Source organism: Amphiura filiformis, chromosome 15 (assembly GCF_039555335.1).
Source record: "Amphiura filiformis chromosome 15, Afil_fr2py, whole genome shotgun sequence".
Lineage (NCBI taxonomy): Eukaryota > Metazoa > Echinodermata > Ophiuroidea > Amphilepidida > Amphiuridae > Amphiura > Amphiura filiformis.
Window position 1 is genome coordinate 38,253,876 of NC_092642.1, and position 202,045 is coordinate 38,455,920.

At 37.2% G+C, this 202,045-nt stretch overlaps 7 protein-coding genes across 7 annotated transcripts; 5 read left to right on the forward strand and 2 right to left on the reverse strand.

Moving 5' to 3' along the window:
- The first annotated feature begins 965 nt into the window (after positions 1-965).
- LOC140171595 (uncharacterized) lies at positions 966-8,520 on the forward strand. Its single transcript, XM_072194875.1, has 2 exons — positions 966-2,096; positions 6,103-8,520. Exons 1-2 carry the CDS (start codon positions 1,059-1,061, stop codon positions 6,313-6,315), a joined length of 1,251 nt encoding a protein of 416 aa, XP_072050976.1. The 5' UTR covers positions 966-1,058; the 3' UTR covers positions 6,316-8,520.
- An 8,392-nt stretch (positions 8,521-16,912) lies between these two features.
- Positions 16,913-35,353, forward strand: LOC140171597 (ER degradation-enhancing alpha-mannosidase-like protein 1). Its single transcript, XM_072194876.1, has 14 exons — positions 16,913-17,120; positions 21,216-21,719; positions 22,474-22,546; positions 23,355-23,458; positions 24,243-24,414; positions 25,424-25,607; positions 27,120-27,211; positions 28,432-28,514; positions 29,354-29,474; positions 30,595-30,765; positions 31,546-31,619; positions 32,151-32,247; positions 33,591-33,764; positions 34,620-35,353. Exons 2-14 carry the CDS (start codon positions 21,424-21,426, stop codon positions 34,704-34,706), a joined length of 1,728 nt encoding a protein of 575 aa, XP_072050977.1. The 5' UTR covers positions 16,913-17,120; positions 21,216-21,423; the 3' UTR covers positions 34,707-35,353.
- A 19,397-nt stretch (positions 35,354-54,750) lies between these two features.
- On the reverse strand, positions 54,751-83,188 carry LOC140171599 (N-fatty-acyl-amino acid synthase/hydrolase PM20D1-like). The gene is made up of 12 exons (XM_072194878.1): positions 82,871-83,188; positions 77,792-78,061; positions 76,159-76,391; positions 73,254-73,340; positions 72,267-72,400; positions 70,387-70,509; positions 63,667-63,742; positions 63,185-63,246; positions 60,957-61,035; positions 60,632-60,703; positions 58,833-58,998; positions 54,751-55,868 (listed from the first exon to the last, which is right to left on the reverse strand). The coding sequence occupies exons 2-12, from the start codon at positions 78,039-78,041 to the stop codon at positions 55,672-55,674; spliced, it is 1,479 nt and encodes a 492-aa protein (XP_072050979.1). The 5' UTR covers positions 78,042-78,061; positions 82,871-83,188; the 3' UTR covers positions 54,751-55,671.
- A 19,754-nt stretch (positions 83,189-102,942) lies between these two features.
- Positions 102,943-135,681, forward strand: LOC140171598 (mitochondrial 10-formyltetrahydrofolate dehydrogenase-like). Its single transcript, XM_072194877.1, is given in 25 exon segments — positions 102,943-102,978; positions 102,980-103,082; positions 104,475-104,709; positions 105,701-105,866; positions 106,455-106,559; positions 107,182-107,274; positions 112,702-112,744; positions 112,747-112,835; positions 113,386-113,514; positions 113,969-114,057; positions 115,581-115,725; positions 116,447-116,525; positions 116,689-116,792; positions 118,043-118,107; positions 118,621-118,745; positions 118,748-118,770; positions 119,464-119,534; positions 120,148-120,341; positions 121,074-121,167; positions 121,931-122,030; positions 127,283-127,381; positions 128,313-128,478; positions 129,223-129,328; positions 129,747-129,946; positions 130,650-135,681. Coding segments are annotated over 25 exon segments (2,703 nt in total). The 5' UTR covers positions 102,943-102,954; the 3' UTR covers positions 130,706-135,681.
- Positions 135,682-137,849: 2,168 nt separating this feature from the next.
- Positions 137,850-149,946, reverse strand: LOC140171606 (uncharacterized). The gene is made up of 6 exons (XM_072194890.1): positions 149,783-149,946; positions 143,630-144,045; positions 143,055-143,288; positions 142,059-142,199; positions 141,260-141,433; positions 137,850-138,755 (listed from the first exon to the last, which is right to left on the reverse strand). The coding sequence occupies exons 4-6, from the start codon at positions 142,096-142,098 to the stop codon at positions 138,229-138,231; spliced, it is 741 nt and encodes a 246-aa protein (XP_072050991.1). The 5' UTR covers positions 142,099-142,199; positions 143,055-143,288; positions 143,630-144,045; positions 149,783-149,946; the 3' UTR covers positions 137,850-138,228.
- Positions 149,947-154,215: 4,269 nt separating this feature from the next.
- On the forward strand, positions 154,216-169,966 carry LOC140171600 (uncharacterized). Its single transcript, XM_072194880.1, has 6 exons — positions 154,216-154,330; positions 159,474-159,874; positions 161,509-161,739; positions 162,564-162,704; positions 166,602-166,775; positions 168,837-169,966. The coding sequence occupies exons 2-6, from the start codon at positions 159,541-159,543 to the stop codon at positions 169,346-169,348; spliced, it is 1,392 nt and encodes a 463-aa protein (XP_072050981.1). The 5' UTR covers positions 154,216-154,330; positions 159,474-159,540; the 3' UTR covers positions 169,349-169,966.
- Positions 169,967-170,877: 911 nt separating this feature from the next.
- LOC140171603 (uncharacterized) lies at positions 170,878-187,210 on the forward strand. Its single transcript, XM_072194887.1, has 6 exons — positions 170,878-171,018; positions 180,701-181,098; positions 182,360-182,593; positions 183,536-183,676; positions 183,877-184,050; positions 185,878-187,210. The coding sequence occupies exons 2-6, from the start codon at positions 180,765-180,767 to the stop codon at positions 186,411-186,413; spliced, it is 1,419 nt and encodes a 472-aa protein (XP_072050988.1). The 5' UTR covers positions 170,878-171,018; positions 180,701-180,764; the 3' UTR covers positions 186,414-187,210.
- The last annotated feature ends 14,835 nt before the right edge of the window (positions 187,211-202,045 follow it).

Genomic DNA, 202,045 nt, shown 5'->3' on the forward strand with positions numbered 1-202,045 from the left:
TCAAATAACGAAGGTTGTGTTCATATGTTGTACAGGAGCGATCCTACATATGCAAAGAAGTGGAATATCTGTCATGTAATGACGCCAATCATTTTATGTGTAAAATGTGACACGTAACAAAAAGCTACAAAACAATAATGTATTGTTTCACAAGTCTTGTCAAATGAGATGACGGATACGTTAATTATTTATGGAATGACGAATCTGAGAAGAAGAATTTGTTTGTCCTGGGTGGCGGTTACGTTGCACGAATAAAAAGCAAATAATATTTATAACAAATAATATTTATAATAAATACATAATTTAAAATTTTACATAATGTGTTTGCTGGATAGTAGATTATCAAAAAATGTTTTTTAATGTTATGAAAACGTTTTATACCCTTAATATACCCTTTATATAACCCGACATTTAAACGTTTTCTGACAACCTTATATCACTTTTTGCGAATGATGTCGAAAACGTTTTGTGTTTGCTGGGTGGCTACCCTATACGCCACTGCCTTCCTCACCTGAAAATAGAGTATATGCCTACTTAGATTTGCTTACTTTAGTTCTTCAATTGTCAATTGTCTGAAGAAATGTCCTTCCTTTTTAAGTTCTTTAAATTGTCCATCCAAATGGGTTTTTTTTTCCTATTCTCAATCTGCCCATCTAAAATTGCCCTTCCTCATCCCAATCCTCAAATTGTCCTTGTGGTGAAGATTCTCCAAAAAGATTTCGCAAAAGGACTAATGGTTCAGTGGCCCGGGATTAGTGGTTAGTAAAACACGGTGTACTTCATGATATCCAGGGGCTCTACTCACATGTTCTGTATCGTATTGTAACACATTTCGTTTTGAACCCGGAATTAAACCACGTCCTTTATATTTCACCATTCAACATATTCATTGACCTCTATGCTGTGGTATAGACGGTATTTTATTTCACCTAAGTTGTATTTTTGTCTTATAACCCACATAAGCAGTACGTATATGCTATTGGTAAACACGGTGTGACAACAAGATTCAAATAATTTGTTGTCGACTTTCGGATAAACCTCATTTGAAAGACATTATCATGTCTGCTTCAACAATCAACATGATCAAGATCATCTTCATGGTCTCAGTTACCATGTCAGCGTTCAATAGCAGCGATTGTCAAATTACAACCATAGCCAATGGCATTCCGCAGATTATATCACTACTTGAAAATGTCACCAATACGTCGGCTGCTATGTCTTCGATTCTACCACAAATGACAAAGTTGTTAAAAAACCAAGACGACGCACAACTCTTGACTAATCTCCTCTTTGAGAATCACACAGCAACGGCTTATGAAGTGGTGTCTGTACTGACTGAAATGCAGCGGCTCATGCAAAGAAACCAAAACGATACCATGTCCCTGTTTCAAAGTACCCTTGACCAGATAGTAAACATCCAGCAACAGGAAGACACCCATCTTGATGAAGAGGAATACGTTATGGAACTGAATTCAAATGAAGTACATCAAGATCAACCCAATACAGAAAACCAAGTAATTAGTCTTCTTGAAGCTCAAATTAAATTACAGACGATAAATCACAATGTTACCAATGACTTGACTCGGACTCAGCTGGCAAAACAAGATCAAATTGTCAATATACTACAAGCTCAACTGGAGACCAAACAAGAAGGCAATGAGACACTTAACATACATGATACCCTTGTACAAATGGCAACGACTCAATTGGAAATGGCTCAGACTCAAAACCAGACATCTAATATCTTGACTCAGATTAGTGATACTCAGTCTAGGATGGCAAACGCTTTCAACCAAGTGGTTACCCTTCTTCAGATGCAAGACCAACATCTTCAGAACATGACAACTACGTTGACCCAGATGGTGTCTACATTAGAGGGCAAACAGGAAACTATTGGGACCACGTCTCCTTCAGCTACCACTGTGGCACCGTGTCCAGAAACCTGGTTACTGTACAGAGGGCACTGTTATCGTTACTTTTCCATCAGTACGACGTGGACTGTAGCTCGAGATCATTGCCGTGGTTTGGGTGGTGATCTCGCCAGCATCCATTCAGCTGAAGAGAACTCCATCATATACGGTCTCATTTCATCTGATGTAAGTAATTGTTCGATTTATTTGCTCATGTTGTCACGTTTGCGTACTCTGCGCAAAAAAAAATTTGGTCAATGTTGGGATAATGCATTTTTGTAGTCTGCATATTATGTTCTTCGCGTGTTCTTACTCGTTAGATTAATACACATTAGATGTTACACCAGCTATAAATGACACATTCTCTTCAAATGTTACCAGAATGTGATTGTTTCTTGTGAATGACTCAAATACAGTACAGCAAAAAGACCAACATCACTATATATATTTGCCATTCTACTCTTTCACCTGTTTTAACCAGTCAATAGCACAATAGCACCAAGCCCTGTTGTGTTATATTGACTGGTTACAACAGGTGAAACTTAGGATTACGAATACTATAGTACCGTAGAAACCCGTCTACAAGGAATAGCAGCGACTGTGATGATAGCATATTTCACGCTAGCGCCCTCCACAATATTATATCATTATGGAATTTGAGCAAATCATTTACCGACACAAGCAGGTATACAATGTATTATTTTATCTTTATTTCGCATCTAACGAGCATAGCTCACTTGGCAAGGCATAAGACTTTGGTTCTTAAGATCTGAAGATGGTGAGTTCGAGCCTCATCACGGTCACACAAACTTTTATAAACAAAATATTGTTCAAACTTTTCATTTATATTTTCTTGCATTTTCTCATTTTTTCATATTTAGTTTCATTTATTCTATTGTTTTTCTTTTATTGTTTCTTTTCTTTGTCTTTTTTTTCTTGTTTAATTTTATTTTTCTTTATTTTTCTTTGATTCATATAATATTGGCAGGATAAGGAGAGGAGGGAACTAAAGACCCATTCAGTGATTTGCTCATCCGGACGATCGTAAAAATCATCAAAATTCACCTTTGTCATTGTCATAGATGTAGCCTGCTAGTGGTTCAGCAGAAAACCGTGTGACACATAATATACATTTGGCTACATTTTATTATACGATAAATACGAATTTATTAAACATGGTAACAAATATTCTCTAGCAGATCGGTTATACGATGGAACTGGTAGGCATAGGCCTATTATAAATTCGGGATATTAAATATCTTCCTGACGAGACAGATCTGCGCATGTGGTCTTACTAGCCACAGACCGTCCGCTGGAATTAGTTGAACATGAACCATTCGCAATGGCTGTTGGTCGGACCTCTCATCTCTCCACATCGATTGTGACCTATAATCCCCGACATTGCCCTTATGAACTCACATCCTCCTGTTTTATTCCAATACGCTGGCGAAGTTACGTAATAATCGGATTAACTACCATAGCAATAGGTGAAAACAATTTTTGAATATACCGCGTTATACACTGCCTCATTTCAAATATATAGTTTTAGTTTTGGTTTTGGTTTTGGTCACGTGGTTTCCTATTGTCCTGCCTAACCACTTGAATCACAAGATATCGAACTCTTTGTTTCTACCTTTTGTTTAAAACTAAACATTTGTGACAGGTAGTTTCGGTTTTGGTTTCAGTTTCTTATAAGTGGTGTGACGAATAAAATTACAGGATTTTCGAGTTACCTGATCTAAGTATACAAAAGAAATGTTTAAATTTCGCAGTGCAATATTCACGAGCAGAGAAGTCGATCAAAACAGTCTACATTTGAAAGCATTGATTTAGTTTGAAAGCATTGGCTTGAGACTACGAAATAGCCTAAGCTGATTTCACTGTGAAAATATAAAGACCATCGAAATATTTGCATTCGACATTACAAAAGGGTCCACTACTGTAATTGTATAGGTGCTATAAACAAAATCGATTCATGTCCTTAATCCCATGTACCAGAATCGATGGAAGGCGATTATATGACCTCTAATAACCTAATGACTTTTACTGAAGCAATTTTTACTGCAAAAAGTAGAAGATAGAGGGGGGAAGAGATTGTGTGTGTGTGTGTGGGGGGGGAGGGTGGAGGGCAAGGGGATATGGGCCGGGAGAGAGAGAAACATATGAGAGAGAGCATTGGAAGTGAAAGAGAAGGGGGAGGAGTGCTGGAGATGAAGATATCGAATGTAGGGGAGGAGGAGGGGGAAAGGGATAATTTAGGAAAGAAGTGGTTATATAGGGAGGGGAGCCCCCTCTTAAAGAGGTATGGGTTGTGCTTCCTGGGGATAATAAACTAATTCATAATCAAATCATCTCCATGCATCGTTTATGTTTCATACAAACAAATTCCCCCACCCCACCCCATCCTTCAGTATACTCGCATGTATATGATTTCTAGGCCTAGAACTCGTGAGTGTAATATGCCACCTACCTTCGACAGAGAGCATCAACTGTCGTCCGCGGGATAGATTTCCGATATCAATCATGATAATAATTATGTTAGCACAATAGGCTATTGTATACTTCTGGTTATATACCCTATACTGTGTCCTCCCAGCATAATAGTGTTATGATTGCAGATCAGATCAGCTCTACTTTTTAATCCCTTGATTTTTGGTTTCTGAACAAAAGAGAAACCAAAACTATATATTTGAAATGAGGGACTGATACGTTCAGGCGGTACCTCTTCATTGAACCATATCATGCTGCACCTGTAAGATTAGTATCTTTGAAAAGACCAGTATTGTATTCAATCTATGATTGCAGACATACACAGTACAGGTGATGAGTGTAACCTGCTTGTAGCGCAGCGCGATATGTTCAAAATTGTTTTCACCTATTGCTATGGTAATTAATCCGATTAGTTACGCAACTTCACCAGCGTATAATGATAATGGCCGAATAAATTTTGACCATCACTTGGCTTGTTGGATTCGTCTATACTACAATTCGCTGTCGAAGTGACGTAATAATCGCAATAACTACCATCAAGCAGATTGCACTAATCACCCGCGTATGTCACCAAACATAGATTGAATACCACTCTTTTCATAAATACTAATCTTACATGGCGAGTGATTAGCATTTCTTTGACAACTATGGTTTAATGCATAGGTGCCACGTGAACGATGAAGTGCAGGGCTATATATTCGAAATTGTATTCATCAATTGCTATGGTAGTTAATCCGATTAATTACGTCACATCGACAGCGAATAGCCTATGAGTATGGGTTCAAGTGGAACAAAAAATAGTGTATGTCCATTGCTAGCTATGGTAATTAATCATGTTAGTGTTTACATCACTACTTCGGTGAAGACAAGAGAAGTGTGCCTTCTCTACCAACGCCTGTGATATAACAGGTGCAAGCGAAACAAAATTGAATGACCAGAATAGTTTCCTTTGTCAGATGAATTGATTGAAGTTTTTGAAGACACTCTATTCTTGATGGGACAATAGATTCAAATATGGAATAATTATTATTCCTCATCTATTTTTTGAAAAAACTGCAATTGTGGCAACAGAACAATATTTATTTTCATTTCATTTCAAGTAGAAACAAAATCGTGCTTAAGCCAAAAACGCACCCTACCTACCATTCCTCAAGAATTGGGATGGCACAAAGGTGCAACATAGGTTTTTATTGCAAAGACGAGGACAGACAAGTAGTTACAACACATCTGTCTAACTAAAAACTATAAAAAAAACTTTTAAAAAAAAATTTAAAAAAAACACCTAAAATTAAAAGTAGAAAGGTAGATTTGAAGAAAGATAAAAAGAACATGTCAAAAAGTTAAAAGTAAACGAGAATGAAAAAACGGAACCGGTGCCCGGACCATGCTCTCTTCAGCATGTCTTCAGTTCCAAAGTCTGACGCTCTATCAATTGCGCTATACGATCCTGATATACGAAACAGTCGTTATTATGTCAATACAATTGATTGGTGTTACAACATACTTAGATGGAATGCATAGCCACCCAGTGCCAGTATATATTTGTTCAAACTCCAAATACAAAAAGCAACCAATTTTATTGAGGGCGTTTCTTAGGTATATCCTTGTAGACGGGGTTTTACGGTATATGACCAGTGTTTTTTACAGGTTTTTCTGCTTCCATTTTTAAGGCACTGACCACATAATTTAATTTTTCTTATAGGTATGGATAGGTGGAAACGACATGAGCAGAGAAGGAGATTTTCAATGGAGTGACGGTAGCAGGTTCGGCTTTACGAACTGGTACTACCCACAGCCTGATAATTCAAATAACGAAGATTGTGTTCATCTGTTGTACAGAAGCGATCCTACATATGCAAAGAAGTGGAATGATCTGACATGTAATGACGCCAATCATTTTATGTGTAAAATGTGAAACGTAACAAAAAGCTACAAAACAATAATGTATTGATTCACAAGTCGTGTGTCAATCAAATGAAATGACGAATACGTTAATTATTTAGGAAATGACGAATCTGAGACGAATTATTTGTTTGTCCTGGGTGGAATAAAAGCACAAAATATATATAACAAATAAATATTTTGCTGTGAATGCTCTCAATCATCTGGGAATTGTACACGGGAGATATTAAGATTCAATCTAGTCAACCAGATTTTCCAACAGCAACCAACGTTGCGTTCAGTACCATTGACCTTCAGCTGGGTCGTGATGCTAAACACCTTCATTCCCGATAACGTCACCTTGACGTCATTTGACGAGGTAGAGTTCTGATGGTTCTCTCCCAGGCTTGTGAGAGACTGTTTCTGGGTCCAACACTCTAGTTCGGGTCCTGCGGAATCTCACGCAACTACAAGCCAGCAAACACGAAGTGGACCTCGAGGACGTCAGCAAGTCCTTGGCCGCGAGTTACGGCGGTACGAACGAGGAGTCAAAAAAGCCATTTGGGTAGAACAACCCGTCCCTCGACCGTGGTGGAGGACTCAGTCAAGGTGAAGGTCAGTGGTACTGGAGTTAACTGGACGCAACCTTGGTTGCTCCAAGTATGTTGGAAAATCTGGTTAACTAGATTGAATTGAATCTAATCTCTCGATAACAAATATTTATAATAAATATAAGAACATAATGTAAAATTATACATAAGGCATAAGAACAAACAAAGACAATAGGGGCCAGAGTCCAAGCATTCGTGCCTTATACTCATTTGAATGCAAGTGTCACGTATACGCCCTATGATAATTGAATCTAAAAACATGTGAGATACCGAAACATTTTGAGAAAATAAGTTCATGACCTAAAGATGAACAATGACTTACCAATTACCATGATCAAATAGTATGTGAAAATTGTAACAGATATGTATACAAAATGTATATACAAAAATAAAACAGAAGCAAGTTAAATGCTGAATGCAACTAACTAGATACGGTAGAGAGCTATAGAGCACTTGCAGCATGATAGTGATACTGTAGTACATAATACAGCAAATAATCATGTATTGCCACACAGTTATTCAAAACATCCTATTTTTATGACATTTTTCAATAGATATCCACGAAAAAAGCTTGTCCCCAAAATTTTAGTTGATTCCGATTTTGCGTTTGCGAGTTATGCATAGTTAGGCCTATGTGTATTACTGCTCCAGCTCCACTAGGCCAGTGTTATAATTTCATTCTGGTACCAGAACGAAATTTAAATGTGATTAAACTGCAAGAAATTTTTGGTACATAAACATTATGTAGCCAGAGGTTTCCAGTGGTATAAAAATCTCAACTTTTTTAGAAAAAAATGGGAGGATGAGGCTGTGGATCACGAAATGCCATACATGTTTATCAGTGTATATACATTTGTCCGCTACATGACCTTTACCATGTTTACCAAATGCAGGTATTGTGGCATTAGTACAATGTCATAATAATTTGGTACCGCTTTTTCGGCGGCACGTGTCATATAAACCGTAACAACTCGAAAGTTATCAAATGCCGGCATCTCGGCATTTCTGCAATCATGTTTCGGCAATTGCCAACAGTTGCTGACAATTTGGTAATACCGTGGTCATGATTTGGTAATACCGTGGTCATAATTTATATCGCATAATAATACCGTGGTCATAATTTATATCGCATTGTCACAACATTTCGGCAATTGCCCGATATCGGCAGTTTGTTAGCAGTCCAGTATAATATAACATTCGGCAAATACCAATATGCCGCATTTTGACAGAACTGTGCCACAACAATTAGGCATGTGTCAAATGCCGATATTTCGGTAGTACTGTGTTATATTAATTCGGTAGTTGCCAGATGCCGGTATTTCGCATTCTGTATCATAATATAATATTTCGGCACGCATTTACCAGTGTTGTGTTATGATATTTCAGCAATTGCCAGAACCCGATTTTTGGCAGTACTGTAGCCTATAAGATTTCACACCACCAAATAGTATTATACAGTTATGCGCCCTGAATGCATATCTCAGAAAAACCCATGGATGGCCTAAAGTAAGCATTAAAATGAGCAGAAATTTGCATAACTTTGGCTAAATTTGGATTGGTCATGATTAGTAATATGAAATCCTGCAAGTGTACCACAGATGGGAGAGATCGAGTATTTTTAATGACTTTATATAAGCAGTCTTTTCTATACAGAAACACTGGCATGATTTTGCAGGTAAATTAGGTACCGTAAAATGGGGTAACTTTGGGCACTTCATTACTGGTCGAACACGATAGGATTTCGGTTAATAATAAATAGACGGTTTTCTGATAGCGCTCTCATAGGTCTTTGACCCTGTCTGCAGCCCTCTAGCTTTTGATTCAACAAGTTACTTTTTTTTGGGGGGGGGGGGCGGTGTACAACCTTCAAGTAATTATTTTGTGTAAGCTAACCATAAGCCTATTCATAACCCTAATCCTAACCCTAACCCTAACTCTAACCCTCAATCTAACCCTAAACTAAGCCTAACCAATCAATGACAGTGGCTGCTTCAAGTCTGTAAGTCTCCTTGCATGATCGCCTGTCGAATTCAACTACCTGCCTCGACCGGAGACTAAGTTCAAACCCCGGGCCTATTGGGTAGCCGTGTTAAGGCGCCTAAGACTGAAATCCTATCGTATTCGACCAGTAATGCGGCGGCGACAGGAATGGAAGAAGATGGCTATGCCGGTCAGCATGATCTTGTTTGCATTTTGGCAACCAGTGTTTATCTGTTATCGATGATGGATCGATTGATAATCGATAATCAATATTCAGTCAATATAATCAATATCAATCAAGATTATGTCTACTATTCAAATAGCATTAAAAATGATGTGGAGGAGGTGGGGGTGACTTTCAAATCAGGCTTTTTCCTTACGTACTGTCTATTTGTATGGAGGTGTCAATCAACAATCGATAATCGATAATCAATAATCGATTATCAATAATCAATTATCAATATCAATCATGATTGGGCCCGCTATTCAAATAGCATTAAAAATGATTGGGGTGATTTTCAAATCATGCCTTTTCCTTACGTAGGCCTACTGGCTATTTGTATGTCAATCAATAATTGATTATCGAAAATCAATAATCGATTATCAATAATCGATTATCAGTAATCGATTATCAATCAAGATAATCTCAATTTTCAGAATGCTAAAGAAATAATTTTAAAAAATATTGAAAAAATTTGAACTTTTTAAAAATTTCTAAAATTCCCATTTTCACCTTCATGCGTATAAAATGAACATTTTGTGCAAAATTTTGTTCAAATATTTGTTCTGAACTCGAAAATTGCAGGGCTTGTATGGAGCACATTCCAGTGTTGAAAAAGGGTCAATGCCAGTTTCAATTATATCAATCTCCATGACAACACCCACGTGATCGCAGATTTTCAAGGGTGAAATACATTCGGTTTAGGAGAAACATCAAATTGAAGTTTGCATATAATACAGCATTGAATAGGGATTTCTTTCATAAAATTGCGATTATCTCCAAAACTGTGTCAACAACAAGCAGTGTTGTAGTCAAGACCTCTATGTCCGAGACCGAGACCGAGACCGAGACCTGCCCATCCGAGACCGAGACCGAGACCGAGACCAAACCTTCCGAGACCAAGACCATCCCTTCCGAGACCGAGACCTCTAAGTTCCGAGACCGAGACCGAGACCGAGACCTTTGTTTAATCATGAATTGATATCGGAAGATCGCATCTGATCCTGATATGATTTCTGTATCTTTATTCTTAACAATTATGTTTACTCTTTATGAAACTCAACTTCCACGTAAGAATTCTGCTGTATCATGTCAGCCCTAGACATCAGTGTACTAATATTTACACAACAGGATCATTTCCTATTTTTTAAAATTAATTAGTGAAAGTTAATCGGCCTATACTGCATTATCTTGCCATTTTACATATAGGCCTATACTGCATTATTTAGCTATTTTACATATAATATAATTAAATGTAAAATGGGGCCTATACTGCATTATTTTGCCATTTTACATATAATATAATTATGTAAAATGGCAAAATAATGCAGTATAGTCCTATTAACTCTCACTAATTAATTTAAAAAACAGGAAATGATAATATTATTATTTTAGGGCAAACATGTTTTTTCCAATTTTACGCATGATTACTCTCTCATAATTTAAAGTAACTATTTGTATTTAATATGCAGTCAAAAATTTAAAAAATTGGCAGTAGGCCATATTCAAGTTGAGTGTGTTTCAATACAATGATTATTTTCAACATTCAATAAAATGTTGGTACTACAAAATAAGTTATAAAGAACAACAGAAAATTATATTTTTTCTTCAGGTCTCGACAGGTCTCGAACTTAAAATCATCCGAGACCGAGACTTTTGATGTCCGAGACCGAGACCGAGACCAGACCGAGACCGAGACCTTGACATCCGAGACCCGAGACCTGCAAAATCAGGTCTCGAGATGGTCTCGAGACCGAGACCTGGTCTCGAGACCTACAACACTGACAACAAGCAATGAATTTATTTCTTGAAAGCGTAATATGTGGTTCTTAACTTAAAAAAAAAAAAAAAAAAAAGAAGGAAAGAAAATAGAGCTTTGACAAGCGGATAATTTGTTACATTAGAATCCTATGAACACATGATTGGTAATTAAAACGATCAAAATGAAACAAAAGAGGAGAGAAAGGGCCCGCTATGTGGGCCTAGCATGATCTTCTCTGTATATCATTACTGGTCGAACACGATAGGATTTCGGTTAATAATAAATAGACGGTTTTCTGATAGCGCTCTCATAGGTCTTTGAACCTGTCTGCAGCCCTCTAGCTTTTGATTCAACAAGTTACTTTTTTTTGGGGGGGGCGGTGTACAACCTTCAAGTAATTATTTTGTGTAAGCTAACCATAAGCCTATTCATAACCCTAATCCTAACCCTAACCCTAACTCTAACCCTCAATCTAACCCTAAACTAAGCCTAACCAATCAATGACAGTGGCTGTTTCAAGTCTGTAAGTCTCCTTGCATGATCGCCTGTCGAATTCAACTACCTGCCTCGACCGGAGACTAAGTTCAAACCCCGGGCCTATTGGGTAGCCGTGTTAAGGCGCCTAAGACTGAAAATTTATCGTATTCGACCAGTAATGCGGCGGCGACAGGAATGGAAGAAGATGGCTATGCCGGTCAGCATGATCTTGTTTGCATTTTGGCAACCAGTGTTTATCTGTTATCGATGATGGATCGATTGATAATCGATAATCAATATTCAGTCAATATAATCAATATCAATCAAGATTATGTCTACTATTCAAATAGCATTAAAAATGATGTGGAGGAGGGGGGGTGATTTTCAAATCAGGCTTTTTCCTTACGTACTGTCTATTTGTATGGAGGTGTCAATCAACAATCGATAATCGATAATCAATAATCGATTATCAATAATCAATTATCAATATCAATCATGATTGGGCCCGCTATTCAAATAGCATTAAAAATGATTGGGGTGATTTTCAAATCATGCCTTTTCCTTACGTAGGCCTACTGGCTATTTGTATGGAGGTGTCAATCAATAATTGATTATCGAAAATCAATAATCGATGATCGATTACCAATAATCGATTATCAGTAATCGATTATCAATCAAGATAATCTCATAGGTCTTTGAACCTGTCTGCAGCCCTCTAGCTTTTGATTCAACAAGTTACTTTTTTGGGGGGCGGTGTACAACCTTCAAGTAATTATTTTGTGTAAGCTAACCATAAGCCTATTCATAACCCTAATCCTAACCCTAACCCTAACTCTAACCCTCAATCTAACCCTAAACTAAGCCTAACCAATCAATGACAGTGGCTGTTTCAAGCCTGTAAGTCTCCTTGCATGATCGCCTGTCGAATTCAACTACCTGCCTCGACCGGAGACTAAGTTCAAACCCCGGGCCTATTGGGTAGCCGTGTTAAGGCGCCTAAGACTGAAATCCTATCGTATTCGACCAGTAATGTTTCAGAGTTTTTAAACCACTTTATGACATTTTGACAGAACTGTGATTCACAACAATTTTGCAAGTGCCAAATGCCGATATTTCGGTAGTACTGTGTTCCCGGACTGCACGGTGTTATATTAATTCGGTAGTTGCCAGATGCCGGTATTTCGCAGTCTGTATCATAATATTCTGTATACAGAACCCGATTTTTGGCAGTACAGTACTGTAGGCTATTATAATTCGGCAGTTTCGAGACTGCCATTTAACAGTTATTGTAAGCTACTGTATTGTGTCATAATAAAATATTTCGGCAGCTATACACGCTTTTCGGTACTGATGTTTTATAATAATTCGGCATTTGCAAAATGCTGATATTTTTGTCACCACTCTGTTAAAATAAATCGGGAACTGCCCAATACCGGTATTTCGGCGATACCAACTGTTATATATGCCTATAATACCGTGAATTCGGTCGGTTGTTGTCAAAATAATGCCGGCATTTTGACAGTTCTGTTTACATTCGGCAATTGCCGCATCTGACATTTTCCAGGACTCCCATAATTTCCAAATACGGGCAGTTCGGCAGCACGGTTTTACACTAATTCAGAAATTTATCAAGGCCTGGGGCCTGCTCCCCTCCCCCCGATAATTTTGGTGAAGGGCCCGTGTACCCTAGGGCCCCTAATAACCTGAGGTAAAAAATTCTAATTTTAGGGTAAAATGTCTGACGTTTCCGTCATCTTTGCTCAATATTATTATACTCTTGCCGTCGTTTTATCATTTCTGTTTCTGTTTCGGTTTCAGTTTTCGGTTTCGGATCTCATTGTTATTTTGAAGTGTTGTGGGTAGAATAGTACTAAAAAGGTTTAATATATGCCCGTGCATGCAAGAGGACATTCTATTTATGCCTGCATTTATGATTCTTGAAAAGTTTTATAAAATTTTGCCCGTTTTGGCCACAGCATGAAGTCAAGGGCCCTATCTGCCCAAATTTAATATTTGGGAATACAATTTCTATAGAATCAGGACTACGAATTGGTGCATAACACATTCTCAAAATACAAGTAGGTCATCTAGTATGGGTCCAGGGCCCCCAATATAAGCGTATCATCAAAGCTGGCTCTAAAACTACAAAGGACCCCGTATGTGGACCGTGATGCACTTAAGCCTGAAGGTCTTTCCCCTTAGATATGAATTTTGCCAATTTTGGCCCTTATACCAAAGATCAAGAGTTCCCGGGGGTCCAAATGTCAATACAAAGGGCCTGTCGTTTCTCAATAACTATTCATGAGTTCCAAAGGTCAAATATTATAGGTCCCGAGGCCTAAAATGTGTTTTTTTAAAGTAGTTTAAAGCAATAACAGTTCATGGTTCTGCACTTGGGCAGTGCGGTACCTTTACATATGGGTATATGAACCTCATAATGTCAAATATTATTGGGTACAGAGCCCAAATGGGCCCAGACACAGGGCCCCCAAAATGTGCCTCCCTCCCAATTGCCCTGTGCACCTTCCTTTTTAGACCTAAAACCCCATGTTTTGGGCCAAAAATAGGGTAAAATTGCATAATTGCACTGGCCCTATATATTATAGCAAAATTCACCTTCATTTTTTTTTCGTGCACCATATTTTACTCAGCCTTAGTTTCAAAATGACAACATTTTTCGCCAAAAACTCCTGGATTTAAGATTTTTTCCAACCCAATCCCCCCTAATGTCAAAATTCACGCGTACCAACGTATTGGCTTCGTATTCCTTGAGATCAGATTATGACCATTAATCTGGGATTTTGCTTGCTTCTTGACTATCAAGTAAAAACAGAAAAGGAAATATTCCTTGTTCTTTAGTACCGTTTAAACACTCACAAATCTGATAAACCCTCGAATTGGGTATTGAATAGTGTGAAATTGCACATTTTCGCGCGCTTCGCTCGATTTACCGACATAATATAGGCCTACATCAACTTTTACTTCAAATAGTATGAAATGGAATGAATGTTTGCGCACTACGCGCACGTATCTCATAACATTGGGCCGGACTAATGATCACTATCAAATTTTGTTCTTACTCTCCTCCCGACAAAAATTCAGGTACGTTCCTGATTTCAACTCTTTACCATTGGGCCCCCAGGATATTTTGCTGACAGGGCCCTTTTCCTTAAATCCGCCTCTGGTGTCGATGAGAGGGTTGGTGCTTAGTCTAGAAGTGTCTAAAATTTACGGTCGTAAATTCGCGATAAATTTTACGGCTTCAATTGACTTGCGTTGGGTGTATAGGTACTTCCGCCTAGGCGGGAGTGGCTCGTGAAAATAGCCCAGCGTAGAAATATACATTAATCACTAGTAATCAGTGTTGCCAAGAATTACGTATACTTGTTCGTGCAATCGCGCAAACATCGGTCATATGATTATGTAGAGATGAAACGGGGAATTATTTTCGTCCCAAATACACCTTAAAAGTTGGTAATATGCAACACCAAAGAGTGCGTTGAAGTGAAACTAATTGGATTTCTTTCATTGGAATTCGTAATCTGATAATTGCTTCAGGCAAAATTGCCAGACTCAAATGTATTTTAAATATATATTATTTGTCATTCATTGACCAGCGAAAGGGGCGCTAGACCACTAAAAACACGTGTCTTCCACACCGTGCACTGTGGGTGTTCCATAATCTTGTCTTATCCAGCCTTTATTAACAACAGGCATCCACCTGAAATCAGAAATCGTAAGCTGATTGGTACTTCAAGCTTAACAATGAATTCAAGGAACAGATCAACGACAGTTAGTAGTGTGATATGATGACTGACTGTATGATGCATCACAGGATATTTCTGGCATGATATATAGTCCGTTCAGACCGAAGTGCTCTTTGGGTTCAGACCATTTCCAATTCCGGGGAACATACCCATCCCACCAAAAATCAACGATGTACGGTGCCCCCATAGCTCCCCATCCCCCAAAGACTCCCCAATAAGCTCCAATACACGGTGGCTCCGGAACCGGGGCCTGGGGGCTGGCCCACGCAATAATTTTGGTGAGGGGCCCAAGTACCCTATTAGACCCCAATTATCTGAGGTAAAATTTTAGAGTAAAATTCCTAATTTTAGGAAATTCATATCTTTTTAGGTAAAATTCATAATTTCAGGGTATAATTTAAAATGTAAGGTACAATTCATGTATATATCCGCACCCCTCCAGCACCTATATCCCCTTCAGCGTTTCGCGGCTCGGAACAGGCCAAAATTTTGCCCCCCCCCCAATCTTCCGGAGCCTCTGAATATATTAAATAGAGCTTAAGGGGGCATTTCGTGATCCACAGCCTCATCCCCCCACTTTTCCAAAAAAAAAGTTAAGATTTTTACACCACTGGATACCTCTGGCTACATAATGTTTATGTACCAAATATTTCTTGCAGATTAATTCGTTTAGCAAAAATATCGTTAAATTTGAATTTCGTTATGGTGCACCAGAACGAAATTACAACACATTGTCTATGGAACAGTGTAATACACATATAATCATGCATAACTCGCAAACGCAAAATCGGAATCAACTGAAATTTTGGAAATAAGCTTTTTTCGTGGATATCTACTGAAAAATATCATAAAAAGAGGATGCTAGGATCACGAAATCCTCCTTTAATAGCAAATAAAATATTATATTTTATACTTTTCAGTTACACAATTTAGTGAGTGCCTACTTGTATAATTTGTATAGGGCATAGACCATTCATCATTTTGATGTAAATTGTAAAACATATTGGGAAACAGAAATCTCAATGCTCTGCCTTCACCCCGCGCCTTCACAAATTAGGCTTAAATATACTATTGTTTAGTCTGAATCATAACTTACCCCACTCCTTCACCAAGTTACACCCCCGGGAGTTACGCTTACGTGTATTTCGCTGTTGGTTCCCAGGAACTTTTGAGTCTCTGCAAGCAACAGAATGAGTTCCCACAGAAGCTCCAAGCTGCAGGGAACGTGAGCAATATAATAAGGGCGCGCAACACCAAATTCTTTAATTTTCGGTCCGATGTGGAAGGCAGTTTCTGTAAAGGTGTAAAGCAGCTCCGACTCTGAATCTGATTTACTGTAAGGGGCTGATGATAATTATGAGCCCGGGGAGGGTAAAATTGGGGGGGGCGGGGGGCGGTGGGCAAGAAATTTTGGCGAGCCGAAAGTGGGGGGGGGGCAAGCAATTTTGGCCAGCCGAGAGGGGGGGGGGCAAACATTCATGGCCAGCCGAGGGGGGGGGGCAGCAATTTTGGCCAGCCGAGAGGGGGGGGCATACATTCATGAGCGCCTTTTCAATAAAACGCTCTAAAAAGGCTTAGGAAAACAGTACGGAAATAACATGCTTCTTCCTATCTGAAGTTGCGGGTGGAAAGAGGGGGCGAGGTCTAGGTAGGCAAAAAGTTTTTTTCTCCAAATCAGCATAAATATTTTATTAAAATGTCAAAATCTATCATTCGTACCGTGGAAAAATGCCTCGCAGCGCCCGTTTGTTCGGTTTAAAATAAATATTTCAAGTGATGTTTTAGTGAGATGCGCCCTTGGACTAGTGGTCAGTCGCCATTCTGAAAAATCACAACAAGCAAGAATAAAAATTTCGTAACGAATTTGGCAAAATCAATGTGCTAACTCGATGGCACAAAACACAAGGGAGAAGTTATGAGAACGATTCGTTTTTATATTCAATCACGACAGTTTGACTTGTGTTCGTGTAATGGCGTATACTTTTTAATAGGCACTAAAATTTCATGTAGTAGGCCTATCAGGTAAGCTTAAAGTTAAAAGTATTATAAAAATGCAGCAAACCTTTTACGAGCGCGACTACCGTGATGTTGCAAATTCGGCGCTAACAACGCGTACGGCGCACAGTTCATTCATAAATTTCCACTCAGCAAAAATATATCGCCTTAGCAGCCAATCAGAGACAAGTGCGTTCAACGCAGTATATACGCGATGTATCCTTACAATACGCGCTCGTCTAAGGTTTTCTGCATTTTAGTATAATTATTAAGAACGTGTCATGAATGACATGACATTGATAATGCATTGCGTGATGGTGTGGAATATAATACGTACACGGCCATGTGTCATTATGCTATAAATTTCAATTGAATGAACAGGTTTGACAGTGAAACGTGGATTATCCATTATATCCCTCATTAATATATTCTCGTTCATTAATTGGTTAAACGAGTATCATGTGACCAAAAATAGTTTTGCTATTATTTTGCAAACTTGTTAAAAAGCCGATTGAGGAGGGAACGGGGTACTATTCAAAGTACTATCTCCTGGGGAAATAGTTTTACTATCTCCTCTGAGCGCCCCGAGCGCCAGTATGACCTCATATTCATAACCGCTGTCAGCAGTTCCTAGTGGTCAGTGCAACTCGCCACATACACGGAATACCAGTACCGGTTCCGGGGTATTAATGTGTAGCAATTCGTTTTGTTTTGCGAAGCACACAAGCAGCACAGAAGTGCAGCTAAAATACGGCGGATTAATGGCATAAATCGGAGTTACATCAGGATCAATATCTTATATTGATGGTGAAATAACAAAGAACATGCATGGTTACTCGTTTCACGGCGGTATTGTACAGGTTACAACAGCTTACAACGTTTTCACGGTAAGCTTTAGTCACTCAACTGTGTGCGTGCTTTGTGCATTCAATCAAAACAAAGCAAGGCCAGCGTAGCCTTGACTAGGCCTAGGCCTAGCCTACATTTATGCCAAGGCCTATGCCTTGTGTTTAAAGAATATATTAATGAAGGATATAAATAAATATTTACTGTTCTAAATTAGATTCAGGAATCTATTGTCTCCGAGGTGAACTGGAGACCGTGAGCCTACTTTTTCCCGAGACCTGGCGGTCTCGGGAAAATAGTAGGCTCACGGTCGCCAGTTCACCTCGGGGACCAATAGATTCCACCAGTTCCCTAATGAGCAGTAAATATTTGTATAATAATAGCTTGCTCGAGAACTCTAGCCAAGAATTTGCTCACCGATAGCTTCACATTCTAGGCTAGAGACCTTTGCATTCAAAATCTAGTCGGATTCGCTGACGCATGACACAGTGTAAAGCAATGGAAGGTCAGAAGTAAACACAGCCGATCACGACAGGCAATTGCATCAAAAATGTTGCTAAAATTACACTTCAGCAAAATTTTAGACTGTCCAAAATACGCAAATCTTACTCAAAGGATACAGTTGACTCATCTAAATAACTTTCATTCAAATTTCAACATTAACAGAATAAATAACATCCGGTGTAAAAAATTGCACCGCTGTCCGACCGAAAAACCATAGTAAAGTACTCTAGCATCGAATGCGTAACTATCGTGTGCAAATTCGAAGCTAGAGTTCTCGAGCAACCAATAGCACGCTTACCGGTACAGGATGCTGTACAGAAGTTGCCGCGAATCACAAAATTTGACACACGACACGTATGGGGGCTGCACAGAGGGGCCGGGGTACTAACACTAACAGCGCGTCCATTTTGTCCCCCGCTACCATGGCTACGCGTGCCGTACAGTACATGTTGTCAATCATCGGGGGTAAATCACCTCAAGCTTGACAACGATATCTGATGAATAGACTTGCCAATATGTGTAGCTGTTGGCGTGTAACTTAAAGGGGCATTTCGTGATCCACAGCCTCATCCCCCACTTTTCTCAAAAAAAGTTGAGATTTTTACACCACTGGATACCTCTGGCTACATAATGTTTATGTACCAAATATTTCTTGCAGATTAATTCGCTTAGCAAAAATATCGCTAAATTTGAATTTCGCTTCTGGTGCACCAGAACGAAATTACAACACATTGTCTATGGAGCAGTGACAGTGTAATACACATAATCATGCATAACTCGCAAACGCAAAATCGGAATCAACTGAAATTTTGGAAATAAGCATTTTTCGTGGATATCTACTGACAAATGTCATAAAAAGAGGATGCTAGGATCACAAAATCCTCCTTTAATGAAAAATGTTTGAAACAATATTTTCTTGTATCTTGACCCGGATAGCAGGATTATTGGTCGATTTGATGTATTTATTAAAAATTAGTTCATGGATGCGCTAAAAATGTCATTAAAATATTAAAAATAGCTGTTCGAATTCAACACTTGAAAAAAAATACACAGTAGCAGGCTTGAAAAAGTCTAAACCTTGGATGCAGCAAGTCATGATTTTTACGGGTACCGGTAATTTTATTACTTGAACGCGGAGCATGGACGCGATGCAGCCGGTAGAAATCGCCGTAGTGTCCCAGGCCTATGCGATAGCAGGGTAATGGCGGCTTCCATAGTTTTATTACTTTTATAGAGTGACACTTCCCAATCTTTTGTATTTCCTGGAACAGCCTGACATAGCATGACGTGGCTATTTTTCGCGTACCCTGCGCAATGTACATCTACTTTTCGCGTATACTGCGCAATGTACGCTAGACGTTCACTGTTCATGTCTCACTCTGCATTGGTACTCATGACTGTACCCGGTAGTGAAAATTGTTGTGAAGATAGGATGGCTATTTATTAAACGGTACATGTACACAGCCTTTCAAATGTGCCTCACATGTTGTATGTAAATTAAAATTTCCCTAGCCAAGCGGGAGCTGAAATATGAAAGGTAAGATGAAAGAGACCTCATGTACTTTTTAGAAAATCTTAGTTGTGTGTGTTCCTGGGGTATTTAATATTTTGAGTAATAACATGTAAATTCAAAATTGCTCGGTTATCATACAAGCACAATAAATTTTGCTGATCAAATCCTAGTATTAAGGCCTTTCTCAATTGATTTTGAGTTTACTGTTTCCCTCACGCATCCAAAATTGAGAATTGCAAAATATTTGATTATTTGATTTTTATTTGACATTTTCTTTATTAAAGCCATATTATAACATTTGCTGAGGAGGATGCCCTCACTGAATTTTTTTAATTCATTTTTTTACACGATTAAATTGTACTTTATTAAACCAATATAGGCTGCAAAAATCAAGACTCTAGGTGCTGTAGTTTTGTCAAAATCCGAGATTTTGAATAAAACGCCAGATTCAGCGCTTTATTATTACGATGGAATTATTAGTTGAACGCATACACGATGTTCATAACACACAGTACGTGATTTGGCGTATGGGACGGTGATATACACAACAAAAGGTCGTACTATAACATGACCGAAGGAGTGGTACGTATTGGCGACATGTGCGCTGGTAGTAAATTCCAATTTTCTTTGCTTTGCCGTAGTTGTTCGGATCAAAAATAAGAGGGGATATATCTGACAGTAAAAGCTAACATTTTATGGCAAAGAAATGCTAATCTATTTTGTTTGAAAATGTTATAATATGGCTTTAAATGACATTTTGATTACATTAATTTGCTACTTTCATCATCCTAACTATGATGCTGAACAAACAAAGAACACCCTTGCATTTATATTATCAATGCATAAAATCAACCATAACTGCAATATACAAATCCACAGTGCCAAAATGTACTGTTGATGATATTGGCCTGTGATCACTTATTTCAAAATTTAGAAAATAATAAGTAATTAATAATTTTAAAAAGTTACCTTGTGCCTTTTTAAAAATCTTAAACAGTAAACTAAGAATTTAATGTGGAGGGCCTAATACATTGTAGGTGCAATTTGGGACAGGTGTAAACATTACAAATATGCCATCTGGTTTGAAAGAAAATTAACCAAATTCATTTTAGAAAAAGTAAAAAGATCATACATTATGGCTTTTTAAAAAACACCTTGTGTTGTAAGTTGTTTTACATATCTGTGTGTCCAAACAAATTCTTATCACGCTTTTACGAATGGGTCATAGAAAATAATAAATATATCTATTTTCATAACAGTTCATGTCAGAAGTATCGATACAGGTGATTTTACTAGCTCTGTGTGAAGCCTCACGTCTATAGAAACCCTTCTGCTGCACTACACTACAGTACTGTGTACTTGTACAATGTACACAGGCTGTCCATTCTGTTGTAAGGCTTCCTGTATGGCACTATCTACCTATATCACTAGCTCAACTCAGATGCACCAAACTTTGTTCATGCCGTCATGACAGACCTGGCGGACACAATGATAATAACAGGAGGAATATTCTCCCTACTTTGGTGCCTTATCTACATGTCTGCCTTTCTCTTCACGCAAGGAAAGCATCACTGGATACAGTACAAAGCCGGGGTGTTTGAGGAGAAATATGGGTATTTCTCCGAGTATGATAGACTGAGAAAAGTGGAAGAGGTGAAGCAGATGTTTTATTTTGGGTATGATGGCTACATGGAGCATGCATTCCCACATGATGAGTTAGATCCTATACATTGTGTAGGGAGAGGGCCGGACAAGGCTAATCCGTAAGTAAAATTACCATAGAATTCCGTCTACATCAAGCATAGGCCTCTAAATGAGTGGTGTTTTTGTTTTTTACCAATTGACAAAAGGCTGATACCCTCCACAAAAACATGGCAATAAATTGGTCATACAATAATGCATGTTTGTACAGCCACCTGTATCAGAAATATACACGTAGTTGCTCTTTCATCAAAACGATGCCTATTTAGAGCACATAATGCTTGTAGAATGTAGATGGAATTCGACAGTACTTTGTAAGGTGAGGAATGTATGTCTTGTAAGTAACTGCATCAACACTAGTACACATACCAACTTTACCAAGCACAATTTGTAGGACAATGTTGTCAAATATATTAAGTACAATGTGCAGATTTACCCTACAAATTGTTCGATACCAGCATCTTTTTAAAGCATATTATCTTGGCTATTTTATGTCACCTAGATTCTAATTGTAGTGATAAAAAGGGTTGATAATCAAAGAGATGAACTTCTTTTAAAGCAAGGGTTCTCAACTATATTTGCTTATGGGCCATGATTCCATGAAGGGCCAAAATAATTGTAAAGAATTTTGTTTGAGGGCCAAATACGCCTTGTTTTGCTATGTTTACTGTACCGATACATTTCAGAGCTGTTCAAGGGCCAACTACACTGGTTGGCGGGCCAGATCTGGCCCACGGGCCACCTGTTTTAGAGTATTACTTGCATTATTTTCATTTTATAGACTAACATTATTTTTCCCTCATTTTATGTCTACAGGTCAAATATCAATATTAATGATGTACTTGGGGATTATTCATTAACCTTAGTTGATACGTTGGACACACTTGCAGTAAGTATGAACAATCAACTTTTAATTATTTTTGTTTTTGTACTGTACAAGTGTATAATGAAAGACAAAGATAAAAAGACTAGTTTGCGTCTGACGTCACTGTCAATCAAATTCTCTATGATCCTTGATTGGCTAATAGCGCGTACAAGGAAGGTCGATTTATCTGGTGCCGATCGGAGAAAAGAAATAGCAGAACATGGCGAAAAATTACATACTTTTACAAGGCAAAAAGCAACTTTTCTAGGCATTGTGGACATGGTGCCTTCGCGAAAGAAAGTTTGCTACTATAAAGACCTAACTTTTGAGACGGTTTGTATGTTTGAAGGTGCAAAGTTAACAATAAGGCGCCCGGTTTTACCGCCACGTTCAGCACCTCATATCATCACGACATTTGTAAACAAACCTCGCTCGAGTTTGATTGACAGATGATGTCAGACGCAAACTAGTCTTTTTATCTCTCTCTTCCAGTATTGAGCTTCCTCACATGCAATGCTTATAAACTTGCATGTATGTATGGGCAATTTATATTTGTAATTTTCACTGTCAGTGGAGTTTACTGAACTTTTTGTCCCATGACCCAAATCTGCCTTGGGTGCCCCAAAGGCAAAGTCCACTTTCGGTTTTGTGATTGGTATTAAACACCCCATCCAAAAATAATGTATGCCGCAGTCACAACTTGAATTCAATGTCACATTTGAAGTCGGCTTCTCTCTGTGTAAATATGGTCTAAGACTGTTCCTAGCAACATTTCTGGCGTTCCATTATAAGGTATTTCAATTTAGAAATCATTTCTTTATCTCTTTTGCAGATTTTTGGAAATAATAGTGAATTTAAGAGAGCCGTAGATCTAGTTATAAAAAGTGTATCATTTGATAAAGACAATACAGTACAAGTATTCGAGTCTACCATTAGGTAAGTACACATCAGATTTGGCTAAGATTGTATTACCCATCATCACTCTTTATGCAACTCTTTACTTGTAAATACTTATAGAATTTTGAGACTTGCGACTCTTTTAAAATATTTTGTCAGTACTCAATTTAAGCAGAAAATAGATTTGTATGTCATGTAACGAGCAAAAAGTATAAAAATGTAGATCAAAACATATTGGTGATTGATTAATCAATTGAGAAGAGAATGTGCGTTTGTTTGCACCTACAAACGTGGACTTCGAGTCCACACAGATGTAGTGAAAAACCACATATAGCGAACCGTGGACGTCCACTGTCGTAAGACAGCGGCAGAGAATGCTATGGAGTAGGGTCCTCTATCGTAGGTGTAATACCAGGTCCACGGTTAGCGGTGAAATATCACAGAAGTCCACATTTGGATTATATGATATGTCATTGTCTGTGTGTGTGGGTCCATGGTTTCACGGTTAACAACCACACACACAATACAGGCCCACGGTTGTCTGTGAAAACATGTAGGGGTGTGTGTGGTCCATGGTGGGTTGATTGATATGGGGTGTGGGGGGGTGTGTGTGTGTCCTCGGTTAGATAAGATTTAAAAATCATATGCAGAATGAGGTCCTCGCTTGCAGGTATTTACAAACATGGGTGTATGTGTGGGGGGGGGCTTTAAGTTTGTGTGCATCCTGGGTGGGGGTGTGTTGGGTGGAGGATGTATTTGTGTTTGAATTATAGGCTTTGTTCTAGTAGACTTCACATGTTTCCTTCAATATTTATTTTCACAGAATGTTAGGGGGTTTATTATCAGCGCATCTACTCATCATAGACAAAGGTCAACCTTTTGGTGACCTATGGCCTGATGAGTATGATAATGAGCTCTTACAACTTGCACACGACTTAGCCACCAGATTACTGCCAGCTTTTGATAATACAACAACAGGCCTGCCACATCCAAGGGTAGGCCACTTTAGACTATTCTAGTTGAAATCCATACACCCACAATGGAAGACAGGACCTTAATCTTAATACACAGGGAGTCTGAATTTCATATGAGGTTACCTGAATGGGTGACTCCATTTGAAATAATACATGTACATGCCTTGTGTGGGAGATTAAGGTCATGTCTTCCATACGGGGTGTATGGATTTCAACTTCAATAGCCCTTTGTTCAGTACAACTGAATATTTATCCAAATTCCTTGTAACAGATATGTGTCTTAACCCTAACACCCACAAATACCACAAAATACCATGATGATAACCACGGCGGATGCATGAATCCCACATGATGCGATGACGCAATCACCCTAAGTGTTATATGGTCAGGGAATCACTGGCCGGGTCAGCGCAACCCATGTGGCTATAATACATCTACCGGCCGGTGATCGTGTGCTTCGCATGCGAGGGGTCCAAGGTTTGAATCCCGGGGGTACCAGGTGACGTCTTTGTTCATCTTCTCTCCTTTTTTGTTTCTTTAACTTCTGATAGCAAAAAGCAGCGTCCGGTGTTAGGGTTTAAAGCTTATCATTGAGCTGACTGGTTGTGCAATCTGCCAACAGTTTCCAACAATAATATGCTGCATCCAGCTGGCAAATTTTGACAGTGTTTGCATCTCCAAATTTGGCTAATTCCATGTTAGTTTGGACAATGGACATGTGTAAACAATATAAACATGCCAAAAAATTGAGTTTGAAGAAAAAACCCAATATCATATTATAAGATCCTACAATATAACGTTTTAATACAAAATACCAAGAACTCTCCCATCAGGACTGAATATTCTGCATCGACTGTCTTAATCGTTCAAACTTGCGCTGATGATATTGATGCGTGCAATGCACTCGGCTCGCGGCTTGTACATTAGACGCTTCAACATCAGCGCGCATGCATTATTTTTGTCTAATTTCTCTTCCAACAAGTAATACGTGTTCATTAACCTATAAATAATGCTTCCATTTGCTTTGCAGGTTAATTTAATGAAAGGGCTTCCAGATGATGGTATTCAGGAAACATGCACAGCAGGGGCTGGATCATTATTGTTAGAGTTTGGAATCTTAAGCAAACTCGTAGGAGACCCAGTGTTTGAAGGAGTAGCTAGAAGAGCGGTAGATGCCTTGCTTAATTATAAATCCAATATCACTGGGCTTTTGGGTAAGTTTTAAAGGTCCGTAACCCGATCGACAGCATCATCCCCGATTTTTTCATTGTTGATGAGGTTTTGGTATCACATAATAGATACTATTTTTCTCATTACTATCCTGAAATTTGACGCCCAAGTCGATGTATTTCCGAGAAATCATGAAACACAGCGGCTTTTACAGGTATACCAGTTTGTAAACAATGGTAAATACTTTGGATCATGGGCCGGGAATTATGAACGAAATAGCTTTCAGTAATATCAGTCGCCTCAACAGCTACTTTGGTTTCACGTCATACACATTCTGTGAAAAAAGCGAACCACACTAACAGCTGAGGAGACGCGTCTAGACGGTGTGCCGTATTTAATTATAAAATTTCCACGAAGGAGGCAGCGGGCCGATTAGCTCAGTCGGTTAGCGCGCACTTCATGTTTCTACCCGAGAGGTACGCGTAATCGGTTCAAAATCCGTGTCGGAATGTTTTTTTTCCTCTCCATTTTTAACCCAAACTTTTTTATATTCATTTGAAATGTACATATTGCAAGGGGAAATATATTTTGTTTCCTTTTTTTTTTTTTTGGTACGAAAAAAAACAAATATTTTTTGTTCAATACGGGCCGGGCATTGATTGTACAGCATGTCAGCATTAAATTCGTCATACGAACGGAAATGGTTGTTGTTGCTTGCCTACCCAGAATGCAATTCACGATACCAAGGTATTGGATTGCAAATTTGGCTATTTATTCACATTTACGCCTTAAAATGCTCTCGCTTTTTCACAAAGCAGCATAAAGGGGCGATATTTGATATTATTATGTAATTTTAAAGACAATCCATATCCAAAACCAATAGGGTTACCCCCTTTAATATAACATTTTGTTACCCTTATTATGTTGACTATTTCCAATAATTTTGAACTAGGCCAAACCCATCTTTCCAGAGGATATGTTACTGTTTACTATGTACTTTTTACTCATGATAGCTATGGAAGAATCTAAGGGTGTGCGATATCGCCCTAGGCAACAATTTTATGTGAATACATTAGTTATTGCGATGCAGTAATTCTCACTGCTTCATCGATGACCCCACAATAAACTATAGACTCAACAACTTCCAAATGAGAGCTGAATACAGTTGCCAATTGGGCAATAATATTCCAAGTTTGTAGTCAGATTTTACCTTTCTAAATATACATGTAATGAAGCACTTGCGATGTTCTTTCCATGAATCCATTTAGTATTATTTTAAGCTTATACTACAATTTGTTTGAGCCTTAAAATTTATAGCTATGAAATTTTGCCGCAATATTGTGACATGGAAAACCCTGGGGATGCCCACCATTAGAAGAATCATAAAAGTAGCAAAGCATTAAGACATCAGATTTCAGAGGCACAACTGTTAGAACCATACTGTCTGCTGTGTAGTACAGCCTTTACAGAAGTACATAATTATGATTGGTGATTCTCGCAAAGTGTCATACTAATCGCTGATTTTTTGTTTCTTTGTTTATTCTTTTTCTTTGTAGGTAATGTTATTAATATTCAGACTGGTCAGTGGGTAGGATTACAAAGCGGACTCGGAGCAGGCTCAGATTCATTTTATGAATATCTGCTTAAGGTATATTTCATTTTATGTAAATTACGACTATACTATATGTAGTGTCCAGTACAATACTAGTATTATGGGCAAGTCCACAGCAGATAAATTTGTTGTTGAAGTGGTAAAATTGCAAAATAACATGCCTGACTTACTGGCTGCAATTTAGATTACTCATTCAAACTTCAATATGTTGGTCAGGTCATATCAATCTGGTAACTTTTGTTTGTTACATGCCGGACTGGTTAGTGCCAAAAATGTTCCAGTACACCCCTGGTTTTATACAAGTACCATATTCATTCGAATCACCGCCCAGGGCGCTTAACAAAGTCATTTTGCGTGGGCGCTTATATTTTACATTGTTTACATAATTGCATACTTTAAAAATGGCCCAAAATATTCATCCATCATCATCAGTGTGCATGCCATATGTTTCAGACCATGATCCAGATTGACATAGGCAGTTAATATTGTCACAGTATGCTATCAACTGGGTGGGCATTTATTAGGGGTTGGGTGGTTAATGGAATGAATACAGTACTTGGCAAACTTTTAGGCCAAATACTCAACAACAAGTCTGTACAAATTGAGTAATAGAAAATTAACTGCGTCGACATTTAATGAAGAAAACAAACACATAGAAGAATAATGGGTAGTAATAATAATATGTAATCCTACCTCGCGTTTCAACCTATAGGCCTCGCTTGTAACGCTCGCTTGCGCCACGTTTTAATAATTTTTTTTATTCTCCGTTCTGCGTGCATTTTTAAAATTAAACATGTTTAACGCTTTTATTTGTATATACGCTCCGCTGCTTTACCCTTAGGCCTCACGCTTAAACCGTGACGCTTGCGCGACGCCTATTATATTTTTGTACCCGCACACGCGTTTGCGCATTTTATTAATATTTTTTTTTTCCGTCTTGCGCGTTATGTTTTCCCACTTAAACATGTTTAACGCGCTGGATTTGTATACGCTCTGCCCGCTTGCTCGCTTGTCGCTCACGTGTGTCGCTCCCACCATTCACCTGCGCTTGCGTTTTAATCATGTTTTAAATGTTTCTCTTGTGTAGGCCCCACAACACCATTATTGTCACCTGACGAAGGGCGAGGCCCGAAAATTCGTGTAATAAATATTCTTTTACGACATTATAATTCTTCTTCTACGTGTTTTTTTTTCCAAATTGAGTAATATGTTGATTGACTAAAAGCAAACCCATTGAATCTTGTTTTGTTTTTCAGACATACATCATGTTTGGTGAGCGCAAAGACTTGCACGCTTTCAACGATCTATACCACAATGTTCAGAAGTGGATGAGGAGAGGGTAAGTTGGATTTTGTCGAAGCTCTCTCTAAAAACAAGGAATATAATTCAGTTCACATGTTACAGTAGTTATCAATTATTGGCAATTATCCTATACCATTTTTCACCCTGATGTGGCAGTGATAACGTCAACACGTTGAGGCAGCTGTTTCATGTGCGCATCTATGTGGCGCCTTTAAGTGTGTGTGGGGTGTGTGTGTATGCCAGTGCTTTGACCGAACACTAACTATTTGAAGCTGCACCTAATGAAATGTTCACTAACGTCACTGACACATCTGGGTGAAATGTGGTATAGGTTGATTTGTCATGATCACACTGGAGTGATATCATAAATGGTTATCATGCTTAATATAATAGTAGAATTTTCTTATTTCTAGTCCAATAAACAGTACTCACTGTGGACGTTTCGATATCTACCAGACATCTTTTTCTACACTATTGTTGTTGTGACGATCTTCTGAAACATCCACAGTGAGTACTGTTTATTGGACTAGAAATAAGAAAATTCTACTATTATGTTTCATAACAGTCCTGATGAACATGTTCAATAATGGTTATCATGCTATTACCAAAGAAGATTTTGGACCCATTGCATGAAAGCTCAATTTTAACTTTCAAAGTGAATAGCATATATTGTCACATGTACCTGTTAAAGAGTTTTGTTGTTGATAAGTTACTTGCATTAAACTTGTAACATATTACATGGCTCCATGCAATCCAATACCCAATGATATCTGTCAAAGGTTGTATTACTCATGGGGCTGGTTGTTACAGACTGACAACATTGCATTGCTTTCTTTATTACGTTAATTCCTGCTAAATCTCACGTTTCCACAACAGGAGAAGTGCCTGCAACAGTGGTAACGGTGATGTGCCGATGTATGTCAATGTGCGCATGGAAGATGGAAGGACCATCAATTCATGGATTGATGCCTTGCAAGCAGCTTTCGCAGGGGTTCAGGTAAAGCATTATATATATATATATATAAAATAATGTTTCATTCGTGTTCATTGGCAAAAAGGATTTTTCTTTTGCCATAAGCCAGTGGGCAAATGATCAATAAAAGTAAACCTGTGGTTGTTCAAAGGTTGGTGGAGTAAAGATCACTGGTATGGTGGCGCAGCGATACGGGCTTTGCCTCGCAATCTGAGGATTGTGTGTTTGAGCCCTGGTGGTGCTATCGTGTTGTGCACTTGTTCACTTGCCTCTCTCTACCCAGGGGTGAAATAGGGAGCTGTTATGAATATTGTCCATTGAGCACCACCAAAGGTATGGTAGCTGACATATTCTTTCGGAATAAATGTAAAGCGCTTTCATGCATGTGAAATGACAACATGTATTTTATTTAGTTTAATTAACCAATACCTAAGTACAGTATTGGCAATATTAGAAATTAGCCAAAATGTCCCAGGGCCATTTGGGCATGTAGATCTAAAATTCTACAAGCCCTCATCAATCTGTACAGGCCCCCAGTTGAAATGCTAACAGTTTACACAATTGCAAAATTGCAAATTTCATTGGCGGGGCCCTGCAGTGATTTTCACAGGCAATTAGCGCGAGGGCCTGTCTACGTCATGTACGTACACATCTTCTTCCTATATTAATATAATTATATGTGCTGTATTTTGAGTATTTATTGCACATGTTTACAGTTAACCTGAGAGGAGAGCGTGGCCTAGCGGTTAAGGCATAGGACTGTGAACCCAAGGGTCAAGGGTTCGAATCCCAGGTCCGGCTCTTTGTGTCCTTGAGCAAGACACTTCACTCTACTTGCTTAGTGCTTCGGAGGGCACTTTAAGCTGTCGGTCCTGTACATGCATATTTTCTCACATTAATGTAGTGTGCACGTTAAAGAACGCCACAGACTATTCGAAAAGAGCAGGGGATCATCCCGGTCATGTTGACTGTACTTCAAAATACACTCATCTACTCTAGGTTCCAGAGTAAAAAATAAGTACAGCTTGTCTGTACGCAGTGCGACAATACTCATACATATGAGGGAGGCACTTATAAGGAAGAAGAACCTAACCACTCTGCCATCTCACCCTCATCTTTGTGCCTATTTTACTTCTCTCTTTAGGTTTTAAAAGGAGATTTAGAGGAAGCCATTTGCACCCATGCTATTTACTATGCAATTTGGAGAAAATTTGAGGCCTTACCAGAGAGATTTAATTGGTACACCAAGCAAGCTGATGTATTATTCTATCCACTTAGACCAGAATTAGTAGAGTCAACTTATTTACTTTACCAGGTAAAAAGTGCTTAAAATTTTCTTATCTGGTGTTGAAAAAGGCTGAAGGGTACAGTAAATGCAAGGCTGGAAAAAATGGTGTCTCAAAACCCTTGGCAGTTTCAAAAATGAATGCGGAATTTCATGTCGTTTGCGAGCATTCAAAAGTATGCAGCATTAAATTGTGGTTCATTTACACAATGGAAGTACAAAATAATAGGCTACATTTAGTATTCCTTTCAGTGGTACATGATAGCTAGAACAAATACCAGACTCGTCTCAAGTGGAGCTCACTTCCACTCATCCCTAAGTCACATGGTTATTAGGAATGTTCTCTGTATTCCTAAACCATGTGACTTGGGATGATTTGAAGTGACCTCCACATGAGTCTGGTATTTGTTCCTAGCTATCATGTGAAATGAGACACATGTAGCAGCTGACAAGTGCATCCTTTTGATATGGATATGCTACATTTAGTATTCCTTTCAGTGGTACACGAAAAATGGCGAGTATCAAATCAAGTAAATTTTCATCAAAATATTTCTCAGAATTTCATGATTTACGGCAAAAAACTTTAAAAAAAAGGAAATTATTAAAAATGAATTTGTTCTTTCACCTGAAAACTTTACTTTAGGCTAATTTATTATAAATTAAACAACACCTGAGGTTATCTTAGTTATGAAAATTAAATATGACAAGTATATATCTGCATATCAATTTGACCCAAACAATATTGTGGTGAGGAAGGAAATTGTGACAATTACTTTAACCACATTTTCCTGCATTTTACTTGCATTTCAGGCAACACAAAATCCATTTTATCTTCATGTTGGTAGTGAAATATTGGAAGGACTTAATAAACATACAAAAGCAAAGTAAGTAGTATTAGAATGCAAAGAATAGAATCATGTACATAGTGGGCATAACCAAGGGGTTAATCAAGTTTAGTTTGGGTAGGGGTGTGCCACTGAGAATTTGAAAGTGGACCAATAAATATACCAATTTTCAAGAAATTTGGACCCATCGATTTATCGAAAGTCAAAACTTTCGGCTAAATTTTAAAAACTTTTCCCTAAATATTTAGAAATTTTGGCTTCAGGACTTAGGCAAAATTTGGCTATTTCCCAAAAAATAATTAGAAATTTTGAATGTCCCATCCATATACATGGACCAAAATTAGTTTAGAAAAGGAGGTCATGGATATACCATATATGGCCGAAAATGAGACCTATGTTTGCAGCACATCCCTGTATGGTCATTTGTACTGAGTAACCCCCTGGGAGTACAATCAAACAACATGGAGGCATTCATTAAGTAGGAATGTTACGTTTTAAAAGCTGATCTTTTATTCTTTTCAAACACAAAAAGAAAATCATTTAAAATTGAAGTTTTTCTTTGTGTTTTAGATGTGGCTATGCAACATTACACAATGTAATAGATAAATCAAAAGAAGATCGTATGGAGAGTTTCTTCCTTAGTGAGACATGCAAATATTTATACCTTGTAAGTATGACCAGGTTCTGCAATACGGGGTGAATACGCACAAAAGTTTGAAAGGTTTTTCAGCTCAATTAATATCTTTTGAACCATCTTCAAAACACTGATAATTTGCTTTTTCAACTTATTGTGCTGTATTTATTGAGTTTTAAAAGTTGAGCTTTAGAAACTTTTGTGCCTATTCACCCACTGTCCTTATTCACCCTGGTTTACGATTCTTCAAATCTGAGTCAAATATCATTTAGTTACCTACCTACTATTACAATTACATGAATTAAGTTGATCATTAAAAACTAAATTACAATTTAAAAAAACAACCAGAATGAACTTCAAATTTAACAAAAGCACTGCATATGAATTTATTTATGCATGAAATTGGGAATAAACAACCATCCATATTCAAAATATTGGCGTAATTGCAGTAACACCACAGCATTAATTGGCCAACATCCTTCGCCGCGCCCCTATTGCATTGCTGATTTGGGCAACATCGTCATAATTTCTACATTACAGTCTCCCAACATTGAAAGATGGTGGGTGGGGAAGGGGACAGTGTAAGCTAAATGTGCACTTTCAACTATTATACAAGTGGAATAATCATATCAGCAAAATTACCGCCAAGTCCAGTAGGGTACTCGGTTTCATTAAACGGAACCTAAGATCTTGTCCAAGCAATTTAAGAGCCAAAGCTTTCCAGACATTAGTACGTCCTCATTTAGAATACTGTGTAACGGTGTGGAATCCTCATACAAAGGACTTAATGGACAAAATTGAAACCATCCAGAGAAGCGGAGCAAGATTTGTGCTTAGAGATAATAGACGTACCAGTAACATTACCACCATGCTGGAGAAACTTGAATGGAAGCCACTCCACCTGCGGAGGAAAGTAGCCTGTGTCTCAATGTTCCATAAGGTAGCCATCCCGGCACACAAATTCGTGCAGCCGGTCCAAACGCGCAAATCCTCACGCCTTTATCATAATCAATCATACAGCAGGCTAACCGGTAGAATCACCCAACTCAGTTCAAGACAGTAGTGGCTGAGCACATCTACAGCAAAGAAGCAAGCACCCAAAGAGAATAAGCAACTGAAAGCACCCCTGATTATCCTCTCGTCTGACCCCGAAGGGAGTGTTGAGAGTAACATTCAGATTCAGATTCAGATACAAAGTTAATGCAGAACTTTAACATATTTAGCTCTGGCAAATGCATGGTTTTAACATCAATGCTGGCTGGTGTGGCCATGACTTTCTGCCAGGATTATAGTCCCCCTCCCAAAAAAAATTATGTTAGGTTGGCAAATACACCACAATATCACTAACCTTTCACTGTATGACTGTTTTATTTCAGCTATTTGATCGAGATAATCATGTAAACCAAGCTGCTTCCAAGTATCTATTTAGCACCGAGGGCCATCTCTTCCCTATATCAAGTAAATACAGAACAAGGCCATGGTGGCATGAAGATAATGATGTACCTACTGATAACATGTGTGATGTACCACTACAACACAACAGCACTGGGGTAAGTATGTGTGCGTAGTGGGGTATATAAAAGTATGTGAACTGATCCGTGGGGGCCCAAGGTGGCAAATTTGAAATTGAGATAAAGGCAAAAATATGGAGTAAAAAACAATAAAATACATAAGAAAAATACACATCACAAAACTTCAGAATTTAGAACTAAGTATGCTAGACCTTTGATGTTTTCAATATATGATAGCCTAATGTTTGTATAAGGTAATAAATATAGTAACTCAAATACCTCCTTTGACCCCCATGGAGCAGATTGCCTCACATGTGTGTGTTGAGGGGGGAGTATGAAACAAGGACATTACTGAAGTGATATACAGAGTGTACAGGTAGCATTACTGTAAACCAAGTATTTGGATATTAACCCTAACCATGCCAACCTAACAAAGCAAAACCATGATGGGGTGACGCAATCACACTAAGTCATATATACGCACAGTTTCATTGGTCAGGCCAGCAAAACACCCATGGCTTCTGGTCGGTGATTCACTGCTTAGCATGCGAGTGGTCTACTCTAAACCAAAGTTTACCAACTTCTTTGTTTATCTTCTCTCCTTTTTTGTTCCTTCTTTCCTTTCTTATAGCCAAAAACTACTTGGAGGGTTAGGGTTAATCCTTGTAGTAGGCTGGAAATGTTAAGATGTAGCCTTGCACAGGAACAGACATCATACTTGAAAATCATTAGAAATCCCCATAGCACTAGGATTGCGTGTATGTGGGGGTGAGAGGAGTGTGTGTGTATCAGTGTGTCCACAGGCTTGTCCCCCTTTACCCAGACATATATTTTTTTATTTAAGTGTTGCATTCCACTAACGACATGTTTGTTTTCTTGTTTTTTTTATTGCAGTGTTCAAAAGTTCCACAAGAGAGGAAGTTTTTAGTTCCATTGAAACATAGATACTTTGAACAAATCAATGAGTTGATTGGTCTATGACACACTGAATAGATCATGTGATTGGTCACATAGCTATCATGTGATTGGTCACATGATGTGTTATTGCTAGCAGAAGAGGCTGATTAAGTCAGTTGCTAACAGAAGAGGATGATTAGAATGAAGTGCATTGGCAAAATGTATCTGCATGGGTGCATGTTTTAATACAGCATTAATCTGTGTGTTTCTGCTGGGTAACGGATGCAGATCAAGTGTTGTGGCTAGTATATGTGACCAGCTCCAACAAAAGCCAGAACAAGTCGCCAGGCATGTTTTTGAGTTATAGGCTTTTAAAGATAACATTCCCATAAAAAAAAAATCAAATTTTGGAATTCTTAATTTAATGGTATTTGACTGTGGGATAAGTGGACTTTCAAATCCTTGAAAGTACTTATTAAAACGAGGTTAATTTAATCAATAGTTAACAATTGAACTATGATCATCCCTATTCAATTTGGTGTAAGGCAGGAAACTAATTAGCCCATTACTCAGATTAGCAATTGGCAAAAATATCAAGGTATCATTTACAAAATTATCTATATCTTGGAAAGTATCGATGCTATGTATATAATTTTGGTATCATTTTAAAGCTTATTGTCTAGTGCTTACATTTTTATTCAAACCATGAACTGTCAAAAATGCAACTTGTTCCTGGTAACTGTCAAAAATGCAACTTGTTCCTGGTTTTGTCAGAACGGGTCACATATAGTTTGACGTTTGCATGCAACATCAAATCATACTGGGCATAATGTGGCTAGTTTTACTGATGTTGGTGGGTAAAATACTAAGAAGCCAGATTGGGCTATTCCAGTTGTAATCCATCTACCCCATTGAAGACAATACCTTAATAATCTTCCACACAGGGAGTGTGAATTTCAAATGGGGTTACCTGGATGGGTGACTTGATATGAAATCTACACCACCTCTATGGGATATTAAGGTCTGTGTCTTTCATAAGGGGTGTATGGATTTTAACTGGAATAGCCTATCAGACAGAAAGGTAACTGGTTGAAGTATGCTTCCCTGAAGGTCTTCCAAATAGTTTGTGACTATTTGGAGCATACCTGTATCATATACAGCATAAGAGGCAGTCCTCTCTACAATGTTATTCAGGAGTGTGATCGATCATTTCTGCAAAGGTTCCAGCTCTGCTGTATGTGTGATTTGCTACATGTTGAGCTGCACGGATCTGCGATGGACATTAATTGGTTGAAAGACCAGTAGCAAATATAATCGACCTCTTAGGCCCTGATTCATACAAAGATTTATCAAAGTCTTATCGCACAATGTAATTTATTCATACTTGATGTTATAAATCATTTATTGCAGGGACTATGTTGCTCTTTTTACACCAAACAAAATCATGCATTCTTGAAGGAATCATGTACCTTGAGGTTGGCTCTCAAGCAGCCATTCCGAATCATTTATCACAAGCAAATTATCACTTCAGTGAGGTGAACCAAATTCCAACTCATGCTCATGGTCTATAAGGCCAAGTAACAAAAAATAACATGTATATCGTCCCCGCCCTCGCCGTTTTGTTGCGATGAAAAGACATGTTCAGAAGTTCTTGGTTATCATTTATAAACACATTGCAAACACTTTCTTCAAGCTAGGGGTATAGGGCTTTAGGGAAATAACAAAAATATCTGGGGGCCTCCCCGATTTGATGATGTGTTGACAAACACTTTGCAATTGCAATTTTACACAGAAGTGAATGGTAATAAAAATAACACAATAACAAATAATAAGGACCTCCCTCACCGATTTTTGAAAAAGTCCGGACGATATACATGTTATTTTTGTTACTTGGCCTAATATATAGCGGTGTGAAATTTACATCCAATATGTAGAATGAATCTGATCTATTTTAGGCTGAATCTCAATTTCACCATTGGCTGCGACCTTTGGCTCAGATCACATTGAGCTATTCCATTTAAAATCCACACTACCCCTGTGGAAGATTTAGCTAAAGTCCTCCACAGAAGGAGTATGAGTTTTGAATACAATAGACAATTGGGTATCTTCTAAAGTCTGCACAAAAAGTAACTCAGCTGTTATAAATACGCCTATAGATTCAGAACTAATAATTGTTTTCACAATATTTCAACATAAAAAGAAGGATGTTTTATTTACGCTCATTTTGATACCCCATTTGTCCAATTTTGTTCAATATTGACAATACAGTAGTGTTTTGAAAGAAAAATACCCCAATTTAAAAGTTGCTGTTATTTGTATTGATTTGAAGTAAGCGCGAAGATAATGGCGGGCTTTACGTGTTTACAGTGCTGGCATTATAACCATTGATCGCTGTAAACTGCAACTTTTAAATTCTGGTATTTTTCTGTAAAAGCACTACTGTGTTGTTAATATTGAACGACATTTGATGAATGGGGTATCAAAATGCGTGTAAATAAATCATCCTTCTTGAAAAACATACTCCCCCTGTGGAAGATATTTCCAAAATCTTCCACAGGGGTAGTGTGGATTTTAAATGGAATGGCCCATTGCATGTGATAAGTGATTTTTGTTTTCAAATTCCATTACTTCCATAGTTTTACTTGTTCAGGTGATATATTTTATGAAGAATAACAACATTTGTCTTCTCATCAAATTTCTGTTTTCCTTCACTTTATATGCGAACTGTAAAAGTAAAAGAGAAACTTAGTTTGTAAGATAGAGGGAGGAGAATATTTCAAATGAATGTTTTAACAATTAATTATTGTTTGTTTATCAATGTAGACCAAACATGTTTATTTTAAGATTTAATTAAAAAAATTGGTAAAAATGCAAAGTGTATTGGGTATAAATCTTGGGCTATTCAAGATAAATTCCATTCCTTCCTACTCCATGCAAGGCACACAAAAAAATTGCAGTAAAAAAATTGCTTGATCATCAAAACATAAGCAATCAATTTCTGGCAATTTGAATGCATATTTGGCTATGCATTTAAAACCGCATTCAATACATGCATCAAGTAAGAGCATTACAGTACATGATTGGCATGAACAATCGTACCACGTCGCACACACATTGATGGTGCTGTTGCCAGTTTGTGATTGGTTGTATTTTTTTGTTTACTGCAGACAATCTCTTTCTGAACTAATTTTCGAAGATCTTTGATCGCCTGCTGAAAAGGTCTATTAATTTTTCAAGTGGAATTGGGCTGTTCCAGTTGAAATCCATACACCCCCTATGGAAGACATGACCTTAATCTTCCACACAGGGAGTGAAGGTTTCAAATAGAGTCGCCCATTCAGGTAACCACCATTTGAAATTCACACTCCCAGTGTGGAAGATTAAGGTCAAGTCTTCCACAGAGGGTGTATGGATTTCAAGTGGAATAACCCATTGTTATTCTTGAGGGCCTTCCATATGGGGGGTTATGGAATTCATCTGGAATAGTCCACTTTTGGCTAATTGGACGGAAGCATGACCTAGCAGTATTGGCACTCCAATATTGAGACGAATAAAGCTGACACACAAGAGTTAAGCTGGGTTGGAGAGAAGCATGACCTAGCAGTGATTGCACTCCAATATTGAGACGAATAAAGCTGACACACAAGAGGAATGGTATGGGTTCTATAAAGGAGATCCCAAGGCTTGATTGATATAAGGAGTGTGTATCATTTACATTCTATAATTGTGACATGATCAAGGGGAATGAGTCGCATGTGGACCGTGGTCAAAAATGAGTTTTACATATGTCTCTAAAGAGGACATATACAGCTTTCAGAAACTGAAAAACCCATGTTGATACAACGTTTATTTGCAAAGTTACATCAATTAATCAATCACTGAAAACAATATAAAAACAAAAGAATTTTAACACTTTCTTTGACAATATCTCAAAATCAATATTAGCGACATCCGATTCATTTCACTTGATTGTGTCACAATTGTGTATGATTTTCTTTTGGGAGGGGGGGAGATGGTGGAAACGTTTTTTTATATGTATTATTGGCCTTAACTCAAAAACTGCAAGACCTATGGAAATGTGATTATTGGCTTCCTTATATAAGATAAATGTAATAGTAAGAAGGCCACTGTAGTTTTTTAGATAAATGGCTAAAACTGAAAGAAATGTGGCTCCTGTCAGCCCCTTAACTTGTGCTTTGTTATGAATATGGTGATATCACACATAGTGGTAGTTAGTATATGGTAATATCACGCATAGTGGTAGTTAGTATACTTAGTATTATTATTTAGTGTTATTTCTTTCATTTTGTCATGATTTTTAATATAGACAATTTCATATGGTGCTGCCAATTAATTAATCAATTATGTTAGTAATTTTTGTTTATGTGTATTAACCAATAGTGATTGCTTAGTTGTTTTATTTTGTTAAGATGTTGGTAAATAGTAAGTTCTGTCATACTTCTTTCACACAGCCATAACACCTAGTAACAAGTATGAAAATATTGCGAAGAACCTGTAGTTGGGACAAGTTAAGTTTTTGGGGTCCATGACCCAGTAGCCACAACTTTTTCTACCTATAACAGCTAACAGCAAATATGTGAATTCTATGCACGAATCTGTGCAACAATCATGTTACCATTTCTTAATATTTTATAAAACACATGATCATCTTTAGTATACAGCTTTTTCTCTAGTGCGGAATGATGCTGGTGCACATTTCACTGGGATCACAGCTTCAAAATGTTATAGGGTTCCACAAAGCACTGGCATAGACACACAAATGCACTGATTTAAAGACATTGTTTACTAGGTGTGTGGGCGAAAAACCTACCCCAACATGTTGACATTACTGATTGGGCTATTCTATTTGAAATCCACACTCCCCCTGTGGAAGATTTAAGAAATGTCTTCCACAGAGGGAGTATGTTTACCAAACAGAATTGGCTAGAGTAAATTATTTTGAAAACCATACTCCTGCTGTATATTCTGTATCTTCCACAACTGGAGTGAGTATTTCAAAAGGAAGTTTATACTCCAATTATGTATTCTATTTGAAATTCATACTCCCTCTGTAAGACTTTCATTAAATCTTCCACAAGGGCAGTATGGATTTCAATAGCCCTAGAGGGAAATGACAGTTTGATGTAGTACATATGAAATGTTGAACTAATCACATGGACTCAGATCACCTGCCTTTTATATTTAAATTGCATTTTCAAACAAAACTTTCATTTCATTTTTAGGCATCACTCCACCACATTCCATTCATGTTTAGCATCACTTGTTTTAAATATCTTTTTGTGTTTAATTTAATTTTGTTCTTAAATATATGTTTAAAAACATTTCAAAAATGCCCTTTTTTGCTTGTGTTATTAAATCATATTGTGTTTAATAATCTTAGTTACATAAAATGTTTTTTTAATGCTGCAATGTTCTTGCAGCCATAATATATGATTTCAATCAAATTTTAATTTTGTTATTCTTTGCCAAATATTATGAATTATTATATAAGTAACAAGTGTGAGGAAAGTTTTCTGGTAATTTTAAGCCAAAATATGGGGTAAAATGAAAGAAGACACACTTGCTGCCCAGTGTAATCAAATATTGATCAGTCGCTTATAAAATTGAAATGAACATACATGTAACGTAACTTTGGATCACCCTTGATTAGGCCAAAAAAAAAAAAAAGGTTTGTCTCAAATTATTTTTTAAATCCTTTTTTTTTGTATAATATATATTCAGAATTTTTTTTTTTTTTTTTAAATTTTTTTTATGCCCGACTTTTTTTTCATGGTATTTTGAGAAAAAGTCTGATTTTCACCGATTTTTTCTGGAAAAACTATAAAAAATCTTTTTTAAAATAAAAAAATTTCCGCATTTGTTTTTTGTCAAATCGTGGGATTTTACAAACGCGCGCGCAAGCTTTGAGACGAACCTTTTTTTTTTTTTTTGCCTTATTATATATTTATATTCCTTCACAGATATATTCACAACCCTAGTTTGGAACACCCTTGATATTTTATATTTTATTCCATTAAAATATCCCCATTGTCTTCAACTACAACTTTCATGCATTGTGCTATTCCAGTTGAAATCCATACACCCCCTGTGGAAGACATGACCTTAATCTCCCACTCAGGGATGGTGAATTTCAAATAGGATTACCTGAATAGGGTGCTTAATTTGAAATTTACACACACTTTGTGGGAGATTAAAGTCATGTCTTCCATAGGGGGGTGTATGGATTTCACTGCAGTATTGTTTTTTGGATGTTAGGCTAAAAAAATAATGTTGTGTCTTGAAGCCCATAGCAGTTTCAAAAACGAATGCGGAATGAGGTTTTTTTTAAGATTTTTTTTTTTGAGATTAAAAAAAAAATTATGAACTAAGATGTCATTTTCGAGTGTTCAGAAGTACAGTATGAAATTGTGGTTGATTTACACAATTGAAGTACAAACATCAATTGCTTTATACCTAAACAATGCGAGTATTGAATGAAGTAGTTTTTCTTCCAAATTTATCTCAGAATTTCATGATTTGATGGCAAAAAACTATAAAAAAATTTTTTTGAAAAAATAACAAATGAATTTGCCGTTTCAGCTGACATGGACACGCTTAGAAAAACGAACGAGCGTGTGGGCTTTGAGACATAACTTTTTTTTAGCCTTACACAAAAACATCGCTGCTGGTTGTTATGGTCATAACTTGAACTTAACATTTAGTTATATTTGAATGTCTCACAATTGACAAAAGAAATATGGGGAAATAAGGGACTGATATGTTTCTTTTTAATAATATTCCAATGATAACACTGTAAATATTAAATCAAATAATGTATTTTTGTATCAAGGGTATGTAGTATTTATAATATAATAAGGATGAACAAATAATAAAACAACTGATTACATAAATGATCGTTTATATGCTTTTGTATTGCCATGCCTTATTTTTATTAAGGTTTTATTGAAACTGTAGACAATTCCTGTACAGATTTGATTGTGAATGCATATATGGTGATGTATATAACGTGTCTCGCAGTGGCGTAGCGTCATTGGGGTATGGGGATGTCACATAGGAAAATTGCCAAAAAACGGCTTGTGCCCCACATCAGACCCGGCGCCCCTCAATCTGGTGTCTCGTCTCAAGTTGAGAGTAAGGCCATGTTGGATTTTGCAGTGGCAGATTCAAATTGCATGCCTTAGGGGGCTGGCATTTTCTTCGGAAGGGGGGTCCCAAATATGTCGGTGACCGCAGTCAATTTTTTATGACCCCCCCTATCGTGGGCAAAAATGTATACGCCCCTTATCTTGGGTTGAAAATTTTTATGACCCCCCCCTTCCATCTACACAAGACTCAAGACAAATTATTCATTGCCGGAACTCAGGCACAGAGTGCACCCAAACGTAAGAGTGAAGACAGTGCGCAGAGCGTGTTAAAATTTTTATCGTAAGTGTAAAGAAGTGTAAAATTTTGCATAGATTGTACTGCGACATTTCGATTGTGAAGTTAAAGCGCGCGAAAATTTTGAGTCACCAGCCCTTAATAATTCTATAACCCCCCTATTTTGGGTATTAAAAAATATTTTTGGTCTGAAAATTCTATAACCCCCCTGTATGTTTTGGGCCCCCCCCCCTTCCGAAGAAAATGCCAGCCCCCTTATCCTTAGGGCCGTATACACAATACACATGTGTAAAAGGGCCATTTGTCCGTATGCTGATAATGCAATTACGTAAACACACTGATATGAATCTGCCACTGCAACATTGAGATGAGACACACTATATAGTCCAGTATGTCATACAAAATCTCATCAGCAGTAGATAGCATACCAAGTATGTCATGCACATCACCTCCTCAACACGATGGTGTTAATGGCATACTTGGTATGCTCAGTGAGCAATGAGCATACCAAGCATACCAAGTATGTCATCCACACCCCATCAGTAGTAGTTAGCATACCAAGTATGTCATCCACACTCCATCAGTAGTAGTTAGCATACCAAGTATGTCATCCACACCCTCATCAGCAGTTCATAACATACCAAGTAAGTTGCCCATGCCCTCATCAGCAGTAGATAACATACCAAGTAGGGCCTATGTCATGCCAACCTTCATCAGCATTTGATAGCATACCAGGTATATCATCCACACCCTTATCAGCAGTAGATAGCATACCAGGTATGTCATCCACACCCTCAACAGTAGTAGATAGAATACCAGGTATGTCATCCACACCCTCATCAGCAGTTGATAGCATACCAAGTATGTCATCCATGCCCTCAGCTCATCAGCAGTAGATAGCATACCAAGTATGTCATACACACCCTCATCAGCAGTATGCAGCATTTCCAAGTATGTCATCCATGCCCTCATCAGCAGTAGATAACATACCACAGATATGTCAACCATGCCCTCATCAGCAGTTCATAGCATACCAAGTAAGTTGCCCATGCCCTCATCAGCAGTAGATAACATACCAAGTAGGGCCTATGTCATGCCAACCTTCATCAGCATTTGATAGCATACCAGGTATATCATCCACACCCTCATCAGCAGTAGATACCATAATAAGCATGTCTTCCACAGCCTCAACCAAACAAACAAACAACAAGGCTTTTGTAGCCCACCATTTCATGACAGCGGGTGTGATGATACATAATTAAAATAATACCTACAGAGCAAAGAATGAACAAAGACAAGTCAATATGGGAACAGGTATGTTTTAAAATTCTTAAATATATGAGGAGATGTTGCAGAACGAAGGGCTGCTGGAAGTTGGTTCCATAACTTTGGAGCAGCAAAGTAAAAAGATCTGTCAGCAGCGGATTGAAGTTTCCTGGAGTGAATGGTATGTTCGACTGACCAGGTAGTATCTGCAGACGAGCGCAGTCCAGTGCGGGAAGGTGTGTAATTAACCAAGTTGGAAGCCAGATATGGAGGAGCAGTTGATAGCATACCAAGTATGTCATCCACACCCTCATCAGTAGTAGATAGCATACCAGGTATGTCATCCACACCCTCATCAGCAGTAGATAACATACCAAGTATGTCATCCACACCCTCATCAGCAGTTGATAGCATACCAAGTATGTCATCCACACCCTCATCAGTAGTAGATAGAATACCAGGTATGTCATCCACACCCTCATCAGCAGTAGATAGCATTCCAAGTATGTCATCCACACCCTCATCAGCAGTAGATAGCATACCAAGTATGTCATCCACACCCTCATCAGCAGTTGATAGCATACCAAGTATGTCATCCATGCCCTCATCAGCAGTAGATAACATACCACAGATATGTCAACCACGCCCTCATCAGCAGTTCATAGCATACCAAGTAAGTTGCCCATGCCCTCATCAGCAGTAGATAACATACCAAGTAGGGCCTATGTCATGCCAACCTTCATCAGCATTTGATAGCATAACAGGTATATCATCCACACCCTCATCAGCAGTAGATACCATACTAAGTATGTCTTCCACACCCTCATCAATAGTAGAAAGCATACCAAGTATGTCATCCACGCCCTCATCAGGAGTAGAAAGCATAACAAGTATGTCACACAGAACCTCATCAGCATACCAAGTAGGCCTATGTTGTCCCACCCTCATCAGCAGTAGATAGCATACCAAGTGTCATTCACACAATCATCAGCAGTAACTGGCAGACCAGGTATGTCATACACACCCTCATCAGCAGTAGATAACTAGACTGGCCCCCAGTCTCGGTTCGGTTCCATCTCTGGATAATGTAACAATAAATAATTACATAATGCCCTATGAAAAAAATATGAAAAGTCCTGTAACCCCCCCTTATTTTCTTCAATGCCAAAAACCCATTCCTCTTCATCCACAAATCGACGCCACTAATTACACCCACCACAGTCAACCATGCAGCAATATAGAAATATACTTGTATTATAAGTGAACGCGAAAGTCCATTGAGCGCTGATTCCGAGACTGGTCCAATCTGTTAGAGATCTCCCTTCCAAATATTCGTTCAACGAAGCACGTTGTTTCCGAGGTCACTCACGAAAGCCCCGCCCCAGTTTCAATTCAAATATGGTAGCACAAAGCTATGCAGCGGGATGTGGCGCTTAAGATCGGATGGGACACTTGTCAACAACTGAGAGGTATTGAGCTCAAGTGGCACGCGTCTGATAGACCCATGGTACGCAGCGCAATAATAAAAAAGGCAACCACTCGACTCGGACTTAGGCCTATTGTCCATATTATATATTATCGCGTGCGGTTTGCAAATGTTTGCACATTATTTAGCTAGGGAAGCCTTTTCAAATATCCCCGCTGCCAAGCTGCGTTGATTGGTCGGATACAATATCGTTGTTTTAGTCGCTACACAAACGTTAATGTAGTGAAAACATGGATGTGGTATATAGAAAGATTGCGTGACTCCAAATCCGTGAAGGTGAACTCCCAGCATTTTGTGGGAACTTGAAGGCAAATTGCTTACAGACTGGGAGGGTCCATGTATTGGGTTGATTTTTAATGCTATGTAATCTACATTACCAGTCGTTCTCCATGGACCCGAGGGAGGGTCTATAGATAACAGACCAAGTATGACATCCACACCCTCAGCAGGAACAGATGGCATATCAAGTATGTCATATACACCCGTATCAGCAGTAGATAGCATACCAAGTATGTCATGCATAACCTCATCAGCAGTTGATAGCATACCAGGTATGTCATCCATACCCTCATCAGCAGTACGTAGCATACCAAGTATGTCATCCACACCCTCATCAGTAGTAGATAAATAAAAAATATCAAAGCGCTTTACATTTATTCCACCGTCGTTAGAATATGTCAGCTGCCATATAATGCCCAAGGCATGCTCATACCTTTGGGCGGCGCTCAATGGACAATATCCCTAACAGCTCTCCATTTCACCCCTGGGTAGAGAGAGGCAAGTGAGGTAAAGTGCCTTGCCCAAGTGCACAACACGATGGCCCCGCCGGGACTCGAACTTGCAACCCTCCGATTGTGAGGTAGAGCCCGTACCGCTGCGCCACCGTGCCCCCATGATAGCATCATAACATACCCCATCAGCAGTAGATTGCATACAATTACAAAGTATGTCATCCATACCCTCATCAGCGTATAGCATACCAAGTATGTCATTTCCACCCTCATCAGTAGTAGGTAGCATACTATAGGGTCCACAACTTATACGTTCCCCCTAAATACTTTTTAACATAAATCGAAAAATATTTGACGAAATGCAAACGTATTGGTAGCCTTATTTGTTTTACACATATGGACCAAATTATAGCAGTCACAATGGTTCATGTAAAAAAAGAGACTGTTTTAATCAGTGTTAAAAGTTCCATCCGAGTCCATAGGAGTGGGCTCTCAAACAATACAGTAGGCCAGGTCTATGGAGGTGCAACTTTTAAAACGGTCTCTTTTCTTACACAATTAACCATTGTGACTGAATACAATGATGTGTGACGCTATAAATTGATCCACATGTGTAAAACAAATAGGGCTATATATACCGTTTTAAATTTTTACATTACGTAAAATATTTTTGGACTTATTTAAAAAAGTATTTGGGGGAACTTATAAGTTGCGGACTGTATATATACGTATGTCATCCACTTTCATATGCAGTAAATAGTAATTTTCATGTAGGCCTATGTCATCCATATCAGTAGTAGATTCAGGTATGCTATCCACATCATCATCAGTAGTAGATAGCATTCCGGTATGTTATATACCATCGTCAGTAGCAGATAGCATTCAAGGCATGTTATAAACATCTTTATCAGTAGTAGAAAACATACCAGGTGTTTCAGATTTCACACCACCAAATAGAATTATATCGTTGTGCGCCCTTAATTTCACTTCTTAGAAAAACCCATGTATTCTCAATTTAAGCATTAAAATGAGCAGAAATTTGCATAATTTTAGCCAAATTTGGATTGGTCATGATTAGTAATATTATTTCCTGCAAGTGTACCACAGATGGGCAAGATCAAATAACTTTTAATGATTTTAAGCAGCCTTTTCTTTACAGAAACACTGGCATGGTTTTGCCTGTAAAATAGGCAATTCCCAGACATCGTAGACTTCGAGGGCCAGTCGTAAAAAATAATGACGGTCAACCTATATTTTTTCCCAGCCAGAGGGATCAGGCAAGGGCTGATTTCAACCATCATAGCTGTCGCTTAAAACTGAGTCGCTCCTGTGAAGAAAAAATGACGTTTTCTTAAGGCAAATTTAGCACATACCTCTATGGGACTCTGATTTGGTGGTGTGAGATCTGAACAGATTTCACACCACCAAATAGAATTATATCGTTGTGCGCCCTTAATTTCACTTCTTAGAAAAACCCATGTATTCTCAATTTAAGCATTAAAATGAGCAGAAATTTGCATAATTTTAGCCAAATTTGGATTGGTCATGATTAGTAATATTATTTCCTGCAAGTGTACCACAGATGGGCGAGATCAAATAACTTTTAATGATTTTAAGCAGCCTTTTCTTTACAGAAACACTGGCATGGTTTTGCCTGTAAAATAGGCAATTCCCAGACATCGTGAGACTTCGAGGGCCAGTCGTAAAAAATAATGACGGTCAACCTATATTTTTTCCCAGCCAGAGGGATCAGGCAAGGGCTGATTTCAACCATCATAGCTGTCGCTTAAAACTGAGTCGCTCCTGTGAAGAAAAAATGATGTTTTCTTAAGGCAAATTTAGCACATATCTCTATGGGACTCTGATTTGGTGGTGTGAGATCTTCATCCACACACCTTCATCAGCAGCAGGTAGCATACCAAATTGTTATCCACACTAATTCCAGGTGTCATCCATACCTAATTCGTCAGTAGTAGACAGCATACCAAGTGTACCATTCACACCCTCCTCAGCAGTAGGGCTGATGAAGGGGATTAGCTCCAAGTGAGATCATGTAATTAACCAATCAGGGGCACTGTAAGAAAGGCAGTAGTGCCCATTATTGTCAAAATGAACCACTTATTGTGACAGATTGGGATACTGTCCGGGTCCGGCATAATTTTATTCTGCAACCATAATGGGACGCAAAATTTTATTAAATCCTAACCCTAACACTTACCCTAACCCTAACACTTACCCTAACCCTTTCCTATGTGTTCCTATGGGTTATAACATTTTTGCGTCCCGGGATCCCGTTATGGTTGCAGAAAAAAAATAATTTTAGGATAACTGATACCAGCCCAACAGATTAGGATATTGGGTGTTAGGATTAGGATTAGGATTAGGCCTCTATGAATATGAGATTGTGATATTGATATTTGCATCAAGGTTAGGATTAGGGTTGGGCATATATGAACAAGAGATTGTGATATGAGATTTGCATTCTCTCGTGTTGTCATCTGGCCTAGATACTTATATAAAACTTTCTATAGATTATACTCTATTTCAATGGTCTGGTATGTATGGTATTTTGTCATGAATTTAGTCTAATTTTGTGGGAGCAATTCCCCCGGCTCACCAGCGAGTTCAGATGTGATAAAATAAAACTTTCTTTTTTGATTACATCAAAAGATTAATATCTACATTAAAACAACTTCTCTGGGGGAGGGATCAAAAAGTGCTATAGCGTTTTGTAAACACATGGAGAGTTTCATTTTGGGCTTTAGGCAAGGAGGGGATCAGCCTTAAATAACAGAATTAGTTTCATTTATAGCATATCATCAATCTTTTGGGTTGTTCTCTTACAGGGTGTATCAAAATGATTGGTACCGAAGACTTCTCATTTTTTGCCGATTTTTTTCACTATTTTTTGTACCAGTTTGGGGTTAATTGTTTAAATATTTGTAATTATAGTAGTTTTATCTTCTCTAAGAATTTTAGATCATAAAGATAGCACATTCTATTCAGAAGTTACATTATTCTATAGCAAAGTAGGTGTTTTTACACTTTTAAATCAGTAACGCTGGATCAGTAGCGCACCATTTTCAAAGCTCTATTTTACTGCAAATACCTTGTGAGGATGATATGTTGAAAATCATGGAAATGTTTAATATTTTCTTTGCCTATTTCTTCATTCATAATATATATTAATGTAATAATCAATATTTATTGCTTGAGAGTAATATTATTGACTTGAATAATTTAGGTGGGGTGAAAGAAGTTTGTGTATCAACACCATCCAGGGCGGTAATTTAAATTGTATTTTGAGATTACTAAGTAGATGGTGCGGTGTGGCAGAATGGCTATAGACTGTAGACAGTGTAGGTTGGTTTAGACCTGGTAAAAGTTATTGGAATGGCTCCACAGTATTCCACACTTCAGTGTGCATTTATAGTTAAGAATCACTGGTCGACACGAAGCTATGGAGATGTACAGAGAAGATTTAGCAGACAGTTTCTAAGAGCAAGGCGTATCCCATGCAAACATGCTATTACTTGCAATGCTTCAAAATTTGATATGGGCAGTTACAGAATGGACCCATCCCAGTTGTAAAGTCCTTTCAAGATAGGGCTTCACCTCACAATGCCAGAATCTTAAGGCAGGGACTTCAGGAACTATCTTTCTAAAAGCACATGTAAAGCAATTTTATGTTATGTATACTGAGGTGAGATATTGAAGCAGTGATGTGTTGTGTAAGTCAAACCATGATTACGTCGATCTTCGTTTAAATGACAATAGCTCCCAGATGCATCAACCTATCAACTTCAGATTAATAGATCAATAAGTTAACATATGCCCCTTTCTATTTATAGTACAAAAACTATATTAATTAACAATTTTATATTTTTGATATATTTTTGAAAATGTCACATAGGCCGGTACCAATCATTTTGATACACCCTGTAGATACTGTTTGAAGGCTAGATGTTGTATAAATTATAATGGGCTATTCCAGATCATACACCCCTATGGAAGAAATGACCCTAATCTCCCACACAGGGAGTGTGAATTTCAAATGGAGTTACCTGAATGGGTGACTCCATTTGAAATCTACACCCCCTGTATAGGGGATTAACCTGGTAGGTGATTTCTTCCATGTGGATTTTAACCTGTAACAGCCCAATGGTTACACTTTAAGGGTAGACGAGGTATTGTTGGTCGAAGCAACATTAAAAATCGATTTTCATTATCTATATCAATATATTATTGAAAATTAACGCTTTGATGTTTTGCAAAAGTTCATTCTACAAATCATATACTTTTGCAAACTTGCTTAATTTATTGTTGTTAATGAGTTATGTACGTTTTACAAAAGTGTTGTTGTTTCAGCCCTCTTTACAACGTAACTCAAGAACCGCAGCACCTATAAAAAGTGTATCTGTGATATTTATATTCTTCTACACGCTCGATATGAATTGAGCAATGCAGTGTTTGCCAAAGCTCACTACCATTCGTAAGATGCTGTGAACTACCAAATCACAACAGTTTAAAATAATTAATAACCTTAAGATGCCCATCAATAGTAATACAAACTCTACACATTCTACAGAAACAATGCTGTACAGAACACATAATAAGTACAAAATCTTATTTTATTTATACCATCTTTTATACAAATTAAATTTCATTAAATGCAAATTCCTTGCAAAATTATACAAAACAATTACATTTCAGACCAAATTATTATACATTCACTTCACATTATATTACATTTGCTGATTTGATAAAAACTACCACCTACACCCAGTAAAATAGGATAATTTGTCTTAAATATTATACAAATATTGAATGTTTATAAATACAATTGTAAAAATATTTTCATGAGGCTTCCATAAATCAAAATAAATTTAAAATATTTATATTTGTGTTAGAAGAAACACTCACATATAGCGCAGGTCCACCGGCCATTGGACTGTAACCATTTTTTAAAAAACTTTTTGGCTGGGCATGACCAGCAATCTAGTTGCATGTAATGTTAAAATAAATTGAGAGTTAAATCTAGTTGCAGGGCTGCCTGATTGTTTAATTATTCAAACACATTACTTAAGAATGCATCATCAAGCCATCATTATGTACTGTGCTTCATATATGATTTAAAAATCTCTATCTTGCAACAAACATTTCAACTGCTGCATCGACCAGTCTAAGTTCTGTACTGTGAATTATATTTAGTACCAATGTATTCAGCATACAAGTGTACAAGTTTTCAATAGCCTCCTTCTTAAATGGATCATGTGTGATCACGATGTAATAAAAAGTACCTCTGTCTGCAGTTAAAAACAAAACGAGATTGCAGACTGGACTGGCCAGCTCTTAAAAGTTTGGGCTAGTAACTTTTCACCCAGGCCTGTAACTTCTCATTACAGGACCAGCTGGCCAGTAACTTTTTGAGGCATATTTCCAACACTACTGCTATTGCACTCATGCATAGTGCAAAATATCATAAAACCTCATCTACAAATATATAGAGTGCTTTTGATGAAAGCTAAATTAATTCAAGCATCATCCATAAGCAAAATTTTAACATTATGGAGTTTGAGCAAATAAATTACCGATACAAGCATATACAAACAAGTACTATTGTATTGGCATATTTACGGCTGTTTCGCATTAATTTTAGCTTTCATCAACAACACACCATATGCTTGTAGACCAGGTTTTACGGTAGTCTTTTTGCAACTGACGCTAAAAATAGTAAAAATAATAAGTAGTAATTGGCAAGAATATCAAATAACAAGAATCTTTGGATAAGTTTAAATATAAATCTTCTTAAAACATCTTTCCATCTTTCATGTAAGCATACACAAAACACAAAATTAGTCTATTATCAAGACTTCATTGAGGGATTAGACAGCTTTATTCTGAAGCTGTATGATTCGTCTTGATACTAGGCTAATTCTGAGCATGCTTATATGAAGGTAACACCAAGAAATCACCAAGGATGAAATTAATGAATACTATAGTCCGTATGCCTTCCTCGAAGCAGTAAAGTAAAATTAATTTTGTGGTTTTTTTTTCAAAAACTGCTAATTTTGGCAGGAATCTGTTATGCTCGTTTGGGTTCGTCTTTGCATCACTTCCTTTCTGAAAATAATACTTATTATCATTATGTTTAGGGATACAATAAAAAACAAGATCTAAATTACTGACTTGAGGAAAACATACAGACTAATAGAAGTGCTAAATATATTATGAGAATTTGTTTACTCATAGGGTACAATACACACAATTTACAATAAAGGTTTATATGTTTTGTTTTAAAAAAACTTTGGCACCCAGGGGGTAGTCAGTACAAATGGACATACAGGAATGTGCCGTAAAGCATGTTCGGCTATTTGGTATATCAATGGCCCCTTTCTCTATGGATGGGTCCTTTTTTCACAATTTTCTCAATTTTTTGGAAAATAGCCCAATTTCGCCTCACTGTAGACAACATTTTTGAAAGTGCCCCATAATTTGGAGGAAAAGTTGTAACAACTACAACAATTTGTGTTAAATTAAATGTAGATTTCTATTGAAAAGATCTGACGTTTTGGAAAATTTGCATTCCAAAGAAAAATTCCTGTCAGCCCATACTAACTTCTCTCAGTCATTTTCATTAATATATAATAGAACCTGACAATATCTAGATAGTGTTCCTTCTTGATTCTTTCATTGTGGCCATGTACACGAGCTACATCCGATGGTTGGAATACAGCTGGACAAAAGCGATACATGGCTTTTGTTATCTCAGGATAAGACCTGGTATCAGTGCATGCAATCAATAAACCTATAAACAGAAATCAAACAGACTGTTATAATTCTTATGCGGTAACAAGTAGTTATTTGCCCTTCTTTCCCATATTCTTAACCCTTTATGCTGGTTTCAGAGTGTCACACTGATTGCTGCTTTGCTGATCTGGTGCCGATTTTGACGTCATTATACACAATCAGGGCCCGTTTCACAAACACTATGATTGACCTTATAACCACTTTAATAGGGTTTACATTTGGTAAATGAATCGTAAAATCAATCATGAGGCTTAGGGAAACAGGCCCCAGATGTCTTTACCCAAAGCGACAAATCGCTTGGAGTTGACTTCATCATGAGAATGGGTTTTTTGAAAACTGCCTGAAAACATGTGAATTCGGCCTTGGAGGCCCAAAACCGGCTGAAAAAAATAAAATAAAAATGCGTAAATTTGGACAACAAAACTGCCTGAATTCAGCGATGATGAGGAGCATTGCTGTTCTAATGTATGGCATAGAATATGCATGTATGGCATAGAATATGATTTTTGGCCAATGAGCAAAAAGCAGCAACATTAGCTTTCAGAGTCATGTAACTGCCGCTGAGCCGCTTGTTGACTACCGCTTGCAGAAAAATGCAAGCGTCAAGATGAAGCATCACGTCACACAGCGGCATGACACCAAGGGCCAGTTTCTTAAAGCATGTCTAGTGGTCTGGCTTCCTAAGCCATCAGGCTTAAAGCCCAGGTAGTCTAATAAACAAATACTTACGATTTCACATTGTAAATCATCTACAAAGAAAAATAAATAAAATGGATCCACTTGCTATTGCTACCTTGATGGCTTAGGAAGCCTGACCACTAGCTAAGCTTTCAAAAATTGGACCTAAGAAACCAGCAGCATATATTATTATATACACTTCACATAAAAACACACCAGTGTTTGTGGATAATAGACCTTTTCAGGAATCTTCTTGAATTAGTTCAGAAAAATATTGCATTGATGCTGGCAAAATTTGTCCAATATGTTGTTGTAAAAAAGTTAATATTTGGGATGTGATCAAGCAAAATTGTTTCTCGATCAAAATAATAATTCCAATTTCATAATATGTGCCATTTTCAGAGCTTATTTTGATAAAATAATCGTCTATACCTCAAAATCAACATTAGCGATAAACGACTCTTTAGTTTGATCACATCACATTTTTCTTATGAACCTGAGATACCCATAAATATATAGTATAAAAATTATAAAATATTCGATAAACAGTTAAAGGCCCATTCAGTGATTTGTTCATCCGGACCATCGTAAAAATCATCACAATTCAGATTTTGGTACCTTTGTCAATGTCATAGATGTGCTAACATAGCCTGCTACTCAAAAATTATAGCGCATTGGGGACAAGTAAGATATGTATATATTATAGGGGCAAGGACTACAACTACTGCACTGGAAATTTTATTTCAGCACAGACAACTGTTGTGGAGCTACAGTCAAAAATGAGGGAAAACCAATATTTGATCAATAAATCAATAACTACTTGCCTTGAGTTGCTGAATTTTCATGAATCTGTAATTTATCTACTCACAGTATATAAATTAGCTACATGTATTTGAATGGGGCTTCAACTTCATCAATACTGCTATTTTCTTTCTTTGTTTTTTTTGTCATAGTTTTCATTTCAAAAATACCAAATGACAATTTGAATGACTTATCCTTCACTTTTAAGCAATTTATAAACAATTTTCATTTCGCTGAGATCACTGAATGGGACTTTAACTTCCAATAATGTTGCATTGATCATTTAAGGGCTGGGGTATGAACGTTTGGGCAGTATTTATTGTGGGACATTAGAGCACATCAGACATATCGAATTGCATTCTGAATACGAAGAATGTCCTTCTGATATCAAATAATTTTGATTTTTGAAATTCGCAATTTAATACACATTTTATGGCAAATCATTAAAATTGATATTTTGATATTTAACAGTACTCGAAGTAAACTTTATAAATCTGATGATTTATACTTAAAGTACATGTAGGTGGGATGAAAAGCCGACGATCAATTGAAAATTTTGACCTTTCCTATTGAATATATGGATTTTTTTTCCAAAAACACCAAAAAAATTAGGTCTTTTTGGGACAAAAATCCATATCTTCAATATGAAAGGTCACAATTTTCAATTGACCGTCGGCTTTTCCTCCCAGCTACATACACTTTAAGAATATATCATTAGATTTATATAATTTACTTCGAGGACTGTTATATATCAAAATTTGAAAAATATCAAATTTTTATAATTTGTCATATAATTTGTATTATATTGTGATTTTCAAAAATTAAAATTATTTGATATCAGAAAGACATGCTTCAGATTCAGAATGCAATTCGATAGGTCTGAGGTGCTCTCATGTCCCACAAAAAATACTGTCGAAACGCAATAAACGCCATTCTAGATCCCTTAAGATGAATTCATTTATGAAAAACTTTACCATATAATGAGCTGAATTGCCAATATATATGCGTAGCCATCTATGATCTGTCTGCTATGTATTGAGACAATGCAGTGGACTTCACAACAACAACAAAAAAATTAAAAATAAAACACTTCAATGACTTCATGCAAGATGAGTCAACCCGGATATGGTAAGGACATGTAATGCTTAAATTTATGAAATTTAACTTAAAAATGCTTTATAATTTAATCTTGAAACACATGAATAATAACATATCATAAAAATCATAGGGAAACCTTAAAAATCTGTTTTGTTTCGTTTTGTTTTGCAAAATACAGTAAGCCAGATACAACAAATGTTCTTGTTGTCATGATAGTACTTCGTTTCATCTTGAGTTTGGTCAGAGAAGATATAAAAACCCTTCCCAGAATCCTTTGCATCATGATGCATCACCTCATTACATAAAATGACACTCCTATAACTTTATACAAGTTCCCTTTATTTCATGTTGAGAATAGACTGGCTAAACATGGATCGATAGTCAAGAAATAAACATAATTTGCAAGCATTTTGTCATTACCGACCCATATTGCATTAGATCAGTACAGAAAATTGAAATGGAAGAAATGCATTGTGGGAAGTGTAAGATATGTTTTCTGGAATACTGTAGTGATGTCGGTGCTTTTATGTTGTTGTGCCTCTATCGTGCCGACAAACCCATCTTTGTACACATGTGTATATACGTTCTGTTGGCTTCGGTTAGACTTGATATCACAGTCATTGAAATACGTACCTATATGTCCTACTACTAAACTCGAGAGGAGAAACAAAGTAAAGAACCAATTTTGCTACAAAGTATGAATGAGCCTTTATATAATTATGTTGCAACATTGAATTGACAGCAGCTATGAGTGGTTATTAGCATGCTTCATCAGCAGCTATGAGTGGTTATCAGCATGCTTCATCAGCAGGTAGTAAAACTGCACCATCTCTAGGTAATGTCCTATAGAGATTCTTTCATTGTGTCCATGGATGCGATTAATATCCGATGCATCGGTAACCACAGGAAAAAAGCGATAGCGATTTGCCGTGATGTCTGGGTACCATTTTGTGTCTGTGTTTGCTATAAGTACACCTGTATGATGTGAATGAAAAGAGGCAAAAGAGGAAGATGAACATAGTAATAACACAGCAGTACCTTATCGTTCACACCATTTGCAAATGTGGAAGCAGAAGCAATTGAAATCCAATTTAAGCAAATTTTTTAATACTTCTGTGGTCCGAGTATGTATGCCATGGTGATGATCGATCGTATACAAGAGGTGAGCTGATGACCAAGCGTTCACCATCTTGTTGTCAAAACTGTTGATCAGCCAATCAGCATGATTGTTTATCACTTCCGAGTCATTCCAGCCCAATTCAATCATACCTCTTAAATTTTGCTTATATTTGGTATGAAGGTGTCTTGAGAGGTTACTAAAGTTAAGCTGAAAGGAAAAATTCTAATTCCCTTGCGTTTTCTACTTCTGACTCATCAAAGATCATCCTTTAACGCCGAAAATGGGATTTTTCTACACCTTCATTACAAATATGAGCAAACTCTCGACACACAGCACAGACCACGCTCAAGTATTAAAAAATTTACTTTAGTGAAGAGCAAGTACTTGATATATTGTGATAAAATGACTTTTAATTACCTGTTTGTGGTATTCTTTGATCCCAACCTGTTTTCCATTTATCACATTTTTATAGAACATTAATACAATGCTTTATACAGCTTGCAAAACACAGGTATTGCTGTGTTTTAATCAAATATAAATTTTTTTTCATAATTTTGACCAATGACTTGATAACAAAAAAGACCTGATGAAATTGTAGCACAGTTTAAATGTCAATATTTATATAGCACCTTTTCAAAGCACTTTACGGCATTTATTATGCTGCCACTAGAATATGCCACACTATGAGACTCCCAACAACAACGTTGCTAGTATGACTACCTTATCAGCTCCCCATTGTACACTTGGGTGGAACATGCCAAGTACAAAGTCACAAAAGTTAGAAATGGAAAATTTTGATTCATGAATGGTTGTCAAGGGGTTGTCACCATGGGAATTCCAGACCCATCAAATGAAGAGCTTTGTTGCAAAATCCCTTACATCCACTTGAGCAATTTTGAGAAAACATTAAAAAATCATCAAAAAATCAAGCAACAAAAGCAGTTTTTGGCATAGGATGCTTGGGTTGGATGAGCATTCCGCCGAAAACTGCTTTTGTTGACAACCCCCTTATATCAGTGATTTTTTTGATGATTTTTTGATGTGTTCTCAAAATTGCTCAAGTGGATGTACATGTAAGGGTTTTTGCAACAAAGCTCTTCAAATGTCAATTACCTGAATACCAATATTGACAGCTGTAAATTTAACCAGAGCCCTTTATGTAGGGTAAATGTGAAACCCATTAGCCATTAGGGGCATGACACAGCTTCTGCATCGGGGCTTGAGATTGGAATTCCAGTTTCCTTTCTCACGAAGTAGGCCTAAGGGCTTATAGTAAAATTGTGCAATTGTACTTTGGGAGTGGCCTTCTCCTCTTTCTCCTTTTCCTTGCTATTTTTTTCCATTTCTTGCTTTGTTTTACAAAGCTATCTGGGCCAGCATGCATCTTTATTAGCCTACACTGGCTATCTAGGCTTATATCAGGGTTGTTTTAAAGAAATAAATCGGATTTTTTTAAATATTTAAATCAGATATTTTTGTAAATACCTGATAGGATTGTGCATATGACTAGCATTCCACTGGTACTCTTTCGACTTTATCATGAGTTCTTGGAATAAATTTTTTTTTTGAATTGATTTAAATTTTAAAAAATCTGATTTAAATTTTTTTAAATCTGATTTAAATATTTAAAAAAATCCGATTTATTTCTTTAAAACAACCCTGATATGCATAAGCATAAGCAATAGCATAAGTTATCATTCACTTACAAATGCGGAAGCAGCAATTGAAATCTTGTCACATATCACATACATAAAATTTGTTTGGGAACACACCACAAATTTTGTACAATCTGAGTCCAAACAGTTTTGATCACAATTTTGGCCCAACAGCTTTTTTGGTTTAGAACCAAAACTTCAGTGTTTCCTATAGATGAAGTGAAATTAAACTCTACCTGGTGGTGTGAGTTATGTCCAATGGGCGATTCCATTTAAAATCCACACTACCCCTGTGGAAGATTTGAGAAATATCTTCCACGGGGGGAGTATGAATTTTAAATGGAATGAACACATTAGGCAGCTGCATTTGAATTTCAAAAATTCAACCTGAATCTTCCACAGAGGGAGGATGAGTTTCAAATAGAGCTGCTTAACATGTTCATTCCAGTTGAAATTCACACTCCCCCTGTGGAAGTTATTTCCCAAATCTTCCACAGGGGTAGTGTAGATTTTAAAAGGAAAAGCCCAATAGTCACTAACTTTCTGACAGACAGACAAAATGATTGATGGACATAAAAACATGCAGCAGCAAGATATTTCTTCTTCTTACAGAGGTTAGCGTTTTTTCACTCTCTTTGGTTACTGTGTGTGGGGGTCGGAAAACCAATCAATCAAGAAAGGGCCTAAGTAAGCAAGCAAGCAAGAAAGCAAGCTAGCAAGCAAAGCAGAGTAAGGCAGAGCAAAGCAGGGCAGAGCAAAGCAATGCAAGCAAGCAAAATTAGGAAAGTTGATTATTTCAAAATGATACTATTGGTAAAACACCATACTTTGTATTTCTGAGTATCAATTTGGATATTTATCCTTGCAAGTTAAGCATATGAGCCCAAATTGGCTCCACTATATACCAATCTTACACAGATACCCTGTATTTGCTATATAAAAGAATGTACACTAGGATCCACAACATGTTCATCTATCAGGGGCACATCAGTTCTTTAACCCTAATACATCTATACATTTCTTGAATGACCTTTGAAAACGTGGGTACAAAAACTCATACTCTGCAACTTAATTTGTGGTCAAATTTTGCACTATGATTGTTTAATTGAGGTTATTGAACTATGCCATTGGGATGAAGCCATTGTGGTCCATGGTGGTACTTACTTGGAGATACAGAAGCACCTGGGAACACCTGTTTCACACACTGTGCTATGGATTTAAACCCAAGGCTAGATTCTGAATAAGGTGATATATGAGATGGCTCATGGGCAGCTATGGTTTTCAGTTTAATGCGATCATCATTAACGACCTTCTTGACATAGTCTATGACCTACAGACAAACACAAGAAACAAACATTATCCATTTAAGTTTTGTCAGGAATGGTTGGACACATTGGTGCAGTTGTATAGAGTGCAGTATCTTAGCTAGCCACCTGTCTTCCTGTCAGTTTAGAAGCATAGTTTGGTCCTGCACCAGGCAAAATTCATACCTTTGACAGATGCTACATTATAATTGTAGGTGCTGAGAAATGCTGTTGACCTTTTTAGTAGACCAGCTTTGCAAAACAAGGCCATAGCAACACATATCTGAATGCTTTGAATCACCAATGGGCTGTAGAAGTCTGGTAAATATTTTTATATGGGCAAATCTCAATTTCTAGCTAAGACCCTGACAGAGTGGTACTTGAAAGTTTTAAAACATATGTATTATTTGTTCACAAAGTCTCCTTGGACCACCAAGAGGGGACAATATTTTCAAATCATCCTGCTGACAGGTCCAAAATATTTTTTGCCGACTAGAATGGTTAATTGCTGACTTCCATTTTTTTTTTCAACAGGGCACTCCAGAATCTACAAAGTGGGCAGAGGGTAGGGACTGAAACGTTTTTCTCAAATTTACCTCTTTTTGTCAGCGAATTGTTTTAACTGAATACCAACAAAAATAAAATGGGCCAAAATCAGAACAATTGTGGCCATTATAACTTTTCAGCAATTTTGTCTTTGTGCCAGTATTTAGAGACTTTTTGTCCCGGTATTTTGTGCTGGGGGATACTTGCCCCCACCCCCCGCACTTTGATGTAAGTCCCGGGACAAAGTCACCAGAAGTGCTAAGTTTTAGGGGATGAAAAATCCCCAGGGAAGTATAAAACAAAAAGATAAATAGCTTTCTTTACAGGGACTATCTTTTGAAATTTGCAGGAGAGCATTAAATAGCTCTATAAGAGCCTTCAAGGAGAGCTGTTTAGAGCATTTACAACAGAATGCAAGAAGAGAATGGTCAACTAAGAAGGGCAAAAAATCACTCTCCTGTATCAAATTTAAGGAGAGCAGTAGAGAGTGAATGCTCTCGCTCTCCTCAAAAGGCAGTCCCTGCTTTATATCAATTTTTTTTAAATTTTACACATGAGTTGACTGGTTTAAATTGGGGAACAGATTATGACTGGGACATTTACCCCATTCCCTTCAGGGCCACTGAATGATTAGGGTAAGAAGGTAGAGTTTCATATTGTCTTAGATATATACCCTGTTTGCTTAATCTGTAGATGAATATAGGCAAAATAACTAATTCTCGATCATTCTGCATCAGCGTACTTTTCATATAATAACATGATCGCGTGACCTACATGACCGAACCTAGACCTTGCCTAGCAACAACCGTGTGCTTGGCCAATTCTCAAAAGCTGTGTTTGCGCCGTAAGCATCGGTCTTTGCGTAGTACGCTCGATGCAAATACCTGTGCGTACTCCAAGTTGGCTCTCATGATCGAGAATTAGATATTTTGCCTATAGATGTTGTATATATGTTGTATACAACCATATCAAGGTTCCAGAGGGCCCTATCTGCAATAGCTGCCCTATAGACATTTTACAATTTCTGCATTCTATATTGTATGCATATGACACCTGGCAGCTATTACAGCAGATAGAGCCATCTTGCATCTGAACCCTTGATATCCAACTTACATCTTGTACTGTTTGCGCTGGGTGGATTCTGAAGTTAATATTGGCTGTAGCACTCGGTGGTAACACATTACGCTGTGGAATGCAAACATACAAACAAGAGATTAATGTTGCTAATCAGTTGCTTTTAATCTCCTTTTTAGATAATCCTGAAATTTTAAAAATACTGTTATATTACCTTTAATTCATTCACCTTTATTTCCATAATAAAAGAACCCAGACAAAATATGTATCAACACATTGCTACAAAAAGATTGAAGAAAACAATTATGGCCGGAATGGTCAAAAGACCTACAAGACCAGCATTAACCACTTTTACAAGACTAACCTTAATCCCGCCTTTGAATACAGTTAATGCTGTTGTTGTCCTCAAAAATGCATTAGTAGATGGCTTTCTTGACATGATCCTGAAATCAAGCAAACAAGAAAATTAATCTAATACTAATTGGGCTATTCCATTTAAAATCCACACCACCCATATCTTCCTCAGAGGGAGTATGAATTTCAAATGGAATTAGCACATTAGCAGTTCCATTTGAAACTCACTCTCCCTCAGGGGAAGATTCAGGTTTACTCTTTCTCAGAGGGTGTAGGAAATTCAAATGGAGCTACCCAATGTGCTCTTCATTTGAAATTCATACTCCCATGTTGCAGACATTTCCAGAATATTCCAAGAGTTAACATGGAAGTTATATCTCCATACAGGTGCAGCATTTGAAATTGAGGCATAATTGCATAATCTAATTTGCCCATAAATTAGGCTTAGGCTTACTGTTAGAATTAGTCAAAACAACATTGGAATGTATTAGCAGCATGCAGACTGATATTATTGGGCTATTCCATTTAAAATCCACACTACCCCTGTGGAAAAATTATCATAAGTCTTCCACAGAGGGAGTATGAGTTTCAAATAGAATAGACAATTGGGTAACTTCCATATAAAATACCCACTCCAATTGTGGAAGATTTCGAGGTAAAACCATAATACAGGGGGAGTATGGGTTTCAAAATGATTAACCCTGACCAATTACATTTGAAAAACATACTCCTTCTGTGGAAGATATTTCCAAAATCATCCACAGGGGTAGTGTGGATTTCAACTGGAATAGCCTATTGACATTAGCTAAAAAGTTACCTTTCCAGAGTAGCAACATAGTTTGAGACACCATCACAGCATCTTCATTCGGCATATTTACACATCCAGTCATTCCTAGTCTATCCCAAGGATAGAAACCTGGACTCCAACAAATGTGATGTAATATACAAAATCAGCTACCCGAGTGCATGTTGGCAAGATAGCAAGAGCACTTGGCACCAGGTTCAAAGAACACACTAGATGTACAGACTCCCTAACAGCGGTCAGCAAACACATGTCTGATCACAAGCATGACATCAGTTTGAACAATGTTATTGGCAGGGAGGATCGTTTTTGGAACCGGAAGATCATGGAAGCCATAGAGATCAATCCACAAAACATACACTCAACAGGGATGCTGGATACGACCTCCCCGCCATATCTATGATAATCTGCTATCACTTGACCCCCCGGCACTTGACCACCCACCGGATGATCAGCGTAAACGCTGCTGAATCAAGATGCCATGATGGTGTCGCAAGCTACATTGATGCTCAAGACAGACTCTATAAGAAAAGATAACTTTCTAGCTAATTGGTCAGTGTAAACACTATGCTGAATTAAGACACCATTATGGTGTTCCAAGCTACATCCCTGCTCAAGACAGTCTCTAGAACGGTAACTTTCTAGCTAATTGATCAGTGTAAACACTATGCTCATTGCTCAATCAAGATGCCATGATGGTGTCACAAGCTATACATATTGCTCAGTGGCGTACCGTGGCCGCCCCAACCCCGGGGGGCTGAAGAAGAAACAATTTTGCAGCCCCTTCCTTAACAGCCCGAAAAGGTTGACCCAATTTTTTTCACGGTCGTTTGAAAAAGTGAAGAGCAAAAAAAAAAGAAAAAAAAAAAAAAAAAAAAAAGCAACCTTTTTTCAAAATTTTTATGCTTTTTCAATTTTTGGCGCCCTTTTTTATTTGCTAATTCGTTTTGCCGCCCCTTCGTTTTTGCCGCCCTGTTTTTTGCCGCCTTCTTCTTCCGCCGCCCTTCGTTTTTGCCGCCTCTACTTTGACCCGGGGACTGGCCCCAAAGCCCCCCAAAATACGCGCATGTTGCTGCTCAAGACAGACTCTAGAAAACATAACTTTCTAGCTAATTGATCAGTGTAAACACTATGCTGAATCAAGATGCCATGATGGTGTCGCAAGCTTAAGTTTGTTCGGTTTATTTAAGGCGGAAAAAATAAGACTCATAACACTGTGTATTGATATAGAATGGCGTGCACGTTGTTGGGCGCAGTGCTTACGCTAGTTGTGCGTTGTGTAATGCGTGACTGGCGCACACTCATATATGAATTTATGCGAGCGTGAGTTGAGACTTTATTGACGCGCGTAGTAACAAAAGCCGAATAATTTCTGCCTTATATAAATCGAACAAACTTTACATCGCGGCTCAACACAGACATTAGTGTATTCTTACCACTCAAAGATTGGGCTAAACAACCAAAAGTTAGCTATTACCATTTTCAATGGGAAGATTATCTGCAAATGACAAAGAAAACATGAGCAAAGTTAACTATGTGAATTTTAAAGTGAAACATAACAAATGTACATATGTGTACATCCATATCAAAACGATGCACTTGTCGGCTGCTACACGTGTCTCATTTAACACAATAACTAGGAACAAATACCAGACTCATATCAAGTGTAGGTCACTTCATATCATCCCCAAGTCAAATTGTATAAGGAATGTTCTCTGTATTCCTAAACCATGTGACTTGGGATGATTTGAAGTGACCTCCACTTCGGAGATGAGTCTGGCATCCACTCCTAGCCACTATGTGAAATGAGACATATGTAGCAGCCGACAAGTGCATCGTTTTGATATGGATGTACACATATGCTTACAACAAACACCCCGCATACAGACAGAAACAAAAGAGAGTGATAAACACTAACCTCTGCACCAAGAAATTCAAACATTGCCCTTTCTGGTCCTTTGCCAAACATGCTTGGGAAGGGATTTGTCTCTAATCTGAAAAAAAAATTACCATTATTTTCTTATTATTACAAAGAATGAATGAATGAATCAAGGAATCAAACAATTATTCAAGCAATCATCTTTTGAATGATGTAATTATTTAAAGATACTATTGATTTTACACAATTTATTGCAGGCTCTTAAGCTACAATGCATCCAATTGGTTTGACGTTACTATTTTCTGAGAGTACCGGTACTAAATATGAGAGGTGCTATTCTGATCGCAAAACAAGTCTAAGGGCACAAGAGGCCATGGCCTAGGTGACCTTGTATTTGGATGCCTGTGGCTGTATTTATTGCCTTCTGCACAACCAGGAAGTTCGCCATACTGGATTGTCGCACCCAGCGGATAAAAAATAGTGGACCATTGGTCATAACTGGCCTTTTCAAAACATTAACATTTAAAAGCTATATGCTCACTGGCCAAAGCACATAGTGACTGCCACAATATACACGACACACAGACAAGCCCCTGACAGAACTTGGCTGGTTATTGCCTGCAAGATACCAAGCCTGAATAAAAAGAAACCACCGGGAACCAGAAATTTGACACACATAAGGCTCCCCACTCAATACACGGGATCGATACATGTGTATGTGCAATGCACGATTTGATATTCAGACGATAAATCTTTGGATACCGGGGCAGAAAATGATGAATATCTCCCGTAATTTTTTGATTCTAAAGAAGCCAATTTCAAGGCTTGCCCTTGAATATATGTGTTGAAAGAATATGATAGTCGTTAGCTTGCGTATTGAGAAAGAACTGTGCGTTTTGAACTCAAAAACTGACAAAAATTCTGCTTTTATATGTACCGAACAAAAAAAAAAGACAGCTGCCCTCATTCGTAAACACTCGGGTCACGGAAGATACATGGTACTATAGCGCAGCGTAGGCCACTGGTGGAGGCAGTCTAAAAGCAGATGACGTCATGACGTATACCATGCTCACTGACATCTACCATGGAAGAAAGAGATGAGAAGGAACCACAACGACTTCGATCGGCCAAGTTTTAATCCGCTTATCTATTGACGCATGAAAAGAAAAGCTATCAATGGTACTTACTTTCATGTATGATCCATTTACCGCGATCGATGCTTGGCAAAATCATTACCGGAAAAAATTTATAACAAACCCATCCACGAACAAACAAACGCTACCCAGAAGTAAGATTATGGAATTTCACTGATGCTCTGAACATGTATAGTAGCTTTGTTTTGGGATCTACAGTCAAACTGTTTTCTTGATCGTGTTGTGTAGAAAATGTCCTATAAAACATCGAAAAGGTAATCAAAATCTGCCGTTTTTTTGCTGAGTTTCGTCTTTAGCAAATAAGGTAAGATTTTGGTGACTTTTTCGATGAAAAATAGATGTAAAATGTTCTTAAATAATGCACAATGTTCGGTTGAGTCCGGTACATAAAACCTGTTTAATTTAATAGTTTATATGTGTATAATCGTAACTAGCTAACTTCGTTTCAGTGCCAAAGACTGCCAACTCTGAGAAAACAATCATCAAAGTTCGGACAAATTGGGCAAAATGGAAGAAAAAGATGTAGGCCATCAATGACCGATGATCACGTCACCAAAGAAAATCCTATAGGGTGCTTGCACGGAAGGTCATTAGTTCAAATCATCCTTCACACACGCTCCAGAAGACATGCAAATACATGGAATACAATACCAATCACCTATTTAACGCGGGTATTGATCAAAGTAAATCCTCATGAATAACAATGTCAACTAAATGTCGGTAAAGGGAGTGGACAAAGTGAATGCGTTCGTTGTGGTTCCTTCTTATCTCTTTCTTCCATGCATCTACAGAGGTCAGTCACCAGGCTATTGTCAATAGCCTTAGTCGGATGTCCCCCGGCCCATTATTAGAGACTGACCGATCAGATCGGGAGCTTCCTAATCGGGCCGATTATTAGCTTATCGGTAGTCATCTGTATCGGCCGATTTTTCCTTCATCCGCCGATGTAATGCACCGATCACCCAATATCATGAAAGTAATTGTTGAAGCTTAACAAGTATTCATTTATTGGTATATTTCTTTCTTTAAATCAAGCGAAATTTAGCAAAAGAACAAGCTTTGTAGGCGATAAACATATATAAAATCATACCGTGATTCAGGCACGCAGCTGAGATAATCAGGTAATTTCCCGCATGCATACTTCCGGGTTACACACATGCGCCAGTGTCAGATTGGAGAGAGCTACGGGCCGCGTGCAAAACTCAACACTTCCAGGTTACACACGTGCGTGTCAGCTACGGGCCGCGTGCAAAACTCAACACTTCCGGGTTACACACGCGCGTGTCAGCTACGGGCCGTGTGCAAAACTCAATACTGACTTGAGCGTAAACACAATATTAAAATGGGGCGTCGAATGATTCGACGGACTTGGATATCAGGGGAAAAGGTAAATTGAACTTAGAATAATCATGGTCAAATTAAGTATTGTAAATGAGCACGGAGTGTAGTTTTGTGCTCAGAGCATACATAATTATGGTAATACTTTGCGTGCAAGTACCCTTTCAACATACAGGTGAAATTTACTCATGGCGATGGCAGCCATTGTTTACAATTGGGGAATTGGTAATCGGTGATCGAATCGGCAGATCAAAGAGGGAATTGATCGGCCAATCGGCCGATTCAGATAGGGACCTGATTGGTCAGACACTACCCATTATGCATCTCAAAACTATTAAACAGGTCAGAACAAAATGGCCATGCGTGGCTGTGGACCCAACCGAACATCATGGCGATTTCTGCCATGAAGATATCAGGGCGATGACACTGCTGTGTGACATGTGACTTACCTAGACACAGCTTGTGATAATATACCAATGTTAGTCTCCTTTGGGGGCAAAGACGCATGTCCTGTAGGTGCTGAATGAGTACATACTCCCCTAATCTAATCTCTTTGGCTATAGATGACATGTGACTTACCTTGACACAGCTTGTGATAATATACCAATGTTAGTCTCCTTTGGAGGCAAAGACGCATGTCCTGTAGGTGCTGAATGAGTACATACTCCCCTAATCTAATCTCTTTGGCTATAGATGACATGTGACTTACCTTGACACAGCTTGTGATAATATACCAATGTTAGTCTCCTTTGGAGGCAAAGGCGCATGTCCTGTAGGTGCTGAATGAGTACATACTCCCTAATCTAACCTCTTTGGCTATAGATGACATGTGACTTACCTTGACACAGCTTGTGATAATATACCAATGTTAGTCTCCTTTGGAGGCATAGACGCATGTCCTGTAGGTGCTGAATGAGTACATACTCCCCTAATCTAACCTCTTTGGCTATAGATGACATGTGACTTACCTTGACACAGCTTGTGATAATATACCAATGTTAGTCTCCTTTGGAGGCAAAGACGCATGTCCTGTAGGTGCTGAATGAGTACATACTCCCCTAATCTAACCTCTTTGGCTATAGATGACATGTGACTTACCTTGACACAGCTTGTGATAATATACCAATGTTAGTCTCCTTTGGAGGCAAAGACGCATGTCCTGTAGGTGCTGAATGAGTACATACTCCCCTAATCTAATCTCTTTGGCTATAGATGACATGTGACTTACCTTGACACAGCTTGTGATAATATACCAATGTTAGTCTCCTTTGGAGGCAAAGACGCATGTCCTGTAGGTGCTGAATGAGTACATACTCCCCTAATCTAATCTCTTTGGCTATAGATGACATGTGACTTACCTTGACACAGCTTGTGATAATATACCAATGTTAGTCTCCTTTGGAGGCAACGACGCATGTCCTGTAGGTGCTGAATGAGTACATACTCCCTAATCTAATCTCTTTGGCTATAGATGACATGTGACTTACCTTGACACAGCTTGTGATAATATACCAATGTTAGTCTCCTTTGGAGGCAAAGACGCATGTCCTGTAGGTGCTGAATGAGTACATACTCCCCTAATCTAATCTCTTTGGCTATAGATGACATGTGACTTACCTTGACACAGCTTGTGATAATATACCAATGTTAGTCTCCTTTGGAGGCAAAGACGCATGTCCTGTAGGTGCTGAATGAGTACATACTCCCCTAATCTAATCTCTTTGGCTATAGATGACATGTGACTTACCTTGACACAGCTTGTGATAATATACCAATGTTAGTCTCCTTTGGAGGCAAAGACGCATGTCCTGTAGGTGCTGAATGAGTACATACTCCCCTAATCTAATCTCTTTGGCTATAGATGACATGTGACTTACCTTGACACAGCTTGTGATAATATACCAATGTTAGTCTCCTTTGGAGGCAAAGACGCATGTCCTGTAGGTGCTGAATGAGTACATACTCCCCTAATCTAATCTCTTTGGCTATAGATGACATGTGACTTACCTTGACACAGCTTGTGATAATATACCAATGTTAGTCTCCTTTGGAGGCAAAGACGCATGTCCTGTAGGTGCTGAATGAGTACATACTCCCCTAATCTAATCTCTTTGGCTATAGATGACATGTGACTTACCTTGACACAGCTTGTGATAATATACCAATGTTAGTCTCCTTTGGGGGCATAGACGCATGTCCTGTAGGCGCTGAATCTACTGATATGAGCAACACACAAACATGATGGTGGAGTACATACTCCCCTAATCTAACCTCTTTGGCTATAGATGACATGTGACTTACCTTGACACAGCTTGTGATAATATACCAATGTTAGTCTCCTTTGGGGGCATTGACGCATGTCCTGTAGGCGCTGAATCTACTGATATGAGCAACACACAAACATGATGGTGGAGTACATACTCCCCTAATCTAACCTCTTTGGCTATAGATGACATGTGACTTACCTTGACACAGCTTGTGATAATATACCAATGTTAGTCTCCTTTGGGGGCATAGACGCATGTCCTGTAGGCACTGAATCTACTGATATGAGCAACACACAAACATGATGGTGGAGTACATACTCCCCTAATCTAACCTCTTTGGCTATAGATGACATGTGACTTACCTTGACACAGCTTGTGATAATATACCAATGTTAGTCTCCTTTGGGGGCATAGACGCATGTCCTGTAAGCACTGAATCTACTGATATGAGCAACACACAAACATGATGGTGGAGTACATACTCCCCTAATCTAACCTCTTTGGCTATAGATGACATGTGACTTACCTTGACACAGCTTGTGATAATATACCAATGTTAGTCTCCTTTGGAGGCATAGACGCATGTCCTGTAAGCACTGAATCTACTGATATGAGCAACACACAAACATGATGGTGGAGTACATACTCCCCTAATCTAACCTCTTTGGCTATAGATGACATGGGACTTACCTTGACACAGCTTGTGATAATATACCAATGTTAGTCTCCTTTGGGGGCATAGACGCATGTCCTGTAAGCACTGAATCTACTGATATGAGCAACACACAAACATGATGGTGGAGTACATACTCCCCTAATCTAACCTCTTTGGCTATAGATGACACGTGACTTACCTTGACACAGCTTGTGATAATATACCAATGTTAGTCTCCTTTGGGGGCATAGACGCATGTCCTGTAAGCACTGAATCTACTGATATGAGCAACACACAAACATGATGGTGGAGTACATACTCCCCTAATCTAACCTCTTTGGCTATAGATGACATGTGACTTACCTTGACACAGCTTGTGATAATATACCAATGTTAGTCTCCTTTGGGGGCATAGACGCATGTCCTGTAAGCACTGAATCTACTGATATGAGCAACACACAAACATGATGGTGGAGTACATACTCCCCTAATCTAACCTCTTTGGCTATAGATGACACGTGACTTACCTTGACACAGCTTGTGATAATATACCAATGTTAGTCTCCTTTGGGGGCATAGACGCATGTCCTGTAGGCACTGAATCTACTGATATGAGCAACACACAAACATGATGGTGGAGTACATACTCCCCTAATCTAACCTCTTTGGCTATAGATGACATGTGACTTACCTTGACACAGCTTGTGATAATATACCAATGTTAGTCTCCTTTGGGGGCATAGACGCATGTCCTGTAAGCACTGAATCTACTGATATGAGCAACACACAAACATGATGGTGGAGTACATACTCCCTAATCTAACCTCTTTGGCTATAGATGACATGTGACTTACCTTGACACAGCTTGTGATAATATACCAATGTTAGTCTCCTTTGGGGGCATAGACGCATGTCCTGTAGGCACTGAATCTACTGATATGAGCAACACACAAACATGATGGTGGAGTACATACTCCCTAATCTAACCTCTTTGGCTATAGATGACATGTGACTTACCTTGACACAGCTTGTGATAATATACCAATGTTAGTCTCCTTTGGAGGCATAGACGCATGTCCTGTAGGTGCTGAATCTACTGATATGAGCAACACACAAACATGATGGTGGAGTACATACTCCCCTAATCTAACCTCTTTGGCTATAGATGACATGTGACTTACCTTGACACAGCTTGTGATAATATACCAATGTTAGTCTCCTTTGGAGGCATAGACGCATGTCCTGTAGGTGCTGAATCTACTGATATGAGCAACACACAAACATGATGGTGGAGTACATACTCCCCTAATCTAACCTCTTTGGCTATAGATGACACGTGACTTACCTTGACACAGCTTGTGATAATATACCAATGTTAGTCTCCTTTGGAGGCATAGACGCATGTCCTGTAGGTGCTGAATCCACTGATAATTCTAAGTTTAGATAGCCTTTCTCAGCTACACCAACTCTAAGGAGTGAAATATAATTATAATATTTTATAGTTAGCCCATAAAATAAAGATTTTAAGAGAGAGTTTTTTGAGATTTTATACGCAAAGCTTTGTAACCTGGGAGGAGGGGGCTTTGGACAGGGATGTGCGGACAGCAGTTCGAAACTAGGAGTATTTTGGTGAGAGTCTAGACACCGAAAAAGGGCCTTTCAGTGAGAGGATCCCCCAAAGGAGGGTCTTTCCGTGAGACTGGGGGAAATCTTACCAAAAAGGGGGGTCATTCAGTGAGACTGGGAAAATTTTTGGATCAAGATATTAAATTTTACACAAATTTTCAAAAATCCATCAAAATTTGAAAAGTTGTGAAAAATTTGAGGAAAAATAATGAAAAAAAAAAACAGGGGTCATTCAGTTAGAGATAATCAGAAATTTTCCCAAATTTTTTGAAAAAATGAGGTCTTTTGGCCACAGGAAAACAAAAAGGGGGTCATTGAGTGAAAGGGAGTTCAGTAAAATAAAAAAGGAGTTCATTGGGTGAGAGGGAGTTGAAAAACGGGGGTCAATATGGCTGCACATCCCCGTCACCCATTTTTAGTGAGTGCCCCCGGGCTTTGTCGGTCAGTGGGTCATCTCTACTAATTATATCATTTTTATTCTCCTGGATGATACACATTAAGAAATATGCCTACCAACCGTGGTCATTATATTTTTAATGCATGAATAGCAGACATCTCTACAATGCATTTGGCATGGAATTGCGACTTACTGCAGAATTTGGCAAACCAGGGACTGTACTTGTTTGGAGGTAGCAGTGGCGTGCAGTGGCCGCCCCAACCCGGGGGCTGAAGAAGAAACAATTTTGCCGCCTTCCTTAACAGCCCGAAAAGGTTGACCCAATTTTTTTCACGGTCGTTTGAAAAAGTGAAGAAAAAAAAAAAAAAAAAAAAAAAAAAAAGGATTTTAGGCGTTACCGTCCCAAAAGCAATATTTTTTCAAAATTTTTTATGCTTTTTCAATTTTTACGCCCTTTTTCTTTGCTAATTCGTTTTGCCTTTACGTTTTTGCCGCCCTGTTTTTGCCGCCTTCTTCTTCTTCCGCCCTTCGTTTTGCCGCCCCTACTTTGACCCGGGGCTGGCGCTAAAGCCCCAAAATACGCGCATGGGTAGGTCCACAAATTAAATGTGAAAAGACTTGTGTGTGTACTCATTTGCAGGCAAACACAAATGAACCTGTATACATAATATATCAACTATAGAAACACCATTCAAAAGTTAATGTGGTCAAGATTTTAATTATCAAATTGCGGTCTCATTTAAAGTTCATACCCAGGTGTAACAAGGTATAGCCAAGATGTTAGCCAGCCACCAGACCACCCATCATAGCTCATCATTTTGGACAGGCAGTTTAATCATAGACCATTTAAAACATGTTTTAAATGGTCTATGGTTTAATTTGCTCGTGGGACAGGCAAAATCTGGCATATTCTAAATTCTAAAAATAACACTTGAATAGTTCTGTGAACTCAAAACAAGACCAGACTAATAAATCCAAGGTTATTTGAACTGAATGAACCCCAGAAGGTGCAGAGGTCTGGTTTATATTTTCAGGGTCAAATTTTGGATAGACAGTTTTGATGAAAATGACATCATAGCCAAAAGCCTGGATATAGCCACAGACATACTATACCAGATTCCTATTGCTGCCGACCCCAGAGGTGCATTGGGCAGCAGTGTACCTCTGGGGTGACAGCAATAGGAATCCGGTTGTGTACTTACAAAGCTACCAAGTTACTCATTCCTGGTACCAGTCCATCCGTAACAGTCAGACCTTCATCAATCAGAAACTCTGCCTGGATACCACGGTCCTTGAGAACAGCCGCTATCTCCTTAGCACCATCCCGGCCTTCAACCTAATACATACAATTTGTTTATTTTTTATTCATTTATTATTATTTTAGATTAAAATTACCCTAACATATCAACAAAAGCTTAATTTACTTTCCCAAAAATTTTCAGCCAGAAATCAGTAAATTATGGCTAAAAATCAGCTGAATATACTTAGTACATGATTTTTAAGCAAAATTAAAGAAAAAAATTCTCTCAAAACACAAAAGCCTGGGTCAGTCAGGCCCATAAAACGCAGGTTATCTTTTTTCATTGCCTTAAATTACAAAATCTAGAGGGTCTAAAATTTTAAGTCTAAAATCTAAAGTTTGTACCACTCTGCTTTTAGTTTAATTGTACAATATAAATACTCCAGTGATTGTACTGATATATGTGACCATCCACAACGAACCCAGTGTGAAGTTGCACATTTAAGAATCTTAGATTTTGAATAAGTCAAAATCTCCTTTAAAACAAGCTTTACATTGATATGCCATAATTGCTTGAAAAAAGCCTCTCAAAAATATAAATTTGGTCTGAAAATTCCTGTTTTTTATTGAATTCTGTTTGGTTTATTGATCCATATCTCAAAATCTGTACTGGCACCTAAACTTGGTTCACCGTGGATGGTCACATATGTAGTTGTCTCCAGGAGTGTTAAAACCATTTCCAGGGTCATGGACTTACGCTATTTTATTAATCCAGGTGTCCAGATTTTTTTGTAAGTTCAGAAATATGAAGTCACTATATCAACATTATGAAACTTATTATCGCAATATATAGTTGGGTCGGCGACATGCATACTATGCTCCTCGAAACATGCAATTACTCTTCTTTTTCAATTTTTGCTCAATTCCAAAAACATTTAGCCAGCATTACCTCTTCATCATGTCCAAATGCAAGGATAATGGGTCTCACTGGCTTCTCCCCTCTCTGCAGAAGAAATTCCAACGCTTCTAGTATACCCTAGAATAAAAGCAAAACAGTTTGATTTGTCACCTTGTTTCATAATGGGCTATTCCATTTAAAATCCACACCACCCCTATTTAGCTAAATTCTTCCACAGAGGGAGTATAAGTTTTGAATAGAATAGACAATTGGTAACTTCTCACTCCAGTTGTGGTAGATATAGGTAAAGCCATTATACAGGAGGAGTATGAGTTTCAAAATGAATAACTCTGACCAATTACATTTAAAAAACATACTCCCCCTGTGGAAGATATTTTCAGAATGGCAGAATCCTCCATGGGGGGAGTCCGGTAGTGTGTATTTCAACTGGAATAGCCCAATAATAAGACTTACTGAGGGAGGGAGAATTCTGGAAAAAACTGAAAAAGGATTGCCATTTGTTTAGATGTGCATCTAAAAACAAGCATGGGACTGCACTTTCCTAAAAAAACCAGAAAAAACTAAAATGCACGTGAAATTGGGCAAAAAGTGCCAAAAACAGGCTGAAATTAAATAAAGTTGCAGAAATTGTGACCAAAAAAATGAATTCAGTTTAAAAACTGAAAATTCTCATACCTGTAAAAAACAAACAGGGGGGGCAGCTGTACAACAAGTATGAGCCATGAGAGAGGGTAAAGGGGGGGGGCATATTTTTGCAATGTTTAGCAGGTTGAAATGTGGAGGGTCAAATAATTTTTGACACACACTTGTGGTGCACCTTTTGAAATAAAATGCTCTAAAAAGGTCTGATAAACAGTACTGAAACATGCAACATGTCCAGTGGCGGCGCCACAGGGGGCATGGGGGGGAGGATTTGTTCATTTTTCCCCACTGAAATTCACTTTGTCCCTTAATGCCCCCCCCGCAAAAAAAAATTCCTGGTGCCGCCACTGAACATGTCTTGCTCACTACATGTATGTTCACATCTGCACTATTTAAATTGATGTTTGCAAATTTGGTTCCCTAAATTTTGGCATTGCAAAGGTGAGGGGGCAAGGATTTTTTGGTAGGCCAAGAAGGAGAGAAGAATTTTTGGCAGGCCATTTGGTATAATCTCCCCGGCTCATAATTATTGCACAACTGGTTATAGTTTATTTTAATAAACTTGTCTTTATCAGGCGCCAAAGGTGTTTTGTTTCAAAAGGTATAAAAACAGGAAAATAAAGAATTTCATGTCATAAACTTGTTGGGTTGCACAAAGTTAGTCCCTTAAAATAATAAACCATTCCTATTTTAACCTTCTACATGCTGATACTTTCATCACACAAAATGACAAATAAACTGCACTACGGACGTGTGCCAAACCTCAAAAACTTTAACTCTTTTCACGCAGGTGTCGACTGCAGACGACAAGTTTCAATTTTTTTTTTAATTCAAAAATGTCAGTAATGTAAATTTTCATGACCATATTTGGAATAAGCATGAAAAATGCATTAAAATGAGTACAAACAAGCCTAGTATTGGTCCAGTAATTCTTAAGATGGCCCTTGATATTTTGAGAAAATATTTCAAAACTTCAACTTTTTCCGTTGAAGCGCATGGCTAGCACGCAGAGCATTAAACACAAACACTTTGCTATATTTAATCATAAGCACCTTGAAATCTTATCAAAATCTTGTATAATCAAAGTTCAGTTGTACAAAGTTTGCTCTCTGATATGCAGTGGTTATTTTACAGATATTATGTGAAGACATGTTATGTCAAAGCAAAGATATATGCAGTATCTGCAATCATGTGTTATTTGCCCCGTGTTGTCACGTATAGCGTAGGCCTACATAATTGATTGGGCACATCAAATCCCCAATAATGTCCCGGTTAGCTCTTATCTAATTATAGTTTGAAAGTGTGACTGTCCAAAACTTTGATAATTTTCTAATATAGCAATTCCACCTTGAAAGGAAAGAAGCAAGTTTTAAAAATAGAAAATTAATAAAGAAGTTGTTAGTCTGTTGTTTGCTTCCCTCATGATTCGAACCACAGACCCCTCCTGTGCCAAGCATGCCATCGGCGACGAGTAGGCAGGGGTGATCGCTGGCCTGGCCAACAAAACCATGTATATGCAGGGCTGGGGCTGACTGCATCATCACATCACGTAAGGTGCATGCATGCACAGTGCCTTTATTTTGTAAGATTTTGTCAGATTTTGCAGCGTTAGGATTAATCCTCCAAGCCAGGGCTTCCTAAACCTTTTTACCCATGACTCAAATTTCATAAGAAAAAAATTGGCGCGATCCACAGCATAATATGAATGCTGTTACTTTCCAAAACTTATCAGTGGCGTACCAGGCAAAATTTCCAAAGGGGGCACAATTTCTAAGTTGTCCCACTGCCGGGTGCTAGAATTACTTTACCGCCAGGACAAAAAAAAAGTAAAGGAGTCAAACCTGTATTTTACAGAACGGAGTGCCCATTTCTCATTCTTTGGCGATTAGGCAAGACTCCACCGTGAAATATTGCTGTGAGGGGATCGCCACGCTTCCTACACAGCGAGTCTGTTACCTTCCCAGCATTTAAGAATGCCAGTACCCCATTTATTCATCTGGGTGGAGAATAAATAGAGATAAATTGCCTTTCTCAAGGGCACAACATGATGGCTTCGCCGGGACTCGAACCCACAACCTTCCGATTTTGAGTCGGAGCTTGTTCCGTTTGGCCACCATGCTCCCTAAGGAGCCAGGCAAATGTACAATGGTACACTGCACTTAAATGCACAGAGATGTATTTTTTTTTTAATCTGGCAAGTCCTGTGACCCCTTTCTGAAGAGGCCACGACCCCCAGTATGGGAACTGCTGCTCTAAGCCTTCAGATAGTAGTCTATTAATTACTGACACTTACCAGTAGAGAGTGCTTATCATCTAAAGTGCCTCTCCCATATATAAACCCATCAACAAGTCTGCCTTCAAATGGAGGCACGTCCCATGAGTCTTCCTCTACTGGGACTACATCCATATGGGCACACAAGATGTATGGTTTAAGTGATGGCTCACTCCCCTCCACTGTGTAGAGTAAACTGTACTGGTTGATGACTTCACGCTTCACAAGTGGTGAGGAATGGATGGTAGGGAACGCTGTAGAAGAAAACATGATTTTTTTAGTGTTTTTTTAAGAAATTCAAACTGATTTTGTCAAAATGGCTGACAACACAACATTAATTACCCTTCTTTGGATGATAAGTCAGATTGAAAAACAAAAATGAGTGAGAAGGAAAAAGAAAAAAATTATGATTTTGTCACTTATGATGTGTGGGGGTTCCTCTGACCATTTCTAAGGCCCACAAATGAATTAATAATGGTCGCCACTTCCCAATGACCCTATAGAAGAAACTGACAAAAAAAAACAAAATAGAGAAGTATTCGAAATATGGCAGACCATCTCTAGCCAATAGGCTGTGGAAATCACTGAGGGCCTGCCTAGCAGGGCCCTTGAAATTTTGTCACCAAAGTCAGCAAGATGGAATCAATGCTGACTTCAAGTTCAACATTAATATGTGGCAATATCTGTTGTTGGTATGTGAGTCTGAAGTCAAGTCATCACAAAGTGTCGCAAATGTGGACCAGAGTGACATTGAAATTTTACAATTTGAGTTTGTGCCCATGAAAATTGATAAGGGCTTAATAGATTTCAAAATTCAACCCCAATTTAGGCTCAGATGGCTCTTGAAGATTTTTGGCTTATTTCGTACACTAAATTTGGAATTTGAAATATAGTTTACAATAAATCTACACAGACACACCCCTACACACTTGTAGCCAACATACCGTACTCCTCCAAGTTTGGAGTTTTCAACCGTGGAGTTTCACTCATCTACATTCTAACCGTGGAGTTTTTCACACACACATCTGTATGCTATCAAATTACTGTTGAGGTATTCTTATCACCAACAGGGGTACCCCCTCCATGGCTTAAAGACAATATTGTTCGAGCTATCTCCCAACTACGGAGCTCCATGGTTGCGATAAGGCTCCGCAGTTGGTATAATGCATACCTGCACGGTTTGAATGCAAATATGCGAACATGTATTGTACACACACCAGACAGGTATATCAACATCATCAACCTTCGGCTGCGGAGCAAAATGCATTTCACATGGATTTTTTGAGCAAATTATATCCAAGCCTTTGCATCGGGACTTGAGCTTGGAATTCCAGTTTCCTTTCTCACAAAGTAAGGGCTAAGAGTAAAATTGTACAATTGTGTTTGGGAGTGGCCTTCTCTCCTTTCTCCTTTTACTTGCTATTTTCTTCGATTTCTTGCTTTGTTTATCAAAGCTACATGTATCTAGGCCAGCATGCATTTTATTAGCCTACACTGGCTATCCAGGCTTGTGCTTTTTTTATAGTATGCGCTTGGAACGGTCCATGGATTTCCCATGGATTAGCATGTGTCCCTCACAGACCAACCTGGGTAAACAAACAAACAATAATTATACATTTGGTTTTATAGTTATAATCGAATGAACTATACCTACCTTGCTGTATAAACTGGTGAACCTTCAGAATCTCCTCATAATTCATATCACCTCTTTCTCTAGACGTCGTATTGAACCTAACAACCTGCTGTAGATTGCTTACCAGACGATCCTCATTCTCCTGGATGAAGCTTGTATCAAAGCTCTGACCTGCAGATGGCTTGATCTGTTTGTTGGGATACGTCAGAGTCCTGAAGATGACGAGTCCTACAAAGCCAATGGCTCCTGATGCCAAGATTAGAGCTATCATAGCGACTCAGATGATTTCAGCTCTATAATGATTAGCAAAAAGAAAATGTTTTATTGCATGGATGAAAGTCCACTTTTGACAAAAAGCCTGAATAAGCTTGAAAGACAGAATGAAAATGACCAGCATGGTCCTATAACAGACTGAAATACATAAACTACGGCCTTTGTCCTTGTTTTAGTGTACTGTACTTTTAGGTCATCAGCATTTAACTTGATTAGTTTCCTATTGACCTTGCACCTCAACTTTCCAATTGTGTCAACATTTTATTATTTTTCCTAAAGTTTAAAAGTTATAAACAAGTATGAAATTACACCTGAGTTGAAAATTGAAGCAGCCTAAATTGGAAATAAACTCTAAGTGCTGTTTACACATGAGAATAATTAAATGAAAAATAAAACAAAAAAAACAAGAAAATTCTGAAAAAAAAACCAGGAAAAAGCATATAAAATCTGGCAACATTTTTCAAATACAAAAGAGGCAAAAATAAATACAAAGCAGAAATTTCAGTAAAAATAATGGAATTCCTGTTCATTCATTTCATTTGGCTGTGAAGCAAGCGACTACAAAATTACTCCATGTACTACGATTTGAAGCCAAAGTGGTAATGGCATCTGGCAGTAAAAAGTTGTCAAAGTCCCCCGACTGTTTTTACACATAAGACAAGTAGGATGTTCTTTGTCTTCCAGGTCTTCTTTTACCATGTAATGGGATGTAGAGAACATTTTTACCATGTAATGGGATGTAGAGAGTATATCTTCTGCATGGTTCATCTTCCTGCATCCTCAGGATATGTCCCAGGAATCGTAGTTGTTGTCATAGAGTTGATAAGAGGCACAGTGTTGGTGATGGTATAGATCCTTCAAACATGGTCAATACACTTGATGTTCAGCATTATCCTGTAACATGATGTACCAGAAGTCAAAGTGTTGACTTTATTTTCCATGTCAGTAAATATCAGGACTCACAGCCATAGAGCAATACTGTAACACTAGTGGTGTGGAAAAAGCTTGGCTTGGCTTTTGTTGCAACAGTGATTGTTGGACTTCTCCACAGATCTATGCTCCAGAGTCCAGATTAAACAAGAAATTTCTCACTTTTTTCAGGCAAAGTTGTGATACAAATGTCTCGGCAGAAGCTGCTTAAATGATGGTTGCTCAGTATGCTCCAAGATGGCTTCTTTGATGGGAGCATATTGAGCAACCATCATTCTTAGTCAGTGGGACTGGTCTTGTTCATAGACACATAATCTGATTGGACAATCGCATGATTTCAGGTGTTGTCTATCAGGCTGTAGGCGACCAGGAGTGTTGATAATGCCTTGACACCCCTTTCATGCTTGTAGAGCTCTGCATTTTAAAAGTATTGTGTTGTATGCGTAGACATACTGCGGAATACTTGCAGGTGCTCAGCAGTACGACGTGAAGTTGTAAACAAGTTAGAATACAGGGAGTTTTTATGATGGCAACTTAATTTTTGCTAAGAAAAATAGTTTAGTAATATTTAACTGACTAAATATGAAAATAAACCATAAGAATTTTTTTCATCCACTACTCAAAATATTGGACTTGCCTGTTGTCAATCACATGGTAGAGGATAGTAATTTAAACAAAAATTCCTATCGTTTATTCTCTAAGGACAATACTTAGGCGTCTATAATATTATGACCAAGTCATCAAACCAGCGAGTCAGTTGCCTTGCCTGATAAAGTCTTGTGGTTCCGGATGCAACGTAGCAAAGTTGCAAAAAGTAAGTTCCAGTTATAGATTTATTTCCATATGTCCATTTACAATCCATTGGATGACTGAGAACATGTACATCAATTGATTGACCTCGTATATAATATTATTGATTTCAATATAGGCCTACTACTACTAGTCTTCAATGATTATGTAGCCATGCATGCAGCCCAAGGTAGCCTGTTGGCCACTTGTTGATACTATCCGGGCCTGTTGTCTGTCACACTCAGCATTGAGGTCAACTTGCCCTGCCCTTTGGGGCTTGGCAGCATATCGACCCGTGGCGCGCTTTGAGGAATCTGAGTATTCAGAAAGCGTGGATAAATGCTGTTTTATTATTATTATTATTATCATTCGAAGACCATAGTTTCAACCTGGAGCTTTAATCATTCATATTTCATTTTGCAGTTTAAGGACAACAGAGGGTAGAGATCTGAAGGTTATCTTTTGTGTATTTTCATTTACCACTCAAGCATATATAGGCCCTTCACAAGGACATGTGGATTGTGGCATTAATATTAATTGCTAAAGGTCATACTCAGAAGCTACAAATTTGGCAGGCCTTGTCTTTTGAGATGAATGAGAGTGATCACTCGCTATCACTCTCCTAAAATGAAGCTGAGGAGAGCTTTTTATCACTCGCCTACATTTGGTGTTTATACAAGTGATTAAAATCACTCGCTAAGCAGGGTCTATAATTGAAGACCGAATTAAAAAGACTAGTTTGCTTATGACGTCCTGTCAACCAGACCAAAAATGCCATACTGTGCAGGTCAGCAACCAATCACGGCGCGCCTTTGTCATGACGTCAGACGCAAACTAGTCTTTTTAATTCAATTGAAATTGCACCTGACCTTCTCAATTGTAATTCTATATGACAATATCCCCTCACCTCACTAATCACTTAAAAATAGAACATTAAAAAAAATTATATAAAATATCAGTACCGCAAAAAACAGTGACTGCAAATGACGGGTGACTGCTAGTTTTATCAATTTTAAATAATAAGAACGTTCTTGTCAAAACCAAATTATTTACTGACCTGACACTATTACAGTACTGGCCACACCGACATCGTCGCCCGGTTAATTTACATTATACAGCAGAGACACTGAAATGAATACCGGGATCGATACACGTGAATGTGCTATGCACGATTTGATATTCAGGCGATAAATCTTTGGATACCAGGTTAGAAAATGATGAATATCTCCCGTAATTTATTTAGTCTAAAGAAGCCAGATTTTGTTCCTTGCACTTGAATATAGCCTATGTGTTGAACGGATATGATAGTCGACTAGTCGTTAGCTTGCGTCTTGAGAAAGAACTGTGCATCTTGAACTCAAAAACTGACAAAAATTCTGATTTTATATGTGCCGAACTTTAGGCCAGCATAGGCTATATAGCTGCACTCTGCACTCGTGGATAGTCTAAAAGCAGATGACCATTGACCTCATCATTGCGTATACATGCTCACTCACACACAGAGAGGTCAATTACCAGGCTATTGTCAGTAGCCTTAGTCGGATGTCCCTCGGCTCAAAGAGCTTCAAAGGTCGGAACAAAATGGCCATGCCTGGCTGTGGATTCAACCTACCATGTATGGCGATTTCTGCCATGAAGATATTGGGGCGATGACACTGTGCTGGCCATCATCGGAGTGATGGTACTTGATCTTTCCTGCTTTTGACAAGAAGAAGAATTGTATCATACAAACCCGGCCTGCACAAATGAACTGTGAAGGAAAGTCAAGTGCTGCAGCATACATGGCATAATAGCCAGCATATCACACTTAAATGTTAGTTCCAGTAACTGTAACTCGTCATACCTAGAGTTACAGTGCACTCTATTGCTATCTTTTCCACAAATAAGAAACATCACAATATGTGGGCTCATTTTGGGCTCTAAGGATGTAGCTGAGGAACTCTCTCAAGGATAGTCAGGCTCACATCACACACTATAGGTGGCGCTATTCGTCCATAGGGAAGTGGAATGTGCCTGTACGGTCCAAAAATGGCTTTACTGTGGGGCTCAATGGAAAAAATTACTAAAAATTAATTTTGACAACCAAAACCTAAGTGATGTTAACTTATGTTGGTACTGGCATAATAATTGATTCATAAGCTATCACATAGTGCAATCTATGTTCCACCAAGTGGACGCTCGTTAAAGCGCAAAAGCAATTTGTGTGCAAATCAAGACCATCCAAAACAGCTTTCTTACAGTAAAGAATAGGAGGTCATCTGGGGTCACATACAGTAGTGTACATTGTACATGTGCCTGCTGTCACAATTTCACACACAAAATTTTGGACAATTTGGTGACACTATTTTTGTCTGTAACTTCAAAAGTATATGCACTAGAAACATGATTGACCCCTTATTGTTTAGGTAATTTGATTCTCTTTCAAATGAAAGAACTTTCAGCTAAAAATATTGAACTTCAAAATTTTATGAACGTACCTATCAAGGACAGTTTGGGCATGCACTGATGATTTTAATCCCATTGTACCAGGGTTTGGGCGTGCCTAGATGATTTTAATCCCACTGTACTAGTCCATGAGTCTATACTCACAAAGTTGAGGTAATTGATCTACATTGATCTCATCTTTTGGGTGGGTTCAAAATTCCCTGAGTTGGAAAAACCTGCAATCTTCATGGGAGTAATTTACTTAGTGCAAAAGTGGTCAAAATATTGCTCTGCAAAATGTCTTGATTTTCATGATTTGGATTTATAATATTGAGCAGCATTCTACTTGTGATGTTTCTACACTGTGTAGAGAGGGTCTACAGCATCTCTGAGGTAAAACTGACAAATACAAGGTATATTTCTTGATGCTTGAAGTTTGGATTTCTTAAACGTACAGTGCATCCCTATGTACCGCTGCAAGACTTCAGGTCCGTAGATGTCATGATTATTTATGTTTATGATAAAGACTGAAGTAGTGTGCTGGCAGGACTAACTTAAATGTATGCCAATTATATTTGACCTGTGTGATCCTTCAATTAAAACAACTACAATGTCCCGTACGACTACAAACATTGATTTTAAAGAAATGTGTCAAATTTCATACATAATTTATAGTAAGCTTACCAGTCATGTACTGTACCTGGCGGGTGCACACTTGACGGACGACCTTCGACCTGTGTTTATGTCGCGACGTGAAAAAAAACCCGTGATAACATTTCTGAGCTGGTCCCTAATTGCTTTTCCCATGCATCCCTATAATTAATGGAAGCGTCTAAAATTACCCAATCAGAAACTTCGTTATATAAATAGGTCAATCGGGGTCAATATTTTTGGCATAGCCTTGAAAAATCGGTCGTCCACAAAACCGTGGAAAAATAATCACGCATGCTGCAGTGTATGGATTTTGATGACGTTGCTATCGCTAAGGATGCTATTGTAGCTTGCTGTCACTGAGCAAACACACTGGTACACGGCGTCTGCTACATCGAGGAAATTGAAAGCAAATTTCACTTTCATACCGATAGCGTAACCTTCAAAACAAGGCATGCTTTGCGCATCGCAATTCGTTAGACGGTTTTCAACAACGCAGGTAAGTTTTATATGCTATAAATTTTGGAATTTTATGTGTTAAATTTTCATTTTGTGATCGTCATCAGCATGCCATTCAGTGTCAGTGACATATAAATGCTTTTGAATGTCATACCATGATACAGACGACATTAAGGGGGTACTACACCCCTGCCCAATTTTGTGCCTGTTTTTGCTTCTTTCTCAAAAATTATAGCGCATTGGTGACAAATAAGATATGTATACTATAGGGGCAAGGACTACAACTACTGCACTGGAAATTTAATTTCAGCACAGACAACAGTTGTGGAGTTACAGTCAAAAATGAGGGAGAACCAAGTTTTGATCAATAAATCAATAACTACTTGCCTTGAGTTGCTGACTTTTCAGTGCAGTACTTGTAGTCCTTGCCCCTATAATATACATATCTTACTTGTCCCCTATGCGCTATAATGTTTGAGAAAAATGCAGAAATAGGCTCAAAATTGGCCAGGGGTGTAGTACCCCCTTAATGTAACACCATCATGACCATACATCACGTACATGCATACAGAATCAAGAGCGTAGAATACTGCAATACCATACCTCGGGGCTATTAAAAATTTGCACATGTGCCAACATGGCCAAGAAACTGGGTTGTTTTTCAAGATGCCACGTACAATGTGCCTCACATGCATGCATGAATATAATATTTAAAAAACGTCTAAAATGATAAAGCAATTCACCTGGTCCTACATGTAGTTGGACTTCAGGAAGTTCAGTCATGAATCATGCAATGCATGATTGATGATAGGCTAAAAAAATGAGACTCATGAGCATTTTGTTCGAGCCTGGTCCATGCATCAGGACCTATAATCAAATTAAGTAATTCTCGGCCAAACTGGAACATGCGCGTTGCGTCCATGTAGTGTACTAAGCATGTACGCAGTGTAAGGCGCGTGTATAGTACTTTCTTCTGTAGGGCCTACCGCGCTATATTCGCGTGTGTGAGCCACTAGCGTTCACAGTGTTCCAGTTTGGCCAAGAATTACTTAATTTGATTATAAGTAGTGTGTCTTCACACTGAGTCGGAGGGACTGTTTACACAAACAAACGAAACATTGTGATTGTGTAGTTGATAAAATGGCATGCACGCAGTTGGGCGCAGCACTTACGCTAGTTGCGTACGTGACTGGTGCGCTTTATGCAAATTTGCACGAGGGTAAGTGGGTACGAGGGTAAGTGATCGAGCAACAAAAATCAATTTTTAAGCCGAACAAAGTAGTAGTATTAAAACAGGACACACATCTAAATTTAGTCTAGCTTGCTGGAATGAAAACCTTTCACGAGGGCGTACTTCCGCGATGTTGACGACAAGGCGCAGCGCAACTGAATTATCAACTTGTGCGACTTAAGCACACATACTCACTTCAAAGGCGCCTTGTTAAATAGCCTGAAACACATGGGTCATCTGCGAACTGCGATTTCCACTGAAATCTCCGATACGATGATAGGAAAGAGAAGACCATGAAGTTTCGGGCTATTTGCAGAAATACGCTCTCGTCAAAGGTTTACAGCAAAATAAAAATGTTAATACTTTACTGGGAATTCCAATTGAATGAACACAGCTTTCAACAGCTGTACACAATCCAACCGCGATCGTAAATTTCATATTTCAAGCAAACAAACTGCAACACAAACACATGACCTTCTTGTCAAAGGGGAACAAAATATAAGAACCTTGTTTTACAGGCGGACAAACCGATTTGCCAAGTACGGTTGATCAGGGTTTTTTCTAGATGAGCCTAAAGTCAATGAAAGCTTGAAAAGTCTGAAAATTGTTTGCAAACATTTGTAAATTTTATGATTTTCCAAAATATTTCAGTCAAAATCAATCCGCTACGGTAATTTTCGGTTGTTTTTAATTCCAAACAGTAAAAAAATGCAAAATCTGGGTGAGATGGTCTCGTAAAAAAGGCGTGCTTCTCAAGGCTATAAAAAGTAATGTCTCAATGCCCATTGCCCACGGCAGTTTCAAAAACAAATGCGGAATGTGTTTTTTTTACAATAATTTTTTAATTCTTAATTTTGAATTAAGATGGAATATTTTTGAGTGTTCAAAAGTACTTGGCATAAAATTGTGGTTGATTTTCACATTTGAAGTACTTGTATACCTATAAACAATTAAATCATTTTCTTCAAAATATGTCTCAGAATTAATATGGCATGGACGGATTGGACGCACTAAGGAAACAAACACGTGCGGGGGCTTTGAGACATAGTATGCTACGTACATTATTATAGATACATGAGTTAGAATAGTGTTCAGCAGTCAGCCTTTTGTATTTAAAACAGTAAATGTAGGCCAAAGTTGTACGAACTTCTCCATTGTGTTAATGGCAAAATGTTCAGGAAACAATCAGTGAAGTTAGAGTGTGACTAGCCCAGAAGAAGCTACCCCATAGAGCTTGTTGCCATGGAGGTTTTTATAAATAATGGACTTTGAACTGTGTGTGCAGTAAAATGTACAACTTGAGATGCTCAAGAAGTTTGATGCTAACCTGCTATGTGGAATAGAATTCAACATTTCAACACAAAAAGTAAAGAGTCTGTGGGCCTATAATCACCCCCCCCCCTCATTGACAGAGGCTCTACCAGTTTTCATCCTACATGTATTGTGCTGTGGCAGTGAGTAACATCAGCTGCTTCAAACACTATACAGTGTCTTAGAGCGTGTTTCTACAGAGCCAAATAGCGTTTTGGAAACGGTATGGAACCGTTAATCACTCCTGTGGAAACAGCCTCCAACGCCTTTTTTGCAACGCTTTTCAACGCCAACGAAACCTCGTTGGAGTAGGTTTTTGCCGTTGATGAAGCGGGTAGATTTTCTGTAGAAACAGACCGAAGCGGTAACTTGCCGATTATTGAGCAAAATCCGGCAAAATGGCTGTTAATCAACAGGTAAATTGGACGGACGACATGACAAAAACTTGATAACAGCCTGGGCAATATAACAAGTCCAAACTATTATAACGCCACGATTTCTCCGTGATACGGAAAAACGGCAAACTTCACAGAATTCGGGGTTTGCTCACGGAAATTTGTAAATGCCACAAAATAGTGAAAAACTGTGTAAAATGTCAAACTTTTCTGTTGATTTGCAAAATATAACAAAGAAAAGTGATTATTTAGCAGTAATCAACCATTAAACAATCCATTCTAGCATTAATTCTAGGCCTACGATGCAAGATTCTGGCCATACTACAGTAAAGGGTAGGCAAAATACACTTCTAAAACATGTTTGTTGGTACGATGCAAATAACTGAAACCAATATCACATGACGTCATTCAGCTTAAACGGTATGAACACGCCAAAGGCAAAAACCTGCCTGTGGAAACAGCAGGTTAATCGGTAAGATAACGGTAAGATAACGTTATCCATTTAGCGGTAACTTAGCGGAGCGCCTGTGGAAACACGCTCAGTAATGTGTGCATACAATGTATGTTCGCAGGATGTTTTGAGCGAACACTAGCGATTTCAAGCTATGCACTTCCAAAAAGTCCTGACTTATATATTATGCTTGTGTAATTCAAATAGGTACATGCCCAACTGCGTACATGCCATGTAATCAATCTTCACTAGTTGTAATCGGAACCAGCCAGAGCCCTGTTCAGGCAATTACAATTCAATAATAAGGCCTAAAAAAAAGATCTTGAAAAAAAGGGGAAACAATCTCGACCGACCTACAATGTACCCTAATTTGTTTTTTATGTTACGCCAATCAAACAATTTTTAGGCCTTATCATGATACTTATCATACTGTATGTCAACAAATATTTTACATCCGGAAGTTGGCATTGAATTAGAGGTGTGTAGGGGGTGTGTCTGTGTCAGGTGATCATACTACCAATGTATGCAGCCAATCAGGAAATTGATGAATGTGAAATCACAAAGTTCAAGTTCACCAAACAAACAAAACAAAAGGGAAAAGATAAGATATGCTTGAATTGACATTGACACACTGTGCATACAATAATAGAATTGTAAACATATCTGGCATTGAAAGATAAAGTTTTGTGTACTGTGCCAAAACAAAAAAGCATAAATTGAACACCATTATTACCAAAAAGTTTCTTTTTATTAATAAAAATCTTTATAAAGTATGTCATGTGTTTAAAAATTTGTTCAATTTCAATTAAACAGCTTTGAGTAATAGTTTAATTTTACTTCATCAGAACATTATATTGTTTAGACTAGTCAAGGGTTGAGAACCAAAAAGCCTTCTAAACTCACAAAGGTTTCCTTGGTGAGTTAAGGCTTTCTTTTATGAGTTACAGCTTTCTTTTGGTTTTCTTTTGTGAGTTAAAAGGCTTTCCCTTTGTGAGTTAAAGCTTTCTGGTTCTCCACCCTAATATTATATTATACATATGGAGGATAGCAAGAGACAAGGACTTGTACGGAATGCTACCTATGCCCATGTGACATGTGATAGTAGTAGCATAAACAGTAATACTATCTTTTTGGTTTGTCTGACTGAAGTTGAACTAAAGTACTTTCACTTGAACTTGATCCTTAAGGCTAATGAAAGTCCATTCATTGTTTCCGTTACCCTACTCCGCTAAAACCAATTGCTGGCCAAATATTTCATTATTTTGAATAAAACATTGATTTCTTTGAAACTTTAACATATATCATAAATATATCATAAATCTCTTTCTGTTGATTTTCAGGGATTTTCTTTGCAGTAGGAGCATGGCATATGATTAATAATGAATTAATAATGAATACCTACTCACTTCTCTGTCCCGCACTTTTTTATCTGCTTTGATCTCATCCCGTAAAAAATATTGTGACACCTTTGATAATAGTTTTACAATCACCTTCATGTGGTTGTAAACTACATCTGTAAACTACAAACTGTGATTTATCACATGTATACATGGGTAGTTATTGGTTTACACCTGTAACAGATGCAATAATGAAATGGTATGAAATAATGAATAATGAAAAATGAAATGGTCACCTACACAGTCATGAAAAATTGTGTAACGGGAAACAAGGAATTGACTTTCATTGGCCTAACCTGGGGTTTATGTATCACCATTTAATGTTTGCATGCAAAAAAATTGGACACAATTAAATGGTTTGCTAAATTTTGTTCAGGAATCATTCTAAGACTAATCCCTGCAAATGAAAATGAATCAAAAGTTTCCAATTACACTTCCAAATGATAAATCAAATGTTATGTGTGCCAAACTTTTCATCATTTTGAGTATTAAACATGTACTTTATCTGTCAAAAGATTTATTCATATTTTTAGGTGTCTAAATTATTGAAAAACTATATCCATTTCCATTAGCCGCCTACAACTGGTTCCAGTCCCTCTCACCCAGCAGGAGGAGCTAGGAGGGGTGCGTGCATGCAAAGTGTTCACGGTGCAAAGCGGCCTTAGTTCGAGCACACTTCTGGTGGCTTTTGTTTTGTCAGAGAGGGCTTGTCATGTTCCCATTCACACTGAACAAACATTTACCCGGTGGTACTTCAGGCTTTCAGAGGTATTCCGTACAACATAGTTACACAACTTTCTTTAAAATTTGCCAATCATTGCTATATATAGTGCAACATTGTAGCATTGATGTTGTAAAAAGCATATTAATGAAAACACAGTTTCAGCTAATAAATTGTTTACAAAAAAATAGTCAGAAAGTGTGGATGAGTACATGGTGGTCTACCACCAATCTATGTGAATGTTCCTTTAAGGGGTACTACACCCTGTGGTAAATTTGTGACTATTTTGCATTTTCTCAAAAATAATAACACACTGGTAACAAAAGTTATGTATATTATTGGGGCAAGGAATCCAATTACTACACTGAAATTTCAGTGACTCAAGACAAGAGGTTCAGTATATATAATAGGAAATAAGGTACATCCTAGCGGTACCTTATTTCTTATCATAAATAACGAACCGCTTGTCTTGGGTCACTGAAATTCCACTGTAGTAATTGGATTCCTTGCTCCTATAATAAACATAACTTTTGTTACCACTGTGTTATTAGTTTTTGAGAAAAATCCAAAAATAGACACAAATTTATGGAGGGGTGTAGTACCCCCTTAAGACATACATTGTAGAGAAAGGATATTCTATTGGCCTTACCATGAACCATACATTTCATGTTGTCTGTAATGTTTATCACATGAGCATATGTTGTGACCATCTGTACATAGTTTGGGAGACATTTTAAACTTGGATGATATATATTTAAAAGTTTATAAGTTCAATAATTATATACAATGATTCTAAAACATGAATTCAGTTGAATCACGATTCCAAAAGTCAAAATTTTCGGCCAAATTTAACGCAAATTGTCTTGGTTTTTACAACTTTTCCCCAAATTTTTAAGGGCCATTCAAGCTTGCCTTATTTTAAGCTTTGCTGGGTGTCAGAGTTAACACAGATCTATAACATTTTCTATGGATATTGCACTTTTTTGCATGGGTAGGGTATTTTGTTTGAGCCCGGTCCCATAAGGACCGAAGTGTGACTCTGCATAGAGTAACTCAACTGTTGAATCATGTATTTTAATCCAACATATGCATTGCATTGATTTCTTAAGGGGGTACTACACCCCTGCCAAATTTTGTGCTTATTTTTGCATTTTTCTCAAAAATTATAGCGCATTGGTGACAAGTAAGATATGTATATTATAGGGGCAAGGACTACAACTACTGCACTGAAATTTTATTTCAGCACAGACAACAGATGTGGAGTTACAGTCAAAAATGAGGGAAAACCAATATTTGATCAATAAATCAATAACTACTTGCCCTTAGTTGCTGAATTTTCAGTGCAGTAGTTGTAGTCTTTGCCCCTATAATATACATATCTTAGCTGTCACCAATGTGCTATAATTTTTGAGAAAAATGCGAAAACAGGCACAAAATTTGACAGGGGTGTAGTACCCCCTTAAAACCTGTGCTTGACTTGAACTGTATTTTGAATGTGTTTGCCTATAAAATATTATATGCAGGCTATTTTCTGACAAATGGCTACCGGTATAGACCACTTTACATTATTGTTTATCAACAAAGGCGAGGGATTGGTCTGTCGATATGCCCGAACGAGCCGCTTCACTGTTCAATGGCTTTCTTGTACTATATGAAATGTGGTGGGAGATTTAAAATGCATGTGCCCTGAGCAGACTACGATGCGCACTGTCACGCACACTGCAGGGCAAAGAACAATGGAAAATACCATAATGCGTGCGCATACTGCCGAGCAATGACGTCACATGTCAAGTGGTCTAAGTTTCATGAACGAACAGGCTTTATTGCTTTTTATGTTGGGCCTGCTGCAGCCCAGCATTGCAATGCAATCAGCCATGGTAATGAACCCAAAATGCATAAAAGTTAATGTTGTGGAAACTTTCCTTTCCAGAACTTTCTCTTGAACTGAAAAGTGTTGATCAGCATTGATTCAGATTTTATTGACATTCATCTTACAACAAGATATGGTCAAAACATATATAATAATACGATACGATATATATAATACAAATAAAGTACAAGAACAATAATACAGTTTACAACTATAAAGAATATAATATAAATTAACTAGGCATAGGCCTATTATTTAAATCCCGCTTTTCAAATGCAGTATAAATGAAATTAGCAACTGCATTGGTGGTGTCAAAATCATTGGCACCCATGATAAGAAGAAACTTATCATTTTCAGTTGAATTGATCAAGCAAAATTATTGTCTTTGATGGTTTTGTTACATAATACCTTTAATATCTCAGGTATACACATATATACAACAAAGTACTGTATAGCAGGAAATTTTCGCGGGGGTTTAATTTTCACATTTTTCACGGTCGAATAGGCAGCCATGAATTTTTATCCCTGTTGAAAACTGTCCAGAATTGATAAATTCGTGAAAAATTTACCCAGCAAAATGATCCCATAATACAGTAATTAAAATGAATTTTAAATTGTAGCGTATGCAAACATTTTGTTGGTGCTTTATTAACCCTAACCCTCCCAAGTCCTTTTTGGCTATACCAGAAAGGAAAGGAATGAAAAAAGAGAAGATGAACGAAGTATTTACTTGGTACCTCTGCAGGGTACCCTTTAACCCCAATACATGTGTGCATTCATTGAATGACCTTTGAAAATTTGGGTACAAAACCTCATACTCGGCAACTTCAGGTCAAATTTTGCACTATGATTATATAATTGAGGTTATTGGAATATGCCATTGGGATGAGGCTCTTGTGGTCCATAGTGTAGGGTGATTGCTTCATCTCATGCATGCCCAGTGGTTTTGCTTTGTTAGATTTGGCATAGTTTAGGGTTACACATGTATGTTAAGGTTAGCAACTATTTTAAACTGTTGTGATTTGATAGTTCACAGCATCTTGCGAATGGTAGTGAGCTTTGGCAAATTTTGCATTGATCATTTCATAGCGAGTGTGTAGAAGAATTCAAATGTACTTTTGTAGGACCTGTGGTTTATGAGTTACGTTGTAAAGAGGGCTGAAACAACAACACTTTTGTAAAATGTACATAACTTATTTTAAAAACAATAATAATTAATCAGTTTTCAGAGTATATGATTTTTTGAATGGACATTTGCAAAACATCAAAGTGTAATTTTTCTACAATATATTGATTTGATATTATCAAAATCAAATTTGTTTTGGCTGCTTCGACCAACAATACATTGTGTACCCTTAAACTGGAATAGCACTGGTTTGGTGCCGAGTAGCACGTACTGTCAGAGTTGACATGCCCTCTTTGGCACTGGTCCCTCCCAGCTGAAAGCAGTTCAGTGCAATCATGAATGTAGGACTGTGTTTAGTATTTAATTTTAATGTTGGTGTGTCTCATATGCATGATTGGTATGAGTTGAAGGTTTGGCAAATAATAAACAATGACCTGGATTCAAAGAAGTAAGGTTGTGGCACAGATTGTTTACATTTACACCATGTATATATTTTCAGATTCTGCATTTGCTGCACATTTGCCATGTAGAACAAAAGTTTTTTTTTTAAATGAAAAAGTATTTTGTGATCCTAGCATCCTCTTTTTATGACATTATTCATTAGATATCCACAAAAAAAGCTTATTCCTATATTGCGTTTGCGAGTATTTCGTGATCCTAGCATCCTATGACATTTTTTAAAAGTAGATATCCACGAAAAAAGCTTATTCCCAAAATTTCAGTTGATTCCGATTTTGTGTAAACTTGCGAGTTAAAGGCCCTTTCAGTGATTTCACAGGAACATTAAAAAAAATGGAAATTTGTCAGAGTTGCTTAGAAATACAGAATAAGTCTACAGAATTTCATTAAACCACTTTTCCCTGAATACATCGACAAATTAGTCAAAAACAGAAGTTTTAGAAAGGTTTTCTACTTCAACTCAGATCGACTCGAGAAAATCGAGATTTTCGTACAGTGCGCCAATGTCGACTGGAAAAACTTCCTAGTCCAGTGTTTCTAACACGGGGAAGTAGAGTCTAAATTGATTTAAAACAGACGCTTAATTTTTGTAGTAGAAAACAAAATAAGCAATTAAAGGTCACCGAGGCAAACTAACGGTCAATTCAAATATGAAAAACAGTTAAAATTGTGTATTTTGTTTAAAATAGTAGCTACTGATGTAATAAGTAGTAGAAACAATACGCAACGCGTGTTGGTACGTGGAGAGTGAGCTTCTTTCGATCTCGAGTCGGACTTTTTGTACTGTCAGTATCAAAAGTCCAGAATCATGCAAATGCTTTATTTTGTCTAAAATACACGGCTTTCGAATCGAACCACTAGCAGGCTATGTTAGCACATCTATGCCAATTACAAAGGTACCAAAATCTGAATTTTGATGATTTTTACGATCGTCCGGATGAGCAAATCACTGAATGGGCCTTTAATATGCATGATTATGTGTATTACTCTGCTCCATTGACAAATTACAATATATTGTAATTTTGTTCTGGTATACCAGAACGTAATTCATATTTCACGATATTTTTGATAAACAAATTTGATCTGCATATTTTTTGTACATAAACATTTTGTAGCCAGATGTTTCCAATAATGGTTTAAAAATCTCAACTTTTTGAGAAAAGTGGAGGGATGATGCTGCTGTGGATCATGAAATGCCCTTTCAAAACATGTTATAGTGCTCCTGCACAGTGCTGATGTGACAAGCCCTTTTTGGCACTGGTAGCTACTGGTGGCTTCGAGCTGAAACCAGTCCTAGCTGCAGAACAACTGTGTTTACTATTTTAATGTTTGTATGTCCATGTCACATGATTGGTAGGAGTTGAATAGCTGAAGGCTTGGCAAATAATAAACAATTACCTGGAACCAAAGAAGGAAGGTTGTGGTATGATTGTGGCACAGATATCTCTTGTAGTTAGTGTGTTTACATTTATATATCAGATTCTCAAGGCTGCATTTGCTGCATATTTGCCAAGTAGAACGAAAATTTTAAAAAATGGACATTTAATGGGTATTTGTCTGTAAAATACATATTTAATCCCCTAGCTACAATGCCTGTAGTCACATACAGTAAACATGGTAAAGTGCTGTTGAAAATTTACGAAAAATTACTGATTGTTTGAACTGATAAATCAGTTTCAGATCAAGTTATAAAGAAATAATTATATAAAGTGGTGAACAGAATGATATTTAGATGGCTAAGTTGAAAGCGTGAGAAAAGGTGGCAAAGCGTGAGACTCATGCCTAATGTGTGAGGGCAATCTTAAATTGCATTTCCTTCAAGATAAATAGTGTTCTTGTGATGCGACAGGAAGGGGATGTACGTAATATTCATTCCATGTGAAATCTTTCAATGGTAATACCCATGTAAGATTCATGATTGAAGCATTTTCCTTGGATTGGGTGGTGTGTGTTGGGGTGTGTGTGGGGGGGGTATAGTGGCATATCAGGCGAGGGAAGTGTCCTCAAATGGTACTCTATACCAGCATGACTAGGCAGGCTAGCTTTATATTCTGTCAGGCAGGAAATTTACCAGTGGTGTGTAGCTGGGAACGAAACCAAAATTTCAACTTGGCCATGAGTGAAATAATTGTACATTACACCTTTTTTTACACACTTATTTTTGGAGTGGGTCATACAATGTAGAAGACTTTTTCCCCCTTGGTTTATAATTTTCTTTTTTACTTTATTTTAGACCTACAAGTAAGCCTACACTATTTGAAATTGTACATGACTCATGGAAAATGATTTAGTTTGAAATTGTCAGAAATTGAATATTGCATAGAAATCACAGCAGTGCTCAGTAAAAATGAAGCCCACTTTGTCATACGCATGATTTCATCATTTTTCACATGTTTACTATCTGCATAAACACAACTTTGTTCATTTATCCATTCCAAGGTCATTCTACATCATGGTCTATGACTAGCCACTAAAATGGTGTTACCATGGTTACTCTATTCAGCATCAAAGTGGTTATGTTTCGATCGTGGTTCATTACACAAGTGTGTGATCCCGTTGACAAAGTAACATTATGTAACTTCGCTTGGGAATAGGATCCTGGCCTGATCATGAAGCTAGTAGAGATCTCTACTAGATTTTTCCCTTTATAAATTACCAAAAAAATTTTTTTGGGGGGGGTCAGTACAAATGACCATACAGGTACTTGCCGCAAATGTGGGTAGCATTTTCGGCCTTTTGGTATATGACTCCTTTTTCTAGGCCAATTTTGGTATGGATGGGTCTTTTTTTTTTATCAAAATGTTTTTGAAAAATAGCTCAATTTTGCCTCCCTGTATCCAAATTTTTGAAATTTTCTCCAAAATTTGGGGAAAAGTTGTAACTTAGACAATTTGCATTAAATTTGGCTGAAAATTGTGACTTTTGGTATCACGATAGGTCCAAATTTCTGGAAAAATTGGTGAATTGATGGGTCCACTTTCAAATTCTCAGTGGCACACCTCTACCCCAACCAAACTTGAGTACCCCCCTGGTTAAATCAATGTTAAAAATGTGATTCAATTTTCATCCATTTAAAAGTTCACCAGTTAGCATATGGCGGTTCCTGTGCTCAGTGAAATATTAAAATTGAGTCTCTGAATTTAATGATTTATTCACTGCAATAATTTTGTGCATGTAGAGGGAATTGTTTATGTTCATATTGCTAGATGATGCAATCCATGGATGTTGCTCAGTTCATTGAACGGGCAGTGATTTCTCAGACTGTGAAGATAAACTATCACTCAGATTTTGTTTTCATTTTGGCCTATAGTATAAACAGGGAAGTGGCACCCTGGTATAAAAGTATCCCATTTTACTATTTTAGATTTCATTTAAAGGTCCTCTAACCCCCACGCATGAATCTCAGCTTGTTGACAACATGTCTTGCTAATCCTTTGAATTTAATAGTCGTCCCGTACTCTATATTTAGAACAAGATTTGATTTACAAGACTAATTTTGTAACAAGCAGTATGATTGGTCAAAAAGAGGGGTGTAATTGGGGGTGTGTTCCAGTCATACCGGTATTCGGCCTTGTGATTGGTGGTTGTGTGCTGGTTGACCCATGTGTGCTTGTGGTGGGTCAGCCATGCTTGGATAACCACATTTACATGATTTAAAAGGCTCCACATTCACTGTGCATATAACGGTGCATAGTTGCGTCATTCATTCTTGAAGAGGTAATTGTGGTTTGACCTGCATGCTGTCCTGGATTCTTTGACAGAAATCTTTGGTGTTTAATCGTGCAGTTTTCTTCTGTTTTTGCAGGTATGTTTCAGTAGATGTGATGTGATTTTTGATCACCACTTTGCACATTTATTTGGGCTTTCATGGTGAATGTATAAGCTTCCTGGCCATGGTTGCATGCTGTATTCCTGGGATCTGTATGCAGCACTAGCCAAAGTGCATAGTCATGATTGATTGTGGAATGAGATTTGTATTGAGCTTTATGTCCCTTGTATGGTTATGTAATCATGTAAAGCATGTTATATATTGTGGAGCACAGAAGATAATTTATTTATTTGGGAGGGCGGGTTAGTGTAGTGGTCTTCTCACTCGCTTCTCACCACTGTGGCCCGGGTTCAATTCTCCATGGCGCCACATGTGAGTTTGGTTGCCGATCCATGCTCGTCCTCGCAGGTTTTTCTCCGGGCACTCCGGTTTTCCTCCTGCATCTAAAATCGGACCTCTTCCCATATCCCTGTCCCGTCATATCCGGATGGCGTCCCTTAAATTTAGTAGCCTCTGAGCACTATTGGGATTAGCCTGGCTTCGGCCGAATGTTATAAATAAAATAAATAAATAAATAAAATTTACACTTCCTACAAATGCAAAACTCTCATGCTTGGAGTATAGGGTTTGCATTTTAATTCAGTCTCTTTTTTTTTAATCATAAATGTTATTAAATTCATGAAAGGATATTATGGTAAAATTGTTGTTAGATTTTGACATGCAAGCCTACTATCATGACTATATTGATGTTTTAATATTTTTGACATGATTTCTTAATAATGATTTTGTTATTTTAATATTATCATATTGTTTAGGCCAAATTTCTCCGAATTTGGTGAAAGGAGCCCATCATGACCAAGCACTTTCGGCAGAGTCCTATCCCATATTTTGTTGATCTTTTGAACCAGTATCTCCTCTGAGTCTTGGGATTGTTCTTCAGTGCCATGAATACCTTTTTTATAGTCTGGTGCAGCTGTTTTAATATTTTTCTCAGGTTTGCCTGGTGATGTTTTTACAATGAGTGTGCATATTTAGTCAAAGTCAATATTTTAAGTTCCTAAAGTATTCAATCGTATGTATGTTTGAATTGTAATTTTACATGTAATTTGACCACGATATGTGATATAATAAAATACTGATAATAAATAAAACAAAATACTTATTTCTCATCCTCTCCCATTTCTTGATTTGGGGATTCTGAAATTTATGTCACTCCAGGATTTCCATTTAAACAACCTCTAGACAACCACTGAAGAAAAAGATTTGACAAGGGCCATGTAGGCCTTCATATAGACCTCATTATTAGATGATCATTATTGCTTTGGCCCCTATATAATAGTGTATAATTTATTTTTTATTATTATTATTATTTTTTGCCAACTGGCCAGCATCAGTCCCATGTTGCATTTGTACTTACTTTGTGCCAAAAATACTCTGATATCATTAACAATTTGTTTAAAAGGAAAGGGTATCAGAATGAGCTTTCCTGAGGGTCCTAAAAAGGCTAAAATCCAGGAGTTTCAGGGGGCCTTGCCCCTCGACCCTGCACCCCACCAGGGCGCAAAGGCGGGCCACCCATAACTTTTCGCTCGCTAAGCTCACTTCAAAGGTCTTTCACTTTTAAAGCAAAATCTCTCTATTTGGCAAATTATCCAAATGTTGGCATCTCTGCATTCGGTATCAAGATATGGCCTTTGTAAATGGTGCGAACCCAAAAAGTTGGCAGCAACTTTCTTTTTATTTTTGATAAGTCCAGTTGCCAGGTAATTTTCTAGTTATATATGCAATTATGCATGAATTATGCAATGCCAAGTTTTCAGGTTTAATTAAAGAGCTATGGTATTGAGACATGGTACATGGGAAGTACATTCAAGATGTTACAAAATCACAGTTGTGTTTGGCAAATTTCAATTTGCTTAGGCTAATGAAAGTTGACTCCCAGTTTCCCGTTACCCGACTCCGGTCAGAAAAAAATGCCGATCAAATATTTCATTATTTTCCATTATTTCATTATTTCACATTTTTCATGTTTTTAAGAAAAAAAGGATAGTTTTAATGTCATCTTTCACGTCCGACATGTATTTTAAGCACTTTTACGGCGACCCTGACCGGCCCGAATAGTCTTCGCAAACGCTGGGTTAAACTACATTGGTAAAATGGCGATATCGTAGGGCGATTTACTGGAGACTAGCAATTCCCTGCATCTAAGTTTCTCCTACCACTAAATGGATAGACCGAACACAAAGAGAGGCAGCCAAGTTCGCGGGAACCAGCGTATGAACAAATATGAAAGCATTTCTACCGTGCACTATGTAGCGCGCTATATATAGACAACACCAAAATAAATAAAATAAATACAATTTAAAGTCAAAATTTATTCTGCTTTTCTTACAAATATATGTATTTAATAAAAAAAACTTATAAATAAAATGATTTATTTGTCAATTTCTTGCATGATTGTTTTATTATTAACACGTGCACCCTGTGATGATTTTTACCAGCAACCTCCATGTGAACGTTCGAATTATCAGATTTAGTTTATTTCTGCTTTCAATTTTGTTTATTTGTTCATTTTGACTGTGACAATTTACTGTGTCAAGTATTAAAGTTTTGACAGAACAGCTACAATATTTTATTGTGCAACCTAAATGATCAAAAACAGTTTGTGCAAGTAGACAAACTAATTTCCGATAATATTGCTTCCAAAGATGTGCTAAAAGACACTTGTGGAGAGTAAGTTTGGTTTGTAAAAAGTAGTGTGGAATAGAACACACAGACACAGTGTATTTATATGTTTAAGTGGTTCTCCAAAGACTATCATGGACTTCTGGTGCTTTCATATGTTGCACAACCTATAGGTTAATTTGAGTGTAGTTGTATGTTAAGTGCATCTCAAAAGAGTATGATGGTTCTGGTGCTTTCATTTGTTGTGCAACCTAAATTGGAAAACAATACAATTTCCATGTATAAAAGTTTACTGTCAAAGATCTGTTTTAGGACCTGTGTCAAGTATTAAAGTTTTGACAGAACAGCTACAATATTTTATTGTGCTACCTAAATGATCAAAAACAGTTTGTGCAAGTAGACAAACTAATTTCCGTATAAATATTGCTTCCAAAGATGTGCTAGTGGAGAGTAAGTTTGGTTTGTAAAAAGTAGTGTGCAATAGAACACACAGACACAGTGTATTTATATGTTTAAGTGGTTCTCCAAAGACTATTATGGACTTCTGGTGCTTTCATATGTTGCACAACCTATAGGTTAATTGGAAGATTCCAAAGAAGATGTGCTTAATTAAAATTTGTTGAAGACCAAGTTGGTAAAATATTTGAGTGAAGCATGGTCATTACTATACTTTATTTTTTTATTTGGGCCTCAAAACATAGCATTCCGTAATTAACTTTGCACCGATAATGAAAGTTTGAAAATAATGAATAATGAATAATGAAACAGTCACCTACCCAGTCATGAAAAACTATGTAACGGGAAACTGGGGATCAACTTTCATTAGCCTTACTCAGTAAATTAATTAGTGCCACTTATTAGAAAAGTTGATTAGGGCACCTAATTAAATGGAAATGGAAATTTTCCAAAACGTAATCGCAAGTTTAATTGCATTTTATGTGCACTACCCATGTACCAAGTTTCAGTACCACACCTCTTCAAATTGTATCTGAAAACTTTGCATAATTCATGCATAATTAGACAATTCCCTAGCAACAGTGCATATACTAAAAATAAATAAAAGAAAAAGAAAGCTGTTGCCAATTTCTTGGTTTTGTGCCATTCTGACAGGCCATATCATGTAAAAAATTTTTTTCAGTCTTGTAATCAGGAGAGCATGATGGGCTTTCACATATATTTTAATTAGAAAAAAATATAAAATATATATATACCCCCCCCCCAAAAAAAACCAATTATAGTGCTACCGTAACCCTTTTTGGGTTTCTGTTTTCTGGTTCTCAGCCCGCCAAATGTTGAGTATGATATAATTCTGGTTATTTCTAGTTCGTGTCTGTTACTATGTGTTCTGATACACATTGATAACAGTCAGGGCTTGTTATCATTCAAACATTTATTTATTCTTACTGTATTTACTTATCTTGATTATCATAATTTGACCTATTTGGCTGCAAAGAAAGTCATGCTCCAATATCTGGTCATATAGAGTAAGTGTACCAACCATTGAAATTTTGATTCGTAGAAAAAAATTCTGGTCCCAATTTTATATCAAAAACGTACACTGAAAAGAAGTGTAAGTTGCAAAAGTCATCTATAGTGAGGCTAAAAAATAGTTGTTTGCTTGTCCTCGTCCGACCAACTGTCTCGGCAGTCCCGACCGTGAGACCTTTTTTTTAAATGGTTTTTTTTTACAATTTTTCCAAAAAAACTTGTGAACTTTTTGTCTGAAAATTGAAGATATATAAAAGAAATGTTTTAAAATATAATTTCCTGCATGTTTCCCCCGTCTAGCCAAGGGTAAAAAGTTCCAATACTATATTTCGTATTATCATCCTCGGCGTCTACACAGGTAAAACATTGTTGAACTTAAAATGCAGTATTCTAAGTCTGCCCATAGATAGTGATGGCTAGATGCATAAGGGGTGGTGCAATGATTATGTGTACCCCCGGGGCGGTGAATTATAGGGGGGGGCAATGATTTTTGGCAGGCCAAAAGGGGCAAGCATTTTTTGGCAGGGGGGGCAAGTGATTTTTGGCAGGTCGAAAGGGGGGGAAGCAATTTTTCTATATTACACCCTAAAATTAAAAAGGCGTAGGAAAACATTAAGAACACATTCAAATGCAAAATTTCCTGCCTGCTGCGCTCGCATTATATGATAAGACAATTTAATGTTTTAAATTTAGGTTCCCCAAAATCTTAGTGTGTATAAGGGGGGAGGGCAAAGATTTTTTGGCACATCAAAAGGGGGGGCAAAGGTTTTTTGGCACATCAAAAGGGGGGCAAAGATTTTTTGGCATGGCCGGGGAGGGCAAGCAATTTTGGCAGATCACTTTGAGAATTCACCACCCCGGGTACACATAATTATTGCCCAACCCCTAAACTGTACAATAGTTGGTGATATGGGTGGCGTTATGACGCTATGAAGCAGTACATACATGTACAGCCACTTGGCATTGACTTCAAAAAGTTTTGTCTTGTGTATAATTTTCTTATCATAAGTAGGTGATTATAAAGTAAATATTGGCTTCTAATTTCCACAAGCATAAATGTATTATGTAAACAAGTACATGTAGTACCATAGTAGAAGTCACCCCAAAATGCTCTGATCAATTTTGTTTTTCAAATGATTGAAATGAATTTTATTGATATAATTCACTTCACATTGAAAATCAATTATAAACTCTGACAACAAAAATAGAAGTAATGTAGTATTAGCCTTTCTTCTCTACACAAAATCAATCATTGTCTTCATATCTATACTGACATGAGTAAAGATGAGTACATATAGTCCCACATTTGAGTGTATAGTCCCACCTTCGAGTAAAGTCCCACCCCAAATTTTGCAAAAAATTCCAGGAATTGAAAGACTTTTAAGGGGGTACTACACCCCTGCCAAATTTTGTGCCTATTTTTGCATTTTTCTCAAAAATTATAGCGCATTGGTGACAAGTAAGATATGTATATTATAGGGGCAAGGACTACAACTACTGCACTGAAAATTTTATTTCAGCACAGACAACAGTTGTGGAGTTACAGTCAAAAATGAGGGAAAACCAATATTTGATCATTAAATCAATAACTACTTGCCTTGAGTTGCTGAATTTTCAGTGCAGTAGTTGTGGTCTTTGCCCCTATAATATCATATCTTACCTGTCACCAATGCGCTATAATTTTTGAGAAAAATGCAAAAATAGGCACAAAATTGGCCAGGGGTGTAGTACACATTCTAAGCATTTTGAAATCATAGAGTATGACATGAACAAACATAACTTTTAAATGCATATTTTTTTAAAGCAAAAACACAAAAACTGGATGAATTACTATGCAATGTCTCCACCTCCAACATGACATGTTGGTTTGCTGAATGCAAACCTTGTTTCTTTAAACATAAATATTACAGGTACTCATGTGTTTAAGGGCTGGGGTATGAACGTTTGGACAGTATTTATTGTGGGACATTAGAGCACATCAGACATATCGAATTGCATTCTGAATACGAAGAATGTCATTCTGATATCAAATAATTTTGATTTTTTGAAATTCGCAATTTAATACACATTTTATGGCAAATCATTAAAATTGATATTTTTGATATTTAACAGTACTTGAAATAAACTTTATAAATCTGATGATTTATACTTAAAGTGTATGTAGGTGGGATGAAAAGCCGACGATCAATTGAAAATTTGGACCTTTTCATTATTGAAGATATGGATTTTTTTCCCCAAAACACAAAAAACAATTGGGTCTTTTTGGGAAAAAATCCATATCTTCAATATGAAAGGTCAAAATTTTCAATTGACCGCCTGCTTTTCCTCCCTGCTACATACACTTTAAGAATATGTCATTAGATTTATATAATTTACTTCGAGGACTGTTATATATCAAAATTTGAAAAATATCAAATTTTTATAATTTGTCATAAAATTTGTATTATATTGTGATTTTCAAAAATGAAAATTATTTGATATCAGAAAGACATGCTTCAGATTCAGAATGCAATTGACAGGTCTGAGGTGCTCTCATGTCCCACAAAAATACTGTCGAAACGCAATAAACGCTCATTTTAGATCCCTTAACCAAGTGAGAGGAAATTTAATAATTCGATTCTACCTGTAATGTATATATTATTCTCTACAAGCCACTTGGAACAAAATAGTTGTGTGTGACCTAGCAAGTGGAAATTTAATAATTTGGTTCCACTTTTCTTGTATTTTTTTTACTCTGCAGGCCATTTGGAATAAAATGAAGGTTGCTATAATAGGGCAAAAGTCAGTTTGGTGAGGAGGTTTACAAGCTTCTTAAAACGATGGTCATGAGGTGGTTAGGCGTGTTCACAGTACCAGATCAGAAAGGAAAACCAGATCCCCTCGGTAAGATATTTTAATGCTATCATATGTGACTCCTCGCCACAACTGAGCCCGGATGTCGCCAATCATCATTTTTTGAGATATTCAACCAAAATATTCTGCTTGAAATTAGCTTTAAAATGATGTATATCATGTCTATAGTACTTGACATTTAAGTAGTGAAAAATCAATAAAACAGTCAATAAATCCTTTCTTTCCTATTGTTTATTGTTAAGTTCGATGGAGCATATCTCAATAGTGGCACTGGCGACATCCGGGCTCAGTTGTGGCGAGGAGTCACATATGGTCTGCTGTGTGTGATGACTTATGGGGGGTGTTCTAAAATGGTGCATAACCGGAATTTCAGACACAAACTTAAAGTGCCCATACTGTAAAAATCCCATCAGCAAATGAGAGCACCGTCCCTGAATTCTTGTTCTGATAACTTTACCTTCCAACCGTGGATGTTACTGCAACCGGGGCAGGGACCAGAGGATGATTTAAGCACTTCCCAGCAAGTCTTGCGGTTAGCACAGCTGTGTGAGTGAACATGACACCACTGCCCGCCCACTGCATACACGTGCATGGTTACATTTGAATTTGGACAGATATATTTACAATAAAAACACCTTCAAAAAGCTAGTCGATTTCACATTTTATGTTATCTACAGAAGGTGTGAATTATCCTTTATGCATACATCACTTTAGATCTGAAATCGACCAAGTAATAATGACACACACACAATTCTAAAACAAGATCTTTTGCACAGAATTCAATGGGATTTGAAAAGTAAAGTGGCAGTTGAAACTCTTGTGATAACACTAAATTACAGTGCATGATGGGGCTTCCTTAAATCATCCTCTGGGCAGGGACCATCCCCATTTAGCTAAGATAGTGCAATTGGCTGCAAGCAGCCTAATATTAATAATGCATATTGAGAGTGTGACCTCTGTTGTTGATATTCTAACAAATTTGTGTATAATTTGTGTTAAACGGATCAACGTTTAGGTGCAGGAAATCAGAAAAAATATGTCAATGTTCATAGGTCCAGTACAGGGTTCCCGGTTGCTGGCGAATACATGAGCTGGTGGGGAGGGGTGCTTATGTAAACACTGATAAACAAGATCACCCCCACATGAGAGGAACCGTTGATCATAGCTATCATAGCAGTTTTTGTTGTAGGAATGTAGGATTAATGTGCACTTGGATAGTGAAAACCTAACAACATCCTCGGAGCGTGTGTACATGTCCACAGTTGGGATTTAAGAACCAAATAGGGTGGGTTGATATCATTGGTTGATTTATGCCCACACTATGTGTGTGAATTTGCCTTCATTCTGGTAAGAAAGGGGTATTTTATGAATACCAGAAAAAATATCTGAATAACTTGTGTGTGTGTATTTTTCCCCCGACAGCTGCCACTGCAGAGGGTGATGGAATAAAGGTGTTTAAATTCCCTCGATGGCGTGTCAAAGGTCAACCCATACCAGAGGTGGTCAGCGCCTACAAAGAAGTGGGAGCTGAGGTCAATGTGATGCCATTCTGTTCACAGTTTATCCCAATGGACGTGATAGATCACCCAAAGAATGGCTCCATTATTTATCATCCGTCTTTGTTGCCTAGGCATCGTGGTGCATCTGCTATCAATTGGTAAAGCCACTTCTTTTACTCCTCTACCCCTGGCCAATGTTGTGCCTATTTTTGCATTTTTCTCAAAAATTATAACGCATTGGTGACAAAAAAATTTTTGCCCCTGACCAAAAACCTTGAAAATGTGTTAATTGCCCCCCCCCCCTCTCTGTTTTTTTACATTAAAAAAAAAAATTTTACTACACCTTAATGATATTTTGAGTTTCAAACCGGATGGAGATGAAGCATCAGATGAATGGCTCCTAGGCATAAAACCTGTGCATGGGGTTTCAGTAAATGAGACTTATTTGATAAGCGTCAACTCATTAACATATAAATTATGAGTATGTAATCAGAGTTCTGTATTTGCTCGTTTGTAGGTATGGGTGTTTCTGGGTGTGCGGCTATGCGCACTAAATTCTATTCTTCTTTTTTATGCCAAATTCTCACTTACCGTACTGACGCGAGTATAATCCCACCTTCGAGTAAAGTCCCACCTTCGAGTAAAGTCCCACCCCAAATTTTCGAAAAATTTCAGAAATTAAAAAAAAAATTTTGTAAGTTATTTATTTTTTCGGCTTTGGAGTGTCCCAGGACCTAAACCTAAATGCTAGGATCATTCATGGTTGACCTTAAAAAAAAAAAATTTAAAATTTGAAGATGTTTTGTATTTTTAATATGAAAATTGATACTTAGTATTCATGTCATAATCTATTAATGATTTCAAAATGCATTCAAATTTAATGCATTTTGAAATCATTAATAGACTATGACATGAATACAAATTATCAATTTTCATATTAAAAATACAAAATATCTTGATTTTTTTTTTTTTTGAATTGAGTATAGTCCCACCCCCAATTTTGAAAAATGTTCACCCAAAAACGGGGTGGGACTATACTCGCGTCAGTACGGTATTATCACATTCTAGTGAATCTTACTTGGGCCTAAAAATACATCTTGTTTTATGCCTAAAAATCTAAAAGTCTTGTGTTATATTCTGTTCATATAGGACTCTGATGTGTGGTGATAAGAAAGGAGGCTTCACAATCTTCTGGGCTGATGATGGTCTGGACACCGGGCCAATCTTATTACAAAAAGAGTGTGATGTCGAACCCAATGATACTGTAGATTCCATCTACAACAGATTTCTGTATCCAGAAGGCATCAAAGCTATGGTAGGTACATACATAGGATTACTTGATTCCAGAACATTATACAGCATTAATATTTTGGGATTGAAAGGATATTATCCTGTTTTTTGAAACAGTACTAAAACATTTTAGGGTGTTTTCTTTTAGACAGCATTCGCAGCTCCCTCATAACCCTTGGCATTTGTATTTCGAATTTCATTGGTTCAAGGGTCGATTTAGAAAATGAAAGTTACATGCACCACTACAGTTTTTCCTTGATGAGCTGAATATCACACAATTTTCCATGCACAGGCGAATTTTTACATGCACAGAATCAATGTTACATATGCATTGTGCGTGTAAAACCCCTCTAAATCGAGCCCTGCATTAGTTGTATTATGAGACCAGATGAAAATAAATAAAGAATTGATTGATTTGTTTGATGTTTATGGGTTTGGGCAACAGAGCATAAACAAGAGTCCATGAAAATGTATTTATTGCCAAAGAAGATGATTAAAAACAATAATTGTAGGGTGGGTAAAAAGTACAGGTACGTACTGCATGAGTGAAATACCGGAGGCTGAACGAATTTCAACCAGTATATATTATAAACTTGGTACATGTCCTTTTCAGGGTGAAGCTGTGCAGTTGATCGCTGATGGTAAGGCACCTAGAATTGTACAGTCTGAAGAGGGCGCTACATATGACAAGATATGGAAGAAAAAAGCAGTAGCTCAGGTAAGCATGGTTCCGTGGTCTTTTGTGGGTGTGCACCATTTGATTCTTAGGGGGGCATGGGAGTTTGCGTCAGGCAGAATTTTTTTCAGCCGCCACAAGCCAGACGGCAAACTTATTATTTCTTTTTTTCAAATTTTTCTTTTTTTTACACATCAGTGGAGCAAAATTGTTTTGTTTTTTCAGCTAACTAGTGGGAGAAGTAGTGTGTGTCCCCCCCCCACAGAAATTAAATGGTGCTCCCCTTAGGGGTTCATTTGTAAGTGTGATACCCTACATTCCAAGTGGGACCTCTTGGGTACCATCCTTGGTTTTAATTAAATACATGCAATGGGCTGCAAATAATGTAATTTTCTATCAAAATGGAGAGTGTGGGTCCTGTATCGTTGATCAAAAAAAAAGTCTCCGTTTGATTTTTTTTTATAAATGCCATAAAAATTGCGTATAATTTCTCGGTTAACGGTGAAAGTCAGGAAGTAATGCCCCATTACATTTTGTTGATTTTTTTTGTTGCTGGGCTTTTAATATCTTCACTATTAAAATTTTTGTAAAGTGCTTTGAATTCAGTTTCAACACACATCAATTTTTTTTTCAATTTTAATTGAACCTATTTTTGTGTACACAGATAAACTGGGATCAGTCAGCAGAGGCTTTACACAACTTCATCCGTGGTAATGACAAGATTCCAGGCGCATGGACAAAAATTGATGGCATGGAGGTAGGGCTTGCTTTAACTTGTTACTATACTAGAAATTCATTTGAATGAACACGTTTGCCAACAGCGTGACGATCGTCTGCGCACACTGTGTGATGAATGCCCGCGTGTGTGTGACGCAGAAGTGAGTTGAACCATGCCATCTCGGGATTAGTTTCATTTCCAACATTGTGTGTTTGTGTTGTATTTTGAAATACCTGTTGGTAGCTGTGTTCATTCAAGCAAAATTTCTTCTGGCAGTGTACAACTTGTATTTGTTACTCCATTTGTTTTATAAATTCCAAAGTCTCATTTTTAAAAGTGTTTGTCATGTGTCAATCTCCGCAACAACAGTGTTACCATGACAGCTGAGAGAAATTGGTATCAAAAACATGATGTAATAATGAAGACAATTAGCCAGAAAGACTTTGAATGATGCAAGACTTGTAAATTAAAAGTAACACTTGGTTTATCATAAAAGTTAATGAAGCTCGATGCAGCTTGTGAGTCTCTGATTAACAGTGCATGAAGTAATTAAGTAGGATTGATACAGCAGGTTGTAATTAGTAATAATTTAGTAGGATTGCTACAACAGGTTGTTACAGTACTGCAGTAAATATAGAACAATTGATGATACTGATCTGCTGTGTGCAGTGATTGATGTAACAAGAGATTGTGTTATCTCTATTATTTGAGTGGAGTAAACAAAAAAAGAAATGTACATTTTGATTCCTGGATTCCTGGACACCAGCAATTGGCTATAGTATTCTAGTCTACTCCCTATTCCAGAAAAATACAGAACTAATTTTTCGGGATTAAAAAAATATTATCAAGTTCTGCCAAATGAAACATAGCTCAATCCTAATCCTTCATTTAGTCCTAACTGGAGATAAAAGAAACAGTTCAATATTTTACTAATTGCTTGAAAAAAAGAGCCAAAAACATGCATTTTCGGCATGTTTTCTGACAATCGAGTCACAAAAATCACAGACTTGGAACAAGTCTAAGCATTCAAAATCTTGAATAGTATGCCAAAATTTTGCTCTAATTTTCACCTTTTTTGTGTTACTTTAATTAAATGGTTGGTTATAAGAATGAAACATGTCTTTTCCAAAAATTAGAATGCATAAACTAAAATTAGTCTTAGTACAAGTGTTTGGGCTTGAATGTCACAGCATCCGAAAAACACCCTAAAAACGCATGTTTTTGGCCATTATTTCCAAAAATTGACCAAATATTAAAATGTCACTTTTATTGCCAGTTAGGACTAACTAAAGGATTAGGATATAGCTATGTTTCCTTTAGCAAAACAGGATAATATTTGTTTAATCCCAAAAAATTAGTTCTGTATTTTTCTGAAATAGGGAGTAAATCCATGCACCCCCCCAATGGAAGATATGACCTTAATCTCCCACACAGGGAGTGTGATTTTCAAATGGGATTAACGGAATGGGCGACTCGATCCATTTGAAATCTGCTCCCCTGTGTGAGAGATTAAGGTCATGTCTTTCAGGGGAGCAGAATTCAACTGGAATAGCCGCCCAATTACCTGGTTACCCCATCCCTTGTCTTGGTGCCCCTTTAATTATGTAATTTTGGATCCATCCAGTTCAGTTCAGTTTTATTTCACCACAACACACATTGATACAAGAAAAGAAGAATGTAAGTGTAATACAGAGGAGACATTTTTAGAATTACTCAGTATGAATATATACAAAATGCAATACATGTATACTAATTAATATGAGATAATAATAGTGTCATTACAAAGTAATATAATAATAATGTTGTGTGTGAGATGTGGATGCTGCATTCTTTTGATTGTCCAGTGGTGGCCTGAGCATGATGACAGTGCGTGTTAGTAGTGCGCACAGAATATTGCACATTACATAAAATACTTCAGTATTTACAAATGGCATTGAAGATTACAAATCCACAATGCAAATAATGTTATGTAATACAGAACAAACAATTAATTTATATGTGTACACTTACATAACATTGCAAGGCATTGGAATCACTATTGTATTACTAGGGTGGTGTTGTCATAGTGTGACAGATCTGGTCCATGGAGGCTAAAAGAAGCATTTTGACAATTTACTTACTATTAATATAGGGGGGTCACATCATTCTTTTATCTACAATATAAATGTTTGGCATTAAGTTTTTCAGAAGCATCTTGGAAAATGATGAAGATAGCAATTTAAATGGTTCAAATTGGATAAAGCGTTTTCGAAGTTACGCCAATTTAAAAGTTCGAAAAATGGCTGTTTTTCAGCATGATTTTGATAAAACGCATGTTTTCGACAATATGGCATGTTTGAAGACTAAAAAATCAAAATTATATGCTTCCTATGTCCGATTTTCACTTAAAGTTGCTGTATAACTGAGTCTTTCAACATAGATATGTCAAGAGGTACATCATTTGCTACAGTTTTTGAAAAAGATTACTCCAAATATGGACTAAAACACCAAAATCAAGGATCGTCGCACTCTCATTTTAACCCCTTGCAGAATAAAATTGCAGATTTACGACAATCTCAGATTAAAAATATGAATTGTGAATGGCTGCATTTACACTAAGCCAACTCTAACCCTTGGGTTGAAACACAAAAACAACAACAAAAGCTTCATGTGCATCAAAATATTGTGAGAAATTGCCTCCAAAGTGGGAAAAATCTAGAAAATCAAGGAAATTGCCGCTCAATGTAAAAAAGTGCTACAGAATGAAACAGCAAGTTACGGACACCCTCGAATAAAAATATCAACTTTGTACATCCATATTCAAGGTAAAACAACTCTAGGACTTCAAGTTGGACCACTGCAGTAGATAAAAACAACAAGTTGGTCATAATATGTTGATAACTACACTCCAGAAATGGAAAAATATGAAAACTTCACAAGTAAGGTCAACAATTTCTATGGGAAAATACACAGGAAAATGGCCAAAAAACAAATGTTTCAATATATTGCCATTTTTAACCCAACATCCTAGAAATTTCTTGTTTACGTCAAAAGAAAGATATTTTTGTGGAGATTCAGGAAAAAGGAGTCTCAATTTGATTGCACATGTGGCACACAGTAGGGTAACTCATCATCTACAGTCATCATATCAAAATTTCACCCTTGGACAGCGTTTCCTATGGGAAAATACACACGCTTTCGGGCAAAAAACATCAAATTTTCAAATTTATCGTGAGAAAAAAAACAAGTTGTGCCAAAATAAAGATACATTTCTCATGGTTCAGAAAAAGTAACTTTAAAATTCACTACATCGTTGGCACCGGTCCTAAAAAACTCACTTTCTAAAGGCAATTTCTTAATTTCTTCTGCGGATCCAGACACTGGTCTTTGCTGATAAATAATCTGGTGCTTTCACAGAGCCGCCGTGTAAAATTCAAAAGGTCAATAGACCTAAAAATATATTTTTTGTAACTACACATATACTAAATAAATATTTGAAAATGTTTAGGTCTCTATGAAGAAAACAATTTGATATTTTTTTATGCTCAAAACATGCCATTGTTCATTTATGGGTCGTATGCAGACACCTAATGAGCTAATGTGTGACCCCCCTATTATTACCTTTTACAAACATTACTAGGCTATCAAGGCTATCATGAAATACCAATGGTCTAGCATACTTGGTTTGGGGTCTCCAAACTACCGTCAGTCCGAAAATCTAATCAACGTTAGGGCTAGGGTTAGTTAGGGCTAGGGTTATGGTTGATGTCTTTTTCAATCAGATTTTCGGATTGACTGTGTTTCGGACTGACTGGGTGTACCCATTGGAAAAGTTGAAGTTTTGTGATGTCTATTTTATTATATATTTTTTCCTCGATATTTTTGCCTTTATATCAATTTCAAATTTCTCGCCTTTGGCCTCCATGGACCAGATTGTGATACCTATATTACAACTTTTTTACCCACACATAAATTACAAACTTTCTTCTTTGCCTCACTTGAACCATGAAACTGGCAGCAATTTTTGGCATTTTGGAAAGAAGTCAAAAATGAGCTGTTTCTATCTGTCTATATCTATCTAGGCTAAGTCAATCCACTGTTGGGTGTAGCCCTCCTCATGATCACTCCAGACCTTTCTACATGTATCTACTACTACTCTCATCCATGTTGTGCCAATATATGATGTTATATCATCTCTCCACCTCCTCTTCTGTTTGCTTTTATGCAATTATGCAAGGGGTTATTATCAACTAAACTATTTTGGAAGTGATGGTCTCCAAGACGACCATTCAGGCTATTATATTATATCTCAACCATGGTGATAAAGGGGGTTATAGTGCACATGTTAGGCTACCATACTGTTAATTTGTCTTGCATTTTTAATTTGCTATTTTCCTCATATTGGGTTATTTCATCTGGAAATCAAATTGTTCAGTACCGGTACCCAAGAAAATTTGGTGATCAGTGGCACAGTTTAGGTGTCAAATTGGGATACTTCTCGACATGTCATATAATTATTTGGAAAATTGAGCATAATAGAAACCAGTAGTGAAATGTGAAGTAAATTAGGTGCCCTGTAAGCATCAGATGCTGAAGTATTTTTGGTCCCATCGAAGCTTACTAACTTAAAAAATGGATGCCCTCATCATAAAACACAATACTTTTGAAAGAAACATTTTGAGAGCACAGGTTTTATTTGAATGGAAGACATAAGTGAAATGACTGAATTTGTTGTATATGTATCAGTACTGACGCCAGAGTATAGTCCCACCCCGTTTTGGGTGAACATTTTTCAAAATTGGGGGTGGGACTATACTCAATTCAAAAAAAAAAAAAAATTTCAAGATGTTTTGTTATTTTAATATGAAAATTGATCATTTGTATTCATGTCATACTCTATTAATGATTTCAAAATGCATTGAATTTGAATGCATTTTGAAATCATTAATAGAGTATGACATGAATAAATTATCAATTTTCATATTAAAAATAACAAAACATCTTGAATTTTTTTTTTTTTTTTTTAGGTCAACCATGAATGATCCTAGCATTTAGGTCTAGGTCCTGGGACACTCCAAAGCCGAAAAAATAAATAACTTTTTTTTTTTTAATTTCTGAAATTTTCCGAAAGTTTGGGGGTGGGACTTTACTCGAAGGTGGGACTATACTCGCGTCAGTACGGTAATTACAATATGTGTATCTGCATCTAACGAAAGTGAAAAACATTAATATGTGAAACATTTGCATTGATTTCCAAAGGTGCAACAATGCAATCCAAACATTTCTATTTTGCATTTGATCACTTTTTTAAAGCTTATTTAAAAATGTAGACATGTGAGTGCTTTACAGTCATATAATAGTCATACTTTATATTGAGTCATACTGCCTTTTTGTAATATATACTCCATAAAAACACAAGTTACACAAACTTTTACTATCCTTTGAAGTATTGGTAACACTTGTATATTATTTATTTTGTGTTCACAGCAAGTAACAATGTTCGGCTCCAGTGTGTACACTGGTAGTGTACCACAGGAACACCGTTGGAGATAGAAGGCTGCAGCAAACCAGGAATCGTACACAAAGATGGCTTATTACTGTTTGGAAATGATGGCAAAATGGTATGTCAAATCCATGAATCTAAACTAATCTAAAAACATTTTAAAACGCAATGATTTATAGTGCGCTACAGCTACGCACAGGCGCAATGCCTAGACGTTGATCCACAAGCCTCGGTACACTTTACAGCGAAACTTATCCATAGCCTCAGCACACTTTACAGCAAAACGAATCTAAGTGACACTTATCCAGATCGTTTGTAAAAGAGGATATCATTCCTTTTACTTAACTTTGTCATTTTTATGACCTTTAAAAAATATTATGAACATTATAAACTTTTTGGATTTAAAAGACAAACTGCAACTTTACCAGAATCGAAACTTACACATGGATCTGATTTATATAGCAGGTCGGTAAGAATTCAAACATTGCCTCTACAGTTGAATTGGTCTTACTACTTTTGAGGAGATATAGGTCAACTGTTATGGATATCCTTGGACTTGGACACCTCCAGTGAGGTTTCCCCACCGGCACTTATCTTGAAATGAGAGCTGCATTAGTTTAGAACTTGCCAATGTCTTATAATAACATTTTATCTCAAATCATTTACAGCTGAATGTAAAGACGTTACAACTTGACGACGGACGTATGATCCAAGCTGCAAAATATGGACAAGACCCGACAGAGGAAGAAAGAGTAGAGCTCACAGCAGAAGAACAACAAATGGCTGAAAGCATCAAGGTGTGTTATTGTTTATGAGAGTCACACAATTTTTAAATAGAAAAGCAACAGGTGTAATCAAAAACTTAGAAATTTATTATAGGGGTCATGAATTTTAAAAAGACAACACAGGTATTACAATTTGTATTTAATGGATTTAGATCAAACTGACAATGAATGTGATTCAAAGGTTCAGATTATAAATGAAAACTGGATTTCTTGCATGTGGTAAGGAAAAAAATTGATTAACACAACCTTAAAGGCTACTATGATGTTTTTATAGGTACATTTGTGTATGTTGATTTTCATAAGACATGAGAGCTATGAAATGGGCAATCAAACAATTTGATGATTTTAAATGAAAAATTGACAAAATGCTTGAGTGAATTAGAGAAATAGCAAATCAATGGTAGTTCCCGTGGGAACTGTAGCAAGCAGAATATTAGTTAACCTTTTTGTTTTGTTTGGATGACAGGCAATATGGGCAGGTATCCTTAGCAATGAAAATATCCAACCAGAGACGGATTTCTTCAAGATGGGAGCAGGCTCAATGGATGTAGCCAGGTAATTAATCATTGGTGCTTAGTAGCATCTTACTATAAATAGGGGAATGTTGTATGTATCTATGTATCTATGTATGTATCACTATAAAGGCTCTGTCAGTTTCGATCCAAATATCGCCAAATTCATACGGGAGATCGATGACTATACGGGAACGTGTTTAAACTTTATTTGGTTGAAAACGGTCAAGAATTGGCTGCAAAAACAGTGAAAATATGGGTAAAAACGGGTTTTTGTTATGAAAATCGGTTGTCAGCCTCACGCGCGTCACTGCAGCTGGCCGGCAGCGCCGTCGGCGCCTCGTGCGTAATCGCGACTACGCCAATGGGCGCTTAAACGGCGCAGAGCCTCGTGACTACGAGCCAGAGACCAGTGGACATGATAATACGGAAAGAAGGAAAAATAAAGGACAAAAAGGTACATGGACGGGTCACGGGATTATGATAACGGGTAAACACGTCCGCAGACACGCTATGAGAGGACGTAATAAATACGGGAAAAAGATGTTTGTTGCACAAACAACATGAAGCGGTACCTACTATAAAGAAAAAGAAAATTAAAATGAGGACAAAAAAGTACGAGTAATAGGCCAACGGGTTAAAGTAACTAAATGAAACGGGAACGAAACAAAGAAGGAAAGAAACTAATCAGGAAATGTAAGAAAAAAGAAGCTAATATAATGAGAACAGAATTAAATAAAAAACATGGAAACGGGAAATCACAAGCAGCAAATAAACAAAGAAGCTAAAGGAAATGTAAGAAAGAACATATTTAGAAAATAATGGGAACGAGGTTAAATAAATAAATAACATGGAAACGGAAATTCACAAGGTAAAGCAAAATAAACTAAAAAAGAAAGTGTAAGAAGAGACAGGTTTAGAAAAATAAAATGTACCTTTTCAATGATTCTACCTGTTCAGTAATTATTCCTGTTATGCTCCCATCTAGCAGGGACTCAGCAAGCGCCGGTATCCCGCTAGTAGTTACAATAAGGCAAATTAATTTGTAGGGTTTTCAGCTTTCAGCTATAGACGTCAATTAAAGGAGGTATTTTGTGATTCCAGTATCCTCTTTTACAATGTGGTTCAATAGATATCCACAAATTAAGCTTATTTCTAAAATTTCAGTTTCAGATATTCAACTGTGACCTATGCATAATAGCATGTAGTATGCTCCCCATAGGTCACTGTGTTATAAAGCATGTGTTAAATAAAACTGAATGCATGCAAATATATATATGTATATACATATGGTACACTTATTTGGAAGTGCATGCCAGTGGCATAGTGTGGGTCATTAAATGGGGGGGGGGGGGATGGGGGGAACTGGGTCTGATGGGGGGCACAAGCCATTTTCGGCAATTTTCCTATGGGATTTTCTCAATTTTCCGATTGATTGGCGCCCCTATGACGCTACGCCACTGGTGCATGCTCTAACAAATCAAAGGTTCACCTTTAAAAATAAGCAGAAAACAGTCATCATGGTATTTGCCAAATTTTTAATTCATATTTGCCCTGTATACACAGACTTGTGGAAGAGGTAAAAATGAAGTGCAATGGTATTGAACTCCAGAATGAGGATGTTTACATGGCAACCACCTATGATGCATTCGTCCAGCTGGTAGTAAGGAAAGGAAGAGGTGAAGGAGAAGAGGAATTCACATATGATGCAGTAAGTAGTGGTGTCACTATTGTCAGAATGGTTTGGTACTTAGGCTAGTGATAGGGACATTCAGCATGTATGATTTCTTTAAATTGGAGATTTGATTGTGTGTTTCATGTGGTCGTAGCCCTGTTGCCCTTTCTGCTTCTTGGAGAAAGGGGAGGAATGATTAAAGATGAAAAGCTATTTGCTTCAGTCCGGTGTTGATCAATGAATACCTTGGTTGTGGAGGACAAGACGAAGGATAGCAAGTCACAAGTATTGTGCTGGCACAGCAAGTGTTTTTCATGTGTATATAAACTAGGATGATTGTGCAGTGGTACTTAAGTGGGATGCTTGTGTTTGCAGTCACTTTGTGTTTAAACTGCATGAACATTCATCAAACTGACAAGATTGAATATATTTGGCATGTTTATTCTTCTAAGAGATAGACTCTCATCATTTCTCATTGCAGACAAAATGTGAGCTATTAGAATTTTTGCTGATCACATTCATCAATTGTAAAATGTGGGGACTTCAGGGTGGTAATTTGTCCTTCCCAACAGATTTTCAAGATGCTGTTGTACCAGAAAAAAAAAAAAGAAGCAAAATGATCATACACAGTATACATTGCACAAATCCTTCCTCGTTAACTTGGGAGATCTTTCTAACAGGGTTTCAGTGTGTGTTTTATGTACATGTAGGGAGAGGGAAAGGATCAACCTAATAAAGTTGTGTTCTTCTTTTGTAGATTGAAATGAATGTGAACAATATGGACATCAAGTTCCCTCATCAGCTGTTCATCAATAACAAATTTGTAGATGCTACCGGTGGAAACGCATACAAGACCATCAACCCCACAGACGCAGTCTGTCATATGTGAACTAGCAAAAGCAACAGTAGAAGATGTAGATACAGCTGTATCTGCTGCCAAGGTATGATTTTATGTGTGTGGCGAGGGGAGGGGTGTTCATGTAGTTGTAAATGCTACAGGTGGTTCATCATACAAGACTATCAACCCCACAGATGAGTCTGTCATATGTGAACTAGCAAAAGCAACAGTAGAAGATGTAGATACAGCTGTATCTGCTGCCAAGGTATGATTCTATGTGGGGGTGTGCATATGTGTGTGTGTGTGTAGTTCGGGAAGGGGGTTGGTGTTCGTGTAGTTGTATATACTGCCGGTTGTTCATTGTGCAAGACCATCAACTCCACAGATGAGTCTGTCATATGTGAACTAGCAAAGGCAACAGTAGAAGATGTAGATACAGCTGTAGCTGCTGCCAGGGTATGAATCTGTTTGTGTGGTGGTGGGGGTGGGGAGGGGTGTTCATGTAGTTGTATATGTTGCCGGTGGTTCATCATACAAGACCATCAACCCCACAGATGAGTCTGTCATATGTGAACTAGCAAAAGCAACAGTAGAAGATGTAGACACAGCTGTAGCTGCGGCCAAGGTATGATTTTATGTGTGTAATAGGGGTTGGTGTTCGTGTAGTTGTATATGCTACAGGTGGTTCATTGTGCAAGACCATCAACCCCACAGATGAGTCTGTAACTGCTGCCACGGTATGATATTTTATGTATGCAAGTTGTGCCTGAATGTGATGTGTGTGTGTGTGAGATTTTGTTTCCACCACTACTCTATACTGAACAAGTTTTAATCTTTCCCCAGAGCAGCCAGTGCACATAAACGTTGAAAAAAACAGTACATCTGGTCGGATTTGAACCGGTGACCGTCAGATGCACTGGTCTGGCCAGATAGGGTATATTGCTGATCCATTAATTATCCTTTTCTGGTGCATTGTGGGATTGAAAAGGGGGCAAATCGATCGCTAATTTGCTCCCTTTTCTATCCCACAATGCACCAGAAACGGATAATTAATGGATCAGCAATATACCTAATGCACTGGTTTTTTTTGTTTTTTCCCAATGTTTATGTGCGCTGGCTGCTCTTGGGAAAGATTAAAATTATTCATCTATCAACCCATAGAACTAAGTATATAACTTTCACTACTCTATAATGACCACCTTCCATCGCACCATGAAGGTGGTCATTATAGAGTAGTGAAAGTTATTATACTTAGTTCTATGGGTTGATAGGATGAACAAAAAACAGTGCATCTGGCAGGACCAGTGCATTAGAAGGTCACCGGTTCAAATCCGGCCAGATGCACTTGTTTGTTTTTTCAATGTTTATGTGCACTGGCTACTCTGGGGAAAGATTAAAATTTGTTCAGTATAGAGTAGTGGTGGAAACAAAATCTGTCTTACTCATTTGTAATACAATAAAACATTCATTATTAGAATGCATTTAACTTTTAATCCATCATTTATCATTTTACAGGCTGCTTTCTATGACGGTGAATGGGGCAAGATGAATGCCAGAGATAGAGGCAAACTTATGTTTAAGTAAGTAACTGATCATATACATGCATCTTAGTTGTAAAGACTAGAAGTAAAGTAGTCAGTGCAAAATGTATTTGCAAACATAAAACACATGAATCATTCATTCATATTTCAGGAAACTTAGCTATGATAGATTAACCCCCGAGCACTGCCTGCCGATCTAACATTGCCTCTGATTGGTCAGTCACGTGATATCTTCACTTTAATCACCAATCAGAATGGAGCTTTACAAATAATTCACCTCAATTTTTTTGTGTGATGAAATTATTCTAACAATGTTGCTGATTGGTCCAATCGATAATGAAAACTTCTTTTTGGCCAATCGGCAGGTAGTTCTCATGGGGTCAAGTATCAACATTGCATAACTAGACCAATTATGATGTTGTGGCACAGTTGTCAATCAGAATTGTTTTAAGTAATGACAATCAATAAATCAATCAATCAATCCATCAACCAATCTTTTATTTTCATGTCAGCCTTTGTTTATGAAATATCTTCTGTCACATTTCTTTACAGATTAGCAGATTTAATGGATGAACATAAAGAAGAATTAGCCACAATAGAGAGCATAGACTCTGGCGCAGTCTACACATTAGCCATCAAGACCCATGTAGGCATGTCTATTGACACATTCCGTTATTTTGCGGATGGTGTGACAAGATTCAGGTGAGGATGGATACTAATTGAAGAACTTCTTTTAGAGCAATTGCGAATAGGGTGCAACTCTACTAGTCTTATTACAAGACTGCCCTACCCAAATCCTAAACCCTAACCCTAAACTCTGTGAACGAGGACTGGACTCAAGTCTAACCAGTTGCACCCTATTCGGTAATTGTACCCTTCTTTTTTAATGCAATTTGTATAATAAATTCCCAAACTGAATCTGATGAAGACTCAAGTAGTTTAATTGAAGTTGATTCTTGTAGACCCCTTATTTTAAAGTACACACCAGGGTCAGAATTTTTCGTAATGCAGTGCGGGAATCATTTTATTCTTGCAAAAGTAAACTACAAAAGTTTGTGAGAATCAACTAGGATTCATGCATACCTGTTTACGAGAATCTTTGGGAGAATCAGTTCTTGGGTTCTTGCCGAAATTTTGACCCTGCACACAAATGATTCTCGAAAATATCTTGTGATGCGATTCAGAATCAAGTTGATTTTTAGTCATGTGGGACAAAATGAACCAATGGAAGTGGGAGTATTGAGCTAAAAATGAACAAATCAACAGGAGAGAATAGAGCATATTTTGTTTGTTAAAGAAACAAGTTGATAAGTAGCATATAGGTAAAAGTAACACACTAGTAACATGATTAGAAGTAGTAGATTTAACCATAAGTTTCATTTTATTTCTATACAGGGTGTGACGATACCAATCAACCATGCTAGGCCAAATAGGAATCTAACCTATACCAAAAAGGAACCATTAGGGTGAGTGGAATCTCTATACTCTTTGTGTAAAATCCTCCGGATCAATAAATTACAAAATAACTGAACAAATGTTGGCTGGATCAGAGTATTAGCTCAAATAATGAACCTCTGGACTATCCACATTGCACAAGCAATCCACTGTCTATGCAGAGGTGGCAGAAAAATCGGCCTCTGTGCTGATGCTACATGCCTTTTCTAGACTCGGCATCGGCGCTATGTGCCTCTGCTTGCACTGACGTGCTCGCTCTTTGGACATCATGATCCGTATATGTTGCAATAGTAAAAAATACTATTTGTGTCAAATACCCCTTCCTGTTGGTAGCTATACACACAGCTATGCCACTGGATAAATAGTTCAAGCTTCAGCTTGTTTTAAGAATTCTAAAATATTTTCAAATACAGAGTAGGATGGAAATGCCAAGGTCAACATGGAAGTATACAATCCAGAGAGACATAATTGTTCGCCAGAGAGACCTCTTGTATATTATGTATTTCTGGCTTTGAGCCATCTAGTCACTTGTCAGACAACAGATATAAAGCTGCCTTGTGAGGTATCATGAATGATAAATGGAAAACTAAAACTTTAAAATGTTCTCTTTTTCCACCTGTATAGTGTGTGTGCTATTGTAATTCCATGGAATTACCCACTTATGATGTTAGCCTGGAAGATGGCAGCCTGTATAGCCGCCGGCAACACTGTCGTCCTCAAACCCGCCCAAGTGACGCCGCTTACAGCGTTGAAGTTTGCCGAGTTGGTAGTCAAGGCTGGATTCCCTCCAGGTGTCATCAACATCCTCCCAGGATCAGGTGAGTGAAGGGCTTCAAAATTAGCAGTATCTGTTGAAAAGTGTGTGTTTCAGTAAGGGTAGAGTTTGTCACAGCCAACGGAGCTGTACTCTCCTAAATATAAGGGGACATAGCATGAGTCAAGATATGTTATGCTGTGTTTGGGATAGGAGAGATAGTAAAATGCTGTCAATATGAATGTGTGTGTCTTGTCTTTGATGAGATCATACAAAGACTTGTGTTATAGTCTATATGCAAGCCTTACATAATGTCAGCTACATTGGGTGGAGTCAACAGCAACAGGGCTTGGAAACTTTTCTAAGTTCTTAAATAGAACTTCTTATTCACATGATTTCTAAAGTCTATGTGAAACGGTAAAAGATCAGGATCTGTAGCGCAACGTAATGAAATCAACCTTGACCACTTGCTTGATTAGCTACAGATACGAACAGTCATTTCAGATTGGGTTGTTTTTCACTTACCACATCTAAACTGAAGAACTGGAATAGATCGTTTACCTTAACAAATCTGTGTCGATCTTGAGTGAATATGTTCACATGTACTGAATTTGTAGTTCAAAATTGAAGATTGAACTTGGCACCGAGTTGTAATTTTAGTGATAAATAATGTCCATTTGCCTGATGAAGTCTGGTGTTTCCAGGCGCAACATAGCAAAGTTACAAAAGGTAGTTGCAGTATTAGATTTTTTCCAAATTTCTGTTTACAAACACTCATGTGTATTTGTGTTAACAGGTTCTGTAGTGGGTCAGAGAATGGCAGACCATCCAGACATTAGGAAACTAGGTTTTACAGGATCAACACCAATTGGTAAACAGATCATGAAGAGGTAGGTTTTAAGGGACAGATTTATTTTTTCAAGTTGTACTCTGTAACTTTCATTTAGTAGGAGATGTGCAGACTTGTTGATAACAGAGAAATGTCGTCTAGCCACATCAATATAAATAGGTGCATTTTCTGTATGTGGTTTGGGTAAAGATTATTAGTTATTAGGTGAAGCGGAGTTATGGTACGGGAAATTATCGTGCGTGAAGTATCTCACTTACACGGTGAAGCCGAAGGCTGAACCCAGTATGACACCGAGCGCACAATAATTTCCCGTACCATACTGATGCTGAACCTAATAATGAATTTTTATCATACCACTTAGTCATTCTAAATAATGAACTAATTATGTTTTTAAACATTTTTAATTGTTGCAAAATAGGAAACACATTTACAAAAATTAGATGACTGTTCCGCGTATTAAGTATCGCATGTATTTTATAAGGCGTCTTTACGCGAATTGCGTAATATGCGTACCTCTCCATATACGTGTATCATGCTTGTGCATTATGCTCTCATTTACTAGATATAAAGCTTAAAATACGCACTCACTGACTAGATATGAAGATATATCCAGTGAACGGTTCTCTTTGATGTTTCCCTTAGTGGTATGATATGAAAACTCATTCGTATCTGATAGAATAAATAAGTTACTAAGTTTGTTGTTGTGTTCTATGTACGCTGAATTTGGTGATTTCTTTTCAAAATGAACCTTTTACATTAGTTTGATTCAATGTAAGTGTTTCTCTCATTTGCCTCCATTTCAGCTGTGCAACAAGTAACTTGAAGAAGGTATCATTAGAATTGGGTGGCAAGTCTCCACTTGTCATCTTTGCTGATTGCAATATGGACATGGCAGTCAGACAGGTCAGTATACACTATGGACCACAATGGCCTCATCCCAATGGCATAGTTAAATAACCTCAATTAAACAATCATAGTGCAAAATTTGACCTCAAGTTTCAGAGAATGAGTTTTTGTACCCAAATTTTCAAAGGTCATTCAATGAATGTACAAATGTATTGGGATTGAAGAACTGTGACTTGATAGATGAGCATGTTTTAAATCCTAGTAATAGCTAATTTGATATTAAAACCATCATAAGTTTGAGGACTTTTGACTGATTTTCACCATGCATTTTGTGATAAAATTAAGGTTATTCTTGTAGAACGGTATAGAATTATACCCGGTCTACACCAGTGTTTTTCCCCTTCGATTACAATTGTGTCATCGTATTATGAAATTAGTATTGTGTAGTCCACTCGGTGTTGTGGCATACTACAGTTATGTCATCATTTGGGAATGATGAAAATTTCTATCATTGGGCTGGTTTGTAGCATGTCAGATCGTAATTGCTGATGAAAATTATCCGTTTGTGCACATTTTGTTACTGTATTAAGACTAGGGGTCTGTTACCGTCAAGCAAAATTTTAAATATGTGGACAAACTCAAAAAAATAGAAATCCTTGATTCTTTTAGCATGGAAAGGGTTTAGGGGGGACATTTTAAAAATGACATTTAAAAAGTTGCATTTGGCCTGTTGGCATGGTAACGGACAAAACAAATTTTAGGCGAAAATGACCAATATTTACAATTTTCATTTTTGAAAAAGGGCAAAGTTTGGTCGAATGCCACAAATATATAAGATGTGATATAATTTTTTAATTTTTTTCTTCAGATAGGGGCATGCTTTGGTAGTCCTTGCAAATGAAAAAAGAGCTTGTCACTCTTTTAAAAGATCCTTTAATTTTAAGTAGAAAAAACACATTTTTGGGCAAAAATTGTAAATGTCATTTTACCCGAACATTGAAGGGGTGTAACTGTAAAGAAGAAGTTGATATTTTGTAATTGTATGGTGGCATAGCTAGAGTGAACCCTTGCTGACAGATATATAGTTTCAAAAAATTGGGGTCTCCACTTCTAAAGAAGTTCTGCCTTTTTAAAAGTACCAAGTTTTTGAAAATATGTGTATTTTTTAAGGGGAATTTATGGCAAAAAAAGACATATTTCGCTTAAAAGGATTGTGTTTAAATAACCGTAATGAAATAATTATTTGATATATTTCTATTGATGAAAAGATTAAGTGACTTCTTACATTTGAGTCTCAGTTTTAAATGGTACAAACAAGCTATATTATACATACAGGCCTTTTAAGCATGTTAAGCAGATTAGACAGATCGCAGCGCTATTCAAATACAGATAGGGCAGCGCTTGGAAGACAGGTTGCTTTTAGCATCAGACAGCTAGCTACCCGGTACAAACAACAGAGTTCGCCAACTTTACGAGAACACCAATCAGGGGCTGTGCAAAATGATGAGCCCTGTAGGAAGGGTAAATATGGGGGGGGGGTATCCAAGAAGTTTTGGCACCCCCCAAAAAAGGGGGGGAGCAATTTTTGGCAGGTCAAAGGGGTGAGGGGTCGAGTACATGAACCTATACCATGGTTCCTAGCCGTCGCAGAGGGGCTCATAGGGTAGTGTCAATATACCGGTAAACGACATATCTGATTTGCCCAGGTTTTTGTAAGTTTGCCACTGCTTTTAGCATCAGACAGCTAGATACCCGGTACAAACAACAGAGTTCACCAACTCTACGAGAACACCAATCAGGGGCTGTGCAATAATGATAAGCCCTGCAGGAATGGTAAATATGGCGGGGGGTGGGGGTGCCCAAGAATTTTTGGCAACCCCCCAAAAAGGGGGAGCAATTTTGACAGGTCAAAGGGGTGAGGGGTCTCAAGGAGCTCATAGGGTACTGACAATATACCGGTAAACGACACATCTGATTTGCCCAGGTTTTTTGTTAGCTAGGTGGTGTCAATGGACATTGGAGCACATTTACGGGGCAGACTATACTACAGACACGCTCTGATAAGGGCTTAGAAAAACAGTGCAGAAATGTTTAAATATGCAAAATTCTTGTTCACTACGCTTGCATTACACATGTACATCTAGACCATTATTATAAGGTTTGCAAATTGGGAACTCAAACATATGTCATGTGCGGGGGAGGGGGCAAAGATTTGTTGGCAGGCCGGAAGGGGCAAGCAATTCTTTTTGGCACGCCGTTTGGAAGTTTTAAGCCTAGCCCTCAACATCAGGAAGCATGTAAAGTTTCATCTCCAGCAGATGGATCTTCAGGGAATTCAACATCAGAAAATGTTAACCAAGAAACATTTGAAAATCATCAACATCATGAACTATGTGCTGCTTTTCACATCAGGCAGCTACTAGTACTAACCCAGTACAATCAACAGTGTTCACCAATTTTACGAGAACACCAATCAGCAATAGGAAGTATGTGAAGCTTTTAGCTTTATCTTCAGTAGATGAATCTACTAGCTACGGTGGATTCAAGAGGTATTGCAAACGCTATTCAGTTACCCAAGGAAACATGTACATCGACATACATAAAGCATTGACGCTAGTAGCTCACATTCGGTCAGGAAAATATGACAAAATTACAAACATCAAAATTAAAAAGCCTTCTAGCCAAGATAAGAGGAAATACAAACGGACAACAATGCATTCTTTCGGAATCAGAGATATGATTAGGTCATGAATTAGCCCTAAAGGTTATATCCACTAATAGGCCTGGGCGATACATGGAAATATGACGAGTAACTATTTGTTTGCATGGCATCTGAAAAGACTGCTTTAAAATCGCTGAAATTGACCAAGTAATATAGCCAAAAAGTACTTTTTAGGGTTTGATGCTTCAAAATGGTATATTTTCTCTCATTATATGACATTTTTGTTGTAATAGTACCAAAATTCATACGCACGGCTACGGTTTTTAGTAAATATTCGCCCTACCATATTGTAACTTTCAGCTTCGAAAAGCGCACTGCCATTTTGAGGTGTTTACGGTTCAGTGCGTTAGAACAAGAAAAGTCTCAGGTCAACCTATGTTGAGTTTTTGATCATTTGGCATCTAAATCATATAGTTTTACCTGATATTAGTGGCAATAACTGTGAGAGTTCTGAATATGAGAAACGTCCACCCGAAATTAGCCATTTTGCCATTGAAACCCGTGTAATACATAATTAGTGGTATTTAACCTATAGTCAGCAAGAAACAAACAAACCCAATTTCCAAGAAGCAGAAAGAATTTATTATTGATGGGTATGAGCATGGAGAGGTCACTGGGAATAGAGAGACCCCGTTCTGCTGTTGCTAAGCAAATGCGTTTTTTGGCGGATGTAAAATAGCAACAAGAGGGCATTTAGCATATTTAGCAGGCCTACATCTGAGACGAGTATCTGACCCCACAACACAGTAGTTTTTCCGAGAGATCAATGATGAACTTGCAGATCCTGCAGATACAATGGTATATCAAGAGTGCCTAAAGCAAGCGGTGCAGAAACCAGAACTTTATCACAAATAGATTATTTAGAGTACTTAGCAGTCAGCATCAAAACTCTCACAGACATCTGTCAGACACTGTTCATTTCATGATCTCATTAGAAAATCCCACACATGAGCGACTCCGTTTATAATTCTAACAATCTACACAAAGTAAAGACTTGAGCATCACTTTATGATGGGTTGGCAATAGCTTCACCATGTCCACATTTAACTTTAAAAAAACCAAACTGTGACATTGCATTTTAAGAACAATAATTCAAGTGCATTGTCCAGTCCCCCATGTTTTTATAAACATTTTTCTATTGTTTTGTACAATGTTTGATATTTCTTACATTTGAGATTTGTTTTCAGTATCATACAGTTTTAGAACTAAATTTATAGATAACATTGTATAAAACAAAGAAAAATGTTACTTGGTATGTCAGTTGCTGTTGTTGCTATAAACCCCAGATAAGGTAGAAACAACTGGTAAAAAGGACTTTAATATTATAAATCCACGAAATTATCACATTCTCATTATGTTTAAACCATATTTAGATTATTGGTGAGGTATTTCAGATAAAGTCAATCAATGAGTCCAGTAGTGGATATAGGCCTAAATAAGAAGTAGAAATGATTATTATACATGGAAAACCCCTAGCCTACTCCAGAGAAGTGACCAACTGAAATATAATGTGTTTTATTTGGTTTCAATAGTTATAATCGATTTATCCATTGTTTAGGAAGAGTAGAGATTGTAAAAGACAGATAACCACCACCAAGAAATTAATGCCCATGGTAACCATTTTGCGCCCAATTTTGCACATTTTTCATGCATTAAACCATATGGCTGGGGGAGGGGTCACTGGCAGTTTACTAAGTGAAAATTACTTAAATAAATGATAACCAATGGTTATGATGGGTCAATGAACTATTCTGGGTATGTTATTTGCAAATCACAAGCCAATAAAGGATTTTTATACTGTGAAAGTGCTATGTAATTAGCTCATTTTTATCGAAAATAGCGAACTTTCTTCAAAGTAAAACTTTGTTATGGGGTAAAGACCCCAATTTTTTATTGATTGGTTGATCATCCCCATTCATAGTCATTCTCATCCAACCCCTGACTTTAATCAGCAAACTTCTTCTTGAGAGTTATTGAATTTCAAAGTTATACCACTTTTACTAATGAAAAAAAAATGCAAAAAAAGAGGATTTTGCATTGCATATTACACAATATTCTAGGTGGGTGAGAAAACTGGCAATACTATTTTTGTAACGTCTAATACATAGGTATTTATCAGCAGCAATTTAAATTGTTCCATACTTTTTGCAATTTCATTAGTGCTAGCTAGAAAAATGTGTCTTTTTTCGAACTGTAAAATTACAAAAATGTACTTTCCCTGTGGCAATCTTCAAAGAACCGTTACCATGGCAACAAGGATTTTTGAATTTTGATCAAGTTACAAAATCATTAGACCCAAATACCTTTCCTATCACAAGATTTAGGCAAATTCCATGAACCTTTATTTTTGGCTTTGTCCGCACATTGCTGAATTGATCCAGACCCCCAGTCTTAAGTAATTATGCTATGTTATGCAGTTTGACTTGCGAATGAGGTGCCGATGTGATGATGACGTGATTCAGTTAGCCAATCAGAACCCCACTTCTGTATACGCCATAAACTGCGCCAAATGGCAGACCGCTGAAAACTGTAGCAAAGTACATAATTATATTGATAAACTTTTATATATTGTATTTTCACTTTACAGGCATTGGGTGCTGTATTCTTCAATAAAGGTGAAAACTGTATCGCAGCTGGCAGGTTATTTGTAGAAGACTCAGTCCATGATCAATTCATCAGCAGAGTGGTAAGTGCCTTCATATCTGTTATATCGGAAGATATATTTGTGAAAATAGACAATTAAAGGACATAACGACAGCTCGGTGCCAGAAATGGGTTAGTGCAATAGCTGCCGCATAAACATTTGGCAATTTACACAGTATATTATACTCATCTACACATGGCTGCTACACATGGCAGCTATTGCACTTGCCCACTTCTGGCTCTAAGCAAGTCGATAAATCAGATCAGATCTTTTGTGTAGAATATGTTTGCCTTCAAATGGCATAAAATTAACAGCAAATTACCTTTCAGCATGCGGTTTCCGATAGATTTTTTTCCAGGAGTGTAATTTTCCTCTCGAGATTATTAAAATCTACATTTAATTCTGATGATAGTGCTCCCAGCGACAGTGTTTTATTGCAGTAAGAAGCAAACTTCAAGGAAACATGAAATGAATACAGACCACTCAAGAATAAAAGATTCCAAATTGTGAAAGCTAACCTTAAAGACCCATTCAGTGATCCCAGCGCAAGTGTAAAAAAAAAATCTTTATAAATTGCTTAAAAGTGAACGATAAGTCATTCAAATTGTCATATGGTATTTTTGAAATGAAAAATATGGAAAAAAACGGAAGAAAACAGCAGGATTGACGAAGTTGAAGCCCCATTCAAATACATGTAGCTAATTTATATACTGTCAGTATATAAATTACAGATTCATGTAAAATGTGTTATTTTGCCCTAAATACACAGCCTTCGGTTGAACCACACTAACAGGCTATGTTAACACATGAAAGGTACCAAAGATACCAAAATCTGAATGAATTTTGATGATTTTTACGATTGTCCCAATGCGCAAATCACTGAATGGGCCTCAACAACACCTCACTTTCACTAATCTTGCAATAAACACAAATAGTAAAAATGTATACATTTCTGCCTTTTTCCTCAACACAGATTGAAGAAGTCAAGAAGATGAAGATTGGTGACCCATTGGACAGGTCTACATCTCATGGCCCACAGAATCACAGAGCTCATCTTGAGAAGCTCTTAGAATATGTGGAAACAGGTGTCAAAGAAGGTGCTAAGTGTGTATATGGAGGTGGACAGGTGGAGAGACCAGGTATGAATACTAATGCTCTTTAGGCTTGAACCAGAGAAGATATCTTACCCTTCCCAGAATCCTTTGCAACATGACGCATCACCTCGTTACAACAAATGACACTCCTATTACTTTGTTTTCACGTTGAGAATAGACTGGCTAAGCATGGGTCGATAATCAACAAGTAAATGTATTTTGCAAGCTCTGGATATGCTCTGTTCGTCGAGGTTCTTTATGTCACTATTGACCCATGTTGCACTAGATAGCAAAACAGTACAGAAAATTGAAATGAAAGAAATGCATTGTGGGAAGTGTAAGATATCTTGTCTGGGGTTCAATAAATTTGGGGATTTATAGTGCATGATGCCAACCCTCGGCACACTTTTACAGATTATCGCTGACTACTGTGGCTCAAAACACACCTTACCAATTTGCAACATTGAGGGATGCAGCTCAATATAGGCACAGTGTCCTAGTCTACCAACATAATCGCAACCAGGATCAATTCACTGAGTAACGTATGGGTATAAACCAAGACAATTAGGCAGCTAGTTCCTTGTTAATAGGAATTTTTAGCTAGCACAATTATTTTCATGAGACCAGTGTCAAATGGTTGTGGTGATATGTACAAGAATTTTCTTGCAAAGAGTTAAGTTATTTGTCGATTCTGGTTTCAAGCATTCAATCATCTTCACAATTTTGGTTGTTTGACCAGTTTGCAAAGTTGACATTAATTTTTTTTTCATCAACTGTTGTTTTCTGTAGGTCTGTTCATGACCCCAACAGTACTGACGGATGTCCAGGATGGTATGTTTGTAGCTAAAGAAGAATCATTTGGACCTATCATGGTGGTATCAAAGTTCTCTAGCAGGTATGTATGCTTTAGGCCACATAAAAGAATTTGTTTGGTTCTCATTCCTGCTCGCATTGTTTCCTGAAAGTGGTCCATATTTTTTATTCTTTTCAATTTTCAAACTTTTCATTTTGACGGTCTAGAAATTCAATATGGTGATAAGAAGGTTATTTAAGCAACATGATTCACTTTTAAAATGTTTTTGTAGAATTCTACCCCTCGGAACCTTACAATATTAAGTGCCCCATGGTTTTCAAAGAATGTGTCAAAAAAGGATATAAAAATATATCAACTGCTAGTGAAAGCTTTGTCTAAAAATGTTGATGAAACCTCAAAATCTCCCTGTGGCTTATAGGTTTAATTTGCATATTAAAAATAGTATGCTGTAGTTGTTAGGAATGTCTTAATTTTTAAATGTCCATGTTATTTTGCACAGTGACATTGATGGCATGCTGAGGAGTGCTAATGACCATGACTATGGTCTTGCATCAGGTGTATTCACCAATGATATCAGCAAAGCGTTGTACGTCAGTGACAAACTAGACGCCGGTACAGTGTTCATCAACACATACAACAAGACGGACGTAGCTGCTCCATTCGGTGGCTTCAAACAGTCTGGATTCGGCAAGGATCTTGGTAAGTTGATAGTATTACTGTTATTATATTATTTCTTTTGTCAAAAAATGTGACCCATACAGTTTAGGTCAATTTTCTGAAATTAATGCTTTCGCAAGTTACGAAACTTTCAACAACTCTCCGTACACCTTTGTGCAGGAGCCAGTCATGTTAATTAGTTATGAAGCCACACATGAGCAAGTAGTTAAAGATTGCTGTTTATTATGTAGTTTTATTGCTGATATCAACAGAGAGAAATCATCTTGTAATGTTGAGTGGCAATCCTACCATTCCTCATGAAAGAATCATGTGAATAGCTTCTTTCGTTGTTGAAAGGGATTCAATCATGTTTTAGCGTTGTTCACCACCGTTGACCAACTTGCCTTGGGTGCGTCTGCATCATTGTTAAACGGTGATGAACAAAAGTAAATATGTTTGAATCCCTAAATGAATGCTGTATTTGCAACGTTTGTTCCTGGAAAGTCGAAAATACAATTCATTTAATCAAATACTTCTCAAGATAGGGCTAATGTCTGAAACTATAGTGTTACCTAATTACGTGAAATAATGTTGTTCCATTTAAGTATCATTACTTCAATGTTTCATCACTTAATCTTATATGAAACAGGGCATAGGGCGCATATTGTTTTTTAACAACCAACAAAAAAGACCTATTTTGAAAACAGCATTATTAATCCCTATTTCATGTTTCTCTACCCAACAGGTCAAGACGCTCTGCACGAATACATGAAGACGAAGACGGTGACCGTCGAGTATTAAGATGGCTGACGAACAGAAGATGTTCAAAAAAGTGGCTTCAGAGAAAGTAATATGAAAAGTGCCAAAATGTCTTCCTCCATCCCAAGGGCTCGCTTCAGTGATGTACTGAATAGTACAAAGAAAGTGTCCCTTTGACAGCTGGGTATGACCATGTGGGAGACGAGTTTTAAGATGCCTTGTTGTCGTTGAATATGTTTTTTATGGATTGTAAAGAGGTTTTGATTCATGGTTGTCAAATGAGGTCGAATCAAAGAGTACCGACTCCGTCATGTTTGTATGTCTCTCATGGAGGCAATGTGTACTTCCGGATTATCTTGCTATTTGTCTGGCAAACTTTGATTCAGATGCAAGGTTGTTTGCCTTCTGTGTGTATTGTCTGCTATCATTGTATGTGCAAACCGTTGTAGCACTAAATTTTAACTCCATGAGAACTACTTGCCGATTGGCCAAAAAGAAGTTTTCATTATCAATTTGCCCAATCAGCAACATTGTTAGAATAATTTCACCACACAAAATTTGGGGTGAATTATTTGCAAAGCTCCATTCTGATTGGTGATTAAAATGAAGATATCATGTAATTGACCAATCAGAGGCAATGTTAAATCGGCAGGTAGTGCTCTGGGGGTTAAAGACGCAAATGATTGTTTGATTTCAGCCTCTTGCTGATAAATGCTGGGGGTACATTATCTAGCCTCCATGAGCGACAATCCAAGATGGCGGTTTTACCATTGCGTTACGTATGGGCCAATTTTTAGTTGGTGATCATTGGGTATAATATCGTTGATGATAGTAGGTGTTTGGGGTTGAATATTTCAGTTACAATTCTGTATATTTTCAAGATGCGCATGATCAAACGTGTTAATATATATAATCATGTATATTATTTGAGCAATACCTGATACCTACTCAAAGCAATTATTGTGTATCAGATATCAATGGATTCAAAATTATTGCAAATTTGTTATGCTGTGAACAAAGTAAGCAATAACAACATTGTGTATTTCAGTTTCGTTTTACAGGGTGGTTGTGTTATTAATAAGTCTGTACATTTACTTTGACACAAGCCGATTGATGTGTGGACAACTGCATTACATTTTAAATCAGGAAAATAACAAATTATTGATCTAGCCAAGTTGTAAATAATACAACAGAGTAACAAACCAACTAAGGTGTTTCCTGTTGTGCTGATTGATCGCTGTATATTACATAGTTGGTTTGTTATTACTTTTCCATTGAGAGAGACATGGCTATCATGCTTACTGCCAAATGCCTATGTTGGTAGTTCCAATAAGACAGAATTATGTTTTGTCAGTTTTGTAAGAAAAAACGGTTATTTAAACTACAGCTTTATACCTGCAACCGATAAACCAATCAATGGTTAAAATTGACAGGATCAGATGAGACTTTTTAAGAGTAAACTAGAGTTTAATTAAGTTCCTGTATGCTAAACTGAAGAGGTATTAATGGCTACCACAGTACACCACAGCTTTGTGCCATGAAGTCAGTATGGTGAAGGACCACATTTAACTCATTTTTACAGTGCTATAAGTACCTACTTTGTAAGTGAAAATATACTGATTACTACTCGCAACCACTCAGACTGTAGATCCAGTTTCTCAGTGTACATGTATATATGAATGCAGAGTATTGGAATGTGTCATAGAGAATGGGACATTGACTCATACTGAGTTGCAAAGTTCATATTCTCAGGGCACATATGAATCAAGAGTATTGGAATGTGTCATAGAGAATGAGACATTGACTCATAGTGAGTTACAAAGTTCTCATCAGTGCACATAAGAATGCATAGTATTGGTATGTGTCAAAGAGAATGCGACATTGACTCATAGCGAGTTGCAAAGTCCCCTATATAATGTATCAACGAAGGATAGCATAATCAGGCCAAAGAAATCCATGTACATAGATGATATTATTTACAAAAGAGATCTACATAATTGGCAGAATGTATTTTGTTTTTGTCTAACCAAGGCTTATTACCTGTAACTGTAAATTTATTGGAATTAACCAAGGCTTATTACCTGTAACTGTAAATTTAATGGATTGGCTCCCGGTTTCAGATAATGAGCGGCATAGGCAGGCCTTTGTGTCTCCTTTGCAAACATTCATGAGCATCGAATGAAGCTATGACATGCAAGTAATTAGCCAATCAGATTACAGGTGGACTGTTATGATTGTGGGATGATTTGATTAACCAATCATTACCCTACTTCTGTGTTTATATATGCATTGTACGCCACCATCAAAATAATGTTCTGATTAATTCTCTGCCAGCTAGTGTAGTCTAATCTCTCTAACCCAGCTTCATTCTTTTATGAAGCTTTGGGCTATTCCAGTTGAAATCCATACACCTCCTGTGGAAGACATGACATGCCATGACATGACCACACAAGGAGTGTAAACTTCAATGGGGTTACCTAAATGGGTGACTCCATTTGAAATCTACACTGCCTATGTAGAAGATTAAGGTCATGTCTTACGTAGGGGTGTATAGATTTCAACTGGAACCATTGCTTATATTATGTAACTTTTACTTACATATAATTGCATGTCAACTTATTTTTTAACAAATTATTTTTTAACATTTTAAATGGTGTTAGAAGATTGCCTATGTTTACCCATGTGATCAATATTTTTTTTTATTCAATGATTTTTAAAGGCATGTTTTTTATGGGGAAAATAACGGGTATGAAGAGTTGTGCATGGGATGATGGTATATATTAAAAACCAACCAGTTGTGCTAAAAATAAAACCAAGATATTTTACAAAAACATAACTATGAACTTAATAGTTGAAAACAGCACATTAAATTATATTTATTTTTAAAGATTATTCTCAAGGGTTAGGCTAGAAAATAACGCATTTGTTTCATGTAGAAACCGCATCTGTTTATTTTAATTTTTAATAGTAAATCATACGCATCAGATCATAACATTTATTGATTACTTGAAAAGTAGAGTAACTGTGAAAAACAGAACATCCAGGATAGCTATAGATTTTCAATATATGTTTTATTATTGATTTCATCATGCTTTTAAAGTCTATGAGAGAAAATATTTTGTTAATATTTTTATAGGCATTTTATGTATGAAAATATCAATTTTTGTAGATATGTTTGTTTAGTTTTACAGTCTAGAATCTTTTATCTGGGCATTGTGGGCCGGATGTTTTCCAATAAACGTCACATGGTCCGAAAATAAAAAGATCCATATTTAAGAGGTTCAGATAAAGCAGTTTGGACTGTATTTACTTTAACTTTTTTTTTAATCATGAACTATGTCTATTTCAGACCAAAGGAATAATAGTATGGGGCAAACATTCACACACAATTATTTGTATGGTGCATGAAAGTTTAAATAATTTTAAGCTGTATTAAAAAAAGATTTTAAATTAAAAAATTGTATTCAAATTTTATATTGTATAGTGTTGTATCACTTCTTGGGGCCTTATTTGTCTATGCAGGGGAGTAGATATATGTTGAAGAAGTAAACTCGGTTCTTACCTTGAATATATGAACTATACTTTGTTTCACTTGGAGTTTGGAAGTGATGTAGGGGTGTCTTCCCGGGGGTTTATTTTGCTGGTCGCATTATCGAATCATGCGCACCAACCTTATCCTAAAGGCCGGGTTTGTCTGCATGTTTGCGGGCAGCCATGTAAAAACAACTTGTGTCACTGCAGAACCCAAGTTGAAACAAGTGTTAGTGAATGTATGTGCAAAAGGTGAACTGATCTTGTCATGGTAGGGATTTGGGAGCAGACGACATTATGTAAAATATCTTTCATTGTTACTACTTGGGAGCAGACAACATCCAGACCTGAAACTTTTCCTCTTTTAGCCGATTTCCTCTTTTTTATTATTATTCGTTATTTTCAGCCCAATTTGAGCTTTTTTTAGCATGATTTTGTCCTATTTTCCTCTTTTTAAAGCATTTTCCTCTTTTTCACAAATGGTCAGTTTCAGGTCTGGACTTCATCACATGAGAATTGTGTAAAATATCTTTCATTGTACTATTTGGGAGCAGACAACGTGATAATTTTGTAAAATGCTAACTAGATTGGGTGTACTTAGTGACAATTCTTTGCCCTATGATGCCATCTGATTGAACTGTTATTGCTGATACCAAAGATAGATAGAACCTATTTGCCCTCCCAAATTGCAAACAAATGTTTTATTCAAACGAATGCATGGATGAAGTTACAAGTGATCAAGTGAATTATATTCGCTGTCGAAGTGACATAATACATCGGATTAACTACCATAGCAATATATGAATACAATTTTGACTATATCGCCCTGCACTACAAGCAGGTTGTAGCTGTGTATGTCTGCAATCATAGATTGAATACAATACCGCTCTTTTCAAACATACTTATCTTAATTACAGGTGCGAGTGATCAGAATGATATGGTTCAATGCATAGGTACCGAGTGAACGTTGTAGTGCAGGCTGATATAGTCAAAAATTGTTCATCTATTGCTGTGGTAGTTAATCCAATTATTTTGTCACTTTGACAGCGAATTGCCACCTTTTGTGCTAAGGGCCCTGTTGTCACCTTCTGTGCTGACAACAATGATGGAGAAGTTTGTACAAAACCATTTCTTAAGAATAATGCAGTGTTCAATTTGCCACCAAAGTGTTAACTCTGCAATTTAATCCCACTGATGTTCATGTTTATTCTGTGTTGATGTGCTGAAGATCTGTCAGATAACTAGAGGGGTTATGAAACTGTTTTTATATCTGTTTAGCTTTAGATAAAATGTGACCACTGCCCATGTATGCACACAAGAGCAGCTTTTACCATATCATACTTATTCAATCTTACTATGAGCAAACATTACTTTGTAATATTTAAAAACGGTCATGGATAGTTGATTCAACCAACAGGAATTGCCATATGTTGATTGTCAGTTCTTATTGTATAATAATAAACAATAAAAGAGATTTCACTTGTAAATGATTCCTAGTTCTTCAATATGGGTTATCACTTGGGAGAGGGATATATCGACTGCTCAGTGTCAGGAGTGGGTAAGTGCAATAGCTGCCATGTATAGATGAATACAATATAATGTGTGTGTAAATTGCCAAATGTTCACAGGGTAGCTATTGCACTTACCCACTTCCAGCACTGAGCAGGCGATGTGTTGTAGTTCTGGGTGTGTAGGCTTGACCTAATTAAAGCTGTGGATACTTTAAGGTCTGTGACCCAATCAACAGCCTCATCCCCCATTTGTATTCACCAAAACAGATTCTGATATCAAAAGAAAACTCATATTTTTCTTGTTACCCCAGTTTAATTTAACACCTGAGATATGTTTCTAAGGGCACGCCCAACTAGAATGTGTGTTAGGCAATGTTGTTTTTTTGGAATATTAATATTTTTCATATTTTTGCTTTGCTTGCTATATTCTGAAGATGGCATTTAGGGGTGGTGCAATAATTATGTGTACCCCCGGGGGGGTGAATTCTCAAATGGTCTGCCAAAATTGCTTGCCCCCCCTCCCTTGGCCGTGCAAAAAAATCTTTGCCCCCCCCCTTGGTGTGCCAAAAAATCGCCCCCCCCCCCCCTTTTACACATGCAAGATTTTGGGGACCCGAATTTAAAACCTTAAATTGTCTTATCATATAGTCTGGCCTTGAGCAGGAAATTTTGCATATATTGAACGTGTTCCTAACGTTTTCCTCGCCCTTTTAGGGCGTAATATAGAAACGGTGCCCAAAATATCTGTGCCAAAAATTGCTTGCCCCCCCTTCGACCTGCCAAAATCGCTTGACCCCCTTTTGATCTGCCAAAAATGCTTGCCCCCCTTTTGGCCTGCCAAAAATCTTTGCCCCCCTATAATTCACCCCGGGGTACACATAATTATTGCACCACCCCTTAGAGTCTGCAAAGAAAATAATTTATAACTCCCAGTGTATTATAGTGCTCCAGAATGGTGGAACCATTGTTTAATTTACTGGAAAAGCACAGAAATTACAGATTCAGAAAAAATATAGTTTGACCTATCTGTGAGTACAGTTCTCGTGCTAAGGTCATATTTCGTATCTTGAGCCTATATAATTTAACCACAGCCCTCATGGTCATAGCAGTCAATATTCAATAATCCAGTTGAAATCCATACACCCATCATGAATACATCCATGGAGTCACCCATTTAACCCCATTTGACATTCACACTCCCTGTGTGGGAGATTAGGGTCGTGTCTTCCATAGGTGTATAAATTTCAACTGGAATAGCCCATTGGTATTTCAGTAAGCCCTTAAGGGAAGGGGTATGAACGTTTGGACAGTATTTATTTTGGGACATTAGAGCACATCAGACATCGAATTGCATTCTGAATACGAAGAATATCAAATAATTTTGATTTTTTTTTGAAATTCGCAATTTAATACACATTTTATGGCAAATCATTAAAAGTTGATATTTTTGATATTTAACAGTACTTGAAGTAAACTTTATAAATCTGATGATTTATACTTAAAGTGTATGTAGGTGGGATGAAAAGTCGACGATCAATTGAAAATTTTGACCTTTCAGTATTGAATATATGGATTTTGTTTCAAAAACACCAAAACAAATTAGGTCTTTTGGGAAAAAATCCATATCTTCAATATGAAAGGTCAAAATTTTCAATTGACCATCGCCTTTTCCTCCCAGCTACATACACTTTAAGAATATATCATTAGATTTATATAATTTACTTTCGAGGACTGTTATATATCAAATAATTTGTCATAAAATTTGTATTATATTGTGATTTTCAAAAATGAAAATTATTTGATATCAGAAAGACATGCTTCAGATTCAGAATGCAATTCGATAGGTCTGAGGTGCTCTCATGTCCCACAAAAAATACTGTCGAACGCAATAAACGCTCATTCTAGATCCCTTAAGGGATCTGGAATAAGCGCTTGGACAGTATTTTTGTGGGACATGAGAGCACATCAGACATATCGAATTGCATTCTGAATATGAAGTGTATGTAGCTGGGAGGAAAAGTCCCGACGATCAATTGAAAATTTTGACCTTTCATATTGAAGATATGGATTTTTTCCCAAAAGACCTAATTTTTTTTTGGTGTTTTGGGGAAAAAATCCATATCTTCAATAATGAAAGGTCAAAATTTTCAATTGATCGTCGGCTTTTCATCCCACCTACATACACTTTAGGTAGAAATCATCAGATTTATAAAGTTTACTTTGAGTACTGTTAAATATCAAAAATATCAATTTTTAATGATTTGCCATAAAATGTGTATTACATTGCGAATTTCAAAAAATCAAAATTATTTGATATATCAGAAGGCCATTCTTCGTATTCAGAATGCAATTCGATATGTCTGATGTGCTCTAATGTCCCACAATAAATACTGTCCAAACGTTCATACCCCTTCCCTTAACTATATAGGGAAATATAGAAAATCTTTAAAATATAGTAAATATATGGCGGTTGAAGCCCACTATACACCAGCACCATTATTTGATAATTCTTATTCTGAAAGTTCATAACTTGCTGGTTACAGAACACATTTCATTTGAGTCTTTCAGCTGCTGCTCAGATATATTTTTGTAAAACTCCAAACTCCAATCACAAGTTGGATTACAGTCATAACTATCTTCACAATCAAAGTAAAATGAACTCCCTTCAGGAATACGCTCAAAATACCAGTCACCAAAAGCTTGTTGTGGAGTCTTTCCATCAACTATGTATCTCTGATAGGGTTCATCATCATATGCTTGACTGTGATCGTAACAAGATGATATAAACATCCCGTTTTTCTTAGATTTCTTTTGTACCTCTTTAGCAAAGTTAATGAATTTTGTGTAAAAATCCATCATATTTGAGAGTTGTTCTGGGCACTTTGTGGGATGGCATTTCATTTCTAGTATATACCATAACTGCCATCTATCGTATGCAGTGTGCATGTAGAAGACTGGTGATTGCACATATTTGTAGGCATATACAGAAAAGAAACACTTCCATCTTGTGTCTTGGGGTTGGTCTTTCACACAGGCTTCATTGAGGCTTCCTGAAATGCAAGAGTTTATAAATTAGATATGTGTTTATAGTTAAGGCAAAGAGTCAATCAAATGATTCCTTTGCTTTTCTTTACTCTCCAGTATGCTCTTGTTGTATCTTTGGGTAATTGTTGTACACATTTGTTTAAATATTCAAAAATTTCAGCATTGTAAACTTTCATGACCATATTTCACTAGGAAATTCATTTGTTGCAGATTTATTCAAGGTTCAGACATTTTCTTTACTATTTCTTTATTTGTTTATTTAAATTGTAAAGAAATAGTTAAGAAAAGTCAAAAAATTATCAAGAAAATGTCAGAATCTGAACTAAATCTTGACAAATGAACTGCCTAGTGTTTTGAATTAGCATGAAAAATGAATTAAAATGAGTACAAACAAGCCTAGTATTAGTTCAGTGGTTCTTGAGATAGCTCTTGATATTTTGAGAAAATATCTCAAAACTAATTTTTAGCTCATTGCGTAACGCAATGAACTATAGGCATGATCCGGATTTCTGTATGTTTTTTTTTTTTTTTGCTACATCGTTTGAGCAATGGATCTGGTAATTTGAGGCGGCGATCTTTGCATGATCGTTCATGATTGTTACTTATTTAGCTAGGAAAATTCGGACGGAAAGTGTCATTTTTAGAGCATTTTGTTACGAAAATTTTTACCAAATTTCATGGAATAGTCTCCTATGCAGACTGTTTGTGGTGCTTTTCATATTACAAACACTGTACAAACTCCTTGATCTGGCGATTTTGTAAAAGAGATGTTGAATTTTGTTCCTTCAATGTTTGCTTTTCAGGGTTGCTTTGCCTTACATTGGCAAGTCCATAGATATTGCACCAAGGCCAACTAATAACTCAATGGTGCTACTATGTGCTAATAATGTGTAATATGTTTCCAATTGGGAGGTTTTGGGGGGACCAGTAAACAACTATAAAGGCTTAGCAGTTATAAAATACTGAGTAAATAAACTGAGAGCTAATTAAATACACTTAATTAGGTCAGGCAAACATGTTTTGAAAGTTGTAATGATATCGAGAAGGTCATTCTGCAATAGTTACCCTATAGACATTTGTCCATTTCTGCATTCTATATTGTACATAATCTTAAAAATAAAGCACTTGACAGCTATTGCATAAACCCTACCTATGTGTTTTTACAATTTTGTATATAAGATATAAAGTACACATTAAGGGTTTAGGGCAAGAAAACCCTTCCTGCAATAGCTGCCAGGTGTAAAATGTGTACAATATAGAATGCAGAAATTACACAAATGTCTATGGAGCAGCTATCACTGCAAACCCAGAACGTCTAAATTCAGCAAAACTTCTAGTATTGGAGATTAGATATGAATATTAGCCTTTGTTAAACTGATACTGGACAAAATTACTTATGGAAGCAATTATAGACACATTCATGGTCTGCTAGCTCCCTCCCAATTTACCAGCCCAAATGGTTTGTTTTACACTTTTTCTGAAGATCACTAACTGTTATTCAATGTTGATTGTTGTACAACTATATGTAAAATTACTGTTCAAATAATACTAACATCACCATTGAAATCCATGCTTATTGTTTGCTAGCAATTCACTGAACTGGAAATTGCTCCTTTGCAATGATTTATAAGAGCTGTTTTGGGCTTATAGTGTCTAATTTTGAGTATATTTATCAGACTACATTTGAGGTCTGATCTTCTGGATTGTATACTCCCCAAATAGTGGTCTAAATGTGTGCCTATATTTAGTAATTAATCCCTCATTGTCACTGCCAAACCAATTTTAGAGGATCTGCTGAAATATAGGCACTTTGGGTTTGCAGTGTATGGTCCTAAACCCTCAATATAATTGTTTCTTGTTTTCCTTCTCACCCAGTTGTTTGTCTCCAAGATAAGTACTTAGTGGTCCAATTAACATTATTGTTATCTTATTGACTATGCAGCTCGTAAAAATTTGGCCCTGCTTTATATTAAGGTGAGACAGGTGTAATCGGTTTTTGTGTGAAGATCATAGAAATTCAAAACTTGGTACAAAGTAACTGATATAAACAAAAAATACTCAAATGTTAGGCATATTAATTAGCTAATTTGCATATTTAATTAGGGAAAATGAGCTACAGCACCATTGGTGCTCTTGTTTATGTTGAAGCCTATAGCTATGCAGAGAATTAATCATAAATCTCTAGACCTACTCTGTAGGGGTCTCAACTTTAGGAAAATGTGAACTATAGGATGGATTGAAAGGGGTAACACCCTACTCTTTCTGAATCTGACTGCAAGAAACCACAGAACCAACAGCCTAACCCCTCTGAAGGACGGGATACTCGTATGGTTCATTTACCCAATTCTATGAGATTCCTTTTCACTGCTGCCATTTGCATAGTTTATTAGCACATTGGACTGTCCAGTTGAAGAAGAATCATGCATTGCACACTAGCACATTTTAACATGAAATTAAAATGGAAACAACATACAATTTTCTTTTATTGAATATTGTGCATAATACTCACCCCATACTTGTTGTATATTATAAGCACTTTGAGTACACTTTCTGAAGCGGTATACATTGGACATGCTCTTGGTGTCCAGAAAGAGACCAGCATCTACAAGACCATGAAGAGGAATGCCATCTGGCAGCAATGTCTTGATATGATCTATGTGAAGTACAACTGCTGAAGCACCAGCTGAGAGAAAATAAAGTATGACAATTTTTATTTTTAACACAAGGTGTTTTTAAGGCGAGTCAAAGTTCAGGCCATATTTTCCGGTTTGGGTCATTTTGCTTTTAATAATAGAGTTAATTTCTGCAGGGTATGACAAATAATAGGCCCAAACAAAAGTATTTGCTATTTTCCCCCTCCCAGGAAAAATGCACATGGGAGAAAAATAAAACCCATTATGAGATCTGAAATGTAATACCCTGTGAGCATGGGTTTTATTTTGATGATCACAAGCATCACTTACTCAGGACCGCCTCCGATATTTAAATTAACCTGTGTCAAACTTATTTCATGCATTGCATGTGAAGCACAGGAAAAACACATTTTTTCAAACCAAAACCTGTCAAAATTAAGGTTAAAAAAGACGAAAGAACCGACTTTTCCGGAGCATAAAAACATCCCTTTTACAAGGTAAAAACAACAAGTGTATGCAAGCACCACTTGTCATACACTGCAAAAGATTCGGCTGACCCATTTGATATCCATACCCCTGTGTGGAAGGTCAGCAGGGGGTGTATGAATTTCAAATGGAATTACCTATATACACACACCATATTCTTAGTACCATATGACCTTATTACATACATACCTGAACTTCCAGTCAAGATAATTCTATCAGCATCTCCCATGCCTTCAGATTGTATGAGGAAATTGATGACCAGGTCTAGAACTAGAGCACCACGGAAGTACAGAGTCTGGTCCTTATGTACTACTGGATCGGATACGTTGCCTAAGAAAGAAAAAAATATACGATGTCATATAGCTTGTTAAGTCCAACCTCATCAATGAAAATCAGACTCTTCAAGGTCTGTGTAGAAAGCATTCTGTTGCATGGGTCAGAAACTTGACCATATACTATTGAAAATAGAGGGCCAACTCAATGGATGCTACACAAAACTGTTGCGTCGGGTGTCATCTGGCAAGACCACATTCCAAACACTACATTGTATGGCAACATCCCTCTGGTTATTAATTAGACAATGTCCCTTCTGTTTTTCTGGTCATTGCATTCACACAATTGACCAGTCTGTCTCCCAACTGATTTTCTGGACTCTTCCTGATGGGAAACCAAATAGATACAGGCAGAAGGCCACTTCAATAGCCTGACACTGTCAAGAGGGATATTGGCCTAACCATCGAAACAGCTGATGAAAGACAGAAGAGTTTACTTGAATCTTCCTTTATTCCATCCACTATCTTCCTCCATTCCGACCGACTGATGCGGATGCCAAATTAGGATTTATGTCAGATGCAGGTATACAAATTTGTATCTTGAGACTTATCATTACCCAGATGTAGTATTGTAGTGATTTTCTCTCTCTGATGGAATTTTGCCAATGGTTAAATTAATCATGCCATGCAAGTCTATTTTTTTTAATTTGAGTCTGAATCAGGTTAATGGAGAGGGGGGTAACATGATCATAAGATACCAAAAACTCATCAACAATGAGGAAAATTGGGGGATGAAGGCTGTTGATCTTGTTACAGACCTTTAAATAGTTGTTGAAATCTATAAGGCCACTCACCTGGGAAGGGAAGGGGGTACTCCCATTATTGTGTGGCTCTTGACTGCTATATAACAAACCTGAAAATGCTGCACCATCACAGTAGTTCACATGGGCTACATTCCAATCATGGAAATCTGGATTCACGTGTGGACTGTCAGAATATATCCCCTGCAACTCTCTATGAGTTGGCAGGTACTGTGCAGCAGAGGATCCTAGTGCTGAGAAGCTTCTATTGTAACAGTCTGGAAGGTCCCAACACCAACTACCTCCCTGAAGGTGCAACACCCAAGACCTTTGACCTCTGTCTTTTCCTGAAATGTGTGAAATAAATGGAAGGTACATGTTGGTAGTTGATAGTAGTCTCCTCCGCTCCCTCTGTTTGTGTGGAGGGAGCGGAACTAAACTGGCTGCTATGGAGACTAAGAAGTTGAGAAACTTGTTAAAGAGGTACCATTTTCTGATATAACTTTGTTGAACAAGGACCAGCTTATAATTTCAGCTTATGTCCTAATATTTCGGTTTATATACCGGATGATTAAAGAGCAGATGATTTTCATTCTGTCATTGTCTGTGGCTCTTAATAAAATGCAATATTGCAGAACTAATTATAAGAGTGGCTTTTTTATACATGCAAATACTTTGATTAATTTACCTTTTCTGAAATAATAAGTAGGCGCTGTCCCGTCCAAACAAAATGCACCATTCTTATTGGCCAGTTCTGCAGGGATTCAACCAGAGTCACTGGGATATATGTTTTCGCTTCCCCATCAGCAGACATTTGTATGCCTTTATTCCTTGGGAGGCATAAGATGAGATACAATATGCCTGCAATGGTCAACAATCCAATAATGACCAAACAGCAACGTTGACATTTCCTGCCTTTGATCATGTTGATATCTACATCTGAGTCCAGAAAGCGATGTTTATGGAGTGCTTTTGGTTTCTTGTTAAGCATCTCATAATCATATTTTTGATCAGGGTCCGTCCGGGTGTCCGTCATTTTGTGTGCCATGCTAGTGTATCTTGACACAGATTAATGGCAGTGTGGTAGTGGATCTGTTATAGTCACTGCAAAGTTGTGAAAAAAGAATATATTGGGCCATTCCATTTAAAATCCACACTACCCCTGTGGAAGATTTTGGAAATATCTTCCACAGGGGCAGTATGTTTTTCAAATGTAATTGGTCAGGGTTAACCAGTTCGAAACCCATACTCCCTCTGTTTTATGGCTTTACCTATATCTTCCACAACTGGAGTGAGTATTTCAAATAGAAGTTACCAATTTCTCTATTCTATTCGAAACTCTCTCCGAAGAAGACTTTAGCTAAATCTTCCACAGGGGTAGTGTGGATTTTAAATGGAATAGCCCAGTGATAGAAGTGGCCCTTCCATTACTCTTTGGACCCATTTTATAGCCTAAGTTCAAAAGTTAACATTAGCAAAATGATTGTAATGTGGATCCATAAAATGAAATAATTGTGAAATTTGAATCATTCGATGTAGAAAATTTACTGTTAAATATCAAAAATTTAAACAAAATATCAAATTTTAATAATTTGTCATAAAATTTGTATTATATCACAAATTTCAAAAAATCAAAATTATTTGATATCAGAAGGACATTCCTCGTATTCAGAATTCAATTTGATATGTCTGATGTGCTCTCATGTCCCACAAAAAATACTGTCCAAACGTTCATACCAGGGCCCTTAATTTCACAAATTCAAAAATAGATTTGTTACCTGTATGATTTGCTTCACTTTAGCATTAAATCACATACCAGAAGACAACCATTATGTTGCCTCCAGTGTAACTATTATAAATGGTCGCCATATAATTGAAATGCGCTATGCCAGTTGAAAGCCATACACCCCTTATGGAAGACATGACCTGAATTTTCCACACAGGGGGTGTAGATTTCAAATGGAGTTATTTATTATTTTTATTTATAACATTCGGCCAAAGCCAGGCTAATCCCAATAGTGCTCAGAGGCTACTAAATTTAAGGGACGCCATCCGGATATGACGGGACAGGGATATGGGAAGAGGTCCGATTTTAGATGCAGGAGGAAAACCGAGCACCCGGAGAAAAACCTGCGAGGACGAGCATGGATCGGCAACCAAACTCACATGTGGCGCCAAGAATTGAACCCGGGCCACAGTGGTGAGAAGCGAGTGAGAAGACCACTACACTAACCCGCCCTCCCATTCTGGAAACCCCATCTAAAATACACACCCCCTGTGTGGAAGACTAAAGTTATGTATTTCATAGGGGTGTATGGATTTTAATTGGAATATCACACAAAACACCTGTTACCTTTTTTATAGATTTGGTAGTATAGGTCTGTCATAATTGAGCGTTTGAATATTGTGTGACCCAGATAGGTTTTTAATTTTTTTTCTTTTGTGTGCGAAATCAACAAGTACTGATATCTACTTATAGTTATCAAGCATATTTAAGATATCCTGGTATATCCATGGATAATTGCAACTTGAATAACTTTTTGATCTGTAGCTTAGGCCAAATAAAAATAATAATTTGTTTCACGTCCGCCTCCCACCTCACTTTCTGGGATCAGCCCATATTTTGTTTTATTTTTCAATTTTCATATTAAACTTTAAAGTTTTTAATACTTTTGTTAAATGTTAATGTTGACAAACAAGTTAATAAATTAGAAAGCATGAATCACTTGCAAGTGTTTTTGTGGAACTAACTCTAAGGGATCTAACCGGTCCCTTGTTATCTTAAGTAAAAAAGGCTTCATCATTTTTCTGGCTGCTGAAAACTGTTAGTTATGTTAATTTTATATACCTGAAAACTGTAAATAACCACTTACTATGTGTATTGAACAAATCAAACAAATAGGACAGCAACCTGATTATTTATAGCAAGAAATGTAATTAATTTAAGAGCATCCTCCAAATCTCTAGATTAAAGCTTGCTATCTACTGAAGACAGTAATATGGTGAAATGTTATTTACCTAAGAGAGTAACTTATAACAGATTGATATCTACTGAAGATAGTAATATGGTGAAAATGTTATTTACCTAAGAGAGTAACTTTAACAGCTTGCTATCTACTGAAGATAGTAATATGGTGAAAATGTTATTTACCTAAGAGAGTAACTTATAACAGCTTAATATCTACTGAAGATAGTAATATGGTGAAAATGTTATTTACCTAAGAGAGTAACTTATAACAGCCTGCTATCTACTGAAGATAGTAATATGGTGAAAATGTTATTTACCTAAGAGAGAAACTTATAACATATTGATATCTACTGAGGATAGTAATATGGTGAAAATGTTATTTACCTAAGAGAGTAACATTTACTTATAACAGCTTGATATCTACTGAAGATAGTAATATGGTGAAAATGTTATTTACCTAAGAGAAAAACTTATAACATATTGATATCTACTGAGGATAGTAATATGGTGAAAATCTGAGACGATTCGTCTCAGGTGAAAATGTTATTTACCTAAGAGAGAAACCTATAACAGCTTGATATCTACTGCAGATAGTAATATGGTGAAAATGTTATTTACCTAAGAGAGTAACTTATAACAGCTTGATATCTACTGAAGATAGTAATATGGTGAAAATGTTATTTACTTAAGAGAGTAACTTATAACAGCTTGATATCTACTGAAGATAGTAATATGGTGAAAATGTTATTTACCTAAGAGAGAAACTTATAACAGATTGATATCTACTGAAGATAGTAATATGGTGAAAATGTTATTTACCTAAGAGAGTAACTTATAACAGCTTGATATCTACTGAAGATAGTAATATGGTGAAAATGTTATTTACTTAAGAGAGTAACTTATAACAGATTGCTATCTACTGAAGATAGTAATAAGATGAAAATGTTATTTACCTAAGACAGTAACTTATAACAGCTTGATATCTACTGAAGATAGTAATATGGTGAAAATGTTATTTACCTAAGAGAGAAACTTATAACAGATTGATATCTACTGAAGATAGTAATATGGTGAAAATGTTATTTACCTAAGAGAGTAACTTATAACAGCTTGATATCTACTGAAGATAGTAATATGGTGAAAATGTTATTTACTTAAGAGAGTAACTTATAACAGCTTGATATCTACTGAAGATAGTAATATGGTGAAAATGTTATTTACTTAAGAGAGTAACTTATAACAGCTTGATATCTACTGAAGATAGTAATAAGATGAAAATGTTATTTACCTAAGAGAGTAACTTATAACAGCTTGATATCTACTGAAGATAGTAATATGGTGAAAATGTTATTTACCTAAGAGAGAAACTTATAACAGCTTGATATCTACTGAAGATAGTAATATCTACTGAAGATAGTAATATGGTGAAAATGTTATTTACCTAAGAGAGTAACTTATAACAGCCTGCTATCTACTGAAGATAGTAATATGGTGAAAATGTTATTTACCTAAGAGAGAAACTTATAACATATTGATATCTACTGAGGATAGTAATATGGTGAAAATGTTATTTACCTAAGAGAGTAACATTTACTTATAACAGCTTGATATCTACTGAAGATAGTAATATGGTGAAAATGTTATTTACCTAAGAGAGAAACTTATAACATATTGATATCTACTGAGGATAGTAATATGGTGAAAATCTGAGACGATTCGTCTCAGGTGAAAATGTTATTTACCTAAGAGAGAAACTTATAACAGCTTGATATCTACTGAAGATAGTAATATGGTGAAAATGTTATTTACCTAAGAGAGTAACTTATAACAGCTTGATATCTACTGAAGATAGTAATATGGTGAAAATGTTATTTACTTAAGAGAGTAACTTATAACAGCTTGATATCTACTGAAGATAGTAATAAGATGAAAATGTTATTTACCTAAGAGAGTAACTTATAACAGCTTGATATCTACTGAAGATAGTAATATGGTGAAAATGTTATTTACCTAAGAGAGAAACTTATAACAGATTGATATCTACTGAAGATAGTAATATGGTGAAAATGTTATTTACTTAAGAGAGTAACTTATAACAGCTTGATATCTACTGAAGATAGTAATATGGTGAAAATGTTATTTACTTAAGAGAGTAACTTATAACAGCTTGATATGTACTGAAGATAGTAATAAGATGAAAATGTTATTTACCTAAGAGAGTAACTTATAACAGCTTGATATCTACTGAAGATAGTAATATCTACTGAAGATAGTAATATGGTGAAAATGTTATTTACCTAAGAGAGTAACTTATAACAGCCTGCTATCTACTGAAGATAGTAATATGGTGAAAATGTTATTTACCTAAGAGAGAAACTTATAACATATTGATATCTACTGAGGATAGTAATATGGTGAAAATGTTATTTACCTAAGAGAGTAACATTTACTTATAACAGCTTGATATCTACTGAAGATAGTAATATGGTGAAAATGTTATTTACCTAAGAGAGAAACTTATAACATATTGATATCTACTGAGGATAGTAATATGGTGAAAATCTGAGACGATTCTTCTCAGGTGAAAATGTTATTTACCTAAGAGAGAAACTTATAACAGCTTGATATCTACTGAAGATAGTAATATGGTGAAAATGTTATTTACCTAAGAGAGTAACTTATAACAGCTTGATATCTACTGAAGATAGTAATATGGTGAAAATGTTATTTACTTAAGAGAGTAACTTATAACAGCTTGATATCTACTGAAGATAGTAATAAGATGAAAATGTTATTTACCTAAGAGAGTAACTTATAACAGCTTGATATCTACTGAAGATAGTAATATGGTGAAAATGTTATTTACCTAAGAGAGAAACTTATAACAGATTGATATCTACTGAAGATAGTAATATGGTGAAAATGTTATTTACCTAAGAGAGTAACTTATAACAGCTTGATATCTACTGAAGATAGTAATATGGTGAAAATGTTATTTACTTAAGAGAGTAACTTATAACAGCTTGATATCTACTGAAGATAGTAATAAGATGAAAATGTTATTTACCTAAGAGAGTAACTTATAACAGCTTGATATCTACTGAAGATAGTAATATGGTGAAAATGTTATTTACCTAAGAGAGAAACTTATAACAGCTTGATATCTACTGAAGATAGAAATAAGATGAACATGTTTTAACTTATAACAGCTTGATATCTACTGAAGATACCGTAACAATAAGATTAAGATGAACACATTTAGGCCTACTTGTGAGACAGTAGCTCACAACAGCTAATATATATTGAAGATAGCTGCACCTGCAGCAATATTGGATATCTAGGCCTAATAATTTACTATAGTAGCCTAATTTAAAGATAGCAATAAGATATGTTATTTATACCTAAGATCATAATATACAGCCTGCTGTCTACTGAAGATAACAGCCTGCTCTCTATCGAAGATAGCAAGATGAATGTTATTTGCTTTTTAGTAACTTATAACAGCCTGCACAGTCTATTGAATAACCTAACTTATATAGCAGCCGGTTGTCTATTGAAAGTAGGCCTATAGCATTAAAAAGATGACTAGCCTATATTTTATGCTAAGATAGTATATCATCCAACTCGGCTATGATAGCAGGTCATAAATATATATTTACGCCTATATGATTATATCATTTATATGAATTTGACGAATAGACATATAAATACCATGTATACGGAGCTGGATGGACAAGTGCTGCGTCTAGTCTAGCCAAATAAGCTCATATAGCTCACTCCTATAGGCCTATATAATGCCAATAGGTACTAGGGCCCTATTCTATATGGCCCTGCATGAAAATATGATCAATTCAATACTGCTGCTATACTTACATGATAAGGCTTATATATGCTGGACACGTTTAATACCAATTATCATGTATAGGCCTATTGTACACCACTGGTTTCACCGTTTGAATATCATACAGCACGTCATTAAACCATTACTAATAGGCCCTACTATGTATCATTAAGCCAAACATACAGCACAAACAGCAACATTATTGTGACCTACTGTGACCTATGTACATGTAGTGTGTGCATGCATGCACACATATAGACAGGATACTGCAATTTGTAAATCGAGCAATATGAATATATTTAGTAAGTTGTTTTTCATGGTTTTTCCATAATAAATATGCGGCTAAGCTTTAGTATACCCTACCACATTTGGCCGTCGGCGAAGCTACCCTAGTTTTAGCCCTGCTACGCCGACGGCGCGAAACTCGATGATCGGATTACAGTGAATGATGTTTATGGATTAACTCAGTGCAATAAATAAATCAATTAACTTTCAGCAAATTAAATAAACGAACGAAAAGAGATTCAAAACAACATTGTAATGCCACTAGGCCTATATAATGAAGAAGAGGAACATTAATAAATTTTAAATTTAATTAATATTCATAATTATTGCTTTACTTTCCATAATCAGCCAGGAATATATTATATTGAATGATGTTTGGATTAAAGGGGCATTTCGTGATCCACAGCCTCATCCCCCCACTTTTCCAAAAAAAAAGTTGAGATTTTTACCCCACTGGATACCTCTGGCTACATATTGTTTATGTACCAAATATTTCTTGCAGATTAATTCGGTTAGCAAAAATATCGCCAAATTTGAATTTCGTTCTGGTGCACCAGAACGAAATTACAACACATTGTCTATGGAGCAGTGTAATACACATAAGGCCGTGTAAAATTAATATTTTGGTTCTCGTCCCTCCCTCCTCAATTTCTGGGATTTGTCAGATTTTTTTTTTTTTATAGATTTTTCAATTTTTTTAGACTTTGGAATGATTTATGAAATCTTCATACATATAAATAAGTTTATTAGAGAACAAGCATCACTTCCAAGTCTTTTTGTGGTACTCTAGGGGCTTTATCCCTCAGAATCTCACATTTGAAAAAAAAAGGGCCTCATCGTTTCCTCGAGCACTGTTGGAGAAGACCGAAAACTACTGACAATGCTAATTTTACATTGAAAAAAAAAAAAAAAAAAAACACCTCCCTCCCTCATCAATTCATGAAAATCCTCTGGACGAGAACCAAAACATTAATTTTATACGGCCTAATCATGCATAACTCGCAAACGCAAAATCGGAATCAACTGAAATTTTGGAAATAAGCTTTTTTCGTGGATATCTACTGACAAATGTCATAAAAAGAGGATGCTAGGATCACGAAATCCTCCTTTAACTCAGTGCAATACATAAATCAATTAATTCAGCAAATTAAATAAACGAACGACAGAGATTCAAAACAACATCGTAGTAATTTAATTAATAATGCCATTAATAATTATGATAAAGAAGAGGTAAATTAGTAAATTATAAATTTAATTAATATTCATAATTTTGCTTTGCTTTCCATAAGTGTCCATAATTATCGGTTTCCATTAAAGGAGGATTTTGTGATCCTAGCATCCTCTTTTTATGACATTTTTCAGTAGATATCCACGAAAAAAGCTTATTCCCAAAATTTCAGTTGATTCCGATTTTGCGTTTGCGAGATATGCATGATTATGTGTATTACACTGCTCCATAGGCCACTGTTGTAATTTCGTTCTGGTATACCAGAACGAAATTCAAATTTGGCGATATTTTTGCTAAACGAATTAATCTGCAAGAAATATTTGGTACATAAACATTATGTAGCCAGAGGTATCCAGTGGTATAAAAATCTCAACTTTTTTTGAGAAAAGTGGGGGGATGAGGCTGTGGATCACGAAATGCCCTTTTAATTATCTTATTTCAAGAAGAGAGAAATAATTAATTAACTTATGAACATTCATTCAAAATGTTTACAATAATGTTTTTCAATAATGAGTCATTCATTGTAATAATTATCATTTGACGCCAAAGGTTACCGTTGTTGCAGGGCTACACCGACTTCGCCGTTCGATCCAGGGTTCGATCAGTCATTAATCATAAATCATAAAGAGATAAATAATTAATTAACTTCAGAATGTTAATTAAAAACATTAACTTTTATCAAATGCCCACGAAGTTTAAATGAGACTTTGCCTGTATAAACTCAGGTCCGTAGGCAGGATTTAATTTGGGGGTGCTGATTTTGAAAAAGTGGACTTTTTTCCAAGGGGGGGGGGCGATTTTGTGAAAAGTGGACAAATTTGGACCTTTTTGTCCAAAAAGCGTTAAAAAAATGATTTTTGTTTAAATTTTGGGACTTTTTCAATACTTTTCCAAATTGGAGGAGGTGCGTCGCACCCCCCGCACCCTCCCCCCGCTGCGTACGGGCCTGTATAACTGTTTGTAATGAACCTGGTGGCAAAAATAACTTATATAAATTGGATTGACTGCGGAAACAACACAAGTTCAACTATAATTGTACATCGTGTATGCATGATATCATTTAAAAGCCTACTGACCCGTGATGATAATAATAAAGCCAGCTATATTAGGGGCCGTCCACAATTTTCGCCATTTTAAATGCGCAAAGCGTGCGTAAGAGGGGGAGGGAATAAAAATTGTTGGCATATGTGCATAAGAAAAATGGCGATTAAATTTATTTGAGCAGTAAAAAGGAGTGAAAAATTAAAGTATTTTCCAGCATTTTATTCATAACTTTCAATAAAAATTCATCGGAATTCGTTGTACCGTAACAAATTCTATAATAATTATTATGCTAACAGTGATTTTCTCTTAATTTCGAGTCTATTATGCACATCGGTCTAATACCTTTTGCTTGATTGATTTCATACCAGAATAGGCCTATATCACTAGCGTTTCCTGGAGGATGCTCATGGCAGCAAAGCCCAATACAGCAGCAACGAGACTTGCAGCTAAGAAGCGCACACCTTTACCACAATAAACCATCGCAGCCATGATCAACTTTCCCCTGAGTTCTATTCATAGTTTCTTGCGTACGGAAATTCAAGTTATCAGTTCTATACAATCTTCTCCGTTTCAAATCTCATCAAAGTGGTCAGCGATGATAAAGTGTGCTGAGGGTTGCATGTGGGTTTAGGCCCCCTATGCGTGTGCGTGAAGCGGGAAATCACTAGGCCTACACTCTTTTTTCTTTTTTATACGAGTTTAATATGTGGTAAAGAATGACAAATGCATGGGAACTTCAATCAAATTGCAGAAATTCCAGGGGAGTAGCAAGCGGTGGACAGGGTGGACGAAATCCAGGGTTCCCGAGGGTTCAGGGGCCCGAGCAAAAGTGTGGGTTAGGCATAGGGATAGGGCTGATAAATGAGTTATAAATTACATGCTTTTGGTTTATATTTTACGATATGAAGGGGGATATAAAAATATTTAGACCATGAAAAATCCACCCTTTTTTAGGGGGATCAACAAAATGTTGATGTCCGATGTTCCAAATTTTTCCAACCCCACCAAAGTATTTATGAACGCTCCCTAAATTGTGTTTGAAAGATCATATTAACGGCATAATATAATTGACAGTACGTACAGCCCGGGCGTACAGCATACAACTAATAGACCTATAGCTTTATCATGCATCACGAAAAACACAATGATGAATGATATCATGCATAAACACACTATTGAACTTGATGTGTTATTTCCAAGGTCAATTCAATTTATACCTTCATTATTTTGTCTACCAGGTTTTTTTTAATGGACAATCTATAGGCCTATGTTAGGCCTAAATCAGGAATTAAGGATAGTAGTAGGCCCAGGCCTAGGCCTACATTGCATTGACTTAACCTTTTGTAAATCACGATAGATATAGGCCTACTACGACGGCATATTTATTGAAAAATAACTTACCAAAAATATTCCTATTTTGCTCGATTTACAAATTGCAATATCCTGTCTTTGTTTGTTTGATAATGCATGCACACAGTGAGTACCGGTAGGTCATAAAGGGGCTGTGCAATAATTATGAGCCTTTGCCCCCCCCCCCTTAGGCCCTACACATGCCAAATGTCCTTAAATTGTCTAGATATAAATTATATGCCTATGTTTCGAGCGCAGCGAGCAGGAACTTGAAATTTGCATATTAAAGCGCTTCCGTATACTGTTTTCCTATAGCCTTTTAGCGTTTTATTTAAAAGGTGCCCCATGAATGCGTGCCAAAAATCGCTCCCCCCCCCTCGGCTGGCCATAAATTGCTTGCCCTCCCCCCTTCGGCTCGCCAAAATTTCTTGTCCCCCCCCCCCAAATTTTACCCTCCCCAGGGCTCATATTTATTGCACAGCCCCTAAGTGCATAATATTATTATGTTGTTGTTCGTGCTATATGTTTGGCCTTAAGATACAAGTACATGTATAGATACATATGATATACTATAGCATCATGGTTAATACTAAGTATGCTGTATCCGGTGAACCTATGACCAGTGGTTGAATTGGTATTTAAACGTGTCCAGCATGTACGTAGGCCTTATCATGTAAGTATATAATAGCAGTTAGGCCTACCAATTACAGGCGAGTATTCAGTGAACAGGGGGGTGTAGCATGGTCCTAATTAATAATTCCAGTGTCATTTCAGATTTCACTTTTTTGAGTAAAGACAAATTTTACAAAATACCTGGTATTAGTTTTACATTAGGGCCTATACTGTTGTAGACCTAAATAATTTAATCTTGAATTCACTTTTTTTGTTCTCATTTATTACTAAGTTCATTTGTGTGTTTGTATAGTTTGTGTGCTCAGTATTTGTGTGCTTGGCATTGGACATTGGGCAGTATTTCTTTTCTTTTTTAATCTTATTTTATAACAATTTTGTATATGTACAAATGTTACGCTTTGTCTTGTGTGAATTACTTTATTTTTTTGAAAAGTAGCAAAATGTGCTTAACGGTCTCATATTCCCTACATGCCCTATATAACATTTTCATCATATTACTATCTTCGGTAGATAGCTTTAATCTAGAGCTTTGGAGGATGCTCTTAAAGTAATTACAGAATGGTGTTCATTTCTTGTTATCAGGTTGCTATCCTATTTGTTTGATTTGTTCAATACACATAGTATTGGTTATTTACAGTTTGGTTTCACGATTCACGTAAAATTAAAAGTTTTCAGAATCAGTCAGGAAAACGATGAGGCCCTTTTTTGTAAACTTAAGATTATGAGGGACCTGTTCGATCCACAGAAACATTTGCAAGTGATTCATGCTTACTAATAAACATTAACATTATAATGAAGCATTAAAAACTTACAATTTAATATGAAAATTGAAAATAAAACAAAATCCCAGAAGGAAGGAGGTGTGGACGTGAAACAATTTCTTTTTATTTGACCTAAGAGTTATTCAAGTTGCAATTCTGCATAGATGTTCCAGGGTATCTTAGGGACGCACCATTAGACTTCAAGGGAGGGGGAGGAAGTTTTTGAACTACATGAGCAAAAAAAAAAACTTTCCCCACCAACACTAAAAAAAATATAAAAAACCTTCCCCACCTAACTGTATAAATGCATGAAAATTAAAAAAAAAAAAACTTGCCGCCTTTGGCGAAAAAAAAAAAAAACTTTGCCGCCTTTGGCGGCGAAAAAAAAAAATTTGCCCTGACCCCAACTTCCTCCACCCCCCCTTGAAGTCTAATGGTGCGTCCCTTATTGTGGCATTCAATATGCTTAATAATAAGTAGATATCAGTGATTTGTGATTTTTCACACAAAAGAAGGACAATTTAATTTAAAAAATCCCTTTAAAAGGGAGAAGCTTGGCATTGAAGATAAAGAGCGTGATAGTGTGTCAATAATGTACATTGTATTGCACCTGGTTTTACCAGCATTCCTTTATAAAATAATTTTCTCAAAGAGTTGAATATTATCAAAATTTTTACAGCGGATTTCAAATGTTTTACATCAAAATTGCAGTTAAACATATCCACAGCAAAATACCGGTCCTCACTAATTAGTACATAAAAAATAAAACGAACATACGGTACTACACTACAGGAACTGACATTGCAGTAAGCTCGGTTATATGAACGATCTGATCCAATCAGTTCAAGTTAGCACCGTCGACGTCCTATACGATAAATATAAATTTAATACTCCGTTGGTGAGCGACGGGCGAGTGGTAGTGAGCGACAGGCGAGTGGTATTTCACTGAACGCAAGAAAAGGGTTCTATCTGATTGGCTAGCAATCGATGCCTTAGGTCGCTCAGTAGTCAACTACAAACTCATGCATTCAATTCGATTGAAATCGATTATTCTATTATTGACGAAGATAAAGAGCGTGATAGTGTGTCAATAATGTACATTGTATTGCACCTGGTTTTACCAGCATTCCTTTATAAAATAATTTTCTCAAAGAGTTGAATATTATCAAAATTTTTACAGCGGATTTCAAATGTTTTACATCAAAATTGCAGTTAAACATATCCACAGCAAAATACCGGTCCTCACTAATTAGTACATTTAATTTCCAGTTAGTACATTTAAACGAAACCTGTGATTTACGTGACAACAAATAAAATTTTCTTACAATAGAAATATCATATGTGATACTGATATGGTAGGCCGCAACCGCCACAACGTGGAGCTGCTACGCGTAGCTGACTTTTTGTTCCGTGGAGCCAAATTGACCAATCATGTTAGAGTTTTTCATTACTCGGAGGTAAAACTGACCAATCAAGTACGACTTACTCATTACGTGAAGCGAATTTAGTCATTAAGAATTTGCCAGACGAGCTTCACGTAGTTGCAAGATATCCTCGGTCACGATAGTTATGATTCAAAAAGTAATTTATGAAAAGTACGAACCGACTTATTATTAAGATGGACATGCACTCACAAGAAACTCATACAGTATTGTACACAACTATATAGCTAGGCAGAGTGGTGGTAAACCATGCACACAATTCTGCGATCTGCAGTGTATCGCCGGGAGCTGATTTGTACATCTTGCGCGGCGTGGCCTGCGGAATTCGACCTTCAGCAAACCAGTTCGGATTTACTTTATATACTAGTAGTAGGCCATACATACTGTAGTTACGGTACTGCCCGTTTTCCTATACACAATACTCAGTGCGCTCACCATTGACGCGTGACCTAGTGTATGTTAGAAGTATTATGCCATTGCCTATATGACGTCACTGTGTAAAAAATAACCAGTCAATATTTAAAGTATTCTCTGAAATTCTAGAAAATATAGTTTTGTAACATTTCCTAAATTTTAGCTAATTTAGGTGTTTGGAAATATTGGTACTTTTGTGTTTTAGGAAGGATATGTAAACGACAGATAACACCAAAAAATATGAACAAATTATTTCTAAACCGTGTTAAGTCTGCAAACCATTATGCTTCTCATTTTCAAGAACGCTGGTTAACAATAAGCAGACTATTGTCTCATTTCGTAAACAAAAGCCCAGACAGTATTGTTACCTTGCGTTCGCTTTATAATCATTCACCCAACTGAAACTATAATACCAGCTCATTGTTCATTGCACAGGTAAAACAGACACAAGTGCACATAGTTGAGCTGTTTTCATTGAGTGTTATCTTGGTTTAATAGCTTTTAATGGGGTTTAAGTCCTTCAAAGGTCGTGGTGAATTCTACTGTAGACATGACTGCATCATGATTATTTTAAAGTCAACAACATTCAACAATATGATCACCGTGATAGTATGACAGTATCAGTACCGTGGGTGTCAGTGATCCTGGCCTGACACAGACAAACAAACAAACACGCCACACACATGGCACATGCATGCAAGGTAACATTGACTATACACTAATCAAACAATGGTATTGATCCTGTACAACTGTTTGTGGTTTATTTACATTCGATTCATTTAAAATCCACATATAGTAAACATTAATTTTGGCAAGAGTTTTCTCTCTCTGGAACGATGATGCATCAACTGGCTCCGCGTAATGAAAAGATCTAACATGATTGGTCAATTTAGCTCCGCGAAGCGAAAAGTAAGCTACGCGTAGCAGCTCCACGTTGTGGCGGTTACGGCCAGCCATATACTGATCATGCGAAAATCGTAAAACATAGAATAGAAACAGTGTGGCCGGCTCTCAAAATCTCAAATTGTATGCATAGCCTGAGTCGCACGGCCTATCTCGAACAAAATAGCTCAAAATCACCATGCGTAGTTGTTGAAAAACGTGAGGATTTATCGTACTACCACGGCAATTTTTAACACGAAGATATAGGGATGATGACGGTGTGCCACGATAAAGCTATCCATTCTCCCAGACACCACATAGCATATAAATTGAATTTACTGGTGCCACTAGACCAAGGAAGTAGGCTAAACGCACATACATAGACTATGACTATGGTATTTAATACACTCATACTGTCACACGAAATTTCAATAACCACACAAATTATTCTTGGTCTTGTTCCCGGGGTCTTGTTCCACCATGGTATTGTTCTATGTCCAAGGACAATATAATAAATAACGGGCATTTGGTCACATTTATCTTAGAAACTAAAGCAAGTACCAGATGTTATATTGTGAATCTGTCAACACTCATTGAAACTCATCATCCCTAGGTCAAAAACAATTACAACTGAGCACTGCTTTATGAGGGAAATGATGTTACCCGGGAGATTGCTATTTAAACCCTGGGTCAACATGGTCAAATCAAAGAGTTCACTGCTGAATATATAGCTAAATGAATTATGTCATGTTACTACTTTAGCCTCCTGCAAACCCACCACTTAAATTTTTAAGCATTATCCTACGAAATTGTTTTACTGAGGACGAAGCAAATGCATGTTAACAATACTAGTCTCCTACTTCTTTCTGCTTCGGTTCGAAGGTTGAAATGATTGAATGATAATATAGCTTGGCTTGGAAGCCAAGCTAAAAACAATACTCCAAGGCACAATTATGTCAATAATATGAAAAACAACAATGCATTTTAATACGATCATTTTGTTATTGTTAACTTTTGAACTTGGGCGCTATAAAATGGGCCCAAAGAGTAAATGGAAGGGACACTTCTATCACTGGGCTATTCCATTTAAAATCCACACTACCCCTGTGGAAGATTTAGCTAATAAAAGTCTCCTTCAGAGGGAGTAAAAGAATAGAGAATTGGGTAACTTCTATTTGAAAATCACTCCAGTTGTGGAAGATATAGGTAAAGCCCTGGTTCAATTCCCAACAGCCCCCCCAATAAAAATCTTATACACTCTCCCCGTGGCTCATCTGGGGAAGGCGGGGCAGATGCTAAAAGACCTCGTTACAGTCGGTTCCAATCAGGGTAATAATGAGCCCGATTGTTGGCTACACTTGAAGCTACTTGACTGTCCTGTAAAAATTACCCCGACCAGCTATCTACGGCGATCTCCTTCGTTCACCAGGTCACTTGTGCCTAGCCGAAGTTTCGTCAGCGTTATCTCCTAGATTTCAACTGTTAATACCTAGATATGCTCGACATAAAAAAAAATACAGAGGAAGTATGGGTTTCGAACTGATTAACCCTGACCAATTACATTTGAGAAAATACTCCCCCCCCATGTTTTTTTCCCCCTGTGGAAGATATTTCCAAAATCTTCCACAGGGGTAGTGTGGATTTTAAATGGAATGCCCAATATTCTTTTCTCACAACTTTGCAGTGACTATAACATATCCACTACCACACTGCCTGCTAACTGTTATTAATCCGTGTCAAGATAAACTAGCATGGCGCACAAAATGACGGACACCCGGACGGACCTTGATCAAAAATGTGATTATGAGATGCTCAACAAGAAACAGAAGAAAACCAAAGCACTCCATAAACATCGCTTCCTGGACTCAGATGTAGATATCAACATGGTCAAAGGCAAGAAATGTCAACGTTACTGTTTGCCCAGTATTGGATTGTTAACCATTGCATGCACATTGTTTCTCATCATATGCCTCCTACGCATGCTAAGTGACCCAGTGACTCTGGTTCGAATCCCCACAGAACTGGCCAATAAGAGTGGCGCATTTTGTTTGGATGGGACAGTGCCTTCTTATTACTTCAGAAAAGGTGAATAATTAAAAGTTGAATGTATAAAAAGAGCCATTCTTATAATTAGTTCCACAGTATAGCATTCAGAGATAACCTTGTCACTGATTGATTTGATAACCAGGCAGGTTTGGTTCACCCACTGACAGAATGAAAATCATCTGCTATTTAATCGTCAGGTTATAAACCTAAATGGTAGGACATAAGCTGACGGTCCCTGTTCAGCAAACATATCACAAAATGGTACTACTTTAACCCCCTACTGCACACCGACATCGCCTGGCTAATAATTACTTTGTCAGCAGTGATACTTAAATAAATACCCGGGATCGATACACGTGAATTTGCTATGCACGAGTTTGATATGAGAAGAAAATCTTTGGATACCGGTGTAGAAAATGATGAATATCTCCCGTAAATGATTTCGTATAAAGAAACCAGATGTGGTTCCTTGCACATGAATATATATTTTGAACAGATATGATAGTCGTTAGTTTGCGCTTTGAGACAGCAGCTTGCGTCTTGAGTTAAAAACAACCAATAATTCCGCAATAATTTTGATTTATATGTGCCGAATTATATAGCGCAGTGTATCGGCCAATCGTGAAGGTAGTCTAAAAGAATATGACCTATGGCTACCATGCTCGACTTGACACACAGCGAGATCAGTCACCGAGGTAATTGGGGCTATTGTCAGTAGCCTTAGTCAGATGTCCTTCGGCCTATTATGGCACTCAAAACTATTAAACAGGTCGATACAAATGGCCATGCGTGGCTGTGGATTCAATCTACCATGGCGATTTCTGCCATGAAGATATCGGGGCGATGACACTGTGTACTGGTCATCTAATACCCGGGCTAACACCATTTCTGATAGTGGTTGACAACTTGAAATGCTCATTTCAATTGCCATGAGGGCCCGTTCACAAACAAAATTTCATCGCGAAAATTTTTCGGGCCCCTCCTCTACAGATCTCAAAAATTTCCGCCCCCCCCTTTGACATGAAAATTATGGGTCAACCCCATAGAAAAGCATATAAACTCAATTTTCCCAGGAAAATTTGTGGTCATTTTTTCAGGCCCACCCCCTTAGGAGGGTCAAAAATGTTTTGCATCAGGCCCCCCCTAACAAGTGTTTGTGAACGGTCCCTGACTAGGTTTTAAACTATTTATGGTCAAACTTGCAATTGCAAATGATCTTATTAATATCCTTCTTGATTGGTTTCAATGATTGGTTCAAAATTGGACACAATATTCATTTTGGCCAATTGGCAGTAGTTCTCATGGGGTTTACAAGTAAATTTTCTTGGCAATTATACGCACGTGGATTAAAGTATTATACTTTCTGTAAGTATGTGACACCCACCAGTATATAGTCTGTCTCTGTAATAACATGGTTACATAGTTTATTCATTCTTTTTTTCAAGACCTGTTCAGTAATTAAACAGTGTTATGCTATAAACATGATAAAACCATATTAACAATATTGTATGTTGTGACCCTGTACTCAAATACTGTTGCTATTAACCTAGTCTCCACAGCAGCCAGTTTGGTTCCGCTCTCTCCACACAAATTAAGGGAGCGGAACCAAAGTGGTTGCTGAGGAGACTACTGTCAACTACCAACACGGACCTTCCTTATTTCACACATATCAGGAAAGGGCAGAGGTCAAAGGTCTTGGATGTTGCACCTTCAGGGAGGTGGTTGGTGTTGGGACCTTCCAGACTGTTACCATAGAAGCTTCTCAAGTAAAGGGTCCTCTCTTGCACAGTACCTGCCAACTCACCACTTGCATGGGGTACTCTCTGACTGTCCAGATGTGAATCCAGATTTCCATGATTGGAACGTAGCCCATGTGAACTACTGTGATGGTGCAGCATTTTCAGGTTTGTATCTGTATATATAGGCAGCCAAGAGCCACACAATTGTAGGGAGTACCCCCTCCCTCTCCCCTTCCCTTCCTGGGAGGGGCCTTTATATCTTAAGGTCCATAACCCAATTGACAGCCTCATCCCCAATTTTTCTCATTGTTGCTGAGTTTTTGGTATCATGTTGCTACCCCCAACTTGATTCAGACTCAATTGTAAAGAAAGAAAATAGACTTGCATGGCATGATTAATTTAAGCAGTGGCAAAATTCCATCAAGAAACAAATTTGTATACCTGCCACTGATATAAATCCTAATTTGGCATCATTATTAGTCGGGTGTAAATATGGAGGAAGCTAGTGGATGGAATAAAGGAAGAATTAAGTAAAGTGTCTTTCATCAACTGTTTGATGGTTGTAGGCCTGGCAAATATCCCTCTTGATGGTGTCAGGCTATTGATGTGGCCTTCTGCCTGTATCTATTTGGTTTCCAATCAGGAAGAGTCCAGAAAATCAGTCGGGAGACAGACTGGTAAATAATTATTGCGTGAATGCAATGACCAGAAAACAGAAGGGACATTGCCTAATTAATAGCAAGAGGGATGTTGCCATACAATGTAGTGTTTGGAATGTGGTCTTGCCAGCTGACATTTAACACCAGATGCAACAGTTGTGTGTAGCATCCATTGAGTTGGTCCTCTATTTTCAATAATATATATGGTCAAGTTTCTGACCCATGCAACAGAATATTTTCTACACAGACCTTGAAGAGTTTGCTTTTCATTGATCTTTTGAGGTTGGACTTAACACGCTATATGACATCGTATATTTGTTTCTTTCTTAGGCAACGTATCCGATCCAGTAGTACATAAGGACCAGACTCTGTACTTTCGCGGTGCTCTAGTTCTAGACCTGGTCATCAATTTCCTTTTACAATCTGAAGGCATGGGAGATGCTGATAGAATTATCTTGACTGGAAGTTCAGGTATGTATGTAATAAGGTCATATGGTACTAAGAATATGGTGTGTATATGGGTAATTCAATTTGAAATTCATACACCCCATGTGTGGAAGATATGACCTTCCACAGAGGGGTATGGATATCAAATGGGGCACTCAGCAGAATCTTTTGCAGATGCTAGTGACACGTGGCGCTTGCATTCATTTGTTGTTTTTACTTTGTAATATAAAGGGATGTTTTTATGCTCCCGCAATGTTGGTTGTCTTGTCTTTGTTAACATAAACTTTGGGAGCTGTTATACATAATTTATTAAATAATTAAACAGTTTTTAACATACATAATTGGCATGAAAAAATATCTGTGTTTCCTTTGCTTAACTTTGATGTGATCATTTATTAGTTTTTCAAGCAAAACATCATGTACAACCCAATTTTAGGCTTAAACAGCTAAAAGCGATATCATGCTAATGTATACAGATGCTTTTGAGTCATTTTCAACTTTAAATTTCCCTCTTTTACAAAATTATTCACTTTTACAGCATTTTTTAAAGCTTTTCGGATATAAAATGTACAATGTATCTATTTATGACCAAATTGGTGGCGCTATTTAGTTACTGAAAATTACTCTTTCAAGCTTTTAATACAAACAATTTCTTTGTTGCTTGTTTCACCTATTCCATCTGTTTTAAAGGTAGTATTGGTCACCAGCCTCAGTGGTAGTTGAGATTGGATTAAGCACTTCCTTTCTCTTGACCCAAAGGCTGACATTAAAATTGTTAATTTGATTGTTGGGGGTGGCCTTCTTTTCCTTGTTCTTTGTCTTCAAATCTGCTTCTCACTTCTCTTTCCATACAGGCCAGCATGCTTATATAGGCTTTTTAGCCTGGCTTGAGCATTTTGTTTGAACCTGGTCCCATCAGGACCCAAGTGTGTCTCCACACGGAGCGACCGTTTAAACAAACAAACAAACAAACAAACCTAACCTTGCAAATTAATATAATATGATTTAGGATAAATAGCGCCATCTATAGTTTCATTTAATTAATAATGAAGCCAATTCTATATACATCAAACAACCGTGGCTTCACATGCAATGCATAAGTTTGAAACCGGTTAATTTAAATATTTGAAGTTGTAAGGTACAATATACTGATACTAGGGTTGGGCGAATCTGAACTTTTTTTACAAAAGTGATTTAAAACGAGTTGTTTCTATGGCTAAATTTAGCGTAGAACACAAATCCGTCAAAATTGTTGACCTCCGATGACGTTTGACCCCCCTACTATTCAAAAATTTAAAATGGCTGCCAAAATAACATATTTTTGCTTGTTTGTGGCATATTTTAGTAGATACATAGCTTCAATGTGTCTTTTTATATGTTTTGGGGTTGAGAAACACCAATTTGACACTTCTGAGATGATTATCTATATCCTGTACAAGTTTAGTCGCCAAAAATTCAAAATGGCTGCCAAAATGAAGTCATTTTGCTTGTAATAGCATATTTTAGTACATACATGACTTCAATCAAATAAGTCTTTTTTATATGTTTTTGGATTTGGGAGCACACCTTTGACACTTATAAGAAGAACTGGAGTACCCTGTACGAGTTATCAGTTGCCAGAAATTCAAAATGGCCGCCAAAATGATGTCATTTTGCTTGCAATAGCACATTTTGACAGATACAGATGACATACACGAATTATGAGTTGCCAGAATTAAAATATCATCCAATTTTATTGAAGAAAACTGCTGAAATCTACTTCTCTAGTTCATGTGTGCTTATATGGTATGTCATTGCATTTGTGATTTCTACTGTGACAACCTGCATTTTGTATTTTACACTAGGATATTTTTCAACAAAGTATCAATATATGCTGACAAGTTTGGTTCTGGATACACATCATTTTGAATGGATTGTCTCAGTTCTTCGCACGAAAATTTCACCACTTTCTACAATGCGAACAGCAAATTTAGCCAATTCTGCTTCATATTCTAGATTTAACACTTTTGTCGACATAGCTGTCTCTGTCATCTATTCCCCAGGATATCCATCAATGGGAAAATGAAAGCACCAATCAGCTGAGAATAGTTTTCAATGCAGGAACCGATTTCTGTATGTACGTGGACACCGTCTGCCAAATCTATGATGGACACTGCTGACGACACTAGAATTCCTTCGCAATCTCAGCAATCCTACCAAATCTATTTGATATGAAACCTTTGAAGCTAGTACTGTCGATGCCTTGTATCTCCATCCATGACGTGTATTCATTGTAGAGGGATATGGAGTGAGCTGTATGACTTGGAGATAGTAGCTTCGAAATTGCAATAAGGGCCAATGTATAGACACTAGATCCAGGTGAGGTGTCAGGTGAACACTTACTCTACAGCAGTTATGTTTAGCAGCTTCTGAACACTAATTTTCTGTTCAATATTTCTGAAGACTTTATCAGCTGCATGATCTGCGCATTGTGGTGGGTCCACGTCGATCAGTTCAAACCCGTCAGACATTCACAACACTTAGCAATGCAATTACCCGCAGACGGTTAAAATATCAAAGCGACTAACACTCGTGAAGAAAACAGAACTGAAAATAAGGAAACTTGCTAGAACCATGAAACTTCTAGATGCATGTACTGTGATACATGATTCTATCAATATCCTTGCACACTTAACTGAAAAACAACTACTTAGCAAAATCAGGGTTACAGTAGCCCCAGATATTCATCAAATGTGACCAATGAAAGTCGACAGTAGATTCAAATGGTGAAATGTTCGTGTGAAGAACTGTGACAATCCATTTAAAATGCAAAGAAACCAGAATCAAACTTGTCAGTAGATATATTGATGCTTTAGGGAAAATATCCTAGTGTAATACAAAATGTAGGTTACTCTCAATTACTAGAAATTACAAATGCAATGACATGCCATGTAAACACATGTAATATCCTGCTTATATTTCTACTCCTTAAGAAGTAGATTTCAGCAGTTCTCTTCAACAAAATTGGATGGTATTCAGTGCTGGCAACTTATTATTCGTATATGTTACTGCTAATTACCTTAAAAGTGTCTAATTTCTGTTCCCCTACATCAAAACATAGATAAAAACATATTTGTACCCATGTATCTGTCAATATATGCTATTACAAGCAAAATGATGTCATTTTGGCGGCCATTTTGAATTTCTGGCAACTGATAACTCGTACAGGGTACTCCAAATCCTCTTATAAGTGTAAAAGTTGTGCTCCCAAATCCAAAAACATATTAAAAAAGCCATGTATCTATTAAAATATGCTATTACAAGCAAAATTATGTCATTTTGGCGGCCATTTTGATTTTTTGGCGACTAAACTTGTACAGGGTACAGATAATCATCTCAGAAGAGTCAAATTTGTGTTCCTCAACCCCCAAAACATATAAAAAGACACATTAAAGCTATGTATCTACTGAAATATGCCACAAACAAGCAAAAATATGCTATTTTGGCAGCCATTTTGAATTTTTGAATAGTAGGGGGTCAAACGTCATCGGAGGTCAAAATTTTGGCGGATATGTGTTCTACGGCAAATTTGGCCATAGAAACAACTCGTTTCAAAAAAATTATTGTGATTCGCCCAACCCTACTGATACACATATCATGCATAACTCGCAAACGCAAAATCGGAATCAACTGAAATTTTGAGAATAAGTTCTTTTCGTGGATATCTCCTGAAAAACATTTCACAACAGGATGCTAGGACCACAAAATACTCATTTAAAACCCACCTCATGTTAAGAATAAAAATTTTAAAAAATTTTAAAACGTTTTAGGGGCCTGAGCTTTCGATCCCAGCAGGATCTTTATCAAAGGCAAAGTGACAAGACAACACACAAACATGCATATATATAAAAATTGTCACACTTGTATTTCATTATGTCTCAGCTGGTGCTTCAGCAGTTGTACTTCACATAGATCATATCAAGACATTGCTGCCAGATGGCATTCCTCTTCATGGTCTTGTCGATGCTGGTCTCTTTCTGGACACCAAGAGCATATCCAATTTTAACCGCTTCAGAATGTGCACTCAAAGTGTTTATAATATACAACAAGTCTGGGGTGAGTATATGTACAATATACTATACTAAAATAACCAGCGAAGTGTGTGTCCATGTGTCTGTCTGTCTGTCCGGCTATGCTATATCGATCCGATATTTCGGATATGGATAGGTATCGGGAAAAGCATGTTGACCGGGTGGTTTTGAAGGTCATCGTAGGTCAAGGTCAAAGGTCAAAATTTCGAGGGGAATGTATGCCCGAAATAAAATCGCGGTCAACCGAGGTCAAAGGTCATTACGGAGGGTTCAAATTTCAAACGTTGTCCGATCGGGCTCAAACTTGGTGGGTGGAATCCTTGATACGAGAGGAATATATGCCCGAAATAAAATCGAGGTCAACCGAGGTCAAAGGTCATTACGGAGGGTTCAAATTTCAAACTTTGTCCGATCGGGCTCAAACTTGGTGGGTAGAATCCTTGATACGAGGGGAATATATGCGCGAAATAAAATCGCGGTCAACCGAGGTCAAAGGTCATCACGGAGGGTTAAAATTTCCGATCAGGCTCAAACTTGGTGGGTGGAATCTTCGATATGAGGGGAACATGTAAAAAATATAATCGAGGTCATCCGAGGTCAAAGGTCATCCAGAGGCTACATTTTAATATCACGGGAGCATGAATAAAATCAAACCAAGGTCACTCGAGGGCGAAGGTCAAATGGGGTCAGTATGCCCAATTGGGCTTAAAAGTAGTAAAAAGAATTACGGGAACATGTCAAAAAGTCAAAAGGGGTCATCAGGGGTCAAATAGCATCGCTATCAGTAACTCTCACAGCAACGGGTGAACTAGTCTTCAATAAAAAAAATAACAAAGAAAAGGTAATGTTTATAGTAGATTTAAAAAAATTAAGGTGCAACTGGATATTAAACAATGGGCTATTCCAATTGAAATCCATTCACCCCTATGAAAGACATGCCCAGGGTTTTAGTCATGTTAGTAGAGAGAAAACATCGCGTCGGTCTATCTACTCTAGTCATGCTAGTTAAGGTTTTCGTGCATTTTTCATTTCATTTCGTTCATATTTAGACAAAGGTGCCAGCCGGGTTAAAATTAATCATAAGAGTCTCATCTTTCTGATTAACCCGGCTGGCATTTCTGAAAAGTGACGTGAGCTGAGATATTTGGGTTGAAAAATGCAGTTTTTGTGATTTTTTTGCCTTTTTTTAATGCCAATCATTAAAACAGATATAACTTTGAAAGTAAATATAGTATGAACTTCGTATTTGCTGTGGAGAATACATGTAACCTGTATATTCAATATTTGTCGTCTTTATAATTATCTTGATGCAATAATTTGGGTGAAATGTATTATTTTGTTCAATTTTGACCAAAAAAAGTTAATTTTACATGATAAAAAAATAGAATTTCTAAAACAATTTAAAATATTTGAAATAAAAAGTATACCAATGCATTGATATGAATGTGCACATCAAAAAAGTCAATCGTGACAACTTCCTGAAACCAAAGGTTTTTGACCTATATGACCTCTTCAAAATCGAAGGTCAACATAAAATGATCGTTTTTGGTAGTTTTGCCATCAAAATTGACTGACAAATGGCTGGAAATGTGGTTGCTATGGTAACTGACCAAACATAAAAGTGTTTTGAAATATTTTCTCAAAATATCAGGAGCTATCACAAGAACCAATACTAGGCTTGATTTTCTCAAAATATCAGGAACTATCTCAAGAACCAATACTAGGCTTGATTTTCTCAAAATATCAGGAACTATCTCAAGAACCAATACTAGTCTTGTTTGTACTCATTTTAATGCATTTTTCATGCTAATTCCAAATATGGTAATGAAAGTTTACAATTCTGACATTTTTGATTTTTTAAACAAATTTTGAAACTTGTCGTCTGCAGTCAACGGCCGCATGAAAAGAGTAAATATGCAGCAGAAGTTATAACGATGTACAACAATTACCCTAAGATACAATGAGAGCATACTGGAGAGGAAAGAAAAGGAAAGGAATTATTTGTTTGACCGAGTTTTGGAATTAAATTTGTTTGACTCTTTGCCTTAACTATAAACACATATCTAATTTAACTCTTGCATTGCAGGCAGCCTCAATGAAGCCTGCGTAAAAGACCAACCCCAAGACACAAGATGGAAGTGTTTCTTTTCTGTATATGCCTACAAATATGTGCAATCACCAGTCTTCTACATGCACACTGGATATGATATATGGCAGTTATGGCATATACTACAAATGCACTGCCATCCCACAGAGTGCCCAGAACAAATCTCATTCATGATGGATTTTCACAAAAAGTTCATTAACTTTGCTAAAGAGGTACAAAACCAATCCAAGAAAAACGGGATGTTTATATCATCTTGTCCCGATCACAGTCAAGCATATTTTGACGATCCCTATCAGAGATACATAGTTGATGGAAAGACGCCACAACAAGCTTTTGGTGACTGGTATTTTGAGCGTATCCCTGAAGGGAGTTCATTCTACTTTGATTGTGAAGATAGTTATGACTGTAATCCAACTTGTGATTGGAGTTTGGAGTTTTATACAGGTCGTGTACCTAAGAAACAGTTGAAAGACTCAAATGAAACGTGTTGAACCAGCAAAGTATGATCTTTCAAAAGTAATTATCAAAACGATGGTGCTGGTGTATACTGACTGATGGGCTTCAACCAGCCTGGTGGTGGGTGGGTGGTGGAAGTTGTTGGTGATAGTAGACTTCTCCGTAGTCCACTTGCCCATTTTGCATACTCTGGCTATTACATTTAAGCATAAAACTCTGATTTATATTGATTTGTGTGCAACTGATAGATTTTCACATCTGTATCCGATCTTTTCAGTCACCGCACTCCCTCTGTTTGTTAGCTTCGGGGTTCGCTATCAATAAACTGGTAGATTCCAAAATCAGAATTTTCCAGTATTAAAGTGAGCCATTATAATTATGCAAGGTAGTGTTGCATGGGAACTTCAATCAAATTTCAGAAATTCCGGAAAATTGCAGAGGTTCAGGGGTCCCGAGGGTTCAAGGGCCCCGAGCAAAAGTATGGGTTAGAGGCCTAGGGATATAGCTGATAATGAGTTATAAATTACATATATTTTTGGTTTATATTTTAGGATATGAAGGGGGATAAAAAAAAATTAGACCATGAAAGAGGGGATAAAAATAAATCCACCCTTTTTTAGGGGATCAACAAACTTTTGATGTCCGATGTTCATAGTAGCTTATTTATATCTTATGAACGCTCCCTAAATAAATTGTGTTTAAAAGATCATAACGCGTGACATTAATTGACAGTCCAATGAATGTTATTATGCATAATACATACAATGTGCTATTGAACTTGATGTGTTATTTCCACAGTCAATTAAATTTATATACCCTCATTATTTTTGCTACCAGTTTTTTTTTAAATGGACAATCTATAGGCCTATGTTAGGCCTAAATCAGGAATTAGGGATAGCAGTAGGCCTAGGCCTATATTGCATTGACTTAACCTTTTGTAAGTCACGATAGATATAGGCCTACTACGACGGCATATTTATTTTGGAACAACCTTGAAAAAATAACTTACCAAAAATATTCATATTTTGCTCGATTTTAAGGCAAATTGCAATTTCCTGTCTGTGTTTGTATGATAATGCATGCATAGTAGGCCTACATAGGTCATAAGGGGCTGTGCAATAATTATGAGCCCCCCGGGGGAATTTCCGAACGGCCCGCCAAAAATCGCTTCCCCTCCCTGGTCCTCGGCCTGCCAAAAATCCCCCGCCCCTTTACACATGCCAACTTTTTGGGATCCCAATTTGCAAACCTTAAATGGTCTAGATAATACTAGATATAGGCCCTAGGCCTATATATGTTGCGAGCAGGAAAATGTGCATATTAAAGCGATTCCATAGGCCTATACTGTTTTCCTATAGCCATTTTAGAGCGTTTTACTTAAAAGGCGCCCCATGAACATGATGAATGCGTGCCAAAAGTCGCTTGCCCCCCCCTCGGCTGGCCAAAAATTGCTCCCCCAAAAAAAAAAAAAAAATTACCCTCCCCAGGGCTCATAATTATTGCACAGCCCCTAAGTGCATTACGTAAAGGACAAGGTCACAATATTGTTATGTTGCTGTACGTGCTATATGTTTGGCCTTAAGATACAAGCAGATACATCATGGTTAATACTAAAGTATGCTGTATTTCCGGATGTATTTCAAACTATGATCAGTGGTTGAATTGGTATCTAAACGTGTCCAGCATGTACGTACAGCCTTATCATGTAAGTATAACAGTATACAAATATTGACTGCTATGAGAGACATGGAATTATAGGCCCAAGGTGATCTCAAAACCATGCTATGACCCGAGGCGCAGCCGAGGGTCATAGCATGGTTTTGAGATCACAGCGGGCCTATAATCTTAACCATGTCCCGAATAAAGCAGTCAATATTTGTTTTATATACCGAATGGATACGTGGATGTTGCGATTGCACAGTTTGTTCGGGACGCACGTGACCGGTCCATAGTTCATTTCCATGGACCGGTCCATAGTTCATTTTGAGGGCATAGTTAATTCCATGACTGCACATTCAACCAATCAGATGACAGGAATCTATATATGAGGTATCTATACTATTAAAGAGGAACTTGCCGATAATCGATACTAATCGATGCTTTGAAGATTATAGATAAATCATCTCAGAGATTATAGATAAATTATAAATTAATAAATAGATAAACAAATAAGTTCTAGCATTTCCGGATGAATGGTAAATGCATAGATAGAAAGATAAATTAATAAATACAAAGAATTATTTGGATTTATTTGGTAGATCAACCAATGGTGAACCCGCACGCGTTGCTTCGTTGCTACGGACAAGCTTTAAAATACGCGTATCCTATACGCGCATGTTCAAGACAAACACACTGCTCACGGCGGATATTTCATGCTGCAACCGCTACACAGATGATTTTCGAAAAATTTTAAGTGATCTTTTTGAAAGTGATCATAGTTTATCCGTTCGTGGTGACTTTCGATGGAGAGTGGGCATTATTATATTAGCATGGTAACCGCAACCGCTAATAAATCAGCTGCATTCGTTTACGATGACTGTTGGTAACTTATTTTGTGATAATTTTCCGAAGATTTTAAATTCAAGGTAGGCCTATAATATTGGAAGTATAATTTGAGTTTATTCGTTTGTCATGTTGTGATGAATTTCGATGGGGAGGGTGGAGCATTATTAGCATGGTAACCGCAACGAAACACTATGATATCTCAATGCCACAATGGCGTAGATTTCTTTTTTTTTTTGGGGGGGTAGAGATATGAAAAACATTTCTTGAACTTGAAGTAGGCATATTATAATAGTGAATCCAGCACCTTTTGGCAACATTAACAGTGGCGTAGATTTCTTTTGATATGGGGATAGGTAGGGTCCGTTTCAATTTCTTGAAATAGGCCTACAGTGAATCCTGCACCGTTTGGCGACAGAATAATTTATGGCCATAATGAAGATGGTATTTTATCTGATGCAAAAGTGGAACAAATTCGCACGAAGACCGCAAAAATGGGCACTTTTTAGTTTGGCCAAATATGAGGTTGATATTGTCAGAAACCCACATGTATATAGGCCTACAGGTGTCAACTTTCTTGGGGGTGATTGTATATGGACCATTGCCCTTATCAAAATATGGGGGGATATCTTGAAACCCAATGTTGCTATTATAGGCCTACTTGATGAAACAGAAACAAATTTAAAAGAAAGAAAGAAAGAAAGAAAGAAAGCGAACAAGCAAGAAAATGAAATAGAGAGAAATGGAACGAAATAACGGGAAAGCAATAAAATAGATAGAGAGAGAAACTGAAAGAAAAAAGGACAGACAAAAGTCAAAAGGGTGTTTGGTACAAAAATTACGCAAAAGATATCGAGGCAACAAATGGTACCACATCACTGACCGCGTACTAATATTAGTATTGAGCTGTTGAATCGATACCAATTGCCATGATTACCATTTCCATCGTTTATGCTAACTGCTACCGTTTACTAACCGCTCCTGTTTACTCATCTAGCGGGGCCCTCGCGAAAAGGGGAAGGAATGAGGGCAGGAAAGAGGGAAAGAAAGAGGGAAAGAAAGAAAGAAAGAGAAACAACGGGAAAGCAAGAAAAAGAAAGAGAAAGCGAAACAAAGAAAGATAGAAAAAAAAAAAGAAAAAATAGACAGACAGAAAGAAAGAAGAGAGAGAGAAAGAAAGTGAACAAGTAAGAAAAAGAAAGAGAAAATGGAACGCATGAAAGCGAGAGAGAGAAACTGAAAGAAAAAAGGGAAAAAAAAAAAAAGTAAAAAGTAAAAAGGGGAAGGAGAGAGGGAAGAAAAAATGGAAAGAAAGAAAGAAAGAGAAACAACGGGAGAGCAAGAAAGAGAAAGGGAGAGAGAAACGAAAAGAAAGAAAGGGAAAGACAAAGAAAAAAAGACAGACAGAAAGAAAGAAAGAAAGAAAGAAAGAAAGAAAGAAAGAAAGAAAGAAAGAAAGAAAGAAGAGAGAGAAAGAGAGAAAGAAAAAGTGAACAAGCAAGAAAAAGAAAGAGAGAAATGGAACGCAGGAAAGAGAGAGAGAGAAACTGAAAGAAAAAAGGAAAAACAAAGAAAAAAAATAAGTAAAAAGGGGAAGGAAAGAGGGAAAGAAAGACAGAAAGAAAGAAAGAAAGAAGAAAAGAAAGAAAGAAACATCGGGAAAGTAAGAAAGAGAAAGGGAGAGACAAACGAAAAGAAAGAAAAGGAAAGACAAAGAAAAAATAGACATATACAGAAAGAAAGAAAGAAAGAAAGAAAGAGAGAAAGAAAGAAGACAGAGATAGAGAGAAAGAAAGTGAAAAAGAAAAAAAAAGAAAGAGAAATGGAACGCAGGAAAGAGAGAGAGAGAGAAACTGAAAGAAAAAAGGGAAAGACAAAGAAAAAATAAGTAAAAAGGGTGTTTGATACAAAAATTACGCAACAGATTTTATGCTAAGGAAGTCGTTTGCAATGTAGAGGCAAAAAATGGTAGGCCTGGTAGGCCTACCATCACTAACCGCGTAATAATTGAGCTGTTAAAAGCGATACCAATTGCCACTACCATTTTCATCGTTTATATATACTAACCGCTTCCGTTTACTAACCGCTCCCATTTACTCATCTAGCGGGGGCCCGCGCGAAGCGCGGGTACCCGCTAGTATAATAATTATAGGCGTGTATTTAAGGTTATTTTAAAACTATCTTAAACTGTTGCGATTTGGTAGTTCACAGCATCTTGCGAATGGTAGGCCTACATATTAAGGCGCCGGATTGGTCATTGCACAAATAGCCTTCAATTGCAAGAAAGTGTGCAATTTGTATAAATAGCACAAATTGCACAAATAGCCAGTTGCTTAAGCAACTTTCACAAATTGCATAAATAGCCACAGATAGTTGCAATTGATGCAATCTATGTCGGACAAATTGCATAAATAGCCACAGGTGTTGCAATTTGTGGAATTTATGTCAGTAAATTGCACGAATAGCCTACAGTTGCAGGAAAGTGTGCAATTTGTACAAATTGCACAAATAGCAACGTATGTAAGCAATTTTTACAAATTGCATAAATAGCCACAGGTGTTGCAATTTGTGTCATTTATGTCAGTCAATTGCACAAATTGCCTACAGTTGCAAGAGAGTGTGCAATTTGTACAAATAGCCATGTACGTAAGCAATTTTTACAAATTGTAGAAATATCCACAGGTGTTGCAATTTATGCAATTTATAAAAGCAATGAGGACAATATCTGAGTTGCGTCCAGTAAGCGCTATTTGTGCAATTGGTAGAAAGAAAATTTAAGGAAGAATGATACGTACGAGGATATTTATAAGCAAAAACAATCCGTCAACCATACGGTTACACTCAACTTTTCCGGGCTCGCGCTGGATGTCATAATTGCTATTATAGGCCTATACCTCATATATACATTCCTGTCATCTGATTGGTTGAAAGTGCAGTCATTGAATTAACTATGTCCGCAAAATGAACTATGGACCGGTCCATGGAAATGAACTATGGACCGGTCACGTGCGTCGCGATCAAACTGCGCGTTTTTCCCAGCGTAAAATGATATTACGCACGCGTTAATTTTCACGCGCTATAATTACGCAGAAATCGCAGATTGTAATCTGTGTGCCGTTCGCATTGAAACTATTAATTTCTCTTCCCAAAATCGATGCTTTTAACCAAACAGATGACAAGAATCTTAAGATGATCTCAAAACCATGACTATGCCCCTCGGCTACGCCTCGGGGCATAGTCATGGTTTTGAGATCACCTTGGGCCTATAATTTTAACCATGCCCCTCATAGCAGTCAATATTTGTATAATATAGTCGGCACGTTAAAGCCTTCACCAATTGCACAAATTGCACAAATAGCGATCATTGGAAGCAACTAGGATATGAGAAAAAAAATCTAAGTTCAAAATTGCATAAATTGCACAAATTGCTGACGGCTGGAAGGGACTTGGCGATCAATGTCATAATTGCTTATAGGCCTATAGGCCTAGTCGGCACGTTAAAGCCCTTTCCACCAATTGCACAAATTGCACAAATTGCACAAATAGCGATCATTGGAAGCAACTAGGATATGAGAAAAAAATCTAAGTTCAAAATTGTATTAATATTAAACTATAATCTAGTCAACTGGACTTACTATTTTTGAGTGGGAAATTTTCACGTCCAATCCTGAACGCATCATCAGCCCTACTGATGTTTTGGCGGCAAAAGTTCATTGACCTGTGAAACGGATGTTGTAGTATCACAGGTCACCACCTTTGAGTTCAACCTGAGAGGTATCTTCCTGATCGTTGAACTGTAGGCCCCGGCCAAGTTGTGACGTAGGCCGCCTCCTCTGTTAAGTGAAGGCTCCTCCCGTTTCACGTAAATCGCTTCTTTGACCCCTCTCTCAAACCATCTGCTTTCTCTGTCCAAGATTTTCACATCCTTGTTATCAAAAGAATGCTTTGTAATGTCCAAATGCGTATAGACGGCTGAGTCACCGCAACCAGTGCTGGCTCGTCTATGCTGGTACATGCGTTTAGCAAGCGTTTGTTTAGTCTCCCCTATGTAGGCCTACAGCTCTTCGCATCCACTGTCTTGACACTGAATCGCGTAAACGATGCTGCTTTGCTTGTCTTTAGGTTGTTTATCCTTGGGGTGGACTTGCCAGATGAGTATGATGTGTTTGTGAGTATCAAATTTTATTCACGTAAGTTCGAACTTGCACCACAGATAACAATTCCCATAGGCTTACGTGTGGACAAACATTATTTTAACCCTTTACCTGAAAACTGGCGCCACATTCGTAATTTGCATTCTTTCTCAATCAATTTTTCACCAAATACTTTTTAAAAAATGTTCCTTTAGGATAAGTAACAAAAACATGAATCAGATTTTCAACTGTGAGAAATCAACCTTTGAAATTGGGGTAAAGGTGTTTTTGAACCACATGTAGAGGTATTATTTACGGATGAGAGTACTGATGGTAGAACTATTTTGGTCATGTGATCCACGTTTAACCAATCAATGAACCAGAATATATTAATGAAGTAAACAATGATAAAAGTTACTATCTTAAGTAAATACCATGTTCATCTTATTGCTATCTTCAGTAGATATCAAGCTGATATAATAAAACTGTTGCGATTTGGTAGTTCACAGCATCTTGCGAATGGTAGTGAGCTGTGGCAATAATTGCATTGATCATTTCATAGCGAGTGTGTAGAAGAATTCAAATATCACAGCTATACATGTCCTGTAGTTCTTGAGTTATGTTGTAAAGAAGGCTGAAACAACAACACTTTTGTAAAACGTACATAACTTATTATCAACAATAAATCAAGCAGGTTTTCAAAGTATGATTTGTAGAATGAACTTTTGCAAAACATCAAAGTGTTATTTTTCAATAATATATTGATTTAGATAACGAAAATCTGCTTCGACCAACAATACCTAGTCTACCCTTAAGTAAATAACATTTTCACCATATTACTATCTTCAGTAGATATCAAGCTGTTATAAGTTACTCTCTTAAGTAAATAACATTTTCACCATATTACTATCTTCAGTAGATATCAAGCTGTTATAGGTTACTCTCTTAGGTATATAACATTTTCATCATATTACTATCTTCAGTAGATATCAAGCTGTTATAAGTTACTCTCTAAGGTAAATAACATTTTCACCATATTACTATCTTCAGTAGATATCAAGCTGTTATAAGTTACTCTCTAAGGTAAATAACATTTTCACCATATTACTATCTTCAGTAGATATCAAGTTGTTATAAGTTACTCTCTTAGGTAAATAACATTTTCATCATATTACTATCTTCAGTATATAGGTATCAAGCTGTTATAAGTTTCTCTCTTAGGTAAATAACATTTTCATCATATTACTATCTTCAGTAGATATCAAGCTGTTATAGGTTACTCTCTTAGGTAAATAACATTTTCACCATATTATTATCTTCAGTAGATAGCAAGCTTTAATCTAGAGATTTGGAGGATGCTCTTAAATTAATTACAGAATGAAGTTCATTTCTTGCTATAAATATCAGGTTGCTGTCCTATTTGTTTGATTTGTTCAATACACATAGTAAGTGGTTATTTACAGTTTTCACATAAAACTAACATTATTAACAGTTTCCAGCATCAGCCAGGAAAAGGATGAGGCCCTTTTTTTTAAACTTCAGATTGTGAGGGAGCTGTCAGATCCACAGAAACCATGGAAACATTTACAAGTGATTCATGCTTATATACTAATAAACTTGTTTGTCAACATGAACATAATAATGAAGTATTAAAAACTAATATGAAAATTGAAAAAAACCCAAAAAAACCGGACTGATCCCAGAAAGTGAGGAGGGAGACAAATTATTTTTTTACTTGGCCTAAGCTACACCTCGAAGAGTTATTCAAGTTGCAATTCGCCATCCATGGATATCCCACATATCTTGTGGTATTCAATGTGCTTGATAAGTAGATATCAGTGATTTTTGATTTCGCACACAAAAGAAGGACAATTTAAAAACCTATCTGGGTCACACAATACTCAAAAGCACAATTATGTCAATATATGAAAACACAACAATGCATTGCGATCATTAGCTGGGGGGTTTACAACCCCGAGCTAGGTACTGTTTTGCTATCGGATCTTTCTTTACCTAGCTGGGGGTTTACAACCCCCCGAGCTAGGTACTGTTTTGCTATCCGATCTTTCTTCTGCTTCTTCTTTCTGGCAATAACTTCAAATTGCTTCTCCTCCTACATGTTACACCCTACAATTACGTCGCTTGCACATATGTATCGGCTATATCCAGTGCCCATAGGGTCTGAACATAATTTGGGTCAAAGGTCATTAAGGGGGCATTTTCGGTATTTAACCAAATACCTTCAAAATGCTTCTTCTGCCACATATTATATAGTACAATGATGTAATTTGCATATATGCATTGGCTATACCACACGCCTATAACTTGCATACAGAATTGGGGTCAAATGTCATTAAGGGGGTAAAATCTTATAATTGCATTATCTAGACATCTGTAAGGGGTGTGGGGCTCAAACTCAGTGAGAACAAATCTCATGACCAGGATTTTGCAGGGGTCAGGTCAAAGGTCATGCAGAGATCAAATTTTAGAAATCCATTTTCTGAACATATATGTAGGGGGTACGAGGCTCAAAACTTGGTGTCAACAAACTTAATGACCAGGGGAACATTTTGGAACACTTTACAGGGGTCAGGTCAAAGGTTATCTGGGGTCAAATCTTATAATTTCATTATCTGGACATCTGTAAGGGGTATGAGGCTCAAACTCAGTGATAACAAATCTCATGACGAGGTCAACATTTTGCAGGGGTCAGGTCAAAGGTCATGTAGCGTTCAAATTTTAGAAATGCATTTTCTGGACATCTATCTGTAAGGGGTACGGGACTCAATCTCGGTGACAACAAACCTCATGACCAGGGGAACATTTTGGAACACTTTGCAGGGGTCAGATACCTCCACAATACCAACACGCCCAGCTAGGTTTGTGGTCTATGACCACCATTTGCCACTAGTTCTTCTTACCTAGCTGGGGGGTTAACAACCCCTCGAGTTAGGTACTGTTTTTCTATCCGATTCCTCTTCTTTCTTCTTTCTGGCAACAAATTTCAAAATGCTCCTCCTCCTACATGTTACACACTACAATTACGTAACTTGCACATATGTATCGGCTATATCCAGTGCCCATAGGGTGCAAACAGAATTGGAGTCAAAGGTCATTAAGGGGGAATTTCCGGTATATAACCAAATACCTTCAAAATGCTTCTGCCACATATTACATAGCACAATGACGTCACTTACACATGTGCATCGGCTATACCCAGTGCCCATAACTTCAAAATGCTTCTTCTGCCACATATTATATAGTACAATGATGTCATTTGCATATATGCATCAGCTATACCACTCGCCTATAACTTGCATACAGAATTGGGGTCAAAGGTCATTAAGGGGGTCAAATCATACAATTGCATTATCTGGACATCTGTAAGGGGTATGGGGCTCAAACTCGGTGACAATGAATCTCATGACCAGGGGAGCATTTTGCAGGGGTCAGGTCAAAGGTCATGTACAGGTCAATTTTTAAAAATGCATTTCCCGGACATCTGTAAAGGGTACAGGGCTCAAACTTGGTAACAACAAACTTAATGCTCTGGGGAACATTTTGGAACACTTTGCAGGGGTCAGGTCAAAGGTTACCTGGGGTCAAATCTTATAATTTCATTTTCTGGATATCTGCAAGGGGTATGGGGCTCAAACTCAGTGACAACAAATCTCATGACCAGGGGAAGATTTTGCAGGGGTCAGGTCAAAGGTCACGCAGCGGTCAAATCTTAGAAAAGTATATTCTGGACTTCTGTAAGGGATACAGTGCTCAAACTCGGTGACAACAAACTTGATGACCAGAAAAAAATATTTTGAACATTTTGCAGGGGTCAGGTCAAAGGTCATCTGGGGTCAAATCTTAACATTGCATTTCCTGGACATCTGTAAGGAGTATGGGACTCAAACTCAGTGACAACAAACCTCATAACCAGGGGAATATTTTTGGAACATTTTGCAGGGGTCAGATACCTCCAAAACACCAACATACCCCAGCTAGGTTTGTGGTCTATGACCACCATTTGCCACTAGTTTTGTTATTGTTAACTATTGAGACTATAAAATGGGTCCAAAGAGTAATGGAAGGGACACTTCTATCACTGGGCCCCGGGGGGTCACTCCCATTGTGGCCTGTACACCATCCGCGATAATGAAAACGCGTAAAAAGGGTCGTTTTTCGTGGGTAGGCACGATACGCGCGTATTGCGTTTAGGGTGTCAAAAACATGAAAAATTGGAAAAAAGGGTAGCAAAATTGCAATTGCTAAATAGGCCCTACGCGGAAATGAAATTTAGGGTATGAAATTTGATGTTAGGAATGAAATCCCTGTTTAGGGTGTCGTTTTAGCCAAGGGTTAAATCCTTGTTTAGGGTGCTTTTCAAAAGTTGATTATCGCGGATGGTGTACAGGCCACAATGGGAGTGACCCCCCCCGGGCACTGGGCTAATGGGCTATTCCATTTAAAATCCACACTACCCCTGTGGAAGATTTAGCTAACGTCTTCTTCAGAGGGAGTATAAGTTTCGAATAGAATAGAGAATTTGGTAACTTCTATTTGAAATACTCACTCCAGTTGTGGAAGATATAGGTAAAGCCATAATACAGAGGGAGTATGGGTTTCGAACTGATTAACCCCGACCAATTACATTTGAAAAACATACTCCCCCTGTGGAAAATATTTCCAAAATCTTCCACAGGGGTAGTGTGGATTTTAAATGGAATGGTCCAATATTCTTTTCTCACAACTTTGCAGGGACTATAACAGATCTCACTACCACACTGCCTGCTAACTGTTATTAATCTCAAGATAAACTAGTATGGCACACAAAATGACGGACACCCGGACGGACCTTGATCAAAAATATGATTATGAGATGCTCAACAAGAAACCCAAAGCACTCCATAAACATCGCTGTCTTGACTCGGATGTAGATATCAATACAGCCAAAGGCAAGAAATGTCAACGTTACTGTTCATGCTGTTTGCCCATTATTGGAGTGTTAACCATCGCATGCACATTATATCTCATCTTATCATACTTATGCGTCTTAAGTGACCCAGTGACTCTGGTTCGAATCCCTACAGAACTGGCCAATAAGAATGGTGCATTTTGTTTGGACGGGACAGTGCCAACTTATTACTTCAGAAAAGGTGAATAATTAAAGTTGCATGTATAAAATGAGCCACTCTTATTAGTTCCACAATATAGCATTCAGAGATAACCATGTCACTGATTAATTTGATAACCAGGCAAGTTTGGTTCACCCACTGACAGAATGAAAATCATCTGCTCTTTACACTGTAAAAAAGTCATAGAACACTTGACACTAGTTTTCTGTCTCTGTTGCCAAGATTAGTTATGAAAAGATGTCTGCATAGCCATACTAAAATTGGCCTTAAATAGTGTCTCCTTATCTAGCACTATCACAAAAAGGAAACATTGTTACATTAATATTTGATTTTGAATAACAAGACAACATTTTCAAAACTTAGAACACATATGTAACACCTTTTGAACACTTGACACGTGGTCAAAATTTCCTTATGTCTTGTGTCTTATGTCACTGATGTTCTGAAATATTTTAGAACACTTATTACACATGTGTCATGTGTTCACATCTCAGGTGTTCACACTAGTGTTCTCTAAATAAGTTGAACACGTGTCATGTGTTAAAAAACCGTTACATTAATGAACGCGTTCCATGTGTTCTGGCCAATTTACAGTGTAATCATCAGGTTATAAACCTAAATGATAGGATATGAAGGTCCCTGTAGGGAAATTTATATCACAAAATTGTACTGCTTTAACAAGTAAATTTTCTTGGCAATTATAGACGAATCCAACGAGCCAAGTCATGGTCAGGATTTGGTCGGCCATTGTTGGGTCCCCGCAACACCAAACTGGTGTTGTGACTGCCCAATTGGGTGTATTAAAGAATTAAAAGCTATTAAAGAAACAGGTGATAGAATGCAGTTTATACCCTCCAAGGCCGCATCATTTCACATTTTAGGTGAGATGGAGCCGACAGGGACCCAGCTATGGCTGCCATTGAGGTGTAGGAATGCGTGAAATTGGATTCGTCTATACGCACAAGGATTAAAGTATTATACTTTCCGTAAGTATGTGACACCCACCAGTAGTCTGTCTCTGTAATATTACATACTTTATTCATTTTTTTTTCAAGACCTGTTCAGTAATTAAACATTGTTATGCTATAACAATTTATATGTTGGGACCCTGTACTCAAATACTGTTGCTATCAACCTAGTCTCCACAGCAGCCAGTTTGGTTCCCAGGGGTTTGGTTCCGCTCTCTCCACACAAATTAAGGGAGCAGAACCAAACTGGTTGCGGATGAGGAGACTACTGTCAACTACCAACATGTACCTTCCATTTATTTCACACATATCAGGAAAGGGCAGAGGTCAAAGGTCTTGGATGTTGCACCTTCAGGGAGCTGCTTGGTGTTGGGATCTTCCAGACTGTTACAATAGAAGCTTCTCACGTTATGGGTCCTCTCTTGCACAGTACCTGCCAACTCACAGAGTGTTGCAGGGGATACTCTCCGACTGTCCACACATGAACCCAGATTTTCATGATTGGAACGTAGCCCATGTGAACTACTGTGATGGTGCAGCATTTTCAGGTTTGATATACAGGCAGCCAAGAGCCACACAATTGTAGGGAGTACCCCCCCCCCTTTCCCTTCCCGGGGGAGTGGCCTTCAGATTTTAAGGTTCATGACCGATCGACAACCTCATCCCCAATTTTCTCATTGTTGATGAGTTTTTGGTATGATATAATCATGTTACCCCCTTGAACTTGATTCAGACTCGATTGTAAAGAAAGAAAATAGACTTGCATGGCATGGTTAATTTAACTCTTTCCACGCAGGTGTCGACTGCAGATTTTTAAAAGACAAGTTTAAAAATTTGTTTAAAAATTCAAAAATTTCAAAATGGTGAATTTTATGACCATTTGTCACTACAATACTATTACAAATTAATCACTACAATACTACATCCGGGAAATGATAGTCAGTCTCAAGACACATACCTGATATAAATTTAGCATCGTCAGATCATCATCAGTCGGGTACGTGTAATGGAGGAAGCTAGTGGGCGGAATAAAGGAAGAATCAAGTACATGTAAACTCTTTTGTCTTTCATCAGCTGTTTCGATGGTTAGGCCAATATCCCTCTTGACTTTGTCAGGCAGGCTATTGATGTGGCCTGTATCTATTTGGTTTCCCATCATGAAGAGTCCAGAAAATCAGTTAGGAGACAGACTGGTAAATTGTGTGAATGCAATGACCAGAAAAACAGAAGGGACATTGTCTAAGTAATAACAAGGGGATGTTGCCATACAATGTAGTGTTTGGAATGTAGTCTTGCCAGCTGACATTTAACACCCGATGCAACAGTTGTGGATAGCATCTATCGAGTCGGTCCTCTATTTTCAATAGTATAGGTCTATGGTCAAGTTTCTGACCCATGCTCAGAATGCTTTCTACACAGGCCTTGAAGAGTCTGATTTTCATTTGATCTTTCTAGGAAGCTATATAACATTGTATTTTTTTCTTCTTTAGGCAACGTGTCCGATCCAGTAGTATATAAGAACCAGACTCTGTACTTCCGTGGTGCTCTAGTTCTAGACCTAGTCATCAATTTCCTTGTACAATCTGGAGGCATGGGAGATGCTGATAGAATTATCTTGACTGGAGGTTCAGGTATGTATATGTAATAAGGTCAAATGGTACTAAGAATATGGTGTGTGTGTATATGGCCAATTCCATTTGAAATTCATAAAGCCTGAGCTTTCGATCCTAGCAGGATCTTTATCAAAGGCAAAGTGACAAGACAACACACAAACATGCATATATATATAAAATAAAAATTGACACACTTGTATTTCATTATCTCTCAGCAGCTGGTGCTTCAGCAGTTGTACTTCACATAGATCATATCAAGACATTGCTGCCAGATGGCATTCCTTTTCATGGTCTTGTCGATGCTGGTCTCTTTCTGGACGCTAAGAGCATGTTCAATTTTAACCACTTCAGAAAGTGTACTCAAAGTGTTTACAATATACAACAAGTCTGGGGTAAGTAGGCCCTATATGTACAATCTTCAATAAAAAAATATGAGAGAAAAGGTAATGTTTATAGTACATGAAGAGGCGATTTACAAATTAAGGTGCAATTGGATATTATACAATGGGCTATTACAATTGATATCCATTCCCCCCTATGAAATACACGACCAGGGTTTTAGTAGAGAGGCCACGTCGATCTATCTGCTCTAGTTAAGGTTTTTGTGCATCTTTCATTTCAATTCGTTCATTTTTAGACAAAGGTGTCAGCCGGGTTAAAATTAACCATAAGAGTCTCATCTTTCTGATTAATCCGCCTGGCATTTCTGAAAAGTGACGTGAGCTGAGATATTTGGGTTGAAAATGCAGTTTTTGTGATTTTTTGCCTTTTTTTACCAAAAATGCCAATCATTAACAGATATAACTTCGATAGTATGAAGGCTTCATATTTGCTGTGGAGAATACATGTAACATGTATATTCAAAATTTGTCGTCTTTATAATTATCTTGATTTTGGGTGAAATGCATTATTTTGTTCAATTTTGACCCAAAAAAGTTTTACATGATAAAAAATAGAATTTCTAAAGAAATTTAAAATATTTGAAATAAAAAGTATACCAATGCATTGATATGAATGTGCACATCAAAAAGGTCAAGCATGACAACTTCCTGAAACCAAAGGTTTTTGACCTATATGACCTCTTCAAAATCGAAGGTCAACATAAAATGATCGTTTTTGGCAGTTTAGCCATCAAAATTGACTGACAAACGGCCGGAAATGTGGTTGCTATGGTAACTGACCAAACTTCATAAAAAGTTTTGAAATATTTTCTCAAAATATCAAGAGCTATCTCAAGAACCAATACTAGGCTTGTTTGTACTCATTTTAATGCATTTTTCACGCTATTCCAAATATGGTAATAAAGTTTACAATTCTGACATTTTGAAATTTTAAACACATTTTGAAACTTGTCGTCTGCAGTCAACGGCCGCATGAAAAGAGTAAATATGTAGCAGAAGTTATAACAATGTACAACAATTACCCTTATATGCAATGAGAGAGCTATGAGAGCATACTGGAGAGGAAATAAAAGCAAAGGAATCATTATTTTGTTTGACTCTTTGCCTTAAGTGGTGGGCTATGAACGTTTGGACAGTATTTATTGTGGGACATTAGAGCACATCAGACATATCGAATCGCATTCTGAATACGAAGAATGTCCTTCTGATATCAAATAATTTTGATTTTTTAACATTCGCAATGTAATACATATTTTATGGCAAATGATTAAAAATTGATATTTTTGATATTTAACAGTACTTGAAGTAAACTTTATAAATCTGATGATTTATACTTAAAGTGTATGTAGGTGGGATGAAAAGCCGACGATCAATTGAAAATGTTGACCTTTCGTATTGAAGATATGGATTTTTCCCCAAAACACCAACAAAAATTAGGTCTTTTGGAGAAAAAATCCATATCTTCAATATGAAAGGTCAAAATTTTCAATTGATCGTCGGCTTTTCCTCTCAGCTACATACACTTTAAGAATATATCATTAGATTTATAAAATGTACTTCGAGGACTGTTATATATTAAAAATGTGAAAAATATCAAATTTTAATAATTTGTCATAAAATTTGTATTATATCGTAAATTTCAAAAAATGAAAATTATTTGATATCAGAAAGACATTCTTCGTATTCAGAATGCAATTCGATATGTCTGATGTGCTCTCATATCCCACAAAAAATACTGTCGAAACGCTCAAAACGCTCATTTCAGATCCCTTAACTATAAACAGTAAACGCATATCTAATTTAACTCTTGCATTGCAGGCAGCCTCAATGAAGCCTGCGTAAAAGACCAACCCCAAGACACAAGATGGAAGTGTTTCTTTTCTGAATATGCCTATAAATATGTGCAATCACCAGTCTTCTACATGCACACTGGATATGATATATGGCAGATACGGCATATACTACAAATGCACTGCCATCCCACAGAGTGCCCAGAACAAATCTCATTCATGATGGATTTTCACAAAAAATTCATTAACTTTGCTAAAGAGGTACAAAACCAATCTAAGAAAAACGGGATGTTTATATCATCTTGTTTCGATCACACTCAAGCATTTTTTGATGAGCCCTATCAGAGATACATAGTTAATGGAAAGACTCCACAACAAGCTTTTGGTGACTGGTATTTTGAGCGTATCCCGGAAGGGGGTTCATTTTACTTTGATTGTGAAGATAGTTATGACTGTAATCCAACTTGTGATTGGAGTTTGGAGTTTTACAAAAATATACCTGACCGCAGTGACCGGCATTTGAAAGACTCAAATGAAACGTGTTCTGTAACCAGCGAGATATGATCTTTCAAAAGTAATTCAACCGTGACAGTATCAAAACGATGGTGCTGGTGTATTGACCTTTTCCCCTCTATCCCACAATGCACTATTCCAGGGGGGTATGACGCGTGACGTAGTTCATCAACCTCATAGATCGTGTGCATCCGATGGTCTTTGCCAGTCCTTTGCAATTATTTTGTCTTAATATGGGCATACTGATTCCATGCGGATTATCGTAAAGGCCATCGATGTTACTAATTATGCAATTATTGAATACACGAGTGATGCAGTTACGGAGCGATGCAGAACATCTGTGTAAGAGATTTTGTTTACGTCTTATTTTCATCTCCGAAAAAAAAGTGAAACGGACACCGACAAAATATCACTGCGTGTCCCGTCATTAGTTTTTCACCATTAGGTCTATAAAATGTATACAAAGTTAGGTTTCAATAGCAGGAAACTTTTTTGGGTGACGACACCATGTCAATAAGGCATAGAAATGTTGTTTTTGCCTCCGAAAGGTATTAGTGAGCGCGCGCAATTATCGTGATTATCGGGGATTCCTTTTTTGTGATGAAGGCACCAGCCAAAATGTCCGTATTCCAGAATGTAATGAACATAAGTCTGTACTCCCCCGGGGAGATGATGTATTTTGCGACACACATACCCCCTGGAATAGTGCATGATGGGAAAGAGGGAAAAAGGTCTATACTGAATGGGCTTCAACCGGCCTAGACTGTGCCATAGTCGATTTTTGATAAATAAACATAATGTTATTAATCATGATGAACGCATTCAGTTGAACTCGAAATAATACTTATATCTGACATCAAAATACTAATAAATGGTTATGAAAAAGTTTATTATAATTATATTAGTGACAGTAAGCAGTATTCAGACTTTTTATTGTACGTACAATATTGTTTGCAACATATCTACGTTGTTTAATCTATTTCCATTCTATTTCCAGTAATGTTTAAGTTCTAACGAATGTTTGATGACGTAAAATCGATAATATATTTCTTCTAGATATTACATGTAACTTATTATCGATTTTTCGTCATTAAACATTCGTTATAACTTAAACATTACTGGAAATAGAATGGCAATAGATTAAATAACGTAGATATGTTGCATACAATATTGTACGTACAATACTCGGAGTCTGTGGAGCGCTTAACACAATAACAGTAAACTATACGTAGGCTTATATTTATTGAATGCAACATATTATAATGGCATAATTATAATGGCACTTCAATACTGAACAATTCTGATTTTAGAATCTACCAGGTTATTAATCGCGAAAGCCCGAGTTAAAAATCTTGGGAAGCTAGTAAACAGAGGGAGTACGGTGACTGAAAAGATCAGATGTGAAATTCTATCAATTGCACACAATTAATACAAATCAAAGTTTTATGCTTAAATGTAATAGCCAAAGTATGCAAAATGGGCAAGTGGACTACGGAGAAGTCTACAACCGGCCCTGCATTGAATGTTGTTGGTGTGGTGGTGGGTGGGTGGGTGGTGGAGGTTGTTGGTGATGGTGGCTGTGATGGCGATGTTGCCTGTGGTGCTAGTGGTGGTGATATTGCCCGTAGTAGTGGTGATGATGATGGTGGTGATGATGGTGGTGGTGGTGATGATGATGGTGATGATGATGATGGTGGTGATGATGATGATGGTGGTGGTGATGATGGTGGTGATGATGATGATGATGATGATGATGGTGGTGATGATGGTGATGATGGTGGTGATGATGATGATGGTTGGTGATGATGATGATGGTGGTGATGATGGTGGTGGTGATGATGATGGTGATGATGATGATGATGATGGTGGTGATGATGATGATGGTGATGATGATGGTGATGATGATGATGTGGTGATGATGGTGATGATGATGATGATGATGGTGGTGATGATGGTGATGGTGATGATGATGATGGTGATGATGATGGTGGTGATGATGATGATGGTGGTGATGATGATGGTGGTGATGATGATGGTGGCTAACTGAAATACCAATGGGCTATTCCATTTGAAATTCATACACCTATGGAAGACATGACCCTAATCTCCCACACAGGGAGTGTGAATGTCAAATGGGGTTACCTGAATGGGCGACTCCATCTATGGGTGTATGGACTGGATTATCGAATATTAACTGCTATGACCATGAGGGCTGTGGTTAAATTATATAGGCTCAAGATACGAAATATAGAGAGTTTTTGCTTATAACTCGAGAACTGTACATCACAGATAGGTTAAACTATACTTTTTCTGCATAAGAGCACTGATTTTTACCTAGGTCAAATGTCATTCATTCCATTTCGATCCAAATTCCATCACGACATGTGATTTTTACGTGGGCGGGGATGTGACGGAAATAGGTAAAGTGCTGAAACTTGTAAGTTTATGCCTGTGCATAGCGCACTTTAAATCACTGCGCTCTATGGATTCGCCTCTGTCACAAATAAAATAGAAAACACTTTGGGCATTTTAAGGATTATGACTTAAAAGTGTTAAGGCAAAAAAAAATAACATGTTTGTTTCCTGTAGCAGGCCTAAAAAGTCAAATGCGAAATGCGGTTTTTTATTTATATTTTTGTATCCATGTCTTGAAATGAAAATTCAAAATCCTGCAATGGTAATTTACAGTGGGTTTCTCCGACACCCCCCCCACACACACACACACAAAAAAAATCATAGGCCCTGTTTTTTCATATTCAAGAATGTTTATGATCCCCTTTCAACCGGCAGATTGAAAAAGGTGGGTTTTTTTTAAATCACAATAGATATTTTCTAATTTGTAAGGAAAACTTAGAAACAGTACTGTTCGTTCTTCTCTTAGTGTTTATTTGCTCACTGAAACAAGATGTGTTGAAGGCGCCAAGTCTTGGAAGTTTAACTTATTATAAAAACAAGTCTTTATTGCCTCGCAAATAAAAATACATATCTCTAAATTTGAGACTTTGTGTTTTTAATTATTATCTTTGTGTGTGTGACTTCAGGGTAAACTAAGTGACTTTTAATACTTAGTATTTTAAGAGAAATGTCAACCAACCTTAATATTTTGCGTTGCCAATCCTGGAATTGGGTCACAATCTAAAGCTGATCTATGTCGTGCAAAAAACAAATTTTGAAAAAAATCAGCCAAAATAAACTAAACCTTTTCATAACAACAGCGTCCTTCAGAAAACCATTAAAACTTCGGCATATTTCTTGTTGTGTTGCTACTATTTTACACCCACTACCGCAACCAATTTACCCACGAAGCCCCCGAGCACAGCGCCTGTGTAAGTTTTTTAGCCGGCAGAGGAGTGTTGGGCGGATTCAGTTCAATGCAGTCAAGGTTAGATAAAGGAGAGGAAATATATTACGCAATGCTTTGTTCCTTTGATGCCGATTTTAGTTTCCGCCAAGCTATTCATCGAGAGTTACCTTTTGTTCGGGACAAAGCTTAGGCTTCCGCCATTAAATCGGTTACTGACCTGACAGCGCATTAACGCTATAATAGGCCCGGGATAATAGGCAGTCTACTGTGACAGTCAATAAGTGATCAAATGAAAGACACGTGAAAGCGCCTGACCGAGAGGTACCTTTTGTTCTAATACCACCCAAGGGTGTGCTTGAGTTGTCGCATACACACAAAAGCACACTTTACCGTCGATGTAGAATTATTTACCACCCATCTTAATTTAGACGTCTCATTTAAATAAATTCAATAGAGATGCTGATCGATTACCGGTAACAACGTGTCATTGCTGCCAGGTATATAGGTCTATATGTGTCACTTTCTATAATTAACTACTTCGCAGCTATATGTTGTTATCATGGTTATACATGTAGGCATGTTCAATAAAATCAAATGGATTTCTTAATAATATCACGAATATCCATTTTAAAAGCCAGGGCCAATTGAGGTAGTGAAGGAGGGGTCGAGAGGTGAAAAGAGGAGAAGCGGATGGGTGAACGAGATTGTAGGGGAGGGGAGGAAGACAAAAAGAAAGGCAGGAAGAGGGGAGATGGAGAGAGAGAGAGAGAGGGAGAAGGAGAGCGATGGAGTAACAGTGCTCTAAATTAGGGCCTACATAGGCGTAGATCGGGGGTGGTTTGGCGGGATAAATCCCCTCAATATTTTGCCAGGGGGGTGGTCGAATCATCCCCCAATATTGACGCCTGTGTATTGGTTTCTGTCGAAATTAACCTCATATTTGGCCATTTTAGCCACAAAATGCAATTTTTAGCGCTTCGCGCGAATTTATTCCACTTTTGTCCCATATTTCATCAGTTTAGATTCAATAGGCCTATGCTAAAATTTTCGCGCGCATTTGTACCATAAGGTTCACTGTACCGGGTACTTTAACCCCCCCCCCCTCCATGTCAAAAAGAAATCTACGCCACTGCTTAAGTGTGTGCACAGGAAAGAATAAGTGCAGAGAAAGGAAAAGAAAGGAATGAATAAAGAAAATAATAATTATTATTATACACTTTAAGCATAACAGCACCAGGCAGCCATTGATGCCAAAACTTACGTTATTAAAACACCCAGTCAGATATATTTCACACCTGACAAACACAAGTCGCCCAATTTCGATAACTGGACGTTGCATGTACACTCTCATGAATATTGATTGGCAACATTTTCCAATATGTCAGCGCTCAAATCGGACACAATAGAACAATCGACCCTTCAGTGCGTTGAATGCAGTAGTGACACAAATGATGCACAATTCACACACATGGGCTTGGGTTTGCATATACAAGCAACACCATCCGTTTTGGTTTTACTACGCTCGTTTGTTTTAATGTGTAACATTTAATACGATTATGAAGATTTTTAAATAGGCCCCTATCATTTATCCAGGTAATAACAACTATGAACTTGAGACTACAATCTGATCTAGGCCTACTGGACTTACGTTTTGTTACATTTAATGTTTACCCACTGGTGTTTTACATTATTTTTGCGATTTTTCCGTTTTTTTCTTTGAAAGAATGAAAAAAATTCTAATGCGAAAAATAAACCGTCAAAAACGAAATGCGCGCGCTACGTGAAACAAACTTGTTTTTTTATTTGGCCTTAAAAATAAATGTTAGGCCTACTGGAGTTACACCTGAGTGGAGATACATACAAATGCATGCTGCGGGAAATAATTAACCGTCTCTCGCATTACGCCGCGCCGATTGCAGCAGAAAACGATGGTTTTATTATAAGCATGGAAATAAGAGAATATTCTCTTATTTCCATGTTATAAGGGACCGTTCACAAACACTTGTTAGGGGACCGGATGCAAAAAAATTTCATTGCGAAGATTTTTTTGGGCCCCCCTTTACAGACCTCAAAAATATCAGGGCCCCTCCTTTTTGACATGAAAATTGTGGGTCAACCCAATAGAAAAGCATAATATAAACTCAATTTTCCCAGGAAAGTGTGTGGTCATTTTTTCAGTCCCCCTAGGAGGGTTAAAACTTTTCAGCCCCCCCTTTTTTTTGCATCAGCCCCCCCCCCATACACACACACAACAAGTGTTTGTGAACGGTCCCTGATCAAGTTGCTTTTGGGGGCTTTTGTTTTTAATTTTAATCAACTTTTATTTCCAATCAAGTTCCATGTCAATTAGGAATATGCCTTCTTGACATGAAGTCAATTTTTAATAAATTTTGATAGGTCTAACGTATAATATTTATAGCTGAGTTGGAGAACAAGGAGGGGACAGGAAGCAAATTGCTGTCCTTTGCTTTTCAAGAGAAATGTTTAATAATTCAACTGCATATTGCATAGATTGAGACATGAAGCATTAATATCTCCTCCTTCCAATCAAGTTCCATGTGATTGTCATTATTAGGAATAAGCCTTCTTGGCATGAAGTCAATTTTAATAAATTCGTATGCCTAAGGGAGCGATCGTTATTTATGACAGAGGGGGGAATGGGAAAATTTAGGGGGTCTTTCGGGGAGAAATTTTTAATAAATCAACTGCATGCATGTCGCACTCCATGAAGCATTAAGGGACTGTTCACAAACATTTGTTAGGGAGGCCTGATGCAAAAAAACCCCCCTTTTTGAGATCTCAAAAATTTCAGGGCTCCCTCTTGTTGACATGAAAATTATGGGTCAACCCCATAGAAAAGCATATAAACTCAATTTTCCCAGGAAAATTTGTGGTCATTTTTTTCAGGGCCACCCCCTTAGGAGGGTCAAAACTTTTAAGGGCCTCCCTTTTTGCATCAGCCCCCCTAACAAGTGTTTGTGAACGGTCCCTAATGTCTCCTCCTTTGTAATAAATCAACGTCATGTATGGTCGTATATAGATAGAGACATGGAGCAAATTTCTCTTCATTTGTTTCTAAAGATCAATTTTAAGGGATCAGATAGCAACGTTTGCACAGTATTTTTTTGTGGGACATGAGAGCACATCCGACATATCGAATTGCATTCCGAATATGAGTAATGTCCTTCTGATATCAAATATATAATTTTGATTTTTGAAATTCGCGATATAATGCACATTTTATGGCAAATTATTAAAATTTGATATTTGACAGTCCTCGAAGTAAACTTTATAAATGTAGGCCTAATGATAATGTACTTAAAGTGTATAGGCGCTATAGCTGGGATGAAAAGCCGCCCGTCAATTGAAAATTTTGACCTTTCATATTATTAAAGATAAAGGCCTACATTTTTTTCCCAAAAAGACCTATTTTTTTGTGTTTGGGGGAAAATCTACATCTTCAATACGAATGGTAAAAATTTCCATATGATGGACGGCTTTTCATCCCAGCTACACTTTAAGTACATATATCATTAGATTTATACAATTTACTTCAAGGACTGTTAAATTTCAAAATAAATTGCGTATTATATCGCGAATTAAAAAAAATCAAAATTATTTGATATCAGAAGGACATTCCTCATTTTCAAAATGCAATTCGATATGTCTGATGTGCTCTCAGGTCCCACAAAAATATCCGAGCCCTTGAATAAATTAACAAATCGTGTATTGACTGAAGCTGATACATAAAGCAACTTGCTGTCTCTTGTTTCTCAAAAGAAATATGAAGTGAATGGTGATATCTCAGCAAACACAAAACGTTTTCGACATTTTCGCAAAAGGTTAGAAAAGGTTGTTAGGAAACGTTTAAATGCCGAGTTATATAAAGGGCATGCAAAGGGTATAAAACGTTATCATAACATTCAAAAACATTTTTTGATAACTTACTGCATATATTCTAACATAATGTTATTTAGGTGTTGACAAATATTTGGCAAAAAATGTTTGTGAACAATATTTTTACAATAAGGCAAAAAAAAAACCCGTTTGTTTCCTGTAGCAGGTCCAAAAAGTTAAATGCGAAATGCGGTTTTTTGTTTTTGTTTTTGTTTTTAATCCATGTCTTGAAATGGAAAAAACACCCTTTTCGATGCAAATTGGAATGGGAATTTACAGTGGGTTTCTCCGACACAAAAAAAAAATCATATTTCTTCATATTCAAGAATATTTATGACCCCCTTTCAACCAGCAGTAGTTATTCACTATGGTCGTTTGTTGTGTTATGTGTAAATGTTTACTCCAGTAGTGTTTTATATTATTTTTTTGCGATTTTTCCAGGTTTTTTTTTCTTTGTAAGTGAAAAAAAAATTTCAAATGCGCACAATAAGCCGTCAAAAACGAAATGCGCGCGCTACAGGAAACAAACTTGTTTTGGTTTTTTTGGCCTAACTTTAAAAATAATAATGAAATATTGTTGTAGTGTGTTTTCATAAATGTTTTAAAACGTTTTCATGACCTATATATTATTTAATGTTATATGAAAACATTTTTACCAAAACAAAACCCAGAATATAACCTGTTTAAAACGTTTTAAAAACGTTTGGTGTTTGCTGCGTTATGAGATTTTAAACGGAGAAGAGGTAGGATTGTAGAACCGATCATTTGAAATTTCATAGGCAAGAAACTAAACATCTCAAAAAAAGTCACTAACCCCCTATACATACATACATACAACGGCATTTATATAGCGCAATTTCAAAGACATGATCATTGCACTTTACAGAAAAACTTACCCTACTACTAAAGACTACAAGTAAACAAAAATATGCAAAAGAAACAACATAAAATTAGCAATGGTTAAAAAGATGGGTTTTCAAGCTACGTTTGAAAGTAGTAACTGTGGGAGATGACCTAATGGATGAAGGAAGATTGTTCCAGATTCTGGGTCCAAAGACACTGAACGATCCATCGCCTATCAGTCTGTTTGTCTTAGGAATTATAAGGCGCGTAAGATCTTGATTTGAACGAAGACCTTCCCTAGTTGGAACACGGATGGTCAGACAATCAGAGAGGTAGGGTGGTGCCAGATCGTTCAATGTCTTGTAAATGTAAAGTAGCACTTTGAAGCAAATTCTCTTGTCTATTGGAAGCCAGTGTAACGAATTTAAAAGAGGTGAAGATGAGTGACGGCGTGGAACTTGGAAGATAATGCGGGCAGCACGGTTTTGTAGTCTTTGTAAGCGAGCAACGTCTTTGCTTCTACATCCAGACAGAAGGGCGTTGGCATAATCAATCTTGGATAACACTAGTGCCCGCATGGCATTACTGGATGCATCTTCGGTGACAAACCTACGAATTCTGGACAAGTTCCACAAGAGAAAGTTAACTGTTTTACAAATAGATGTTATATGGTCAGACATGTTCATTGTAGCATCAAAAACAACTCCCAGATTCCTGATGGTAGGAGATGGAATTACTTCAGCATCTCCAATCTTTATATTGATGTTGGAGAGACTGGGCATATTGTGTGGAGGGGCAGCAATGAAAAACTCAGTTTTGGAGTCATTTAACTTGAGCATATTACAAAGCATCCAATCACGAACTTCCTCGACACACATGGATAGCTTGAAGATAGCACATGCTGAATCACCAGGAATCTTGGGATTGAAAAACATATAGATTTGAACATCATCGGCATATATGTGAAAATGTAAACCATGACGACGGATTATGTTAGCAATATACTGAGAATATTTTGTAAACACTCTTGGCCCAATAATAGAGCCTTGAGGTACGCCACACTCAAGAACATGCCTATCAGACATCACCCCTCCAACAGATACTCTAAACTGACGACCACTTATGTAAGACTTGAACCACTGTAGGACTGTGCCTTTGATACCAAAGCCATGCTCTAAACGAGAGAATAAAATGTCATGGTCAATGGTATCAAAGGCAGCAGAAAATCAAGCATAATTAAGAAGACTGCCTTGTTATCATCAATGGCCCTAGCAATATCATTGGTCACCTTGAGCAGTGCTGTCTCAGTGGAATGCTTTTCTTTATAGGCAGACTGACATAATTCATCAAGCTCATTAGCACGCATATGGTCATTGATCTGGATAATTGCAGCCTTCTCAATTAGCTTCCCTATAAAGGCGATGTTTGAGACGGGTCTGTAGTTCTGTAAGTTGTTCCAATCAAGATTGGGGTTTTTGAGGATAGGTGTGACAATTGCTTGTTTAAGATCACCTGGGAAAATACCATTTGTTAAAGAAGAGTTAATAATGTCAGTTACACATGGAAGAACAATATCAATATTCTCCTTTAGCAGCCAGGTGGGAAGGCTGTCAAGACTACATGTTTTGTTGGCACATTTCATAATAATAGAACGAACATTATCTTCAGTCAATTCTCTGAAATGATCAAGATGATTTTGAACAACAACATCACTATGTAGTGAGGACACCGAGTCATTACCTACAGGAATATCAATTACATTACTACTACTATCCTTAACACTACTATCCTTAACACTACTATTCTTAACACTACACTTTATACTAATTCTAATTTTTTCAACTTTTTCATTAAAGAATTCAGCAAACTTGTTGCTTAGCACATCAGGTGTGTACAATGATGGCAGACTTTTCTCATTTTGGTTTAGTAAAATACCAATGACCCTGAAAGTATCTTTTGGGCTAGCATTATAAAGAGCATCGTTGAAATGTGTCTTTTAGAGTCCTGTAACATTTTATTGTAACAAAGATGCTGCTCCCAATAGGATTCCTTATCTGATGAAGAGCCACTTTTCCTCCACTTCCTTTCAAGTCTACGTTGTTTACGCTTTTCTTCTCTGAGATCGTCATTATACCACGGAGGGCGAGAGCATACACGACGAGATCTTGTGGTTGCAGGAGCATGTTTATCAAGGACTCTAATAGCAGCTTTCTCAAGGTGATCCAAAAGATCATTCACATTACTAGGTTTCGGTTTCAGACTGTTATTTAGTTCGCAATTAAGATCAGTTTTTAAAGCCACTGGATCCACCTTTCTGAAATCCCTTAATGTACTAGTGACCCTTAAAGGTGGTGGTTTACTTTGTTGCAGAACAAATCTTACCATGTAATGATCAGAGCCATAGGCAGTGCCAGCATCACATAGTCTGACCAAATCTTCCTTCTCAGGAGTGAGTAACAAATCAAGAGTGTTACCAGATATGTGAGTGGCCTGGGTAACATGTTAATATATAATAGCCATTATTCAAAAATGAGCCATTGTATTACAAATCTGTAAAATGCGTTGGAAGCAGAATTTATTTCTGCGCATTTTGACACCTCATTTGTATAACATTTTTCTAAATATTGACGCCGCAGCGTACATTTAAATCAATGTAACCCAAGATTTGAAAGTTGCAGTAAATTATATTGATAATATGTATTCAGTATAGACGAATCCAACGAGCCAAGTGATGGTCAGAATTCAGTCGGCCATTACTGGGCCCCGTCTGCACCAAACTGGGTGTTGTTACTGCCCAATTGGGTGGATTAAATCCGCTTAAAATCGATGTTGAATTGTATTATGTTGTAAACTTTAATCATTCTTTTGTCTACGTGTAACACGGGTGATGGAATGCAGTTTAATATCCCCGCCAAGACCACATCATTTCACATTTTAGGTGGGAATCGTGGGATAGACCTAAGGGGGGACCCAGCTATGGCTGCCATTGAGGTGTAGGAATGCGTGAAATTGGATTCGTCTATATTATGGTAGATAGAAATCTGCTCGGCTCTCATGGGAATGTTCGTTTGGGGGCGGTCAAAATGTCGAGAAAATCAATATTGTCATTATTCTTATTATTGGTCAATAGGCCTATTTAGACCTCACTACATTAAATTTACCGGTGTTTTATTGTTTTCTGGGCTTTCGTATTAAATGAGGTGTCAAAATGCGCAGAAATAAATTCTGCTTCCAACACATTTTACAGATTTGTAATACAATAGCCCGTTTTTGAATAATGACCATTATTTAAGGGGGCTAGTTACTTTTTTTTTTTTTAGATGTTTATGACTAACACTCGGGGGAAGTTGATCATGGCTGCGATGGATTATTGTGGTAAAGGCGTGCGCTTCTTTATAGCTGTAAGTTCCGGATTGCTGCAATGGTTTATAATTATGGTGTGTCTTGGGTCAAAGTGGTCAGCGAAGTAAAGTGTGCTGAGGGTTGCATGTGGGTTGGGGTATGTCTGTGTGCGTCTAGCGCACTATAAATCTTTTTCCTCTTTTTTATATACTGCGCCAAAAAAGTATCCTTACACTTGGAAAAAAATCCCAATTTGAAAACTAAACCATATTTGGGTACTTTTTTAAATAGATGCACTACCGTATCTAACCCTGCATATTCAGTGATATTACGACACCCTATTGAATCCAATGCGACCTCAAGAAGTAAAGTTACAAGCATTTGATTGGACTAAAGTTACAAGCATTTGACTGGACTAAGGTCCAGTTTTAAAAGTGGCAAATTGGCCTATACAAGGCGAAAAGATTCCAACAAGCCCAACAAAGAGACAACACAGTTTCTTCAGTCAACCTTTATTTAAAGTAATAAGTTTTCATTTCTTTTTTTTTTCTTCTTTTTTTTCTCTCTCTTTAATTACTAGCTATTACTTTTTCACATATATTATTTTATTTTTCAGTTCTTTTGTTTCAGTTTTCTTCAGTTCATTTTGTTGATGTTCTTTTGGTCCCATCAATATCTTGTGCGCATGCTCCAGATTAGGCGTAGGCCTATTATAATAGGCCAGTTTGTTGCTTTTAAAACTGGACCTTCGTCTAATCAAATGCTGCCCTATACTTCTTGATGTCATATTGGATTCAATTGGGTGTCATAATGTGCAGAATTAGATAGTTCATGTATTAAAAAGATAAATTTACCCAAATATGGTTTAGTTAATTTTTAAAATTAGGAATTTTCCAAGTGTATTAAGGATACTTTTTGGCGCAGTAGGCCTATATAAGCTATACGAGTTTAATATTATGTAATACAGAATGACAGATGGGAACTTTAATCAAATTGCAGAAATTGCAGGGGCACGAAGTCCAGGTGCCCCGAGGGTTCAGGGGCCCCGAGCAAAAGTGTGGGTTAGGCATAGGGATAGGGCTGATTTTGGTTTATATTTTAGGATATGAAGGGGATAAAAAAAAATTAAGACCATGAAAAAGGGGATACAAAAATCGACCCTTTTTTAGGGGGATTGATCAACAAAATTTTGATGATGTCCGATGTTCCAAATTTTTCCAACCCCTCCAAAGTATTTTATATGAACGCTCCCTAAGGGGCTGTGCAATCATTATGAGCCCCCCCAAGGGTTTCCAAACAGCTCGCCAAAAATCGCTTGCCCCCCCCCCTCGGCCCGCCAAAAATCCCCCCCCCCTGCACATGCCAAATTTTTGAGATCCCAATTTGCAAACCTTAAATGGTCTATATAGGCCTACATGTTAGCTCATGTTGCGAGCGTAGCGAGCAGGAAAATTTGCATATTAGCTCGTACTATGATTGAAGCGTTTCCGTAAGCCTTTTCAGAGCGTTTTATTTAAAAGGCGCCCCAAGAATGTGTGCCAAAAATCACTTGCCCCCCCCTCTCGGCTTGAGAAAAATTGCTTGCCCCCCCTTTCGGCTCGCCAAAATTTCTTGCCCCCCCCCCCTCTAATTTTACCCTCCCCCCTCATAATTATTGCACAGCCCATAACGGCATCCGGCATAATAATAACCACACCACTCCACGCCATTCTCCCAGTCACATCAAGTTTCCCCATTATATAAATTTAAAAAAAGTTAAATTTTAATTTTACTTCTTTTAAAGTTGTGCAGAGGCGGGGTTCGAACTCACGGCGCACCACGCCGCTTTGGATATGCTCTATGAGCCTAGCGCCTTAGACTACTCGGCCACTTGTCTTGATGGAATCCATTTGAAACTTATTTGAAGATATAATCGCAACTTCAATATAGGCCTACCACGTGACAAGCAAAAGCAGAAAATGTACCATATTTTGGAATTATATTTGACAAAAAACATTAATGTGTATTAATAGCGCTCAATTGTTGTTAATCCGACAATAAACATGATAAATGCGCGTCTATATGGACAATACATTATATCGATTTTGACATGTGCTCGCACGGTTATGGCTGGCCGTAACCGCCACAACGTGGAGCTGCTACGCGTAGCTTACTTTTCGCTTCGCGGAGCTAAATTGACCAATCATGTTAGATCTTTTCATTACGCGGAGCCAGTGGATGCATCCTCGTTCCAGAGAGAGAAAACTCTTGCCAAAATTAATGTTTACTATGGGGATTTTAAATGAATCGATTGTAAATAAACCACGACCAGTTGTACAGGATCAATACCATTGTTTGATTAGTGTATAGTCAATGTTACCTTGCATGCATGTGTCATGTGTGTGGCGTGTTTGTTTGTTTGTTTGTCTACTGTGTCAGGCCAGGATCACTGACACCCACGGTACTGATACTGTCATACTATCACGGTGATCATATTGTTGAATGTTGTTGACTTTAAAATAATCATGATGCAGTCATGTCTACAGTAGAATTCACCACGACCTTTGAAGGACTTAAACCCCATTAAAAGCTATTAAACCAAGATAACACTCAATGAAAACAGCTCAACTATGTTACATCAGATCTTCTCTGGTTAAATACACACTGCACTTGTGTCTGTTTTACCTGTGCAATGAGCAATGAGCTGGTATTATAGTTTCAGTTGGGTGAACGATTATAAAGCGAACGCAAGGTAACAATACTGTGGGCTTTTGTTTACGAAATGAGACAATAGTCTGCTTATTGTTAACTAGCGTTCTTGAAAATGAGAAGCTTAATGACTTAAGACGGTTTAGAAATAATTTCTTCATATTTTTTGGTGTTATCTGTCGTTTACATATCCTTCCTAAAACACTAAAGTACCAATATTTCCAAACACCTAAATTAGCTAAAAATTTAGGACATGTTACAAAACTATATTTTCTAGAATTCAGAGAATACTTTAAATATTGGCCGGTTATTTTTTACACAGTGACGTCAACTAGGCAATGGCCTATACTTCTAACATACACTATTTGTAGAGGTCACGCGTCAATGGTGAGCGCACTGAGTATTGTGTATAGGAAAACGGACAGTAACTACAGTATGTATGGCCTACTAGCCTACTAGTATATAAAGTAAATCTGAACTGGTTTGCAGTTTGCTGAAGGTCGAATTCCGCAGGGACACCGCGCAAGTTATACAAATTAGCTCCCGGCGATACACTGCAGATCGCAGAACTGTGTGTATAGTTTACCACCACTCTGCCTAGTTATATAGTTATGTACAATACTGTATGAGTTTCTTATGAGTGCATGTCCATCTTAATAATAAGTCAGTTCGTACTTTTCATAAACTACTTTTTGAATCATAACTTTCGTGACCGAGGATATCTTGCAACTACGTGACGCTCGTCTGGCAAATTCTTAATGAATAAATTCGCTTCACGTAATGAGTAAGTCGTACTTAATTGGTCAGTTTTACCTCCGAGTAATGAAAAACTCTAACATGATCATGATTGGTCAATTTGGCTCCACGGAGCAAAAAGTCAGCTACGCGTAGCAGCTCCACGTTGTGGCGGTTGCGGCCTACCATAATATACACGGTGTCAGTACATTTCCATGGTCAGTAAAATACTATAGAGGAACCTACCATTTTTCTTGTATACACGTTCGATGTTTTTATCAATTACATAAAAATCCATTTTAGACCCCAAATGTTTTTTCAGGAAATAAAAGATTAGATTACCATAAAAACGAAACAGTAATCTTTTGCCGGGTCTAATGTTATTTATACATAGAATTTTCAACGTTTTTTCTATCCTTATTCTTGCTCAATGAAAAAAATATTTTGGCGTATATAAAATTGAAATAAAATTCCCTGCCTCATAATCGACATCAAATGTGCCACAATTGGGTATCACGAATCGTTATATATGATGTGCAGTTAATATTCATATTTTCTTTTATACAGAGGATGCTTCAGTTTTGACAGGAAAAATATTTTCTTGAAAACCCTCTCACTCGGTTATTTCAAAACGGTAACCACGCTTCCCTAGAATGTGCAATAATTTAGCATTAAAAATTTTCTTCTTCTAACAGCAAGCGTTTCTAGAATGCATTATGGCGAAATGTGGTGTAAATAATAACAGTCCAGCATACCAATATATTAGTAGCTTAATTGCTGTATCACGGATGAGTAGGCTTTAAAAACACAATATCATGCATATACATACTATTGAACTTGAACTTGTGTTCTTTCCACAGTCAATTCAATTTTT

Bases quoted from the DNA above. Each gene is read 5' to 3' on its own strand.
- LOC140171595 (XM_072194875.1), top strand. From the start codon at position 1,059: ATGTCTGCTTCAACAATCAACATGATCAAGATCATCTTCATGGTCTCA. The intron at 2,097-6,102 runs GTAAGTAATTGT...TTTTTCTTATAG, and splicing joins ACGGTCTCATTTCATCTGAT to GTATGGATAGGTGGAAACGA.
- LOC140171597 (XM_072194876.1), top strand. From the start codon at position 21,424: ATGACAGACCTGGCGGACACAATGATAATAACAGGAGGAATATTCTCC. The intron at 29,475-30,594 runs GTAAAGCATTAT...TTCTCTCTTTAG, and splicing joins CAGCTTTCGCAGGGGTTCAG to GTTTTAAAAGGAGATTTAGA. The intron at 30,766-31,545 runs GTAAAAAGTGCT...CTTGCATTTCAG, and splicing joins CAACTTATTTACTTTACCAG to GCAACACAAAATCCATTTTA.
- LOC140171599 (XM_072194878.1), bottom strand. From the start codon at position 78,041: ATGATAGCTCTAATCTTGGCATCAGGAGCCATTGGCTTTGTAGGACTC. The intron at 70,510-72,266 runs GTAAGTACACAA...TTCACTCCTTAG, and splicing joins ATGAGTAACTTGGTAGCTTT to AGTTGGTGTAGCTGAGAAAG. The intron at 63,743-70,386 runs GTAAGTCACGTG...TTTTTTTTTCAG, and splicing joins TTATCACAAGCTGTGTCAAG to ATTAGAGACAAATCCCTTCC.
- LOC140171606 (XM_072194890.1), bottom strand. From the start codon at position 142,098: ATGGGAGATGCTGATAGAATTATCTTGACTGGAAGTTCAG. The intron at 141,434-142,058 runs GTATGTATGTAA...ATTTTCTCTCAG, and splicing joins TATCTTGACTGGAAGTTCAG to CTGGTGCTTCAGCAGTTGTA. The intron at 138,756-141,259 runs GTGAGTATTATG...CTTGCATTTCAG, and splicing joins TAATATACAACAAGTATGGG to GAAGCCTCAATGAAGCCTGT.
- LOC140171600 (XM_072194880.1), top strand. From the start codon at position 159,541: ATGGCGCACAAAATGACGGACACCCGGACGGACCTTGATCAAAAATGT. The intron at 161,740-162,563 runs GTTTGTATCTGT...TTTCTTTCTTAG, and splicing joins TGATGGTGCAGCATTTTCAG to GCAACGTATCCGATCCAGTA. The intron at 166,776-168,836 runs GTGAGTATATGT...CTTGCATTGCAG, and splicing joins TAATATACAACAAGTCTGGG to GCAGCCTCAATGAAGCCTGC.
- LOC140171603 (XM_072194887.1), top strand. From the start codon at position 180,765: ATGGCACACAAAATGACGGACACCCGGACGGACCTTGATCAAAAATAT. The intron at 181,099-182,359 runs GTGAATAATTAA...CACACATATCAG, and splicing joins AACTTATTACTTCAGAAAAG to GAAAGGGCAGAGGTCAAAGG. The intron at 183,677-183,876 runs GTATGTATATGT...ATCTCTCAGCAG, and splicing joins TATCTTGACTGGAGGTTCAG to CTGGTGCTTCAGCAGTTGTA.